The 226,897-nt window shown below is 44.2% G+C and overlaps 4 protein-coding genes across 6 annotated transcripts; 3 read left to right on the top strand and 1 right to left on the bottom strand.

The window, feature by feature from the left end:
- Nucleotides 1-23,677: 23,677 nt before the first annotated feature.
- Nucleotides 23,678-41,645, top strand: BAP1 (BRCA1 associated protein 1). Its single transcript, XM_035106101.2, has 17 exons — nucleotides 23,678-23,838; nucleotides 25,563-25,592; nucleotides 25,789-25,843; nucleotides 26,596-26,728; nucleotides 28,039-28,158; nucleotides 28,888-28,949; nucleotides 29,033-29,175; nucleotides 30,270-30,348; nucleotides 30,810-30,933; nucleotides 31,755-31,902; nucleotides 32,548-32,732; nucleotides 33,485-33,618; nucleotides 34,862-35,334; nucleotides 37,265-37,425; nucleotides 37,900-37,992; nucleotides 38,424-38,496; nucleotides 39,104-41,645. The coding sequence occupies exons 1-17, from the start codon at nucleotides 23,802-23,804 to the stop codon at nucleotides 39,235-39,237; spliced, it is 2,184 nt and encodes a 727-aa protein (XP_034961992.2). The 5' UTR covers nucleotides 23,678-23,801; the 3' UTR covers nucleotides 39,238-41,645.
- Nucleotides 41,646-42,168: 523 nt separating this feature from the next.
- Nucleotides 42,169-174,814, bottom strand: DNAH1 (dynein axonemal heavy chain 1). Of its 3 annotated transcripts, XM_035106095.2 has the most exons (79): nucleotides 174,703-174,814; nucleotides 157,090-157,297; nucleotides 156,046-156,118; nucleotides 151,406-151,580; nucleotides 150,353-150,509; nucleotides 149,286-149,418; nucleotides 147,109-147,270; nucleotides 145,831-146,083; nucleotides 142,733-142,890; nucleotides 140,838-141,049; nucleotides 140,237-140,535; nucleotides 138,836-138,986; nucleotides 137,006-137,199; nucleotides 135,432-135,657; nucleotides 134,467-134,586; nucleotides 133,186-133,268; nucleotides 132,474-132,615; nucleotides 131,923-132,078; nucleotides 129,855-130,053; nucleotides 128,246-128,499; nucleotides 126,305-126,517; nucleotides 119,402-119,566; nucleotides 119,138-119,259; nucleotides 118,655-118,760; nucleotides 117,299-117,478; nucleotides 116,388-116,528; nucleotides 115,243-115,406; nucleotides 114,591-114,704; nucleotides 112,425-112,613; nucleotides 111,625-111,730; nucleotides 109,488-109,601; nucleotides 108,707-108,856; nucleotides 108,071-108,157; nucleotides 107,395-107,581; nucleotides 105,876-105,967; nucleotides 105,166-105,320; nucleotides 103,738-103,915; nucleotides 103,224-103,418; nucleotides 102,169-102,288; nucleotides 101,555-101,713; nucleotides 101,172-101,276; nucleotides 99,829-99,969; nucleotides 98,704-98,864; nucleotides 97,173-97,330; nucleotides 96,820-96,993; nucleotides 96,669-96,707; nucleotides 95,196-95,374; nucleotides 93,955-94,185; nucleotides 92,289-92,485; nucleotides 91,045-91,180; nucleotides 89,572-89,780; nucleotides 88,720-88,891; nucleotides 88,212-88,403; nucleotides 80,186-80,296; nucleotides 78,971-79,156; nucleotides 67,641-67,832; nucleotides 65,636-65,803; nucleotides 65,292-65,483; nucleotides 64,716-64,847; nucleotides 58,794-58,919; nucleotides 58,296-58,415; nucleotides 57,492-57,641; nucleotides 56,538-56,698; nucleotides 56,021-56,246; nucleotides 55,727-55,922; nucleotides 54,203-54,354; nucleotides 52,625-52,821; nucleotides 51,986-52,130; nucleotides 51,573-51,731; nucleotides 49,363-49,494; nucleotides 48,168-48,338; nucleotides 47,787-47,966; nucleotides 46,567-46,743; nucleotides 45,969-46,139; nucleotides 45,143-45,273; nucleotides 44,444-44,588; nucleotides 43,894-44,100; nucleotides 43,207-43,441; nucleotides 42,169-42,451 (listed from the first exon to the last, which is right to left on the bottom strand). In XM_035106095.2, the coding sequence occupies exons 2-79, from the start codon at nucleotides 157,279-157,281 to the stop codon at nucleotides 42,330-42,332; spliced, it is 12,654 nt and encodes a 4,217-aa protein (XP_034961986.1). In that variant the 5' UTR covers nucleotides 157,282-157,297; nucleotides 174,703-174,814; the 3' UTR covers nucleotides 42,169-42,329. The 3 variants fall into 3 exon arrangements, with proteins under 3 accessions (XP_034961986.1, XP_034961985.1, XP_034961989.1); XM_035106094.2 differs by lacking the exon at nucleotides 42,169-42,451 and having other exon boundaries at nucleotides 42,989-43,441; XM_035106098.2 differs by lacking the exons at nucleotides 42,169-42,451; nucleotides 43,207-43,441; nucleotides 43,894-44,100; ... (6 more) ...; nucleotides 49,363-49,494; nucleotides 52,625-52,821 and having other exon boundaries at nucleotides 51,618-51,731; nucleotides 174,703-174,813.
- Nucleotides 72,730-77,329, top strand: LOC118080615 (HAUS augmin-like complex subunit 3). Its single transcript, XM_035106103.2, has 4 exons — nucleotides 72,730-73,954; nucleotides 75,274-75,716; nucleotides 76,258-76,474; nucleotides 76,744-77,329. Exons 1-4 carry the CDS (start codon nucleotides 72,731-72,733, stop codon nucleotides 76,957-76,959), a joined length of 2,100 nt encoding a protein of 699 aa, XP_034961994.1. The 5' UTR covers nucleotide 72,730; the 3' UTR covers nucleotides 76,960-77,329.
- Nucleotides 174,815-193,564: 18,750 nt separating the features above from the next.
- LOC118080044 (kelch-like protein 6) lies at nucleotides 193,565-196,885 on the top strand. The gene is made up of 2 exons (XM_035104976.2): nucleotides 193,565-193,770; nucleotides 195,445-196,885. Exons 1-2 carry the CDS (start codon nucleotides 193,580-193,582, stop codon nucleotides 196,883-196,885), a joined length of 1,632 nt encoding a protein of 543 aa, XP_034960867.1. The 5' UTR covers nucleotides 193,565-193,579.
- The last annotated feature ends 30,012 nt before the right edge of the window (nucleotides 196,886-226,897 follow it).

Genomic DNA, 226,897 nt, shown 5'->3' with positions numbered 1-226,897 from the left:
AGGTAAATCAATGCTAATACAGGAAATATTGTGTATTTTTTTTTAAAGAAAGTAACTTTACTCAGTTAGTAGAGCATGCGACTCTTAATTCCTGGGTCGTGGGTTCAAGCTTGGGCAAAATATTCCTGTGTTGCAGGGGGTTGGGCTAAATGACCCTCGTGGTACCTTCCAACTCTATGATTCTAACACACTTATGGAAAGAGCTCTCTCTAGGGACTAGGAAAAGTGGAAATCTGACTTTGGAATCCATCAACACTTTTGAAATTTCAAGTGCAAATGAAGATCATCAAACTCTGCTGGCTCCAGAATCTATGGATCCTTGGATAGGCTTCCTCCTCCAGTCTGCTCTTCTGGGAGATTTCTCGGCCCTTCAACTATGTGTCAGATTTTTGGATGTTAACATAGGCTGCGTTCAACAGCATAAAGTTTTTCTTTAATGAGGCCCGGGTCAGGATGGAACCGTATTGCAGTGCCCAGATGGAATGAGAAACGGCTGCATCAGACACATAGCTCCAACCTACTGAAATCAATAGACTGCACAGACCAGAGGGACGATTCATTCCTGTTCTTAGAGCTTGGTACAAATACACCTGTTACACAGTTTTCATTTCCTTGTTAACATTTGTACTCTTGTCATTTCCTCCAAAGAGCTCAGCGCTGTATATCAACTTCAGAACACAACTGTGAGATGGAAAGACTTGCGAAAAGGCTACTTGGTGAACTTCTTGGCAGTTTGAACCCAGGTTTACCACATACTAACCCAGCACTCTAGCCTCTGTGCCACACTGGTGCCAACGCTGGGGAAGGAGCTCCACGATATGATGAGCAGATAGGTTAAAAAAACAGATAATAGGAACTGCACAAAAGAAGTGGTGCATTTCTTTTGGCAGTTGCTGCCAAGATGGAACATGTAAACAGTGCCCAAGCATTCAGCAGAAAATGGAGCAAACAGTTTACAAGGGAAAGATAAATGCCCTAGGAAGTACGCGGCCACTTAATGACAACTGCAATTACCTAGAATAAACTGTGGCATTCTTAATTTTAAGGGTCCTGATCCATCTTCCCTTTGAAGTCAATACCAGCCTCCCTACTCAATCTGCAATGAGAGGCTAAAGCGTGCCTTTTGTCAACACAATAAAATCCTTTGCCAGGAATTATTTCCATGGGGTAAAGAGCTGATGCAGCCAAGCAACTCGGTGGAATCTCACAGCTGATTAGAGTGGGCAAATACAGTGAAAATGCCACCAAGAAGCTAGCTTGCATTCTGTTTAATTAAATGGAGTTAAGCGAATGTTTACCGTGGGAAAAGGCACAAGGGAAGACGTGATGTGTTTCTTCTTCTTTTTTAAAAAACATTTTAGTTGCTTCTTTACAAAACGTCTGAAATGATACATAAAAATTAGAACAGTCCTCTTTGAAAAAGAAAGCACAAACAACATGGTAAACCAGCAGAATCAAAATCCAATTAAAAATAAGCTCAGGCTGCCAATGTTTTGTTTTTGTTTTTTAAAAGCAGACTTCCCAAAGGGAGATTCCTGAGTCTGATGGGGCTGGGAGAGAATTTCTCAGGGTGGGTGACAAGTCCCCATGGAAGCCCTCCCCATGGTGCCCTCCTAGTTCTAATCTTGGTGAATAAGGGAATGCAGAGTGCAGCCTCTCTCATGAACCTCGTGTGCATCTGATGGCACAGATGTAGAATGACTGCCCCCAAACCAGCCATCTCAGGCCCTACAAGCAGCAGGGAAGGCCCTGTTCGTGGTGTCTCTGGCAGTTGTCTGACTGGCATTGGTCTGTGAAAGTGAAGCCAGCAAAGGGGGGGGGGGAGGCAGCCACTATTAAACACAATATAAAACTAAAAGAATGTAATCCAGAATAAAAGTGCTAATAAGTAAAACCACAGAAAGCAACAGCAAGCAGGGAGTCTCATCTCCCATCCCACCAAAATGTTAAGGAATGTAGGGGAAAGTGTCATGGGCCAGGAGTCAGCTTCGCCTGCTGAACAGCAGCCTGAAGGGGGAGAAGGCAGATTGACTCCACCTGCAGCTGATCAGCCTCCAAGGACTCAGAGGTGAAGGGGATTATGAGAACTATCTGGCTTCAGCCTTCTTAAGCAGAGCTTCCAGCAGCAGTCAGATGCTGGTAACAACGCTTGTAGTTCCTGGCCTGACCTTGTCTCCTGCTTGTCTTGACCCTTGACCCCAAGATCATCAGATTCTCTGACCCCTGGACCAGCTGACCATATGGATTGCTGTTCGCCCACCCTAGGACTGGACCTGACTTTGGATGCCGACTCTGCCTCCAGGCAAGTACACCTCAGTAAGTACACCTTAGCACGTAGCACTAAAGGGTTCAGGTTATTGTATTAATTGCTGAGGTGTGTTGGACACTTGTGAAGACTGTTGGAGAAATCTCTGGAAACATGGAAGACTTTGAGAAAAGCTCATCTAAGGGAAGTTGAACATCTTACAAGACTTCTGGACTTGGAGAACTCTGACAGTTGCAGGACTTAGTACTTGCCTAGTGGATTTTGGCACAGCAAGGACTTTGAAAGCAAAGAACCCTCTCTGGGCTCAGAGAGTAAATACTTCTTGTAGCAACTGTTAGTAGTGTGTGTGTGTATTGTGTATGTTTGTTTTGCCAAGTAAAAGTTAACTCTGTGGTGAGCTTAACCTCTTGATTGAACTTCTGTGGCACATACACAAGACCAAGCAGTGGGCCAGGGCAGTCTCGAGCAGGTCGTGCTGAGGGGCGGAGATCGCTCTGGCGCCCCCACCCTCGCAGGGCGCAGCATGGTTTCCACGCGCACCGCACCACCGGGGGTCTACCTAGAGCCAGCCCTGCAGTGGGCAAAGAGATATGTCCTCACAGGCCATGATGAGACACACTTGACCCCGTGGGGGAAGTAATTCTGTAGGCATAGAGCCAATCTAGACCCCTGCAATACAAATCTCATTGGATCATGGAACCACCAAAAAAGCCTCTTCTGCAGATCTGGGGCAGATTGGTCTGGGAAGAGGTATTCTGTTCAATAGCTGTCGTAACCTGCCTATACAAGTACAAATCTATATACGACAGCTCAGGAATTCTGACACAAATGTCCACAACTGGTCACCATCAGAGCTGCACAAAAACCTAGTCTGAGTGCACAAAAACCTAGTCTCAGGCACTCAGATAATACTAATATATTCTAAATGAGATGTACCAGTCAATTCCTTCTTCATTCTCTATGCAGGCTCCCCTGTCCACCCCCCCCCCACTTTTTTGGGTCTGTTAAGTTTTTCTCTTTAAATGTTTTATTGTTAGCATTGGTCCAGCCCCGTCATCATGGAGTCAAGATGAGTCACATAAAAAAAAAGCTTTTAAATCACACAATGCATGTGTAGATCATATTTTTTGAAACTTTAGTGGTCAGATGGAATTCTCTGTAAGCTGCTTTTATTGTTATAATCAATCAAATTATTAATAGTAAAAGAATAGCAACTTGGGAATAGTTAGATGCATGTCTCAGACATGGGGCTGTCGGTCCAGCTTCTGTGAGGTTTGCCAAACACATGTTTGAGATGCATGGCTCACAATTCCCCAGTTTCCAAAGGCGCACATCTTCTGGTAGGGAAATGGAAGTGCAGCAGACCCCAGCATATATGGGGAAAGAAGGGAGCTAAAGAATGCAGGATTTATTAATATTTATCATCTGTCCTGTGTTAAAGAACTGTTGCTTAGTCTAGAATACTCTGGATAGTATAATATAATAAACCCTGTTAATAGGACAAGCACAAAAAACTCTATAGTCAGATTTATTATTGCAGTTTTGGATTCAGTGATTTTTGTTTGGTCAACATGTGAAACCTTTCTTGGAAGAAGAGGGCAGTACGGACTGAAGTTTGGGCCTGCTTTCAGAATGGCTACAAGATTTGAAGCAGCATTAGGCAGAGCAAGGTGGCCGCCTCAAGAACAGACAGCTGGGGACAGAGCAACATCAGATCACACAGCTTGCCCTGCACCCCTAAACACGGGGCAGCTAACCTGTGGTCCTCTAGACGTTGGTTGACTACAACTCCATTGATCCCTGATCATTAACCAGTGGGAATCCAACAACTTCTGGAGGGCTTGGCCACTATTGCCCTAAGGCAGGCATCCCCAAACTCAGCCCTCCAGCTGTTTGGGGACTACAATTCCCATCATCCTTGACCACTGGTCCTGTTAGCTAGGGATGATGGGAGTTGTAGTCCCTAAACAGTTGGAGGGCCAAGTTTGGCCATCACTGCCTAAAGCAGACATCCCCAGACTTCGGCCCTCCAGATGTTTTGGACTACAATTCCCATCATCCCTGATCACTGGTCCTGTTAGCTAGGGATCATGGGAGTTGTAGGCCAAAACATATGGAGGGCCGCAGTTTGGGGATGCCTGGCCTAAAGTATCCTGCTACCCCAAGGTGTGGTAGAGGATGTTGCTCCATCACCAGCATTGCATCACGATTCAGCTGCTTATCTAGTCAGAGCACACGACTTTCCCCAAAGAATCCTGGGGGGCTGTGCTTTGCTCACCACAGCGCTACAACACCCAGCACCCTTAACAAATTACAATTCCCATAATTTGGAGGGATAGCCATCTGCTTTAAATATATGGTATGTAAACAAGGCAGTGTGTATTCCCATGGTTCCCAACGTGGGGCACATGCCCCATGGGGGGTGGGGCAATTCAAGAATGAGTTATTAACAGTGAATGGCCTTTTAGGCTTCCTCCATGTGAATAGGAGTTCACTTTTTGAATAATAAGAATTATATGTCACAGGGGGGTGGGCACCAGGATTTTAGAGATACTTAGGTGGGGCATGGCCAAAAAAAGGTTGGGAACCACTGGTGTATGCAGAAGCAGAGAGGGACAACTTTAACCATAGGCAGCAAACTGTCTTGAAGCAGTCCTGATTTAAAGATCAATGGCTATGATACGGAGTCATTTGGCACTTTTTTTTTTTACTCCTCATCCTCTCCACATTGCAGGGCAACTCCCCCCCCCCCGGTAAATTAATGGTTGGACACAATATGCCATTGGAAACCACAAGAGGGAAGAGTGCTCATGTGCTTGAGGTTTTCCCACAGAAATCTGGTTGGCCACTGTGAAAACAGGAAGCTGGATTAGATGGCTTACAGTCTGGTGTTTTTATGTGGCATGGGGTCACGAAGAGTCGGACACGACTAAACGACTAAACAATAACAACCGTTCAAAAGAGAAATGCAAGTAAACTCTGCATGTGCTCATTTGAAATAGGCGCATATATTCTGGAAGAAGCTTCTGGAATGAGAAGTTGTGCAGTTGCCAGCTTTAGGCAATTTTTCAACTGTCCACTGTCAGCAAGCCAGGCCATGCTCCCTCCTGGTCAATTGGCAACCCTGTGTAATGTCGTGGAAATTTGTCCCCAAAATGCGCTTCCCTGTTAGAGGGACAGGCGCGGCTTGGAAGCTCCGGGATTGCGCTTGGTTCGCCTCCGCCGGGAAAATGACAGAGACCACGCGTTGCTGTCAGTGAAAACAAACAGATCCCTTTATTGAAAAAATGCAGAAAACTACAGCTGTAGGGTCCCTGCCTCTGGAAAAAAGGAAGGACCCCGGGAAATGGTGAAGTCCCCCTATATACCCTTCTGTTCATGCATGGAATTCTCTGGACTGGGAGGGAGGGGGAGACAAGGGCGACGGGTGGGAGATCGGATTAGCTAGGTGCGGAGATGACTTTTCTTTTCAGATGGAGAGATGTCAATCTCTCTTCTCCTGTCGTTGATGGCACTCCCCTTTGTTTCGACAGGTGGGCAATCTTCCGAGATGGGCGCAGGAGTGGAGCGATTTCCTGACGATTTCCATGAGGTGATTTTCATCCGGCAGGTGTTTTCCTCGAGGCCGCGGGAAGATGGACTATGGCATGTTTAATTTGAATAAAGTTGTCAAGCTAATCCTTCTATTGTCCGTGTCTTCCTTCGTTGGGTATGGGACGGTGATGGGGAGATTTCAGGGGGGCTTGGGGTCAGAGAAGGGTTGCACAGAAAATAAGTATGGAAACATTTCTAATACATCCTGACGTATACAGTTCTAAAATATGAAACAGTGATTTTTTCTAATACAGAGAGATACTAACAACCCTATTTTCTAATACAGAGGAACACTAGTTTAATTAATCAAGAGTAATATGGAGGTTGTGGTTATACGTATACAGTTCTAAAATATAAAACAGTGATTTTCTAATACAAAGAGATACTAACAACCTATTTTCTAATACAGAGGAACACTAGTTTAATTAATCAAGAGTAATATGGAGGTTGTGGTTAGGTTCTTAGGCATGTAGGGAGGGACGCCTTTCAAGGGATATAAGGGGTTTCTCACATTTAAGGCACATTAGGCCAGCAGGCATGTAATCACAAGAAGCAAGCATATAATCACGAGAAGGTAAAAGTTCATAGCAAGTTTGTATAAGGTTTGTATAAAATGGTAAGGTTGTATAAAGATGGGCTGCGTTACTTGGTGGAGTTTAGAAAGTGTCACTTTGAATTTGGGTTTCTCCCCCCCCCCCTTCTTCTCTGGAGACGCTGTATCGGGGCTTGTAGCAATTGTCTCTTGGTTTCGGGCTGTCAGTGTTACAATGTTTACTTATGCCTCATTGAGTTCCGTGACAGGATTATTGTTAGCTTGGGCTGTGACTCATCGGGCTGTTTGTCTTGAACAGGAGGGAAGACGGAGCAAGGGAATGTGGAGTTTATGATAATGGTCTATGATAATTGTCTAGGCGAGGGTTGCATATGCTTGTCCTTTGCATATGCTTGTCCTTAGGCGAAGGGAAATGCAGAGTTTATGGTTGCATATGCTTGTCCTTAGGCGAAGGGGAAATGCAGAGTTTATGGTTGCATATGCTTGTCCTTAGGCGAAGGGGAAATGCAGAGTTTATGTTGGATTTTAGGAGGTGTTTGAGAGGTGTTTGAATATGTTAATCCTTGCGGAGGGGGTGCGGGTCTCTGGAGGGAAGGAGAGCCAAGCTGTGGCGGCGAAATGGTGGTGCGAAGGACTCTGGGTAGCCGTAGCTGTCAAGCTGTGGTTACCCCTCTCTGTTCATTCGTAGCGGTGTGTAGGAAACCCCAAATGTGAATTCATAACAATATCCCCTCTCTGAGGCAATGTTGTTGTATAACAACCAATCATTGCCTCACATAATTGGCAATAGCGTACTCTCCATTTCCAAGGTGGTACATAGGGACAACTTCAGGGTATGTGGTGGCCGGATGAAGGGGGGCTTGGATTCGCGGGGTTGGCGGCATGCGGAGCGCTGTCATCATGGTGGGAAAGCATTGCGTGCAGCAGAAGAAGAAAGCAATGATCAGCGTGATGGACAGGAGAATCAGTAGGAGTCCTTTTGCGAGTTCGCGGATCCATGTGGTTGATGGCAGCCAAAACCATGGATCCCAGTCCGAGAGTCCTTCATGTGGGATCTCTTGTAGGGTCTCGGTGAGGGAGTTGAGGGTCTGTAGATGACCTGTGATGTTAAGGGTCTGATCTGATACGTAAGAGCAGCATTCGGTGCCTATTAGCTTGCAGGCACCTCCAATCGACGACAATAGGTAGTCTGCGCAAAGTCTGTTCTGGGTTGATAGAAGGCGGACCTGGTTAAGTTCGGTGAGGAGTGCTAGGGTGGTAGCCTCTGATTCCTTGATGAACTGCAGAAGGACATCCGCGAGGCGGAGGATGTCGAGGTGGTTTGCAAAGGTGCCATATGAGGGAAGGAATCCACGGAGCCACGTCTCACCGTTAGGCTGGATTCGGGCACGGGTCGTGAGAGACGGTGTCCTCCTGTTTCTCAAGCGGCCAGTCGGTTGCGTCCGGGACACGCGAAAGCCGGGGTGGACGTGGCCCAGGTAGCATGATCCCTGCATGTGTATGGAAGCCCAGGTGTAGCCCCTAGACCCACAGGTCCAAAATAATCCGGCAAGGGGCCTTTCGATGCGCCCCGTCTTGAAGACGTTCACGATTTCGGGTGGCGGGGCTTCCCCCGTAAATGGTGTAAGGATGGCAGTCAAGGCGTCCGCTAGCGTGGGGTAGATGCGGGAGTGGGAATGGTTGCGGACCAATGTGGAGAGTCCGTCGGGGTTTGTGCGGATCGTGATGTTGCAGATGCTTGTACCGATGTGATCTCCTGTCCCTGCAAACTCTCGGCACAGGGGTCCCACAGTGCGGCCGCTGAGGTAGATATATTGTGAGTTGGGGGGCAGGAACGTGAGGTTTCGCTGAAGGAGGTAGGTAGATTTGAATTGGTCCAAGGTAAGGGGGGTGCTTATCAGAGGAATCCCTTCGTCGATGTGGGAGGGGGCGTGTGCGCAGATCCAGCATTCTGACAGGTTAGTTGTCTGAACGACTCTCTGAAGAAGTTGTATGTAGCTGTTGCCATGCCATGATGACAGCCTGCGGGATTGGGGTGGTGGGGTTGAGTCAAAAATCCTGACATACCGTGGCGCTGTGCCCATAGGGTGGATGGGGTCTGCAGATCTAAGGTAGGCCGGGTCGGTCGTGATGCCGCCACAACGTTGGGGGCCCTGTGGATCCCATTCGGAGCGCTTTCCCCCTCCGACCGGGTGCAGCCAGCCCTCGATGTATGAGCTGCCTGTCCAAGTTGGCGGGGTGTGTAAGTCCCATACACAGCAAAATTGGTGCACGCAGATGCCTTGTAGAGTGGAGGTTGTAGATGGTGCAGAGCAATAAAATCCATAAGTCCAGCGTTCGGAGTACATAGAGTCTGTATACGTCTCCCAGAGTTCTTTCCCAAGTTCGGAGGCATTAAACTGACGGGTCATTTTTCCCCATTTCGCGCGGATGTAGGTTCCGTTGTGGCAGGTCAAGCGGCTCCACGAGTCATCTAGAGAGTAAACGGCGCGTCCGATGGCGGTAAAGGAGGAATCGCGGATGATCAATTCCCAAGCTTGAGTATCCTGCAGTTGGGGTCGAAAGGCGTGACGAATGAAGGTCCTGGTGCCGGCTAGGCAGAAGCTGAATTCCCCGAGGGCACTAAGCTCGCTTGGGTCGTTGAGATCGCGGTCGACGTAGGAGTGTTCCAGGGCACTGTTTCCACATTGCAGTCCAAGGGGGTTGCCAGTGGCCAATAGGAGGATGTGGAGGAGGCAGGAACAGGCGCCGCTCCAGAAATGCATGGTTGCCCTGGCCGGAAAATCCTAAGGAAAAAGAACAGACACACAAACGTACAACACGAACACGCACAAGACAACAAAGAGCACATAGGAAGGGAAGAGGGGGTGGCAGGGAGAGATAATTGGGTTTCTAGTACTACGTTGTTTCAGGTGATGGATTCTCCACCCTTCGGAATTGGAGTTTTATCGGAGGGCGGTCGGGGTCATCTGGGCAAGGGTCCACCACTATTTTTGAGAGCCATCTTGCCTCTGAGCAATCATCTGGTTCTTCCCCAGCAGTTGGGGTGTTGCGAGTGTCCCGGCCGTTGCCAGGACCGTCATCGGTGGTTGCGGGGCTCTCCGCGTCTGCGGTGTTGTCTTCGGGGTCAGCGGGGGGTGCAGATGCCTTGCAGAAAGTATAGTGAATCCACGCACCCCTCTCTGGTACCTTTACCGAAGTAGGAGTTGTGAGGAGAACCTGGAACGGGCCCTCCCACGATGGTTCAAGAGTGTCTTTCCTAAGCGATTTTATGAGAACCCAGTCCCCGGGTTGGAATAGGTGGGCATCTACATCCAAAGGAACGTTCTGAGCAGTGGCAGCGTACTCATGTAGCCTCTTGAGTTGGCGCTGCAGTTGGGTAACGTATGTAACAAGTTCGTTCTCCCCCGCTTCGAGTTCAGATACAGGCAATTGAGTTGTGTGGGTGGGAGAGGGGCGGCCAAATAGGAGTTCATAAGGAGAAAGTTTTAGAAGTCCCCTTGGTTGGCTCCTAATATTGTGTAGCACGATGGGAAGCGCATTAATCCATTTCAGTCCCGTGGCGGAGCAAATTTTCCCTAGCTGGGTCTTTATGAGTCCATTCATCCTCTCCGTCTGGCCGGAGGAAGGGGGGTGGTAAGGGGTGTGAAGGTGCCATTTGATGCCAAAGGCTCGGGCTACAGACTGCACGATTTCAGCTGTGAAGTGTGTCCCACGGTCGCTGTCAAGGCGTCTTGGCACTCCGAACCAGGGGATGATTTCCTGCACCAGGATGCGGGCAACGGCATTGGCGGTGGCGCGTTTGCACGGGAAGGCTTCTGGCCAAAAGGTCAGTTGGTCCGTGATGACAAGGAGGAATTTGTACCCCAGGCACTTTGGAAGTTCGGCGAAGTCAAGTTGGAGGCTTTCAAAAGGAAGATAAGCCCACGGTCGAGATCCTGGGGGTTTCTTGGGTTCCCTCTTGGGGTTGAAGCCGGCGCAGATCACACAGTTCTTCAAGATGGCCTTGGCGTGTTGGTAGGCTCCCGGGGCGTACCAGTGTCTGAGCATACTTTCTGCCAGCCTTGAAGAACCCCAATGTGTGCACTGGTGTAGGACGCGCAAATGTTTGGGAACCCACGTTTTGGGCATCAGGAGGCGGCCGTCCGGAAGGGTCCAGATGTCATTAGTTTTTGTTCCTCCCAGTTCTTGCCACAATTTAAGTTCCCCAGCATCAGCGGACTGGTACATGCGGGCAAAGTCTACGTCGGAGGGGGCTACAAGTGCCTGGAATTCATTTCTCGGCTGTTCCGAGATGGCGGCTCTCTGCGCTGTCGCGTCAGCTTTTCGGTTTCCGACCGAGACAAAGTCCGTTCCCTTCGTGTGAGCCTTGCAGTGGATGACAGAGATTGCCTTTGGGAGGTGAATGGAGTCCATTAACCTCTTGACGAGGGCCGCATGGGAGATTTGTGTACCAGCTGCTGTCAAAAATCCCCTCTGTTTCCAGAGCGTCCCAGTGGCGTGGAGTAATCCAAAACAGTACTTGGAATCCGTGTAGATATTGATGCGTTTGCCCTCTCCTATTTCACATGCTCTTATGAGCGCTATTAGTTCAGCAGCTTGGGCGCTGTACTTTGAGCAGATGGGGGCAGCTTCTAGGATCTGTTCGTGCGTAACGACAGCGTACCCCGTTCTTCTTACCCCGGCAATAGTTTTGGAGCTGCCGTCAGTAAATATGGTCATGTCAGGGTCGCTGAGGGGGAGATAGTCCAAGTCATCTCTGGGTTTTTCAGCTAGGCGGACAGCTTGGGTGCAGTCGTGGTGGGGAGTTCCATCGTCGGGAAGGGGAAGGAGGGTGGCAGGGTTGAGGGTGTTCACCCGTTTGATCCGTACGTTGGATGGGGTAAGCAGAGCAGCCTCATATTGGTTGAGTCTTTCGTTGCTGAAGTGTTGGCAGCCACGCAGGTTCAATAAGGTGGCTACGGAGTGGGGCACGTTGAGGACAAGTTCCTGGTTCCGAACTATTTCAAGTGCCCTGTCAACAAGTTCTGCGGCGGCGGCTATGGCCCTGAGGCATCCCACCGTCCCTCTTGCCACGCTGTCTAGTTGGACGCTGTAGTATGCTACTGGCCTCTCCTGTCCCCTGAAAGATTGAGTGAGCACCCCGGACGCTACTCCCTTACGTTCATGCACAAAGAGGGAGAAGGGGAGGCGGTAATCGGGGAGACCCAAGGCTGGGGCCATTTTTAGTTCTCTTTTTATGGTTTCGAAGTTATTCAGGCACTCCTTGCTCCATACCAAGGGTTCTGGTTCATCTTTGCCAGTCATGTGGACGAGAGGTTTGGTTAGTTCTCCATAGCCGGCGATCCATGCTCTGCAGAAGCCGCTCATGCCAAGAAATCCACGTAGCTGTTTCTTGGTTTTGGGGATAGGAACTCTTTCGATGGCTTCTATCCTTTCTGGTGTGAGGGCACGGACTCCCTGCCCGATGTAATGTCCGAGGTACTTTACTTTAGTTAGGCAGAACTGGAGCTTCTTTGGCGACACTTTATGTCCCTTCTCTGCTAAAGCGCTGAGGAGGTAAATGGTGTCCTGTTTACAGCTGTCTTCAGACGGACTTGATATCAGAAGGTCATCAACATACATCAAGAGAGACGACCCTGCAGGGAAGGACAGGTCTTGCAGATCCTTGTGCAGTGCCTGTGCAAAAATCGTGGGGCTCTCAAGGTAGCCTTGTGGAAGCCTGGTCCACGTTAACTGACTGTGTCCCCAGGTGAAAGCAAACAGGAACTGGCTGTCCTCATGCACCCTTATTGAGAAGAAAGCGGAACAGAGGTCTACTACTGTGAAATGGGTACATTGAGGCGGAATTCCCGTCAGGATGGTGTTGGGGTTTGCAGTGATGGCGTGCCTGGGAATGACGAAATTGTTAATAATCCTGAGGTCTTGGACCAAACGATATTTAACGGGAGTACCTGGGGGCCCGATTTTCTTGACGGGCAGGAGCGGCGAATTGCAGGGGCTTGAGCAGGGGACGAGTATTCCCTGTCCCATGAAGTCTTCTATCATCGGTTTTAACCCTTCGATGGCTTCCCGTGGCAGCGGGTATTGATTCACGCGGGGGAAGGGAACTCCAGTGGGGTAGTTTATTCGGACGGGTTCAGCAGATTTCAGGAGTCCAACAGAGGTAGAGGTGGTTCCCCAGAGCCACACTGGGACAGAGTTCGCTAACTCGGGGGGAATATCTAAGTCAGGTAGTTTCTCCTCCTGTAGGATGCCCTGGAAGGTAATTACAGATTCCTCTGGCATGTGTAGATAGATGCCTTCTGAACTACACATGATGGTTGCTTTGAGTTTACACAGGAGGTCCCGTCCCAATAAGTTGATGGGGCTGGAGGTCAGGAGGAAGGAATGCTCGGCTGTCAGGGGTCCCAGTGTCACAGTGGTGGGTTCGGAGAGGTTGCAGGTTCGGGGGATTCCGTCTATGCCCATGATACGTTGTTTCTGAGAGCTGGGTCGTAGGTGGCTATCACTGAGCGTAGAGAAGGTGGCCCCTGTGTCGACGAGGCAGCGGTATTCGTGGCCATCGATGGATATGGTACAGGTGGGTTCGTTAGCGGACAGACGGAATGTAGGGCAGGCCAGGGCTGTCAATTCGGAATCCCCTTCTGATTGTCAATAACTGGGTGGTTGGCTGGTATTTTGGAGGAAGGGGTTCAGGTGGTCCCCGGCTGGCTGCGGGTTCCAGGGTGGGCTGATTGTTGGCTGTCCCCCAGTGTTGGGCATGGGGTGGGTTCGATTGAAACGTCCCGGGCAATCCCGTCGGAAATGGCCTTCTTTCAGACACCCATAACAGACTATAGGGGAGCCCTGACGGGTATGTTCCCTGGCTTGCCCCCCTGCCGGTGCTTGTTGGTGGTAGGGGTGGCTGGCTTGAGTCCGTTGGTGGGTGCTCACTGGGACCGGGGATGATTTATACGATTGCTGTGGGCTATAGGGCAGAGGTTGGTATGGTGCTCTGAGTGCGAGAGCCAAAATGCGGGCATTTTCCTCTCTTTCGCGTTTCTCCTCCTTCTTTTTCCTCTCGTCTCGACCTTCATACACTGTCTTAGCTATGGACAAGATTTCGCTGATGGGCTTTCCCTCGTATCCCAATTGGAAATCGAGGACCTTCTTGATATCAGGCTGGCATTGGGTTTTGAAGAAGCTTCTAACGATGACTTGATTATCTTCGGTGGTGGGGTCAATTCCTCCCCAGGTTCTAAAAGCGGCCAACAGTCGGGTGTAGAAGGCGGAAGGGCTTTCGTCTGGCCCTTGGGTCACTGATTGTATTTTAGTCCAATTGGTGCCCTTCTTCCCTGCCAGTTTTATGCCTTCTAGGATAGCCTTGCGGAACATTTTTAGGCTCCAGATTCCCTCTTCCTTGTTATAGTCCCAGTCAGGTTCGGTCAGGATGCATGCTGAGGTTAAACCGACTGCCCCTGCAGGTCTCCTTGGAAGGGTTTGGAAGCCTTCCCTCTCGATCGCTTCCCTTGCTTTAGCGAAGATGTCTTCTCTCTCTGCGTCGTTGAAGAGGGTGTGTATGAGTGTGTGGACGTCGGCCCACGTCGGGTTGTGCGTGGAGAAAATGGCCGAAATTTGTCGATAGCAGAGGTCGGGGTCGTCCTTTAGGGTTCTCATGTGGTTGGCCCAGTTCATGAGGTCTGACGTTGAAAACGGGATGTGGGCATAAGCGTAGGTAGGTGGCTGCCCAGCGGCGACTGGCGCGAGGGGAATAGATCTGAGGGGGAATTGGCCCTTCTCTTTTGCAGCGTCTGTGGTCTGGTCGCCTTCCCCTTCCTTCTCCTTAGGCTGTGTCCGTGGCGCTTTAGTTACTGCATCCAAGATATCAACAAATTTGAAAAGGAGTCTCTCGTCTATGCTATGGCTCCGGGTTCGAGATGCAACCGGGCTTGCAGCAGGCGGGATGGAAGTGGCTGCGGCTTGGGTGCTTTGAGGACCATCGCTGGCTGTGGCGTCGACATTGGGTACCTGGAGAGTCGTAGCGGGCGGCTGCGGTGTTGGCGCTGGCAACTGCGGAGCTGGAACAGACACTGGAGCAGGAGCGGGTACTGAAGCAGGAGCGGGTACTGAGACAGGATGCTGAAAGGCTGGGACAGGCACTGGAGCAGAAACGGCTACTGAAGCAGGAGCGGGTACTGAGGCAGGAGGCTGAAAGGCTGGAACAGGCACTGGAGCAGGAGCGGGTACTGAAGCAGGAGCGGGTACTGAGGCAGGATGCTGGAAGGCTGGAACAGGCACTGGCGCAGGAACGGCTACTGAAGCAGGAGCGGGTACTGAGGCAGGAGGCTGAAAGGCTGGAACAGGCACTGGCGCAGGAACGGCTACTGAAGCAGGAGCGGGTATTGAAGCTGGAGCGGGCACTGAAGCTGGAGCGGGCACTGAGGCAGGAGCGGGCACCGAAGCTGGAGCAGGCACTGAAGCTGGAGCGGGCACTGAGGCAGGAGCGGGCACCGAAGCTGGAGCAGGCACTGAAGCTGGCTCTGCTGGGGGTGACGGGGGCAATCCCACGGGGGCCCTCTGTGCTAGGGAGGCTATCTCGCAGGGTTCTTCTAACATAGCTTCTTGGTATGGCGGGGGCCCCTTCAGTGGGGTGACGATAGGCATTTGTCGGGGTGCTGTGCTGTCACCCTTCAGCTTCTTTCGGGCGCTCTCAAAGATATCAAGGTACCTAATCTGGAGGGGGTACTGGTCTTCTAGGGCGACACGCAACGCGGCCAGTCGTTGCAGATTAAAGGATCCCTCCCTTATCCATCGCAGTTCTGCGGGCTGCCTTGCAGTAATTTTCACCCAATCTTTTGTGCAGAGTTTCATCAACTTGGTTTGCGATATTCCCTTCCCGTCTGAAAGGACGTCCCAGTGGCTGAGGACGTATTTCAGCGGGCTGTCAGTGTTCAGGCGAGAAGTAAGCTCCGGCGGAGCTTCCTTCTCCCCTGAAGCCTGCAGCGATGTCCCTTTGGACAAGGGTGCACCCATTTTCTGCCCTGGTCAGTCTCCGAAGGGGCACTTGCGCAAGTTCTAGCCCTGGGCAGTCTCCGACGGGGCTTTGGGGTCTCTCGGGGTTCTGGGGACTCCTGGGGAACCTGGGGCACGTCTAAGGAAGGTGGACAGACTCCGATAGGAAAGTGGACCGACTCCGATAGGAAAGTGGGCTTGGGAAGGTTTGCTAAAGGGCTCTCTAAGGGAAAATGGGGTTTGGAAAGTCTCCTTAGGAAAACGTTCTAGGAAAGTGGGCACACTCCGAGGAGGACTCCTACTCCCACCCAAAATTTAATAGTGCCACAGCAATCTCCCTGCCTTTTACACTCTAGACTCAGGTCCTACTGAACGCTTGCCCACACAATGCCAGATCGGACCTGAGGAATGCAAAGTAGGAAAAGGGAACGGGCGCACTTGCAATCTCTGGTCATGGGTCATTCCTAAGAAAGGTCGCCATGGCAGAGGGGCGTCTTCACCCGGGATAGCTAAGCGAGAGAAGGAAGAGTTGCCAAGGCTTGCTATCTGGGCAAAACTCCGACGGACAACAAGCCTTGGGGAGGGAAAGGGCAGCCGCAAAACCTTCCAGCCTGGGCAGACTCCGACGGGCTTTGGGTTTTTTGGCTGTGAAAAATAGGAAAGAGTTTGATTGCTGTGACAATTCCCACCCCAAAGAGCCAATTCCCTATTGATACTCACGTTGCAGCGCGCTGCCTTCTTTTCCTGAAGCTTGGTCACCTCGCAACAATCAGGAGAAGAAAATCTTGTAAAAATCAACCCCCACGGCCGTCTGGATCCTGTTTGTTTTCCCTGTGTGGTCCCGCTAAGGATCCCAGTTAGGCCAGAACTCCAGGGACAGTCAGGGAAGGAGATCCCCCCTGCAAATGGCTGGGTGCGCTTGGGCCCTCCAACCACGGCTCCCCCAGAGTACGGCTAAACGAAGGCTCCTGCCTGGCTCGCCATAAACTGTCGTGGAAATTTGTCCCCAAAATGCGCTTCCCTGTTAGAGGGACAGGCGCGGCTTGGAAGCTCCGGGATTGCGCTTGGTTCGCCTCCGCCGGGAAAATGACAGAGACCACGCGTTGCTGTCAGTGAAAACAAACAGATCCCTTTATTGAAAAAATGCAGAAAACTACAGCTGTAGGGTCCCTGCCTCTGGAAAAAAGGAAGGACCCCGGGAAATGGTGAAGTCCCCCTATATACCCTTCTGTTCATGCATGGAATTCTCTGGACTGGGAGGGAGGGGGAGACAAGGGCGACGGGTGGGAGATCGGATTAGCTAGGTGCGGAGATGACTTTTCTTTTCAGATGGAGAGATGTCAATCTCTCTTCTCCTGTCGTTGATGGCACTCCCCTTTGTTTCGACAGGTGGGCAATCTTCCGAGATGGGCGCAGGAGTGGAGCGATTTCCTGACGATTTCCATGAGGTGATTTTCATCCGGCAGGTGTTTTCCTCGAGGCCGCGGGAAGATGGACTATGGCATGTTTAATTTGAATAAAGTTGTCAAGCTAATCCTTCTATTGTCCGTGTCTTCCTTCGTTGGGTATGGGACGGTGATGGGGAGATTTCAGGGGGGCTTGGGGTCAGAGAAGGGTTGCACAGAAAATAAGTATGGAAACATTTCTAATACATCCTGACGTATACAGTTCTAAAATATGAAACAGTGATTTTTTTCTAATACAGAGAGATACTAACAACCCTATTTTCTAATACAGAGGAACACTAGTTTAATTAATCAAGAGTAATATGGAGGTTGTGGTTATACGTATACAGTTCTAAAATATAAAACAGTGATTTTCTAATACAAAGAGATACTAACAACCTATTTTCTAATACAGAGGAACACTAGTTTAATTAATCAAGAGTAATATGGAGGTTGTGGTTAGGTTCTTAGGCATGTAGGGAGGGACGCCTTTCAAGGGATATAAGGGGTTTCTCACATTTAAGGCACATTAGGCCAGCAGGCATGTAATCACAAGAAGCAAGCATATAATCACGAGAAGGTAAAAGTTCATAGCAAGTTTGTATAAGGTTTGTATAAAATGGTAAGGTTGTATAAAGATGGGCTGCGTTACTTGGTGGAGTTTAGAAAGTGTCACTTTGAATTTGGGTTTCTCCCCCCCCCCCTTCTTCTCTGGAGACGCTGTATCGGGGCTTGTAGCAATTGTCTCTTGGTTTCGGGCTGTCAGTGTTACAATGTTTACTTATGCCTCATTGAGTTCCGTGACAGGATTATTGTTAGCTTGGGCTGTGACTCATCGGGCTGTTTGTCTTGAACAGGAGGGAAGACGGAGCAAGGGAATGTGGAGTTTATGATAATGGTCTATGATAATTGTCTAGGCGAGGGTTGCATATGCTTGTCCTTTGCATATGCTTGTCCTTAGGCGAAGGGGAAATGCAGAGTTTATGGTTGCATATGCTTGTCCTTAGGCGAAGGGGAAATGCAGAGTTTATGTTGGATTTTAGGAGGTGTTTGAGAGGTGTTTGAATATGTTAATCCTTGCGGAGGGGGTGCGGGTCTCTGGAGGGAAGGAGAGCCAAGCTGTGGCGGCGAAATGGTGGTGCGAAGGACTCTGGGTAGCCGTAGCTGTCAAGCTGTGGTTACCCCTCTCTGTTCATTCGTAGCGGTGTGTAGGAAACCCCAAATGTGAATTCATAACAGTAACAACAGAGAATGCAGCCTTCTATTGAAAACACAAAGTATGGTACTGTTTTGATGAGCTATCCCCCCCGGGGGGGGGGAGCGGGGAGGCTCCTCTCTTCCAACTGTGCAAGATATTTGGCCACTCAGAATGCCTATGGATGATCTAGAGCTGGCCCCTTCCAGGCAGCCATAGGAGCAGAATGGGGAGTGGGCAGCCCTTCCCATAGCTAAATAAACATATATTTAATTATGGTGACAGCTCCTGTCCTAATCTGCCCCCTTCAGTTGCTGAACGAAGATTTGAAATAGCCGGGAATTGCAGCAATGTGGTGTGTGGAGAGAGGAGTGAAGTTCTTGCAGTGCAGAAAATAATTGTTCAAAGGATTTTCAGCATGACACTCTGGGTTGATCTCATGGTCCACCTAGTGGTCTGCTCTAGTTGCAGCAGAGAATGTAATTCTCAAAGGAAATGAAAGACAGGTATCTTTGACTGCTCAGCTTTGCGCTGCTTCCTCAAGCTCCAATTCAGGAGTCAGTGGAAGGGATGGTCCTTAGCCAAGACAGCGTGAGGCACTATCTCGCACCTCTGTATCAAGGAGGAGTTTCCTGGCTTGTTTCCCTGTGAGATGGAAGAATTTATGTAACATCTGCCAGGTGGATCCTCAGCACATGTAGAACTTTATAAAACTGCAGATATTCATTAAGTCCAGTATACTCTCTTGGAAAGCATCCTGTTCTATAAGCTGAAGCGTGCAAAACAAAATAGTAGAGAATGCCTCTATTCTCTTCAGATCTTGACAAGCACCATTTTGGGACACTGATACATTCTCAAGATGTGTATACCCTGAAAACATATGGTGCATAAGATAATGTTATTTAATTTCTTTTAATAATAATTTTATTAGTTTTCAATTACAGTCCTCATTATAACAATACCAGTTTATAACACAATTATTAATACTGATCGTTCAAATACTGAATTACATAATTTAGATAAAAGTGGCCCCCCAAGTACCAGATTTGATTATTTTTCTTTATTTCTGTGTTCCAAAATCTTATGAATTTCAATTACCTTCCAGTCATAACAATAATCCCTCATACAACAACTGCAGTATTAATAACTTCTATTCGTGTTGGCACATTAAATGATTTATAAAACTACAAGTGAGGAACTCAAATTATATCCTTGTTCTTCCTGTATGTGGCAATTATTCTGTCTGTTGTGTTTCTTCCTCTCCTTGTACGATGTTATGTCTTTGTTTCCCCCGTTTGTTGCTGTTATCCATCATGCCTTGGGCGGAGTTGATATCCCATTGTTGTTCCAGGAATTTTTCCATCACTCCGTCCCATGCTTTGTTGTTTTACAATTTTAACCACAGTTGAAAAAGTCACTGTCTCAGTAAATATTACCTGTTGTCACAATTTTTCCTCTCCACCTGGGAAGAAGAGCTGTCTGTCGAACTGCAGATGACTCAACAAAAAACCCTATCAGTTCCTTGGCAGTTCACGGACTCCTTTATAATAATAATAATTTATTATTTATACCCCGCCCATCTGGCTGGGTTTCCCCAGCCACTCCTTTCATCCTTCCTTCCAACTGCAGATATAAGAGCAATTATACTTCCAATTAAATTAAACCCCAAGTCCTCTTAGCGCTATTCAGTTCACTTTGTAAATAATAAAGGATGAGGAAGAGTCAGCTCCAAGTTTCCATCATAAGCCTTTTGCAAAATTGAGCTTCCCTCCCTTTCCCCTTTCTTTACACACACAGTTCCGTTTGATGTTATAGTAGTCCATATTTATAATCCAGTTTCTTCCATCCTCACTTGTACAAAGGTATTTTGAACTAACATTCAGAGGTGCATTTGGCATCTTCATTATATAGCTTTTGGCAGATGCTGAAGGAACACCTCTTTACTTAGGCTTTTAACACCTGAGGTGTATCGATTTTTAGGGCCTACTTTCTCCTGTCATAACACCAAACTTTTGCAGAAATGGAGCAATCTTTTGGATATGCCTGATCTCCTCAAAGAATCTTTGTAGGCTGTATTCACTGTGTGGTATGGTGGCTTCCATGCTGTTGTGCAACACATCCCTGAACACATTACTTGTAAGGGCCTGATCACTTATGGCTTTTCAGGCAACCCAAATAACTCCTCTGGGATTTTCTTAAGCAGCTGCATCTTTGAGAAGACTTGGTTCAGCACGGCCCTGGCAGCTGTTAGCTCCAATGGGGATTCTGCTTGCTTGGCAAGAGAGACCCCTCACGTTGCCAGTGCCAAGACGTGATGATTAGGGCTGCGTTTTCTCCCCATCTCATGCTATGCAACTGCTGATTTATTTCACAATGCTGTGTGTGTAATTCCTAGCACGCTGTCCAAATAGTTGCGCAAATAATATTTACTTGTGTGGGAACATGCGCTTGTGGCATCAGGAAGTTTTCACGGAAATCTGCAATGAATATCGGGGGGTGGGGAGTAGAAAGACAATTGTGATGTAACTGCAATCAGTCTGCTGTCAAGACTCGATGACTCAATAGCAGATACAAGGCACCCTTAATATAGATGGATTGTCTGTGCTTAATGGTTACCAAATGTTCCTCGCTTAAATTTATTTATTGTTTATTTTATTTAAAGGGATACTTTTATTTGGAGAGGCAGTCCTTTATTTGAGATCAGAGATGTTGCTTCATGCACAGTAACTATGCCATGGCAACTTATTTGCTATGCAGACTTCCCTGGGTTTACAAAGCTGGATGGGTGACAATATGGAAACACAGGATTGTACCTTATGCTGAGCCTACTTAGTTTGATGCAACCCATGGACTCCTGTCTGCCATAACGAACACTTCTCTCATCTCTGTGGAGTCCTGGTGAGATCCAGCATAGCCTAGTGGCTAGAGCACTAGGCCTGGGGAATCCCAGGTTCGAAACCCCTCTCAGCCATGAAACTCATTGGATGCTTGTGGGGCAGTCACCATCCCTCAGCCTAAGTTGCATCAAAGTACCCGGTTGTTGGTATACTTGGGCTTGACTTGCATATGTTGAACTTGGGGAGAAGCCATTTGTCAGGTGCAGCTGCCATGGCACAAAAGTAACCACCATATGTAAGATAGTTGATTATGTGGTTATAAGAATATGGGAGGGCCAACATAAAGTATGTAGGTGCCCTTTTCACCAACCTATGCTCCCTGCAAATTCTGTTTATCATCCACCTCCTGTGAAACTAATGTATGTAGCTCAGGTCACTTGAAAGTCAACTGGAGCTATTTGCTCTTCTCTCAGAATTTGTGGGATTCTAAAAATGCACAAATTTTCACATAAAGTGTGGTAGATTGTTCCAGGCAGGTGGATTGGATTAGTCACTAAGGGTATATGGTATGCACATTAGCGGCTTAAAATGCAGCGAGATAATTTCCTCCCACTGCAGTTCAAGTCACATTTGCACGTGCAGTACATGCCAGGCAGGGAACAAAGGCATATTCACCTGCTTTATTTCCCTACACTTGCAACTCCCCCAAACTCCTATTCAAGGAAGCTGACACCTCGTGCTGTCATCTGCCCATGAGCAACAGCTGTTTGACCTGCTCAAACCTCAGATTAATCATGGCTTGTTTTCAAATTGAATGGAAGCTGTCTTGAGGGGAAATGGATTAAACAAAGTCTCAAGAAACTATGGATTACATATAGATCACTGCTAACTTCATGTGCACCCAGTTTGAATACCAGTGGTGGGAGCACACTGAAGATGGAGTAAATGGTAATGTGTGGCTTTTGGCTTTCTGCTATGATTTTATGACTCCCCCTTCCTTTTTTTTTAAAAAAAGTTAATTCTTCCCTGGTATAGGATTACAAAGGAACGGTTGCTGCCTTTCCAGACGGATGGACAGGTAACCACAAATATACTGTACACCAAAGTAAAACAAAACAGAAACAGTTTAAGGGCTGAAAAAGGCCCTTGGTTATTTGACATAATATCTTTGGGGATACTGCCATCATGTGGCTTACTGATGCTCGGTTTCTTGCCATATTTTTTCATCATCTTGGTGCTCTCCAGTTCAAAAATCTTCTTGGTTATTATGTTCTTGGATAAATGGGACGGGGGGTGGGGAAGCAAATGCAAATAAACTTGCACAATCTTTGGTATCACAGGGCTGACTAAATATTTTAAATGGTTAGATGTGCAGCAGGCCCATGAGTTCTGCAGTCTGTGAGGGCCCTGATCCAGAGAAAGGGATAACCATAAGGCTGGAGGGGGCTTTGTAGACCACACCCCTGCTTGATGCATGCAGGCAATCCTGTACTAGAAATGGTCCCATCACTAGTTTTTTTTTTTAAAGTAGCCTTTTCAAAATCCAATTCTTTCCCAGTGTCTGAGGATGAGAACAAATATTACTGTATTCACGGATTCTTGAAAATAAAATACCAGTAGTTTATTCTTGGGAAATCCCCCAGCCCCCAGCCTCTCCTTGAAGCAAGAGTCCACCACCTTTCTAGGTCATTGGTTCAATTGTCAAACTGCTCTTTCTATCAAAAGTAATCTCGTGCCCCTTTAAACTGGCCTTTGAGGGCAGCATAGCAGAGAACAAGTCTTTTGCCCTCTAGTTCTATAACGACAGCCATTCAGGTAATGAGAAGTGTGCTATCATTATCACATACCCCACCTGTGGCTTCCCTTCTACAAGGTAAATATAATCAGTTACTTCAACTTTTCCTCATAGGACTCGTGTTCTGTATTAGTAACTGTCTTCATTCCCGCCCGCCCCCCAATGAACCTGTTCCTTTTTGTCTATATTCTAACGAGGACACATTACTCCAGTTGAGACGCGACTTGGTTTGCGCACACTTCTATCAGTTTAATTCCGCCATCCTATGCACGCTTACACAGGGCGAGGCTTCCTTTTTAGCACGTCTGCTTAGGCGTGCAATCTAAGGCTGCAACCTCAACCCCCATTACCTGGGCGTAATTCCTACTGGGTGCGGAACTGCCGAACAGCCATGGCGAGGATTAGTACTTTAAAACCTCATGGAGGCTTGCTTCTGGCTAGGCATGCAGAGGAATTCCGCCGCAAGCTGAACGGATTCCCCGTTTAAGGTTGCGACTGCTAGGGAGAAATGCAGACACAGAAATATTCAAAGTAGCGCCAGTGGCGGGCTGCTTCCCAGAGTCCTATCCTCATCAGCTTTAGAACAGCTTAAAAGTTTATTTGCTTATTATTTATTGCTCGATTTGTATCCCACCCTTCGCCCGAAGATCACAGCACAGGGCAACTTCACAACATAGAAATACAAAACGAGAACACAGAATATAAAATAAAACAAAAACAAACCAGTAACAACGGTGCCCCCCCCCCAATTTATGTAACCGAATTCGCCAGCACATCTGCAGGCTCAAAACTCTTGAAACTCCGCCCAAACCGGAAACCCACAACTCTTTCCGGCAGGGACTTTTCTTACTCCGTCGCGACTTATCTTTCGCCGCGCTCCATTTCCCACTTCCTACGTCGGGGCGGACGCTGTGCGTCTGGAGTCGCGCCGAAATGACGTGTGCAAGAGGCGGCGCCGTGAGCGTGGGGGGTCCTGTTGTTGTAGGTGGCGGCGGCGGAGTGAAATTGGAGCCTCTCCAACGGCGGGCGCTGGCGGGTGGCCGAAGCTGGAGGTGGGCGGGCAGGTGGGTCTGTGAAGGGCCTGGGGCCGGTCATGGCGCTGAGGCCTGACCCAGGGGGAAGATGAATAAGGGCTGGCTGGAGCTGGAGAGCGACCCTGGTGAGTGAACGAGGGAGCCCCCTCCCGCGGTCTTCGGGGGGTCATGAGGGGGAGGCCTCGGGGAGGAGAAGGGGGGAGGGGCGAGACTGGGGCAATGAAGAGGTGGGGGCGGGCGGTGGGAGGACCCCGAGAAGGGGGAGGGAGATGGGCTTCTCCCCCCCCCTCCCTCCCGTCTCTCCACTTGGCCAAGGCGGGTGGGGGCTAAAAGCTTGTTCTTGGGGAGTGCATTGATAGCGAGAGAGAAGTTGGCGGTAGAATTGGGCTGCCCCCATGTGTGGCAGTCCACAGAGGACAGCTATAACTTTTAAGGGGATTCATCGGAAGCTGGGGAGGAGTTGGGCCATGCAATGTCTATGCTGTGCCACCCAATGACAGGCGACTTTATATCCTGATGATATGTTCCCTTGTTGTTGGCCATGATAAGTGGGTAGCAAGGCAAGTTAGGTCCCATAATATTGGGTGTGAGATGGTGGTGTATTTAGAGATGTCCAAAACCAGGTTCATGTTGGTCTGCATATTGTGTATGCCCTTTAGCTGAATGGAGCCCTTTTATCATCATTGTGACAGGGCACATTTTTATGTTGTTGTACCGCCCCTGTAACATGGAATGCCCTTCCCTCTGTCATACATGAAGAAGCATCCATCATTTGGTTCACATGTCCTTTGAAGGCTTATCCTTTTTGCCAGGCTTTCCTTGACCCATAAGATTGGACCCTGTTTTACAAGCTTGAACCCTTTGGATTTCTGTTTTATTTGATTTTATGCACTGTTCCATTGCTGTTTTGTAGGTTTTGTTCTTTTTAAATTATATATTTGGTACCTTTAGATGGTATACGACTTAGATTTTTGAAATATTAAGTGCTTTATAAACACTTCTAAATAAAAGAACTCCTGTCTTTGTATTGCTACAAATCCAACTCTACTTGTCAAATTCATGTGAAAGAAGTAAATACTTAATAACAAACAGTGAAAGTAAGGCTTGAAAATGTACCTTATGCCAACCAATTAGAAGGACGCACCATTTAAGGTTGAAGCATATTTTTCTGGAAATGTGGAATGCTAGAATACAACAGCCAACACTGTTGTGACAATAGATGCTTTCTATAGAAAACAGCTGAGGCCTTATACAGGGGACTTATAATAAGGGGACTTATTATTAACATGTATATGCTCTCTGTTTTTCAAGCTAGTGTATACTTCACCACAGTTGAAAAAAATTAAGTGTGTGTCTCAATTATTGCACTGTTTAGCCTGTGTTAGATTGGCTCAAAAATTAACCAGAGCTACTTTAAAAAACAAACCAACAAGAAATAGATTGGCTCAGAATATAATCCAATTTGACTTTGGAAATTGTCCACCAGCTAGCCAGCCCTCTGGCCCTCAGCCTTGTGCTTTACCCGTGCTGTGCAGATGAGACGTGGGGTTTGTACCCTTACTCAGGTTGCAAAGCTGTACAAGTTACCATGCACCAGTTACCCACCAACCTTCACATATTTGTTTTCTTATCCATCCACATCAGTGTGAACACTTTGGTGAAAGGGTGGGATATAAAAGTGAAAAATAATATTACACATCTGAATTATTTAAGAAGGTACCCAGTAGTATGACTAAATAATTTCTAATCTTGATTTTAACATTCATAGTGAAATAAATGCTAAAAGTTTCTTTCTGAAGAATACATGAATTGCTCAGTAAGTAATTTTCTGTCTTGTATTCTTTTGTAGGGCTCTTCACTCTATTGGTAGAGGATTTTGGTGAGTATGGCAACTGGTAATCTATGAATGATACCCAATGTTAGTCATATTCAGAGGGGCCTCATTGAAATAAAAGAATTGAGTTAATTCCTTTTGTTTCATTTGGACTACTCTATGACTAACATTGGATATCACCTTGCTAATATTCCTTGACTGCTCCTTCCCACATGGTGACTCCTGCTATATCTTCTTGTAGGTGTTAAGGGGGTGCAAGTTGAAGAAATCTATGATTTGCAGAGCAAATGCCAAGGGTAAGTTAGTAATCATTACATTGATTTGAGAAAGGCAAAATATCCTTCTGATGTTTGTGATGTTTGTGAATAATCACATTGTGTAAAAATCTGGCTCAGTCATAAGTGCTTTGCAAAGGGCTTTGATAATCAGTGGATAAACAATGCTTTGTGGCAGTGCCTTTGCTCTCACACCTCTCAAACAATAGATCTTGTTTCCCACCCCTGCTCCAAATCTTCTATAATGTAGTACAACTATGTAAATAAGCACACACAAGTTACTAGCCTTCTTAGAAGATAGTAGCATTCCTGATCAGCTATGGCTACCAGGTTAGTGTTTAAATATGAGACTGCTGTAGCTTAGAGTAGTACAAAAATAGTCAGTAAAGCATAGACAATTAAATGTAGCTTTCATTCAGAGTAAACGTACTCAAATTAATGATCATTACTAACTTAGATCCAGGTATTTAAATGGGTCTACTTGGAGCAAAAGTTAGTTGAATACAACCCAAGGTCTATGTTAGCTTGTAGCTATTTCAGTTGGTCGCTATCGCTATTTGGGAGTATCAGGAATGATGCAATAATGATGATTTGTAATGCGGTATGGTTGACTTTGTCCATCTCCCCCCCCCACTGCTTTTACTAGCTATAGTTATTGTTAAATGACTGAAGCGCTGAGGCTGACGTGTGAATGACTAGAGAACTGTTGAAAGAAATGCTTCAAAAGTGATGCTGCTTCATTGGTGCCCTGCTGTCTCCATTCTTTTCTTCAGGCCAGTCTATGGGTTTATCTTCCTTTTCAAGTGGATTGAAGAGCGCCGATCACGACGGAAGGTCTCAACTCTGGTAGATGAGACATCGGTGATTGATGATGACATTGTCAATAATATGTTCTTTGCTCATCAGGTGAGCTGGCTTGGATGAAGAAAGAGGGATCTCCCCAGTTGGGTAGAGACAGGGTTTAATGTGAGCCAGTCTAATACTTAGCACTGAAAACAAATCCCCAGGATCCAATTTGCAATATGTGAATTACTGTTCAAAAAGACTGCTTTTGAGTATGTGCAGAGTGTCAGCTCCTAATCACTGAGTGACCACAGTTGACCACAGCCAATTTGAGATTAGGGGTATGACCTTCCATGGTGGAAGCTCCAAGTCTTCTTTCATAACGGTTACAGAATAGAGCATCCTTATATTCAGAGTAGGGAATTTCACCCTCCAACCCTTGTGAATTCATTAATTAATTAATTCCCAGAGCCTGCCATAATCATAATTTCTTACTTAACTTCAGCTCGCTTAGTCTGTCCGTTTCCATAAAACTGCCCTTCACTGTGGCCTGGTTCAGACAACAAATACCCATGGTTTATCAGACTAAGGTTGTGACATCAGAACCAGGCCAGTATCTTTCCCTCCTTGTGTATCTACTGGTTTCTCAACTAGATACCTAAAGTATTCACTGAAATCCGAAACTTGCAGACAAAAAAACCAAAGCATACAATTGAATTGATATCGTAAGTCAAATTTGCATAACTTGTTCAAGTTTTCCTTTATAAAGCTCACATTCTTTCTCTGCTTAGCATGTTCAGATCTGCTTGCATAGCTGCCAAGTTATCCCTTTTTTTAAGGGATTTTCCGTTATGCTGAATAGGCTTCCTCGCGAGAAAAGGGAAAACTTGGCAGCTATGTGCTTGTAGTATATACTTTCAGCATGATTTATGCTGAAGATGGAAATGATTCAGAAGAATATTCTGAAAATGAAACATTTGTTAGTAGGCTCCTGTTTTCTTGTAGGTTGAACTATTCCAAAGGTATTACAGCTTTCTGATTTAGCTGTCTTGCACACTCCTCACTCACCATCTAACACAACTGGGGACAAACAAGTCAATACAGTGGGTGTTTTCTGTTAGCACCTTGGTGTGCTTACTTTAGTGACTTTCTCTGTCAAAACGTCTCCTGAATAAGGATGTCATTGTTATTAATGTGGTCTGATCTGTGTGGGTTGATCTTTTTAGGTGTGTGGGCCTTGCATCAGGGAGTTGAATTCTATGGCCTTTTTATTCCTTCCCGTTTTGACTGCGACCTCTAACCATTACTGTGCATTAAGAATCATATGTTTAGCTTGTAGGCAACAGTAGCTACAATGGTAGACTTACGCTTAGTGTTGATGACTGTTTCATTGCTTTGTTTTTCAAATTGTTTGTAAATATTATGTTTTACAGCTGATCCCCAATTCTTGTGCCACACACGCATTGTTGAGTGTCCTCCTGAACTGCAGCAGTGTAGACTTGGGGCCAACTCTGAGCCGAATGAAGGAGTTCACAAAAGGGTTTAGTCCAGAGGTATGATGCAGCAGGGGGCATTTAGGTGGGATAATCAGAAATCACTGTAAGCTTCTGATCTCCTCAAGTGTTTTTATAAAACATCCTTTCTTTGTAGTGTCTTCTTTCCCAGCCAGTATGACTTATCTCCATATTGTCTGATCAAACTGTGGTTGTAGTCTTCTTACAAAACTCATGTAGATTATTTCTAAGTAAATTTTACTTAGCTTTGAGAGAGTAGTCCTCCTGGCTAGCTGGAGTGGTGCCCAAGCTATGCCATTCTGAATTCAATCAGGAAGGGAGGTGGTTATTGGCATTTGGGGGGCCTTCCTTGCGGACGCGGGTGGCGCTGTGGGTTAAACCACAGAGCCTAGGGCTTGCTGATCAGAAGGTCAGTGGTTCGAATCCCCGCAACAGGGTGAGCTCCCGTTGCTCAGTCCCAGCTCCTGCCAACCTAGCAGTTCGAAAGCACATCAATGTGCAAGTAGATTAATAGGTACTGCTCCTGCGGGAAGGTAAATGGCATTTCCGTGCGCTGCTCTGGTTTGCCAGAAGCAGCTTAGTCATGCTGGCCACATGACCCGGAAGCTGTATGCTGGCTCCCTCGGCCAATAAAGTGAGATGAGCACTGCAACCCCAGAGTCGTCAGCGACTGGACCTAATGGTCAGGGGTCCCTTTACCTCTACCTTGCCTGATAAAGGGCTCTACTGCAATTAAAGCTATCTTTTTGCTCTGTTTCCTCCCCACAGAGCAAAGGCTATGCCATTGGAAATGCCCCAGAACTGGCCAAGGCCCACAACAGTCATGCTAGGTAAGTGGGGTCACTACACAAAAGTGCTTGCTGCAAAATAGACCACATCTATTCTGACTTCTTGTCTATTGGTTTTTTGGTAGGCCAGAGCCCCGGCATTTGCCAGAGAAACAGAATGGGATCAGTGCGGTGCGAACCATGGAGGCTTTTCACTTTGTCAGCTATGTTCCCATTAAGGGGAGGCTCTTTGAGCTGGATGGCCTGAAAGTTTATCCCATTGACCATGGTAAGGGACTTCACCTACTGTGCCTTAGCTTATCTGAAAAACTAAAAAATGTTGGTCTGGCTGCAAGATATTTCGAGTCATCAAAAATGATGTTGTCAGCACCTGTCTGTCTCAAGAGACGATAGGGTGCATCTCTGAGTTGTGTGCCTGGGAAGTGTGTATGGAAGTCCTGGGCTGTCCAGAGGACAAGAACAAAGGAAAGCAGAGCAATACACTCGGCACCAGCTTGGCTGCAGGAATTGCAGGAAGGAGGCTGTGTTTGCAGTTTTAGTCCTACCATTCATTTGCTTGCAGTTGCTCTTTTCAGATGTTTTTGGTATATTTTGTATTATTATTCTGCAAATTCTTCTGGTGAGGCAGGAAAGAAATACATTAAATAGTTGCAGTAAGTAAAATAAACGATAGCATAACTATCGTCTGCAAACTTATCTACGTAGACGGGCACATGTGGAAAAAGAAAAGAAAGTGGGCAAGAGAAGAGGACAGCGGAAAAGTAAAATCTCTATGAATTATCAAAGTTCTAGGAAACAGATGTACCTTGAGGAACTAATAAAAGAATGGGACTGAATCATGACTGGAGGCAACATCATATCTAAGGATTTTTGGGTATACATCTTGTGGGTATGATGAGAGAGAATGGGCGGAAATGCCTTACTCTGCCATCCTCTGCAAGCAGTTGAGTAAGAGAACAGCATTAGAAAGCACCTGGATACAATGGGTTTGTTTTTTAATCTGAATGTGTTTCTGAGTTTCTATTTTCTTTGGATTTGATAACCCATTCTGGGTCTCTGGGTTAAGCTGAAATAAACATCTTAAAGGGGGACAATTTACATTTATTTTATGAGTTGACTTTGCAGGTAGCATGTATGGATCAGAATCTAGTCAGCCACATGGGAAGCTCAGGTGAGCTCCTTCGCAAGGGTTGTTGTACGTGATAGATCTTATGGTGGATTTCTTTATCTTAACTGAATCACCTTTACACTCCCTGTTGCGTATGCACGGGAGGAAAAACATGCAGTTCAAGCTCATTTAACACATTAACCTTTTCTCTCTTTGTTTCTACATTTACCTTCTTTTTTTTTTTGCTTTTTCAGGGCCATGGGCAGAAGAGGAGGAATGGACAGACAAAGCTCGAAGAGTGATCATGGAGAGAATTGGACTTGCCACAGCAGGGTAAATGATCAAAGTGCCATAGCATAGGAAGACCTTGTTCTTATGGTGGCTGACCAGATGCCCATGAGAAGCCCACGAGCATGACATGCGCACATTAGTAGTCTCCTGCTCATGTGTCTAAGTGGCAACCATTCAGAGGCATAGTGCCTCTGTTACTTGGGATGTTGCATAGCTGTTATGTTTAGTTAGGATCCTGTGATAACTTAGGAGGGTGTGCTTCATAAGAGACAATTATTTCTCCTGGGATCTCATGTTCTGTAGATCCTGCTTTGGTTCAGCTTTCTCCGGAAGGCCGTCTTCTGGTCCTAAGACATGTTGCACCTGCATGCCAATAGTTTTGTCCGTTCAGTGCCATACGCTGTGATGTTAGCATTGTGGTGACATTGTGGTGGCAGAGGGAAATACACTGCTGCAAATACTTAGAATTGGTGTGCTTAGCACTTGATGCTGTCTTCCTGCAGGGAGCCATATCATGACATCCGCTTTAACTTGATGGCAGTCGTGCCTGACAGGAGGATGAAGTATGAATCCAAGCTGCATATCTTGAAGATGAACCGGCAAACTGTATTAGAGGCTTTGCAGCAGGTAAGTTTGGGATGAGCCTAGTAATTGAATCTCTTCTCTTGACTGCATGTGGCTATCTGTATGTCTGTGTACAAGACTGATGTTTTTGAACCATTGCTGGGGCTGCAGATTGTATACATTTTTCACCCACTTCCCCTCAGTTTAGAAACACTGGAATATGACTTCTGTATGTATAGAACTCAGGGAAGGGCCTCCTGTGGGCTGGCCTCTGAGCCTGGGGTGGGAATGAAAATGAATTGTTTCTAAATGATTGCTTGAACCCAAAGTCTTCCTGTACAACGTGTTTGTAAGTTGTACACTGTATTATGTACAAGAGTGCAGCAGGCAGCTGAGCAAGTAAGCTGCTGCGCAGCCCATGTGAGCTGCTAAGGAAGGAGTAATGTTTAATGTGGGGAAGGCTCAGAAAGCTGTTTCTCTGAAGTGTGCCCCCCCCCTTTGCTGAAGTGATGTTTAAAGGAGGTTGGGAAGCACTTCAGAGAGTGGTTTGGCAAATCACTTTCTGAAGCGCCCTTCCCTCCATTAAATGTTTAATGAGCTGTGAGGGAAGGGGGGCTATGGAGAGGGAGTGGGGTGTTTGGTCAGGTGTGGGGGAAAGGGTGTGGTTGAGGGGTTGGTGATCGGAGTGAGCAGTGGCAGCAGCCCCAGTAATAGAAATAAATAAATAGTGCAAGAGGTTACATGGTTATCCTCCTCCCCACTCCTGGCTGGCCTTTTCATTAAGGAAGCATGTTAATTCGGAACTGACATGCTGATGGGAACTTCATTGCTTTCCTTCTATGTCTGTGAATTGCTTTGTTCTATCTATATTTTTTCCTCACCAGCTAATCCGTGTGACGCAACCAGAGCTGGTCCACACCCAGAAATTCCAGGAGGCCCAGGCTTCTGAAGAGCCAAAGTCAGCAAACAGCAAACCCCCCACCGCCCTGCCAGTGGGGAGAGTGCAGCTGGTCCCAGAGAGCTCACAAGCAGGTATGGGGAAATGTAGAAGGGGGCTGTGGAGTGGGGAGAACAAAGAACCATGCTCAGAATGGGATATGCTTTTAGATGTTTTTAACTGTTTGTAAGTGTGTGTGTGTGTAATGTTTTATCATTCTGATGTTTGCCATCCTGGGCTCCTTTGGGAGGAAGGGTGGGGTGGAAATGTAATAAAATAAAATAAACTTGGCTTATTAAGGATCCACTTACTAAGTGGAAGCTGCCGAGGGCCTGATTTTACTACTTAAACAAAATAAATAAATAAATAATACTTTAGCCCAGTGATGGGCAAACATGGCCCTCCAGCTGTTTTGGGACTACAATTCCCATCATCCCTGACCACTGGTCCTGTTAGGGATGATGGGAGTTGTAGTCCCAAACCAGCTGGAGGGCCAAGTTTGGCCATGCCTGCTTTAGCCCGTCCCTTAGTGCAAAAACAGGGTTGCAAATTGTAGGTGGTTGTATCAGATTTAAGTGTCTCTGTTTGCCTTTGTTGGATTTGGGGTAAGCGTGTGGTGTTCTGGAAAGGAGTGCTTGCTCAGTGCATCTGAAAATGCCTCATTGGAGGTGTATGCATTTACTCAGTAAGTATAAATGCTCTCAAATGGGAAAATAAAAAAATAGATGTGTTCTTTCCAGAGAGCACTGAGGAGTCTGGAGGCCAGGATCAGCCTTCATCAACCCAGAGCCCTCCAAGCAAATCCAAGCTGGGCAATAAGCTACCTGTGAGCAGCATCAATGGGGCACTGGCCAACCCTAGCCCTATTGTGCAGAGACTGCCAGCTTTCCTGGATAACCACAACTATGCCAAGTCACCCATGCAAGTAAGTATAGGGGAGCAATGCTGAACACAAGTATCTCATTCAGGTTTCTGATTTACGAATCTCCAGTTGACAGTGACTATTGTCAAGCTTTCTTTCACATGCCAAATAGAAACAAATCTTTAACATGAGAATTTGCCTTTGGTATTTTTTTTAAGCTTTCCTGCATAGGTGGCTGTCATTGCTTTGTAGGTTGTTCCACTGAAGTTCCACTAACTCTCTTAGCTTGTCCATTAGTGGGTATGAAGTAGGAACATTCCTATGTTGTGAATAAATGGCTATCAGTGGCTATTAAGCACCGTGGCTGTGTTCTGTCGGAGTAGCCGTCTCTGTCTCTGAATATCAGTTGCAGGGAAGTGTAAGTGGGACATGATAGCTCATATCCTGCTTTCTATGAGCATCTAGTTGGTCACTGTGAGAACAGGATGCTGGACTGGATGGGCCATTGACCATTGACCTGATCTAGGGTTTCCATATTTCAAACAGTGAAAACCCGGACAGAAAAGTTGTTAAGCTTTTTCTGTTGTTGAGCTTTTTCGGCAAGATTGCAATTTTTATTTTATTTTTGCCATTTTTGAGCTATTTTAATGGGAAATTTGGCACTACAGACATGGGTTTAGAAAGCTGGTTTCTCAGGGCTCGGATGATGCCTGGGATATTTCTTTGTGAAGGACTGTTGGTTAAATGAGGGGCTTTTGAGGGCAGTAGATCTTCCCAGATTGCATTCCTAAGGTGTGTTCTGATATGCAATGCAGGAGGAAGAGGACCTTGCTGCAGGAGTGGGCCGGAGCCGGGTCCCAGTACGGCAGCACCAGCAGTACTCGGACGAGGAGGATGACTATGATGATGATGATGAGGAAGAAGTTTGCAATGCCAATCCCGCCACAAGGTAATGGTGATTCATTCTCTCTTTGCTCCTCTATAGGCATAGAAAAGAGGGTGGGAGCTTTTCAATGCAAGTCAGTGGTTATTTTTCAAAACCAGCATTTTCAGTTGCTATATTTGGCTTTGATTTGAAGCCTCACTCCCTTGTGAAAGGAGATTTTAAATTTCAGAGGTTTAATTGTTTTAAAATTTGCATATTCTATTGTTGTAAGCTGATTTGAGACCTACCTGGTGAAAAGTGGGATACAAACTGTTTAAACCAGTGTTTCCCAAACTTGGGTCTCCAGCTGTTTTTGGACTACAACTCCTGTCATCTCTAGCTAGTAGGACCAGTGAGCAAGGATGAGAGGAATTATAGTCCAAAAACAGCTGGAGACATAAGTTTGGGAAACACTGGTTTAAACAAACAGACAAATCCTTTATAGTAGAGCAGTGTTTCTCAACCAGTGTGCCCCCAGATGTTTTGGGACTACAACTCCCATCATTCCTGACCACTGGTCTTGCTAGCTAGGGATGATGGGAGTTGTAGTCCCAAAACATCTGGAGGCACACTGGTTGAGAAACACTGCAGTAGAGACTCCTGGTGTTTGGCATTTTTTAATTGTATATTCCAAAACAAAAACTTAAAAAGGAATGGAGATATGTGGAAGAATATCTGTGTAAAGAAGGTTTAAATACGAATCTGGTGATTTGCTTAGACTGAGACTCACAAGAAAATAAATACAGAGATAGAGAATTTAAAGGAGATAGAGAATTTTAAAAAGAAAGAAAGAAAATGGTATGTTTTATTTTAAGTATATCTAGCAAGGAAGAAGCAAAGTAATTGTAACATATTGGAAAAGGGAAGATTGAAATGATTGGAAGTTGTTCTCTTTTTTCTTATTTTGTTTTACTTTCTTTTTCTCTCTTTCTCTCCTCTCTTCTTTTTTTCTTTTCTTCTCTCCTTGTTATTTCCTTTTGTTTCTCTATATTTGGATGGAGTTTGATATGTTTTGTTATGATTTGTCACATGTATGTGTGCGGGTGTTTGTTATGATTTGTGAATGTTTTAATAAGAAATACAGCTTATTTTAAAATTTAATAAAAATAAGAAAATAATAATAATTGTATATTACTGAATGTGAGTATGGAATACTGCAATGTTTTGATTGTTTCCACCAGACCTGTTATGCCTGATATTTGCTGCTCCTATTGCCTTTCAGTCATCTCAACTTGATCTTCCTCTCTTATTCCCCAATGTTGAACAGATACAAGCGGAAGGGCTCAGTGAAGCAGGAGCCCCTGGTGGGGAGTGCAGATGGCCAGCTCTCCATGCTGCAGCCCAACACTATTAATGTCCTAACTGAGAAGCTCAAGGAAACACAGAAGGATCTCTCCATCCCCCTGTCAATCAAGACCAGCAGTGGAGGCACTGCTGTTGCTGCTGTTGCCCATTCCCAGCCATCTCCTACACCCAGCAACGAGAGTACGGACACTGCCTCCGAGATTGGGAGTGCCTTCAATTCCCCACTCCGCTCCCCCATCCGCTCCGCCAACCCCACTCGTCCCTCCAGCCCTGTCACCTCTCACATCTCCAAGGTGCTGTTCGGGGAGGAGGATAGCCTTCTGCGTGTGGACTGTATACGCTACAATCGAGCTGTGAGGGATTTGGGGCCTATCATCAGCACAGGCTTACTGCACCTCACAGAGGATGGGGTTTTCTGCCCACTTACTGTAACAGGTAAGGTTCAGGGGAAGGGCTATAACCCCTGTACTCCTGTAACTACTCCTGTAGCAGACTGTTCTGACTCTATGATGAGCAGTGAGAGGATGACCCAGTGGTTTCCAGTTAGATACCAAAGGCATAAGAATAGAATAAAAAGCTGTTTGGTAGGGGTGTGCTGATCCTGATTCAGTTCAGAACCCAGTTCAGTCGAGAGTGATTTGGAGGCTATCCATTTCAGTTCTGGGTTTAAATCCTGATTCAGAAGTTTTCCATCTTATAGATAATAAATAATAATAATAATAAATAAATAATAATAAATAATAATTTTTTTAGCTGGGTTTCCCCAGCCACTCTGGGCGGCTTCCAACAAGGATTAAAATACATTAAAATGTCACACATTAAAAACTTCCCTAAACAAGGCTGCCTTTGGATGTTTTCTAAATGTCAGGTAGTTGTTTATCTCTTTGACCTCTGAGGGGAGGGCATTCCACAAGGCGGGCGCCACTACCGGGAAGGCCCTCTGCCTGGTTCCCTGTAGCTTTGCTTCTCGCAGTGAGGAAACCGGCAGAAGGCTCTCGGCGCTGGACCTCAGTGTCCGGGCAGAATGATGGGGGTGGAGATGCTCCTTCAGATATACAGGACCGAGGCTGTTTAGGGCTTTAAAGGTCAGCACCAACACTTTGAATTGTGCTCGGAAATGTACTGGGAGCCAATGTAGGTCTTTCAGGACCGGTGTTATATGGTCTCGGCAGCCACTCCCATTCACCAGTCTAGCTGCCGCATTCTGGATCAGTTGTAGTTTCCGGGTCACCTTCAAAGGTAGCCCCACATAGAGCACATTGCAGTAGTCCAAGCGACTACTGCAATGCAATGTCCTAAAAACAGGACGAGTTTTCATGCTAGGCACATTTAGATTTTAAACCCACCCGCCCCAAGAGAAACCATTTATGTGTTAATTTGGGGCAGAATTGGATGAAATTTGCAGGCATGATAGTATCTTTTAAGGAGATGAATCCTGCGAAACATCAGAAGGAGAAACTGCAATGGTTTTCTTGCAAGGACAGGTTTTACTTAGAAAAGTTTAAAGGCTCACTTACTTTTTCCTGTTTATTAAAGGGGTGGTTTTTATGAAAACAGCATACAGAGGTACTATTAAGTTTGAAACCTGCCAGGTTACAAAGAAAAAGGCCCAAGGGTTGTTTTTTTTGCTAGGCGCCTTTAAAAGGTTTTTTGTGTGCAGGGATGAACCTGTGGTTTGGTGGGCAATGTTTATGAATATGGCATATATTGTGGAGGTTCCCTTAACTTCTGTAGTTTGTTGGTGAGAGCATTACAACAAAGGTCTACTCTTCCTTTTTCCAGAGTTCCTTTTTCCATCACTAAGAGTCTGGCTCTTTGCTGATTCTGGAAGCAGAGCCAAAGTACCATCAGATAATCTTCATAACTTCTCTCCCCCCAAAGCATATGTGAACTGTGTTGAAGCAAGGCATATGCTTATGAGTAACCCTTATAGAAGGGCTCAGTATTCACTTGATGTGACTACAGCCTTGGAGTACTGAAAGTAGGAGTTTGGCCTAGGACTGTGTATGGGATACTTATGGAAGAAGGAACATGAGTATGACCTGTGCCCAAAACATGTATTTAAACACTACAGAAGTACATAAAACCATTTGTGTATTTTCCTGAATGCTAATATTGCTTCCTGGCATTTCTGGCTACTTATTTGATGCTTATGTTTTATTGTTATATTGTGCTTATATGCGGCTGTGCTTTATTTTGTAAACTACTTTGGTATTTCTCTGAAATGAAAAGTGGTATGTGTACAATGGTTTTAATAATAAGATGAATCCACCGTGTGTGTTAGAATTGTAGAGTTGGAAGGGACCCCAAGGGTCACCTAGTCCAACTTTCCTGCAGCATTCCATCTTTTTTGCTCTGATATCAGATGGTGGGAAAAACTCCTCATCTTCTAGCAAATCCAGTGAAGAGCTTCAGTCCACTGTCAAACTAGAAGAGAGAGACTCAAGTGAAGCAAATGACAGCAAGGAGAAGGCTGGACTTGGTCGGTCTGGTGATCTCCCTTGTGGGGAAAAGTATTCTCCGAAAGTAAGTATTGTATTTCTACCCCTGCTTTCCCCCCTCCCAAAGACAGATGATGCTTATTGGTAGTATGAGTTTTAGATGCTGTGATGTGATTCCTCGAAGTTATGCTTCAGACAGTCCAAGGTCTACGAGACTGTGTAACACTAAACCTTGCAGCTTGTTAATTTCCCACATTGCTGCTGCTGGTTTTTTCCCTTCTTCCTTGCTGCTGTTAGGTAGAATCACTCCCCGCCCCCTCTTGCAGCCTCTCTTAATACAGTTTCTGGACTGAGTACCCTCCCCTCCCCCCCACCTCCTGGCTACACACCCTAAGAGTTACCAAATCGCCTGGTCTGGCACCGAAGCTATGAGATGTTCTTTGTGCTTCATGTGATATTGTTCCAGATGGTGCATTGTTTTTTCTGCTGACTTTGCAAGTCGATGAAACACTGTTGGGGATTGCGTGTGTTCATACTGTCCCTGTTTTGGCTCTGGTAGGAGCTGCTGGCACTGCTGAAATGTGTGGAAGCTGAAATAGCTAACTATGAAGCCTGTTTAAAGGAGGAGATAGAGAAAAGGAAGAAGTTCAAGGTATTCTACCAGGATGTTTAATCTTGGGGGGTTATCATGAGATGACTTTCTTTCACCATGACCAGTTTCTGATATGAAAACAAGTCTTCAGACTAGTAAAATCAGAATACATCATTTTCTTAGCCTTGTAAAGGCTGGGTTAGTAATATTTGCACAGTGCCTCTTGCCTGAATCTGGAAATCTCATTGTCTTTTACTTTTTATACATCTGCTAAAAACTGGAGAAAATGAGGCTTTGCCATCGTTCTTCATTTGTGTGTCCTGGATATAATTTCCCAAGTATATTTTGGATAAGATACAGTAGACTTAATTCACTTATATCTTGCCAGTCAGCCACATGAAAGTTAACATGGCAAACATTTTCTCTTGACTGGTTTGACTAAAACTGCTGAACTGATAATTCCCTTCCACCTTACTGACTCTTCCCCTTAGATTGATGACCAGAGAAGAACTCACAATTATGATGAATTCATATGCACCTTTATCTCCATGCTGGCACAAGAAGGTAAGATGCCTGTTGAGCAGTCCTGGCATCAGGGACTTTTCTTTTGGTCTTCACTTGCATTTTGGAAACTGCAGCTTTGATTCTAAATCTGCTCCCTTTGAAGGCAGTATCCACAAAAAAGGACCTTTTGGGCATGCTTTTTAAAATATTTTCTGATCATGAACTTGTGATTCATATAATGCTCCTGACTGTCTAACCCAGTGTTTCCCAACTTTGGGTCTCCACCTGTTTTTGGACTACAGTTCCCATCATCCGTGACCACTGGTCTCGCTAGCTAGGGATGATGGGAGTTGTAGTCCAAAAACAGCTGGAGACCCAAGGTTGGGAAACACTGGTCTAACCTACCCTCTGGTACATAATTGAAGACTTGTGTAGTTTACTTTTAAGGACAGTATGTCTTAAATTGCACCTTAAAGATGAATATTGTAATTTTTAGAGGACTGGCTATGCTACAATAAATCTTTGTTTTAAGGTCCCAAGACTTTTGTTTGGCAAGGAAAGCTATTTCCCTAGAATTTGTGTTTTGAAGTGGATGAAAAGGAAAGAACATCCTAACTGCATAACCATTGTTTCTCTTTAGCTAACCTTGCAAACTCTCTCCCTGCAGGAATGTTGGCTAGCCTTGTTGAACAGAACATCTCTGTGCGTAGGCGGCAAGGGGTCAGCATTGGGCGTCTCCACAAGCAGCGGAAGCCTGACCGGCGGAAACGTTCCCGGCCGTATAAAGCCAAGCGTCAGTAGCCTTTGGACAGTACGTTGTGTTCACTGCTTGTCACTTTGGTCATCTGGTGCACATTTCAGGCTCTACCAGCTGGGCAGTGCCCAGGAGGCGGGCTTTGCACTGAACATCTCTGTTCAAATAATCAGTGTTAGTGTAATGTTACATGCAAATCCACCGGCATTCAACTGGGCTGTAGATGTTCCTCTAATGGTGGTGATCATGTGGGCATTCCAGTGTAACTTTTCTCCAAACCCTAAGGACCAGGACCACTTGAGGGTCCTACTTAAAACAGCACTTGAATTTGCTACTCAGTGTCCTAAATCCATCTGCAGTATATCTTGCAGTAGCCAATGGCATCCTTCAGAAGCTCTGTAGGGAGATTAATGGAAAAGGAGAAACCAAATTCCTGCCACCTTCTAGAAGGGCATTGCAGCAGGAGTTGGTGTGGTGTTGGGTTCAGTTTTCCCAGCAAAAAAGGAATTAGCTATGTACTGTTTCTTGCCAGCGCTGATAGCCCTGTATTCTCCTGGGAGGCTATTATCTATTTTCTGTATTAAAATGTATATATATATATATTTTCTGAGCCATATTACCATTGTAGTGGACTGCAGGTGGCCATCAACCCTTTTTCCAGGAATCTATTATGTGCATTGGAAGGGATGCTGTCCACTTGAAGGTCAGGCTTCTTTGCTCCTCCTTTGCAGAAGGTCTTTCAGTTCAGTATCAGTCCTGTTAATGTTTCTCTAGGTGGTTTCTTCAATTGTTGCAGGAACAGGGAGAGGAATTTCTGAAATGGGCAGTGAGTGCCCAAAGTAAGGACACAGTGTGACTCACAATTTATAGGGGTGTATACCTTGAAGTGAGTGCTGCTTTCTGTTATGTTTGTTAGCCATGCACAGAAAAGGATCAGAATGATCAATCATACGAGATTATTTTCCCCTTCCTGATCTTGGGGGTTGAAAACTGTAGCCTCAGGTCCCCCTTGAAAGTCCCTTGGCTTTTGCTCAGATTATGCTGCCTAAAACCACCCTTTATGAAGTTAAAACGATGCTGAGACAAACAGTTGAAATGGGTGGATTAGTGTCATGACATGCTAGAAGTAACATAGGTATCTGTTCTGTTCTCTCTCTGCTCTCTGGAACTGTTAGACCACCAAAATAAAAATCAGGTGGGTAGGAATCATGACAGTGGTCTCTCTGTGTGATTCCTCCATGCATGTGGCAGGTGGAATAAAGGAAGAAGCCCCAGGAAAGCAGCTCCTTCACTGCTGCCAGTGAATGTGAAATGACTCTTTTTTTTGGGTTGTTAACAGTTCTGAGGCAAAGACAGGAAGCAGACTGTTGATGAAAGGGCTACCGTTGCATAATTGGTTTTCCTTGTATGCTTTTATTTGAAAAGTAGTAGTTTTTTTTCTCAGCAGTGGTGGCAGTGATCAACGAGGGAGGAGTTACGCCTTTAGCACGGGTGATGGCCAAGGCAGAGACAGCTGGATCATCAGTGCGCAGGTGTACCTGGGATTGTGGACACTAAGGCTTTATACTTGCATACTCAGTCACCCTTCTGCTGCTGCTACTTTCCAGCAAAGGTTATACAACCCCCCCCCCCCCAGTTCTACCTCACTGCCAGTCTTCTGCTGCAGCAACAGGCTTAATGGTAAAAGACTGGCAAGCTGGATAATCAGCATGGCAGCTCTACTGCCACCATAGCCAACTTGAGACCTTCTTGTCTACTTCTTATGTACATTGGCTTACTCGAGTGTCCTGTGAAAATCGAGTACAAACCTCGGTTCCTGAACAACTCCGTTTTCGAACGGTTCGGCTCCCAAACACCAAAAACACGGAAGTAAATGCTCTGGTTTTCGAACGTTTTTCGGAAGCCGAACGTCCAACGCAGCTTCTGCTTGCGTGCAGGAAGCTCCTGCAATCAATCGGAAGCTGTGCCTTGGTTGTTGAACATTTCAGAAGCCGAACAGGGTTCCGGAACAGATTACTTTCAACAACCAAGGTTTGACTGTACAGAGTAAATGCAGCAGCGTTCGTATTGAGGAGAGAGACCAGGACCCACCTGCAAGTTTGCTGTAGGTTATGCTTGCTGGTAATCATAGGCTATCAGGATTTCTGGAATAATTTCTCTTTTGCTGAACTCATTCCATGAACATGTATAGGTGGGTCTTCTTTTGTACTACCAGAAATGATTAGGGGAAAGCAAAGGAAGACCACAAGCTGAGGAGTGAAAGGACACCCAGTGATTCCTGAGATGGTAGTGCAGCTGAGAGCAGAACTGCATTTGGTTTCTCTGAAAAAATGTACAGATGCTGACTGTAGAATTATTATTTTTTATATGTTGACAGAATCAACTGTCTTTTGTCAGTTTCAAGTGCTGTAAATACCAGTTCTGGGTCAAAAAATAAAATGTATACCCACCTGAAGATTTCTCTGATTAGTCCTTAAAACTTAAATTTTGTCTCTATAATTGCAAGAACATAAATGCTTTTGTCACTATAAAGGTAAAGGGACCCCTGACCATTAGGTCCAGTTGTGACTGACTCTGGGGTTGCGGCGCTCATCTTGTGTTATTGGCCAAGGGAGCCGGCGTACAGCTTCCAGGTCACGTGGCCAACATGACAAAGCCACTTCTGGTGAAACCAGAGCAGCACACGGAAACGCCGTTTACCTTCCCGCTGTAGCGGTACCTATTTATCTACTTGCACATTGACGTGCTTTCGAACTGCTAGGTTGGCAGGAGCTGGGACCGAGCTCACCCGGTCACAAGGATTCGAACCACCGACCTTCTGATCGGCAAGCCCTAGGCTACGTGGTTTAACCCACAGCGCCACCAACGTCCCCACTTCAGCTTGTCACTATACATCCTAGCAATTACACACTTGTCTACAGGATGAGGTAAATCCCAGTTAGGAGTGCCACAGTCGTCTGTGAAACCAAAGTTGATATTTTATTAATGTTATAGGATTAAATTGATAAAATGATAGCATTATCACAATCTTATGATCAGCTGTGTTTCAGGAGAGGAGGCTTTCATCAAACAAGTCTAGTTGCATAACTTCATTCTCCTTTAAGCTTCAGGAAGCTGCTCAAGTCTACTCCTTCAGTGTTTAGAAATCTAAGGCACAGATCAAGGCAACACCCCGTTTAATCCAGTGCCTCTGAGGCTTACTGCTTGGAATTTCTACAGCAATCACATAGTTAGTAGAATGGCCCGTTGTGGACAGTGTCCCTAGCAAAGAAAATGAACAGTGTTAGACTGTAGTACACTGAAGATAATATCTTTGTACCACTTACAGGCTGATGATCCTACAGCTGAAATGACATTTGCTACAGGAGTTTCTTTGTCTTCAAAACTGGCATGATTTCTGCAAAAGAAATCTCTGGAGATGGAAAAGTAGCTGAAAAAAATTATCATGGCTGGAGGGCAGAGCACTTTCTTCCTTGTTTGTTCTGCTTCCCCTTCCCTAGCAAAGGTTTATGGAAACACCATGTAACAAGGGTTTGTTTGTAATCCCCAGATTGTTTGAGAGACGAGGGAAGTTTTTTATCTTGCTAAAAGTAGTCAAAGATGCAAAGGGACATATCTAAAATTCTAACCTGATTTTCAGCATGAGAAAGCACCTGTCTCCCCTATTGCTAGATTACTGTAGTCTTTCTTAATATGTTGTTGAACTACAACTCCCATCATCCCTGACCTCCACTAAGTTAGGGGTGATGGGAGTTGTAGTCCATCATCTGGGGACCTAAAGTTGAGAAAGGCTAGATCAGGCATCCCCAAACTTGGGCCCTCCAGATGTTTTGGACTACAGTTCCCATCATCCCTGACCACTGGTCCTGGTAGCTAGGGATCATGAGAGTTGTAGGCCAAAACATCTGGAGGGCCACAGTTTGGGGATGCCTGGGCTAGATTCACGAGAAGAATTTCTAATACTGTTCCTTTCCAAGTTTGGCATACTTGACCCAACCTTCCCCTGAAAGGCTTACCTGCACGAGTTAATGTCTTGTAGATGGGACACAGATAGATGCCTTTGGTTGGAGGCCTGCGATTAGGCACAGGAACTAGCCACAGGACTGCCATTTCTGTGTATAGCTCCTTTGGCCGTGACTCTGCAAGCTGAAAAAACATGGGGTCCCAGCGAGCTCCTTCCAGAAACAAGCCATGGATGTAGCATCCTTCAGGAGGACGCTGAGTTAGTGCCTGCACAGGCTGACTCATCACCTAAATTGAGAGGGTGGGAAAGCAAGTTTTCATCAGTAAGTAAGTAAGTAAGTAAGTAAGTAAGTAAGTAAGTAAGTAAGGTAAAAGAAATGTGCCAGTTTGAAACAACAGAAAAAAGAAGTATGCCTGTGGGATTGTATCAAAGGAGTTTGTATCTGAGCAGAATGATTGTGTCGAGTTTGGGATACCTGTAGCACAGTGGTTCTCCATTGGGGGTCCGTGGACCCCAGGGGGTCTGTAGCACCATTCACATAACATAACCAAATTTTTAAAAGTAGGGGTGTTTCGTTGTAATTGGGAACCACTGCTCTAGCAGTTTGAATGTAATGGGGGACTAGGAGTGGGTAACCACAGGCACCTTTCAGTTGCAAAGCTATCACTTGGGTTTTCAGTAGGTAAAAGGGTAAAAAAACATCACTTGCTGAGCTTTGGATACAACATGATCCACTGACCTTGAAGTCAAAAGAGATGGTGTCTATGGAAATGATAGACTTTCTGGCAAAGTTCTGCAGTGTCCCTGTTAGAAAAGCCTGTGGGAAGAAGAAGCCGCTTATCCAGAACACAGGTGGGATCCCTTTTTCAATCCACCTGTGCAAGAAGTCAATGCGCAGCAGCAGGTCGTTCACCCAGGAGGCCAAGGGCTTCAAGGAGGGATAGGCCTGTGGGAAGAATGGCGTTGGAAGAAAGGGCTGTTAAGCATCTGTAAGTCCCAGTCCTTTGAATTGCTATGAGGCAAACATTTTAAATGCAAATTAAAATTAACTCTACTTGGTCAGCCGGTAATCTATGGTGCTAAATTTCTACAATGTAAGCAGAAACAGTGTTTTTTTAAGGTTTGGCTTCATCTGTACATCTGTGAAGTTTCAGTCGGGCTTGGCGTTCCTTATGAAAGAACTAACCAGTCATAGCAGCTAAGTAGTGTAGAGGCGTTTCTCCCATTTTGCAAAACAACTTGCTGCACTGCTGCAACTACAAAAAACAGTGCATAGCACTCAGAAGTACCTTACTATTCCACATCTCCGGGACAATATTGTTGTATAAACTGATGGACATCAGTTCTAGCTGGGATGACATCACCACTAGGCCTTTGAGAGCTTTCAGCAGATCTTTTAAACTCGATGCAATGACTGCCAGCAGACGATTATATCTGTGCAAAATCAAGGCAGGTATTCTTGTTAAAAAAAAAAAAGCAAACTCATCCAGTGCTGTGATTTTAGTAACTTCCGTGAGTATATATAACTGCACTGTTTTGTAAACCTGGGGATATCATGTTTGATTTATATGCTGGTTTTCAACAAAATTTTCAACATATATGCAGCTCTGTAAAGGCTGTTTAAATTCATTTTCAGTGTAACTAGATATTAATATGTCTGAAATAAGAATTCTGGGCTGGGGAGTGTGGTATTTGTTTCTTTCCACATTTCAATTCCAGAAAAGTTATAAATAGTTCAGTTTGTATAACCTTAAGCTGCAACACAAATTTATGTGCTGTGAGGGTAATGTAAATGGGGTTTGTCCTCAAATGCCCAAATAGGTGGAGAAAGGCAGCTCCTGCCTCATTTACCTGCCTGCAGATCTATTGTACCCACTCGCTCTCCATAGCAGTTGCTCCTCTACTAGTTTCAGTTTACTAAACTGTAAACTCTGAGAGGCACCTGCAGAGGAGTCCTGCAAAGAGCTGGGTTAAAGTAAGACTCCTACCTGATCACTTCCTGCGCCAAAACAGTGTTCATGGACTCCTCATACAGTACAGGATATCTCAACATTACTCTCTGCAAGTCAATGGGCTGAGGCACTTTCTGCAATATATCTTTTGAGGTCTCCTCCACAATCTAGAAAATGGATGGAAAAGACGTTTGTGGGTGGAGAACTTCAGAGTAGCTTATTTAAACTGGGCGAGAGAAGACTCGTGTCTAAGATGAAAATTTATTTGTTTCTGCTCTCACATTACATATGCAATTTCAACTGCAGTCGGGCTGTAAGGTCACATAACCTTTTAGGTGGGTGCCTTTGCTCCCTTGAGATGCCTACTGTAAGACAGGTAGAGATCTTCACACAGCAAAGTAGTTCTGTAATAAGGACAATGCTATTTGTTTGTTTGTTTTTAAAAAATATCCTGACTTCACAATTCAAATTCTGTACAAAAAAGTGCTGAATTCTGTGATCTGTAGAAATTATGCATATTAAGAGCTGCTGAATACTTTTTTATTTTGCATAACATTCTGCATGATTTTTAGTCATGGCCAAGAGCTGCCATTGCCTACTAGAACTCTTATTCTGCTTCCTTTCTGAGATTTTGGGAGACATTGCCCACACACTTTTCAGGTTATCTTTAGCCATAAGGACTAGAAATGTTTTTGTTTTAAAATGAAAGGAAGATTCTCAGGAAGCTGAAGTGTGTCCATTGTGGCATTCTGAGCTATTTCTGCTCTACTCTGGCCTCTTGGTATATAGGCAGCCCTTTCTATTAAAGAGTATTTCTGGGTGGGGGTATGTACTAAGTTCATATTCCATTAGGTTTACAGACCTCTTCCCTGCTCCGCCCTCCTGCCGTTGATGTCTTTGGCTGAAGTTGAATAATGGCCCCAAGTAGTGCAAAAGTCTCATTCTGAGCAAAGGTGATATTAGCATTGTCATGCAATCCAAATATCTCAGGCATGTCATTGAGGGGAAGGCTCTTGATGTACTGGATGTATCCCTAGGGGGGGAAATCAACATGCAGAACAATGAGGAGGAATTTCTTTAAGAAAGACCAAATATAGAGTGAACTACTGAAAGAAAGGGAGAAACGGTTCCAACAGTTATAAAAGAACACATTCTAATCAGATTGTTCACCTACCAAGTTGTGCTTATGAATTATGTGTTTGCTTGGTTAACCTGTCACTCAGGGTTTCAACCAAAATTTGGATTTTGGAAGAATTGTTACAACCCCTGCATCAGCATCGTTCATTTTGTTTCAGGAACAGACTCATCTGCGAGAGATCTTCACAAATCTGATACAGACTCTTAGAAAATTGGTTCACTTTTGAATCAACCAGGCACATACAGAACAACATGCTCAGACTAGTATAGGTTTAATTCTTTCTATAGTGCAGTGTGTTTGCCTCCTAGTTTATGCAACTTACATTAAGGTCATAAGTGGTACTAATCTGTTTGTAGACACCAGATTCTGAGTAAGAAAACTCTGGAAGGAGAACATCTGGGTTGTAGAAATCTTCCAAAATATTCATGATGCAGCGCCTGTCCCAGTCATCCGTCACCCGGCCTCCATAGTTAATCTCACCTGCTGTGTACTTCAAAACCTACAAAAGGACAAGGACATAGAAATGGCAGAGGAGGCTGTGGCTTGGGTACAAGAGGAGAGCAATTTGGGGCACTTTGCCAGCCGTCTTTTTCCATGCCAGAAGCCACTCTGAAGAACTGAAACACTCTCCAGGGAAAGAGCACCCGTGCAAGAGATCACCTGGCTGTGCATGAGTGCAAGTGCCTTCTGTCATGCACAGGGACTTTCAGATCCAAGTCTCCACCATCTACTTACACACGTCAAGAACGTTTTTCTCTGGCTGGTTCAGCTACAGCATTTAAAACAAGCACCAGCTTGGATTGGCCTGCCTCAACTACTCCAAACACATGGTGTCTGATGTTTTAATTTGTTGGAAGCCGCTCAGACTGGCTGGGGCAACCCAGTCAGATGGGCAGCATATAAATAATACACATTGTTATTGTTGTTACTGTTATTAATATTAGACAGGGAAATAAGGGCACACCATGCTGAATGCAAGAGATGGATTTACAGTTAACAAGTGTGGCAGCAATGGATAAGAGGGTGCGGAAGGTTTGACAGAGGCTGGGAAGACGCTTCTAGGTGAACACGGTTTAAGTATTATTATTATTATTATTATTATTATTATTGACAAACACTGACTAACGATGAAGGCTGTGCAAAGGCAGATTATTTGGACCAATCTAAATTACTTCAGTTTAAATATTTTGAGTAATTTAAACTGTACACAATATTCAGGCCCACTACTTGGAGACAGATAATCCTGTCGCATCAGAGCATGGCAAGAAAGGCCTTAAGTATATTTTGCTGCAGCTGCTTTGTGGCAGCAAGTTATTCTACTGCTTCTCCAGAGAACTGAGGAGAAATGGTGAATATGTTCAGCCAAACATGGAACTTCAGGCTATTTAGCAGTATTTCCAATAAGGCTAGATGCAGTATCTGACCCACTCCCCAAGTATTAGGTCATCTACATAATCCATCTTCCTTGGGGGATTTTATTCCTTCACACACGTTTTCTCACACTCCAGATTTCACCCTCGGCATGCACCACTCTCCTCCTACCTTATAAGGGATGTTTTCATATTCATCCAGAAACATCTTCAGTTGGCTGATGCAGATGCGCAGATCTCCATCTGTGAACTCATAAGGAATGTTGAACCCCAGTGGCCCAAACTTCCTCCTTTCCAGTGCATTCCCATGGAAGAGGCAAAGCGAGAGGAGCAATGATTTGAACTCTGTTAGCTGCAAGATGCAGAAATAATGAGGACATACATTGAGAAAAGCTCTTATGGGTCCTAAGTGTCACAGGATAAGATGCTGCTACATTTCCATTAACAGTTGCTTCTAATGAGCAAGAAATGCATGCCTCCCCCCCCCCCTTGGTGGGAGAAAGCGAAGAATGATAAAGTGCTGTCTGAAAACTTGGGAAATGGGACCTCTTACCTTGGTACAGGAGTTCAGGAAGTCATTGTTCAGGCTCATGTAAGATTTCAGCAAATTAGCCTTTACTCCCCGTGGTGGCTCAATGGTCATCTTAGATCCGTTCTGGAGGATGGACACTGGAAACTTGTTACTAGGCAAACTGGTGAGCCAAAGTCTGAAGTCCCGGTGCACCTAGGCAATTGAAATATGAGCCATGTATAATCAGAGAGAAAGAGTTTCGTTCTACTTTTTAGAAACAACTTTTCTACAGAAGAGTCTTTTTTCACTCCCATTAGAGAGGTGTTCCTCCATCACAAAGGGACCAGCAAATATATTTCTCATAGGAGGGAACAGTCAACGTTTCTCCTAAGATATCCTGCTTACTTTCGTGAGATTTCAAAGACATCCTGCAATAAGAATGTGTAAGGAGAACATCGAGAGAAAGTGACACTTGCTGCAAGTTCCTTTATAGAAGCAAAAAAAATGCTCGCTGGAGATTCTATTTCATCTTATTATCTTGCTCCCATATGGAGCCTCTAGATCAGGGGTCCCCAGACTACGGCCCGGGGGCCGGATGCGGCCCAATTAGCCTGCCAATCCGGGCCGCGACCACCCCCGCCGCCCGCCGCCCGCCGCCGGCGCGCAGCGCGGCAGCGCTCTTCCGGGTTGGGAAAAAAGCGCCGAAAATCCTTTGTGCGCATGCGTATGGGCCTCTCCCGACCCGGAAGAAGTCATTTCTGATGCACTTCCGGGTCGGGGGAGGCCCACGCGCATGCGCACAACGGATTTTCGGCGCTTTCCCCACCCTGGAAGCGCGCCGCCGCGCCAGTATGCGCCCGTGCGCATGTGCGCACTCCCCCGCCCGCCGGCCCGCACAGGCACGAGCTCCCCCGCCCTCCGGCCCGCCGCGCGATCGGCGCGGTGGGAACCGGCCCAAACTCCGGTAAGTCTGGGGACCCCTGCTCTAGATTCTGCAACTAATCCCTCCCTCCCCCACCTTTTTTGCCCAGCTGCTTGTTGGCAGCATAAGCATGCTCTCTAGAAAGATTGTGCCTAACTATTGCTGTCCCATCACTTTAACAATTTTTCTACAGATACCTATAAACATTTACATAAGGATCAGGGGAGAAACTTTGTGGAATCTGCTGAAAATGCACAGCAAACTATTTTGGCAATCGGTGAGGGAAGCAAAAGCTGAAGTCCCTCTGTGTGTCACCTTGTCGGGGTTGATGCTTTCAATGAGTCGTTCCAAAGAAGGCATCCAGCTTGGAGCCAGGTGGCAATTCTGGAAGAAGACCCACTTCCCACGCTCCATAGCACTGCGCATCATGGCTTCTGCGCGGGGACCCTAAGAAGAAACACAGAATGACACAGTTAGCCACAGGTCAGTCAGGGTGGCTGCACTATGCAACTAAGAAAGAAGAGATTCTTCATTTTCTTCATTATTATTATTTTTGAAATATGCCCAAAATTGTATAGTAGCAAAGGCAGGTCAGAAAAGGCATGGGCAGTGTTTGATGAAATCTAAGGAAGCAGAATGGTGGCGCTGAGCCCCACTTCAATCAGACTGGAGAGCTTCAAGGCAAAATATGATTCTCTTGGGAATTTCAGTTGTCTTGGCACATAATTTTTTTCTTTGTAGCTCAGATTTTGGACTGACTCATAGCAGAGACCATGGTTTCCATTCACAGGGGTGGCATAATTTAGGTGCTTCAAAATACCTGGGCTTGCCTACTATCATAAGCACCTTCTAGCCAACTTATAATCTAAGCAACCCTGTACATCATTTCCTGTTAATATCTGCTATTACAAAACTCCTCTGAGATCTTCATGCGTTTCTGCTGAATAACAATCCCAACAAAACCTTCATGTTTCCCTGCTAGATACTAATCTAATACAAGTACAGTAGAACCTCAGTTGTCGAACGTAATCCGTTCCAGAAGACCGTTTGACTTCCGAAACATTCAACAACCGAGGCGCAATTGCCGGTTGGCAAAATCCATCGAAAAAGTGGAGAAACGTGCCTTGGAAGCCGTTCGGAAGCATTCACTTCCGGGTTGTTGGCGTTTGGGTTCCAAATTATTCGGCTTCCGAAGCGTTCCACAACAGAGGTTTCACTGTATACACAGAAGACCCAGGATGAACCCCTACCGCCCCCACCATTATAAAGTACATAACCTCCCACTGCACCCCCAGAATTTCTGGTTACTGGCTGGGTTGGGCCAACAACAAGCATTGGGGGAAGGGGTCTAGAGAAAAATGTACATTTTGCCACAAATAAGGACTCTTGCATAATCTGGATCTTGTATCTAGTACAGAAAATGAGCATCAGTTGTTAGCCAGTAACACAGGGTAGCAGTGGGGAACCTCTATCCGGTGGACCCAGCCTTCCCCATTTGGCCTAGCCACACCCACCTGCCCCACACCTGAGGTCATATATGATTTCAGGTAGGGGGCAGGTAATGATGTGGATGGACCAAAAGGGAGTTGGTAGGTACCACCAACCAGCTGATTGCCAGGGCTTCTATAACACTGCGCACTGAAAACCTGATGCCCATTGGGCCTTTTGTGAGCAGTGCTACAAAAAAGGTCACCTGACAATGTGACACGAGGTGATTGACAGGTGAGGTGGGGGATATAAGGATTTGGGCTGCCAGTTAGATCCAGCTCCCTACCCCTGACTTAAGGGTGTGAAGGTCACTTAGAGCGTTGTAGGCTCTCAAAGTCCATGTCTGCCTGCAGGAGACACCCATACAAGATGTAAGAAGGAATACTGCAGGACAGCAAACATGATTAAGATTTTCATGACACTAACATGAGTCTGACCAAACTGCGGGAGGCAGTGGAAGACAGGAGTGCCTGGTGTGCTCTGGTCCCTGGGGTCACAAAGAGTCGGACACGACTAAACGACTAAACAACAACAACAAATGTATTATGTCACCAGCTTTTGTGGAACAGAGTCCACAAGTGCCGTTACCCAGAATTCCTGAAAGCAGGAAAGTGTGTGAAACAGGTTTGCAGTATTTTGTAGTGGGTGTTGGAAGAGCTGAATTCAGGGTGAAACCTTGCACTCAGACATGAAAACTCAGTGGTGGACTTGAACACATCCACTGCTCTTATACTTAGTTATCCACTCAAAGATAGTAATGGCAGGAATCTACTTCACAAAGTAGGGAAGTTTAGGGAAGCTTTTTTGTTTAGGGAAATTTTTAATCTGTGATATTTTAATGTATTTTGGTATTTGTTGGAAGCCACCCAGAGTGGCGGGGGAAACCCAGCCAGATGGGCGGGGAATAAATAACAACAACAACAACAACAACAACAACAACAACAACAACGAAGTTCTTCGGAAAAGAGCTACAGAGCAATTAATGAGGATCAGCCATGTTTTAAGGGGTGTACAGCACTATAGCACTGGGCACTTACTTGTCCCTGTCCAAGAGAGATTGCAGATAGTTTCTTAGAAAACTTCATTTCTTCAGCAAATTTATAGAGATCAGCAGCTGGGTCTGTGCCAGGAGAGAGGACGAAGATAAGAGGGGTAGAAGCGGCAGATTCCTTAAACACCAGAGAGAGGTTTGCAGTCTGAAATGGGAATAAAGGCAGAATTTTTCTATTAAGAACTGGTAGTGGACAATGGAGAAGATATTTGCTCAGAGTCAGTGCACAGCGTTTCCCCGTCTTATGCTTTGCTATCTAGTGTTAGGAATAAGGCCATGGCTAGACTTGAGCTTGGCAGAGAAAGAAGGCGGCAGGATGAGACACTATGAGGTGATGGTTTTGCCAAACATCTATCTGCTCACCCCTCCTACCACCCACGCTCAACTGCTGGTAGCTACCTGAGGCTCAATGAAGGTTTGCCCCAAGTTGGCAGCCACAAAGTCCTGCATTGCATTGGTGACTTTGTCCCCTCGCAGGCAACGGAGGACCAGCAACTTCTGGAAGGCATCTAATGTGGCATCCCACTTGCCAGGCAGTTGCTCCCTGCAAGAGAGGAAAGGGCTGTGTCAGGTTTTCACATTTCACATTGAAAATGTGACCGGTGTAGGGCAAGACGACAGGCTTCTCAGAGTGGCTTTCGTGTGGCAGCTATAATGGGATCAATCTTTGTGACAGATCACTTGATGGCTGTGCTCCACCTCCACTGCTGGAGGCAATATGGCTCCATACACCAGATTCTAGGAATCATAGGTGAGCAGAATGCTGCTACTCTCAGGTCCTGCTCAGGAGTTTCCATAGCATCTGGTTGGCCACTTTCAGGATGCTGGACTGGCTGGGCCTTTGGCCTGAGCCAGCAGGGTTCTTCTGATGTTTTTAAGGAGCTGGCAAGGTCAGTAACACATCTCTAGCCATCTTCTGGCAGAATTACCATTGGCAAGGAACGGGGGTGAGGGATGGGGAAGGGAAGGCAGAGCCAAACAAAAACCAGTACAGTACAGTACCTACAACCCTACTGGGAACTGAAGGGGAAACGTCACCTGTGAGGTTCTGCACTATCAAAAATTGCTCGGAAACCATTCAGATTTGCCACAAAATCATCTGCAAAGCTGGAAAAATTGTGTAGGTTGGTCAAGGCCAAGATATCATTCCATGCTCTTTCGTATAACCATGCAGGAGCTGGATTATCTCGCATGGTCTTAACTGCACCACCTGAAATTAGGTATCGCCATTCATCCTGAATGTAAAAAAAAAAAAAAATCACAAATAATAGATAGAAAGAATTAGACTTTCTGCTTGTGAATTTTCCTTCCATGAACCATGGCCAGAAGTGCCAATGTATGGAGGTGTCCACCTCTCTGGCCCACAGATGGCAGGCTTGTCAAAATGTTTACAGACTCTTGACGAGGGACCAGTCAGCGTGATAAATTGTTGGGGCAACCATCACTTCCATAAGGTATGTTTGTGAGGACATTTCTGCACCGGTCACAGAAGGTTTAAGAACAAAGGTATGTAATACTGCTCCCCCTTCCCAGAAACGTAACATTCAGTGACACTAGTTTGTTAAGGATGCTGGGATTTGTAGTTTTACAGTTCCCAGGATTCTTTTTTTGGGGGGGGGGGAGGTCATGTGCTTTAAATGTGTGTTGGATGTGCTTTAGTGTGCTGTGGGTTAAACCACAGAGTCTAGGGCTTGCTGATCAGAAGGTCGGCGGTTCGAATCCCTGCAATGGGGTGAGCTCCCGTTGCTCGGTCCCAGCTCCTGCCCACCTAGCAGTTCGAAAGCACATCAAAGTGCAAGTAGATAAATAGGAACCGCTCCGGCGGGAAGGTAAACGGTGTTTCCGTGCGCTGCTCTGGTTCGCCAGAAGCAGCTTTGTCATGCTGGCCACATGACCCAGAAGCTGTCTGCGGACAAACGCCAGCTCCCTCGGCCTATAGAGCGAGATGAACGCCGCAACCCCAGAGTCGGACACAACTGGACCTGATGGTCAGGGGCCCCTTTACCTTTATGGATTTGCCCCAGGAATATATGTCTGGAAACACACCGTAGCAGTAGCTCTACAAGTTGCAACTGCTATGGGGAACACAAACATTACATGGATGTTTTCTGCAGCAAACAGATGCTCCTCTGCTCAGGTAAAGGGAAGTGGGTGCTTGTCATTTCCCCCTTCCATCTGAAACAGCCCCCCATATCCCATCCCAAGGGTGACCCAGCCACCTCACCCTCATAACAGGGAGTTCATTGAGCTGCAGAGGGAAAGGGAAGGTGGAATGCCTCATTCCATGAATTATGTTCCATTCACAGAAAGAGAGTTAGAATCAAGTTAGTAGGTGGTTGTCATACACGCATCTTTCACACACACACACACACCTGGCATAATCAGGTTTCCCAGATGCCTATATTCTGACATCTGCACATTCTGTGCCACCAATGAAACACAGGGTGGTGCCTTCAACCAATTTTAGTAGGTGATGCTGCATTATATCAATGGGCTATGCTTTAAGACATGTTTGTTGTACAGTGCATAGTGACATGCTTCGAAAAGCAGTCTCACAGCAGTTCACGATCGTACAGATACTTGCTTAAAAGGGTCCGAGGACGCAGTTTCACTGACCATGTCTATTTTGCCTTCATTCATCATGATCCGAATGCAGACCAGAAACGCAAACATGAGCTTGTGCTTCTCAAAGAGGCTCCGACACACATTGCTGTAGAGGCTGAAGGTGAGGTACTTATTGATATTTGCTATTCGCTTCTTTAGGGTGTCTGAAAATAAGCAATCACAAAATAACAATGCAGACAGCAAGTAGGAGGAAATGACCCACAATACTGCCATACGCTTTAGCACTGTGTTCATTATTCAAGAGGGCTTAGGCCCATGCTAGTGAGCCAGAAAAAACTTCTCCTGCTTCCTGCCTGGTGCTGGCATACTGAACACTGCCTGAAGAAATAAAAACTGCTAGGATGGCTGAAGGCCATTTAAAAGCCAAGTGCTTTGCACTGATAAGGATACCAAGTTAAAAGCTAGTGATTTAAAAGAATTCTCTCATACAGAGCTTGACAGTAGAACAATTTAGATATGGTGAGGGAAGGCAGATGGCATCAGGAACACCTGCATCTCTGGATTACATACTAGTTCTACAGCATAAATGGCTGAATGTTGCCACCACCACCTGAAATGATGACCCTCTTTACAGATTCAGTAAAGTGGATTTTTTTCTCTGAACCCCGTACAGAAATAATTTGGGATCAAGCTGAAGTTCATTGAGATTCTGCAACTCTGGCAATAAGCTAGTCGGGGCTGATTATGATCCATAATGAGTACAGGTGAAACTTGGAATATTAGAATATTGTAGAAAAGTGCATTTATTTCAGTAATGCAACTTAAAAGGCGAAACCAATATATGAGATAGATGCATGATATGCAAAGCAAGATATGTCAAGCCTTTATTTGTTGTAATTGTAATTATTTGACGTTAGGTGGGTCAATTATAAATGGAATGTAATTAATGAAATGTAATGGCAATGTTTATTTTTGTATTACTGTAACTATTTGTTTTATTACTGAGGAATTTCCAAAAGAAAGCATTTGTAAAAATTAAAAGAAAATAAAAAAATAATGAGTTGCATTACTGAAATAAATGCACTTTTTGACGATATTCTAATTTTCAGAGTTTCACCTGAAAGGTTTGTGTGCTAATTTTATTCCAGCACTGAGCTCCATAGCTGCCAAGTTTTCCCTTTTCTCGCGAGGAAGCCTATTCAGCATAAGGGAAAATCCCTTAAAAAAAGGGATAACTTGGCAGCTATGCTGAGCTCTACTGGATATTGAAATGCAAGGATGAACAAATCTCCAATCCTTCGAAAGCCTGAACATCTTCCAGAAGAACTGCAAGACCACCTATTCATTTTGAGATGGCTTGTAACTAACATAACAGGATACACAGTATAGCATTTGGGATACCAATATATTACATTTTTACTTTGCTGAGGTTACTATCCTATGGCTAACAACTTTACTATGCTAACATAATACTTTAGAAACTCTGAACATGCGAACTACAGTTCTATAGTTCTAAGTGAGACTGAGGGGTTTGGGATGGGATTCTCTTCACACACAGCACATTATCAGAGGTACCTGCTCTCTCAGCGTTTGCAATTCCCGTCAGAAATATGTTGAGGAACCATTCCAATGAATACTGGTACATTGGATCGACATTGGACAAGTCTGAGACACAGAAGAAGAGGATCTGGGTGCGGACAGCCACAGGCACATACTCCAGCCGGGTGATGTCAATATCCTTCTCTGTTTGTTCAGCTATCTTCACTTTGGCCTGCAGGAGATTCAAGACTGAGACAAAATGCACCATTCCATATTAAGTCAAAGCAAACAGCTGACAGGCTGCAGTGGAAGTGCAGATCAGTCACCAACCTGAATCTCCCCTGCTTTTAGCTTGGATGCCTCCAACACTTTGATAAGCTCCAGATCATCAACAGGGTTCCCCTCAGAAGAGCTCAAGCGGTACAGGATCTGATCTTCTATCTCCTTCAGCTCCTGTCGCATCTTGGCATTACTGACGATCAACTGGTTCTTGGCCTCTTCCAAGTCAGGCCGCTCTTCAGCTACCACTTGGCCTAGCAGCTGATCCTCTAAGCCACTGTAAAAAGAAAAAGTAACCACACATATTACAATTTGAACAACAAAGGGTCATATGGAACCTTCATGTTCTATTTGAGCTTGGTTTCAGACTTTCCCCAGCTGCAAACTGCATGCCCAGCAGGGCTCAAATTCACAGTTCCATCTATCAAGATTGATGGGATGCAACCTCTCACTCAGACCTACAGGTGGGGAAAAGCAACTGACGTGATTAAAGTGGAGGACTTTTAAGCCCAAGGAGAGTATCAGAACACTTGCTGGGATCAGCAATGAAAAGTAGAGCTGGTGTTACCTGGGGGATAGGGTGAAGTTAATCAGCGTAAGTTTGGTGGATAGCTCTGGTGTGTAGTGGGGATTAGGTAGGTTGGTGGTGATGTACATCTGGAAGTCCTCATGGTATGGAATGATTGTGTCTCCAAGCTTCAACACTGTGCTACCTTGCTGCTTATAGGTCTGTGTATCAGGGAAACAAGTAAAAAGAAGAAGCAACAAACATCTATGCAAACAAAAGAGACACAATTCTGTAACAGATAGTACCACAACTTTCATAGCCAACTCTGTCCAACAAATTCATGTTGTTGAGAGTGTACGGATAGTGTGGCTTGGGGTGGGCAAAAGTAGATGGCAATGATGAGGCCAGAATGGATTTTTGCAGGATTTCTGGGCTAGTATCAATCCACAACCAGAAGACAGATTTGCATGTCTCAGCATCAAAGCTGCTTCCTAGTCCCAGTTGGTCCAGCATATTAACAAGCATTTCTCTTCATTTTATGGATGATAACGGGAGCAGCAGCCAATACAGTGGTACCTCGGGTTACAGACGCTTCAGGTTACAGACTCCGCTAACCCAGAAATAGTACCTCGGCTTAAGAACTTTGCTTCAGGATGAGAACAGAAATCGCGCGACGGCGGCAGCAGGAGGCCCCATTAGCTAAAGTGGTACCTCAGGTTAAGAACAGTTTTAGATTAAGAATGGACCTCCAGAATGAATTAAGTTCTTAGCCCGAGGTACCACTGTAGAGGCAAAACCAGCTGTCAGGGGAAGAAGTAAGCCTTCTCCTACCTCCCAAAGCTTCTCAACTACAAATTTTCACCTTTGTAACCCCTATTCACACAGAAGATGCCAGTTCTTAAAGATGAAAGGCACTCCAACATTAGGGTAGCCCCTTCACTCAGTGCTGACAGCAGAAAAGTTGCCAATGCCTGCTAATATTTTATCAGACAGGCACAGACAAATCAGAGGCACCTGTTTTAGCAGGACAGGTTCAAGGGCCGGATCCAGTTCTTCGCCAACATTCTCCAGTAGGAACGGCTTTCCAAAACGAATGGCATTCTCCAAGCTGCGCAGGAAGTCCCGATCACTGAGCTTAGATGTATCTAACCCACTATCTCTCTCCTGAAAAACAGAGGTGGTGCAGAGAAACTCAGTACAGGTGATAAGTGGGGGCCTGCTTGTGTGAATGTGGAACAACAAATGGAAAATTGATTAAAAGAGACATGGGGTGGGGGTGGAGAAATCTGAGTATAAGCATCCACTTTGTTAATAAATTGAACACAGCAAACACCCAGACCTGCGACTCAACTCTCCAATGTGTGAAAGCAATCAAAAGGAACACTTGTGTGATAACACCTTTCACTGCTCATATTTCTTCATGATAACAGTTCAATGCCCCGTTCTGCTTTTGCTTTTTGATCACAGCTTTTCACATTGCAAAATCAATACTCGGAATTGGAAGCTGAATCTTCAAACCCATGAAGTTTGGTTTTCTGCTTTAACATTCTTAAACCATATTTCCATCATTTCATGAAGGAAAGAGCAGATTTTTTTTAAAAAATAGTAATAATAAGATAATTAGAAGATTCAGATAACAAGGGTGTGTATCTTTTTACATTTGCATTTATAGTTTGCAAACTGGGAATTTTAACAGTGAGATGTAAACAACATGCCTTTATAGGAACAGAACTTCAATCTCAAGAGATAGGATGGGGTACCAAATCCCCTGGTACCACTGAACTGGATTAATGACTTTGGAGAAGCAGAAGCCCTTACCAAGTTTTTTATCCATTTGTTGGCTTGTCCCTGGGGGTCTATAAAGAGAGTCCAGCGCTGAGAGAACTGGGTTATCATTCCATTCTCCACAGACAAAGTATCATTGGGTAGACCTGCAATCTGAATAATAACACATCATTTTAACAGTAAACACAAATTCTGCATACTCTGCCCCTAAACAAAACTGCACTGGCAATAACGTATGTTCTGCAGCAAGGAAAATGAATTGATGTAACCTGTGCAAAATATGTCAATCAAGCAAATTTTCCATAATTTAAACTTCTGCTAGTGGAGGAGAGGACAAGGTGAGGTGTGCAGTGCAGTCTATTGTATAGTTATTATTTGATTCACTTCTGGAGTTTTGTCTACAATTGAATTAGGGCCCGGGAAACCAAAGCCATGTCCACATCGCTAGGATTCAGCCCCACATGTTAAAGGTATTCAAAGCACGGGAACACATTTCAAAACAATTCAGTCAGTGTACACTGTTAACATTACCTGCCATGATCGGATTTTCACTGGGTCTCCAAGTGTGGCTATCAGGTTTGGTTCTTTCGTGTGTGGAACATTATACGTTTCAAGCTTACTTATCCATTCGTCGTAAAGTGAATTGCGGTATTGGCCCTGCAAAGGAAAACTATGCATCACTGATATTACATCAGTATTACAGTTAGCTAAATTAGGCCAACATGCTGAATAAGAGCATTGAGGCCCACATGCTTAGCTGTTCCAATGGATTATCTAGCATCCTGTTCACACAGCAGCCAACAACATACCTATGGGAAGCTCACGGGACATGAGCGCAACACCACTCTCCCCACTTGTGCTCCCAAGCAACTGGTATTCAGCAGTTCATCACTGGTTGGCGCAGTGGGGTGATGCTGAAGAGCCACCCTCCCAACGCTGGTGTTGCTGCTGTTTACAGTGTGGTGACAGGACAAGGCAATAGTGAGGTTGGGGCTACTCTGGTGCTCCTGCTGGGGAGCCTGTGAAGCCCCAAGCCTGCTGCTATCCTGCCCCTGCACTGTCCTGTTAAGGGGCAGCAATGCTGGTGTCAGGAGGGCGGTTCCGCAGTGCAGCCCACTGTGCAAACCACTTCTGTACACAACCATCGTGACTAGTAGCCACTGACTGCTTTCTCCTTCATGGATTTATCAACATCTCCTTCAAAATTGCCCAGGTTGGTGGCCTTTACTGCATCACATGGTGGTGAAAGAGGACTTCTTTTGGTCTTTCCTAAATCTTTCAACATACAGCTTCATTGGATGACTCTGGGTTCAAGTAGTAAGAGAGAAGGAGAAAGAATTCTCTCTATCCACTTTCATCTACACCCTGGATAATTTTCTATACTTCTATCATGTCCTACTCCTTTCTTGTATGTTTTTTTCTAAACTAAACTGTTCCAGCCCCTTGCTAATTTTGGTTTCCCTTTTCTGCACCTTTTCCAGGTCTACAATAGCCTTCTTGAGATGAAGGAATGAGAATTGTACATAATAGTTGATGTGTGGCTGCACATCAATTTTTATAAGGGCATTATGATATTGGAAATTTTATATTCACTCCCTTCCCTAAATGAGCCCGAATATGGAATTCCTCTTTTTATATAGCTACTGCACACTGGGGTTGGCATTTTTGTTAATCTATCTACCTTGACAAAGAATTATTTCCTGGACAATGACCACCAATTCAAGCCCCACTAGCACATAGGTTTTAAAAACCCAATATGCATCACTTTATACTTGTCAACTATCAATTGCACTGGCTGTTTCTCTTGTGGGACAGATTTAGTAGGTAGGAGAGGATATATTAATTACAATTATCCTTCCAGTCTCCCCATGTGTTTGGGATTTAAACGTTTAAAATAATCAGCTTAGCATTTGCACTTAGAAAGTTAGCTGGTCAGAGTTTCAGATTACTATCCCTTGGCAGAAAAAATAGAAGCTAAGCAAAGGCTGCAAAAACTATTTAAATCCAGTTTTGAAGCAAGCTGGCTTCCCCCTTTATAGTTACCATACTTGGAAAAATAATCAAAACAAAAACTGTAAAGTAAGTTAAAAATAATGCTTATTTAAAGTCTTGCACTCATTTTCAACAAGCACCAGCAAAAACAATGCAGGTAAAAATACTTCTAGGTTACAAAATTCATAGTTAAATTATAAGATTCAACTATGTCTGCACATGGGGAGAACACAGACAGACAACTATCTCCATCAAAAGCATGGTACAAAGGGACAAAGAGAGAGAGAGAGCACAACATATGTCTCATTTCTTCCTGCCACTGGAAACAGGGGAAATGACATCACACAGAGCTCTCTCCCCACCAGTTACATTCCTATGGTCTAAGGCTGCCCATTTAGTAATTAATAGCTCTGTGGCCATTGGCCTCCAGACTTACTAATTAACAAGAATATGCATTGTTAGATTTTAACTGTAACTATCCCAGTTTCAACGCTTGGATGTTTGACAATTCAGCACTATGCCACTGTTGTTTAGCTATACTTCTTCTTCTTTGGCGATCACTTGTGGCCAAGTAAGATTGTCTTCCATAAAAACGGTTTTAACAATGAGTCCATAAGTGACTGTGGAGGCCAATTCTGGATCCACACGTCCTTCCACAGTGGGGACATAGGTTTCCGGGCGGGAGTTGATCACGGTGTGGATTTGCCAAGCATGCCTTCCTCTTAGCATGTTTCTCCCTTGCGTCCTGAGTTCGAGTGTCTTCAAAGCCCATGACACCTTTGGTAAAGGCTGTTCTCCAACTGGAGCGCTCGCAGGCCAGTGTTTCCCAGTTGTCAGTGTTTATACAGTACTTGTTGTTTAGTCGTTTAGTCGTGTCCGACTCTTCGTGACCCCATGGACCATAGCACGCCAGGCACTCCTGTCTCCCACTGCCTCCCGCAGTTTGGTCAAACTCATGTTCGTAGCTTCGAGAACACTGTCCAACCATCTTGTCCTCTGTCGTCCCCTTCTCCTAGTGCCCTCAATCTTTCCCAACATCAGGGTCTTTTCCAAGGATTCTTCTCTTCTCATGAGGTGGCCAAAGTATTGGAGCCTCAGCTTCACGATCTGTCCTTCCAGGGAGCACTCAGGGCTGATTTCCTTAAGAATGGATAGGTTTGATCTTCTTGCAGTCCATGGGACTCTCAAGAGTCTCCTCCAGCACCATAATTCAAAAGCATCAATTCTTCGGCGATCAGCCTTCTTTATGGTCCAACTCTCACTTCCATACATCACTACTGGGAAAACCATAGCTTTAACTATACGGACCTTTGTCGGCAAGGTGATGTCTCTGCTTTTTAAGATGCTGTCTAGGTTTGTCATTGCTTTTCTCCCAAGAAGCAGGCGTCTTTTAATTTCGTGACTGCTGTCACCATCTGCAGTGATCAAGGAGCCCAAGAAAGTAAAATCTCTCACTGCCTCCATTTCTTCCCCTTCTATTTGCCAGGAGGTGATGGGACCAGTGGCCATGATCTTGGTTTTTTTGATGTTGAGCTTCAGACCATATTTTGCGCTCTCCTTTTTCACCCTCATTAAAAGGTTCTTTAATTCCTCCTCGCTTTCTGCCATCAAGGTTGTGTCATCTGCATATCTGAGGTTGTTGATATTTCTTCCAGCAATCTTAATTCCGGCTTGGGATTCATCTAGTCCAGCCTTTCGCATGATGAATTCTGCATATAAGTTAAATAAGCAGGGAGACAATATACAACCTTGTCGTACTCCTTTCCCAATTTTGAACCAATCAGTTGTTCCATATCCAGTTCTAACTGTAGCTTCTTGTCCCACATAGAGATTTCTCAGGAGACAGATGAGGTGATCAGGCACTCCCATTTCTTTAAGAACTTGCCATAGTTTGCTGTGGTCGACACAGTCAAAGGCTTTTGCATAGTCAATGAAGCAGAAGTAGACGTTTTTCTGGAACTCTCTAGCTTTCTCCATAATCCAGCGCATGTTTGCTATTTGGTCTCTGGTTCCTCTGCCCCTTCGAAATCCAGCTTGCACTTCTGGGAGTTCTCGGTCCACATACTGCCTAAGCCTGCCTTGTAGAATTTTAAGCATAACCTTGCTAGCGTGTGAAATGAGCGCAATTGTGCGGTAGTTGGAGCATTCTTTGGCACTGCCCTTCTTTGGAATCGGGATGTAGACTGATCTTCTCCAATCCTCTGGCCATTGCTGAGTTTTCCAAACTTGCTGGCATATTGGGTGTAGCACCTTAACAGCATCATCTTTTAAAATTTTAAACAGTTCAGCTGGAATATCATCACTTCCACTGGCCTTGTTATTAGCAATGCTTTCTAAGGCCCATTTGACTTCACTCTCCAAGATGTCTGGCTCAAGGCCAGCAACCACACTACCTGAGGTGTACGAGACCTCCATATCTTTCTGGTATAATTCCTCTGTGTATTCTTGCCACCTCTTCTTGATGTCTTCTGCTTCTGTTAGGTCCTTACCACTTTTGTCCTTGATTATGGTAATCTTTGTACGAAATGTTCCTTTCATATTTCCAATTTTCTTGAACAGATCTCTGGTTTTCCCCATTCTATTGTTTTCCTCTATTTCTTTGCATTGCTCATTTAAGAAGACCCTCTTGTCTCTCCTTGCTGTTTTTTTGAAATCTGCATTCAGTTTCCTGTATCTTTCCCTATCTCCCTTGCATTTTGCTTGCCTCCTCTCCTCCGCTGTTTGTAAGGCCTCGTTGGACAGCCATTTTGCTTTCTTGCATTTCCTTTTCCTTGGGATGGTTTTCATTGCTGCCTCCTGTATAATGTTACGAGCCTCCATCCATAGTTCTTCAGGCACTCTGTCCACCAAATCTAAATCCTTAAACCTGTTCCTCACTTCCACTGTGTATTCATAAGGGATTTGATTCAGATTGTATCTTACTGGCCCAGTGGTTTTTCCTACTTTCTTCAGTTTAAGCTGGAATTTTGCTATAAGAAGCTGATGATCTGAGTTACAGTCAGCTCCAGGTCTTGTTTTTGCTGACTGTATAGAGCTTCTCCATCTTTGGCTGCAGAGAATATAATCAATCTGATTTCGATGCTGTCCATTTGGTGATATCCATGTGTAGAGTCGTCTCTTGTGTTGTTGGAATAGAGTGTTTGTGATGACCAGCTTGTTCTCTTGACAGAACTCTATTAGCCTTTGCCCTGCTTCATTTTGAACTCCAAGGCCAAACTTGCCAGTATACAGTACTACATTTATTTATTTTTTGTCTTTGTCCATGGAGTTTTCTTGGCAGGGATACTGGAGTGGCTTGCCAGTTCCTTCTCCAGATGGATCACGTTTAGTCAAAACTGTCCACTATGACCTGTCCATCTTGGGTGGCCCTGCATGGCATAGCTCATAGCTTCTCTGAGTTATTCAAGCCCCTTCACCACAACAAGGCATTGATCCATGAAGGGGATTTTTTTCTCTCCAATACTTTGGCCACCTCATGAGAAGAGAAGCCTCCCTGGAAAAGACCCTGATGTTGGGAAAGATTGAGGGCACTAGGAGAAGGGGACGACAGAGGATGAGATGGTTGGACAGTGTTCTCGAAGCTACGAACATGAGTTTGACCAAACTGCGGGAGGCAGTGGAAGACAGGAGTGCCTGGCGTGCTATGGTCCATGGGGTCACGAAAAGTCGGACACGACTAAACGACTAAACAACAACATCATTTTTTAAGATTTGCCTTGAGGCAGTCTTTAAACCTCTTTTGTTGACCACCAGCATTACGCTTTCCATTTTTAAGTTCAGAATAGAGTAGTTGCTTTGGAAGACGATCATCAGGCATCCGCACAACATGACCAGTCCAACCAAGTTGATGTTGAAGAATCATTGTTTCAACACTGGTGATCTTTGCTTCTTCCAGTACACTGATATTAGTTTGCATGTCTTCCCAAGTGATGTGTAGAATTTTTCAGAGACACCGTTGATGGAATCTTTCGAGGAGTTGGAGATGGCATTCATAAGTGGTCCATGTTTCACAAGCATACAGTAAGGTTGGTAGTACAATAGCTTTGTAAACAAGCATTTTGGTTTCTCTGGGAATGTCCTGGTCCTCAAACACTCTGCACTTCAATCGGGAGGAAGCCACACTCGCAGAGCTCAGGCGATGCTGGATTTCGGCATCAGTGTTGGCCCTTGTGGAAAGATAACTGCCTACGTAGGTAGGAGAAGTGATTGACATTTTCCAACGTTACACCATTGAGTTGGATTTGTGGCGCTGCAGAGGGGTTATTTTGTACTTGTTGGTGCAGCACTTTGGTTTTTTGGATGTTGAGTGATAGGCCAAGCTATAATGTTTAGCTATAATGTGGGATGCAGCAGGAATTTGACCCAGAAACAGATTTTTCTCTTGGGGAACTTATTCTGAACCAGAACTAAATCAAGACACTGCTCAGGTATTCCGGAAAATAAAATATTTTTCCTACTCACTGTAAAAGGGCCCATGTATGCTATAAAGCCAGCTGAAGCCAACACATCCCCTGCAATGTTGTTAATCATATAATCCAGGTTCTGGACTGTTTCCTGCCAGCGTATCCTTTCATCAGCCAGGCCATTAATCAACTGGAGAAAAGAAAGATTGACATTAGTTTCTTCCTCAAAGAAGCTCCACCAAACCCCAGCAGAAAATGCCACAGGAAAACAGTGACTGGGACTGCCCACCTAAGCCCAACTGATTTATAGGAAATGAAAAGGCAGGTTTGACTCCCTGCTGTAATTCAGGCCACAAAATTACTATCTATGAGGATTTGGCTAACTTACTTGGGCAGAATTAATTTTCAGAAGAAATTGGTGGTTTTACTAGTATTTCCTCCCAGAGTTTCTGGAGAATGTGTCTGTCTTTTTAACAGCTCTGCTGATGTGAAACAAAAGAAAGCTGTTTCTTCGCCCCCAGTTATTTCCTTCAGCCTCTGCTCCCTGTCTTCTATCTTGCCCCAACAAGTGGTAGGTGAGGCCTGGTGAAAGGAATGGGGGAGGAGAATCCACAGTTGTGCCCGTGGCCCTTACCTTGTCAGCCCGACCCAGTCTCTGCTCACACTGATCACACTTCATCTCGAGTTCCTCTTTTGTGGCCAGAGTACCTTGGTATTTGGCCTGCAGGTTGGCAATGCCATCTTCCACTTCTCGAAGACGCTCCTTGGCCTCATCCAGAATCTTCTGTGTGGCCTGGAGATCTTCTTCAGCCTCCCTCAAGGCTTGCTGTGGAGAGAGAGAAATATTTGTGGATCTCAAGTTCTGCCATAATTCCAAGGAAAATAACTGTGGTTAGCAGCAATGGGGGCGGGAAGAGGCTCCATTGAGTTTTAGGTGTACATGCAATAACTTTGAAGAAGCACTGCTGTAGTTCTTACTCGTTTTGGCTCCACAGCTTTTGCCACGAAGTGATACTTATGCATGGCCCTGACCCACTGGCAGATAGATGTGCAGGCTTTGGACACTTTGGCTATGGCTGCTGGCTGAAATTCTTCACTGTCGATATATGGCTGGATTAACTTAATTACTGAATCTGCAATGTTGTCCTGAAAGGGTTAAAGAAGAGATTATGAGTGCTGGGAGCATCAAGGTCTGAGACATCAGGGGAGTCAGCTGTGCGGCAGAACCAAATCCCATGGCAAAAATTCATCAGTGCGGCAGGAAAAGCATAAACTCCCAATTGTGCACTCCCTTCTCTGTTTTGAGCTTCAAGCCAAGCTTAGGGCATTGCTTGTTCATTCTTTCAAGATGGCTTTTATTACTGCAAGGCAATGTGGGCAGTACAGGCTATCATTACCTCCCCAAAAAGTGGAGGGAAAGGAAACCATTTATTTTCATCTGCTGGTTCAGGCCAAGAATCAAAAGGTGAGTAGGCCAAGGAGTGTCCAGTGACTAATCACGGTCAAAAGGACAGCCAAGTATTCCTCTCATCACATCCCTTAATGGGGAACATCATCACTGACATTTGCTTCATAGCCAGCCTGTGACTACAGATAGATGCATGATCCATGTTTTACACAACCTTAACTTGGGAATAAATCGAGCCATTTCCTCCCAAAATTGGGATGTGGAATGAACTTGACCCTCTTTCCCCATTTGACAGCCAGGCATTGCTTGCACACCTCCCAGATCCTTGGCTGTCAAATGACAGCTTTGTATGGCTAAGAGAACTCTCCCCTGCCTAAGGGCAGCCCTGTTTAGGGAAGCTTTTAATGTTTAACAGACTATTGTATTTTAATATTTTGTTGGAAGCCACCCAGATTGTAAGACCCTTTAGCCTGAAGGATTCTCTGCAGATATAATGTGTTTATTCCCATCAGCAGTTTCACTGTGTGGGGCTTCTTTCAACCCCTCTGTTTAACTGAATTGTAGTTTAATTACAACATTTAATGGAATAAGGTACTATAAAGGGGATGCACCTCCTAAGAAATGTGGGGTGGTTGGTCTCCAACAGGAGCTATACCTGTGAAAATTAATCTTAGGGGCAGGAGACTATTGGAGCAGCAGGATCCCCTGTGAGTAGTGGCATTTCCATCTTGCCCTTACACAAAATCATTTTTCAGGTGCATTTTTTCAAAGCAGCCCTGATGGGCGTCAATGGAGACAACTGCTTTGAAAGATTTCACTGTCACCAAATGCTTCCTTGCCAGGAAAGGCCCTTGTCGAATTTCTCCTGGCTGTGTTTTTGGGATTTGTGGCATGGGCGGGAGGATATTAAACCAGGAGTTCTTGTCTCCCTTGGATTTTAATCTACTCCAAAGAAGAATCTAAGGATTTGCAAGGATGGCTGCTTCTCTGAAACGCACATGGTGAGACCTTGAAGCTCATATCCAGGCTTGAGCCAAAAGAAAATTAAGGGGGAAATGGTAGGTGCCTCCTCCCTCCCTCCCTCCCTGCCAAATACATCAGATATGGGGAGGTTGTGAGGGGAGGAAAAAGGGGCATCTTAGAAATCCCTACCCAGAGATGTAGCATATTGGATGTAGTATTTCTCTGAAATATATGCCCATTAACTAAATAAATTGAGCTTTACTAGCACGAACCAAAAAAGCTATGAGAGAAAAGCATTTGATTGACTAGATGGCAAGCTTAAGTCCCACAATTATGCCAACTACACTAGTACGGTACTTAGGCTTGCCCTTTTTCTTTTTTTTACTAGCCCTTGCTTCTGAGCTTTTAATAACAACTCCCTCTGTAGACTTTAGCAGACGAAAAGTTTATTCCCATGCCAGGAAGCGCTTCACCTGCTGTTGCTTCTAGATCAAGCTGTTACTAAAAGCACAGGAGAAGCCAAGGACGTTTTATTCTGGTCAGTTGGATGGGAGGAGCATGGAAGAGAGAGGATGACTGCCTGCCTGCCTGACTAACTACTATGGTACTTACCTTATCATATTTAAACAAGCCTTCAAGGAATTTCCCTGGGTCCTGAAGGAGGACTTTGCCAGGTTCCCAATAGTCATCTACCTTGGAACCTAGTTTCTCTCCTGCCACTTTCTTGGGCTTGATACCCTTCATAATGCAGACAGCTTCAATCACCATCTTTACCCCAAGTGGAGGACGCTGCATCGCTCGCACCTAGTTGGAAACAGGGGGAAAGAAGTGGATCAGTCATTCAGTATAATGTCACACCTGCTGAAGGGCATTCCTAACTATCCTGGACTTCAGTCCTGAGGCATGAAATAAATCAAAATTAGAATAGGGTCTTTAAAAGAGCACCACCATTCATAAAGCAGAGTGCCCTTCCTCTGATCATTGCCATTGTTGATATAACGCCATCCATGTACACAGCACTTTACAAACAAAGAAAGGATAGGTCCCTCCCCGCAAGGGGCTTACTGTCTACAAACTGACTCAAGGAAGACAACAAAGGAAGGGGTAAAACGGGCAAGAATACAATATTACTTCAGTGACATGTATTTAAGCTTAGTTACAATGGCATGAGGACTAGCGGGGTTCTGCTAAAGGCTTCGTGGAAAAGTAGGAGGGGTTTGAAGATAGGATGGCATCATGGGGACATTCTGGGAGGCTGCAAAGAGCAAAAGACCTTTGGGCAGCAGAGGGTGGCAGAGAGGGACAAGTGAAGATCACAGGCAGGAATGCATCAGGCTATAAGAATGAAGAGGGGTAAGGGACCATGCAGTCACGAAATTAAAAGGCGCCTGCTTCTTGGGAGAAAAGCAATGACAAACCTAGACATCTTAAAAAGCAGAGACATCACCTTGCCTACAAAGGTCCGTATAGTTAAAGCTATGGTTTTCCCAGTAGTGATGTATGGAAGTGAGAGCTGGACCATAAAGAAGGCTGATCGCCGAAGAATTGATGCTTTTGAATTATGGTGCTGGAGGAGACTCTTGAGAGCCCCATGGACTGCAAGAAGATCAAACCTATCCATTCTTAAGAAAATCAGCCCTGAGTGCTCCCTGGAAGGACAGATCCTGAAGCTGAGGCTCCAAGACTTTGACCACCTCATGAGAAGAGAAGAGAAGACTCCCAGGAAAATACCCTGATGCTGGGAAAGATTGAGGGCACAAGGAGAAGGGGACAACAGAGGACAAGATGGTTGGACAGTGTTCTCAAAGCTACCAACATGAGTTTGACCAAACTGCGGGAGGCAGAAGAAGACAGGAGTGCCTGGCGTGCTATGGTCCATGGGGTCATGAAGAGTCGGATACGACTAAACGACTAAACAACAACAAGGGACCATGCGGATAACTGAACAGGTAAGAAGTCTGTGCTAGATCTGGGAACAGTCAGGCAGTCTAGGAACTTAAGAAAGTGTATCATATGGCCAGCATTATAAGAGAGTTGAATGTTTTTTGACAACCAAGTGCTGGACTGAGGTCAGGGGAACAAAAATGAGGCAACGATGCTGAGAGAAGATTGCAGTGATTAAGATGCAAGATGACCAGGGACTGAATCACCTTTGCCAAGATGTCAGAAAAAAAAGGGCCAAAGGAAAGAGGGAGAGGACAGTGTACCTTTTCAACAGGGTAGATGGTGGTGTTATCAATGAATACTGATAGTGTGAAGGGGTTGGAACAAACAATGAGAAGTTTGGTCTTGGATGTAATGAGTTTGAGACAACAGCGGAACTACCAAAAAGAAATAACCAGTGAAGTACTTGTACATATGACATCAGATGAAAGGGGGAAATTTTAGGATAGCGAGGCAGAACTGGGCATTAGCATCATATACCTAGGTGGTACTTAAAGCCACTCTACAATGTGTGTAGGGGAAGAACAGCAGAAAGGCAAGAATAGGAACCACAACACAGGAAGGAAAGTAGGAGAATAGCTTTCTTGTATGAAAATGCTGAAAGAGCAATTAGGCATGTAGGAAAAGAACTCATTGAGGGCAGAATCATGGAAACTTAGGGCAAAAGGGGAGCCAAGCAAGAGAGAGTGATCAATTTGAAAGGGAGAATAGAGGTCAAGGGGAGTGAGGACTAGAGACCTTTGAATTTGGTAGGGAGGAGGTGGTCAGTGATTTTGGCAGGTACAGTTGAAGAGGTGAGAAGATTTGCAGGAGAGAAAACTGAGATACCAAGAGTACACAGCATACCCCAGTAGTCTGCAAATTGCAGGTAGATGAAAAATTGGACAAGAGATTTTATTTTTTTGAGACTAGTGGAAAGGATAGAATCCAAAGTACCACTGACTGAACATTCTGTCAGCTTAAGGATTTTTGCTTGTGGAATGGAATTTTTCCTCCTCCTTGCCATGCACCCCTTAAATCTATTCTAGGGGTTTCCCAACCCCATGAAGCAGAATTGGAAGGGGCATGGAGTGTGTGCAAGGGGGAGGGGGAAGAAGGGGACAAGTTCCACCGCACAAGCACAGGATGGGCTTGCTGAATACTACCCAGTGGCATGTTTAAATGCAGTAGTTTTGAAGGTGTGGTTCTTATTTCTTGGGAGGAGAGATGATAGCTGCCCTGAAAATGGCTGCTTCTTCAGGTTTTGAAACACCACCTCCTTAGGTTTGATTTCATAGCTGCCAAGTTATCCCTTTTTTAAAGGGATATTCCATTATGCTGAATAGGCTTCCTCGCGAGAAAAGGGAAAACTTGGCAGCTATGTTTGATTTACACGTGCCTAGTGGCATGAGGCAAAAGGAAGACTGGGTTCATAAACCTTTCATCATGTAGAAAAGAGAATTTCAGGACATGAACTGCAGTAAATGTTCAAATCCTAGGGTGGCCAGTTGAAAAAGACAAAGCTCCCAAACCTTTAATAGCTATGTAGAAGAGGGATGTTAGCAGCTGCAGCACATAATATAAGCAACACCAGCTGAAAGTCCTCCTTCTACATAACTATTAAAGGGGCTCAGTCTTCTTTTTCAGCAGGCCACCCTTTCAAATTCTCTCTTCTGCATATCCATTAAGGATGCAGGGCCCTGACCTTCTTTGTTCAGCTCAAGTATGAGGAACCTTTGGCTGTTCAGATGCTGCTGAACTAAAGCTCCCATCAACCCCAGCAAGCATGGCCAATGGTTTCTCACATCTGGTCTAGATTACTTAGTGTTGCCTAATTTATGGCACAATCTTAACCATGTCTACTCAAAAGTAAACCCTGTTGAATTCCATGCGGCTTACTCCCAGGTAATCGAGGTTAGGACAGTGAGCCTTAGTCACTCAAAGCTTTATGAGTGAACAATACTGTGCTTGGCATTATATGAAAACTGTCCCTGTTGTCGGATCTTTGAAGATGGTTTCATGTTTGCAAGTTGTCATTCAATGTCAGAACCACACTGAGTGAGAAAAGAACATTTGTGCTTTCCCCGGTTTAGATTATTGTCATCCTACCTCTGTGTCAGTGTGTGTGTGTGTGTGTGTGTGTGTGTGTGTGTGTGTACACACTTGGAAGCTCCACTAAATTTACTTTCAGGTAAGTGCACATTCAATTATGGATAAAACCACCTGATGCAAATAATGGCTGAAGTGTCCCAATGTTTGCCATCAGATGGCTAGGTAGGTATGCATGCAAGGAGAAGAATCTCAAGAATGTCTTTTTGGAATGCAATGGGATGAGCTCCCCTATTATGTAGCACTGGGAAAATACTGAGCATACTAGAACTGATTGGCTTTCATTGCACTGCCACTCATGAGCAGAAATTGTACAGACAGGACGGCAGTGATGATCAATACAAAAGGCAGATGTTGGATATAGGAGTACAGTTACTGGATAGAAACTAATCTTACCAATTTGTCAATTGGCTTCCGATATAGCTTTAACACAGCAGTTTGCAACCAGGACAATTAGCAGGCGCTAATACTTGATCTTTGTGCTGTGAAAAGTTTCCCCTACTGGTTTCTGCAGAAATAGGTATAAGAGAACTCCAGGCTACAGTTTGCTCCCAGGGTTACAGAGGTAAGTTACAAAGAGTGGCTAAAAAAAGACTACATGCATTGTTGTTTTGCTACTGCACCAGTGGGGTTTGCTCACAGAATTGCTGAGTTGGAAAGGACCCCGAGGGTCATCTGGTCCAACATCCTGCAATGATGGTGTTGCAAATAAAAATGCAAAGTGAATCATTTGGCTCACAGGATTGCTCCAGGGTGGTCATGGTCTCTGTGTGAAGAAGCTGGGGAATAGTATCCAAAGGGCAGAACAAGTATTTATGTAGGGCCCTGAAACTTTTCCCTGACCATGAGCAATCCTGCTTGATCCTCCTTTATAAGATTTAACCAATTATTATCTGCATGCTTCCAAGATAAAAGCTATTTTAACACCCAAATGCATGAAGAAAGTTAACACTAAAATTCTCAAGGTGTGGAATTCAGATAACCAATACTAGGGGTGTGCATCAGCTCTGTGTACTTCCCAGATTAATGAAGCAAATAGGGGTGATTTGGGTAAGGCTTTCACATGAGTGAATCAGACTGACTGGAGACTCTCTAAAGTCCCAAGTTCCTCTGTAGAACTGAGTGCCCCCCACGCTGCTTTTCAAAATGAGTGCTGCATTCTTTCCCAGGGGGAATATTCTGTATCCCCAACTATCCCTCTCTGAGTTGGGAGGAGAAGACTGTCTACTTGCCTGGGTTCTTTGCTGGGTAATATGCTCTTTGTATAACCCCCCCCAATGGATCTGCATACAATTTGGCAGACTTAATCAACCCTAGTAGGGCTCCTATATCTGCAAATTTCATCAAATTCTGTGAAAGGAGAAAAAATTGTAGCCATGTTTAGATTTTCCATTACTGAATGTACCGGTAGGAAAAGCAGAGCTTTGTTATTAGTAGAATGAATTTGATCCCCCCACAAAATGAGTCAAGCTGGAAAGATGGAGTGACTCCAAAAAAAGACTGGACTGCTTCCCAAAGCTGAAGATACAAGTCAAAATCTTATGGTTGGTGCACACCTCTATTAAAGGTCTTGCTTGTGCAATTATAGCATAGGTGGGCACAAGGGAGACCTCCCTGCATTTTAATAAGCAAGTTGCATCTGCTCCCTCCAGGGTTAGAAGAACCAGAACATGCTCTCACGTAGACGCTCCAGAGCTTTCCTCCTGGATACAGTTAACAGAGGAAGTGAGTTTGTGGAGACCCTGAAATTTGTTTATCCGAAGGCAGATGGTCTTCAGGAGAAAGACTTTGACTGGCTCTTTGATTGTCCTGAGACAGAACAGTTTCTCGAGTCTTTCTGCAACATAGTGGGGGAGGAGAATGTATCCAGTTCTACAGAACTGGAGGCCTATGAGAAACTGGTCATTTCTGGGAAGCCTGTTCTGGAAGGTGAAGCACTGGAACAGGTGTTAAAGACCTGCCGCCAAGCCTCTCAGCTCAGGTGTGCTATACAGGAGAATGACACCCTGCCTCTCGAGACACTTGAACAAGAGGTGCAGACCCTGAAGAGCCAATGCGCCTGTCGGGTAAAGCAGCGCACCAAGCTCCAAATTTATCTAGCCAGCTTGAAGCGGGAGCTCTGTCATTCAGCTGAGAAGAAAGAGAAAGCAAGCCGGGAGCTGAAGAAGGCACACCTGCGGCTAGAGCCAGAGAACTTTCAGAGCAATGATGCTCTCAGCCAAGCCTGTAAGAAAGTGAAGGAGCTGATGCAGTGGCACAGGAAGCCGGCAAGCAAGCGGCAGGAAGCCTCAATGGCAGCAGCGGACCTGGAACATTGCCTCGAATTGGAAGAAAAAGTCACAAAGGCTTTATTGGGATTCTCACCAAAGGTCTTGCCAGATGTTGTCAGCGATGTGGAAGCTGATCAAACAGTTCTGGTGAAAAGGGGGCAGGGAGACTCTTGGGAAAAACTGAATACAGGGTCTATGGAACGGCAAGCTCAGAAAGTGCTGCTAGATAGTAAGAGTACAATCTGCAATAATGATTCTGAAGGTCACATAATGACATATGGCACACTGAAAAGCCAAGTTCTCTCCAAGGGGCAGCTGGCCAATAAGAACGAGCCAGAGTTTACTTGTAAAGCTCTGCCACAAGAAACAGACCGAATGGAAAGTGAGAACTTCAGAACCGTTCAGGATGGTTGTCAAGGAGGGTTGAAGCTGCGGGGAGAAGCTGATGAAATGGAGCATCCCAAAGATGACAACCTGAGCAGCTATCAGGAAGAACTGGAGCGCATGGCATTGGCTTACATGTGCAGTCAGGAAAAGGCACTCGTGACCTCTGCAAACATTAAAGGAATTTCATCTACCTTGAAATGGGCAGGGAAGGCCCTCAAGGCTGCTAAGGAGAACAAGGTAGGTCACTAGCTGCCTGGCTTAAATAAACAAGGTTTAGTAAATGACAGTAAGCACTTGTAATACAAAAGTCTCTGCAAGACAGAAATGTGTTGAGATATACAAATAATAAAAGAGTGAGACTAATTCATCTGTTGCACTTGGTGAATGGGTTTGAACCACTAGACTGACATCTTTTTTTCACCTGTAGTGAATGCTATAAAGCTCAGCAACAAGTACTCTCTTTGTCACACAAGCCCCTGCTTGGCTCTGCATTCATCAGAGCTGGTGTCTGATTTTGTCCACCTCTGACTGTATCCCTCCATCAGGAGCCAACCCCTGTACATTAAAATTTTGTGGATGTAGAGGGCATTCATGAAGGCTGAAACTGGCAGGTTTGGGATAAGTGACATGCTTCTGGAGAGGAGGAAATGAATGACTGGTGGTGGTGGTGGTGGTGAAAGCAGTTTCTCTAGAGCAACAAAGGAATCCCTTGCTGGGGGTGAATGAAAATAAGAGAAACATTAGAAAGTGGGGCAGGGCAGGAGAGAAAAGTAAAAGCAACATGCAGTTTTTCACTTAAAGTCTGGAATGTATATCCAACATCTTCCCAATAGGGTTGCCAGACTCAATAGAGGACAGGACTTCTGTGCCTTTAATTGCCCTGCTCTCTTTTGAGTCTGGAAACCTTAAAGAGAAACCAGCAGACCCTTTGCTTGGAAATTAAACAAAGGGTCTGCTGGTTTCTCTTTAAGGTTTCCAGACTCAAAAGAGAGCAGGGCAATTAAAGGCACAGAAGTCCCATCCTCTATTGAGTCTGGCAACCCTAGTTCCCAACCATGAAGTCAAAAACTAATAGATTGGGGTGACAGCAAAAATCCCCTTGCAATGTTCATATTTAAGTGACATCTTATTTGTATATAAGCTGTATATAATGTATTAATTATGCTGCAAACACGGACAAAAAGAATGCTGCTGCCCCATGTTTTGAGTAAATTTTTACCTCCCACTTTATGGACTCTTGATTGCTAAGCTTCATAAAGAAAGCTTATATAATCACTGGATATCTAGGCTTAGAAAATCAGAACTTAACAGGTCCTCTGGACCAATCTAGTCCTAAGCTATTTGTATTGTGTTCTGCTTTATTCTCAGTTTTGTGAGTTACTTTTAACAAGATATATGGGTTTAAATACTATGATGTCATTCCCAATAGTATTTTAAAGAGTCCCATGGGATAGGAGAATACTTGCCAACAAAACTGGTGGTTTTACTTGCAAAGTTCATAGAGGCCTTCCAGAACTGCAGGGGGATGTGGAATTTAATGTCCTTCTCTTCTACAGGTGAAGGAAGAGAAAGGAGAACTGTATCTTCGTAGAGCCACTTTCCAGGAGCAGTTGTACATCCTCCAAAGGGAGGTTAGACAGGCAAAAACCAAAAAGCTTGTCCCTTTGCTCCAGACCAGTGCCCACCTCCTTCGCTTGCCTGTAGTATGTGGGGAACTCGCTTTGGAAGCCAGGAGACTTGGTCATATTTTATCAATGCAAGAACAAGCTGCTGGCCAAATGATGGTCCACTGGAGCCATTTGGAGCTGCTGTGGCTCTTGCTGATGCATGAGCAGAAGAATCTGCAACAGATGAAGACCCAGCTGGAGGGGATGGTGGCTACCTCGAATGAATCACATGCTAAATTACAGGAATGGCAAGCCTGCTTTGAGGATTCAAGGTTCTCTGTTAAGCAATGCCCGCGTACTCTGATAGACCCCAGTGATCTCACCATGTTACGGTAAAGATCAGATGAGCTATGGCAGGGGAAAGGTATCAAATGGCTGCAAGTGTTAGGAACAAGGAAATACTTCCTTAGGGTGGAATACTTCTAATGGGGCTCATTAGAAAAGAAAAATAAGCTGGTATGTGACTAAAATGAAGCATAACCTATTGAAGATAAAATATGTTAGGACCTTCTCGCCCATTTCTTTTATGCAGCCCACTAGAATGGGTGTTGGTAAAGAGCCATAGTCATTTATGCAGTAGATTTAAATCACTTTGAGATGAATCGACATATAAACTCCTAATTGTTAATTCAGCTAAACAACCATCAAGTCTGACTCGGGTTGAATCTTTCAAATACTCAAAATTCTCTCGCAGCAGCAGATCTACAAGAAACCCAGCACAGTCCTATAGTCACTCTAGTCATCTATAGCGCAGCCACTTTCAAAGTATATGGATCTCTCTCTTTTCTCGCTGTCACAAGGCCAAGAACTGTCATGGATGCAATTTCCCAAAGCTTCTAATGGATGCGTCTTATGTATTCCTTTCCTCCTTAGGCTGTGGGAGATGCTAAACAGGCACAGTCAAGATAAGCAACTCTTCCATGCCTATGGGGCCTTGGCAGGCTGGGGCTCCCGGTTATGCCAGGAGCTCAGGATGCTCAAAGTGCAGCTGGCCACACCACACTCCCAGCTTCCTAAACTGGAGTCTGACAATGAGGTACTTCACTGTTTGATGTATGGGGACTGCAACCAGCTAATGCTTCATGCTCAGGTAAGCAAAAGCTGTAGCCCATCATGTGTGTGAATTTTCCTTTTCTTGCTATACTGCATTATCTATTAATAATCACAAGAATAGACCAAATTAATGGCACACAATGATCTTTGCTTTTGCTACACCATTAAGTGTTGTACTCTTGGGACTCCTGGTCCTCCTTAAGTAGCAAACTTCCCTCCCTGTGAAACTTCTAAATGATGGAAAATTGGAGAAATATGTGCTGCTGCTTCTGAACCCCTATTTGTTTTGACACCTATTTTCTAAAGGGACTAGAAGAACCTCTGGAGCAGCTTTGCACCACACAAGCCAAACTCTACCAAATGCTAATGGACACCTTGAGTGAGGTGAAGGCCAAGCAAAAATCCTTGCAGAGCCACTTTCAGCAAACTGAGCGCAGCCTCTACATGCATTTCTTCACTAACCCAGAACAGCTGAAGGAGCTGGTGCAAGAAGCTGAGAAACAGACCCTGGCATTTTCTTAGGTGTTGGTATAATCACATGAGAGTAGTTCAGCAGAAAATAGTCCTCCAGCTTGCTTGAAGGTAGTCACATCTTATCTTCATCTAGACTGAATGGAAAGTCTCCTTAGGGAGAATCCTGTTCATGAAAGCTTACATTGCTATGTTCTCTTTGTAAAATAGACTGATTTGGACCTGATCCATATACCTGATTCTTCCCTACAATGACTTGGTAAAAAAGGCTCTTAAACTACAGTCTGTTTTTTTCACTTCAGAGTCTGAGTAAAATGTTGGAAGTAGTGATGGATGGGCGGCCTGAGATGTTGGTTAAAACTAAAAGCTACAGTGCATACTTCTAAGATGGGGCGATGCCCTTTTCTGCTTGCCTGCATATTTATTGTCTACCTATTTTTCTATCTCAATTACTGATGTTATTCAAAAAAACTGTGATGAAAGAAGAACCTGGTTGCACAATCAAGAAGGTATTGTTTAATGGTCAGGGTCCATTTTTTGCCGTCTTAAATTGTGGTAATACAAGAAGTTCCATGGCTGAAAATATAGTGTGTAACAGTTTCAGGTATATTGCTTGTTTTATATTGAAAACAACTCACTGAAATATGCTAATAAAAGTAATGTTCACTTTAATTTTAACTACTGTATTTGTTAAAGGGCCAACTAGCCTAGAAACATGCTAATGTTGCAATATAATTATTGAAACACAATCTCCCTTTACCTTTCAAATAGGATATGGTGACAGGCATTGCAGAATCCTGGTGGAAACTGGTCATAATAACTTATTATAGGAGCCTATTTTTAGATAATTTCATTGCCAACAGGATCCACACATTTTATCATAAGTTAAAATATGTTTTCCCCCAGAATTCTGAAGTAAGGTTATGGAGGGGCTCTCTTTTCATACACCAGTCAGTAGCTCAATATAACTGCATTTTCCACTATGCAATTAAGACATACTACAAGATATTGCACATATCTGAATACACCTATCCAAGGCTTTGGTGACCTGCTGCTGGCACCTGACAATACAGATGAGCTACTTGTTGGGATGGACACCAACTAACAATAAGTCTTCACATGCATAGCAAAAGTACACATCTAGAGCATTAAAAAATCTCCATATGACTCAACTCTTAAGATCATCTCTAGGCACAACATCAGTCAAATTGACAGCTGGCTAAATAAACCCAACTCTTGAACAGGGGGAACATAACTGACAATAGCCCCTCTAAATTTTCTGGAAGTGCCAGATAATACTAGTAACCCAGCATGTATCTTCAAATGTCAGTGAACAGAAAATGAGACAAGGATCTGTAGCACTAATTTTCTGCCTGTATTCAGCAGCTATCAATGTTTTTTCCAGCTAGGAAGCTTTGTAGTGGCTCAATAATCTATTCAAAGGGAGTTGGCCATTGAATTCAATAGGACTAACTTCTGAAATGACATGAACAGGATTGTGCTGCGTGATGTGATTTATGCTTTTACTTCCCTTACTCATCTCATCTAGTGAAATGAAGCTAGATGCTAACATTACCATAAAACCATTCGAGTCCAAAGAGTTAACGTAGTAGAGGGATGCTGCTACCCATCATTTCAGCCTCTCCAGCAAGTGCAGACTGCTCCCCGTCCCTCATCAGATTTATCATTTGATGAGTGAGGGGCAATGTTTGATCTGTGTACATGCATCTGCATGTCTGTGTATGTGATGGCCGGGATGTGGGTGAGAGAGCGTGCACACTGCATATGACCCCTCTGCCAGTGTGCAGCACCCAAAGGGTTGGGCCAAGGGCATGACATACCTTTGGCTGAAAAGAATTAGATTATTCCTCTTCAGGGACAGCTATCAAAAGGAATAAACTGCTACAACTCACTTACAAGAAAAAAAGTTTGAAAATCAGAATGGGTGGGGTGTTTAGGGGGTGTCACTATTGAACATGTATCCATGGTAAAGCACAGACTGGTATGACTAGCATTCTTGTTGAAAGTATTGCTAACAGAGTTGAGAAAGAATAGCTTTTACCTCTGTAACATCATTTTTATTGAGGTTCCTCAAGCTGGCAAGGGCAGCATCCAGGGCAGGCAGGGCTTCTGCCAGGTCCTTCTGTGCGTCATCAGCAATAGCCTGAGCGGTCTGAGCTTTGACTTTGGCTTTCATTTCCTCTGCCTGCACAGCATTCCGTGTTTCTTCTGCTACAGCCGTGTCTACCTGCAGCAGCACAAAGGTATCTGGAATCACAAATGCTTTCAGGACGGGCTAGAAGCACCTTTTCTGTATCAGTGAGAGGCCCAGTCTGCCTGCCATGGTAAATCATAGTTAACGGCTAATCCTAAACACATGGCTCTCACTAGCACATGGGGGGACGACGACAAACCACAACAGTTGTTTTAGGATTACATCTGAATACAGGATTGTGGCTTGTTTCACTCCCCAGCCCAGCCCCGAAAAAAAAGCCACAAGCCCACATTAAGCCAAAGAAAAACTTGGACACCAGATTAATGTTTGTTTGGAGTGAAGCAAGCCATGAGCACTAATTCAGATGAAACTTTAAGTCAGGGGTTTGTTTGTTTTCTTCCTGCTCACTTGGAAAAAAGCAAGCAGGATTAGTGTAGTCACGGTAAACTATTAATTATGGTTTACCATGATGTGTTAATGAGGTCATTGTTTGCCAAAGCATGAAAAATATTCAACAACAACCACCACCACCCAAGGGACATGCTTTTCTCAAAAGAGCTAGGAGCAGATACAGCTGACCAGAACTCTGAACAGGAACACTGCTGATACAGAATGATAGCCTGCAGTGTTTGGTTACCTGTCTCACTTGGGAAGTAGTATATGGTAGCTGCAAGTTCTTTATTATGCATGCATGGCTAAAGATAAAGAGACTGTCCTTCTTATGAACATGATTGTCTGAAATAAGCATCACACCTCACATAGCAAGGTTAAATATTTGGAGTTTAGTATAAAAGCCAGGTTTTGGAGCCAAAAGTACAAACCCAAATGGCACCCCCTTTTGCAGTAAAGAACAACAAAAGTTTTCTGTCCTTGTGGCAAATGTGTTGCCCCATTATTTTAACTGTGGGACGTATAGTGTGAAAACAAGGCAGAGATGCAACATGGGCATCCCTTTCTCCAACTTAAAGCTAACAAGGCAAAGTCCAGGTTCTTTTCTCCTTCTTGTTTTATCAGGGCACCATCAGCCTCTTTTGCAACAGTGTCTGAAGGCCTGCTGCGTACCTGTATCTGTTCCATGGTTACCAGCGTGTCTTGGGCAGCCTCAGCCAGCAGGGGGCGTGCTAATTCTAGCTCTTCCTGCATTTTTGCTACATCTTCTGCAGTTCGCAAAAGCTAGAAATAGAAGGGAAAGTCATTCTCATATTGAACGTGTCTAGAGAAGAGGAAAATAATCTGTTGCTACAACGCTGAAAACAGTACAGATAGTAAAGGGAAAACCTCAGAAGTAGCTTCAAGCTGCTTGAAAAGAGAACCTGTTGTTTATTCTGGGCTCCACCGGAAAGTCTCTTCTATTAATCAAATTCTAGAGCACAATCCAGTCCAAGGCACAGTTAATTCAGTGTCAGAGTTCTACGCAGGTGCTCAATTCCCCCACCAAAATCAATGGTATTAAAACAGCTTAACTTTTACTTGGCCCAGCCATGTTTTAAAACATTATTTTACCATTGCTTTTTCTTTGTTGTTATGCTGCCACTTTTCTGCATGAAAACTGGCAGCATTTCCCTAAGAGTAGCACTATATGCCCAAAGCTTGTTTCAGGTTGTGGGTTTTGTTTTGTTTTTAAATATAAAGTATAACGTGCTACTAAAAGTCTCAGTTTCACATAAGACCAGGGTGAACTGCACTCAGTAAAGGAAAAGAGAACAATACAGTATATGTGGCTTTATCTTCATTCCTTCTCTCTCTCTTTTATAGCCTTACACATTTACACAGTGAAGAAAAGGAGTCTATGCCAGCCTTCCCAAGTTGGTGCCCTTCAACTCTCAGCATCCCTGACCATTGGCCATGCTGGCAGAAGCTGATGGGAGTTGAGGGTTCAGCAATTTCTAGAGGGCACCAGTTTGGGTAAGGCAAGTCTTTGCTCACACCCCAATACAGACACATTGACTTTCACTAATGATATTTGGGTGTATAATGATTCGAGGTAATTAACACCAGTGACATAGCATTTACCTTAAATAAATAAATATAATTAGGCAAATCAGTTTTCAGTCAGCAAGAAAAATGTATCTGTCTGTAGGCATTTTGGAAGATGCATGCTAATTGATCTGATTGCTATCTGAAAATACGAAGGCTGCATGCAGAATCTTATTCCGAGTGTTTTTCAGATATTTTATTCTGCTGGATTCTATTCTGGATGTTTTTCAGATTTAATTTTTTTACGTGTTAAATAATTCTTTAGTCTTATTTTGGTAGTGTTTAATGTGATGCATGCTGTTATTCCAGTTATAGTCATACAGGCTCCCTCTCTGTCGAGCATCTAGAGCCTTCCATGTTGACCTCTCACTCTTCAGCAGCTGCCAGCTTCGGGTTCTGTCTCTAGGCTTCCTTCTGAATTCCCTCACTGAACCTACTGAAGACTGAACTCCCGACAGTCCTGAGCCTGGGGTAATATTCCCTTCAGCCAATCAACATGTTTCTGCTGGAATTCCAAACCCGTATGGACCAACAGGTTTGAAAGGAATGTCCACTAAATGACTTATCTTAAACTAACCACTTTGGATATTATTGCCCTGTACATAAAAGCTGGAACCTTGGCATGTATATATCACTGTCTTCTTAGCACAAATGAGTAACTTCGACAGTTTGAACAGCTATTTGGTAGATTACCATCAAGACTTGAATACTATGCATCTCAGAGATGGGGAGCCTGTGGCCCTCCAGATGTTACAGAACTCCAACTCCCATTATCCCTGACCACTTTTTACCTAATATTGATAGTTTCTCTACAGTAGGCTTCCAAATATTGACTTTCACAAGCAATGACAATGCTTTTGCAAGTAATCAGCACAGTTCAAGCTAGCAGTTCGATTCTGCCAACCTAGCAGTTCGAAAGCACGTCAAAGTGCAAGTAGATAAATAGGGACCGCTACAGCGGGAAGGTAAACGGTGTTTCCGTGTGCTGCTCTGGTTCGCCAGAAGCGGCTTTGTCATGCTAGCCACATGACCTGGAAGCTGTACGCCGGCTCCCTCGGCCAATAATGTGAGTTGAGCGCGCAACCCCAGAGTCGGTCACGACTGGACCTAATAGTCAGGGGTCCCTTTACCTTTACCTAGCACAGTGACACACTATACATCAGGCCCAAACTTATTAGTGTGTGGTGGTGGAGGGAACCTGTGAGGGACAGGGGATATCGCGAAGTCCCTCCCCTCCTGAGTTCAAGCCCGTCCCCGAGCAAAGGGGAAAGCAGGGAGAGTTCCGATTCCAGTGGGGAAGCAGGAAGTCGTGTCCGAGGCTCAGGCAAGGTAGAGGAGCCAGGGTCCCAGGTGGGACAGGAAGGGGCAAGTAAGGGGGGAAGACCCATCCCCCCAACTCCAGAATTACGCAGGAAGAGGAGGGGCAAGAGGATGGGTCTGCCAAAGCTTTTGTGTTGGAGAAAGACGCGCCAAAAGCCATTAGGAGGTTCTGAAACCGACTGACAACATCGCTCCGTGTAAATAGCAATGACTTGAGCACTGTAAATACGCAGCACCAATAAAAGAATAAAATGCAGAGCTGCGTAGCGTCGTTACTCTGAAGTAGTCCACTCCGGCCACTGTGACAGCAACCTCCTAATCATTTTTGGGCTACTTTGGAGTTGCCGGGATGAGCGTGTCAGAGGCGGAGAAGTGGCGGCAGATCGCTGAGCAAGCCCAGCTAGAACTGCAACAGCTGTCGCTGCAGGCGCAGGGAGAATTGAAGGCAGCTAAAGAGGAGACTAAGAAGGTCCAGGACGACCGGCTACAACTTGCGGAACAGGTGAGAGAGCTCCAGGAAAAAGAGCAGCATTTAAGGGCGGTGGCGGTAGACCTCCAAAACAAGCTGGATGCAGAGAAAAACAAGGCGGGAGGGGCACCCCAAGTCCAAGTGCTGCCAGGAAGGAGAGCCGGGACCCTAGTAAGCAAGTTCAATGGAGACCCGAAGGAGTTTCAGGGCTTTGAGACTGAGATTGTGTATGCTCTTGAGCTGCACCACGATGAGTTCCCTGATGATGAGCACAGAGTAGCGTTTATTGTGGAGCACCTTACAGGGGCGGCCAGGGAGTGGCTAAGACCGTTAATTGCAACAAGGAATCCTTGCATGAAGAATGTCAAACTATTTCTAGAAGGTTTGAAAACGATGTATTCGTCCGATAGTCATATGGACCAGACTAAGGAGGAACTTCATAATTTACGCCAAGGAAATATGACAGTTCGCGCGTATTGGGCGAAATTCACCATGCTGGTGCACAGATTGGGGTGGGATCTGGAGTCTGCCCCAATGCAAGCGGCGTTTTACTTGGGGTTGCATGAGGAGGTGAAGGATGAGCTCTCGAGAGGTCCAAAGCCCAGTAATATGGATCAACTGAGCAAAGCGGCTCTGGCGGTGGGGGTGAGGCAGGAATCCAGATGGAGCGACAAGCAAGCAACGCGCGCAAAGCGGGCTTGGTTCCCACGGTCGCAGGAGAAGCCACTCCCTCAACAACCCTTTCAAGCCACGCCTGGGGCCAGTCAGGACCAGGAACCCATGCAGATTGATAGCGCGCGCGCGCGGGCTTTTCAAACCCCAGCGGCGCCAAGACGCAAGGAGGGAAGGGGTGGGAATTGCTTTCTCTGCAACTCCCCCCAGCATCTCGTCAGAGACTGCCCACATCGCAGGGAGTGGCAAGGAAAGGCGGGAACGGTTGTGCCCTCCCCCACTGACGCAGCACCACAGCAGGGAAACGGGAAAGCCTGGCTGCAGGAGACAAGGGGCGGCAGCCAGGCACAGTCAGCAGACAACAGCCCCAGCCCACCCACCCGCACAGAGAGGAGCAGAGCCAGCCCACCCCTCCCAGAGCAGGAGTGGTTCTAGAAGTGACGCTCACGCTCCCAAATGGCTATCCATTGACGGTCCTCGCCCTAATTGACAGTGGTGCCTCAGCCAACTTCTTCTCGAGAAACTTTGCAGAAGAGCACCAGATCCAGCTTCTGCAGCTGGATTTTCCTCTGCACGTGGCAACCATTGACGGCAGAGAGCTGCTGGGAGGGGCCATCACTCATCAAACCCCCCCCATGAGAATGACGGTTGGAAGGCACTCAGAGACACTGGCATTCAACGTCACCACCATCTCAGACCCCCCAATCGTTTTGGGCATGAGCTGGCTGGCGCGCCACGACCCCTCCATAAGTTGGCATCAGAGATGCATCACTTTTGGATCGGACTTTTGCCTGGAACATTGCATGCAGCACCAACCAGGGGAGGGGCCTCCGATAGCCACGGTGGCCACCATGCACGTCAAAGGGGGTGAGGCGATACCCAAACCATACTGGGACCTGCAGGAGGTCTTCAGTGAAGCGGAGTCCGACCACCTGCCCCCACACAGGCCTTTTGACTGCCAGATCAACCTGGTGCCTGGGGCAACTATACCCCCAGCCAAGCTGTACGCCATGTCAGACCAGGAACTGGAGGATCTGCGCGCTTTTATCGACAAGAACCTCAAGCGGGGGTTCATCAGAGAAAGCAAGGCAGCAGGGGGCAGCCCGGTCTTCTGGGTGGACAAGAAAGACACGCAACAGCGCCGTCTTGTGGTGGATTTTAGACGGCTGAATTCGGTGACAGAGCCAGTGGCTTTCCCCATGCCCAGAGTGGATGATCTCCTGACAGCGGCACGCAGAGGCAAGATTTTCACCAAGCTAGACCTGAGGGGGGCGTACAACTTGATCAGGATCCGGGAAGGCGATGAGTGGAAAACCACGATGTTCACGCCTCTGGGCTCTTTTGAATATCTGGTGATGCCCTTCGGGTTGCAAGGGGGCTCAGCATGCTTCCAGGCCTTCATGCACCACGTCCTGGGGTCCCTACTCTTCAGGAAATGCTTGGTCTTTCTGGATGACATCCTTATTTACTCCAACGACCCAGTGCAGCACGTGAAGGACGTCAGGGAGGTGTTACAGCGCCTGAAGGAGAACCACCTGTATGTGAAGCTGGAGAAGTGCAAGTTTCACACCAAGGAGGTGGACTTCCTGGGCTACAAGCTGTCAGACAAGGGGCTGGCAATGGACAAGGACAAGGTGCAGACCATCCTGGACTGGCACAGCCCCAGGACGCGCAAAGATGCCCAACGCCTACTAGGCTTTGCCAACTTCTACAGGAAGTTCATCAAGAACTTCTCTCGAGTTACGGCTCCCATCACTGACTGCCTGAGAGGCAAGCAGAAGTTCAGGTGGACACCAGAGGCGCAAGCAGCGTTCTAAAGCCTCAAGAGGGTGTTCGCCTCAGACCAGAACCTGTTCCACGTGGTTCAGGACGCGCCCCTACGCATTGAAACAGATGCTTCTGATAAGGCTGTGGGCGCCATTTTGTTGCAACTGGACGCCAACAGAGAGTGGAGACCCTGTGCCTTCTTCTCCAGGAAGTTGACCCAGCCCGAGCGAAACTACACAGTTTTTGATCGGGAACTTCTTGCGATCCACGCGGCGTTCCAGCACTGGAGACACTTCCTGGTGGGCGCCAAGCACCCCATCCAGGTGTGCACAGACCACAAGAACCTGGAGTTCTGGAGAACTGCCAGGGTGCTCAACCAGCGGCAGATACGGTGGGCGGAGTTCTTCTCGAACTTCAACTTCTCCATACACTACATCCCAGGAGAGCAGAATGTCAGGGCGGATGCCCTCTCCCGCAAGCCAGAGTACATGGAGGAGGAGGCGCCACCAGCCCCAAGGCACATTTTCCCCCCGTCGGCATGGTCCTGCGGAGCAGCAGTGGTGAGCGAGGCAGAACTCACAGCACTGACGGCAGCGGATGAATTTGCCAACCGCATCTTCAGAGAACTGAGAGGGGGGAGGGAGCAGGCAAAAGACTTTGCAGAACGCAGAGGGCTGCTTTTCTACAAGGGTGCGCTGTACCTACCCACCACCCAGCTTCGACGTACGGTCCTCAAGCAGATGCACGACAACCCTACAGCGGGGCATTTTGGAAGGGACAAGACCACTCACCTAGTCATGAGACACTTCTGGTGGCCAGGGGTGAGGGAAGATGTTCGAGACTATGTAAGGGGCTGTACCACCTGCCAGCGGGCGAAGGTGGTCAGAGCAGCGCCACCAGGGTTGCTGGAGCCCTTAGCCACACCACACAGGCCGTGGGAAGTGGTGTCCATGGACTTCATCACAGATCTGCCTTCGTCCAGGGGTAAGACTGCAGTGTTGGTGGTGGTGGACCTCATGTCCAAAATGTGTCACTTTATACCGTGTGCCAGGGCAGTCTCGGCAGAAGAGACAGCCAAACTGTTTGTTGATCACATTTTCAGACTGCATGGATTACCTTTAAGGGTTATTTCGGATCGTGGCCGCCAATTTGTTTCCAGGTTCTGGCGGCGGCTCATGAACCTCCTGCAGGTGGAGGTCAGCTTGTCGACGGCTAGACACCCGCAGACCAACGGACAAGCGGAGAGGGTCAACGCCATTCTGCAGCAGTACCTGAGATGCTACGTCAGCCAGCGGCAAACGGACTGGGTGGATCGCTTGCCACTAGCAGAATTTGCCTACAACAATGCAGTGCACGTCTCCACAGGGGTGTCGCCCTTTAAGGCCAATTACGGGCGCGACCTCAGATCTTTCCCAGAGAGGGAGAGGGAGGAGGAGGAGGAGGGCCCACAGGCTGAGGATTGGGCAGAGGAACTGGAGACGGTGCACCAGCAGCTCAGAGAACACTTGGAGAGGGCCAAGGAAGCGTACAAAAAGGGGGCAGATCGCCACAGGCGACAAGGGGAGGTCATCAGGGTGGGGGACAAGGTGTGGTTGTCCTCGGAGGGCCTTCCCACCAGAGGGAGGTGCAAAAAGCTGGCACCCAAATGGCTGGGCCCCTTCACGGTCACGCAACAGGTCAACCCGGTGGCATACAGGCTGGCACTGCCAGAGGACATGAGGGTGCATCCAGTGTTTCATAGATCGCTGCTGTCGCCGTACAGGGAAAGCAGCAGGCTCAGAGACAGCGAACAAACCCCCGAGGGAGGGGGGGAGAGGGAAAGCAGGGAGCAACTCAATGAGGCCACGGCCATCCTGGATTCAAGGTGGGGGGTGGGGGGCCTGGAGTACCTCATGGCATGGGAGGATGCTCCACCGTCCCAGAATGAATGGGTTCCCGCCACTCAGATACAGGAGGAATTCTTGGTGGAAGAATTTCACGCCCTCTTTCCCCACAGACCCAAGCCCTGGCACATGGAAAGGGAGGGGGAGGAGGAGGAGGCACGGGAGAACAGCTCACCATGGCGCTGGGAAGCGGAGTTTGAGGAACCAGAGGATGAGGTATGGGTGTCGCCAAGATCCACCCAGTCAGAGGAAGGAGCAGATTGGCAAAACATTTTTACCCCCACCAGCTCTGACGCCACGGACTTTTTGGGATTCCCGTCCTCCCAGGCGGAAGGGGGGGGCTCGCAGGACTGGGGGGAGGTGTTCACACCAACGGGCTCGGAGAGCACCGAGTTTTTAGGCTTCCAGTCGTCACCGACACATGGGGGGGGCCTGGGGAGGGGTGAAGGAGAGCTTGGGAGGGGGGTGGATGTGAGGGACAGGGGATATCGCGAAGTCCCTCCCCTCCTGAGTTCAAGCCCGTCCCCGAGCAAAGGGGAAAGCAGGGAGAGTTCCGATTCCAGTGGGGAAGCAGGAAGTCGTGTCCGAGGCTCAGGCAAGGTAGAGGAGCCAGGGTCCCAGGTGGGACAGGAAGGGGCAAGTAAGGGGGGAAGACCCATCCCCCCAACTCCAGAATTACGCAGGAAGAGGAGGGGCAAGAGGATGGGTCTGCCAAAGCTTTTGTGTTGGAGAAAGACGCGCCAAAAGCCATTAGGAGGTTCTGAAACCGACTGACAACATCGCTCCGTGTAAATAGCAATGACTTGAGCACTGTAAATACGCAGCACCAATAAAAGAATAAAATGCAGAGCTGCGTAGCGTCGTTACTCTGAAGTAGTCCACTCCGGCCACTGTGACAGAACCTTTTATGATGTGTTTTGCTGGAAAGGAGAAATCGGTCCATTGCTCTAAGTGCAGTCTTCAACATATGTGATAGAACCCCAAGACTCAAGCAACCCACCTTGTCCAATCCACTCTTCATCCTGGTTTTGGCAACTTTGAGCTCCTGTTTTTTTGTACCTATCAAGGTGGTGAAGATGCCAAGCAGCTCCAGGTAGCTTTTGGGAGTGACATAATTATGCCTTGCCAATTCTGCCAGATACACCTTGCACTTAAGTGCTACGCTCTGGTGGATTTCTACACACATCTCAATCTATAAGGGGGAGGAAACAGACATTGGAAGAGGTTTCTCAACAGAAAGAAGGCAGAGAATGACTATGAAATGTGCTACATGCAAGATGCACAGAAGTTAAAATATGTAATGCAAACATTTATGAAATGAGTATTTCCTTGAAACACAGGGACCAATTGGAGAAGTGACAACTATTCCAAACACTAGCAGTGACTCATACAATATGAATTCTAATAACGAAACATTCAATTATTAGATAATTGCTCTCTTTTTCATGTTTCTCCTTGCACATATGTAAAATCTGAGGTCGTGAGCATATTTAAGAGAGGTCACTTACCATTCCCTGTATAATTTCAGGGGTGGCATCAGCATCTGGGATCTCATTGAAAAATGAAGCAGCAACAGACTGCAGGGCTTCTGCAGGCCACTCATTAAACCAGTCAATGGTACAGCAGTTCACCAGAGATGGGAACTGTCTGAGCCGTGCTCGGAATACCTCTCCAATAGGACTGCAGAATGTGGAAGCAGTAAAGAATGAGAAAAACCTTATTAGAATAGACTTCAACTAAGTCAAATATCTCCTGTTTGGATGCACTGCAGGGGATTCTTTTAACAGCAAAGGCCATGCTAGGCACATTCAGAAGACCACAATTAAAATTTATACTAATATATTACACTAAACCACTGGGGATGGAGAATTCCCACCTCACCAGCAAAGCCTTTATATTCATTAAGGTTTCCACAAGGCAATCATCCCAAATGTTGACATTCAAATTAGGTGCCCTACAGATCTCTTCTACATATGTATTGGAACTAAAGGCTGCTACTATGGTATGTGCCATTATTCCTGAAGGAATAGGCGCTACACTTTGTAAGTGAACACTTTGATCCATCTAAAAACTATGGGCTACACAACTTCATGGCTCCTACAGATACAGAGTTCAATGCAGTGATATTTATTTTGAAGATTTATAGCATAGCTATAAGACTATTATCCTAAATATAATTGAAAAATCACATCAAATAGGAGTAATCTCTCTCTCTCTCTCTCTCTCGGATCACAGGCTCCCCATTCCTGCTATATTCCAGCCCCCTGTAGCATGGATCACCACTGATAGTAAGGAAAGCTCTTGGGAGCTTGGAGAGACCCCCTTCACCATTTAGCCCAATGGACTAGGCTAGCTCATACCTCATGCATAGGACTGTGTGGATATTGCTGCGTACTCTCCCTGTGTACGCAGCCATCAGGTTGGCCTTGGTAGGTTGAAGCCCCTGGTCCTGCACTAATGGTTTCATAGTGGTCATAATCTGGTCCTGTTCATCCAGGGCATACAGGTTAGGTATATCTCCTGAATTCAGCAGGTTGTTGATATCCTCAAGAAAGGACTCACTTTTAATCTAAAGGAAAAAAATTAAAAGGGTTCTATCAACAATAATGTCCTTTCATTTTAATCTCGTCTATTTACCCACTAAAGATCTCATCTTCGTGACTTAGATTTTCGTATTGAAAATCTCTGAAATGTAAGTCACAGTGAGAACACTGGTTGTGCAAATAATGAAAAACAGCCTAACTGATAGGATGAAATCTGCATCAGAGAGAGAATAGTGCGAAACCCCTACTTTGTTAATGTGAAGTAGTAATTCAGAAATTCGACTAACATTTGAGTCCCATCTTTTGGATCCAATCCTAGACTCTGATCACTTTTCTAGGCATTTCATTCTTAAGACAATAAATATGCACTTCCTATCTATTACTTGCAATCCACTTACCATCCATCAACCCTAAACATCTGTTTTAGAGACATTACATCTCTCCAATACTAGTTGGGTTGTATTTTGTACCTGTGAAAATGCAAATTCCCCTCCAATTGTACACTTATTGCTACTAGAAGGCACTGACACCTATTAGATATTGCTTGTAATGAGAATCTTCTCCATTTCCTCCTCCCAATACTTATGCTATTCTACACATTCTAATGTGTTATTTTGCTCATTATTAGCAATGTTTTCAATGTTTCAGATGCTGAGTGCATGACCCAGTGCATCATGACACTGATATTCCTTCCCTTATGTGCAGTGCCACACCATAGTGTAAGCCACCTGCTATTATTATTTATTATTATTATCGTAGTATTATTATCATCATCAGAGAGCCAGTATGATATAGTTGACTGGAGTACACAACTACCTAGAAGTATGGTTGTTGTCCTTCAACAAGTTGCGTAAATGGGACTATTCCTCAGGGTTGCACTGCAACATATCTAACCACAGATCATCTGGATAAGCCACAGATGTACGCAGAGGCACCATGCAATTTTTGGTTTTCAGGGTACTCAAATATCAATGTAATTTATATTTGTGATTCTTACCTCTTGGCACCCATGTGTGTAAAATTTGGCCAACATGTTTAATAATCTAACTCCTTAACAGTTAAGAGTTCTTAGTACCACCAAGAGAAATGTCATTCAGGTATCAGGAACAGCACAGTTTTTCTCAAAACATAGAAGTTCAGTTTTTCAAGAAAACTTGCTAAGCTAAGACTAGTTGGGAAAATAAAACAAGAGATGTGAGTGACAAAATTGGTACAAATCTGAGCAACATTCATTTAAAGGTTTAGCTATCCAGCGCAAGAAGAAATTTCATTCCTAACAGCATCAATTACCTGCGTATCTGTAAACAGAAAGGTAATGGATAAGTTTTGCAGACCAGCCTTCAGCATGATCTTTTTGAGGTCTTCCCTCCAGTCAGATATCCCATAGTTCTTGGAAAGTTCTATCTGAAAACATTCATAATCAGCTCTAAAAAGGAAATGATTATAATCAGGGCATGGGCTACAATATGCTAATATGTATACAGTACAAGGGAGAAAGACACAGAAAGAATTGTTGGTTGCTAACTGAGTGTATCACTGGCAGAAGGTAATCTGTGAGAGTTACGGGGCCACCTTGTGGTCAAAGGCAGGAAAAAGAACTTGAGGGAAATAGGCAGCTTGCAGAATCCAGTTTGCATCCTTGGCATACTCTAACAGGTCAGTTGAACAAGACACAAAAACACAAAGAGAGAAAACAAACATCTACTTCTCTAACAATTGTTGTAACCTACCTTGGAACTTTAGGGTGCAGGGCAACTAATAAATTAAAACAACAATGACAGTGACCCTAAGAGACTAAGAATCTAACAATTTTTACAACAGAACTAGAAAAAACTACTTAACAAAAGCAGCTGAGAAACTAGGGCAAGGCTGATGACCTTCAACCAGTGAAACCATTCCTACCATTCGGGTAGAACATAACAGCTTTTTCTCATGTTGCTGGAGAAGGTAATTAGTGAGGGGCATACCAAAACCTCTCTAAGCATTTATATTTTAATTTTTGTAAGCTGAGACCCAGATGTGAAAAGCAGGGTATAACTTTTACTAAATAATAATAATAATAATAATAATAATACTATTCTTCTTCTTTGGTGATCACTTGTTGTCGAGTAAGAATAAGAATATTGGGCCTATGTGGAAGTCTAATACATATTGGCAGAATCTGAGCAATTCCCTTCCCATTCTGAGAGGCAATGGTTACAGATTAGGCCTGTGCCCATTAGGCTCTATGTGCATAGGCCCGAAGACCATATTCCAATGTTATAAAGTGGATGTGAGGTGGACCTGGAGGCATTCACGTACATTGAGTGGGAAGGCAAGGAAAATCCCAGTTTCTTCACTATGGTCACTTTCTGCACAGCTGGAACATGATATGAACAGTGTCAAGCTTTCTTCATATGATGTGAGCAAATTGAACTCAGAAGTAGAAATGAACATGAATCCAAAAAAAACCCCAAACTAAAGCTCACTGCTTTTCTGATCATTCTGTCACTATCCACTGGCTCAGAAACCTGTGATATGCATTCATATCTTACATGTGGGATGCTAATTTGGTAAGAGATTGCCTTCCACTGCCACCAACACCCAAGAGAAGAGCATTGCCCAGTGCCTGGCGCAGAATACGGGTGATTCGGCAAATGTGTTGCATAGCGTCCATGAAAAGAACTAGCTTCATCTTGGTAGTATTGATCTGATTGTATTCCTCCATGTACTCCTCAATCACGTGCATAAGCTATAGCCAAAAAGAGAGGAAGAAGAATAGAAGCAATAACTAAGCATGCCTCTCTGAGGAGGCAATCAATGGGCCATTCACCTCTATGCCCATCAGATCCTGTCAATAAGGGAAGACAGTGGTGAAAAAAATACCCAGTCTTAGAAAGGCTACTTAGTGAAAATGAAAATATATGATCTAGGTAGGATGTACACCCATCAAAAAGAGGAGCAAGCAGCCTTTCCTTAATTCCCCAACCAAAATCTTTCACAGATAAACTTAACCATTTAAATAATGTTCACTGTAAACATAAAGGTAATGGGACCCCTGACCATTAGGTCCAGTCGTGACTGACTCTGGGGTTGCAGCGCTCATCTAACATTATTGACCGAGGGAACCGGCGTACAGCTTCCAGGTCATGTGGCCAGCATGACAAAGCCGGCTTCTGGCAAACTACAGCAGCACACGGAAACGCCGTTTACCTTCCCGCTGTAGCGGTACCTATTTATCTACTTGCACATTGACGTGCTTTTGATCTGCTAGGTTGGCAGGAGCTGGGAATGAGCAACGGGAGCTCACCCCGTCACAGGGATTCGAACTGCCAACCTTCTGATCAGCAAGCCCTAGGCTCTGTGGTTTAAGCCACAGTGCCACCCGTGTCCCGCACTGTAAACATAGCCAAGTTCAATAGGATTAGAGCAACACACTTGTATGGATTTCAGAGTTTCAATCTGAGTTTAGCTATTGTGTCATAGCATGGACATTGTTATCTAATCCCTTACCCACATTTTATCTATCTGGCCAATGGGTGTGATGAACAACTGCCTACCTAAGAGGCTGAATTAATTATCTATAATTCACTTAGTGATCATGAAAGAAGACATACTGTTATTATTATCCTTGACTACATGGCAGTGAATGCAAAGTACACTGCTCCTTATTAAAATCATTATATTTTTTCCCTTTGCTTAATTAACATTTTCTCAGTATGCACAATATCCTTCCAGTTGGGAGTTCTGCAGGAAGGATAATTACTTGCAAAGGTCACCTGTACAGGTTTTTAATGGCATCCACTGCAGTACTATGAACATTAAACTTGTTCTTCGTCCTAGTTTATTGCATTCTCCAAGCCCAAGCACTGTGCTAAAGTCATCTGCATAGCAGATTCCCAACTGTTCTTTATTACTTGCCTGAACACAGGGGGCATTCAGAGGAAACAGCATTATCTAGGTCTGTTCTATCCTCTTCCATCCATGTTCATCTATCATTCTCAGCATGCTTCTAGTGCTCAGTCTATCCTTGTACAACCTTGTTGTTGTTTCTTTCCTCTGAAAATCATAATCACTTCTAGTATAGGCATCAAGTATATTCTAGAAACTCAACTATGGACACCCAATACTTTTATTAACTGCACCCATATTATATGTTGTGCACAAAGGAAAGTAATTTGGAAGAAGTACAAAAATGGAGACGCATCTTATGAATCCTACCTTCTCTCTCTCAGCAATTAATTCATAAAGCTTCACATCAGAACCTGGGTACATGAAATCCCCATAGAGAAGGGGCTCATAAGGAACAACTTCCTCAAAGGTGGTATCCCATTCAGACATCACGCTCTTCATCAAGTCATCAAACCAAGTTCGGTCCTCCTCATTAACCAGACGGTCACGAAACACACGACAACTCTCATGATACCACAGCCTCAGCAGGTCCGCTTTATCCTGGCAAACAATTCCAGTGACAACCTTAAACAACCTTTCGTTATTACTTACACAAGCCCAAAGAATGTTATTTCTTGTTCCACAGTGATTCTTCCCCCTAAGACACTGACCCTACGGTGTGAAAAACAACCCTTTCCCAACCAGATTTATAAGAAAATGTTTCTAAACTACCAGAGCAAATCTAAGCCTCAGATCTGCTGATTGGAGGGGTTTAGAGGATAATGGGTATCTCCCCATAACACAGACAAGTTTTGCTAGCACAGGATAAGTCTCCAAAAAGCTCTGTGGGTTTAGCTCTGCTGCTGGTAGAGTTTCTGCTACAATTAGTCAGTGTTGGGCTTTGAAATGAAGAGTTCTGGTGCACAGAAGAGGTGGCCTTGGATCTGCTAGATCATAACCCCCTCTGTTCTTCAGAGAGGCCCCAGAATTGGGTCCCTCTCCCATGCCAGTCTAGACCTGGTATAACTAATTCTCCTTCCACTGGAATCAAGGAGTGGGTTTGTTTGTTTGTTTTTTAAAAAATAAAGATCCACTCAAGGAAAGAAAAAGAAAGTCTGCCACACATCTCCACCCACAACCCACTTAGGATTGCACTGTAAGAATGGCTGGCTAAAACTTGAGGAAATTGAGAGGTGGAGTTCTGCGGATAAATCCATGCACTCAGATTTTATCACTAGATATATGAGGGACTCGTGGACACCCAAGCTCGATTGTACTGGGTTTGTAGTAAAGCTCTACCATGGATACTGCAGAATGAAGTTCTCCTGAGGTAGGAGGACTATGAGTGAATGAAAGAGGTGTGATACACTTGCTGCTGCCAACAAGAGAGGAAAAAAGCAACCCCAATATTTTGACCCAGATCCCCACAATCAGGCCTAGATTGTGCATTATTGCTTGCACTTAGTGCAGTGGTATGCAATGCACACAACAAAGGGATAACTATTCAATTATGCAATTTCCAGCAACTAAAATTCCTGTCACAGAGCAGATATTGTGAAGGGAGCACTTACCATAATTTTGGCAGGTTCTGCCATGAGCATGCCCTGGAAAACCTTGGAGAGATCCCTCAGATTAAACGTATAGTGAGATTTTGCTGGAGTAGGCAACAGTTGGGATGTGATAGTGGAATACACTCGTATAGTTGCATCAACAAGGGGTTCGCTTAAGTCCTGCACCTGTGGGCATCCAGCTAAAAAACCCAAAAGATGGTCAGCATTGCAGCGGGGGCTTTTCAGGAAAGGGAGAACCATGAGTGGTCACATAGAAATAGGGCAGGCTAGCTTGAGACATAGTGAGATCACCGTAGCTAAAATAGATTTACCAATGACTTTATCTCACAGAAGCTATTCCCCATCCTCATAATCTATATTACTGCCCAATGTGCAGTTGTAGTACAACCACACAACTTATTAATTAAGACTTTTTATACTGCCTCCCACATCAGTCTCAAGGTAGCATACCAAAATTAAATCATAGTACAATTAAAATGCAGCTAATAACTTAAGCAGAGATAAACAGAATTCTAACAACGGCTTGTATAACATGGTCCATGCAACATCGTAAGCCAAACTCTGGCAGGCCCCCAGAAACCAGCTCGTAGCCACTTTTCTCCTCCTCAGCCCTTTTTTGCTTCCATGCTGTGCTGAGTGAAGCAAATGTTCGGCTTAGTGTGCCATCTGAACTGGAACTCATGGTCAAGTTCTTTCCTCACTAAACATGAGGTTTGTTCTTGAAATGGTTGCAGTTGCAGTTTGAATACGAGACAGACCTGGTAAAAGGCACTGCAGCCACCCAGGCTTCCAGTGACTGAGACGTTTCCCGGAGTACCAGCAGACTACACACCTGCTCCTTTGTGAGGAATGGGACCCCACACAGGACAAGCATACTATCCAATTCCTGAACCTGGGAACCACCAACCCACAGGACTTCGATCTTGTCAAGATTAAAATTCAGCTTAACCCCAGATTTGTTCTTGCGCTGTTAAGAATTCTGCATACATTATCCCCATATCAAAAACTCAAGTTTTCCAACTAGAGAAACTGGCACCTGCTGAGCGAGAATTGTTTAAACCAGATTAGAAAAAATACAGAAGGGTCTGTTTCTATTACTATCTTACTTTGAGGTAATGTGGAGACAACCCAAAATTTTCATTTTCTCCATAATGTGGCTGCCAGGGAACTATCTTGTGAGATACATGCATGTATAATCAATTGGCAGGCTGTAGCACAAACACATGGGTGTTGTCCACAAGTCACATGCTTCCTGCAGCATAAAGTATGGAGCTCCCTTGGGTAAGCCAAAAATTGGCATACTTAAGTTTATTCATGTTATTGTGTTTGAAGAGATGGGCATCCATCTGCTGAAGCAAAAACCACTTTCCTGATGCTTTTGGTCCAAAATCGTCTATCATCACCATCAAACAAATGACTTATTTCCTCAAGCCTTACATAGACAATCCATTAACTTGTGCTCAGGTTACTTACGAACTGGCTCTCTGTAACATACTTCTCCTAGACGTCCAGCTAAAATAACCAAGAAAGAAAAGTGGTGTCACATTCCACTATCAAACATTTCTCAGTCACATGGCATATGAGAGCTATGTAAAAAAGGGGGAAATGTATTCTCATAACTCACCCATCCAACTGTCTAGAATGGTGGAAAAGATTTTCTTCTTGCTGCTATCCTCCAGCTCAGTGAAAGATAGATAGTTGAAATGGCGGGTGAGGCGTGGGCTGATTGCATTTCTTCCTCCACCCGGAGGTCCCATGGCACCAACAAAGTTAATATCTACCAATTTCTTAAAGGTACCTGACAAAACATTCCGCAGAAAAATGAGAGAATATATGAATGCCAAGACTCCAGTGGGGGGGGGGAAGCTGTATGTACACCAGAGGAAGGTTACTTTAGAACTAGCCTGGCTGGCCTGGAACAGAAAGTATTTTTCTATAGAATAATTAGGTAAATTAAGTAAAGAAAGTATGTCATACCAATTTGTTTCCTATCGTACCAGCCATTATGATCCATCCATTGCCGAAGAAGCTCAATAGGTGGCTGGGCACCATAGGTCTCTAGTGCGGGCATGTTCAGGTCATCAATGAAAAATATGAAGTATCTGCCAAGTGGAGGGCCAAAAACTCCCTTGCGCCTATACAGAACCAGACAAGAATAAAAACTACATCACAGAGTGGAACACATGATGAAAATACTGCAGTCAAGGTACAATTTGGAAAAAAAGGCTGCTGAAGAGACTATACATTTAACATGATGAGCCTGTCGATTGGTTGGTGAATCCATGTATAATCTAAGGAAAATAATTAACCTCTCAAGTGTAGAATATGCTCCTCAGTGCTGATCTTGACTCTTGCATACCAAGATCAGCAAACAGGGAACTCTTGGTAGTTCAAGCACCCTCAGATGTTTGTGGGGCTGGAGCCCAGGAAAGGGGGCATTGTTTATGGCAGCCCTAATTCCCTCCTGGCACCTACACTATTGATGCTTGCAATATATATTTTTAGGATTCACCCTATTCCTAGAACTGTAATTTGTTTTAAACTGTTGTTAATATTGCATTTTTTAATTACTGTAACCTGCCCAGGAACCTTATGGTGAAGGGTGGGCAAGACATTGTAACAGCAGCAATAACAGCAATTGTAGCAAAAAGAAACACAAGAGTGTTGCTGTATGTATACCATGTATAAACATACCTCCCCACTATGGCTCAGTTGGTTAGAGCATGGTGCTGACAACACCAAGGCCACAGGTTCAATCCTTGTTTTGGACAGCTGCATATTCCTGCATAGATGATCCATGGGGTCCCTTCCAACTCTACAATTCTATGAATTATTTCCATGAATACTACCTCCACTATGAGAAGCAATGTGCATCTGAATGCCAGTTTGTAGGAGCCACAAGTTTGGAGAGTGCTGTTGCACCCAGCTCCTGCTTGAAGGCTTCCCATAGGCATATGGCTGACTACCTTAAGAAGAAGAAGATGGACTAGGTTGGCCTTTGCTCTGAGCCAGTGAGGCTTCTCATCTTGTGCTCTTATGAACTTTCTGCTAAAGGTCACTAGATAATCAATGTTGAATAACATAAGTAAAACACAGTATGGCTGCAAATCTGAATAGATATGAATAAAACCTCCAAGTTCAAGGGGCGACTCAATGAACGACCCAGTGTTTTCCATTCAGGGTATGTGATTGTTTACTATTATCAAAATATCCAGTGACTCAGAAATAAGTAGGAATCCCCAGGGCCAGAGCATTCAATCAGCGTATATCCAATTCCTGTTTGCCCACTGAACTAACTCTATGGGAGTGTTGATCAGCCAGACGTTTCTGCTATCACTCCCAGGATGGGGAAATAGCTATACTTTGATTTTAAATCATTTACATTTTTGTGCTTAAATTTCTTTAGCAAATTTGGAAAGGATTGCTAATAAATGCTAAAAAAGCAAATAAAATAAATATGAACAAAGTGGGATGTCAGCAGCAGAAATATTGCAACGAAGAAATTTGCCTTTTATCCAGTTTGCTGTCAATGAGATCTTGAGTTTGGTTGGCTGAGGTTCGAGCAGAGAACATAAGAAAATGGCTGATAAATTCTAGTGGCAGGTTCTTCAGAAGCTCATCTGCTATTGTGAGGGTCTTTCCAGTTCCTGTGGGTCCAATACAAAGAACCTACAAATTGGAAGAGAGAAAAACTGTCACTATTGGGGGATGTGTGCAGACTGTAATCACACCTTCACAGACTCATTTGCCAATTAGTAGTGTCCATTGTAACTGTATAGGGCTTTTCAAACTGTGTCTTTGAGATTCCTTTGTTTATTGCTGCAGTAGAACAGTTCTCAAAAATTGCTAGGGGTTTCACTGAATGACTTAACAGCCTTTTTTTGTTCCGCAAATCGAAGGAGAACAAAATCAAATATACTAACTCATATTTTAATAACATTCTCCTGCACAGTAATCATTGTAAAAAACAGCACTTTGTGGAAACTATGGACCCTAGGCTAAGCTGTCTAGAGGTCTGCATAAACATTAAGTAGATTATACCAAAGGCATATAATGAAGTACAGAGGCCGTAGACCAGGACCGTGTTGGCTGTTTAATAATCCAGCCTTAGTCAGAAAAACTAATAATCAAGTACAGGGCTATGTACAGATATTTTCTTCCACAATCTTTGCATGAGACTGCCTGAATAAAGCTGAATGGCATTTGAGAACCTCTTCTGTAGTAGATCAAACTAATGAATGAATGAATGCAGAAGCGGAAGCAAATAAAGTCAACTGAGTAGCCATTTGGGGGTACATTTTGAGCAAAGTACCATGTTTCTCCGAAAATAAGACACCGTCTTATATTTATTTTTCCTTTAAAAAAAACCCCACACTGGCTTATTTTCAGGGGATGTCTTATTTTTTATTACGCCCCTATTCCTTGGGGCCCTCCAGAACTGCGCCTATCACTATGTCTTATTTTCGGGGTATGGCTTATATTGCGCAAATGCTTAGAAATCCTGCTATGGCTTATTTTATGGGTATGTTTTATTTTAGGAGAAACAGGGCACTAATGCTGGCTTGACTGAGCAACAGAATATTTGCCTTTCTACAATACTAACTTAACTCCACTTGAAATTCAGGAAACTTACTGGTTTGTGGTTTGTGAGCAAGAGCTCCAGCAGAAAAGCCATCTGGACAGTGTTCATCGTGGGAACAATAATGTCACAGAAGCTGGTATCAGGCACCATGGTAAATGATGAAGAGAAATCCATCCAGTTCTCCCAGCACACCTAAGAGACACAGGTACATTTGATGGGAAGGACAGACAGAGGCTTAAAACATCCTTAATTAGTTTCTTAAATACATCCGGGCCAATACAGAAATTGAATACAGAATTAAGTTTGCAAAGAACCTCAGCAGTAGAATCTTGGGAAAATTTACAGTGATGTTCCAGAGATTCCAGTAAGTCTACTTCCCTTTACCAGTCCAATCTTAATCATGACAAAGTCTCATTGAAACTACATCTGGGATTATCCTCTCCCCCAACCACCATTTTCCTAAATGCAAAAGAAAGTTAGACTTAAGGAATGGAGGCAGGCGGGGATTTCAATGCTGAGGGGTAGGAGTTGCTTAAAGGTGCTTACTCTGGTGGCAAGGACTTTTCTCTTTACTTTAAAAATGATGCTCAGAATTATTTAAGACTGTTTCACTGCTGTTACAATACAAAATATGCAAGATTGTACTATATTTATTCTATTCTTGCATTAAAATTAAGATCATTTTGTACGGTGAAGTCAATTATTAAAACAAAACTGAATATCAAAATTTAATAATGTCACTATGCTTGATGTGTATGCTGTGTTTATATGGTTATAAAATAATTAATAAAAATTAAAAAATAGAAATGATGCTAGTGTTGTGACGAGATGCATTTAGTGGGGGTTGGGGAGGGGACAAGAAAAAGAGTAGGGGAAGCTACTGTTACCCTTAAGCCCTTATCCCCCTCTAAATTATCTAAATCATTTTGCCAATCCTCCCCACAAACAGTCAGAATGCCCTCTCTCATTTGCCTCCTGCAAAAGAAAAAAGGGGGTGGGGAAGAAAAATAGTATTAGCGCTGTCCTTAGAGCATGAGATCTTAGGGCTGTGGGTTTGAGCCCCATGTTGGGGCAAAATATTCCTGCATTGCAGGGGGTGGACTAGATGACCCTTGTGATCCCTTCCAACTCCACAGTTCTATGATTCTATAGAGTGAAGAGGGCTGCAGGCCCAAGAAGGTTAGTCCTGGTCCTGCCAATATCCTTGGTGGCCACAACCCTCCAACATCTCTACATTTGGCTACTGTGTACATTTATGCATGCACTGATGTAACAGATAAAGCTCCCTCATACAAGTGGGGGATGCCGACTAGGTCAAAGGTTAGCTCATGCGGCCCCTCCAGTATGTTTCCAAGGGGTGGAATATCTGAATCCCCTGATGAGAATTTATTTACCATGTTAACAAACTCTTCATCTTCTTCTTCCTCAATGCTGCTAATTCCAGCATCGTTCAGTTTATAGTCATAGACCAAACCTTTTTCTGGGAACAGTAATTCAATCTGTGGGAAGGAAACAGGCAGTGAACATCACAGCTAGCTTTACTTCAGAAGAGACTAATATAAAGAATGTAGTGTGTGGAAACAACTTCAGAGTGATTCCGTCCAGTTTATTTAGTTAAAGTTGCTATATTTTCCTGTATCTGCCAAAATAATGATTCAGAAGCAAGGCAGGCAGTGTTAATCTGTGAGACAGCAGAAACAAGGAACTCACAAAAATTCTGGAAATACAGGAGCCCTATAGCTGCTTTTAGGAACAGATGCCATTTCCATCAACTTGCCTTCTCATCTGCCATCTTGTTCCTTAACCAAACACTGAAGGCCACACGGCTTTGGGCATCCCCAGTCGCACCCACACTCCAGAGCAAAGCAAATATGAACCAAGATTCAATCAGTTCACCAATACGGGCTGTTTTCTCTGCAGGGATTCTTTTCATTCCCTGAAGATTCAATTAGCAGTACAAACGAAGCAGAACAAGTTAATTAGTGACAAAGTAAAACCTTAGATTATCTGCAAAATCTGTCTAAATTCCCTACATGTATTTTGGATGCCTTTTCTGAAAGTAGCTCCAGTCTCTATGGACAAAGAAATCTATTGCAACCCAGTTGGTTCATGAAGTCCCTGATGAACAAATTCATTGCAACTGTCACAGCATTAACCCCAAAGTGGTTTAGCATCTAGGTTTTACTTATCAGACCCTATCAAAGAGATATTCACAAATGATAACACAGTAAACAATATCAAAGCTTAAGTACATTTCTGTCTGCTAATTCCTCTGTTTGTTATCAATAAATGTAGAACTTATTTCCGAGTCCATCTGTTCAATTGGACCCAGTTGTCCATTCTACTTTAGCCTGGTAGGACCCTGAACATCAACAGCTACACCAGCCCTACCTCAACGGGAATGAAGGGTTGAAAGAAACAGTCCAACAACTTGAGAAGACTCATCGTCAGGTTAGCATCTGTAGAGGTAATTATTTCCTTCACTGAACTTCGGACAAATCTAATAGAGTCCTGAAAGGGTTCGGAAGATCAAGAGTTAAATGTTGTTGTTGTTATATAATTATGCTTTTCCTGCCTTTTTTACTCTGATGGGACTCAAGGCGGCTTACAAATAAAAACTAGAACCAATAAAAACACAGAAAAACCAATCATTAAAAGTGAGTGAAGTTGTGTGCACAGAATGAGGTCCATTCGCACAATGTGACTCTCCTCCCCCAGCATGTCCCCTGCACTGGAGGGTTGGGAGAAAACCCACACAGGTTTACGTGAAGACAGTGCTGAAAGTCTTTTTGCACAAGTGGACATTTTTCCATGAACGCATATGCCCCACTTAGTTCTACACTGAATTTCTCCCATTCTGCAAGCAAACACTTGATATGGCAAGGGATTCAAAACTATATGTACTTCTGAGACAACACCATATAGGAAGAAAAAGCGCCAGTGACTAAATTTAGTTTGGCCATTCGGCGAAGACTAGGAAGATCTTCACATGACATTGACCTCTCCCCTGTTATTAGTCTTAACCTGTGATTGTTAATACTGTATGGAGAAAAAAAGTGACCAGGAGACATGAAAATGAGCTTCACAAAGTAATGAAAGCAAGAGCCACAAATGCCATTAAAAAAAACCAAATCATTATCATGAATACACAACTGTAAAATCTTAAAAGCAATCCGGTTGCTAAACTTGGAAGCAAAAGAGACAGGGCTCAAATCACAGAGAACTTTCCCACTGCAAGCCAAATAACAATAAATTGGCATTTTGGAAGATTATAGCTCATGTACCGCACAGGTGAAGTTCCTGTCATCTAATAAACTGCATACACCAGCTGCCCCAAAACTAACAAAGGCAAACTTGATAGGTTCATATCCTCTTTTTGGCTAAAGGCTAGGCTGATTTACAGATTTTACACTGAATCAAAATATAGGAATATTGTAGTGGTTCACCTCTAGGAATCTGCTGAAAAGCGAGTCAAGGGCTCTAGCGAATGGCTTCATAATGTCTGGGATTCTCTTCAGCCAGCACTCAGTGAAGGGCTGTAATCCCAAAATGCTGGGTTCCAGGTATACCATGCCACATCGGGAAACAGTGGCAGGGGAAGCAACAGCTAAATCTTGCACTTCAAACATCATCGTCATTGCCTGGAAATGAGAGGAAAGGAGCAAAACTGTTCCCCACAGCTTTTCACAAAAGGTACGTAGTGTGGAGGGAATCCTAAAACTCTAATCCCTCATTGACTGGGATTATGTATTAGTGAAATCACAGTGCTGGTCAGCAGCATCCAGCATAAATACTAGAATTGTGTTCTTAAGTACAGTAATTTGGGCATGCTAAAATCAAATGGCTACATTTCAACCAAATATTCCCTCTTTCTCAGAGAAAAGCAGACTATACATTTAGAAATGACTCTGTGTATGTGTGTGGATACCAGGAAACAAAAAGAAGGAAAGAGAAAGATACCTCTGTTAGCTTAATGATTTCACCAGAGCTAAGACACAACTTCTTGTTATCATCCAGCACAGTGTTCATATTTTCAATCCAAACTGCATCAACTGGACCATCAAACATGTACCATTTCTTGTTAAGATCAGTAGCTATGGCTCCCACTCGGATAAGAGCAGGAAGAATCCCATCTGTCCTGTGAGGTAGGAAGGAGATCAGGAGTCAACCAAATAGTTGCACACTTCCATTTAGCAATGCCCAGTATAATTTATGACAGCATCACATTTGTGAACCCAAACGTCTCTCTCCACATCATGTCCTCTATTTTGCCCTAAATAGGTATGCAGGCAGATTCTGCTCTTTTGAAGATCATAAAGCAGAATCTGCCTTAAAAAAACCCAAAAAAAATCCCATTTGATTATTTTGATCAGAGAAAATGAAGTGTCAATGCATGTAATTATTCATTGCCAGAAATGCAAAGGCATCAATTGCTTCTGGATGTAGCCCAAGTGTTTTATCTCTGGATGCAGTCAAACATTTTAGCTCTATCAATGAATTGTTGTTATCAGTGTAAAACTCCTATAATTATTGCTCATTTTTGTTTATCCATACACTTAGTATATGCATGGTCATCTTTTTACAAGATCAAAAGAAAAGAAAACCCTCAGAGGCCCAGCTGGAAAGAACACTGGGCAAAAACAGTATTGCAAATAAGGCACCACACTTAACCATTATATGCTATGGAAACAGGTTGCATAAATATGCACTTCAGCCAAAGCCCACAAAACATTTACTTGGCATACACACATACAGTATAGATGTATGTACTTGACACAGCAAACAGGAAAAATGTATTATAGTGGAGTTTTTCCATGGGCTGTGGTTTTATGGCCATCTCTATTACTTTACTCCTGAAGATGGATCTGCGATTGTAGTGATCCACAGAACCGGTCTCCATCAGTTCACCTGTAAACCTTTTATACCCGGAGTGTGGTGAGATTGCCGAATTTAAGGGAAGGGAAGAAAAATCTCCTTAAATGCTTCTGCCTTCCTTGTGTGGAGGCCATCAGAATAAAAATGACAACTCCATTGATTAATGAATGAGAGGATACATTTGCAGGTGCAGGTGCATGTTTAGTGTCCAGTTCTCATTAGCTTTTAACGCCTTGAATATCTCTTTCATGTTACTTACACAGGCTCATCAGCAAAAACCCAACCCAACTCAAAAGAAAGTGCATGAGCCAACCAGTTATCCATTTAGTGTTATGGATTTTCTTAGGCCATAGAAAAGTACAATCAAAACATATGGGCATTAGCTAAAGTTATGCCTAACAAAAGAGGAGTTTCCTTAAATTTCAGTTTATACAGAGCTTATAATTCCTAGAAAAGGGACACGAGCAGACCAGAAGCCATCTAGAACAGATAAGGACAGTGTTTATCTTTTACCATTCATGAGTCAACAAGTCAAACTCTCCATACAGCTGGCCCATTGTAATAGATTTGGGATTCAATATAAAATAATTGACGGCTTCATAGTTTCCACCACTGACTGAAGGCCGACCTTTCAAAGATGTCATTGCAGCTGCCAAAACTTTGTAACACTGAAGACAGAAAGAGTGCAAGGGAATAAAACATCATGGCATCTATTTGAAGGGTGAAAAGAAAGACAATTCAGACTCACCATGAATCTACAAAAATGAAGAATGCAAAGTAGTAATAAAGGACTTTGTCCAAGGGTTTGACATGATTAAGAAAAGAGGATTATAAAAGACAAGCACTGATCACAAAAACAGAGGAGGGGATGGCCTTCATTCTTTTGGAAAGTTGATGTAATATCGGCAAACATCGCACTCCAGAAATCCCAGCAAAGCTGTACAGGCTCAAAGTCAGCCATACTTTCCTTAATGAGGCTCTTCCACAGTACACATAAGATCAGTATATCAGTTTTAATCCTAGTGTTCTTATTTCAAAGCTCTTCTATGCAGGCTGCTACTGTACTTTGCAAGAAGGGATTTTTCTGTCTCAGAACAATATCTCAAAACACATTAAAGCCAAGCACAAAGGCTGGAAATGCTGTAAGTGCTGGACAAACCACCTTAGCATTATTTCCTTTTCATCTGTTGACAGCAACACCAGGCACCTCCGGCAGTTCTTACCTTAGTTTTTCCTGAGCCTGTCGGTCCCACCAGCATGAGACCATGACGTACCACAGTAGTTTCATATAGCTGGATGCACTTCATCACAAATCCTGGAAGAAAAAGATTCAGAATGGGAATGCCTCACAGTTGCTTTCACAGGCCTGCAGGTCTATGGATACAAAACTGTGTGGATGCTATAAGCTCCCAAAGCACCACTGAAGGCACACACCAGTTTGTTCCTTAGCCATCTTGAGAAAGAAGTCACCACAGCCTACAATGCTACTATTACTTACTCAATCCTTTCATAGCTATTGCACATTGTAGAATCCAGAGAGTGATATAGTATACAGTGGTACCTCAGGTTACAGATGCTTCAGGTTACAGACTCTGCTAACCCAGAAATAGTACCTCTGGTTAAGTACTTTCCTTCAGGATGAGAACAGAAATTGCACAGCGGCGACAGCAGGAGGCCCCATTAGCTAAAGTGGTACCTCAGGTTAAGAACAGTTTCAGGTTAAGAACGGACCTCCAGAACGATTTAAGTTCTTAACCCGAGGTACCACTGTACATGTAAATAAAAGCACATTTTCACTTACAGCACACCAACTTTGCAATTCTCTCTTTTCTTGGCATCAGGTGAAAAACCATTTTATTTGCCTGGTATTTTAGACTGAGCTTGGTTTTTATCAGTGGAATTATTATTTTATCTAATTTTAATGTTCTAAAGCTTTGATCATTTTTTATTGTTATTTTAAATATTCTTTGCTCCAGGAGCTATTTTACGTTAAAGCATGTAGCAGAATGAAAAATAATAATAAATATTAAATATACGCTTCAGGTAAATGACATAAAGTTCCAAGTTTACGGTCCTACTTAGATTGCACAGTATTCTGCCAGAGTGTTAGGAAACAGGGAAAAAAATCACACCAAAAAAATCTAGGTAACAAATGTAATCAGGGGAACAAAATGAGCATAGATTTGGGGTTTATACTTTTCCTGGCAAGAATTTAAAATGTTAAGTGGTATACAGATGCTTTAAAAATAAACAAATGACATTTTCCTCACTGCTGTGAATATTTTGCTTTAAGAATTTCTGGGCCTGATCTACTTAATTTCCATTTTTGATGCTCTGAGAACAAAATCAGAGCAGAGGTTAAAAAGGAATGCCCACAGATGGAAAGACAGATTTATTTATTGAGGCTGCAATCCTATATTCACTTACTTTGGAGTAAGCTCCACTGAACCCAATGAGACTTAATTCTGAACAGACAAGTAAAGCATTGCTCTATTATTTAATTATGGCATTGTATTCTGCCTTTCTTCCACATAACATGAGGTGAAGAACATGGGATTCCCAGATAGGTTCCATCCAGGCACTTAAAAACCCACCCTCACACAATGATCCATGAGCTGCAATTGCTGAACAACAAATTATACGGTAATCCACTGCTGTGGTGCCAAGTTTCCAAAGTTCACTAGAGACTAATATATAGTTTTTAGAAAACTCCACAGAGCAATGTGTTACTTTTTCACTTACCATCAACATCTTTTAAGTTGTCTTTAAGACAGTATCTGTGAATTGCTTCCTCCAGGATGCCATAATCAATAGGTTCCTCTTTGATCTTAGGAAACAGATCAGAAATTATACCATTGAAAAGCTTCAGGTCATCCTGCAGGAATTTAGGAACATTGACATCCTTGATGGCCCTTAGGCAAATCAGTTCCTGCAAGCAAGAAATGTATATTAGTAAAAGTTCTTCCTATTTTCTTGGATTTCCATGCCCAGCCTTTAATTGCCACACTATGAAATCTTGATTATTCTACAGAGCTACTAATCTTTGCACCTTCTTTCAAGATTCTTAATTTTTTACTGAAGAAATCAAAATAATCGAAATAAAAGTTACAAGATCCAGCCCTAAATGGAATTGTTGTTGAATTTTAATGTACAAATCTTTGTAGATTATGTATAGACAGAGCAGAACAAAATTTTAAACAAAGTTAGTCTTAGCACAGCCTTCACCAACATGATGCTCTCCATATGTTTTGGACTAGAGGGTCTATGCCCCTGCTGGAAAGTTATTCCCAACACTCTGCCCCACCAGACGAGCAACACATATCCAGAACATAACCAGAAAAGTGGCTCTTAACTATTCTAGTCATCCTCATGCAACACTGCATATGGAGCCATTTAAAGTGGGACTACTTGAACTTGCCTCGTCCATTGTTGGATTTTCTCTTTTGAGATTGCCAGCAGCTGAAATGACTGTCTTCACAGCTCTCATTCCAAAGTCATAGTGATCCTGCAGCAGAGATATGGGAAATGACAATAGTGGAAATAGGAACTGAAATGGAATGGCAAGCATCTAATCAGTTAGACAAGAAAAGGGAACAATCTGCCAATCTCCTTCTCTACTTGCAGCCCAGCCTCTTTCCTAAGAAAAGAAAAAGAGGGAGAATCTTTACATAGCTAGGCCATACTTTCATTCTGAACAAAGGTAAAAGACAAAGAATAGAGAGGCAGAGAGTACTGTTATGAAGAAGGGTATTAGATACTGCAGCAATCCTTTTTAGTTTCTTCTGTCCTCATAAAGCAATTCCTTGGTAACAACTGAAAATGAAACCAGGGCATGAGTGATAACATTGATATGATTGCACAAAAACTTGAGCTAAGGAGGACCAAAACGGATAAAGGACAGCCACTGAGATAGCAATGAAAGTGAGAAGAGAATATGGTGCTCCAAGTACAAGATATCAGAATCAGCAACAATTCCAAGCTACAGGATGTACTCTAATGGCACTCTAAAGATTCCTCCTACATTAGGAAGGCTGGATGGCTCAAAAATACTGACCTGGGAACTGAGTTGTTCAGAAGACAATTTAAAGGTGGTAGTGATCTTCTTTGCCAGAACTTTGGCTTCATTGAAGCCAAATGAATACAGAGAAATCTCAGCAATCATAGAGTAATCTGGAACCATCATAGCCACAGGACGAAAAAGAGCCTGGAAAGCACAAAGTCACCATGAAGAGGGAAGGCTCCACATATATTTACTCTTAGCAATCTGTGCTTATGGATGGTAAGCAAATTAAAAGCAATCCGCACAAAAGAGGTTATCAACCCAAGTGGCAGCAACCCTTTCTAATTGCACACAGAAGATAGAATCTATGAAATTTGCCAGTTGCAGCTAAAATCTTTTTTTAATGTTTGAGATTTCTGAGGAGGCATTTCCAACTATTTGGGGGATAATATAACATCTTATTGCATAATCAGACTTAGTAGCATTCAAAAACAGTCTCCCTTGCCAACGTGAATTTAAGTGATTTTCCTAACTTTGTGGGAGTGGAAATTTCACCAAATTTACCTATGCTTTGAAATTGGAAGAGATTTTCTCCCTTCAAAGCAATACATTCTAGAGGTTGGGATACTCCCATCCCATTTATGTCTACAAATAAAGGATGAGCCCAGCAGGCCTTTGATGTGGTCATTGAACTGCCTTTTGTTCCTGCCCCTTCCCAACCTTAGAACTGCATCCTGAGATAGTCAAAACGTAGATGTCATAGCATTACAGTTAAGTAAGAGACAGTTGTTCATATATGAACTGAGTGTAGCAAAGTCCAGCAGTCTTTAGTTACCTTTAAGTTATCCGGTAGTTCAGTGCGTCCGGCATAGCCAGGGTTCATTGTGATGAAGACCGCACAAGATGGAACCAGTGCAATTTCAGCTCCTTCAAATATGAAGCGATCCACCTAGACCCAGTAAAACATCATCATAGTGAATGACTTGCTGGTAAGCAAATATCCTCAATTCCAGATGGAACAAAATCCTTTTTTTTTGTCAAAACAGATAAATCTAACCTTACAAATCCAGTCAAATGTCCTCACTGGGCTGGTCCAAAGATGCACACTACCCACTCATCAGTTTGCAGCCAGGACCAGATTTGTTTAGGATTCAGTTGGACACACAATGACATCCCTCCCTTAGATTTGCACTTCCCTGAACTTGGTCCATCCTAAGGCATGGTTGCTCATTCTACCCTGCAGTGGCTTTGGCTGCATTTGCATCCACTGCATCTCTTCTAGAGGTGTGTCAGGTGGCAACTTGGGCTACTCCAAATTCTTTCACAGAGAGTTATATGATGGACTTGCATGCTTCCTTGGAGGATGCATTTGGAAGGCATATCCTCCAGAAATTAATTCCTCATCATTAATTTGCCAGCTCCCATCCTAGGATTAGTAGGGGTAACATTGGAGCATGTCGTTTGCTGGTGTCCTGGTGCCTATGGTATTGACGTGAAAGGTGTTTCTAAGGAGGCACTAGGACATCACCAAGGCCCTTCACTGGGATTGTTTACATTTCTTATATTATGGATGGCTACTCCTGGTGTCTGGAGTCTGTCATGCCATTAGTTTCTTTCTAGGATATCTGTTAGTATATTCCGGCGTACAAGGCGACTGGGCATATAAGACGACTCCCCAATTTTCTATTTTAAATATAGTTAGGCGAGCGGGCAGCTCGGTTCACGGGGGACCCGGCGTATAAGGCGACCCCCTAATTTTGAGAAGATTTTTGGGGTTAAGAAGTAGTCTTATACTCAGGAATATACAGTATATGTTCTGGCTGGAAGGGCAAACTATCACTCCAGGGGAGGGGCGGCACAAAAGCCTTTAGGAGTAATGACTTTTTTTCTGCCTTTGAGTCTTTGTAACCAGTTAGCCATGCCTCTCTGACTATAAATTTCATGAATAAATAAAAGAAATAGAATCCACCAGTGGATTCCATGCTGGAGAGTCTCTACCTTTGTCTTGAGGCTTGTCATATGTTCATCTACTTATACAACAAATTTCTACTTAAACAGCAAATAAAACAAATGCTGGATAATGTTTTTGTACCAACATACTTGAAGCAGAACTAGAACACCAGCACAAAGATACCTACTCTGTAGCCCACAATCTGAAAAGAACAGCTTACATAACAAGCACCAGAGAATGCAAGTAACGACCCTTCTGAATGTATTGAAACCAGCCAATTAACTTTGAAAAGAAGTTTCTTCAGCTAGGCGAAAACTATTCAAACCTCTGCGCAGTAGCAGGGTTTTGCCATGCTATGAAAACCTGTGCAGCGCCCAAAACTCCTACACTAAACTGCCGGTTAAGTGGCAGAAGGGACTAATAGGAGCCTTGAAAGCTTCCTTTTCTCTTAATTAGGGAAGCAGAATTTTCCAGTTCAATATTCTATTAGAAATATATTCATATTAAAAAAGGTCTCCAAAGGACTACCTGTCAAAAAAGTAATAAAAGTAAAATCATCTGACATTTAAAATATGCATTCTATTAAATGATTATGGAACTGCCAATATAAAGGAGGAGAACCCCCTAAATCTGCCAATACGTAGGCAGGAAAAACAACAAGCTTTAAATAGCATCTCAGAAATCACTCAAACCTCCACAAAACAAAAAAAAACAGCCCACTGGGGAGAAAAACTTCAGGAGACAACCAAGAATCATATATACAAGGGGAAAGCAACCAAATTATATGCACAAACAAACAATTAAAGGTCAGAAGAGCACCAGCTTGGTCTGCTTCAAGCAAGGGCAGAAAAAATGAAGTGTCACTTTAGAGGGGCAACAACAGAAGCCTTTAGGAGTGGTGACATTTTCAAGGAAGTGAAGCATAATGATATCCCACTTGGTGATGTCCTAGTACCTACTGGAGAAATAAAAGGGTGGTTCGGGAAGCCAAATTCCTTCACTCTTCACTGTCTTAACTTACCCTCTGCTGTTGAGCTTTCTGAATTGTTGTGATTTGCTGGGCAACTACAGACAACACTTCAATGTCAATGCGGTTGAACTCATCGAAGCAAGCCCAGGCTCCAGAACTGAGCATATAAGGAGAAGACAGTATCAGGAATCCAATCGTTACTTGCAAAAATTCAGTTGGTCTTAAAAGGCATGAAGAGATTATGCCAATCTAGACAGCACTGGGAAGGGAAGGTGGGGTGGGAGTGAGGTTGGGGCTGCACCAATGTGCTGCTGGGAGTGCAGGATTGGCTCTGCTGCTGCATTTGTACAGCACCAGCCTCACTACTATCCCAGTGCCTTCCAGGCAAACTGCAGAGATGCTGGTGTTGGGAGAGCAGCTCTGTCTCACCATGCTGGCTGTTACTGGTGGCAAGTTATGCAAATTTATGCAAACTGCCTACCATTTGATACCAACCTTCATGTGCAACTATTTTACATGTCCTCTTTGGGACAGTCACAATATGTAAATTGGGCCCAGCTTCCAAAGATTACTGGGCTTTGAACTATGTAAGTTAGCACAATCTAAATGTTTATTGGGTTCTCTTTTACTCTATCCGACCAAATATAGTAGTACATCACTACAGAATGCTCAAACAGGCAATATATGGAGATGGCTAGTAGGGAAATAATCATTAGGCTTGCTACTTGTTCATAGACTCACCTCTGCTTTATTAGATGCAACAATATTCTGATTCAAGTATTGTCTTGCAAACCAATAATTTTGCGGCTGTGTTATGTAGCATATTCATATATGGCATTGTTTTGTAATACCTGGCTAGTCCTTTCAGGAATTTCCCCATTGCCATGAAATCAAGCTGATCAGAGCAATTAAACACAACCGTCTGGATAGCTAAAGCTTTCCCCAGATCTTTAGTCGTCTCTGTTTTGCCTGTTCCAGCTGGTCCTGCAGGAGCGCCCCCGAATTTCAAGTGCAATGCTCCAGTAAGTGTCAAGTAGCATCTATAACAAAGAATCAAATAATTTTAAGGCTGGAAGGGTTCATCTAGTCAAATGTAAGGCAGTGAAGAATTTATTATTCATTTATAAACATTACCAAATAGCTCATTGTGTTAATATATTAAGAAGAATGCAGTTTACTATCAAATGACAGTATACTACGAGGGAAGATCAGAAGACTCTATGAAAGGGGTGGGCTCACCCTTTTCAGGCAAACCCTCTGGGGCCTACATCTCATGGTGGGCATGGCCAAAGTGTAAAAGTAGATGTGACCAATTTTTAAACAACAACAACAACAAAAGGACAAATCTTGAGAGAATCACAAAACATTTTGAAAACACAGAAGAGGATCCATGGGAGTGGTCTTTTTAATGTAATATTAAAAATATATTAATGGGTGAATTTTGGGGAACCTTTTGGCTCATGGTTTGTCTCCTCCAGACAAATTTTTTGCCTATGTTGTAAACCAGCCCAATTCAAATGTGTCTTGGGTGTGTGCGTGAAATGTCCTGAAATAAATTGTGACATATGTGTGGTGTATCAGAAGAATGTCATTTATCTGCTTCTCTGGGTTTTTGTTTTAAAAACCACATAGGGCGTCAACACTGACTAGGGTTAAAAAGTACACACCCTTTTAAAGATTCAGGTGGCTTTCTTGGGACTGATTGATTGCTGGAGGTGCTTTTTGTCTACAGAAAACTGTGGGTTGTTTGCAACTAGCTTTTATCCAGAGCAGACCCATATAAATTAATGACCATGACTAACTTAGGTTCATGAGTCTATTCTAAGTAAAAGTTACAGTACTTGAATCCAACCCTGTATATAGCCAGTGGCTGAAAACTGGGAAGATCGTTTACCACCAAGAAGGTGACAGTAAACTAGATGGACTGCATTCTAAGTCTACTTCTCTGTGTGTTCTGCAATAAAAGGCATACCCGGGGTGGATTTCAATACTTCAAAATGACATGCTGCAAGAAAAAGCTTTTAAAAGGGACTCACTAGGTTTTCTGATCTAAATATGCTTTATGACCTTAACATGATGATCAATAATAGCTAGAACAAGTGAGATCCGGTTGAAACCTCCTGAGAACAATTATATTAGCACTTCAACACATTCATTTGCTATCCCATCCCTTGCTCTGCTAAAGCATCAATAATCAATAATGGTACTCAAAAGGAATAAGAATTTTTAAAAAGAAGACATAGATCATATGCTATTATTCTCAAAGAGCTGCTTTAACCATACCGTTTAATGATGAATAACCATCATTCAATATTATCCACGGAGGACCACTTGATTAAACTGCTTCTGTTATCATTATTGAGAACTGAACGGCTATATCCTTGTTCAGCCTGCAGAAATGCAATCCATCTTCCATGCATGCAACCAATTACTGTACTACACGGTCAATTTTTTAAAAACAACAACCAACCACATGCATACATGCATTGGTCAACTAAATAGAAAGCTTTTTTTAAAAAAAGTTATGCACTTTAAACATAGTTTCTCTAAGACATGTGGAATCTGTTCCAAAACACTCCACCATATTTGGCATATGCAGACACAAGAGCTGTGTGGATAATATAGATTCTATGTCACCATAGGTCAAGCAGATACACCCTGTGTAGTTTTTGCTGCACAGTCTGTGCCAGAAATACATGCGAAAGTGATTATTGCTCACCCAGACTCTAAGCTAGGCCCAGTTTCCCACTGACTCCATATGTATCTGGTTTTTTAGGAGCTTCCATGTTAGGTCTTAGGCTTTGTCTGAGCATACTCTTGCTGCCTGGCCCTGCTTGGAGTACTGCAATGTACTCTATGTGGGACTACCTTTGAAGATGACTCAGAAACTACAATTAATCAACAATTGAGCTGCTACACTGGCAGAGTTGACCCTTGATTCAGCTCTCAAAGAGTGATGTATTCATTCAAGATTATGGAGGTAATTTGTTGTTTTTTAGTCTAATAAGTCATGATACCTGTCAGTGAGAGGTGTAATCACCAGGCGCCCACTGTTGCCCAAGTATTCATAGCCATAGATAAATTCAGCATTCACTGCCCGGATATACAAATCATCTCTTGTCCAGTAGTACCTAATGTTAAAGAAAAGTTAAATGCAGAATGATATAGGAAGAAAACTGCAAGAGCTAACAAAGGGTTCCTTATACCATCAGTTTAAAACACTGCAGTCCTGTTTATTTGGTTGTATTTTGTTCATGTTAAACAATGCATATTCTTTTATAACGTTGCATGTTCCACCTGCATATTATTGAAAAACTGGGCATTTAATGAGAAATGTTAATGTATGCAGAAAATGTTATGTATGCAGAAAAAAAACAGTAGATTTAACAGAAATTTCCCACAACAACAAAAAAGGTTAAGCGTGGAACACCTCTCAGCAACTAGCATAAAGCACAAGAGAAGAAAGATAATGTGAACTTGTATTATACAATAATAGTCAGACGATCCTTTTCAGACCTTTGTGGTTATTCTTTCTCTGTCTCTAAGGCTGTGTGCTTCAGGGTGTCCTGCCTAGTTCATGTACCTCACAGTAGCTGAAGGCAGGGATATTCCCATGTTATTAACTCACTACCCAAAAACAGCGATAACAGATTCTAAGAAATCTCTCACCTGAGCTGAGAAATCCACTCAAAATCATTCTCACTGCTGACATTCTCCTCAACAAGTCTAGCTGCCACATCCTTGGCATGAACTTCAATCACAATGAGAGCTGATAACACTCCCCGCTGCATCCGAGACAGCTTCCCTCGCACAAGTGCTACTAGGTCGCTCAGCTGTGCAAGGAAAGCATAACAAGTCAGGCCATGCCTTGGAGATATATCCCATGTCTACTTGGCATTCTATAGTTAGCAATGTACTGAAGTGTGTAAGAAAACTGGAGCCCCTTAGGAGAAAAAGAAAAGCCACTTCTCCGCCTTCCTCACAAGCTACATTTTGTGAAGGGAGGAGGAGAAACAGTACTACTCTAGACTGCCTTGGTCAGACCCCACTTGGAGTACTGTGTCTAGTTCTGAGTGCACAATTTAAGAAGGTTACAAGCAGGAACATGTGCTGAGGAGGGCAACCAAAGTGATCAAGGGTCTGGAAACCGAGTCTCATGAGGAATGGTTGAGGGAGTTAGGCACGTTTAGCCTGCTAAAGAGGAGACTGAGAGGAGGTATGATAGCCATCTTCAAATATCTGAAGGGCTGCCACCAGTTTGTTTTCTCGTGCTTCAGAGGGGAGGACCCGAACCAATGGATTCATGTTACAAGAAGGGAGATTTCAACTAAACACCAGGAAGGACTTTCTGGCAGTAAGAGCTGCTCAGCAATGGAACAGACTCCCATGAGAACTGGTGGACTCTCCTTCCTTGAAGGTTTTTAAGCAGAGATTGGATGGCCATCTGTCATGGCTGCTTTTGTTGAGATTCCTGCATTGCAGGAGGTTGGACTAGATGAACCTCAGGGTCCCTTCCAACCCTACAGTTCTGTGATGGCAGTGAAGCAAGGGCTGGTGGGCACTGTCTTGATCTTTATGAGTTTTTCTTGGTCTTTATGAGTTTTTCACAATCTCGGGGGGGGGGAGCTAATGCGTAGGACAAGTTTCTGGCCCACCCACCACTGACATGCAACCCCTGGAAGGTTCCCCACAAAGAAATGTTGCCATCAGGCTGAAAAAGGGTCCCCAGCCTTGGCCAACTAGGTGATATAAAAAGCAGGCTTTCAGTGCAAAAGCAACTGAGTCTAAGTTACACAATGAATTGAAATTATTACCTGAGCACTTAGTTGTGGAAACAACCTGGTGGCCAAATCTCCAGCTTCCAAGGCCTCTGACACTTCTTTTGTCCAGAACGTCTGACATCCGGCAATGGTCACCTGGCCTGGCCAATCTAAGACCCATGTAGTCCGTGGTGTCTTTATTAAAAACATATGGCCTTAATATTAAATACAATGGAGAACCTCCCCCCTCCCCCAATTTCATCACTGTTTAAGCATAGTTGCTGTTTCTGACAACAGTTTCAGCCCTAGATCACCCTGTCCTTCTCTATGCCCTGTTACACCCTCTGAGCTTGGCTATGCTACTTTTGGAGTTTTTCCATATGTGAGCCAAGGTAAGACAAAATACACCATTCTCTTTAGCAGAAGCTTCCCAAATCCTGGCACCTCTTTTTCCAGAAAAAAAGCCCTGGCCTTACATATTCCATTGTTTCCAAAATATTGTAACCAGGTTTAAAAAACCCAATGCGTAAGTTAGGGTACAGACTGCCTACTGTGCCAATCATTTGGCTTACAGGCAACAACCGATGAACATGTGTCCGAATGATGTGTGATCGCACATGTGCTCACAGCGCTGAACCTGGAAATGACCCGAAAAGGTCACTAAAAGGGCAGAACAGGAGTGGAACAGGGGCAGGGCAGAACAGGGGGCACTGTTCCTAGATGATTAAAGAACGCTGATCCCAAAATAGACAAGACTACAAGACACAAGTAGGAATGCAGTTATATGCACCATTAAGATCCAAGCATACAGATGGAAAGCCAGAGGATTATTAGAAATATACTTCAAAGATCCGTCAGCAGAGATTGCTGTCCATTGGTTTTTAAGATGAAGCACCCCAAACCCACAAACAAGCTCCATTTCTTAAGTGAAATTTACATACTGTAGTTCTATGCAAGACACTTACCTTTGGATAAACCTTGATGGACCTTTCAATGTTGTCCCGCACACTGGCCCTCATGATCCTCTCAACTTCCAGCAACCAGTCTTCCACATTGCCAGTAGGATAAATGGGAGAGAAAAGTTTTACTTCTTCCCCTTCTGCAGAATACATGTGTGTAATTTGAAGATCTTCCTGAAATTGCAGCTAATGAGAGGAAGCACAGCATGAGAAGCCAAGTAGGAGAACTACCCTCCATCCCCTACTTTGCACAAGGATGTAGATTCACCGTCATGTGGGATTAATAGCAAATATATATATTTTATAGTCAACTTCACTGCCCTAAATTCAAACCCCTTGACGCTCACTCTGCAAATGTTCATTAACTTACTTGATGTTGATTCATACACAAAGGCATATACAGGTGAAACTCGGAAAATCAGAATATCGTCAAAAAGTGCATTTATTTCAGTAATTCAACTTTTTATTTTTTATTTTTCTTTTAATTTTTACAAATGCTTTCTTATGGAAATTCCACAGTAATAAAACAAATAGTTACAATAATACAAAAATAAACAAAAATAAACATTGCTATTACATTTCATTAATTACATTCCATTTATAATTGACCCGCCTAATGACAAATAATTACAATTACAACAAATAAAGGCTTGACATATCTTGCTTTGCATGTCATGCATCTATCTCATATATTGGTTTCACCTTTTAAGTTGCGTTACTGAAATAAATGCACTTTTCAACGATATTCTAATTTTCCTAGTTTCACCTCTATTTCAATATATAAGCACCTTGCTAGTTAAAGGTGCTGGATTAAAAGGTCACCTTTTTAAAAAGTATTCTCTACATCTACCAGGAAGAGGCAATACAGTATGGTAACATGCCTCCTTATTCAGCCTGAAAAAGAAGGAGCATAGGTACCAAAAAGAAGAGACTGGCACAGAACTGGGTATGTTTTGAGCCTTCTAAAACCAGTGGGCAAAATCAAAACAAACTACAGGTACATTGCTACACCTTTGTTTGTGTGATTCAGTTCATGGTCTCCTCTGAGATGGCTACCTAGTTTGCAACCTGTGGTGATTGCATGGCTATCATCCATTGAGGAAAAACTCTCTCTCTCTCTCTCTCTCTCTCTCTCTCTCTCTCTCTCTCTCTCTCTCTCTCTCACACACACACACACACACACACACACACACACACACACCAAACTGAAGTATGCAGACTTGCAACTGACTCCTTTCATGTATCTAACTAAATACCAGCTGTTACTATAACCATGCTAGCATAGATGAACCTGTTCGCTCCATTCCTCTCTGACTCTTCACAGTACAAGCAGGACCCCCAAAGTGGATGGCTATTATTTACCCGAGCAATATTCTCAAAACACTTGCGGAGATGAGGCTGCACAGCTGTGGGGTCTTTGGTCTGAGATAGTATTTCTAACAGCTCATCATCAGAAAGGAAGTAAAATCTGCAAAGAAAGGAGATTGGTGTTTTGTTCCGGGTCTCTAGCTTTTCTACCAGTGAAAGCACTCCAAGATTAAATGCTGAGAATGATATTTAAAACTTTGACCATCATCCTAAAACACTTACTTCAGAGTAAAATCACATTGCTAGTGGCTGGCATTGGGTGACTGAGGCAATTTTCTCCCTGAAAGAACCTGGGTGCACCAGACCCTCAAAAACCACACACAATAGGATCCATATTCTTCCCCCCTGTACATTTCCTGAATTCTAACATATGGATTTTTATCAAATGCAAGTCCTACTCAGAGTAGATCCGCATAAATTAATGGCTCTAAGAACTAAAGTAGTATGTTGAAGTTCAGCCTCAAGCAATAGAATTACCTTGGGAAAGCTCCTCTCTTGGTCTCCAAGTATTCACTTAGGCCTTTCTGCACCAGGTCAAGTAGCTTATTACATTCCCGCAGCTTTTCCAGCAGCCTGGGATCAGGACACACATTAATCACCTGGGAACAGCATGACCAACAACTGTTAGTTCTGCAGGCACCTGAATAGATTAGTTTCAGCAACATATAGAAGCAAAGATGAGCAACTTTTAAAAATGTAACAGATTCTGTGTTTTGTAGCCAAGCACTGACATAACCTCACCTCTCTGTTCTCATCAGCATTTTTCATGATTTTTTTCCATGACCTCTCCATAGTTTGGTAGCGCTTGCTTTCCACTGGCAATTGTCTGTTGATGTCTTCCGAGCTGAAAATGGGCTCCAAATACAACCAGGAACGCTGGCATGTCAGCCATTCTTCTAAGACATCCTGACAGGAATGCATGCACATCAGGAAAAGCACACCAACAGGCACACCAATACAGTGGTACCTCTGGTTAAGAACTTAATTCGTTCCGGAGGTCCGTTCTTAAGCTGAAACTGTTCTTAACCTGAAGCGCCAATTTAGCTAATGGGGCCTCCCGCTGCCGCCACGCCGCCAGAGCATGATTTCTGTTCTCATCCTGAAGCAAAGTTCTTAACCTGAGGTACTATTTCTGGGTTAGCGGAGTTTGTAACCTGAAGTGTTTGTAACCCGAGGTACCACTGTACATATTTACTCAGATTTAATTCCCACTGAATTAAATTGAACTGACTCCCAAGTAAATGAGTATAGGACAGGCATCCCCAAACTCGGCCCTCCAGATGTTTTGGGACTACAACTCCCATCATCCCTAGCTAACAGGACCAGTGGTCAGGGATGATGCGAACTGTAGTCGCAAAACATCTGGAGGGCTGAGTTTGGGGGTGCCTGGTATAGGATTACCACCTAAAAGAATTGGTTCCATTATTTATGTTCTGGGCTCAAATTGAAGATCTCTAGAGGAAGAGTCTACAAATTATACATGTTAATATTACAAATATCAGAGTAGCTGAATTTTCTTTGCAGTCTGAAGTATTCAAGCTATTGCCTACCCCATTGGTATCACAGTAAAGGTCCTAATATGAAAAAGAAATAAAACTGCAACTCTCCAGAAAGATCCTTGGGCAGGTTCAACTAATGAGTCCAGTCTAGTTGAGGCCAATTGGGTCTCAGTTACACAGAGGATAACTCTAGATGACCTCAGTAGCGAACTGGGATATAAGGGCTCAAATGGTCCTTATGGTATCTTGAGCGAAAGTTGTTCAGGGCTTTGCAGATCAACACAACAGCCTTGAACCTAGTCCAGTAGCATATGGGCAGCCAGCACAGAGTTGTCACATGCTGTTGGCTATCTGCCTCTATCAGTAGTTTAGTTCCTACACTCTACATGAGCTAGAGCTTCCAGACCAGACCCAAGAGCAGTCTCACATAGAGGGCACTGTTGTAATCCACTCTCAAAGTTACCAGAACATGCACTACAGGGGCCGAGTTATCCCACTTCAGCTGTTGTTGGTGTACCAGATGAAGCTAATAAAAGGCACTCCTAGCCACAGATTACTTGGGCCTCTAATGAGAAAGATGCATCCAGATGTACCCCCACACTACATTTTGGCTCCTTTAGAGGGAGTGCAGCTTCACCCAGAACAGGCAAGTAGCCTATATTCTGGACACAGGAACCACCATCCACACAAAAACTCTGTCTTCCCAGGGTTTAAACTCAGTTTTATTGGGCCTCATCCAGTCCACCACTGCATTAAGGCAACAAATCCAGCACTTGCACAGCCTCTCCTGATTCAAATGTCATGGAGATGTGGAACTGCATGCCCTCAGAGTACTGATGGCATCGTTCTCCCTAACACCTAAGGACCACTCCCAACAGCTTCATATTGATAAGCATCAATGTAAAATCTATTTAGCACTGGAGACAGAATTGTGCCTGATTGGGGGGGCATGAGAGAAGGAGAGGAGGGAAGCCCCATTGTGCTAGCATAACTATTTAGTTGAATCCAGCCTATTATATTCAAAGAGTCTATATTCAAAGAGACTTTCACCCTAGTAAATGTATTTAATACAGATACAACTAGTCTGGTGTATTAGTAAAAGTCTATTCCAGAAACTCAGTGGTAATACATACACTGCAAAGCCGTAGAGGGAAGGAATCATATTTTGGTGTTAAGCATTTCTTTCAGATACATATCATGCAAGAAGAAGGCTGAGTTGCATATTCAACTTATAACGTTTACATAAAATATTTGGAATGAAATCCAAATATTTACAAGAAAGCACGGCAAAACATAAAAAGATGCAAAAACCAATGGAAGGTGCAATTTAGCTCCATTTTGTGTGTGTCAAGTCTTTGAACAATAATTGCAACATGTCCACTCATGATCATAGTATTTTCAACAGCTGACAACAAATATAAAAAAGTTGTAGCTATAATAAACGGATTTTGGCTACAATTCTTTTGCAGCACTTTTGCTGTTTAAATCCCACTGAAGCCAAGATGTTGTTAAATTCTTAGACTGTACACTATAATACTAGTAAGAAGCTATATGATAGTACTCAGGTTCCTTTTCTACAAGAAATACTACTGGACTTTTAAAATGAGCTTATGTATTTACTATAGTGGGAATAACATTAAAACAGCAATGTTAATATGATAATTTGAGGTCTCCTAGTGACAAATAGAATCCATGAGATGAGTTGCTTAATAATTGCCAGTTTGAAAGAAGGCTTTCTGTGGTGATACGAAGTAAAATAAAAAAAATTCCTTCAGTAGCACCTTAAAGACCAACTAAGTTTTTATTTTGGTATGAGCTTTCGTGTGCATGCACACTTCTTCAGATACAGTGAAATGGAAGTTTCCAGGCACTTATGTAGAGAAGGGGTGGGGAGGGGTGGGGATGGGGAGGGGGGATCACTCAGAAGGGTGGTGGAAATGGGTGATTGACTGACTGATAGCTGTTGATGACCGCAAACGACTGCAAATGGTTTTGCATGAAAAAGCAAGGGTTGAGATGGCTGAAGATCGCTTATCATGTATAATGAGATAAGAACCCGATATCTCTGTTCAAACCAGGTCCCTCCATGGTTTTGAGCTTGGTGATAAGTTGCAATTCAGCAACTTCTCTTTCCAGTCTATTTCTGAAATTCTTTTGTAGTAAGACAGCTACTTTGAGATCTTGTATAGAATGTCCTGGGAGATTGAAGTGTTCTCCTACTGGTTTTTCTGTCTTCTGGTTCCTGATGTCAGATTTATGTCCATTTATCCTTTGGCGTAGGGTTTGGCCTGTTTGTCCAATATAGAGAGCTGAAGGGCACTGTTGGCATTTGATGGCATACACAATGTTAGAGGATGAGCAATTAAATAGTCCTGAGATGGTATGTTGGATGTTGTTGGGGCCAGTAATGGTGTTGTCTGGGTGTATGTGGCAGCAAAGTTGGCATCTGGGTTTATTGCAGGCTCTGGTACCAGTGTCCATGTTAAGTCTGGTGGTTGTATTATTGTGGGTGAGGAGTTGTTTAAGATTGGGTGGCTGTCTGTAGGCAATGAAAGGTCTTCCTCCCAGAGCTTGAGAAAGGGAGCTGTCATTGTCCAGGAGAGGCTGTAGATCTCTGATGATGCGTTGTACTGTTTTAGCTTGGGAGCTGTATGTGATGACTAGTGGTGTTCTGTTATTTTCTTTTTTGGGTCTGTCTTGCAGCAGGTTCTCTCTAGGTATCTGTCTGGCTCTGTTGATCTGTTGTTTAACTTCATCAGGTGGATATTTTAGTTCTAAAAAGGTTTGCTGTAGATCTCTTAGGTGAGATTCTCTGTCTGTAGAGTTGGAACAGATGCGGTTGTAACGTAAGGCCTGGCTGTATACGATGGATTGTTTGGTATGTTTTTTTTATTTTTTTTATTTTTTTTTTATTTTTTTTTATTTTACTTCGATCCAGACCAACACGGCTACCTACCTGTAACCAGAACTGTGGTGATACGGTATGTTTTCCCAGAAGTGATAGGCAATGCTAACTCAGCCATTCCAGATAACAAAATGTACTCAAGCATCAGAACCTAGTAGAGAATGTGTTGCTTGATGCAAGGATCATCGTGCATAAAAACTGGAGTCATGATGATGGTCACACAATTCAAGCATCAATAAATAAAGCTAGGTTGGTTGGTATTATGAGTAAGTATCCTTTATTAAACAAACAGAATTTCTGCTACATTTCGGAAGATATGGGAAACTTCTTTGGGAAAATGGTAATTTACATAATTTTTAACTTCATGGTTTTTGGTGATGATAGAAATAATCATGGATTTGTATTTATTCTTCTTATATATAGCACAATAAGAGTGGAAAATATAATTTGAGTTGTGTCATTCAGATGAAAGTGAAAAAATGAGCCTCAATTGCAAAAACTGAATTAAGCAATCAATTTAGATCAGGGGCTACTGCCATAGATCCCTTTTCATTGTTTTTATGAATCCTACTTCTACTATGAATATAAAATTCAAGAAAATCTTAATTTTTAACTCTCGATCTAAGGGATGCATTTCATTGCCACAGTTCATACATTTAGGGAATGAATTGGCTGCCCTGTTCTGAGGCCTGCTTAAGCTGAGACCCTGATCCTGTGATTTCTCTCCCTCAGGTGGAGGAGAAATCATGCAAGGAATCCAGTCCATATGTTACGTTACCTATGTGGCTGCACAGGACTTTTTTCAGGGGAACTCACAGGAACTCAGTTCCAGCACCTCTCAGGTGGATGCCATTGCCATTGTAAGAGAACAGGGGAGGTGTTCGTGGTGAGTTCCGGGACCTCTTTTTCTATAAAAATAGCACTGTGGCTGCAGGAAACAGGCCACTCTGCATGGAGAAATTTTGCATGTATGAACTGGGGCACAGTGCTGAACAGTTAGTAAGGCCCCAAACAAATAGAAGCCCTTAGCTTCTAAGGACAAATAATGTCCTTAGCTGAGAAAACAATGGCCATTCCTTGAACATATAGCAAGGAATGAGTCACATTTGGGTAACTAGACTAATGGATCACCCACGTATCCTTTTAAAACCCTCAAGAGGAGGGGGTCATTTCCTAGAGAAAACAACAACAACTAGGCACTGTTTTTGAATGTGCCAAGTGTCCCTTCTTAGGAGCCATGCACACTCCCAGTGAAATTAGCATTTATTATTCAGGGAGAATAACACTTTTCAATTTGGGCTAAATGTGGAACAGTTAGGCTCCGGAAGTCCGATCCACCTCACATTAAATTAGTTAATGGTCCAAGTGATAGAATGTTCTCTATGAACAGCTGAAGTAATTGCTTGCAGAATGCCCTGGTGTTTGTTTATTTTAAAACCACTTTTTGAAGTGTTGTGGCTTAGCCAGGTTCAAAACACCACTTCCTAGACACCTTATTAAAGATGTTCTGCACTCTTCCAGTCTCATTGGTACTGGCAGGCATGCAATCTCTCTCAGAGACGGGCTGGAGGTTCAGAAATTGCTCTTTGCTCTTCAGATTTCGTGGGCAGACAGGTGTGTAATGAAGTGTCTTCTTCAAAGCAGGCAGCACTGAGACTTGTGTGGACGGTCAAGAAGCCATACAGAAATATAAATGTGTGTCGAAGATTTCTGAGACTGAGGTGAAGGGCATCTGAGTCCTAAACATTCATAGTGGTGTATCTCTGCCTTCAATCCCAATATGATGGATATACAACTTAACCCCTTTGCCTCTTATACTGTTGCTTGAGTCAGTAGATAACAATTGCCCATCCTTCTTGTTGCAATGAATCACTGTAGTAGCAGTTTTAGTAAACTGAGGGTGGTTTATACGGCCCTTCATTATCTTAATAGCTGTCTTTGTCACCATTTCATTTTCTATCCCCTTAATATGCTTTAACTACCAAGATAGAAACATTTTATTGCAATGCCTGAAATTACTACTGTGTGTGGAGGTTTTTCTTCTTCACTAAAAAAACTCTCATTGCCTTCACCATGTGGAAATCCCATATCTTCAGTAAAAGGAGTAAAAAAGAAGGGAAGGCCAAGCACAATTCAATTCCACATCCACACACACATGATCACATCAGAGCAAGCTTGTCACCTGGTTCCTTACAGCCTTGGTCCCATCCCTTTCTCATCCCGAGGCAATCCAGAACATACTCTGCAGACTCTGGTTCAAGCGCATAAGGATGGCTAATGCCCATTAATAAAGCAAAAGAATGATAACATAAAAGCACATGTTCTGCTTCGTCAAAACACTTCACTAATAAAAGTACTGTATTATTATTACCTGTTCATTGCAAAAGACCTGCTTGCTTACATCAGTAACTAAAAGGCTTATTTAAGATATTTGAGTATAAGATCTGCCATCAAACTGCCGTAAGTGCGGGTGTGCACAATTTAAAGCACATTAGGGATGGATGGGAGGGAGGTGCTTTTCTCCCTGCCCCAAAGCCAGAATGAGTTCAAAAATGAAACTACACTAGCAAAACTCTTATAATTGTGTCAGTGCAGCACTGAGGGTAGGTGGAAGAGAGGTGATGAACCCTCCTGCTTCTTCACTTTTACACCTGAAATGGGTTTTAAACCCTTTCTTCTGGTTATGTCTTATCTTGAAGCCTCAGTGAAACAAGGAAACTCTGAAAGCCACTAAAAGGTGGGATTCTTTTAAACATGTCTTTGGGCCAGAACTACAGTTCTCTGACATACAGCTCCACCACCATTATGTCTAGTTTGGCCCTAATCTACTCATATGCCTAATGGTGAGACCTGGCAATTAACACCTTACAAAATTAGGCTCTTCAGGGTGAACCTGGTCAATAGAGTGATTAAATATGCAAGGGCATAATTTGTTGTTTATTTTAAAAAATGTGCCAAATTTTTCACAGGATAAAAAATTCTCTTTAAACTATTGAAAGAAGTGAAGCCTTGTGGATATCCAGTCTCATTAAAGTCAGACTCTGATCCAAAGCTCTGTGTAAACTATAAATTGTACACAGAGCTCCCATGTCAACAGGGTCTGATCTCTGAGCATGTATTGGAGGTATGTATACAAAATTGTCCTCAGCACAAAATTGTTCTCACAGCTGCATTGGAGTATCCCCTCTGTTATATCAGATTCCACTTTCAAGCGCACAAAAGAATCTAGAAAATTATTACCTGCGTCATCTTTAGCTTATTTTCCCAAGTGTTGATCCTTTCCTCAAATGGCTTCTTGAATGGCGAGAAGGACATGCTTTGAGTCATAACAATGTGGTCATCCAGCAGCTGAGAAGCTTCATCAGGACTCTTCAGAATAAATGTTTCTGTTTCTTTATAGGGAACTACATTGAAGAGGATGTATTCCCATTCATGCTCCATCTTATCCAAGGCCTGAGAAATGAGAAGCAATAAATCTTTAGTCTAAGGTTACCAGATTTTTTTTAATTAATTAATTAATTAATTAGTACACATTTGGGACGTTGATACTGCAGCGATGGTGGTGGCAGAGGGGTGGCCGCTGCCTTGACCTCAACTGCCACGTTTCCCCTTCCTCCGAGGCTTCTATCTCCTTTCTCCATGAGCCTGGGCTGTTGGTTCTTCAGTGGTGGTGGTGGTAGGGGGGGGGGAAGCGGTGTCCGGTGGGTCAGGCATGGAAGGCGGAGAAGGAGGGCTGAGAGCAGTGGCGGAGGCAAGGGTTCGGGCAGCGCGATGCCTCCCTTCCCATCTGAGCAGCCCCAATCCCATTCCTATTTGTGTGCAAGCGGGAGGGGGCGGGGACCCCTAAGCTGGGCAGGGATGGCTTCACACTGCCTTTCGGAGCAGCCCCATCCCAACTCCTACTTGCCTGCAAGCAGAAGGGGGCAGGGATCTCTCAGGCAGCGCAATGCCTCCCTTCCCATCGGAGCAGTCCCAGCTGAGGCGGGGATCCCTCAGCTGGGAAGGGAGGCTTCCCCTTGCCTAACTGAGAGACACCTGCCCCTTCCTGCTTGCATACAAGCTCTTATAGGCAGCGTGAAGCCCCCCTTCACAGCTGAGAGATCTCCGCCCCGCTCCTGCTTGCATGCAAGTAGGAGTTGGGAGGCTGCTCCGATAGGCAGCATGAAGCCTCCCTTCACAGCTTAGTTGCTGGGGTCAGCGAAGGTGGAGGCAGCCCAGAAGTTGCATCTTAGAGGCCCTGCACCAGGCGACTTCCGAGCAACTCCTGAAGCCAACCAGAGCCAACTGCTCCGGGCTGCTGACACTGCCGCTGCTGCGTTTCCCGGGGACATTAGATGAAATCCAGGGACATTCAGGGGATGGAATTTGTCTAGGCCCTTATTCGCAAATCTGGGGACTGTCCCCGGGAAATGCATCTGGTAACCCTACTTTAGTCCATATTGAACAGACTTTGCAAAACACTTGCTTCCTTAAGGTGGAAAATAGGGAAAAGTTAATGGAGGTTAATGATCATGGTAACAGATGATGGAGGAGGAGGAGGAGGAGGAGGAGGAGGAGTAGGAGGAGGAGGAGGAGGAGTTGGAGTTTGGATTTGATATCCTGCTTTATCACTACCCTAAGGAGTCTCAAAGCGGCTAACATTCTCCTTTCTCTTTCTCTCCCACAACAAACACTTTGTGAGGTGAGTGGGGCTGAGAGACTTCAGAGAAGTGTGACTAGCCCAAGGTCACCCAGCAGCTGCATGTGGAGGAGCAGAGACGCGAACCCGGATCCCCAGATTACGAGACTACCGCTCAACAAACAAAGGACATGGAAATTACTTTCCATCAGAAAACTCGTTTGGGTTAGATAATAAATAGAAAGACAAGTATAGATGTAATTGCCTACAAGTTCCTTCCAAGCCCAAGTTATCTAGCATTCTCCAGATCTCCCATACATTCCCAATATCACGCCATATGAGGAAGTACCTATTTTGCTAGCACATTCAGAAAGTCTACCTATTTTTTAAAAACATTATTTTTAGCTGACTAGTGCTTTTGTAAGACATTTTCAGAAATATTTAGGGCAAATGTTAAAATCCCTGGATATGAGGAACAATCACAAGAAAAGCATTCATCTACAAAAACACTGCAGCATAAAGGATGACACCGCAAGGAAGGTCAGACAGAATGGTCTCCTTACATGCTCAATTGAGTATTCCTTCCCTGCAATCTCAGCTATTTTGGCTATGGCCTCGATGTGATCCTGAAGGTTCATCTCCAGACAGCGTGCAAACGTCAAATTGGCCTTGGGCCTCACATTGATTTTGATCTCTTCAGAAAGCATCTCCCAATGACGGTTCCGCATACCAGGATTGCGTAGACCTTGAATCAGGGGTATGTATGGTCTGAATTCCTCAATCTTGCCACGAATTTCCATTGCAACATCCTGGCATGCTTAACAGAACATTAAAAAATGTACCATCAATCAACAGTTCTAAGGTGCAAATCAGGAACACTGTGTGGTATCAGAACAGACTCAGTGAAATCAACAGATGTAAGTTACTTAAGTCCACTTATTTCAATGGGTCTACTCTGACTATGACAAACATATCAGCCATTGTGTGCAGAAACACAAGACTAAATTGTTTGCTTTAGGGAAAGGGTACTGAGTAACACTATGTTACATTATCCAAAGGGAAATGTTGTACGTTGCCCATACTGTAATTTGTTCCTTATTTGCACGTTTGAATCAATACCATAATATTTTCTTTAACACATATATTTGCTCCCTTTTAAGTTATAGGACAGATCATGAAGCTGAGGCTCCAATACTTTGGCCACCTCATGAGAAGAGAAGAATCCTTGGAAAAGACCCTGATGTTGGGAAAGATTGAGGGCACTAGGAGAAGGGGACGACAGAGGACGAGATGGTTGGACAGTGTTCTCGAAGCTATGAACATGAGTTTGACCAAACTGCGGGAGGCAGTGCAAGACAGGAGTGCCTGGCGTGCTATGGTCCATGGGGTCACGAAGAGTCGGACATGACTAAACGACTAAACAACAACAAAGTTATAGGAAAGGTACAAGCTCTGCAAAGAATAGGAGATAATGGGTTGTAGTCAACATTTGTCAGTGCAATCATTCATGTTTACCCAATCTCCCGTCTCCTCCCCCTACATGCTGTTCTGGGGGTTCTCCCGACGTTCCAGATTTGAAGAAGTGGGGAGAAGAGGCAAGGGAGTTCTACTGTGCTTCTACTAGAGCAACAATGAATACAGTCCATCTGCTTTTAAATGATTAAATTTAGCAAACTGTGATGTACGGGTGTGTAGCCTCCGTTTATTCTTGCAATGAAGGACTAACACCCCAGCAATGTCTTTGACAAGATCAGAACATTGTGATATAAGAAAAGCCAATTCTGGAAGACTTGCTCTATTACACAACTGTGTATTTTTAATCCTTCTGCTTTGAATGAGTCACCTTCACTCATATATATTCCTTCAACTCCTCCTCTGTTAAGGTTGATTCACTGCAGCACTTAGAACACAATTGTTTAGAAGAAAACACAAGTCAGGAAAAGAAACAAGAATATTTTACAGTGTTAATATAAAGCCATTGTAAACATAATTTTAGAGAAAGTTTGCAGTTCTACTATATCTTTACAATTTCTGAAATGGTTGCAAGGGATGCTAAATCTGTCAGTTTAGATTTCTCCCCATTTCTCATTTCCCCCCATATTAATTTCAGTTGAACCCATTTCTGAATCTGTTTGCTTTTTAAAAAATGACATTTCAAGGCTCTGTAGCTACCTGGAATATCCTTGAACTGTTTCACACACTTGTGCATTGTCTTAAAGGACTCGTTGACATTCTTCTCCAGCTGTTCTGCATCAATTGCAGACAGAGGATCATTCATCCAGCTGTCAGCCCAGCGAAGCCAGTCTGATGCTGTAGTCCAGAGATCATAGAAGGGCTGAAAGTCCTTAACCATCCTGGACAGCTTATCGTACTGAAGAAACCAGAAGAATATTACTAACTGCTAACAGGCACATGTTCCACAGAAAAATAACCTGTAATGTCTTCCGAACATGCCATCAGGGTGTACGTTCACTAGGTTGCTCTCTCGACTTTGCTGGTATAAATAAGTCGGCAGGGAGCCCTGAACTGACTTCATGAGAGTTCTCTTCTGTATGTTTAGTGGGCAAGGGACCTTCCCTTTGTTTCTTGGGCGCAATACGTGACTATACATGTGCCCAGATCACAATAGTCCTAGAGTTTCCATGTGGGTTGAGTCCAGGCTATCTGAAGGAGCTTATCGCCCTATGAGACTGCCTGAGCTTTGTGATCTTCCAGGGAGGGTTTTCTCTTAGTCCCGCTACTTTCATAGGCACTTTTGGTGAGGACACAAGAGAGAATCTTATTCATGGCTCCTCCCAGATTGCTGAACTCTCTTCCATGGGAGGCTAGGCTGGCCCCCTCTCTGATTTCTGTTCAGTGGCAGGCAAATGCTATTTTGTTCAGACAGGCCTTTGGTCACTAACTGGCTGTTGTGGCAGGATCTTCTAAGGGTGGGTGCTGTACTTTGTGTGTCTATGCTTCTAAATAGTTCTAAGTGTTTACAGTGCTGTTTTAATAGTTACTTTTTGATTTTTAAAAATATTTCTATTGATTGTCTGTTTGTAGCGCTATTTATTTTAATTCATGCTGTGAGCCACCTTGGGAGAAAGGTAACTAAATAAATAGGAAAAGAGAGAAAGGAGAACAGACACACACTCTGCAAAATTGTACACAAACCACCTTATCTTATGTATAAAGGGAACAAAATCCAGTCATTAAACAACATTAAGTCCCATTGATTTCAACAGGAAGAACTTGATCATATAATTGTGCACTCTCATTCAGAACCATGTGACATAAACATGCTTCCATTTGACTAGATCACTTCTTCTCTTTCTGTTTGTTTAAAATATTTTATTTTAGTTACAGGTAGGTAGCCGTGTTGGTCTGAGTCGAAACAAAATTAAAAAATTTCTTCAGTAGCACCTTAAAGACCAACTAAGTTTTTATTTTGGTATGAGCTTTCGTGTGCATGCACACGAAAGCTCATACCAAAATAAAAACTTAGTTGGTCTTTAAGGTGCTACTGAAGGAATTTTTTAATTTTATTTTAGTTAGCCATAATTATTACATAACCACAGAAAGATTCCAAAATAACACAGAAAACAATAACAACGCATTTAATTCTGCTACATTAATGATCTCACACAATTATTAATACATATTTAAAGCAAAAAATGCAAAAAATGTAAAACAATTATTTGGATTTCTCCTTATCCTCTATGAAACAGAATCAAATACAATGTCTCATTCTTTTTAAAAGCAGCATCTTTATAATAAAAGGGTTTTTTTTTAAAAAAAGCACCTTTTTAAAAAAGCAACCAAAAAGTGTTAATTAAAAAGCACATTTGGAGTTTTAAGGTTTCAGTAAATGAAATCATTGTATAGAAATCCCTAATGGCTGCTTCTTGCTTCTGAGCTGGGAGCCAAGCCAACAATATAGCTTGCAGCCATACATTTATGAAACTTTTGAGATCTCTGCCACATGAATTGCTTCATGAATGCCTTGCATCTTCCAGCTCTTCTTGCGTGAGCTCTCAAAAAAAACACCTGAGAATAATTTAATGAAGTGGAGTGGCTAGCATACTGCTTTGCTCTGTGCCAGTTTAGTGAGACCACATGGTTAGAAAATGAAGGTGAGCAACAGAAGGCGAGCAGCAGAGTTATAAAGAAAGACTGGCAATATCTGGTGAAGTTATCAACTGTTATCAACAGAGATGCAAAAAGCACAATGAAGGTAGCGAGGGAGTTGGGAACTTACATTAGTCACCGGCACACCAAAAATCCGTTCCCTGTTGTTGTACAGTAATGCCAATTGCTGGGACTCCTTCAAATGCTTCTTGATTCTTCTTGCTTCATTGGCTATCTCATGTGCCCGGTTTATATCACTGTGCGCAGAAAACCCTGCCACAGCAATCTGTGAAAGAAAAGCAGTCATAGCAAGCAGGGAGATAGAGCCCATGAGACATAACCATAGATCTGGGAGAGGTGGATAGTATATTTTAAGATAAAATGCCGGTCATAAATGCTGGATAGAATCCTGGTAATAGCAAGTCTCAGGTGGCTATGAGTTTTCACCGTGCAAAGTGGAAACACTTCCCTCTCTCCTGGTCACATAGCTAAGGATGATAATGCGCCCTGAGTAATGGACAATCACCCACAACGATCTCTATGTCCCTAGGCTCAATGAGGAATAGACCTGGCTAACTCCATGTGTCAGGGTCTTATTTTAGTTCATCCCCAGCTACCCGCTGATGATACTTGATACTTAAAGTGAGTGTAGAGGACGACTCTGGTGCCCATTATCAGTACCTGAAGACCATCCAGCCGTTCCAAGAAGTTGGTTTGATCCATGAGCTGAATTTTACGGAATCTTTCTTCATCTTCAATGTGCTGCTGCCTTATCAGTTCAATCTGTGTGGTGATCTTATGAGGCCAGCCGCTTGCAGCCCACCTGACAACATAAAGAGAGCCACACAAATGCACTGTGTATCCAGTCCTCTGAGATGATCAAAGCTGCAGCTCAGCAACATCTAGTGGGCACAGGTGCCCCAAAAATCCTGCCTTGCATGCGTGTGCTGAGTCTTACAAATTGGGTGCCTGGGGTGCACTATATTACAAATCTGTAATAAAATGCTGGCAGCAACCTGGCAGGCAACTGGCACCCCTGGGCAATTCTCAAATCCCTGTGAGCTCCTTGTATCCACCCAGAAATATGCAGCCTAGCAATTTCATGCTGTGCAGCCCCTAAATTCACTGGCTTTTCATGAAAAATAAAACAAAATAAAGGCCTCCGGTTTGCTAAAAGCCTCAGAAACAAGAAGGTTGCTTCAGTCCCTGGCCCAGAGGCTGGCACCACCACTGGTTCTGCATTTGAATAAGGTAGTTCAGTGGGCATCTTTTCTGGCGGCCTGAAGAGATTTGCTGAAGCCCTTTGATGTGCAAATAAAGCCCTGAGGCAGAAAATATGGTATCTGAAGCCAAAGGTCTTGCTCTGACTGCAGGGGAAATGCCTTGTGCTTACTTGTCATTGAAGTCCTCTTGAGTCAAATTGTAGAGGAAATCTTCCATGATTTCGTATTCTTCCATGACCTTACTTATCAATTCCTATGCAATGACAGAAAGAGAGAGAGCGGCCGATAAGCAGGGCTTTGCTTGCATGATCAAAATTTCATTCCATCTGTGTTATATTTTGTTGCACAAAAAGTCAAATGTCTGGATATAGAGTACAGTGAAAGAGGGACAGGGTATACACTTCTACAGTTCTTCTTAGGTTACAACAAACAGAGGATCCAGCAGGCCTTAGGAGTCTCAAGAAGCACTGGGTGAATGTGTTTTCTGTACCTTACTGTTTCATGAAAAAACTTTAATAAAAATCTTAACACAATAAAAGAAAAAAGCAGCAGCACTGGGTGGAATTCAACATCATTACCTGATGGAACAACCCCTCTCCTCTTTTCCCGGGGGTTCTTCAACACCTACTCCTGAGCAAATTTCAGGAGGAGAACCAGGGGAGGAGGGGAGCCCTCGTGCAAAGCACATTAACTGAATCTTGCTCACTGCTTCAGGCTTGAGAACAAACAAGTTACCCAAAGCTTAAGAAGTGCCACAGGCCATTGAAATAGTGTATTATAATTCCACTCTGGTTACATTATTATGATACCACCCTGGTGTGGTTAAGAAGTCAATAACAATGGGATCATTTTTAGCCCACAAGTTATTAATATGCAAATATTCAACATCTAAAATTTGTACTGAGCAAAAAGCTTTGAAGCAGGTGTGATAAGCAATCCAAACACAGGCAGGCATTTTAACACCTATCCCACCCTAGACACCTGCATGATCTTTAACTGAATTCATGACCATGGTTGGTAGTCTGACAGCTGTCAGCCCAACTTGGAGGCATGATGGTTTGCACATACATTCATCTACATACTATAGTGCAGATGCTTAAAAGGTGTATTGGTGAAATTTCATGCACTGAGTTAATATTTGCTTTCCAGTGATTTCGTTAGCAAACTATGCATGAATAGCATGCATCTACTTCTTACACTTGCTCCCTAAAATAATGGAACTGGGAATTCGGCAACAGCTGTAGAGTTCCTTAATACCTTCAGTGCTACCTGATGAAGTGTTTTTGTAACTACCAACTTGCATATGCATCTACTAAGAGAATTTGATTTATTCAAAGCAGCCCACAATTACTGTTCTGGTCAGGATGCGGTACTGGATTAAAAGTTGAGTGATCTACCCATTATCTACTTCACTCCAATAGTTTAATGCCACACAGGCAGCCACTTCTTACCTCCTGCGCTTTCTGCTTCTCGGGGATTCCTTTCATCCACTCCCGCAGTTCAGCCAGCTCCTCAATGCTGTTTGGTTTTTCATAAATTTTTCGGCTGATGGCTTTGAAAGCTTCACAGATCTGCAGAAAGAAGTGATGACTCTCTGAATGCTAATATTTAAACAAATAGTGAAATCATTTAATATACGGTAACTCAAAAGTAACTATAAGAATTCAACATTCCTTTAAAAACAACAACAACGAAATATGGAAGGACATTGGGCATACGGAAACAGGGAGATTCTGACCAGGACAACATCACACCATGTGCCTTTCTTAGCTAAATATTAGGCAGGGAGGAAACATGGGACGGAGGCAGCCAAACACTCATTGGAATGTGTCCCTGAACTTCAGCTGTGCAGATCTTCATCTAAAGCATAGCTGCCAAGTTATCCCTTTTTTACAGGGATTTTCCCTTATGCTGAATAGGCTTCCTCGCGAGAAAAGGGAAAACTTGGCAGCTATGATCTAAAGTCATCAAGACGATTGGGATGATTGGGATGGCATTGGGGATTAATAAAATGAGAATGGTGCAGCAGATTAGAACTGCTATAAAGAATACTGAAAAAGAAGGTTTCTGCACATGAATATGTTTGGAAATGGCAATAGGAGAACCATAAACCTTTCTATATGATGCTCTTCCTGTATTGACACATTTGTGCAGAAGCACTTGACTTAACCGGCTGTTAGATCTCACACTAGAACAATCCCCAGCAGTACATTTATATATATATATATATATATATATATATATATATATATATATATATATACACACATGCTAAGAAGAGTTCAAAATTGCTGTTATGACTGCAATTCATTTCTTTTCCTTGTAACCTCTTTGCAATTGTAAACTTTCAGAAACAGCTACAGAATTACTCCACCGGCTATTTATCCAGTTGATGAGTACCAAGTATGAAACTCACATCTTCCACTTGCTCATGTAAATTCTTAGCCAATATATCCAGCATAGTGGTGGCCAATGCTTTGCATTTCTTGGAAAGGTTTTGCCGTACACCTTCAACACTGAGATGAAAGGGGCCAATCACCATGCTACCGGGCAAGCTGTTGTCCAGCAACTCCTTTTCTGCCATATGCTTGTTAACGATCTCTCTCACCTCTTGAGCAGGCGGGCACTGCACCAGATATGGTCTAGAGAAATATAGAATTATTAAGGGAAGACTCACCACCACAACACAGGTAAAACAGGCATACTGCATACTGTGGCAGAATATGATTTCCCACCCAGCAGGAACATATGATTTATAAACGGCAAATGTAACCAGTGAAAGGCTTCAAGGCCATTCAACAAATTTGCACTTGCAAAAGCCCTTGAAGATTGGAGGAAGGAAGCTGATTCTGTTGTGCTGCAAGATCCACAGTTGGAGGAAGTATTGCTTCTGATTGCCGTACTAATTGCTGGAAACTGTTGTTGGACTACAACTCCCATCATCCCTGACCACTGGTCTTGCTAGTTAGGAGTGATGGGAGTAGGAGGGCAGAGTGCTCTTGTGCTCAGGTCTTGCTTGTGGGGCTTCCCACAGGCATCTGTGTGACCACTGTGAGAACAGGATGCTGGATTGGGGCTATTGGCTTGATCCAGGAGGCTCCTCTAACAGCCTTATGATTGCTCTCACTAAACACAAGGTGGTGGTGGTGATGGAGAGGTCTTTGCTTCTAGCACTTAGGAATGAAGAAAGGTATAAAAACCTTTAGGGTAGAAAGGCAGTTTTTAAAAACCCAAGGGTTCTTAAGGCCAGATTTGCATACTATGTTCTTTTAGGTGTACACTTAAGACAGTGTTTCTCAAATATGGGTTCTCAGCTGTTATTGGACTACAACTCCCATCATCCCTAGCTAGCAAGACCAGTGGTCAGGGATGATGGGAGTTGTAGTCCAACAACAGTTGAGGAAGTTTGAGAAACACTGGCTTAAGATTTTGAAGTGCACAGTTAAAATGTAATGTGTGAATACAAGAAACAGGAGCAGATGTTGCTTGTTGCTCCCTGTTACGTGTATGCTTGGAGGCACCTAGATTGGTAACCTTGGGTGTGTAACAGCCCTAAGAAAAGAAAACAGGCAGCCAATGACCACACTGATGCTGAAACAACAATGTAATCGGTTTCATAATGTACATCACAGTACCATGGGCACAGTCCTAAGTTTTCTTCCATGAACAGAACAGCATCCTCCCAAATGGGGTTTTCCTACTTCCCTTCCTGAAAATCACTTATGGGGACTGGGAGACTCTTGGCAATGGTGCGGAATATGACATGGGGGCCAGCAGATAAAGGGAGAGCTGACCAAGTTCCCTCCTCCCATGTGCACAGATAAGTAACTTAGGGTCCAAGCCCATGTATTTGCGGGAACTTTGTCTTCTTCAGAAAACATTTGCCATTGAAAGTGAAATCAGTGCAGAAGGCAGTGCATTAATCTATCCATGCAACTACAGAAAAACCTCTTATGCAAGTCCCTGCTCTTCCCTTTAAAAGCTACATACTTTAGGAGGCTGTTGATATCACGATTATTCAGTTCCAAGTACTTTTCATAATTCTTGGCATAAGCTTGAAGGGGGATCAGGGCTTTGCGGATACATATGATGATGGTTTTGCGCAGTTCGATCACAGGTGGCTCATACAGACCCACTGACTCCAGCAATGGTGTGCCACAGATGAACATGTTTTCAAGCACGTGCTGAACAAGGGACAAAAGAACAGCCATTTAGCACAAACTGCTTCTATTTTCTCCTTCAAGTCTGTTGTACAAAACTGAAATCCATCTACTGCTAGACAGTTAATGCTCCTCCTGCTCTTTTTATTGCATACCTCAATAAAAACCCATGCCAACCCAAGGAACCATAGCTTTAATCATAATACAGGTTGTTGTTGTTTAGTCATTTAGTCGTGTCCGACTCTTCGTGATACAGGTTCCCATACATGTTTACCTGACTTTGTATAAACGAAAGCTTGCAGGGGACTCAATTGAGAGACCCATCTTTAATGTATGGTGCCCCACTTGAATTTCTGTTCATACTACTTGTGGTTTGCTCCAAATGTTGCCTCACTTGTGCTGCAGCTTATCTCTATGAGCTGCTCTTGGCTGAAAGCTGCCTACCCCAGCATTCAAGAGGTTAGGTATTTTGGACAATTTAGCCTTTAACATGGATTGTTGGCTTTCAAATGAAACAACCATGTGCAACTTAGTGTGCTTCAGATTTTTATGAGATTGTGCTGTGTGCCCTAAACAATACCTGCAGAGATCATTTCAAGGAGGCAGGAGACCCAGGATGTAAGACACCTCTTGATGGGAAAAGGACCTCCTGCCTTAGCCAAAACCACCAAAAGCACATTTCAAAAACTGCAGACAAGCAATCTTTATCATTGAAGCTCACTTTAATGATAGCTCTTGAATTATCTCGATTTTGTAATAAAAAGAAGCAAGCCTCTTTTTAAATTGAAGTGATAAGATAAATACACTAAACACATAATCACACATCTCGCACCCTGCCACTACTTCAGTGCCAGTATTAACAGCTTCAGAATTTAAAATTGCAACATTATTGCCGGCACTTCTTATTTGAATCTGGCATGTTTTCCTCAATGCTAAAAGTGTTGGCTGAATCATCTCCTGTTAGCAACATCCTGCTCCTGCAGTATCATCCCTTGCACACTGCCCTGTTAAAATCTGCGCATGAGTTGCTATATGAAATCTGCAGCACAAATAAAACTTCTTCTGACATTTCCCTAACCCAGAAGAGATCAGGATGTGAAATCAAAGCACATCTTATATTTCTTGCATCTCTCTATACATTAAGTGGAGAATCACATTATCTTCTCCTGCATGGAGAAAAGATAAGTAATTTTCAGCAGGGCTAGACTTTCTTTCCACAGGCTTTCATTTTTTTATTTTTTGCTAATCACAGACACAATACCAAACCATGGTATTGGTTCTGAGAAAGGCTTTTCAATCTCTAATACTGCACTCCAAAGCATTTGTGTTGTTGTTCTCTCCATAATATTGTTATAATGTTCCTGCAATGCAGCCATAATACCCAGATACAACGGTTGACAACCCACAGCCTAGTCTTTTGGTGGAGCATTACTTATGACCAGTAAGGCTACAATCTTATGCACACTTCCCTAGCAATAAGTCTAATAAACTCTATGGAACTTGCTGCTTCTGGGTACCCATACAGGACTGCACTGGAAAGTCAGCTTTGTAGTGTGCATCTCTAGTAGAAGCATCTCTTTTCAGTAAGTGTATAACCTTTTACAAGACGGATCCAATTATTAGGGTGAGAAGGCATTTCAAATTCTTCAAGGTAACTCACTTTCTCCAGTTGTGGTATGGTGTGGGTAGACCAGATCCCTTTATCAAACAGAGAAACAACTGTTGTCTCAAAATTCTCCAGGGGTGTGCTGAAACGAACACCCAAAGTGTCCAGAGCCAGATCAATTATAAACAGAGGATTTTTCCGTGGCCTACAAAAGGAAGAATATGGAGATCTCTGAGATTGTTATGAATGAATAGCTTCCAGAAATAATGCCTTTGCTAATTAAAAAAAAAAGATCAATTACTTCTCAGAAACATAGCCTAGCTCCGCTTGTGCATTACTTGTGGAACCAGATTCCCTAAATGGTGATATGCAACCACATCTGTATAAACAGGCATAAGCATCAAATTTAGTGGAACAAAGGGAATCATTGTGATCAAAAGGCATGCCGGTATCCTCATCATGCTTGCAAATATCCCTTCCTGGATTGGCAGAAAAAGTACAGAGGGGTGTCCAACTCATATTCACTATCCCACTGCAATAAGTTGGGATTCACACAGAAATGAGGTAGACCATTGCCCGGGGGGGGGGGGGGCTGTGCTTCACACTGTTCAACTTTTCTCATTCCAAACAGACACAGAAACCTATTTCATATTCTGGTAAACCAAAATGTACACAGCTGCAATGTAACTAAATTGTCTCTGGCCCTTCTCTCAGTGGCAGAAAAGCATTCTTCTTCCCAATCTTCTTTATGGTACTTGTTTAATATTTGAAGACTGTTGTGTTTTCATATTTTTCCATTCCTTAGTTCGGTGAGTTCTGCTTTCTTCAATACCATGCTTTCTAACCTTAATTATTTTTTAGGTTCACACTGGAGTTTTATTCAACTTGCTTTCATCTGTCTCAAAATACATACTACAGACTGGATAACATACTTCAGCTGAGGTCTACTGTATCAACCCACTTCTCCAATCTGTCAAGAACAATGACTGACATGAATTAAACTTGCTGGATGTTCATAAGGTCTCTGTTAATATTTACTGTGCCATGTGTACAGCATGTGTACAGACATCACAAGTTTAGGTTAACACTACAATCTATGATTCTATAACCCTGGCCCCAAGACCATGCTAAATAGACACAGTAGGATCTTTTAATAAAGCCAATGAATACTAAAGCTATGGTGACTTCACTTTGTAACCTGCAGATTCTTTGTGATGCCTTTCAGAAGCCAGCAATAACCTCTTAACATGAGAAATATTGGTGCCCAGCAATGTCCCAGGGGATGCTGAAGCATGCCAAAGGAGGAGCCTTGGCTGCAGTGTGATTTTGCACAGTGATACCAATTCATCAAGAGAAAATTCAGAAAAAAGAACCCTCCCATTATATGAGAGCACACTGATCAATGCTCTTTTCCTTTTCCTCAAAAACAAAACATCTCTCCATTTCTCTCCTTACTTGAATGGGCTGTTAACAAGGTCATCTCCCCACACCATATCTTCAGGGCAATTCAGGACACTGTGGCAGGAATCCAAGAAGAGCTGGGTGAAGTTTACCAGTGAATCCTGGATTAGATAACGTACAGAGTCCTGCAACATAAACTTGATGAGCTCCATCAGCTGATGAAGCTTGGACATCCGGTATACTTCCCACTTAGTCTCATACAAGTTGTACCAGCCTTTACCTATGTCCCTCAAACTGCTTCTCACGGCTATCTTTAGAGTATTGATCCAAGTATCCTTAAGGAACATTGAAACCTAGATAAAAATAAAACAAAGAATGTCAACTACAGTGCCAAATGACACATCTGCTACATTTTTTGGAAAGCTGTTTGTCAGTGTGGTGTAGTGCTTAATTTTTTTTTAATTACATGTTTTTTTCTCTGCCAATTTTGCCTTTACAGCCACCCTGTGAGTTAGATTAGGCTGAGAGAGAATGACTAGTCCCAACAACATCCAGCAAGACTCTTGGCTGAGAGGAACTATGAACCCAGGTTTCCTCAGGCCTAGTCTGACAATCTAACCATTACATTGCAATAGCTCGCACTCTCCTGCTATACCTGTGAAAAGGTCTGTTTCTGGATCTGCTCAAACTCCTCTAGTCGGCCGTACTTAGTCAGGGTTGAATGGAACAGTGACATAGCTGCAGTTTTATTGCACTCATCCCGGACCTGGCACAAAGCCATGATGACTTCTGGCCGTGTCAGGAGGGAGATGAAGCTAAAAGCTTCTTTTTGCTCATTAAAAGGGTACTCAGGAACATCAATGCCTCCTGGGGACACAAGAAGAGATGTTATTTCTGTAGGAACAGTAGTCATGTAGCTGTTCTTGTTAAGCATATGTAATAACCATAAATGCTGAAAAATGCATTTTATTTTTATTTACTTACAGAGCAATTTACACCCCCCCCCACACACACACCCTTGCATCAGGGTGTGTGTGTGTATATGTGTGAACTGAGCAAAGCTTCTCCTTCCAAAGGTTCCAAAATGTGTATTCTTGAGGCAGTAAGGGACTGATCTAGCCCAGGATTAGTTGGATCCTGAACCAGTCCCACTGTTGGTGCCCCATTGTTACACCAGCTCCAGGCTGGCACAGTGGCCGTCCTGCACCCCCTTCCTTTAAGGCAAGGACCACCCTATCGTTGCTCCTCCACTCAGGGCCGCCTTAAGCATATCCGGCGCCATGGTGCAACGATACCTCTGCCCCACTCCCCCGTTTCCCAGAATTGTCGACCTTTTTAAGGGGGGACCCCCAAAGTTGTTGACTTTTTAAGGAAAGTTTCCCCAAATATTGAGTAGCACCTATGCCTTGCTCACTCCTGAACTGAATGAGCCGCCTGCAGAAGAGCTGTGCTCTGTTCGGCTCTTGGCTCTTCCCCAGAGTCCCGGACAACTCCAACTCAGCCTGGACTCCCAACCAGGTGCCCTCTGGAGCTTTTGCGCCCTGGCACAACGAGTCACATGTGACACCGGGTAAAGACGGCCGTGCCTCCACCTCACCACACCACCACCCCTTTACCTTTCCTGCCTCACCACTTCTCTTTAAGCAGAGATTTTTTAAAAAAAGAAGATTCCTGAGTTGTTCCTTGAGCATGAAGCCTCCAGGCACACAAGGCCCAAGGGTGGTGCCAGAATCACAGGCCATCCCTACTGTAATTTCCAGGTGCAAGCAAGATGCCCACATTTCTGTGTCCAGAAAAAAAAACACAACTGGATCTGTATAAATTATGAAAACTAAACAAATTTGTACATTCCTGCTCATTTTGCTTAGAAATGGAAAAGGAGTTATGGTCAAGCATTGAAGCCAATCCTCCTGACCCATAGAAATCTTAATTCTCCTCTCCCCCCCCCCACTCTTGCTCACAAGCTTTCAAATACAACTTTGTAGTTCTAACAGTCAGAAACTCACTTTCTCAAAGCAATGAGATTCTCAGAATGCTATATATTTTCGCAGAATTGCAGAATACACATACTCTTGCTTATTGATCACTGTTCCTTGAAGGGTTTGAGGCAAAGGAGTGGCAGCCATCTTGCATGGCATTGCCTCAACCCTTGGCTAGTCTAGCTCTGTCCCTCAAAGGATCCATGGCAGCAGCTTGTTTGTATCTTAATGGCTGCCACTTGCTCTCATCAGTACCATTCAATTTCTTTTACCCAGAAAGCTTGGGATGCAAATATATATACACAGTTTGTATTGCCAGACTTTGTCATGAGGGAACACGCTGGCACTGAGTTATTTCCAATATCTATATATTGCCCAATAACAAAACTTATTTAAGCAGCTTATAAGTAAAATAATTAAGACTATAAAATATAATAATATAATATGGGATTGGTACATCTCCCTTTGCAACATATCAATCATAGTCTAAAGTTAATTGCAAGAAACAGAGTAATTTCCCCCTGGGAAGATTTTACACTCTGCTGCTGTCTTTTTCTACTGTGTCACCTACCCTTCAGTGGCACCTTCTCTTCCTCTTTCTCAGGCAGAGTGACATAATAGAACGTCTGAGGCTTGGAAGTGACAATTCTGTCAAAGTTAATCTTGTTCATGGTTCGCTCAAAGTCTAGGGACACTTCTTTCCCCAGGAGCTGCAGCCGCTCTAAAATGCTAAGCATAATTAAAAAACTAATTAACAGAATGAACAACGACCTCTCACAATGTTGCGTCTGCATCACTCATATATCTCTATAGTCCCATCTTCATGCCTCCTGTGTTTGCATGTGCTTTGTTTCTTCATTAAAAGTGCTTGCAGCACATTAAGGGAGCTTCATAGTAGACCTGGAATGGGACAGCAGGAGATTCTGAAGGATCAAGGGGCAGTGGGGCAAGTTGTGTGACACCTAGAACTGTATTGTTGTTTAGTCGTTTAGTCGTGTCCGACTCTTCGTGACCCCATGGACCATACCAGTCCAACCCCCTGCCAAGCAGGAAACACCATCAAAGCATTCTTGACATATGCCTGTCAAGCCTCTGCTTAAAGACCTCCAAAGAAGGAGACTCCACCACACTCCTTGGTAGCAAATTCCACTGCCGAACAGCTCTTACTGTCAGGAAGTTCTTCCTAATGTTTAGGTGGAATCTTCTTTCTTGAAGTTTGAATCCATTGCTCCGTGTCTGCTTCTCTGGAGCAGCAGAAAACAACCTTTCTCCCTCCTCCATATGACATCCTTTCATATATTTGAACACGGCTATCATATCGCCCCTTAACCTTCTCTTCTCCAGGCTAAACATACCCAGCTCCCTAAGCCGTTCCTCATAAGGCATCGTTTCCAGGCCTTTGACCATTTTGGTTGCCCTCCTCTGGACACGTTCTAGTCTTTCAGTATCTTTCTTGAACTGTGGTGCCCAGAACTGGACACAGTACTCCAGGTGAGGTCTGACCAGAGCAGAATACAGTGGTACTATTACTTCCCTAGATCTAGATGCTATACTCCTATTGATGCAGCCCAGAATTGCATTGGCTTTTTTAGCTGCTGCATCACACTGCTGACTCATGTCAAGTTTGTGGTCTACCAAGACTCCTAGGTCCTTTTCACATGTACTGCTCTCAAGCCTGGTGTCACCCATCCTGTATTTGTGCCTTTCATTTTTTTTGCCCAAGTGTAGTACCTTACATTTCTCCTTGTTAAAATTCATCTTGTTTGCTTTGGCCCAGTTGTCTAATCTATTAAGGTCATTTTGAAGTGTGATCCTGTCCTCTGGGGTATTAGCCACCCCTCCCAATTTGGTGTCATCTGCAAACTTGCTCAGGATGCCCTCAAGCCCATCATCCAAGTCATTGATAAAGATGTTGAATAAGACTGGGCCCAAGACAGAACCCTGTGGCACCCCACTAGTCACTACTCTCCAGGATGAGGAGGAGCCATTGATGAGCACCCTTTGGGTTCGGTCAGTAAGCCAGTTACAAATCCACTGAGCACATCCCGAGACTAGGAATTTGTTTTCCACACCAGAAATGAACTTAGCATCCTAACTTAGGCAAGGGGAAACAGATTGTCATTGCTATCGTGAAACAATTGGAAATCAGACATCCTTGCAGTGATCTCCTCCTAGTGGTGCAGCAATAAAACTGCTAGCATATTTGCAATGCTAAGCAGGGTCCGGTAAGATTTCAAATTGGATGGGAGTCTACATGTTCAAATTCCTGCATCAAGGGCGTACCCACCGCGGGGCAGGGAGGGGCCGCTGCCCTACTCTAGAGGCAGGGCCGGTCGGGCAGCTGCGGGCAAGAGTGGCGCTGCCGGCGGGGCTGGTGGGCAGAGGCGGAGGACAGCCCAGCGGAGCGCGAGTTCGGCGCCCGCAGCAGTCTCTTGTGCCCGAGCCGTGCGGAGTCCACACAGCCGCGCTGTGTGGGAGGGGGCAAGGGCTGACGCTCCCGACGTTCGGGAGACCTTTGCGCATGCGCAAAGCGGGGCGCATGCGCACAGCGCGGCTGTGGACTCCGGCGGCCGCCGTGCAGGGCGCATGCGCACAGCGCGGCTGTGCTCAAAGGTCTCCCGAACGTCGGGAGTCGTTCAGCGCCTGCCAGACCGCTGCAGCAACGGAGCCTCGGATAGCTTCGCGGAGGCCGGGGCTTTGCTCCAGACCTCCGCGGAGGCCCCGATCCAAGCCTGGTTCCCTTCTCTCCCCCCCCCCCCGCCCACCCCCAGACTTCCCTCTTCTCCTCTAGGCGGCCGCTGGTTTTCTCCCCTTCGCCGCCGTCGCTTCAGGTTTATTTTGATTTCACCTGGGCTCTGTAGCCCCGCCCACATTCCCACTTTGTGGCCCCTCCCCTCCCGTGCCTTGGCCCCGCCCCTTGCCCCCCCCAGTTTTGATCCTGGGTACGCCCCTGTCCTGCATTACAGTGGATTGGACTAGATGGCCCTCACGGTCCCTTCCAACTCTACGATTCTATGATCTACCTTGTGCCCACTCAAGACGCCGTGCCATGCTCACCTGATTTCCGGTTGAAAGATCTCCCACATACCCCTTCACTTACCATTATCTAATCTTTGAAGATGCACAAGCAGTTGTTAAGAAAGGGAAGAGCAGCACCTGACCAGGAAGAAGCTCTCAGTGAATCACACGAAGGGGCTCTAATAACCACACTAAAAAGACCTCTACATTTCACCAGCTAGTTTCTGGAAGAGCTGCAACTTAATACCCCAAATACCACAAGTTAGATCAGTGCTCCTTAAAGTCTTCAAACACTAAAAGTCTGCACCATACATCTATGGTGGTTTTACTGAATGGTACCACAACACAGCACAGCCTGGTGTAATTGCATCTGAATTGCATCAAATTAATTGCAGGTGTCTGCCCTGCTTGTGTTTACTGGTTTCCTCCTTAGTTTTTTAGGTCTGCCTCTGAAAAGCACAATTCCCAGGGTGTGCAGAAACAGAGGAAGTAGGAAAGAAAGAACAGGAAATGTGATGAGAAGAAAAGGGTGTGAGGGAATGATAAGGATGAAGTTATCCTGCCACCCAGGTGGCTAGGCCTCCCTTGTCCTAAACAAGGTGTTAAAACCCCAAACATGTTTTCAGTATGAAGGACTGTTGCAATACTTACATACTTCCTTTCCTCAGACGTGAAGTTTCCATTGCCATCTGCTTCATCCGCTGCAAACTCTTTTCTTCAATGTTTTGCATTCCGTCCAGAGGCATGCAGTCAACGTACAGGTTATACAACAACAGTGCCTGTGTTTTCTTCCTCATGTCATTGGCAGAAATCACTCGCTCTGCATGAACCCGGGGGTCCTCAGCAAGAAAAAGCAAACGGACACGGGGCACCCAATACTGACAGGGCATTAGTGGGGCTCTCCCTGGGGAGAAATCAGAAAAGAATGTGAACACACTGGGGCCATAAAAATAGATTGCAGAAAACAGGTGCCAAAATTATCTAGTGAGACTATGACCAAGCTAGTGTCAAGCTGAGAGTTTCGTGGCAGAAAAGAGAATGATGAGTAATAGAATCCAAATGGAGACTCAGGAGAATACTAATCAGAAATGTCACTGTATCAGACTAGATGAGACAGGAGGGATATGTGTGATTGTATCTTCCACTGTATTTTCAAAAGTTAAAGGCAGATGGGAGGGTGGGGAGAGGGAATCATTCCCTTCACACTGCTTTCCTAATCTAAACTAAAACTACCCTCTCCCCCACCATCTGCAGTTAATCATGTGGAGGAAAACATGTGATCATCATATGGAACTTAATAGGACAAAGAGCAGCTGTGGTGGGGCTGGGAGCTGAAATTTAGATTATGAATGCAGCCTAAGGGAAGGTGCTATGTCTCCTCCTCCCAGTACCAGAGTCCCAATCTGATTGCTCAGTTATTCCTCACCCCCAATGGTGACCACTGGCTTTTTAAAAGTGGGAGATGTGATCGCGGGTCCCCTGCTGTCTCATCTAATTGTGACCCTCCAAAAGTAGGCCCTACCAAATTCTGTGGGACTTATTTCCAAGGAAACATGGACATGATCAGGTTCCAAGTAATGGAATGATGAGAATGGAGGTCCTTTTATAAATAATCCTGAATTTGTCCACATAACACAAAGGTTGCAGGTTCAGTCCCCATATGGGAAAGCTGCATATTGCTGCATTGCAGCAGATTGGACTAGATGATCCTCAGGGTCCCTTCCAACTCTAGAATTCTATGATCCACCTCTATGAATCTTCAAAGGATTGTCAGGAAAAAGAAAATATTCTGTGGTCGCTTATTAAAAAGGCAAAAAGATGCATCACAATCCAAGACATTCATGAATCAAAGGCAGCTAATTGGGTATAGAGAGGCTCTTGATTTTAACTTCTTCCCTGTAATCCAATAAAAAATAAATCAATGCCCACCTCCTTCAGTCATTCCTCCATTAAGTACACGTCTCCCTTCTGCATCCCGGACTAGACCCAGGCTGTTTGTCTTATGAACCAAGTAAAATTTTGTCTCTTCATCATAATCCAGAACACCAACATCTATCCATTTATAGATCAGTTTGCGACTTTTGGGGTCCTCTGAGAATGACAGACAGGGAAACACTTTAACACAATTGTCTTGGCAGAACTACAGAGAGTCCTCTTCACAGTCTTACAAACCTCACGATCCTGCATTGTGTTCTGGGTTCCATATTTTGTATCTCCTTTAATATTCAATGGCACGCCAACACGTATTAGTACCTTAGCAGGAAAGCATTATTATTATTATTATTATTATTATTATTATTATTATTATTATTTAATATCCCACCCATCTGGCTGTGTTTCCCCAGCCACTCTGAGCGGCTTCCAACAGAAGGTTAAAACTACATTAAAACATCAGTCATTAAAAACTTCCCTAAATAGGGCTGCTTTCAGATGTCTTCTAAACGTCAGATACCGGTAGTTGTTAATTTCTTTGACATCTGATGGGAGGGCGTTCCACAGGGCGGGCGCCACTGCCGAGAAGGCCCCCTGCCTGGTTCCCTGTAACTTGGCTTCTTGTAGTGAGGGAACCACCAGAAGGCCCTTGACGCTGGATCTCAGTCTCAGGGCAGAACGATGGGGGTGGAGACGCTCCTTCAGGAATACTGGGCCGGGGCCATTTAGGGCTTTAAAGTCAACACTAACACTTTGAATTGTGCTCGGAAACGTACTGGGAGCCAATGTAGGTCTTTCAAGACTGGTATTATGTGGTCTCAGCAGCCACTCCCAGTCACAAGTCTGGCTGCTGCATTCTGGATCAGTTGTAGTTTCCAGGTCACCTTCAAAGGTAGCCCTACGTAGAGCACATTGCAGTAGTCCAAGTGGGGGACAACTAGAGCATCTACCACTCTGGTGAGACAGTCTGCGGGCAGGTAGGGTCTCAGCCTGCGTACCAAATGGAGCTGGTAGATAGCTGCCCTGGACACAGAATTAACCTACACCTCCATGGACAGCTGTGAGTCCAAAATGACTCCCAGGCTGCACACCTGCTCTTTCAGCAGCACAGTTGCCCCATTCAGGACCAGGGAGTCCCCCACACCTGCCTGTCCCCTGTCCCCCAAAAACAGTACTTCTGACTTGTCAGGATTCAACCTCAATCTGTTAGCCGCCATCCATCCTCCAACCTTCTCCGGGCACTCACATAATGCAGAAATGTTGATAGGCACATGTTCTAACTAAAGTGGTCAACTTACAGGACTTAATATTTAGGATAGAAGCACTTGTCATTTGTGTTAGATTATAGAAGAATTGCAACCACTCCACATATTTTGAAAAATTAACTCACAAGAATCTCACATTGTACAACCAGCTACAGAGGCATTAAAAATCAGACACCATGTCTAAAAATTATGGCTTATAAAATAGTTAATGAAATGCATAAATACCACAAGTTCAGACATTAAAGTACTAGTTTAGCTCCACTCACATGAAACATTATGCTAATGTCAACAGCCTGACTCCCATGAATTTCAGCAGAAATAAAATACACTTAACTGTTAACTGAAACAAAGTACTGTATTTTTCCGTGTATAAGACGGAATATATCCCCCCCCCCTATTTTTTTCCAGTTTAAAAATGGGGGTCGTCTTATACACAGATTTCTTCTGTGTGGGGGATTTCTTCATTTGGAGTCCTAAAAAATAGGGGTTGTGTTATACAGGGGTGTATATTATACAAGGAAAAATAAGGTATTTAAAAACATTAATTTCCATGTTTCATTGGTAGGGATTCATAGAGCCACTCAGGGTAGGGTGAGGCCTTAGAACAGGCATCCCCAAAACTGCGGCCCTCCAGATGTTTTGGCCTACAACTCCCATGATCCATAGCTAACAGGACCAGTGGTCAGGGATGATGGGAATTGTGGTCCAAAACATCTGGAGGGCCAAAGTTTGGGGATGTCTGCCTTAGAATATATGCAAAATGCAAGAAAACATAATATGTTTTGATCTGCTATGCTTCAAAACAAAAATACTTGGAGTGAGAAAAGCATGGTTCTCTTGTATTCAACTATTATTTTGTAATCTTTGTAATAAATGAAATAACTCAGTTGCATCACATCTATGCTTTACCATGCCCAAGCTCATCATCTGTAGGCAGGAGTGCTTTTCCTGGGATAGGTTTCCGGTCTTCAGATTCAGGTTCCACACCCAACAAAAGCCACTCTTCTGGAGTCCGGCAATCATACTCTTCATTATCAAAAATCTAAGTAAGCAAGAAGTGAGAAATTCATTAAATCAGGCTTCCTTAGCCTCGCCCCTCCAGATATTTTGAGACTACAATTCCCATCAAACCTGACCACTGGTCCTGCTAGCTAGGGATCATGGGAGTTGTAGGCCAAAAACACCTGGAGGGCCAAGGTTGAGGAAGCCTGATATAAATACTAGGATTTTGATTGGAATATGGATTTAAAAACTAATTGCAGAGCTGTGCCAGAGAGGGAATTCCTGGGCTGCCTTATGCAAACCAGCCTGGCTGGCTGAGGGATGAGCAGACCCGTTAACATTACAGTAAAGAGCCATTGAGGGTTCTGCCCCAGGTGTGACCAGAGCCTGGAAGGTTGCCATGGTAACTGCTCTGGGGGAGGGCAAGGGGCTTCTGGGAAGAAGAAAGGGGGGGGAAACAGCTGAGATCCATCTTTGTGGGAGAAACTGAAAGTTACCTGCAATGCTTTGGGCCATGCTGTAAGATCTGGACTCCCTCCATGCAGACTGAAGGTGCAAATAGGCAAATAACCCCCATTTCTTAAAGCACGACTGTCTGTGCCGTGTCTTCTATTCTCCAAAGGGACACAGACCCTGTATGTATGCCTGCAGCCCTATGCACCCTCTTGTTACTGCTTGGCAGAGATCGGGGCAGGCACCAGGCTTTTGTAACACTATTCAGCTTCTTTTAAGTACCGTTAATGCTGCCACATCCACTCCCCACCTCCCAGCCCACCCCAGTGTCCTGGTTATTTTTAATCCAATGTTAAGACATAATGCACAGCAGCAATTTCCAAATGGTAATTAGATATCCATGGAGACACACAGATTATTTAATGGAAAGTCATCATCAAATGCAATTGCTGGGTCAACTTTGCAAAAGGCTTAGGAATCCCTGAAGTAGATCACATGCACCACTGAATCCCATATCTTACCTGTAATGGGAGATAGATGGGGAAAAGAGGGTCCTTCCTCTGTTCAATAGTTGGCATATTGTCAGGGTCCTGGTGTCTTGGCATCAATTCATTGGAATCTATCCCTGCCATTTCTAAGAGCTGAGTGATATCCAGGCTGAGATATAATCGTCTCAACCTGGTTAAATAATAAGATTAAACAGTTCATATTTACAGGAAACCCGATTCAATTGTTGTTCATCTGTTTCAAGGACTGACTAATAAGGTAAATTGAGTAACACAGTGTAGTAAAGAGACAGGCCAAAACTATATGTTTTGGGGAAGTCCAATGTCGTCAGAGATGGTTAAAGGTAAAGGTACCCCTGACCATTAGGTCCAGTCGTGAACGACTCTGGGGTTGCAGCACTCATCTTGCTCTATAGGCCGAGGGAGCCGACGTGTGTCCGCCGACAGCTTCCGGGTCATGTGGCCAGCATGACTACGCCGCTTCTGGTGAACCAGAGCAACACATGGAAACACCGTTTACCTTCCTGCTGTAGCAGTACCTATTTATCTACTTGCACTTGACGTGCTTTTGAACTGCTAGGTGGGCAGGAGCTGGGACCGAACAACGGAAGCTCACCCCGTCACGGGGATTTGAACCGCCGACCTTCTGATCGGCAAGCCCTAGACACTGTGGTTTAGACCACAGCGCCACCTGCATCCCTTCTAAACCTGATTCAAAAGCTCCTCTATTATTCTGAAGACCATTCCAAATCAGCCTGTAGATTTTTGTCCATGGAGCCTCAGGCTGAGGTTCTGTGAGAAAAGCCAACGTATGTAGCCCAATCGTATAAAAATATGGCACTCCAATGCCCACTGAAACCAGAGAAATGTATCTACCTCTCTGAAGGATTGCCATCTTACAACCTGGACCTATGCAGGGCGGGCTAGAGGAGCCTAAGCCTACCCATTTCAATAGTTTTAGTATAGGCTCACATAACTCTCTGTGATTTACATAGAAATCCAGAGCTGCACATCCAAATGCAAAGTGTTGTACACAAGCCCTTTGTAGCCATTTCCTGGCACAATTACCTCTCAATTGCTATCTTCCGAGGGCACTGTCCTGGAATCACCTCAAAGGGAACTTGTACTTTTGGCTTATATGATTGCAATGGAAAGTCCGTCTCTTTGATTATTTCTGTAGTTGGTCCAATTTGTTGGGCATTCAAAATAGACCCAATATTCTCAGGAGTTTCAAATGTTGTGACTGGCAAGAAACAAGATTAAGAAAACAAAAACATTTTTTAAAAAATATGTGGTTAGTGTAAGAGTCCCAGTCCCAGACTTATCTGGGAGTCTGGCTGAAGTGACCACTATAGTAGCGAAGGCACTGCCTAAGCCACTGAAAACAGCAGATTGGTGGAATCTGCCCAGAGAAAGCTGCAAGCACATTGCAAAAACTGCTCCCACCCTGCAAAGGACAGAATCTGTGGTGATTTCCAATGCTTGGGGGCCCAGCTCTGGGAAATTTCCCTCTCTTCCACCCAGATTAAAGAACAATAGTGTAAATCAGAGGTTGGCAAGGCTTACCGGGCATGGGCCAGATCACTCCAGCGGAGATCGTCTGTGGGTCAGGCTGGCGCAGTGCCGGAAATTGCTTTTGCTCATGCCCAGATGCCAGGAATCGCTCCTGCGCAGATGCGATTTTCGGCATCTGGGCATGCGCAAAAGCGATTTCCGGACCTGCAGACATGCGCAAAAGCAATTCCCGAATGATATGAATCAGAACCATGCGGCGATTTCTGGACCATCTGCGGGCTGGATCCAGAACCCATTCGGGTCAGAACCGGCCCATGGGCCTTAGGTTGCCGACCTCTGTTGTAAATCCATGAGATCTTTCACATTTTCCACTTCCATTGAAGTAATGGGAATGGGTTTATCTATTTTACTTATCTTCCGTTTAATGTTGTTTATCTGTGCTTTGGAAATCAGCCCTGAGTGCTCACTGGAAGGACAGATCGTGAAGCTGAGGCTCCAATACTTTGGCCACCTCATGAGAAGAGAAGACTCCCTGGAAAAGACCCTGATGTTGGGAAAGATTGAGGGCACTAAGAGAAGGGGACGACAGAGGACGAGATGGTTGGACAGTGTTCTTGAAGCTACCAACATGAGTTTGACCAAACTGCAGGAGGCAGTGCAAGACAGGAGTGCCTGGCATGCTATGGTCCATGGGGTCACGAAGAGTCGGACACGACTAAACTAAACAACAACAACATCTGTGCTTTGTATTTAGTCTAAGTTATTTTGTAACTCTTGCCAGTTTCATGGTGAAATCAGCAGTTATGAAACCCAGGGACAAGTGAAGAGGGAACAGTTATCATCCATCCCATCTTGGAGAAGTGAAAATGTTTGTTATGCATATATGCATAATGCTAAACACGCACTGAGAAATGTTGGCTCCTCCTGTGTCACACTATGCTCAAATCTTCACTTATTCATCTAGGACTGGGGTCGGCAACCTGAGGCTCCGGAGCCGCATGCGGCTCCTTTACAGCTTTGCCGTGGCTCTCTGCCCCTGCCTGGCTCACGCAGCCTCTTTAACCCTATCGGGGCTTCCTACTCGCCGGCTCCGAAATGGTGGACTTGCCGAGGCTGGAAGAGTTGGGTGACGGAGGCACGGATAGCCCAGCCCTGATAGGGTTAAAGAGACACGCTTGCTGGGAAAGAGAGAGGCGGGCGCGGCTGCGAGAAAGGGCAGCTTTTGAGGAGCCGCTGAAATGGTGTTGTTGTTGCTGCTGCTGCCGCCTCCTCGGGAGGCGGAGGTGGGGCGAGCGGGAGAGGTGTGTAAGGGGTGGGGGCTCGTCTCTTTCCTAGGGGGGAAAGAGGGGTAGGAGGGTGGTCGAGTGCTCTTGGTTCGCTTTATTTATGAGTTCTGTGTAGCAGAGGGGAGCTGGCACTGGAATTTTGTGAATCGGTTAAAATCTCAATTTTATATTAATTGTTAAAGTAAAGCCTCCTTGCTGGCTGCTTTTCGTTGATCAGTCCATTGTAACATCAGCGGGTTTGGAATGCACACCTATTGTCTTATCTGATCTCTCCCAATTGAGAGTGTCAATTGAAAGTGTAAACACATAGCACCTTTGAAGTCAGGAGCTGAAAAAGGGGTTTCCTCAGTCTTAGAGTCCCATCTGTTACTCATTCATAAAATGTATAAGGTCCTTTTTCCTGCCCCCTTTTGATGACAGGACGGAGGAAATAACAATTAAATGTTGGGGTGTTTTGACCTTTTGTTTGAATGATAAAAAAGTGGTTTCCTTTAACAAGATCTACCATTTGAAGTGTATTCCACAGGATGCAAGGCTGTTTTCCAATCCAAACCTGATAGTGACTTTTCTCTTTTATTTTCTCTTTCCACCCCTTTCCCCATGCTTCTCTCTCTTTCCCCACACTCCTCCTCCCCCCAAATTCCTTTTAGGATTTTCAGTTTTCGCTTCACTCCCCCCCTCACGGTGTTTCCCTCTCAAACTGGTCCTCCTTTTCATCTATCCCCCCCCCCATCCTCATTGCATCCTTCTTCTCTCTGCCCCCCTTTGCCCCCCCCCCACACACACACACAGAGAGAGAGAGAGAGAGAGAGAGAGAGAGAGAGAGAGAGAGACTGTTTGTTCCCCTGCCCCCTTTCCTTGCATGTCAGAACTGGAGCTTGAATAAGTTCTTCTTTCTGCTCTGCTACAATATAAACCTACCCTTCACATTCTTGAGCACTGTTCTTTCATTCACCCCCCTTTTTTGCTTGCTTCTGTTCTATAGCTGCAATATCAGCTCTCTCCCCCTTCAATACATACTTCAATACAGTAAATCTCTTGCTGATTGGTGCTGATTCAAAGTCTCTTGGAGGGCACCAGGTTGACAAAGGCTGCTTTACACAGCCAGCGTTCTACACTTCCCCACCTCTACTTGCTCCCCTGTGGTTTGTGTGTGTGCCCCGCCCTCTTCGCCCGCTCTGCCTTTCCCCCCTCCTTCCCTTTGGAAAAGGGAATGCTCTTCCATGCCTTTTTTCCTGCTCTGTAACTGGATTAGTTTTGAGCATGGAACAGCTGTATTAAAAATCCAGAGAATGCAATAAAGCATCACTTAATATTTGGTTAAAGGATTATTTCATACAATCATAGAATTGTAGAATGGGAAGGGTCCCGAGGGTCATCTAGCCCAACCCCCTGCAATGCAGGAATCCTGCCCACAGCTGTGAGCCATCCCTGGGTAGGCTCGAACCACCAGCCTTGTGGTTAACAGCCAGACGCACTGACCCATCAAACTGTAAAGAGCAACTGGTTCTTATTATTAAACAATTCCTGCACCCGACATACAGAGGAAATGAATCATAAGCTATCTCTGTGCTGTGAAAAAACAACAACACCTCTACAGTATTGATTGTTAATTTCTGCCAGGCCAGACTGTTGCTCAAAGGAGCAGGGGTGGTGAAAGAAGTTTGCAACCTTAATTTCATATGAAAACAGCTGTCTGGCAAACTGCTTTCTGAAGTACTTCCCCCCTCTTTTGAAAAGGCATGGGGCTTGGGCCAAGCAGGGAGGGGAGGGACTTCAGGCAGGGAGATGGGTGAGGGGCTGGGTGAGGTGCAAAGAGAGGTGGGTTTCGGTTAGGACCGTTAGGTGTAAAGGGGGCAGGGTTTGGTGAGCTGTGGGGGAAATAGGGTTGGCAAAGGGGATGGCGAGTGGAGCAAGCAGGGGTGGCAGCCTGTATAGGATGAGGGGCTTACATCTAGGCATGCTAGGAAGCCGCTACCCCTTTGGACAGTTTTAGAAATGGAGTCAGGGAACTAGGCTGGGAGTGGAGAACAGTGTGTTCTTTAGAGGCTGCTGCATCAGGCCAATGGCCCATCTAGTCCAGCATCCTGTTCTCACAGTGGCCAGCCAGACGCCTGTGGGAAACCCACAAGCAAGACCTGAGCACAAGAACTGTTAAGTGAAAGTCCTTTTTTTCTTCAGATTGACAGCTGACTGCACGATCCTGTATATATAGCATTAAGTTAAGAAACAATATATGCAGTGTTATATTTGTTTTAAATGTCGCAATGGTTTTGCGGCTTCCTGTTTTTTTTTTCCTTCAGAAGCGGGTCCAAGTGGCTCTTTTTGTCTTAAAGGTTGCAGACCCCTGATCTAGGACGTATCTCAGCGGGAGAGCATCTCTAGGTACGGCTGGGAAGACTCGCACCTGGAGCCTTAGAGAGCTGCTGTTAGGCAGTATGAGCAATTCTCAATTAGATGGACTCCTGGTCTGACTCGGTATGAAGCAGCTTCCTATGATCCTAAGCTCACAGGGTGACCTTGGGTCAATCACTTTCTCTCAGCCTAAATTACCTCATAGGGTAGATGTACTATCTCCCATATCCCCCCAAACAAAAGACGTTCTCCCCTCCCTTTCATTTTCAAGCTCCTTGAACAAGCCCAGCTATTGGGTCTTCTCAATTTTCTGATCCCTTCAGCATGGCTCCCACCCACTTGACTGGGGCACAGCTGCTACAGTCCACTTGTCTGTAAATCCAGAGATATTTATTCTGCCCTGACTTCGCTTGACTGTTCTGTTCCTTTTGGCACTCTCAATGATCAATCACAGTCTCCAAATTTCACATTTCCCCCCAGTTACAGGAGCTCAATTTTCTTCCAATTTCCTAGGGAGGAAAGTGATGATAACAGCCTTTTCTGTGTGCTTACCTTTTGGCGTGTGATCCTCATGCTCTGACTGTTTCAGTAAGTCCCTGTATACATTCGGACCTGCATTCACATCCTGAAGTTTGATATAATAAGGATTACAAAGAGACAGTACAGAAACATGTATAGAATTCTATGAGCAAACAAGATTTGGTCATATACAGAGAGAGAGAAAAGAAAAAAGCAAGCTATGATCTGGTGAGCTAGTTTTCAAAATAGGAATCAGACTGCAAAGAATGAGATATGACATCTCATGGTACATCCAGTGGCTTGTGCAATTCCCTGAGATTCTCAACATTAATTAAAAGACAAACACATTCCCAGCCTCTACAGCTGAAGAGAAAACGTGTTAGTAGTTAAAGGTTAGGAAACATAATAAATCTGGAGAAGCCTCCAGTAATCATCGAGTGGAATTCGTTCCCTCATCCTTGATAACATAAACCAGGGGTGTCCAACTTCCAAGATGCTGTGATCGAACGCTAAATAAACTGGCAGTGATCTACCCATTGGATTGACCAGAGTTGTTGAGCTTTGGGGGGGGGGGAGGACCAAAGTTGCTGAGCTTTTATGGGGAAGGGGTGAGCAGTCGACGGGTTGGACAGGCCTGAAATAAACCAATCTCCACTCATTTTTCTACAAGTCTCAACCCTCTTTTCCTGTTCTAGAAGAGAAAGAAAGAAATTGAAACTCTTTACCTTTTGAAAAAGCCAGTAAATTGAAGCATGAGGGGTACCATTAAGGGAAAGCCATTTCACTTCCTAAAAACACTTGAGATACTACAGAAAAGGACTTGCTATTTTCATGAAAATTACCCAACTCCTCAAAAGCTCTAAAATGTATTGAGGAGAAATAAATAAAAATAATATTGCTACCTTCCTATGACATGAAAAACAGCTTTAGAGGAAAGAAAGAGCAGAGATGGGGCAGAAACAGAAAAGAGTATTTTCTTAAAATACATTTATCTATCTCTCGTTCTAACGCCAGTTTGTGTCATTTATATTTCAACTGTCTACAGACCAATGATAGACAGAGGTTCTATTCACTTACCCCCAAGAGATCTAAAGCTCCTGGTGTAAGGACATCTGAGTAAAATCCCCTTTCTTTTATCGGTGGGTACTTCTTACCGCCCGATGAGGTTTTGCTGGTTCCCGGAAGGCTCTCTGAACCCTGGCTACTGGAGTAAGGGGGATAGGGACTCCTTCCCAATGACTCTGTCAGTTCCTTCTTGACTTTATCCATTCTGCTCTTTGATCTCCTAGAGCAGTGGTTCCCAACAGGTGGTCCGGGGACCCCCAGGGGTCCGCGAGCTATGCCAGAGGGGTCCGCAAGATGCTATTAGAATAAAAAATATATTAAATATATTTCGTATGATAACAGATTTTTTGTTTTGGCCTTTTCCTGCATGAGCAGAGTCTAGCGCAAAACTAGAATTAGATAGAGGCAAGTAGTTCTGCTGTATGCCGTTAGGTGGCGCTTTACAAACACTACTGTTTTGCAAAGCGGCAGCGCGCGCATTCTACTAACGCTCACCTCCCCAAGATGCTTTGTGCACGTCGGCTTCATTTGTGCGCTACTGCGCAGGTACCCTGTCTTCTCCATTCCCCTCCCTCCTCCCTGGCGTGCACTGCCTCTTTGCAAAACAGTAGTGTTTGTAAACAAAGCGTTGTTTTTCGCGGAAGCTACAGTTCGCGTAGTTAAAAATGGACCGTTGGTTAAAAAGTGGTTCGTTAAAACGACAAAGGCCTACAGATGAAGAAGAAGAACTGTAAAAAACGTATAAATATAAAATATAAAAAGACTCTTAATTTGGCTCTCACTTTTTAATTTTAGGATTATGAATTAATGGGGGTCCTTGTCACAATAGCGGCTCGATGAGGGGTCCTCGAGAAATTTTTGTTGGGAACCCCTGTCCTAGAGGAGGGGTAGGAAGGAATCGTGAGGCTGTCCTTCACATCATAAAGAGGAAACAAATTATTAATAATAGCTCTGTATCCCAGAACTTCCAATTTTCAGGGCAACTTACTAATCAGAGGAAGCAATGAAAAGGCTCGTGTACATGCTACAAATCATGTTTAGTGCTTGAATTGCATAATGAAGGGGTCTGTTGAAACTTGGAAGCCATGAACTCAACTCAGAACTGTCCACATCAGATCTCAGGTGGATGGGGGCTAGTTAATCAAAGATGTGATAATACACTTATAGAGATTCTCCTCTCCAGACCTGAAAAAGATTTTGGAAAGGGAACCACGGGCATTGTAAACTTAAACTGTAATAATGCAGAATATGGACGTAATCTGCCTGAAAAAGGTTCCCCCAACCAGGACTAAAACTTTGGAGATTCACTGTGGCTCAAGCTCACTTTATAAATGCTAACCCAACTGAAAATCATCTCACACTTCAAAGCTTTATCCTTGGTATGACCTGTATACCCCATTCATCTATTAAAGAGCTGCCCATTCTGAATCATCTAATCCATTTGACTCCATCAGTGGTCAACCAGATTTCTCCTAACAATCATATTAATCTGTCAAAATGCATGGCTGACATGCATCCAATTTGGAGTGAGAGATACTTAAGCCTGTTGAAATCAATTAGCTTAAGCCTGTTTCATAGAGCAATCCTACCGGTAGTTTGGTTTGGAAAAGAGTGAAGCAGTGGTTTCACTGGCACATCCCAAGCCCTGCTGCTGGCTCATGCTGGCTTGGGCAGGTAGGGGCGATTCTGTTGATGGTATTGCTATGTCACCTCCAGACTGGCATAGCTGAGGTGGCTCAAGTGGGGGGGGGGGCTTGGAGAATCCATGAGGCCTTGGATCTAAGGGATCCAAAGCCATTGGCACCAGGTGCCCGATGTACTTCACTTTTGGCCTTTCTGCTTGCTACTGCCAATGGGAGACCTTTCCTCCCACTACGGCACAGCTGAAGCTCCACTGAAGAAAAATCTCCAGTCCCACCAGCTGCTGTTCTCTTCCCTTCTCTTTTAATACATTTCTGATGTATTTTATATTCTGAAATTTTTTAAATTTGTGGTTGGTGGACTGTAAATAAGCTATATTTATATTTGCCTCATTGTACCCACCCATCAACATCATAGGGTTAGGATTGTGCTGCATGTTGGATCTAGACTATTTAAGCTTTGGCCATAAGCCAGTAATTATATTGTTACAATATTAAATGAGAAAGAAATACTTTCCACAATAAAATGGATCCCACAACATAATGGAATCAAATTATACCCAGATCTAATGAAAGACAAAACAAATAGACCTTTACCAAAAAAACCCACCCCTGGTTATCTTACCATCGCATAAACCATAAAGGATTCTTTAAAAAACAAAACTTCAGAATAGAATCAATGCAAGGTATTTGGTTTCAGCTTTTTTACTAATTAAAATAAATTCAGAAAATGGCTGCAGGAGTCTTTTTGTTTAATTGTCTGGTTGTCCCTTTTTTCCTGGGTGATCTCCTCTCACAATTTCTATTCAGCTGTCAGGTTAAATGCAAGCACAAGCAATTATAATGAGCCTGGGTATCCAAGCTATATAAAGATACTTATGTAAATGAGGGTGTTAATTAAGGGCTGCCCTCAGCATTCTGGCAAGAGGCTACTGCAGTCTTTTGTTGTGCAAAATCTGGCCCCCAAAGCTATTCTTTATGTGCCCAATCTAACCTCTCACAGCAAGATCTTTCCTGATTGGCTGCGACTACCACACATGGATGGCTGCAACATAGTGGGATGGCACCAGCGAATAAGGTTTGGTGATCAGTGACTGAGCAGATGCTGTCTCCTAATTATGAAGGTGAAATGGCAATAAAAAACCAAGACACGAGCAAAATCGACATACCTTTGAGGGGGTCAGCCTACTCTGTTTTGTGCTGGCTCAGCAAGTTAGCACTTTCATGAAGTTAACTGCCACAATATACTTTTTTCCTCTAAGGGGCCTTCTTAAAAAGTGGCTTTCTTTTCTTAATTGTAACCATACTAGTGCTCCTCCATTTAACAGAAAGAGAGCTGGCACAAGGCCTTCACAGTTTGAAAAACAACAGCAACAAACAGAACACTCTTGAAATGTCATGTCATGGTTAGGAGAAGAAAAACGAGCACTTCCTGGTCTTTGGCATATTGCTTGTTAAAAGGGGGCAGAAGCACTGCCCTGTTGCAGGGGTACAGCACCAGGACAACCACTACTGAAACTAGATAAATACAGAAATAAATAATAATAATTGGCCTGGACATAGAAGCAGCAACTTCAGTGATGCTTCGGTTGCAGGACTCCACGCCACCCTGCCTTAACAGCAATGAACTAAAACGGGTGAGGAGATAATATTTTCCCAGTAGTGAGATACAGTATTTGGGCTTGAAATCTGGGAAGATGTAATTTACTCAAAGGAACTACTGTATTACTTAGATGTGGGGGTAGGTTTCCCCCATGACAAATTTATAACAATTACACATTAATTTATAACAATTATGCTTAAAAACAACAACTAATACTCAGGTCCTTATTTTAAAAATTTTAAATTAGTGTTTCCTAAACTTCTAACCGCTGAGGCTCCACTTATTTTCTGAATTAAAATGGGAGAAATACTTTGCCTTAGATATGAAAATATGTAGTTTTAGCACATTAAAATATTAACTACACACAGGAAGCTGCTTTACTAAGCCAGGCAGTTGGCCATTGAACTATGTAATGTTTAGAAGATATCTGAAGGCAGTCCTGTATCAGGAAGTTTTTAATGTTCAATATTTTACTATGCTTTATTTATATATGTTGCAAGCCGCCCAGAGTGGCCGAGGAAACCCAGCCAGATGGGCAGGGTATAAATAAGAAAATGATCATCATCATCATCTAGCTGAATATTGTCTACATTGACTGGAAGGAGCCCTCCGTGGTTTCAGAGGAGTCTTTCCTAGCCCCGCTTGCAGGGACTGAACCTGAGACATTTTGCACACCACAAGTAAGCATTTCCACTTGAGTTGCTATTCTGAGTGTGCCTCCAGTAGGAAACAACCATGGGCATTGGGCAACCACCTGAGGGTGGGTGAGCCAGCTGCATCTCTGCATCAGGAGTGATCAGTTGATCCAGTCACACTTAGAGGTACAGTGTGGCAGCTACTAGTGTAAGGTCACCAGAAATGTAATATGGATGATTGGCTTCCCAAATTGACCAGACGAAATCTCAGGCAGTTGTACATATTATAAAACAGATTTATTAAAACATTTATTGCAATAAATGGTGGCAGTGAGAATGAGTTTCTCATTCTGCCCGACCCATGGGCATACACAGAGTGCTTTTATACCTTTTTGACAGAGTGAAGTGAAGATCAGCCTTTCTGCAGTACTTCATCAACCAATCAAGAGAGAGCACCCCAAGATGCAAAGTCACCCGCCCAACTCTACTAGGTGGCGTTATGTACCTGGTACCTTCATACACGTGTCTATGTGGAATATTACAGGCACAATTGTGGTTGTGCTCTACTTATAATTTGCGGTGGGCTACATCCTCTTGCTCTTGTGGTTTATGCTAGAATTTCTTAGAAGTGCTGTGTGTGGTTAGATCTTTGCATTAGATGTGCAAACATGCTGTGCCTGTTTGCTTTCTATCAGAGGCAGAGAGATTTAGAATTGAATATACAAAATGGAGTTCCTCTTGCTCTTATGGCCTGACCAGGATTATTCTGGCCCTGGTCATTGCCACCCTATATTCCCTCCTCTTCAATATGGAGATGAAGAACAGGTGTGTTTCTGCATCTCCATTTGATTGACCCATCGCACTACAGTGTTTCCTGGTGTTTCCTGCTTGGCAGGGGGTTGGACTGGATGGCCCTTGTGGTCTCTTCCAACTCTAGGATTCTACAGAGGAGCCAGCAGCTTCCCATGCTCCAATGTTAGGCCAAAGGATGGGCAACAGAGAGCAAAATAAGTGAGGAAGCTTCTGCTGACTTTTCCCAGCTTGTTATTCAGCTTGTCTCAGAAGGGCTACCAGAAGCTTTATACAGACCAAGGTTCTGCATAGGGCTAAGACAATAAGAAAGAAAATTAATATTATGAGCAGAATCTCTTTTAACTATGACCAACCTGGGAGCCAAGAACTAATCTAACTCCATACACTGGGCAGACCTGCACCGTCTAGGCTAACCTTGTGGTACAAATCAGCCTGCTTCTTAATGTTTTTAACATCACTCTCAACACGTTTACTCTGGTTGTATACAGATGCTAGTTCAGAGCCCTCAGAAGATTGCTGGGCTGCAAAGAGGTATGTAGGGCAGAAGAAGGCTAACTGGAAGCTTGCTCAAATGTTAGGTTTTTGACTTCCAGGGAAACAGTGCAAGGCAGATAGAGAACTTCGGGGTGGGGGCTGCCTTTTCTACTGAACAGTTAAAATACCTGACCAAGGCTGTTAAATGTTTCTTAGGGTCACCAGAACTAAGAAGGTGCTAGGAACTAGCAGTCATTAAAGACATTAGTGCATTACTTTCTTAAATCAAATAGCAAAATATTTCACAAACAGACCTACATTTTGTTACCTGGCACATTCAGACCTTCATTTTGAAACTTCTTAACTTAAGGTATACAAGCTAGTGTTTCTAAAACTTGTGAATAACGTGCATTACTAAGCAGTTTCTTAAAAATGCTACCACACATACACATGGGGTTGGAAACTTTCCTAAGGGGGAAAGGATAATTCATTGTTAGGATAGACACCATCAGCTAATTCATAGGGCTATACACAAACTCTGAGAGCCTGTAGATTAAGGCATTCAGTCTGCAGAACTGTCAGTGTAAAATAACCATGAAAGTTTTTTTTTTTTCCTGCTTCAGCTTGATGCTATAAAGCAGAGTAAAAATGCTTGCTGAATTTAAGCCTGGTTCAGCTTTTGATTAATCTATTTCCATAACTCCTAAGCATTTTCTGTTGAAGTTTTTAGCCTTCGTGTTAGACCTAACTGGGAACACATATTTGCATTATACAAACATCATTTTTGTCGAAGCACAAGTGCCACTTTCTACTACATTGCATTTCCATTTGAGGCACAACAAAAAAAAATCGCAATACAGATTTTGGCAACAAAGGGTTCTTTCTCTCAGGTGGGCCATGAATCTATAATGGCCACACTAGTCTTCAGAGATACTAGGATACTATAGTTGCTGGAAATCTAAAAGCCAAGGGGCTTTAGCCACTGTTTCCAAAACTTTATGTCAGCAGGAAAATACACAGTTCTCTCTCAGCTCAGTACTGGGCTTCAATGCAAATCAGTGGGTTTCAAAAGTTCCTACACAGTTCTAAAGGCCAGGAATATATATATATATATATATATATATATAACAATTGGAGGTTTGTCCTAGCTGAGCATTTGGCTACAGAAAGAATGGCTATTGTTCCAGTTTGCCAGAATCAGGAGAGGCTTGCATTAGATATCAGTGGGCTACCAGAAGCTTCTCCCATCATTTCCAAAGCCAGAACTGAGGGGTGCACCTGGCCAGCTCTTCCAGTTACATCCCCAACCCAGCTATAGCCCTGTATCACCTAGGGAGTTGCTGGAACCCTCCCCATATCTGTATGACCTAGGGAGTTGCTGGAACCCACCCCATGGTTCAATTTCTGAAACTGTTTTGGGTCTGTTCGCTCAAGTGAGGCAGGTACACTGCCCTTCCTTCCAAATTAAGGATACTGCTTTGGGGGCAGGTAGACTTCTACTGTGGGTCCCACTCAATTGATGCCTCCCATACAAATATACATTCATACATACATATATAAGGGTCTAAGATTTACTGCGTCTCCTTGTCTCCTTGATGTTTGGTGCTGCATAAGATGGACATTCCTCAACCCGTGCGTCGAGTGACAGCGTCCGGAGTGTCACAGCAGGGGCTACTTCGGTTTCCCATGCGCTGGGCGTCTTTTGCCGGTCAGACGCTGCAAGGGGAAACTGGTGCACCGTGCGCTGGGTACCCACTTCTGATTAGGCACAGCAGGGTGTGGATCCAGGGGGTCACCTCAGGCACACTCACCAGTTGGAATGGATACCTCACCACCTAGGAATGAAGAGGGTCTCGTCTCCCTTCCTTCAAGGATTCACTCAGGGACTCGCTAGCGTCAGGCTGGAACCATCGTGTCAGGCTCCGCAAGGCTACACGCTGTTCGCTCGAGTGATTTCCTGTAGATAAAAAACAAAGGAGGGGGGGGGAGAGAGATTGTCCTTGTAGCTGCCGCTGCTGTTTTAGAACTTCTTGCTGGTTAGTCCACCACCAAACTCTCCGAGGTAGTGCGTCCCACGTATTGGACATTGAGGTGTGTCTGGCACACAGAAGTCATCTCTGGGATGTAGCAGCAGTTAGTTGAGAAGTCATCTCTGGGATATAGCAGCAGTGCCTTACAGCAGTCTTTGCAGAATTTCACAAGGCTTACAACAGGATTCCACGTCTGGTCCATCTTTCAGGATCTCCCTGTGGTTTCTCTTTCCTTCCACAGAACTTCATGCATGTGCAGGGTCGAGGGGGGCGCTTTAAATCCGTATTTGCCTCCCATCCAGCTGCCGACAGCTGAGTTCTGCTAGGATACTGAAGCCTGTTTTTCAAATTATGCAAAGTCTTGTGGTTTCTAGAAGAAGAAAAACTTACAGCTGCTTTGTAGCAACGGGCTGTTTCCGTGAGACATAAAAATTTTTTAAAGTCAAAGCATTTAGAGCAGTAGTGTTTTTGTAAGCTGAAACGTGGACCTCCAAAGCATAACATCTTTTTCTCCCTACTTTCACAGCAACTGTCTTGGTCACACAATGTCACACAATAGAATGTCCGAAATGGCAACACCAGCCAGGCACAGCCACAGTCTCTAAGTGCAGGTTGCAGGAGAAAACAAGTTGTGCAAATACAAATCATGCAGAATCGCTTGTGTAACCAAATAAGGGGGGTTACGCCACACATCTCTGCCGGAGGTTTGAGAGTTATTGAGATGTTGCAGCCTGTCTTCCAACGTAGTGTTAGATTCAAACAATGTCTTTACACACAAATCTCAATTCAGTATAACTTCCTTCTACCTTATCCTGAATTCTTTAGTTGACAGACATTCATTTCATTAAAATATGCAGTTCTACAAATTTTCCAACATGTTGCTGTCACAAAAACATATGAAATGGGGTTGCAGGTAGGAGGGTTAAACCCTTTAAACGTAGTTTGCTTTTAGAAGGACTCAAATGTCTCTTTTCCCCCATTCTTGTAAGTTTCCCCAAAAACTAAAGTCTGCACAGATTCAACAGGACTTGGGGAAAAGATTTTAATTGTTCAAATAAAATCTATTGTCTCTTGCGTTGTGAACTACTTAAGTACATAATTTTTTCCTTTTCTTTTCTTTTGAAGCCAGCTGAAGCATATGAAAACATTTTCTGAGCACCGTTACTGGCATTTTGTCAGTATCCTGTGCGGCGGTAGCCTCATTTCTAGTGTGGTGAATAGCATTTTAAAGGTTGCAGAGATGATTTTTCTGAACCAATCCTCCGCTGTCTGTTTGTACAGCCCTTTTAGGCATAAAATCAGTCTGATGCTTCTTTTGGCTTTTTGGTGCTGTTTCAAGGATATTTAAAAACAGAGTACTGGGTGCCTATGTTTATAACAAAGTCCAGATGGAGGTAACTCTTAAGTCACCTTGACCATGGCTCCTTGCCATGCCTGCCAAACCGACGAACTCTCTTCTGCTGGGACCCCCTTGTCCCATCTTTCTCCGAACACTCTTCCTTCCTCTTTTACATTGACCGAGACATCTCCGTCCTTTAAGGTCCAGTGGTTCCTTTCCCTAGCAACTGACCTTCACCCGTGACCTTTGAACCCCTTCTGGTTCCTCACTGGTCCTTGAGCCATTATTTGTTGCTGTTTAACCACTGCCTTTCTCTTCATCTTCTTTCTCAAAATGCCTTTCTTCTCTCTGGGGGGGGGGGGGATACTGGTTGACGCCACCTTTTTTTTCCTCCGAACTTGTTGTTGGCAGGACTTGTAAATTAAATTTCTTTTATAACATTCTGAATTTATCTATCATGAATTTTAGGGAAATCACATTTTTCCCTCCTCTTTACCATACTCCTCCCATTTATGGCCCTGTAAAGTATCCCCTCATTCACAGCACACACTGCAAACTTTGCCACACATACCATGCATTGGACACTTTACCACACTCTACCTCCCAGTTTTTCCTTGTTTCCTAAGTATCTATTTGTCAGGGGACCTCCTCCCTTCTGACTACTAACATACACATTTTCCTCCTCCCTTTGCCTCTTACCCAAAGCGCCTGGTTTTCCCAGTTGACCTCTAATTAACTGAGTACTACCAACACGCTGGAGATGTGATCAGGATCTCCCTTCCCCTCATTAAAGGGGGCCAATTCCCTTCAAGGTACCTTTTCCCTTTCTACTTACCCCAGCCGGCTTTTCCTGTTCTTCCCTTCCAACCTCGGTCCTTTTGCCTCTTCGTCCAGGGCACAGAAACTCAAGGGCCACCTCTGATCCTCCGGAAAAAGTCTGCCGGTGTGCACCAGACCAGAGGCGCCGTTAGGAATCTGCGCCCTGTCCAGTGGGGCAAAAGGGGACTGCCTCTGGTTCAGGGAAATGCCTTCATCCGAGTCACGCACGGCACCAGAAATGTAAGGTCACCAGAAATGTAATATGGATGATTGGCTTCCCAAATTGACCAGACGAAATCTCAGGCAGTTGTACATATTATAAAACAGATTTATTAAAACATTTATTGCAATAAATGGTGGCAGTGAGAATGAGTTTCTCATTCTGCCCGACCCATGGGCATACACAGAGTGCTTTTATACCTTTTTGACAGAGTGAAGTGAAGATCAGCCTTTCTGCAGTACTTCATCAACCAATCAAGAGAGAGCACCCCAAGATGCAAAGTCACCCGCCCAACTCTACTAGGTGGCGTTATGTACCTGGTACCTTCATACACGTGTCTATGTGGAATATTACAGGCACAATTGTGGTTGTGCTCTACTTATAATTTGCGGTGGGCTACATCCTCTTGCTCTTGTGGTTTATGCTAGAATTTCTTAGAAGTGCTGTGTGTGGTTAGATCTTTGCATTAGATGTGCAAACATGCTGTGCCTGTTTGCTTTCTATCAGAGGCAGAGAGATTTAGAATTGAATATACAAAATGGAGTTCCTCTTGCTCTTATGGCCTGACCAGGATTATTCTGGCCCTGGTCATTGCCACCCTATACTAGTAATCAGTTCAGTCTAATGCACACATTGCTGCAGTATTCAACTTCAAAATCTATAGCGTGTGTGTAGATTAGATAGATAGATAGATAGATAGATAGATGATAGATAGATAGATATAGATAGATACTGTGGTGTCAGACATGATGTACAGTACAGGCCTCCTGAAGCTACAGCCCTGCATGAGGTGTGAATTACTGCTTTTTGTCTCCGTGGGAAGTCAGCTCTGTCGCCTAATGACAACACTGCCAATATCACCACAATTTGCTATTTCAGTACTGATCTAATCATATGTGAAAGAAATAGGGCAATCACACTTATGAATTTCTGCATATCCACTCCAGGCAGAATATGTGTGTTAGAGAACCTGATTATCTATAGGTCAATTTGGGGACCAACATATTCAGTCTTCTCAGTCTCATCATTATGTACTGCGTCGGAACAACGATGTAGGCTAAAAGGTATTTCTGTCCAAAGGACTTATTTGGTTACTTGCCTATACAGAGAAATAAAAGCAAAATAACTACTCTCAGGTTCTAATGTGTTCTGGACCAGGGAGGTAAAAGAATTACCAGCCGTACTTAAATGCTGCACTGGGCCACCTTAAAGCGCTGCTGCACCCTGCAAATGAAAGGCTCCTAAAACACAAAGTATTAGGTGATGCATAATTGGGAAGGAACTGAAGCTCAGTTGCAGATGGAAGCTCACAGGTTCAGTCGCTGACATCTCCAGTTAAAAAAGGTTCAGGGTTATGTGAAAGACCCTTTTCTGCCTGAGGCCCTGGGCAGCCACTGTCATTCCGTTGTAGTAGACATCAATTAGTCTGACCTGGAATAGGGCAGCTTTCTGTTATTCGCTGCTCTAGCAAGCCCTCTTCCAATCAGCTCTGTGTGATTCGATCAATCACTCCAGAAATAGAGATGCAACTAGGTTTTCTCAGTACATACACATTCACTGTAAAAGGCACATGAATAATTATTCTTCAAGATCTTCAAGAGCTCTGCAAGCATTTGATGTGGAAATATTCTCTTTATGAAATTCATAATGTTTGAAGCAACCCTTAAACAGTAGAGGACACCTACATATTTGTTTATTATTTGGGGTTAAGGTGAGTCAGCTGGGGTACAGGGAAGTAAGGAGGGATTGCATTTGCTCCGCTCTGTGACTGAAGTACTGTATATTCCTGCGTATAAGACTACTTTTTAACCCAGGGAAATCTCCTCAAAAGTCAGGGGTCGTCTTATACGCCGGGTCGTATTTCTTATACGGCAAATATATCCCAAACTCTATATTTTAACTGGAAAAGTTGGGGGTCGTCTTATACGCCCAGTCGTCTTATACTCACCCCCACAACCCTCTATTTATAGCAAACCCAGCAAGTGCATGTTTAGCAAACAGACACACATTTGGTTAGGCCCTCGCCTAGTGATTTCATAGAGCTTAAAGACTAGAATTTTACTTAATTTGTATTTTATCTCTGGGTCTGCCATTTGTCAAGTCCCTGTGACTTTTTAAGCAATCTGGAAAAACGTTTTTTTTTTTAAATAATCTCTTTTATGAGTTGAGCTGACATCTCATTCGTATATCTATGTTCACAGTATGAGACAAAAACACAAATGAGGTAACCAAAATATAGGGCCACCGTTGGCAGAATCGCATTCTTCTATCATATAATGAGGAATTGGGGCTTATAGTTAGAAAATAGTTCAACAGAACGGATTTGAAACCTTGCAGTGTAGGAGATGTACAATTGATAATGGTTCATGCTGAATTTGGGGAAGAAGTACAGATAAGAAATTCCTTATTTTGAATAAGCTGAATGTTTGATAAGAGACTTCAGGATGTTGACAGGTGGTGTGTGTTTTTTCTTTCATAGACTATGCTTTGGTGGTTTTTCTGGAAAGATTTATCCATTCGCACTGCATGCTTTGGAAAATGGGCTGCTGTCTAGGTGAAAAGGAACATCTAATATTTGCTTTTGTCTAACAGTAGTAGTTATAGTAGTACAAATGTCAAAAAACAATCAAATTCAATTAACAAAAAACTTCATGGTTTAATACGTTGTGTTAAGGGATGTGCATTCAAGCTCCAAAATGCTGGGAAATGGCAGTTTTTAAGTGTATAAGACGCCCCTTATTTTGGGGGACTAATTAAATTAAAGAGGGAGGTTGCACAGAACTGTTGAGCTTTTGGGGGGGGGTGCCTAAGAATTCTCACCCATCTGGACAACAATTCCTATCACACGCGACGCAGAAGTAACCTATCGTTTTACCGCTCACAGACAGCACATACCAATCACACACCCAATTGCCGCAGCAGTGGCCAATCGACAGCAGCCATTGCCGCAGCCACCAATCACCTGCACTAACACTGGTGACAATATACTGCTCGCGGCAGCAAACAATCCCCTCCCCCCTCTGCACTACCCGTGTCTAAGATAAGCCCAATTTTTAATGTTATTTTCACATAATGAAAGTTCATCTTATACACAGAAAAGTATGGTATTTTGGCAATATGGATATGGCATGGTAAGCTATGCTGTGGTTAATTCAAGCTTCATCACTGCTTGGAGTACGTACACTGAGCAGGACAGAGCTGAAGTCCACCGACAGTCGTGAGGAACGGTGAGTGAGCAATTCACCTATGCATTATGGATTCAACTGAATCTCAACCGCTGTGCAGCTGGTACAGTCATCGGCACTTCGCTGGAGTTCTGTGCAATCACCAAAATCTATCCACCAATTAAAATAAACTCCTGCTCGCTATGCTGATCAAAGGAATGCCCACCTGTCAGATGCATAGGAGGAAGCACTCATACTAAGTCTTGACTATTGTGAAATTGGCACACTCTTTCCAGAGAATAGGAAAAGAAAACCTGGCTTGAAAATAATTTACCAAACACCTACAGTATTTATTTAACTCTTGACAATCTGCTCACTAAACCAACTACATAGAATGAGGTTTTAAAAAACAAAAACAAAACAGAGTATCTAACATAGTGATATGTCACGGTCATATTAGAAGAATAATTTCCACTTGCGCAATGTGATTCCCCTCTCCTTCCTCCCATGCACTCCTTAAATCTGTTCTAGGGGTTTCCCCAGTGCTCTAGAGCAGATCTGGGGAGGTTTTGGAGCACGCATGGGGGAAGTCCTTGATGTAGGGTTGCCACCACAGCTGTTATTCAAGATCTGCTGGAATTTTTTTGTTTTGCTGAAGCCAGTGCCAGTTAAGATGTGGCAACCCTGCTGCAATCATGATTTTTGGATCCTTGTGAAATCTGCTCCTTCCTCAAAGTCCTAAGCCAAAGTTCTCCTCACTCAAGGGAAAAGTTGTTGGCTTCTTTATTGTGCTGAGCAATTATTTTAATAGAAAGGATGGAAAATAAGAGTTCCTTTCTACTGGTCAATAAATGTTGATTCTTCTTCACATGTGTCATTCTATTGCTGATAAGAATTTCCTGCAGTTGGGCTTCAAAACTGATAATGAATATATTGTTGTACACTGGCTTTTTTATATAAGTGGGTAGCTTCTAATTATAATATTTTATAGGTTTGGGCTGCATAATTTTATTTTACACCCAAATAATATATTTTTCCTCCATATATTCATGAGCTTATTAAAGGTCAAAGAGTAATATTTTCCTTACCTAAAGCAGGTTAATAAAGGCTTCCATATTTTATGACATAAACTACGATCTTATTCAGGAAAAAAATGTTTTAAAAACATTTCACTAACACTAATATTTGCTACTACTGCTGATCATCCATACATTGCAGAAACAAAAACATTCATCAAGATATACCACAAGTTCTTCAACATCTCAAAAGCATATTTTCTGGATAAGTCTGTAACATTATTCAAGGCAAGGGCTGTGTAATGGTACTAAGAGAAATGAGATCATGCTATAATAGAAATGCTGACACAATATAAATCATGTGTGCCATGATGGCAATATCAATTCCTCAGTCAAAGCCACAATTACATATCCAAGACATTGAATAACCACTCATTTTTCTTACTCTCTGGATGAGCTTTTGATCTAGTGCTGCAGCTTCAACTCTTTGATTCAACATTTCAGCCAAATGGGCTAGGAAAACCATTGCTTTTTAAAATAGGGTTCAAAATGACTCAATTGTTTTAACAGGCAAAGAAAAAATACTTTTAAAAAGCAATCCAAACAACAACAAAAGGCTAAAAGGAGCAACATCAGATTGGCTGACAGATAAATATCTGAGGGAGAATAATATTCTCTGTCTGTCTGTGCATTCCTAGTGCCCCATTCATCAGGGGAATAAGCAAAATGTGGTTGGTTTTTTTTTTTAAAAAAAACCAAAACCTCTGCACCCACAACTCCAAATCCTGGTTCTAAATAACATTGTGCTAAAGCTCCTGTGATATCCCCAAAAGCTAGCCTTAAGATATGTTTGAAAGAATATGTGAAAATGGCATCTAGCTTCCCTTTGAGAACCAAAGAGCACAAAGTTTTCTCTAAATAAGCCATGCATGGCTGAATGGACCAGATTCTTAGAACATGTTTTAATGTCAGGGTTTAGTCCAAGGACACAGAAAGTAGCCACAATGCGGCTTAAAGATATGCCAAGTGAGTTTCTGTCAGTCCTGAGGAACTGCAACCAGTCCCCAAAACATCTGGAATTTGAGAAAATAGCTTCCAGGTGGTACTGAACCCTGAAAACTCTCCTCTCAGATATTATGGACTATGAATTCATACACTATGGTAAAAGATAAAGCATAAATGATCTGATACAAAAGCAGGTCCCTGAAGAACCAATACTGTAGTATAATTGCATAGAAGATCCTCCTGTCAACATTACCTTTCCAATGAATCAAACTTGTCCATACAGATGTGCAAGGGATTAAGGCAGGGTCAATATAGGCAAATATAACACTGAACTGGAAACATGAAAACCTGCTGTCAAAAAGAGCAGGGGGGGGGAAATAGGAAAACAGAATCCCAACATATTGTTAACAAACAAATAAAGACAGGATAAATATCTCAGGAATGTTTTATCTTTTGTAGTATATTATATCTCCAATTAATGCCATTTTAAATAATTTATGATAGCATTAGGATGATAATATAAAACAGTATTAGTACAAGAGCAGTGCAACTTTCAAAATACTTGTACAGCACAAAATACACAAAAATACTTGTACAGCACAAATCTATACAAGTTTACTCAGAACTGCCCCACTGAGCTCAATGTAGCTCACTCCCAGGAAAGTGGACATGATTGCAGCCTCATTAAGTAGTTCTAGACGTATGATTGAATGTCCTATGAAATCAGTGAATGTAAAACCATATTTGATTCTAGAGAACCTCATCTAAGCCTTAAACCAATACATTCTGTTCAAATTTTAATTACTAACAGAAGACACTCTATCTGAAGAAAAAGTTCATATTTAACTGTGTAAACTGTTTTAAAGCTTCAAATGAATTTAAAAAGTATTTCCCACATCCTAAGGTATGCTACTACAGTGCTTTGACAACCTCTCTGTTATTAAAGACTGACCATCGTTGGTCCAGTTCCTCCAACCACTGGAAGAGACTTCCCAAGTCACCGCGCACAACCATCTGATCTGACTTAGGATTCACTTCACCTAATGAACTCTTTCAGGTGCCACCCTTTCATGAAAATGAAACAATAACCTTTGAAGGTGACCCAGAAACTGCAATTAATCCAGAATGTGGCAGCTAGACTGGTGACTGGGAGTGGCCGCCGAGACCACATAACACCGGTCCTAAGAGACCTACATTGGCTCCCAGTACATTTCCGAGCACAATTCAAAGTGTTGGTGCTGACCTTTAAAGCCCTGTATATCTGAAGGAGCGTCTCCACCCCCATCGCTTAGCCCGGACACCGAGATCCAGCGTCGAGGGCCTTCTGGCGATTCCCTCACTGCGAGAAGCAAAGCTACAGGGAACCAGGCAGAGGGCCTTTTCGGTAGTGGCGCCCGCCCTGTGGAACGCCCTCCCATCGGAGGTCAAGGAGATAAACAACTACCTGACATTTAGAAAACACCCAAAGGCAGTCCTGTTTAGGGAAGTTTTTAATCTGTGATATTTTAATGTATTTTGGTATTTGCTGGAAGCCGCCCAGAGTGGTGGGGGAAACCCAGCCAGATGGGCGGGGTATAAATAATAATAATAATAATAATAATAATAAAGGAAAACGATGCCACAACTACCAGAGGGAGCTTAGTTCAATGTCCTATGGTGTGGAGTTTCTTGCCTGCTGTAATACGCTAAAATACAGGATTCTGACATTTAATTTAAAGGGACGTGGGACTGCTTCATTACAGTATTTCATAGAATCATAGAATTGTAGAGTTGGAAGGGGCCACAAGGGTCATCTAATCCAACCCCGTGATGCAGGAATATTTTGCCCAAAGATGGAAAACTACATGGTGACATTCAAGTAAAACCCAGTCATTTCACTGGCTAAGGTAGGCCAAGTCAAAGGGCACACTGTATCCTTGCTGAAATACACCTATGGTAGGTGCTTTATTACAGTAGTGTGATGACTTCAGAAAATTCCATAGCATCTTTCAGAGGCCCAGGAATGCCCTCGCTGGCCAGATCACGTTAGATAACTACAGCATCTTCTGACCAATGCATTAGGTTGTAACAGCTCAGCAAATGGATCAGGACCTGTCCTGCTTTTCAGCTCTGGCCGGTTAAATCAGAGAAACATACAAAAGAGGCCTGCTGCATCAGGTCAATCCATTGCAGCACCCTGTTCTGTCACAGAGGCCAACCTAGACGCCCATTGGAAGCCCTCAAGCAATGTTCTCTCCAGTGTAGCAATGCTTTCCCCCCAGCTTGAATAGGAGCCAACTCCTATGGACCAAGGGGTCTTCAGTCCCCCCCCCAATAAAATATTGTAGGGGGCTGCTCCCCCTTACCATTCAAATGGTGTGTGTGCACGACGTTACATGATTGATTATGCACAGGGCTGCCATACATTCGGGTCTCCAAAGGCGGAACTGACGTCCAGGGGGACGGGGACTTTGGGGTCAACAATTGGGCTCAACAGTTGCAATCTTCTTAACTTTTGGGGTGTCCTGGTTTTTACTTTTTGAAATATGGCAACACTAATTATGCAGGGCGTGGCTTACCTGCCCCCCCTTTATTTATGTGATTCCAAGCAAAGGCCTCCAGAAGCACGGAGGCTGGGGAAAAACCAGGTGCTTCAGCAATGAAGAGCATGAGAAAAGCCTGCCAGCTTGGGCCCACCCGCCAACTCAGGTGCCTGTGGGCCACTTGCAAGCAGGACCCCAGAGCCAAAGCGCGCCCCCTCCTGTGCATTCCCACCCCTATTATCCCCGTCCGCCACCCATCCCATTTGGGATCCCCCCTCCCCTCAGGCCTTCCCCGGCTGCCCACTTCCCCCAGTCCCACCCAGTAAGCGGCACAGGTGTACGCACCAATCTGCCCGGCCTCCCCCTCCTCCTGCGCCGGGAAACCGCTTTGGTCTCCAAGCCACAGACGCCGGGGACGGTTGCTAAGGGGACCGAACCATTCCGGACCGCTGCGGGGAGACACACAGCTGCCTCTTTACCCCAAGCAAGCAGCCTTCTTTGATACTCCCTAGATCTCTCCCCCCCCCTCTTCTCGGCATATCACTTCGCTGCATTCCTCACTTCCTCCCGCTATTCTCTCTACGCGCCCCCCCCCCCCCAACCGAGAAATTGGTTTTGCCAACGCTCGTCTGCTGCTGAGAGAGAAGAGCGGGAAGAAGTTTCCTTTATTCGGCCGGAAGGCCGCTTGGCTGCCCCGCAGTCTCGAACCAGGAACGGGGCGAGAAGCAGTGAGGGCCGTTGCGCTTCGTCCGGATAGGGAGGTGCATGCTTGTGTGTATATAAATAAGCATAAGCAGAGCCAGAAAGCTGGTGCAATGAGCAAAGTGCACTGAATTCGGGGGGAAATCAGAGGAGTTATTTGTGTCCAAGATAACAATGCGCAGAAGCCCAGCCCAGGCAAAACCCAGCTGGAAGTGTTTTTGCTTGAAATAAGTGGATACTGTATGTTTCTAAGCAAGATGCCTGGTCTCCACGATGCTGCAAAGTTGTCTCCCATTATTGTTACTGCATTACGTATTCTTATTATTAATTAAATTTGTAGATCTCAGGAGGGTTATAATGGATTTGGAGCATGTGAGAAGATGGATTAGGTCTGCTCTAGGGTTATTGGAACAGTGAGCATCCAGGGTGACCTGACCCAACAATCCCCCCCCCCAAACAAACCTCACTGCAGCCAACCACGCCCTGCCCCCCCCCCAATACCAAGAAGTGTGTGTGTGTGTGCGTGTGAGAGAGAGAGAGACTGGCATAAAACCCCACAAACATACCAAATGTACCACCACAATCCCCTCTTCCCCTTCTCTCTCTCTTCCTTCTTCTCCCACCTTACTCTGTATAATATCTCACATCAAATGTAAAACAAACTTTACGACTGGGGGGGGGGGAGAGAGAGAACACACATTTTTGTGTGAATCAAGATCTTTAATAAATTTAAAAAACAAAAACTGAGCATCTGACACTCTGCCTGCACTTCCTGGGCTTGGTAAATGATTCTGAGACGCCTTGAACTCTTTGGCCCGCAGTATTACAGAGGACGAGATGATTGGACAGTGTTCTCAAAGCTACCAACATGAGTTTGAATTTTTTTTACCAGCACCAGTCATGGCAGAAGCCAGAAGGTGCACTGGTAGCCTTCAGTCATTAGAGATTATTGGGTAACGGTTTGACTGTGATGGGGCCCTGAAGTGATGACTCCAGACCTGGTGAAGGTATGTATTCTTGGCTTATGCAGGAAGAACTATTGAGAATGATGCCTTATAGATCAAAAGGGTTTTATTGTGCTCCAGATTTTAAAAAAGACAATATAATATAAATGTAGCAGTGACTGCCAGGAATGGTGTGTGACAATCTGTGTTGGTTGTCAGTGGCAAGTTTTTTGCAGGTAGCAAATTAAGCCTTCAAGCAGTACAGTGGTACCTTGGGGTTTGCATATGTCTTGGTTTGGATACATTTTGGATTACAAACACATCAAACCCGGAAGTGCACGTCCCAGTTTGCAACCTTCTTTTGGGATTACAACCCATTTTGGGGGGATTACGAATAATTTTTTTTTGGAGGCCCCATTGGCGAAAGCACGCCTTGGGTTACAACCTGTTTTGGTTTACAAACGGACCTCCGGAACAGTAATGGTAATAATGCCTTCTACCTTGCCCCAAGCCACAAAAGGCTAAGGCACTTTAGGCACAATTCTATACATTCCTACTCTAAAGTAAACTCCACTGAATTTAATTGGACTTCTGTGTGAGTGTCATGTACAGGATGGCAGTGTTGTTATGACATTTGTTTGTTTAATTCCAATTTTGAATTGCTTCCTATAAAATATTTCCAAGCGGTTTCACATCATCAATAAAATAAATTAAACATCTTCATGAGCTATGCTTTGAAGGTTGGACAAAGTGGATTGAGAATGTAGTATCCATATATAAAAATGGTAAATCCTATGGAATGTATAATTTGTGTCTGAAAAAACCAACATAGGATTGCTCTGCACATGTCCCTTTTGTTTTGCTTTAAAACAACTGTTTGCCTTTGTATACAACCCAAAATGTGTCCAAAGGTTCAGCTTCAGTATCAACTGATGCAAATTAGAAAATAATAATAATTAAGAAACAAAACAAATCTGAGTCTTTTGTGATTTTAACCTAGGCATGGCAGTGTTTGTATTAGTAAATAAATAGTTTTGATATTCTGATAAACAGGGGCCAGCAGCTTGGCCACAAGGGGGCAGTGGAGATTACTCAATGAACCACAGGCAATGGCCATCTTCTGGGGCCTCCCTCAGAGGCCATGAATCAGAAAGTGAAGTGCTTGTCTTAACGAAACTTGCAAAGAAGAAAATATCCAGGTTTTCTACAGTGAAAGGGTAGCTGCACCTGAGATCAGGAGTGCAAAAGCTTGTTGTAGGCAAGCATTCTTCCAAGGACTCAGGGTCACTGTTTAGTGCGCACTAATGTTGTGATTAGCTCCCCAGTGTCAGATAAGTTTTACCTAGTGTCTGAAACTTTCTGAGCTGAACTGTTGACCCGAACATTCCCTATGAATCCCACAAGCATTTCTTTCTACTTAGCAAGAGCATAACGTATAAGAGAATGCGCAATGACATTACTTTCTGTAATTCTCTCAGTTTCAATGCAACCTGAAATAGATTCCCCTCCTGAAAGGTGGTAAAGGATGGTAAGATGAACCCCAGCTGAGTATATTCCCTGTGGAAAATCCAGGTGATTTATTCCAAGGCCCTTCAAAGCCTGAATTCACAGCAAGCCTTCTCTGTCTTTGTGGTTCATCTCATCTAATTTTTACTGTGTGTTTCAAGGCTTGAGACAAAATGCTTCAGTGAGTCAGAAGATTAAAGCACAGAAGTTTAACTAGCAGGGAGTTCAAGAAGCTACTGAGCCATGGCAGACCAGACAGTTTTGTGATTGACAGGCAAATAAGTGTCTGCGCCTTTGATTTGGTCTCCATACCCTTCAGCCTTTACAGAGATCTGAAACGTAATGTCCCACAAGACATGAGTTTCAAGTGGACACTGAAAAGATCCACAAGTCCCAACAGGCTGTGGCTATTCATTATTTCCCCCCAAAAAAGTAATGGGTTTCCCCCTTCATTACTAGCCATGTAATTCTACTAAATGAGAGTCTTAAAATAGTTTATTCTGAATTCATAGTCTAATAATGGCACCGTTGTGGGTCATGACCCAGGGGTAGGGGACCTCTGGCCATGGGCCAAATTAGGACCAGCATGGCTCCCATTTTGACCAATGAGGCCATTTCCCCCAAACCATGGCCACATTCCCCACACCTTGCATTGTACGTGATGCCAGGTGTTAGAGAGGTAGAGGCACAGATAGTTCCCTGTAACTTCACCTCACAGTACAATTCAAAGTGTTAATTTTAACTTTCAAAGTTCAACATGCCTGCACAGGAACCTGGATGTGCATTAAGAGCCCCTTCTCCAAATGCTGCTGTCATCTGAGATCAAGCAAGGAGCAACCAATAGGCAAGGCCTTTCTAGGCCCGATCCTTGAGTCCAAGGAGCCCTAGGATATTAGGTAGGAAAAGAGGTTTGCAAGGAGAGAAGACTGTCCTTCCACCCTTGGAGCCCATTCCTCCTCCACTGTCAGAGCCAGTGCTGGATTTATGTATAAGCTAAACAAGCTATAGCAGGCATCCCCAAACTTCGGCCCTCCAGATGTTTTGGACTACAATTCCCATCTTCCCCAGCCACTGGTTCTGTTAGCTAGTGATCATGGGAGTTGTAGGCCAAAACATCTGGAGGGACGCAGTTTGGGGATGCCTGAGCTATAGCTTAGGGCCTCATTCTCTTGGGGCCCCCAAAAAATTTAAAGAAAAAAAACTGGATAAAGTACATATTTTGCTATGTGCAAATGTCTTTAGATACCTATTAGGTTCATAAATTATTATAGCATATATTCAACACAAAAAACCAGCGACAATTTGTTGTTGACAATGGACAGCTGGACATATAAAGGGTCCCATTACCTTCAGTAGCTTGGAGCCTCATCAAACCTAAATCCGGCCCTGGTCAGAGCTCTAAAACAACACAAAAGTCACGGTAAAAAAAAGATAAAATAATATACTGTATTCCCCCCCCCCCTTGTTATGAAGCCAACCTAATAGCTATAGTGCCAAAAAATGCATCTGCCATATTTATACAGCAACGTTAAAGGAATGGAATTTGACCTTACCATAAATACAAAGATGAAATACAAGGATACAAAAAAATTAAAAGCTTAGAAAATGAAACTTTGTATGCAACCTGCACAATTTAGAAACTTCAGATTACATGCATTTGGAAGTGATGTAATACCTCAGTATTTCTGTGTAGCATTTAGCCCAGATTTTGTGACTATATGGTGTTAGCTCCCTTGTTCTGTCAATGCAAGGATTTCCATTTGCACAACAGAATGTCCCCCCTCTCCTCCTCACATGCATCTTGCCTAAATCTACTCTGAGGGTTCCCCCAACTCTCTGGAACAGATTTGAAGAGGCACGTGGGCACACACAGTTGCACAACTGGAGATCCTTGCGCTGACAGAACAGGGGCATTCGATATCGCATGAATAGGAAACCCCCACCCCCACCCCAAATAGGTGTTTTATCAACCCCATCCAAAATATCACTGAAAATACAGAAGAGCTTTCAAGGATTCTCAGAAGATCAAATAGAAACTGTCTGTTTGCCATCTAATTCTGCGTGCTTTAAAATGTACATGCTGACATTCTGGGTAACATTGTCATGGTCTTGTGTCTCCATTTATATTGATGTAGTAGGAGTGAAGCTCTACCAAACAGGAAGGCTGACATTTTAGGTGCCACCAATGATTCTCTCTGCAGAGGTGTGTGTGATCGCCTGGGCTGTTGAGTAGCGGGCCTTCCATTTCTGTCGCTACACCCACCTCCTTAGCCACATGATGTTGTGTCGATCTGGAGTAAATATCACATGTTATGGCAACAGCCTTAAAATATATCTGACAAATCACTTAATCATATTTCAAAATGTGGCATTATAAAAATAGTCTAGTGTTTTGTGGGTAGCAAGAGGAAGCTATTTATAGAAGTTACGCTGTGTTCCTTCTAATTAAAAATCATCTTTCTCTAGCTGAAATCATGACATCAGGGCTAGGTAACCTGTATAGTTGGCTGTGACACGGGAGAGGGAAGCTTCCTTTCCCGACTTGATTTGCACCAACGTTTTGCCTTCCATTTCCCAGATCCCTTAGATCAGACATAGACAACGTGGCGCCCGCCAGGTGTTAGGGAACACAACTCCCACCATCTCTGAACCTCGACCATGCTGGCTAGGGCTGATGGGAGTTGTGGTCCACATTTATTTATTTGCATTTATATCACCACCTTTCTCTCCACGCAGCTCAAGGTGGCATAGGTGGTTCTCCACCCTCCTTACTTAATCTCCACAACCACCCTGTGAGGTAGATCAGGTTGAGAGGCAAGTGACTAGTCCAAAGTCACCCAATGAGTTTTATGGCCAAGCGGGGATTTGAACCCTGGTCTCCTAGGCCTAGTCCCCAGCATAGATTATTAGAAGCCTGCTAGTAATTACTGCTTATTTTAAAACATGGGGCTTATGGATTTATGTGCTGGTGCTTGACTTCTGAGCTATCAACACTCTCCCTACCATAGTCATGGTCCACATCAACCTGAAACTGGCTTTTGAATGCATGTACACCCACCATTATCCACAATGCAGTGCTATCCCGTGATTTCTTGCGAAATACTGCTGTTTGGTACGTTTCACCCTCAAACCAGCTTCAATCTGAATTGAAAGCTTAGGTCACATTTGCTTCACAGTAAACTCGAGGGGCATCCATTTGAGACAGTCATTGCACATGTGCAGGTGACACCTTCATGAATACCATAGTAGTTTGGGAGCATTGCAGAAACCAAACTGGTCGTGTGCATTGGATGAATACACCCCTGCCCTTCCTCTGGTGTGTACAGCAACATCTGAATGGGACTTGGAATGCAGTGTGTGTTGGAAGGTGACCTTGTTGTGTTTTAAGTGGCCTGACATTCCCTCCTCCTAAATTAAAAAATTCCTTTCAGTAGCACCTTAGAGACCAACAAAGTATGTCATTGGTATGAGCTTTCGTGTGCATGCACACTTCTTCAAATACCACGAAAGCTCATACCAATGACAAACTTACGTTGGTCTCTAAGGTGCTACTGGAAGGATTTTTTTAATTTTGTTTCGACTACGTCAGACCAACACGGCCACCTACCTGTAACTATTCCCTCCTCCTGCACTGGGGAAGAGAGGATGACACTCCAGTGGCAACTGTCCTCTAGCTCCTGGCTTGTCACTTTAGAGCCAAACTGGAAGTTTTGAATGAGTTCTCTGAAAAAGCATAATGAGTCACGGGAGGGAACTTTCTGGCAACTTTGCACCTTTCTTCACGCAGGCAATGGGCCCTGAGTTATCCCTGCTCTGGTTCCTTTCAGAAAAAAATCAAGCAGGAGACCAGCATGGATTCAGCTGAGGGCACATCGTAGAGACTGCATGTGGTGAATAAACCCCATCCTTGGTTGTTACCTGTTTCCCAACCAACAGTAAATGGTGAGCCAGCAGGAGACTATTATTCCTTTGCATGCCTAACACTAGAGCTCGTCTTCCAAAATGATCCTATTTACTAGCGACATGTGGTCTTTCTTTCTTTCTTTCTTTCTTTCTTTCTTTCTTTCTTTCTTTCTTTCTTTCTTTCTTTCTTTCTTTCTCCTGAATCCTCCCTAAATCCAGTTGCTGAATTTGAAAACTTTACTACAAAAATGCTTAGGGCTCAGGGACTTTAAAAAAATGAAATGCTGGAAAACACAAAAGAAGCCTGTCCTATCAGTAAATCAACAAATAAATATATGGTAGAGCCATGCACAATTTAAAGCAAAGCCTGCCCAAGGGGCTTTGATTTAGTATACAGAACTAGCAACCACCATGGAATTGGCTTGTTCACATCACTTGCTTTCTCCCCCACTATGAGGAGCTACACTCCCATAGAAGGAGTGTGCCTCTTTTCATTTGACAGATGTCCGAGGGCATACTGTTAGAGCTTTTCTCACCCTCCATACCCGCCATAAGCCATGCCTAAATATAGGCACAATAGAGGGTCCCAGAGAACTGCAACGGCTGCCACGGACCATTTCCAGGTGCAAGAGTGATCAGCATGTAAGGGAGCTTTTCCTAAGGGCAAAAGCTGTTTGATAGAGGAATTGACTGCAGCAGGAAGAGATGGTAGGCCCTCATTTACTGGATGGCATTGAAACGGGCTGGATGCTCAGCTGCCAGAGATGCTGTAGTTCAGGAGTGGGGAAGCCATGGTCCTCAAAGCCCCATCAGCCCCAGCCAGCATGGCCAGTGGACAGAAACGGTGGGAGTTGTAGTCCAACAACTTCTGGAGGACCACTGGTTTCCTTCTCCTGCTGTGGTTGAATCCTGTATTGCAAGTCCTGCACTGAGAGAGGGGTGAATCAAATGACTTCCAGAGTCCTTCTCAACTCGTATGACTGGGAAGAAGCAGGTCACCTCCCACCCTTGTCAAATCATGCATTTCGTTTGAGGAGGTGTCCATCTGAGGTGCCTGTGTACAATTGTGATACTTGCCACCAACTGCGCACCAATAAACAAGGATGCCTGCTTCCTGAATTGCCAAGCTCGTAAGTCAAAACAGCAGAACTCCTGCTAATCCACCCCAAGCAAAAGCTCAGGCATCAGGTGGCAGGAACCTCCGGGTCAGGAATGGTGCTAACAAGGAACTGGTCAAGGTGCAAGCAATGAAGGATGATTATCGCTTGTTAACTTCTTGTTCTTTGACTCTAGCTCTCTTGCTTGAACTGTTCAGCTAAAGGGAAATGTAATGCCCTGAAGGTCCAAGACTGTTGCCTCTGCATCTGATGCTTCTCCGTGTGTTTCCTGTTTACATCTTGCGTGTCTCTGTGTCTGCCTTGCTGCTGAATTACTGAGCGCTGATTTATTCCCTCATCATGCCTAATCCCTCTGATTGTCTGAGATTACATCTTGAGGAAATCCAGGTTTAGGAACCCAGCTCATCGCCAAACATCCAAATAGTGGTTTGGGGAGGGCACAATTAGAAGCAGAGAAGTGGCAGACAGAAGGAGAGATACTCAAATCTTCATCCTGTTCACCACACAGCTGGATTCAACTCTGTCACTAGAGGCTCAGGTGGCCTTGGTGGTTAGCAGTGCCCTTTTCCAGCTGGTCTGCCAGCTGTGGCCCCTTTTGGATAGGAATGGCTTGGCCACTGTACTCCATGCTCTGGTAACTTCCAGATTGGATTATTGCAATGTGGAGCTGGCCTTGAAGATGGCTCAGAAACTTCTCATTAGTCCAAAATGCAGCAGCCAGATTACTGGCTGGGGTTCCATTTAGATCCCATATAACTAATTTTAAACAGAGCTGTGCTGGCTGCCAGTTTGTTTCTGGGACCCATTAAAGATGCTCACCTTAGTGTCTAAAGCCCTGAATGACTCAAGCCAAAAATACCCGAAAGCTCACTTCCTTCCCTACATACCCTCTTGAGGGCCCTCTTGGTAGTTCCACCATAGCTATAAAAGCTTCACTTGGCAGAAATTCTCCCTTTGATGCATGTGGATCCTGCACCTTCAAAGGGGATCTTGTATCTTTAAGGATCGTGTGGAAAGGAGAACGCTGCTCATGTGCAGCTTCTCTCATTTCTTGTTCCCGTTGCTTTTCTGTCTCTTGCAATGCTTTCAGACAGCAAGAGCTGTTTCTGTAAACAGATTCTGCTTCCCTTCGTGAGGGAGCGACACTTGGCAGATCAGAGGTATTCTGCCCAAACGCCATCAAAAACCGGCCGCCCCGCTTTGATGCTTTCCTCAGGCATAACATAATCAGTGTACTTCAATACAAATCCTCACTCACCTTTCTGACATCTGATTTCCATGCAATCAGCAGAAGGATATGGAGAGGAAAGGTTCCCTTTCCACCTTTCAAATATCTGCAGAACAAAAGCTCACACTAGGCCAGTCCTGATTGCTTTTCTGAGTCAGCGACACTGACTGATTGAGGCCTAGGCATTTCAATCCTTCAGAAAACAGCATTTTGCTATCCAGGCCCATTACAGTGGTACCTCAAGTTCGAACTTAATTCGTTCCAGATGTCCGTTCTTAACACGAAGCGTTCTTAACCCAAGGCATGCATTCCCTGCATAGGCCTCCCGCGGCCCCAGAAGCGAATTGCGTTTGTATCCCGGGGCAAAGTTCGCAACCCAAAACACCTATTTCTGGGTTTGTAGAGTTCGTAACCTGAAGTGTTCGTAAGCAGGACTGTTCATAACCCGAGATACCACTGTACACTGGATTAGCCGCCAGCCAGCACTGCCTACCGTACTCCATTGGACCTTTCAAGCACTAATGTAAGGTACCGCCGGGGTGAAACAGGGGACTCAGGGAACAGGGCCCAGCTGACTTGTTCTCTACAACACCAAGCTAGCACACAACCTAAAGGAGCCACTACTGGTCCAACCTTTTCCATGCTGGAACACCACCCATACATTGGCCAGAGATGGTAAAGTAGTAGCAGCCACCACAACAACAACACTTTTATTATTTATACCCCACCCACCTGGCTGGGTTTCCCCAGCCACTTTGGAGTTCATCAGCTCAGCCAGCCCAGGTGACCTGAGGAGCTAGCTCTATATCATGGTTGCTCCAAACCTTGTTCCTTGTGACATGTCCCACTGAAGAGCCATACAGATCCCCTTCATTCAGAGTCTTTGGACCCTGGTCAGCTGATACCAGAACCAGAGCCTCCATCTACAGCTTGTCTTGGAGGTTGACCAAGGCCCGGCACTCGGTCAAGAAGAACCTTGTCCCACATGAGAGCACCCAGCGTTTGAGACGGTCATCACTGCCTCTCCTCCAGTGACCCTACCTGCAGACATCAGACAAGTGCCAAAAGGGGAGAGAGTCATTTCTATCATACTCTGGCAACAGAGGTAAAGGTAAAGGTAAAGGGACCCCTGACCATTAGGTCCAGTCGTGACCGACTCTGGGGTTGCGCGCTCATCTCACATTATTGGCCGAGGGAGCCGGCGTATAGCTTCCAGGTCATGTGGCCAGCATGACAAAGCCGCTTCTGGCAAACCAGAGCAGCACATTTACCTTCCCGCTGTAGCGGTTCCTATTTATCTACTTGCATTTTGACGTGCTTTCGAACTGCTAGGTTGGCAGGAGCTGGGACCAAGCAACGGGAGCTCACCCCGTCACAGGGATTCGAACCGCCAACCTTCTGGTCAGCAAGCCCTAGGCTCAGTGGTTTAACCACAGCGCCACCTGGGTCCCTCTGGCAACAGAACTCCATCCCAAAAGGAGATCCACATGTCACCCTCATTGTTAACTTTTGAGCATCAGGCAAGCCTGTCCTGTTCACTTGCATACTTTCCTCTTTGGTGGGAATTTCATTTGTGGCTGTGTTCTCACTCTGCCTTTATTGGTGTTTTAAATCATCGTATCATAGAGTTGAATCATCGTATCATAGAGTTGTAGAGTTGGAAGGGATCACTGCAATGTAGGAATCCTGACCACACCTGTCCCTAGGTGGGTTCGAACTACCAAACCTGCACTTAACAGACAAATGCACCGACCCATTGTGCCACTGGGAGCTCCTCATGTTACATTAAATGTTTTCCGGGCTGCTTTTTAAATTGTGGTAGTGGGAATGTAAAAAAAAACCACATTTAATTAAAAATGTTATTGGTTATTTTATGATGTTCATAGCTGCCAAGTTATCCCTTTTTTACAGGGATTTTCCCTTATGCTGAATAGGCTTCCTCGCGAGAAAAGGGAAAACTTGGCAGCTATGATGATGTTTTAATATTATGTGACTAGCCACTATGGATTCTGTTCTTAGGAGAAATGGAACGTATGCACCGTTTTAAAGCGAATAGATACATATACCCCAGTGGGAAGATGCTGCTTAGTTGCACAGCTCCCATTTATCACCTCTGTCCTGAATTGTGCCTCTGTCCTTCCCTTCCTAATATCAGGCTGAGGCTTCAGTCCCCACTTCAGTGGCTGCCAGGTCCTCTTAAAGAGCTGACATTTCCAATCCTGACATTTTCCACAGCTCCATCTGGGAATTAATGGCCGGATATTAACTGCGATGGGGCTGTTTATCATAATTAGTCTCATGAAGCTATTGAGCATTCAGCTTTCCCTTTTTCTTTTTTGCCTTAAATTTATCAGCTCTGAAGAAATAAATGCAGAATCTAGCAGAAGAGATGGCTGGTTTATTTATTGATTTATTTTGGTCTGTCAGGTTTCGGATTTAAAATTTGCCAAAACTGAGCACCTCTTCCTAGAGATGATGCCAAGGTTGACCTGACTTGGGCACGTAATTGGAATTACTGGAGCCATTTGGTATTTTGAGCAGACATTTATAATTCTGACATTTTCTGTAATCAGACCTCTCCCAATGCAAACTAAATACAGTTGTGACTGACAGGGATTTATCAAAGACTGCAAATATTATACAGTGGAACCTCGGGTTGCGAACGTGATCCGTGCGGGAGGCACGTTCGCAACCCACAGCGTTCGCAACCTGCAGCGCTGCGTCTGCGCACGCACGTGACACGATTCAGTGCTTCTGCCGAAGTTCCGGGTTCAGCACGTCTGTAACCCGAAAATGCACAACCCGCAACGATCGCAACCCGAGGTATGACTTTTTCACCTTTAGGTGTGTAGAAAGAAAAACTAAATCAAATGCAGATCTCCACATGGAAACTTGAGGATTGCTATTTATTTTATTACTATAATATTTATTGGGTAGAATTCACTGTAGTGCTAAGCAGGGAGGTACGAGCATGAGGAACAAGGTCTAATCATGCAACAACTTTCCCTTCCTTTCCTCTCCCTGTAAATCTCTTCTGGGGTTTCCTTCAACCCTTCAGAGCAGCCCACTGTCTTTCAGAGCAGTTTTAGGGGGCATGAGGGGGAGAGGGGGGAACAAGTGCACAAGTGGACCTCATTCTACACATGCAATAACTTTAGTTGAAACCCACCCAACCCAATGTGTTTATATACTGCTTTTTGTCACCAAGTCCGTATTTTATTTTATTTTTAAGAAAAGTATTTACTTATCTGAACTTGGAGATATTGTTTCTTTTGGGCATGTTGAAATGTAGAACAAGGGAGCTCCCACTATTGATGAAAATTAAATATTGGTTTGTTTGTTCAGCTGTATTTTGTACTTCCAAACTGCAGCGTAGGAGGAATGCCCCCCCCAACAAAAGAGAACTCAAACAATAGAAAGCAATGAAACATTAAAATGAAAAGCATATTAAATACAAAGAAGCAAAACATTTATGTACACATAAAAAGAAAAGGGAAAAGAAACATTAAAAGGAAAGGGGGGAACTTGTAATAAATTTATTTCCTACTACAATGATGATTAATAGTGTGATAATAAACCCAGACGTAGTCATGCTTAGAGTAGAGCTATTGAAATCAATGGACTTAAATGTTCCCTTTCTTTTAGTAACTCTAAGCATGGCTAAGCCTTGGTCCAACCTAATGAGTTGTATTCCACTCTGTCATACTCAGAATAGACCCATTGAAATTCATGAACCTAAGCTAGTCATGTTGACTAACTTTGATGGGCAGCTGCATGAAAATGGTGGGCAATGCCAGAGACAAAACTGGGTGGAGGAGCAAATGTGCCTTTTACCTTTGTACAGTAGACTAGCTCCTACACACTCTCACACAGCCCATCCTCCACTCAACCTAGGGAGAGTCTAGACTAGAGGGCCAATAGGAAAGGCCTGAGGAGCCACACGGGGCTCCTGAGACTAAGGTTTCTCTCCCCCTGCACCCTGCAAGATAGGTTTGCAAACCGAGAAGCAAACAAGATGCAGAAGGACACTTGAGTTGCTCTGATGTGCCGCTAATATAGCCTTAAAAATATATCTGTATCCATAAACTTATTTTATTCAAGTTCTGCTGGCCCCTAAAGTTGTTCAGAAGCTTTCTCCATGCCGCTCCAGTCCTTCCCCCATGCAGAGCTCTGTTGGTGTCCTCCTGCTTTCATTCTCCACAATTCTGTTCTGCCCTTGTTTTTCTTGCCCAATCGGAGATTATCCAAAGCTCTCCATCCAGATGTTTACTAGGTAAACATAAAAGATTTTGTGTTTACATATTACCTATTAACATTCCTCTGCTGATGTGAAGGTAGTAATTATGGAGCCAGATGGGGACGTGCACACAGTCTTTGACACCAAGCCTGCACACTGCTGGGTGGCATTTTTAACGAGATGCCAACCACCAGCAGGAAGATCAGGAAAGCTGACTGCAATTAAAAACTGAATTTCTAAATCTACCGCATGGCTTATTCCAGGTGAAAACTAAGTGTTTTGGGCTGCAGCATTTGACAAAATGTACATGGGATGCGCTCCAAGCTAATGTGCTCAAACCTGAAATTCCCCCTTGTTACAACATGATGGCAATAATACAATAATTATATGCCATCACCTGTGCGGATAATGCAAAGACACTGTGCCCATTCCTAATTCACATGACAGCATTCTAGCCAGGGGCTGTAATGTTTGAAATCCTCTTACTACATGGATGACCCTGGCTTTGTGTGGATGGTCTTAAAACCAACACTGCCTGTTCCAAGGGGCTGATGGCGCAGAGTTGCCCCATGTGCTTTGGAACTGTCCATATGGTAAAGAAATATTATTACAACCCATGTGACTTAGCTACGTAGAAGCATTCTGAGTGGCTACCACATAATAGAGTGCAACGTTTTAGTTGGATCTAACCCCCTAAATGCCAGTAAGGATCTTTTTTCTGTGGCACGGGGGAACTTCGTCTTGCCTACCAGGAGGGGCCAGTGGCATGGGGCAGTGCTTTATATTTTAAAAAATCTAATGGAAGTTAATTAAATGATCAACAGTAACAGTAGACCTCCGGGTATAGGGGGGTATATAAATTCAATAAATAATAATAAAAATGAATAAACAGCATTAAATGGAGACAAGCAGAGCAGATAGCACTAATCTGAACAAAACTGCTATTGCGGACATACAGTTGGGCAATTTCCTACTCACCAGGCCCATTGGCAGACCAACTCTGCATTACGAAGATGTCTGCAAATGTGACGTGAAGGTGGGCAACATCAACCCCACCATGTGGGAATCCCAGACGACTGCAGCGCCTGAAGACAGACCGTAGCAGTGACCAGAGGAGGAATGATTGCCGGGAGGAGCGCAGAGAGAAGAAACACCATGGTCCACCTGGATCAGCACCATGGTATGCCTTTATCTGCCCAACTGCAATAAAACATCTCTCTCCTGTATTGGTCTCTATAGCCACAACAGGCGCTGTAACCTTTCAAAGGCGCACTCCTCCATTGTCTCCCAATACAGACACAGATGCCAACCAACGGTTTCCGTATGGTGTGTCACAGTGGCCTCCAGGTGAGCCCTAAAGTACCAAGGTATATTGTCCGCTACAGTAGGGATACAGCTTTATGTACACCCCTGCCTGTGTTTACCCATTGCAAGTGTACGTAGCTGGAGGCTGCAATCCAAGGTTGCTGGTACAATAAGTAGATACTCCATATTTAAAAGGATGAGTCCCCTAACGCAGGGCCATCCTCAAAGAATTTTGACTTGGCATAGAAGCCACCCATTTGCCCCACTTCTTTTAAAAAGCCACCCATCCATTAGCTCTTTTTGTTTCCAACATCCATTGTTAACAGCTTGGCAACCCACCCTCAAGTACTTCACTGGATGGCAACTGACCCAACAAGTGGCTATTAGTACCTCATCTCTGAGCTCTGCAGCTATCAAATGTTTCTTATTTCAGAACGCAGCAGCTGCATGATTTCCTTGACTTTTAAAAATCTGACCTCCACTTGTAAAGGTAAAACTTTTGAAAGGGGGCTACATATGAAAGAATACGTGATTCCCTCTGCACCTACCAGCCCAGCCAGTGGCTTTTAAAATATGCCTTGTTGGTCTCCTATATGCAAATAAGAAATGGGAATTGTAAAAGAGTAACAGCTCATTGGCTGCTGCCTGCCTGTGTCAAGGCTTATAGTCATAATGGGTGATCTGGCTATACTTAGGGATTTAGAGTTGTTCTTGTGCTCTGCGATTCACACTTCTGGCACAATGGCCTAAATATTTTGGTTTCACCAAATGGCTAGCAACCAAAACCAGAACACCAGCCCTCTTCTTTATATGTGAAACCACCTCATACTATGTGCTGAGACCCATGTTGAGTAGCACTGGGATTGCATTTCTTCCACTTTTTTTTGGGACTGCTTCTCCACCAGGATTTGTTCCAGGCCCTATAATAACCCAAAGTGGTTATCAACCAACTAATCCCTGTCTCAGGTACAGGCACCATCTTGAAACCAGTTCTTGGTAGCAACCAGATGGACTGAAGACCCTTGTGAGCGTCATTTGGGAACAAAAGGGTTAGGAAGATACAGGATATGGGAATCTCTCAGTGGAGTGGAACCGGTAGCCCTCCGGATGTTGTTGGACTGCACCTCCCATCAGTCCTAGCCAGCATGAGAGGGAAGCTGTAATCCAGCAACGCCTAAAGGGCCCCTGGTCCCCTACCCTTGTTGTAAGTCATTGAAGTGTTCCAGGGCGAAAGATACACCATCTTTCATAGAACATAAAAGCCTGTCTTGTACTATTTGTCCACCTAGCTCAGTATTGTCTGCTCAGACTGGCTACAGCTGCCTAGGGTTTCAGGCAGGAGTCTTTCCCACTGCCTGCTTCCCATTTTAATTTTTAAATGGAGATGCTGGGGATTGACAATGGGCATTCTGCATGCCAAGCATGTGCTCTGCCACTGAGTTACGCTCTCCCCCCTCTCTTAAGCTCAAGGCCAGGGGAAGGTGGACTATTCAAGAGGCAGCAAAGAAGGAAAACATTATTCCTAAGTACCTGATCCAGGGAACATTATTCCTAAGTACCTGTGAGGAGAAGACACTACATAATCAATGGAGATCTGAAGAAGAGGGATAGGATTAGGCAGTGCTTTTTTATGGGGGGACACATACCCCTAAACATTTTGTGAATCTAAGTTCGGCCTCATTGAGGGGCAGTATTTCAATAAGAGTAGGAAAATGAGAGTACCCCTAAACATTTTTGTAGGGGAACAAAGCACTAGGAATAGGTCAGGCCTCAAAGTGATTATGGCCATGGCCATGTAGTTCAGACTACAGGTGGGTTTTTTTAAAGTCCTCCAGGTTTCCAATGTATTATATAACAATGGGTTTCAGGAGTATCTGTGAGGATATATTTGGCCTGATGGTGGTGTGTCCTGGAGCTCCACCTGATCAGTATTCTAACTCCCACGAGGCTCACTCCCAACATCTCATTGCCAATTGGAGGCTCTCTCTTCTTCCCTAGAAATGACTGGTTGGTGAGTCCCAGAGGAGTCATTTTTTCTAGAGATTCTTGAACCTGCAGGTGGATTATGGACACCAAAAAGGAACAGGGTAGCAGTGGAATGGATGACATAAGCTTGAGTTCTACCTCTTTGGGATGTTACACAATTCAGGGTAAGTTTACTGCAGAATATAGAAATACACAGTCTATCCCCCCCCCCCAATCTTCCCTTGACAAGTGCCTGGATATGTGTCTTGAATGTAGATATTCAGCTCCGTATCGTATCGATGCCCCTTTTGGCCGTCATCGTAGCAAAACAAAGCTGAAACAGAACCCAATGAGTTTCTAGCAGGACTAAGAAATTTCAATAACTGAACATGTCCAGAATAGTGCCTTAATATGCTCTTAAACCAGGAGCATTGCTGGAAACAGGGGGTTCAACATCAACCCCCAAATTCTCTGTGCTTGTCTTCCATGACCAATTGGACAGGTCTACCTCTTGTTGCCCTTTTTGTTTCTGGTCAGGATCTAACACACCAACTCGGTTTTTTCCTCCCCTTCCTTACAGGCTTAAAACAGCTCTATGAGGCCCGCCAGCTCTGTGATGCCACCCTGGTGGCCGAAGGAAGGATTTTCTCCTGTCACAGGTGAGTTCCTGGATTTTGCTGGTCTCCAACCTGCTAGTGAATATTGGCCTGATGAAACGGCTCGTGTTATCCATAGCCAGCGAAGCAGATGCTTTGCCTAGGGAGGTGAAATTGCCTAGGCAAGTGCAGAGTATGCACATTAGCACTGAGACCGTCCGGCTCTATGGGAGAAACACAGCCTCTGACACAAGAGTGTAATAATCTTTGTCACAATGCATCCCGCCAGATCACTGCCATTCCGAATAAGCCAATGGCTCAGGTTCTTGTGCTAGTCATATGCCTCTAAAAGCTTACATTTGCAATTCACATCTGACATTGGTTCATTTAATGGGGTGGGAAGGAGGGAAGATTAGCAGAAATCCCACTCATGGAGAGGTTTATACAAATTAAGGCTTATCATTTAGATTTATAGAGATTAATGGAATTATGCAAGGTGTGGAGGAAGTGGATAGAGAATATGTCCGTCTGTCCCCCGCTCGAATCGTGGGAGTGTCGCTCTCCCAATTAAAGTGTTTGGCAGGAGATTCAGGGCAGACAAAACAAAGTACTTTTTTCACACAACACACAACTGATTTATGGATTTCATTGTCATCCAGTCTGGTGAGGGTCACCATATTAAAACAGGATTGGGGAGATTCATGGAGGATAAGGTTTCAATGGTCATTGGCCATGATAACTAAATCAAACCTTCACCTTCAGAGACATTGAGTACCATTTGTTGCAGACAACTGGGAGAGCACAATTTCCTTCAGATCCAAAATAAAAAATGGATTTCTGAAAGTATCTAAATGGGGGAAAGATTTGGTGTGTATTGGGCGGGGGGTGCTCTCCTGTAAATTAAATTTTGTACACCAGGGTTCTAGAACCATTCTTGTTGTGCTAATTATGCAGATAGCTTATGAAGGAAACTTTCCAAAATGTAATTGGCCACCTGCAGTTGGAAGTGATACAGTCCATTCTGCTGCTTGTGCTGACTAGGCCTTACAGTGCCCAGGGCCGGATCACCCATAAGGCAAGGTGTGAGGTAACTGCCTCGGGCGGCAGGATCCACAGGGGCAGCAAGAAAGGGATCATTCACTGCTGCAGCACGCTCCTTGGAGGCTAGATCTGCTGCCTCCCTGACAGCCCTCCCCATGCCACCTCTGCAGTGGCCTTTATTCACACCCTGTTCTTGATGTACAACTTCACTCACCCCTTCTTCCCTGGGGGGGAAGCAATTTTGTAGTTCGCCTCAGGTGGCAAAATCTCTTGAGCTGATCCGGCAGCGGCCATCCCATGGGCTGATATTGGCCTGCTTACAGGCTGCTGACTCTTTTTTAAAGGGACGAAGGTTCTGTGTCTTTAACAGCTGGACTAGCAAACCTGCTACGGGAATGAAAGCACAGAGAGCAAATCAACTGAGTGCAGCAGTAGTACATGGAAGAAGAGGAATATTCCCGAGTAAGGGATAACTGAGATAGTGAACATGAGTGTCCTTAGAATTATTTCATCCGGAGTGGCAGATATATATTCCTGTTCTGAAGGATCATGTAACCCCAGAAGCTTAGCATTTTTATGCATAACATAGGGCTGACTTTTTGTTTTATTGACGTAGTCACTTTGCTGCCTCTCTTTGTAGGGCATTGTTGGCCTCATTCAGCCCTTACTTCCGGGCCATGTTCACCAGGCCCTTTAGAGAATGCTGGGAAAGGCAAGTTGTGTTCGAAGACATGCCCTCTTCTGTCCTTCAAAAAATTCTAGATTATCTCTACACTGGAGAGCTGTTGCTTACACCAGAGACTGCTCAGGATCTCTTCACAGCTGCCAATAGGCTTGTCATCCGCCCACTGCAGGAGATTATTGGCAGGTAAACAGATCTTGTTTTGGAGCTGGGACTGGGGATCCTTGGGTCAGTGGGTAGAATCCTTAAGAGATACAGTGGTACCTCTGGTTACAAACTTAATTCGTTCTGGAGGTCCGTTCTTAACCTGAAACTGTTCTTAACCTGAGGTACCACTTTAGCTAATGGGGCCTCCCACTGCCGCCACCCCACCACCGCGCGATTTCTGTTCTCATCCTGAGGTAAAGATCATAACCCGAGGTACTACTTCTGGGTTAGCAGAGTCTGTAACTCCCGAGGTGTTTGTAACCCGAGGTACCACTGTATGAAGGCACAATCTAGAGTTGAGCTGAAATTTCCCAGAAGACATTTTTCTGATAATATATCTCAGGCTTTTCTTTTAGAAAACAATTTTTCACTGAATATTTCCCAACTTTCTTTGGGGGGAGGCAGCTATTATTTCTCCCCTGCCCCACAATGACCTGAATATAAACACAGACAATGCCCTTGAATGACACTAGGTCTAAAGCATTGTTTGGGGTGGGAAACAGTGCCCAGTGCAGTTGTTGCTGCTGCTGCTTCTTGCAGCGGCAAGCTGTGGCATTGGGGAGGAACCTAGCACCAGCGTCTGGAGAAATGTAAGATGTCTGAGCTTATGTCAAAAGCGAGTTTGAGTTTTCATTCATTAAAATGACAGGCATCTGTACCTTGAGCTTTGCCTAGTTTGTCAAAGAAATCAAGGACTATGTTCACTTGGGCCCCAGACAACACAGACGTATTGGCTGGCAAGCTAAACAAGAACTGAAAATTTACTGGTTCACACAGTGCTGTCTTAATTCTGGGGGTTCACAGAGGATATCAATCTCCAAAAATTCCACCGCATTACCCATTAACCAAAATGAAATTAATTTAAAGACAATAATTGGTGAACTCCAGCTGTCCCACAGCAGTTTACTAACAGCTGAGTGCCTTGTTGTAATGTTCAACTGGGGCCTCAGCAGCAAGTAAACTGCTATGGGACAGTTGGAGTTCCACAATTACTGCCTTTAAATTAATTTCACTTTGTAACTGAGGGAATTTTCCTGGAGGAAAGAGAGATCAGGAAAAATGAACGATGGGATGCATGCAGATCCTTCCTATTGCCTATACTCCTAACTTCACACTGACACAAGTGCTATTTAACATGGAAGGGCCTATTCGTAGCTCACAATTACTATTGCAAATCACATATATTTTGGCTGCATCATTCCTCCATATCCACAACTCAATCCCTCTGGCTATCCCATTTTGTTCCATTCATTCAGGTGTCCAACATTTCCCTTACTGTGGCTTGTTTCAGCTTTCCTCCTCAAAAGTCCTGACCTGCTACCTTCCAATGCATTTCCCCCATCCTTTAAAGTGATCTCTTTCCTCCTGAGCCTGGAGACAGATGCCACAAACAATTCCAGCTCCACTTGAACCATCTTGCTTTTGAGCGGGTTGCTGGCAACATATAAAAAATGTATGTTTTTCAGACACCTTGGCAAACTTATTTTAACCGGCATGTGTTGGTCTCTGGAGGTGGGATAACAGGTCAGAATGCCAGTGGGCATGCCAGTCCCTTTGCTGCTGAGCGCGAAGAGCTGTCTCCTTCACCATCTGGAGAGTGAAATTCCCCTGCAGTTCCCCACTGATCCATATTTAATTTCTTTCTCTCACCAGATTCCTTGCTGAAAGCATTTCTATGGACAGCTGCCTGGGGATTTATGCTTTGGCATATGCTCACAACCACCAAGCTTTGCTTGGTGTGGCCGCACGCCACATCACCATTAACTTTGAACCTCTTTCTCAACACGAGGCCTTTCCAGGCTTGGATCCCAGCACGGTGATCAGCATTGTCTCCTCAGACAAACTCCTGGTGTCTTCTGAGCTGATCGTCTACCATGCTGTGCAGCGCTGGGTGAGGTCTCAACCAGCTGAGCATCTCTCACTGATCAAGAAGCTGCTGAAACAAGTCCGCCTCCCGCTTCTTACTTCCGAGGAGATCACTATAGTCCAGAAGGACATAATTGAAGAATATGGACATGCTCACCTGCAGTGGGAGCAGCTAGATGGAGAAGGGAGGTTGCGGAAGAGTGGGGGCCTCAGGCACGGCATGTACGATGACTGGATTGTGAGCTTGGGCCTTTTTGTAAGCAACATGCAGGGAGGCGTAGTTGAACGTCTGAAAACTCACTTCCTGGGATTCAGCCTGCAGACAGAAAGCTGGGAGGAGATACCACCCCTGATGTATCTAGATTCCTCTGGCTTCTTGTCTGTGGGGCACAAGCTCTACGTCTCTGGGGGACAAAGGCTTAATGGCTCCGTCTTAGGGAACCTGCATGAGTTTGATGCTCTTACCGGCCAGTGGATGCAGCTGCCATCCATGTCCACCCCTCGGCGAGAACATGGTTTCCTAGCATGTAAGCAGAAGCTGTATGCTTTAGGGGGTCGGAGTGGCCGAAGTGTGCTTGATTCTGCAGAAAGCTTTGACCTAGTGCAGAAGTCCTGGTCTCCCATTGCCAACCTGCCATTTGCAGTGAGTCATTTTGCCTCTGCCACATTGAAAAACAAGCTCTACCTGATTGGAGGCTTCTCTCACACAAGGGCAAGCGGCCTTGCTCACAGGGGCATTCTGATTTATGAAACAGGTTCCGATGTGTGGAATCAGGTGCCTCTGGCTTTTCAGTGCTACAAATCCACAGCTGTGACCATGGACAATGGGATCTTCGTCATCGGTGGGCTTGTTGAGGAGAGCAGCCGGCGCGAGACACCCGGCACTGTAATCAGGGCCCTGATCTCTGGCACCCACAAGTGTTTCTTCCTCAGCAAGGATGGCACTGTGAGCTACGACGTCACCATCCCAGAACTTCCTATCCTGGTCTTGCCACCTTGTGCGGTGCAGTGGCAGAGAAGAATCCATGTGCTGGTAGGGAATACAATATACCAGTGGAAGCCCGGAGAGCCCAGCTGGACCAGGAGTCGAAAAAGTGCTCCCAACACAAGAGTAACATTCTTAACTGTAGTTAACGGGGTAACACTGAGGGTCCCAAAGAAAAATCTCCAGCCCCTTTTACGAGAAGCCTCTGCAGCCTTGACAGCAGTTTGGGTGGCTGATAATTAGCAGCCAATCGACACTTCCCCAAACCTGGCTACCTTGGCTTCACCTAAATGCAGGATTCCATCAGGCATCTTAAGCTTCTCCCTTTAATATTGACAGCACAGATGCCTTCGGGAGCAAAATACAGTCACATGGGTTCCTCCTCATTGCACTTGAGGCAGGGTGCCTATGGCTCAGCCAAGGGGGCCTGGCTGCTGAATAAATTCCATTCCAGCCTCCAACTTACGTTACTTATCATAGAATTGTTCTGAGTACCATATGGTATGAGGGGAAAGATCTGAAGCTTCTATGTCTACCTCCACTGTCAGAGGCATTAGGCCTCTACATACTAGTTTCTAGGAATTGTAGGAGGGGGGGAATGCTGTTGCACTCGAACCCAGCACACAGGCTTCCCAGGGGCTTTAGGGCGGCCATTGTGAGAACAGGATGCTGGACTAGATGGGCCATTGGACTGGGTGGGGAAAAAGGAAGATTTTCTGTCTTTGGCTCAAAGCAAAAGTCCCCTTATTTCCTTCAGATTTCAAAGCCATGTTCAACTCTGGTCTGTACTGCAAGGAGGAACTGGAAGAGAAATAGGGGCACACTTTAACTGTTAATCAAATAATTAAGATTGGTTGGTTGCCTAACACAAGGCAATCTCTAGTAGAGATGTAAAAGCCTGGGGGTAGTGGGCAGGGTGGGAAACAAAGCCAAAATAATGAAGAAAAAACCCTGGAACCCCCCCCCCAAGTTATTTTTTATTTTTTAAAAAATATATTTATTGGATTTTTTCAAACAAGAGAAAAGAAAAAGAAAAAACAACAAAAAAAAACTAACACACCAAAATCGCGGAAAAAAAGAAAAGAAAAAAGAAAGAATTCCAAAAAAACCAATACAATAACAAGAAAGAATAAACAATCATTATATAAACTCATTTCATAGCACAATTTCGACTTCCCCGTCCCTCCCATCCCGGGCTTTATGATATCCCAAAGTTATTATGGTTCCCCCCCCCCAACAAAACCCCTTCAGGTCTTTAGTAAACTTTACAATCAAGTTTAAACACATAAAAATTGTGAAAAACAAAGGCCATCAAATTTTAACAAGAGATCAATGTATTAAACATAAAGCAACACCAGCCTTCACAGAAAATAAATAGACAAAAAGATTATCAACAATGCGGTATGACACTAACATTAAGCGTTGATGTAGCTGCTCAAATGTGCAGAAGAAGAGAAGAGTCTTATCTGGGCACAGAAAGTCTTAACCTGTCATTGTTGGCACCAGGGAGGCCTCAGTCAGGACTGCATTCCGCATGAGGAAGGGTCACAGCCTTTGTTGCCACCCTCTGAGCCTGTTTGGGTGGGAGCACCCAGAGAAGGATCTCAGAGGGTCCAGACAGATTCACTTGACTAACATAACTTACTGAAGACTGCTGCTTGTGCTAGAGGACAATTAGGAGTGATTTGCTAATAGATGGCAACCGCTCTGGTTATTATTCCCTATACCATTTACTTCTGTTGCTTAACAAAGTGGGTGTGCAGGTACAAGCACATCTGGCGCAAAATGAGTATTTTCTACCGATATATTGAAGCGTCAGTTTGGGGAGATGCACACCTAGGTGGGTCACAGGTGTTAAATCTTATTTGTGCAGTGTGAGCTGTTTTAAAAGAAAAACGACTTTCCAGGATCTTGATAAAATCAACTTTTTATTGCTCTCACACTCCTCTCCGTGTGGAAAACCATATTTGTTTCAGCTCCTAGTCCTTAAATTTAAAGCTACCTCCCTCTCTGCCACAGATGACTCTCTTTCCACCCCTTCCCTTTTAGACATGCACTTTTGTTCCTTCTCTCACTCTACCCGCCTCTGTGCCTTGTTCCACCACACTACACTACACCCAATATCTGAAAAAGCTCATCCGTGGTGGTCATAAAGTCAGCCCCTCCTTTTTCCAAAATTTACCTTTTCAGCAAAACCTTTCCAGAACCTCCACAGCCTCTCCTTTCCAGGGCCTGCCTCCGTTAGGGTACATCTGGTCCAATCAATATATGTGGTGTTTGTGAACAGGTTGTGTAGTCTGCATTTAAGCGCACGCCTTGCCCTAATTAATGTTCCAACTTCCAAATTTCCTCCTTAGTGTTAAAATAATTACTTTTTAAGCCAGGTGCTAATCTGACTGCAGCCATGCCACTTAATGTTACGGGTGGCCATCTGGGCAAATTCCCTTCCCATCTGGGCAAATTCCTGGCCATTGTTTGGTTTCTCCTCATCCACCTTTTTTTAAAAAAGTAAGTCTTTCTTTCTTTAAAAACTTTTATGATCTAACCAGGCGTACAAACTGCACCCAGCAGCACCTTCTTTTCATTCTCCTCCTGTCCCTCCTACCCAGCCCCTGGCTAAAGCAAGTTCTACATGACATTTCACAGATTTCTACCCCCTCCCCTTGCCCCCAGCCCAGCCCCACACCTTTTAAATGTCCACAGCTCTGCCCAAAGCAGTGAACAGAGCCAGAAGAAGGGGGGGGGGAGCAAGCCGGGAAAGGGAAAGCAAGCTGGGAAGAGAACAGAACACACAAGGAGCATTTCTTGTTGGTATTGACCCTTTCTTTGCCAGTATTCATTTGTTTTCCATTTATGGTCCAACATTCTTCTAAGGAACTCTAAGGTGATATACATACATTCTTCTCTTTCTTTCTTCCCCAGCCTACACCATAGCCCTGTAAGGTAGGTGAGGCTAAGAGAGGTTGACCGGATCTCCCTGGTCCTAGTCCAGCACTCTGCTACACCAGGCTGACCCTTTCTCCCTGCATCATTATTCCTTCTCTGCCTCTACTACTTGCCATGCATCTTAGGACCATTTTATACCATCAGTAAAAACATTCACTGTATACAATCAGTAAAAACAAATCGGAAAGCTTTTTCTTCAAGCGTCCAGGCAATATATGTATGAGTTGGGTGAGTGAGGTTGGATGCCTGAATTGTTTCCCCATGGGAATTCCCTGCGCATAGAAAAAATTGCAGATAAATTCTTAGTGCTAAGTACCTTTTAATAACAGCAACAGCAGCTGTCGAAAAGTACAGTGGAACCTCAGTTTTCGAACGTAATCCGTAATCAAAAACTGAGGATCAATGGGCAGTTGGCAAAATCCATTGAAAAAATGGAAAAACATGCAGCGGAAGCCATTCAACTTCCGAGGCGCGTTCGAAAATGGAAACAATTGCTTCTCGGATTTTGGCGTTCGGGTTCTAAGACGCTTGAAAACCAGGGTTCCACTGTACAGACAGTAATGCATAGCAGAAGTACCGTAATCTTGCTCTGCAGATCACCAGATCCATATCACACCCCAAGTCGCCGTGGCTTCCAATGAGCTGTACCCACTTGGTTCTGAGCACATCTTATGCAGAAAGATAATACATAAAGTAAAATCTGTTCTTCATACAGGACTGATGTTTGGCCCTCCAATCAGAAATACTTTTTGCAAACTCTCTTTTGTAGGAGCCACCCAAATCACCTCCCATGTTTGGCTGCAGCCTTTTTTGGAAAGGGTCAGCTGTTCCATTTGTTATGTATATGCATCTAGCGCAATGGGGCTCCTTCCACACTCTCCAGGCACCTCTGCAGCAGAAATAAGTAATAACAGTGCCAATTTGAAAACTGGAGCAGGAGTTAATTACACTCAATAAATTATGCCCAACAGAGCAGCCAGCTCCCACTGAGCAGCAATTGCAGGTAAGCAGGTGAGAGCTACAAATGGTTCTGCCCTGCTTCTTTGACTCCAAGCTTTTTTCTCTTGTGTCTGCTTTGACGTTTTATTCCTCTCCTCCCAGCCTCTCTCCCCGATATCTCTCACAAAGAAAACTGGAAACTGCCATGGTAGTAACCCTTAACAATATGCACTGAAATCTTGGCTAACAACCATAGCCCCACATGCCTGCCCTAGTCGATGGAAGCATGATTCCCCAGGAGAGTTGCTACAATGCCATCCCCAAATGTTATATCACTTGGCTTTATGCAGCCACCTGCATAGCATAGTAATGGCCACCTGCTCACCCCTTCAGCAATATAAAACACACCCACATCAAGCTGCTCAGTGGACGCCTCCGTCTTTAGGGGAGTGGGAAAAGACAATGCAGCAACAGGGGAGACTTTCAGCTTGGGGAGGGAATTAAACTCACCAAAACACACACACAATTTAAAGCTCCATGGGTTCATGGAAATACATTTTTGGGGGTGGGGGAACTGTGAACAAAACATCAGATTCTGCCAAACTTCACTCCCCCCTCCAAACTATACTCTGGGAGCAAAGTGTGCCAATTAACCAATGTGTAAGTTTTCTGATATATTCGAAACATGGAATGTGGGCTTCCTCACTGCAAAATTTTGGAAATTTAATTCTGAATTCCAGATGCTCTGCTTCAGTGGAGCATTTCAACCAGCAGAGGACAATATCACCTTATAGAGGCTTGGAGCAGGGGAGGGGAGAGTGAGATTCAATTATTTGGTTACAGGTAGGTAGCCGTGTTGGTCTGGATCGAAGTAAAATAAAAAAATTCCTTCAGTAGCACCTTAAAGACCAACTAAGTTTTTATTTTGGTATGAGCTTTCGTGTGCATGCACACTTCTTCAGATACAGTGAAATGGAAGTTTCCAGGCACTTATGTAGAGAAGGGGTGGGGAGGGGTGGGGATGGGGAGGGGGGATCACTCAGAAGGGTGGTGGAAATGGGTGATTGACTGACTGATAGCTGTTGATGACCGCAAACGACTGCAAATGGTTTTGCATGAAAAAGCAAGGGTTGAGATGGCTGAAGATCGCTTATCATGTATAATGAGATAAGAACCCGATATCTCTGTTCAAACCAGGTCCCTCCATGGTTTTGAGCTTGGTGATAAGTTGCAATTCAGCAACTTCTCTTTCCAGTCTATTTCTGAAATTCTTTTGTAGTAAGACAGCTACTTTGAGATCTTGTATAGAATGTCCTGGGAGATTGAAGTGTTCTCCTACTGGTTTTTCTGTCTTCTGGTTCAATTATTTATTCAATTATTTGGCCAAGATTTCTAAACATACAAACTGGGGCTGTGTTCTCATCACTGGATTTGCATCAGAATGGCTCTCTAATTGCTCCATCAAGACACAGATTGTGGATCACTCTGTTGTTATTCAGAGGTTTGCAGAGTTGTGGGGACCCTTTAATTTGTGCTGGCGGTGAAGTAATTGGAAGGCCCCTTCAGTGGGCATACAGAACTGCTCCTACCTGGATGAATGATTTATGTGGCTTAGTCCTATATAGCATGGGCTGGCTAGAAAACTGCAGGGGAAATAGAGTTGGATTAGGGAAACAAATAAATGGTTATAAAGTCTGGAACTTCAGTAAAAATACCCAGTTCCTCAAGAGGTTAAAGAGCTGGTTGCTAGGAGAACCAAGGGGTCTCTTTCCCCCACATTATTACTTCCTGCTGCATTTTGATGGTTACATGCTGACTTAACCCAGCCTTTGCCAACTTCATGCCTTTGCTGGCTGATGGGAGCACTGGCGGACGAAGAGGAGTATGTGGGGGAGTGCGCCACCCCCGGCAGCGCGATCCCAGCAGGGTGCCATTGTGGCTGCTCCCCCGCCCCCAGGATGTGGGACAGCCCCGCCCCCACCTGCTCTTGCCACCCCACCCCACCCCCCAATGCCGGAGCATGAAGCTCTGCCACTGGATGGGAGTTCTAATCCAACAACATCTGATGGGCACCAGGTTAGTGAAGGCTGCCTTAGCCTATGACTGCTCAGATGTCTGATCTGGAAATTTGTCCAAAGGTACACAGTGCCTATTGAATCACCACTATCCATGTGTTTCTTGCCACACTTTAAAAAAAACAACTATAGATACTGTTAACCTCCAGTTAATGTATATCCCTCCACACCTTTCATTCACCGAACATGCTAGTCTTGCCATTAAAATGTGTATTCCATAGTCTTTAAGCCAACAGTATTGGTTTTTCATTGGATGCTATCTCAGTCCAATTAGTCATCTATCTTCCCCTGCTGCCATCTTTTTTTATGTAGCCCAAAGGAACAAGCAATGGCTTTAACAGAATTTTCTAACCAAACATGGCATTAATTATTACTATCACTTCTTTTCAAACAGGCAGGATAGGTAGATATCTGGAATCCAATTAACATAGCCCACTCTCGCTTATTTTATTCAGAGAGCAGTGTACAAGACTATATTGTGTACAAGACTTTCAGTGTACAAGACTATATTGTGCTATGTTGCTGAACAACCACTGAACAACTATGACAACAGATGCAATGTAATGTCTAAGCTATGAATCAGGAAGTCCCCGGGTTGAATATCACCTCTGTCATGGACATACTAGGTGGCCTCAGCCTCAGGGAATAGTACTGTTTTATCTTTCATTTATTTTTATTTAACAACATTTGTATGCTTCTTGATTGCAGAAAAACAAGAGATAAAATCTTACAGGGTAAGTATTGTAACTATTACAACTAAATAATGCTTGTGAAGCACTTCAAACACTTGAAATCACTATTGTATAATTATTATAATTATACAAATCTTGAGTATTCATGTTAATATTATTATGAACAATGATGAATATCTCGTGTACATTTTTTAATGAGTGGTTTCAACAGAAGTGTGCTCCTTTAGGTCTTTTTTTCATTGTTCCCAACCATAGAAAGAATGGGCCACAAATGAGTAATCTGCTGTCATTGACTTTTCCTCTTTGCTCCACACAAAGAGCAAAGAAGCTTTTATTCTTCTGGTTTATAGAGTGTCCCCAAACTCTTGGGATAAGCAGAGAGTCAATCCCTCAGCACTATATATTGTGGATGCTCAGGTGCCATGGCAACCAAAGAGTCTAGAAATTAATCCCATTTTTACCCAATAAATGAGAGTCAGAGGCCAGAGTACAACCATGCATATACATACAAATATATAGTTCCCTAAGTGCTTGCATACACAGACGCAGAATATGTGCACACATGCTCAAAGAAACACACAGCAGATTTGTGTATGCTATCATGATGCACTCAAACATGCAGCTGCCAATATATTCATATACAGGAGATTAAATGAACAGAGTGCTATTAAAATCCATAAATCAAATGCGAGTATTAATTTCCTTTGACAAGCCCTCAAATTCAAATTTACCTCCTTTGAGTACCTCAGTGAACTCTGACTTGGAATAATTTGCTCCATTTGCATTTTAATGTAGGCAAAACTTTGACTTTGATTAGTTCAATTACATTGTTCAAAATTGAACTAATGAAAGTCAAAATGTGATTCTAAACCAAGCAAAGGTTATGAAGCCAAGGCAACACTCCCAGTGGCTCAGATGGACTTAGGGTTTCAAGTGCACAATATCCACCAGAGAGCCCAAACCAAACTCTGGCCTCAACAGACACTCGTGATGTGAAACATGAATATGAAAGGCCACAGCTCAGCAGTAAAGCACCTGAGTAAAGCACACAGAAGAGCCTCACTTCAATCCCCAGCATCTCTAGGTAGGACTGGAAAAGACCTTTCTCTCAAACCCTGGAGAACACTGCCTGTTTGTGCAGAGTGACAATACTGAGCTAAATGGACAAATGACTTGGCATAAGGCAGCTTCCTAGGATCAGCTTCCCCTGTAAATCATTTCCGAGACTATGGCATCATAAAACATTTTAAACATAATTGACTGATTTGTTATATACCAGTTCTAGGGCCGATTCACATGTTGCCTTACCCTATTTAATGAAGGGACCACAAGTAATGCCTACATGAACATCTGGAAGAATAGTAGGGTCCCTTTCTGCAACTAGGGCAGGTGGCACTGGTGAAACCTAGTTCAAAGTGCCCCACCCTGGTGCCCTGTAGGTGAGCTACAACTCTCATTAGCCCCAGCTAGCATGGCCAATGAACTGAGATGTTGGCTGCTGTAGACCAACAACATGGAGGGCACCAGGGTGAGGAAGGCTAGGCCTCTAACCCACACAGGGGAAGTTCCCTTAAAGGTATAGTCACCCTTATCCTTACCCACCCACTGATCTTGTAAGGCAGGGGTAGCCCTCCAGATCCCACCATCCCTGGCAATAGACCATGGTTGCTGGATGTGATGGACAACATCTGGAAGACACCACATTGATTATCCTTGTTCTAAGAGAAGAGCAGGTGTGGACCGTGTAGGCAAAGTATTTCTGCTGCCTAGATCAGTAATTTTCATGGCAGGTATGCAGCACACTGGTGCCGAGCCATTAGACAAATGCCGGAAGGGAGCCGTCATGTTCTGGTTTGATGCTGAATCTCACAGGTCAGGAGTTGCAGGACCACGGACAGCTCTGAGTAAACAACTTGCTCCAGCAAAAGTTGAGAGCACAACCTAGTCCTAGTCTTTTTACACCTTGGTCTCTAGAATACTTCTCCCAGGCTTATGGATAACTTCACATTTTCAAAGAGCCAACCCTCTGGTCCAGTGATGCTTCCTCCATCCCATAGCCTCCTGCATTGTACACTCAGTGTGCCACTTGAGCCACAAAACATTGTGGAGTGCATTTGGTTGCTCAGGGACCCTTCAGGCCCAGGTAGTACAGGAGGGTCTGGGGGGGGAGGGCCTCCTATCGGCCAGCCTTTGGCTCAGTGGTCTCCACAACCTGAACCTGGTCTGGCTCCTTGTCCGTTTCTTTAGCTAGAGATTCTGCAGCCTCAGTTCTGAGTCTTGTTTGCGGCTGGACTCTGAGGTCATGACATGAATGTGGTGGTGCTGTCAGTGCAGAACTTTGAGGAAGAATTCCAGGGCCCCACTCGGCAGAATGAGCAACGGAGCCCCCCCAAGTGCAGCAGGGTTTTCTCACCACATTCTGAAGCAAGCAAAGTAATACACGTTACCTGATAAACACTTTCCCACTCCTGGTGCCTACAAAACCATTAGGTCCAGAGTCAAAAAGTCTGGAGTCTGGAAGGGGCGTCTTAAGCTGCTGCCTTCCAAAATGAATTAACTTCCTTATTCTGAATACTAATTCAAGAATTGGAGGGCTCAATTATCCCCATCACTTTTCTTTCTTTATACATCTAGTAGATCTTTTGTGTTTTCCTTGTTTCATTTAATATAATTACAGAGCGACACCAAGGTCATCTGGAAAAAAAAATCAGATTTATTCCTGCTTTTCTCATAAATGCTATATATTTGTGTACTATTTCTCTTCCAGAGAGATTCTAAAAGTCTGCAAATGAAATGTTAGCCAGCTAGCTATATGATGTGGCAAAGCAATGAGATGTCCACAGAAAACAACATTTCTTGGGTGTAATTGGCAGCACAATTTGACGGTCTGCAGAAGAGTCTGCCCTAGCTGTAGAGAGGGGCACTTTCTGAAGCACCCTTTGGAGGTCGGGTCCAGCTGCCATCGGAACTACTCCAAGTCTGCCAAACTGTTAAGAATTGCTAAACTGGGAAATGAGTGAAAACACATCCACTTGAAGCCTCAGTGGAATGCAGAGAGTCCTGGGTCAAGCCTCTGTTTGCATGGAATTGCTATTCCTCAACTAATTAGTTTAAAATTTGACACCGTGTGTGGAACTCCACAGAGAAATGCATAGACAGTTTCCCTGACCTGAACAGGTTACAGGCTGACTTGTAAACAAGAAAACAAGACTGGTGCAATGGTAATCGTGTGCCTTGCAAAGTTCACAAGTATGCATAAACCTGAGTGTGCAGACATACAAGTACATGAATCTATATATATATAAATGTAGGCATTGCGCACACGGAGGTCACAGCCTTTGTCAGCCAAAGCAGTGGGGGGTGGGGACATTTTCAGGAACATGCGTGGGTGGGGGAGTCTTATTTTTGAAACTTACAGTAGGGGAGTCAGGGTTGGGACAGGGCAGGTAAGGGGACTCTGAAGGTCCGTTTAACAGGAAAGGGTCCATTTAACACAAAACCCCATAGCAACGCGTGGCCGGGCCAGCTAGTATTGATATAAGATTCAATAGGCACTTTGGTAGCAGAACGGCCAGGTTCCCATCAGATCCAGTTGTGTTTTTGCAAAGCCCTGTGAGGAAGCATCCATCCAAGTTCACTTTGGAAGAATAATCTTTTTCTTTAATGAATGAAGGAATTTTATCATGGTAAAAACCATGCTGCCTTCATCCCAACAAGTGCCTCTAAGGAGACAGGAACTTCAAGTCAAGATACTTGGAAGGGCCCAGTTAACTTTCCTACATCTTCTAATATTCCATCTGTTCAAAGGCTCCTGAGCAGTTCTTAATTTGCAAAAAGGAGACAGGGTTCTGGGGGAAATGACTTTGGCAACCTCACCCACCATTGTACCCAATGTGTTTTGACTATACGTGCTTTTGGCCTTAGGTGAAATCCCTGGAATGTAACCCCAGTGTAAGTTGCGGGCTTACTATGCAATACATCTCCCTTGTGATCAGGTGAGCTGCATGCCTATTTGATCTGGAGGGTAATCTCAACGTCTTTGCTCTCTCTCCCTCTCTCGTTATGGTTTTTAATATTTCAAGCAGACTCAGACTAGACATCTCTTCAAACAGAGGACTATGTCAAACAGAGGACTCTTCTCTGTAAAGTGGGGCACATGACCACTTTGCAATCCTGCCCATCAAATAGTTTCCCCACCATGTCAATGGGAGCCAGTAGCCAGAACCTTGTAAGTTCTGCTAAATCCGGGGTTGCCATGGTGCCCACTATGGTGAGCATGGTATAACACAAAATTATAACAACAACAACAAAGGATATCTGCACATTCTACTTCACAATTTTCTTTCTAGCAGGTTAGAAACCTACTTTTTTTTTAAAAAAAATGAAAGCACAGAGTCTGGGGCTTTTGCCTAAAGGGGCCAATGAAAGCCTATGTGGGCACCATGGCACCTGGGGCAACATGTCCTGTTTGGGTCCCTGAGATGAAACAGGAAGGTGCCGCTGCGCCTTGCTGCCACCCTGCCACCGCATCACGCCACCACTGCAGCCTCCCTTACCTGGGTTGTGCGGTTGTGATTGCACAATGGCAACAGCGGTGCTGACTTCCAGCAAGATCTCAGGTGCTCTACTGGATCTTGCCAGGTTTCAGTGCTGCTACCTCGCCGGAAGCCAGCATCACTTCTCCACTGGTAGCGGAGGGGTTGGGGGGGGGGTGCCGCCCCGGGGCTTCTGCTGCTCGAGGCAGCAGCCTCACCCTGCCTCATGTATGGGCCAGTCGTGATGGCACCCACAGGCACCAGATGGGCAGGCATTGCACTAAATGATATGACAGGGCAGGGGGAGAACATTAGAAGAACTCTGCTAGATCACACCAAGGAACTATCCAGCCCAGCATCCCGTTATCATGGTGGCCAACCAGATGCCTGTGGGAAACTCAAAAGCAGGAGGAGAACATTGGCACAGGGAAGCTGATCCAGGCTGGCCCCGATGCAGAAAGTATGCTTCCAAATAACCAAGCCAGAGAGGATTAGGAAGGCTGATTGTAAGGTGGCAACCAAGAAGCAGGACATATTGCACATAAGCAGCTTTCTTATTCAGCCAACAACAGATTTAGCTCTGTTATCTCTTTTATGGAGTACCGTGTGATGCTCTCGAACAAAGAACAATATACTTCTAAATAAAGGAGAACCTTTAAATTAAAGGCATTCCAACCAGGGACTTGATAGCAAGGAATCCGAGATGATAATCACAGGTAAACTGGTAGGTATAATTTGTGAAGAAGGAAGGATGATTACTCTATTTGAGATTTACCAGTCTGATGCCTTCCAGTTGTTTGGAACTACGACTCCCACCAGCCACCGTGTGCAAAGATTTTTCTACATCATGGGCAAGACACAAAGTTTCATTCCTGTTCACCTAATTACAATGGAATGCTAGGACTCAACCCAAACCCCCAACTGCTATATAGGAGGTTCAAGTACTTTCTGTCATCCTGTAGCAGGATCTGTGGATTAGGTGAACCAGCCTTTCCTACTGAAAATGCCAAACAGACCGTGCACATAGGCAAAAGCTCTTCCGCCCCTCCCTTTGCTCTTCTCCAATCCTTCTGTCTCGCAGTGCAAATAAATTGCTTCAGATTCCTGTAACTCAGGCAGAAAGCCAGGCCCCTTGCTGATAAAACCAGCCTGCCTGGATAGTGTTGCTATGGTAACTTACACTTTCTTTCCTCATCCCTTTGTTTGGCTGTGGACCCGGACTTTGTACACAGTCATAATGGAGCCAGACTCTTGGGATATTTCAGGGGTGAGGCGAGAGTAATTTCATGCAGTGGCATGTCACTTGGACCATCTCCTTCAGCAAGGAGAGCATCCGATGTTATTGACCAAGAAAGCCCCATGCAGGGACTGAAGCCAGCAGGAGACAGCTCTTCAGGCTTAAGGAAGAAGAAGAAATAATAATGTTTCCTCTCTCTTTCTACCTTCTGCCTTCCTATCAACACTTCGTCCACATAAAAATGCACGTGGAAAACATCTTATATCTCATATTCCTTATCTCACATCTGCCTGAGTTCAGGGAGTTGTCTAACCAGACAAATCATTCAAGCATATTCACATCCTTTCCCCATATTCGGCAACCAACCTAAGATGTTGTTGTTGTTGTTGTTGTTGTTGTTGTTGTTGTTGTTGTTGTTGTTGTTGTTATGATGCCACCTTTCATCTGAAGATCAGGGCACAGTCTGCCTGAATAAATGCTGACATATTAGCTAAATGATGAAAATAAAATTTTACATAGCACTTGGGAAGACAGGTGAACTAATGCCAGTGTACTGGAAGAAGCAAAGATCACCAGTGGTGAAGCAATGATTCTTCAACATCAGCTTTGTTGGACTGGTCATGTTGTTCAGATGCCTGATTATCGTCTTCCAAAGCAACAACTCTATTCCAAACTAAGGAGTGGAAAGTGAAATACTGGTGGACAACAAAATTTTCCACCTGTTATCCAAAGTGTTTCTATATGCTCTCAAGGCAAATCTTTTAAAAAATGTAGTACAGTATAAGCACTGATAATTGGGAAACACTGGCCTGAGAGCGCTCCCATTGGAGAACAGCCTTTACCAAGAAACAGGAACTCAGGGCGAAAAGGAGAAACAAGCTAAGAGGAAGGCACGTTTGGCAAACCCTCACCATGATCAATTCCCGCCCGGATATCTATGTCCCCACTGTGGAAAGATGTGTGGGTTCAGAATTGGCCTCCACAGTCACTTATGGACTCACTGTTAAGACTATTTTCATGGAAGACAATCTTACTTGGCTATGAGTGATCGCCAAAGAAGAAAGAAGAATTATTCATGAGATTTGCCAATAAACGGTTGTGTCACCACTGCCAGATTTGGTTTGAGTATTTTCTTTAAGATATTAGGGAATGGCATTTCATTGAAGCCATTCTTGTGAGGTCGTTTTTACACATGAGGCTCAGAGTGCCTCTTGCTTTAATTGGGTTTATAGTGCAAACATAGAACCAACAGTGGGCAGAATGCTCATTTGCATTACAAATTCCTTCCCTCCATTTATTCTTTCATATGACCAATCAGACACTCACATAACTAGCATGAGAGAGGCCCAAAAGCAAATTAAACTGCATGGGTGAACATGCCCTAAGTAATCTATTGATTGATTTATTGCACTGAACACCCGGTTCTTCCAACCATCCAACAGGGCCAGTCCTGCTAACTTCTGCAAGAGGACTGCATCAGGTGACTTCAACCTTAAATAATTCATTTTTTGAAGCACGCAACTTTTCTTCATAACACCATGTATGTCAGATTTCAGTCCTATAGATGCAAGGAGGATTGGGGCCACTCCCAAATCCCATGTGCAGATGAAGTGAATATGGAAGCAGCACTGTTCTGGCCTAGCTTATGCCAGAGTACAGAGGTATCCTTAATGGACTGTATAGGACCAAGCATGTAACTGAAGACAGGAATACAATGAGCATGTCCAGTAACTTCAGTTAAAATGACCTCAGGTAGCAGGGGTGGAAAAGACCTGCAGGTAAGACTTTCAGGTGATACTGTCATTCAGAGTAGACAGTATTGAGACACATGGACCTGGTGGTCTAACTTTGTACAATCCAGTTCCATATGCTTATGTACATGATCTGCCTAAGTTTACAGTGTTGAGACTCTGCCCCAGTTCCAGCCACTACTTAGAGGCAGCTTATGGTCCCAAATGTTATGTATTGGAATTCTCACCCTGGCTACCAGGGGTATTGTGTATATAGTTTTCACTCAGGTCCATGTTAGTTAATTTAGGTGGGAAACCCTGGGCTGTTGTTACAATCAGGGGCGTCTTAGCCATAGAGGCTACTGGCGCAAGGTGCCATGGCGCCAAGTTCTGGAGGGCGCTTTGGAGGGCACCTGCGCCATGCCACGCCGTGCCCAGAGCCTCCTCCCTGCCGGAGGAGCTGACCTCAAGCCCCGCCAGCAGCCCCGCCCTCGCCCGCCTCTCCAGCCACCTGCTCCGGCTCCCGCTTATTGCTCAGGCTGGCGCGCGCGCGGTGCGCAGCCAGAGCACACAGTGCGGCGACCATGACCTGCGGCCGGGCTGAGCTGAAGGGGGAAAGCCACAACTCTCTGTTGACTGTTGCTCCTCCCCAAGGGGGGGGGGCGAATAAAATCCCTCCAGCCTTCAGGGACAAGGTGGACAAACTGGCTCCCCGGGAGCCTCGCAGTAGCGTTGTCGCTTGGTAAGTTTCCAGCGCCGTCGCCACCACCAAGCAGCTGCCCTCTGGCGGCCCACTGCACCTGGCCCTGCCCGGCGGAGCAAGAGTCCGACATCGCCGTTGCCAGTCCTGCTCACGGTGGGCGAAAAGCAGAAGGCATGGCGGCGTCAGGGGGGAGCGGCGCCTCGGAGGTGCACGAGACACAGTTGCTCAAGTGAAGTGCGCACATGCATGCATCCCCAGGGCAGTGTGTGTCTCCAGCTTTCCAGCTGGGAAAGGGGAGGGGGCGGGGAGCTGGAGGGATCTCTGAACCACAGCGCTGGATAGTCTTAAGACGGCCCTGGTTACAATGTTGACAGCCAGCTGCCTATAAAAGCAGGCTGGCTGAGCTGTTCAGTTCAGTTCCAGCTTACTCATAAAGAACTACTTCGAGAAATTTCTGTCGTCTGATACGTTGACCCACTACTTAATACAAAATAGTTTACTGTTTTAGAAGGTCTTCTGTAGAACCATAACATCAAACCATAAAAATAAATTGCATCTTGCTACCCCATCAGCATTAATGTGATTTATAAGAATGGAGGCATGTTTAGGACTTGGATTATATCCCCCTCCCAGAAAGGGACATTTTAAAGGGATCTTAGAGCTTTGTCATTTAAAAACCTGGCTGATGAGCTGGGGCTCTTAGAGGTGGGACCAAGTGTGGTCCTAAGTCCTGCTCTCTGGTGTAAGAAGGGGCTGCAAATGCTCAGAGGGTTAAAACAACAACAGTAACAAAGCACAGGCTCTTGGGGGAAGTGCTGTGGCACAGTGGTAGACCATCTGCTTTGCATACAGAAGGTTCCAGGTTCAAATTCTGGCATCTCCATCTGAGAGACCCTGGTCTGAGCCCTGGAGAGACACTGCCAGCCAGTGCAGACCACTGAGCAAGATACGTAGACCAAGGGCCTGACTTTCTAAGCCAACTTTCTAGAAGCAGCCAACTTTTCAAGAACTACTGCAGTTATAGTGCAAATTATAGATGTTTGCATAAAACATCTGAGAGGATGATGGTGGGGATGGATTGCAAAACAAAACAATTTAACACTAAGCTGCATTTTATTTATAAGATAATGATTGCATTCTTGTTTATTCATAAGGATTTTGCACAGCCTTCCATGTTTAGAAGGCACATGCCTTACAGTACTGCGAGAGGTTGAAATTTAACAAAAATGCATTGGATATGTCTAAGGAAAGGTGCCAATTCATGTCAATTTTCTGGCAACACTCAAAGCGGAACACTGCAGAGATTTTCACTCAGTTTACTTGCATGCAGTTTGTCTCGTTCTTTTTCCCAATTAGTAGAACATTTGTATTGAAAACACACAAATTAACACAGATGACGAGATGATGCTTTCAGCCGGATACTGTAAGAGTCTTTATATTTTGCACTGAGCAATTGTTTAAGATTGCAGATTGGTCTGAAATAACTGCTGCATTTCCCCTACCCAACATTTCACTGGTGGGAGGAATGATTTATAAATCTTTCTGCTCTATAAATGTAAGATCATTATTGTTATTAATGAAGTTAATTGCCCTACTGCAGCAAAACAGCCTCATCAGTTTCTCGATTTGCTCTTCAGCCTGATGACAAGCAGATAAAAATGTAACAAACACATCAAACAAATGAAAAATCCAGACACATAAACAACACCACGTTTCCAGCAAATGGCATACTTTGCATTTTTGTGACTGCAATTTCTTCTCCTCAACCCTGTTGGGAATTTTAGAATAAATGCATGCTCTTATGTACCAGGGAAACTGGATTTCTTTTTATTTGATGGATTTTATTGATTCCCATTTATTTTACTATTATGTTTTGAAATGTCACCAGATTCTCTCAAGTAAGGTGGCTTTGTATTTTAGGCAGCGTGTGTGTGCAAAAGCCTACATCTGCATTTATTAAGGAAGTTTCATAGCTGCCTCTGATAAATCCCATTATTTTGCCTGTGCATTTCCTTTGCATCGAAATCGACAGCTGATAATAACACAGAGTGTTGCGCCATAAGCATTTATCGAAATCCTCTGTGCCTCCCTCGGCCTTTAATTTTTATCATTTTCTTTTGATCAGCATGTTGAGTGGCAGCCTGATTTTTGTCATTACTGTTGTGTATAAACAACATGTGCAGAGGAGCAGCTGAGCCTCAAGCGAGGGCATGGGTCCTTGCTTGTTAGAGGTGGCTTACGATTCGATCGTAGAACTCATGAAGATAAATGGCCTCCCCAAGCCTGAGCCTGCATTGTACCCTACAGAAAAAGGACAGCATGTGTGGATGTATGAGTTTGACTCAGCTGTGATCTTTGTGCAGGGCTGTATTTACTACATTTCAGAAATACCAACTCAGTTGCTCTGGGCAAATTTGAAACTTTAAAAACACCGTAAATTTAGGAGACATGTGCCAGCAGCAAGAGACGGCAGTTAGGCACCATGCCAGAGCACACACAGACTTGAAGCTTGGCAGGGGGGGGCACCCACCTCTCCCCAGGAAAAGACCTGAATGCACAGATTGGACCAGCAACCTCTCTTTAAAGCCGGAACAGGAGGGCATAGTTTACTGGGTACACAGCGATACCCAAAGAGGCGGCAGATTAGCGCAGGCTCCAAAATGCACAATGCCAAGTCACACGTCCCCCGAGACAGGTGGTCAGCCACTGAAATTAGTATTTGTTTCCACATTGCAGATATGCGGCAGACAATAAAAGCGCTAGCTCCTGTTCAGTGGGCTCCTGCAGACATAGCAGCTATAAAGTGTCCGTGAAGCTCCTCTGTATGCAATGGCCTCCCCCTTATATTTCATGCAACTGAGGTCTGAAATTGGATAATGTTCCTACAAGCACTGCCCTTTGCATTGCAGTTGAGTTGGTAGCAAACAAAACTCACGAGAGGAGGTGTGAAGTGGCTTTTCCCTCTGATTAAGACAGGAGAGTAGGAAAGTACCTTAAATCAGGTCAGATTGTTTGTCCATCTAGTGCCCCCTTCCGTTATCTTCACAACAGCCCTGTAAGGTAGGTCAGGCTGGGACAGTTTGACTTATTCAAGGTCATCCAGTAAGTTGGGTGGAAATTTGAATCTGGGGCTGTATAAACACCGTACATTTAAAGCATATGACTTGCCCTGCAAAGAATCCCGGGAACTGTAGTTTGTTGAGGGTGCTTGGAATGGTAGCCCTGTGAGGTGCAAACTACAGCTCCCAGAATTCTTTGGAGGGGAAATCATGTGCTTTAAATGTATGGTGTGTGCACAGCCACACTCTCCAAGGTGCCAGGCATCACTCTTTAACACCACCTGCTACCTGATCCTTTTAACTGGAGATGCCGCCAGGGATTTTACCTGGGACCTCTTATTAATCATGATTTATATTATGCAAAACATGAGTTCTGCTGAACGATAGGTCCCGGTTCTGTGGCTGACTTAACTATTCTGTTAGCTCTAAAAAGACAAAGTTAGGAAGGTGTGGGAGTATGCTAGAAATAGAAACACTTTGGATAACAGATGGGAAATTTGTACGTAAACATGCCCCATGATAGCTGGTCTGTGTGAATCTAAATGGTATTACATACCAGACAGATTGCTGAAGATGTGTAATCACTCTCGTAGGCACTGGAGATGCAATTGGGGGGGGGACTTTCTTCATATCTTGTGGAAATGGCTTTAATTCACCCACTGCTGGTAATCTGTTTACATTCGAGCCCTTCAACAAAACTATTGGAACTTTGTAATGATCACTCTGAAGTCTCAGGACTGAACTTGTAATACAACACTTGTTGATTATTGCCAGAATCACTCTGATAAAGACGAACAAAATGAGGACTTCTCCAAGTCCGCAGCAAAGGCTATGAAACAGTATGGCAATGTGCAAGCTGGCTTAATAATGTTCAAGTAAGAGCAGATAGCGGGGACGCAGGTGGCGCTGTGGGTTAAACCACAGAGCCTAGAGCTTGCCGATCAGAAGGCCGGTGGTTCGAATCCCTGCGACGGGGTGAGCTCCCGTTGCTCGGTCCCAGCTCCTGCCAACCTAGCAGTTCAAAAGCACGTCAAAGTGCAAGTAGATAAATAGGTACTGATACAGCGGGAAGGTAAATGGTGTTTCCGTTGCTGCTCTGGTTTACTAGAAGCGGCTTTGTCATGCTGGCCACATGACCTGGAAGCTGTACGCTGGCTCCCTCGGCCAATAATGCGAGATGAGCGCTGCAACCCCAGAGTCGGTCAATGACTGGACCTAATGGACAGGGGTCCCTTTACTTTTAAGAGCAGGTGAGTATGGAGTCCTTTGGGCTCACTCTGCAATGTTTTCAGAGAAACTGATGATGGGACAGCAGTTATATAATTTAAGAGGAGGGGTTGAAACTTAGTCAAGAAAGCTTTTGAAGCCATTTGTTTTGGAAAATTATATAATGAAACATATTTTTTCTTTCCGGGCTAATTCTCCATTTACTGTGGCCTCGATATTTTCAAGCTTATTATAGACAGCCAGGCTAGAAATTGTTCTATGAGAGCCAAAACCTTACTTTTAAAGTTACGAACTGGAACTATGAAGATTCTTGCAGATGCATGGTAGCCCAAAGGTAACATACAGTTCACATTCTGAACCTGTGTGTGCTGGCTGCAAGGCACTGCTAAACTGCAAGGTAATCCAGATGGCTTGCTCCTTAGGCACTGGACTGTGGGCTGATTTCCTAGGGTAGGTTGGCTCATTTGGGGTATGCATTAAAGTAGAGGCAAGAAAACCATGCCTCTCCAGATGCTGTTGGACTCCAACTCCCATCAGCCACAGCCAACGTGTGCTATGTGTCCAATGGTCAAGGATTACGGGAGCTGTAGTCCAACGGTATTCAGAGGGCCACCAGGTTCCCCACCCCTGCAATAAAGTGTTTTTATGTAATTGCTGTGACGTGCACCCTAAGTCCCAGGTATTCCATTCATCCCTACATTTTACTGGGAAAACCAAGAAGGGTCTGTCAGTACATGCTGCTCACCTTTTCGGCACATTCCTTTACTCAGGCTGCAGTTCTTTACCCATTTACCTGAGGGTAGGTTTCATTAAATTCAGTAAGAATGTACATGTCAGCAGAACAGGTCTACCCTCAATGCTGGGCCTCATGTGAAGTCAGTATGTTTTCAAAGTTATGAGAATTGGTCTTATCTTAAGAGTGTCGAATTTCTAAGTGTCCTCACCTTGAAGACCTATAAACAAGAAATGAGTTTGTGACAGGACCAGCCCAAAACATTTTGCTGCTTGAGGAAACGTAGCAAATGGCACCCCCACTCCAAATCAAGGTGCGAGGTATCTAAGGCCATCCAGGGTCATAGCCACAACATACATTTAAAGCACCACTTTAACAGGCTGGAACCTGTAGTTAAGTGTGCTGAGAGTTGGTAGGAAATGCCCTCACAGAGCTACAACTCCAAATTTATTTTGGCACTGGAGGCAAAAAGAAAGAAAAAAAGAAAAACCAACCCTACAATCATCTCACTTGGCAGCAAAAATGAGCTGAACAGCTAACCATTTGTTGACTTTTCATAACTTCCAACATATACTGCCTGAGGCAACTGCTATACTCCGCCTAATGGTAGAGCCCTGGCTTTTGGGAAGGGACAAAGAGAAGATTCACAAAGCAAAGGGTAAGGGCTGTGCAGGTCAGGATCAACCATTTAGATCCGATTAGCTTCTATTCAAGCCCTTTGGTGGTTACGTTGCCACAATCACCAAGAGATAATGGGAAGGAAAATAAAACACGATTTCCCCTCCATTTTTCCTTTACAAAACACAAAGAAACTCCCCAATTGGGCTGCAATTCATAAATGCACCAAAGTGCATTGTTACAGATGAGCTACAGACCTCTGGAAATAGGGTTCAAATGGGAACAGTGACCTAGTCATAGAGTCTGGTGACAGTGTTAATAGAGTTGCTTGCTATTATCTCGGCATCAGATTCATGGAAACGCATGAAGAGGAGGCATCACTTAGGCCTGACTAAAAAGAGGAGCTGGTTCTGTCCATAGCTCAGCAGTTAAAACAAAGAGGAGCTCCCGCCACCATCTTGGAAATGGAACAGCCTGCTTATAACAAGAATCTTAGGGTAGTCGGGTGAAACAAAAGGAGCACCTTCAGCACCTTTAAAAGCTCTGCAGGGGTTCAGGAGGAAGAGCTGGGGGGCTTCTGCACTCCCTCGTCCATCTAAGATGGTTGCAGCTCTATCTGAGTAGCTAGCTCTGCCTTCCATGAGGGGTGCATAACCAGTCATCGATTCTGATGGAGTAGGGGAGACTGTGGTCTGTGGCGGCCTTTTCAGTTGCACCTGTGTGATGCCAAAATTCAGTGTACTCCTGCCTTTTGCCTTCTGTTCTAAATCATTGTTCTGGTCCCCCCTGCGGCGCCCTCTTGGCTCGGCACCCAGTGAGGGCAAACCAGTCACATCCCCCTATATCCACCTCTGTTGTGGTTCCCCAAGGGCTTCTGAGTTGGAGTCAGAGGAGGGCAACACAACCTCTTTGAGCCACAGATGAACCAGGGCAACAGGCTTCTCTTGTAGAAATGTTTCTGGATTAGTTTCTGCAGCTGACCCTGTGGGCAATTCTCTTTCCCACTCCCCCAGCTTTACCCCCCAAAGATGGGATGGGTGTCTGACCGTAGCCTAGGCCATGACATTAAATTCTCTGCACCGCCCATCATCACCTGACTGGCTGACCTTCCTTTCAGAGGAAGACCAGGGAACGATGCAAGCCCTCACCAGCCTCAACCAGGGCAGACAAACCATAGAGGTCAAGGTGAAGTGATGCTAGCCAGAAAGCTCCCCCAACTAGATTGAATGGAAACTCTGCCAGATTTGCAGCCAATTCAAAAACTCCTTGCCTAAGCTGCAACCTGCCTGTTACCTCCTGGCTCAGAAACAAAGTTGTTACTTCCCCTGTAACTCCAACATTGTATATGTATATACAGTACTGTTGCAGGTGACCATATCTCCTCCTTATTTTTGTTGTGTCATATATCCTAGTTATATTGTTGCTGGAACTATGAGCTTTAAGCAATTAGAGACGTTTCACATGAAATGCCAAATGAATATATTTTTTTTAATTAAGCAAAAAAATCAGATGAAAATTAAAATCAAGAATAATAATGCACAAAGGCAAACAATATTTAATGATTATTTGCTGCCTATTCAACCTAAATTTAATTAAAGTGTGAATACAGAATGCTGTTTAGATAACAATATTTAGGGAATCTGGCTCTCAAAGCTTGCCACCCCCTAATCTTAGCAGCAGTATAAGCAGAGGAAACCACTTTGCTTGTGACCCAATTAACATCTAACAAATACAGTATGCAGTTTGGGGAGGCAGCATACATTGCAATAGACTCTGCCAACTTTGGAAGTAATTCTTTTCGTGTATGTCCACATAAATGAGAAGGGGGCACTTTCTAATCAATTACAGTGCGAATCCTACGTATGTTTATTTGTAAGTAAGCCCCTCGGAGTACAAGGATGTTTACTTCCTACCAGGTAAATGTGCATGGGATTGCTGCCTTCATCTTGCACTTAACTGACAGAAATATTAATTGCATATTATGAAACTGCAGGTTAAACCTTTCCCTATGCCTTGCATTTTTATGGTGTATTATATTTTTTATTTTTCATGTTTTATTTTTTGTGAGTTGCTCTCAGAACTCTGTTATAGGGCAGCCTATAAATATTGCAAACAACAAAATAAATACATGCCCCTTGGTGGGAATGAGTTTCACCACGTCTCCAACTAATATACAGAGTCCTGTTGGATTATAGACTAGGGAGGCATCTAGTTTCAGTCTAGACCTGTTTCCTACAATGGACAACCAAATGTTTCTGGGAAAGTGATGTGCAATGTGTGAAGGCAACAGGCTATTCCATTGGTTGTCATGGGCACCAGCTGATATTCAGAAGTATATTACTTCTGAACCTGAGAGGCACCATTTAGCTACCATGGATAGAAGCAAATCTCTGTTTAAAGCCTTTAATCAAGACTCCATTATCTTATCTTGTGGCTGTATATTCCATGGGCTAATTTTGCGCGTGCGCGCGCACACACATACAGTGGTACCTTGGTTTACAACCACAATTGGTTCCAGAAGTCTGTACTTAAACCGAAGTGTACTTAACCTGAAGCGAACTTTCCCATTGAAAGCAATGGAAAGTGGATTAATCCATCCCAGACGATGCAAAACACCCCCTAAAACAGCAACCTAACATGAATTTAACTGTCTAATGAGGCCATTGATCCATAAAATGAAGGCAATAATCAATGTACTATACTATAAAATAATTAAAACAGTATGGTAGATGAAAAAAAATAACATTTTTTCTTACCTGGGCTGATGATAGTCATTGTTTGGATGGGGGCTCAGGGTCCTCTTCCACAATCACTTCTCTCCTGCCATTCCGCAGCTGTCCACGACTGGGCCACAGCCATGGAAGCGCTCCGATGGCTCCATGAAGGTCCGGAGCAAAGGCCCAGCCTCTGCGAAGGCATCAGAGCGTCGTAGGCCTCGGATACCTCGGTTTACTTACTTCCGGGTTACGATTGTTCGTAAACCGAAAATTCATAAACCGAGGTGTTCGTAAACCGAGGTTCCACTGTATATTGTTCTGAATCTACTGCCAAATTTTCAGTTTCATCAGATGACCCTAAATTGTAGTGTTTTGACAAGAAAGAGAAGATCTCTATCCAATTTCTTCACAGCACACCTAATTTTACAAACTTCTATCATACCATGCTCAGAGCTGCTGTCCTATATTCACCTAAATCATATTTTCCCAAGTGAAAGGAAAAACCTCCAAACAAGGTGCACCAATTCCAATAAATCACTTGAGCCCAAATGGTTTAAAAGTAAAAATCAGCACATTAAACGGAGCCCAGAAACACACAGGAAACCAGTGATATGACAATGGCACTAACACTGACTCCCTCGCTGCCATAAGGACCCTGGCAGCCTCATTTTGCACCAGTTTTTAAGTCATCTTCAAAGGCAGCCCCACATAGAGCAAATTGCAGTATGTAGTCTGAAATTACTGTATTAGGATATTGCTGAAGGAAGCCATGGGCTTGGCCTCTATTCCTTCCAGTCCTCCTCTCTTAGCCCCCTGCTTCCTTCATGCATTGCTCACACAATGGTACTTCACCTTCATCTCCTACCTGCTTTAGCCTACTTCAGCCAAGATCTGCTCCAGGAAGTTGAGGGATCCTCTGGGAACAGAATTGAGGAGTGCTGGCAAAAGGGGAGGAAGATGATGTCCTATTGCACCAGCAGAAATCTGCTCATGCAACGGTGGATCCTGCTGCTTGTTTTACAGTAAACTTTGAACATTTTATTTTCCAAGTTTCTCCTGCAACCTTGTGAGAATTTCAGCTCTCCCCCGGAAAAGAATTGGTAAAAGAATAAAATAAATAAATAAACCTCCAATTCTGCCACCCACAAATAGCACAGATAAATTTGGGGAGCCATTTTTGCTCAGACCTATGTACCCTGTAGCTTTGCCTGCTTCTTGCTATTTTGTAAACTGCTGTCTCGGTGACAAAAAAAAACCACCTCTATTCATATTGCTTTTTTTCTGGAGCAACTAGAACTACCTGTGTCAAGAGGGGAAAACACATGTAAATTTGACAGAGGGGGCTATAAGGTTGTGAGCTTCCCTCACAATATCTGTGTTAAGAAGCCACCCCAATAAAGGGAACAGGAAAAGCAGCCCCCGATTGCCTTAGGAAGAGAGCGCCCCCCGCAAGGGTAGCAGAAGTATCCCGCTTGCCCTAATTGCTGATGAACCACTAAGGGAGAGAAATAGGGGCAAAGGCTGTGCTTGCTCCAGAAATGAAGTTCACAGCTCAGTTGTCAACACAAAAGGCAGAAGCACCCCAGGAGAGGAACTGAGCAGGGACGCGCATGTCTTTAGCCTTCTGCTCACATCGGTGGCGGCGGTGGGGAAGCAGTTTCATTTGCTGGCCTGATTGGACTGATGAGATTTCCATATTCTTCATTAAGGGCCTGCCAGCCAGCTCGGATGCCCTGCCATTTCCCATTACTCACAGCTGATCCATTATGCAAAAGGAGAAGAGAGTGAGGGGGTGGGAGGGAGGGATGGGCAGGAGGAGGATAAGGACCCTAGCTAGAGACAGTAACAATCCTGTCAGTATCCATGTTCCAGGGAGACTGGGATGGAAAGAGACATAATATTTACAGAGTCGTGGATTGGTAGAGGGTAAGGTTTAGATATCGACTGGAGCTACCTGCTCAGTATCTCTGCTTCAAACTCATCCAGAAAGTGCGTTTTCACTGCAGATACACAACATACACGTAACCATCTCTGGTAGGAAAGATGTCAACTGCCAGACAAAACAGTCTGATTAACAAGGAAACGGCATCCATAAAAATGCCTGCCGTTTCTTATGTGATATATTTCATGATTTATTCATTTTTAAATGCAGCACACTTTGGTTGTTTGGACCTTACAGCCTGGTACAAATGTTCAAATCAGTTCTGTAGAAGACCTAAACAAATCTATTTCTTTTTGTCAGCCCCTAACTGTAACTGAGCTGGTGGAAATGACGGCAATTCAGTTTGTGTTGCATACCCATCTTCTATATAGACTCTTCCAACCAAAACTCCTGGGATAATGGCCTCAAGCTGCCTGCCCAGAAGGCCTCGTGGCTCCTCAGTCTGCCAGAGCTAGTGTTTACTCCTGAAGAGTAGCCCCCAAACCTAGGAGGAGCAGCTCAGGTCTTTGGAGGTGAGGATTTCGAAGCAACCCACCGATCATAAAGTCTGTTCATTCGCTTAAATGTCCTCACTGAAAATGCCAAAATACACCATTTGAATCCTTTCCATGGTGACTTGGTAGAAGCCAGAGTCCTGTCCCTTTAAAATGTTTACATATAACTTGAGGGGCAAGCTTTGGTATTTATTAAGTCCTGTTTGGAAGCACAGTATAAGAAAACAGTTGGCCTTTGACTTTCATTCAGTTTGGTGCCTACTGTCTGTGAGAGACCTTCTGCATTCAGTGGCATAGGAAGGGGGGGTGCAGTGGGTATAGTCCGCCCCAGGTGAGGCGGGGGACAGTGGGCGCCACACCGCGGGGCCTACAGCGTGCCTGAGCCAATTTTTTTTTAGCAGCACGGGGCTTGCGTCTGCCCGACACCTCAGCTGCCCTACAGCTGAGGGGGAGGCTGCGGAGAGGCTCCACGCAACATGCCCTGGCATGGCTCGCCCCGCCCCTATGGTCATTTTGCCCTTCCCCCATGGGCAGCTTGCTCTGCCCCCGGCTGCAGGACGTGTGCACTGCGCCAGGCACCTGAGCAGCTAGCATTATCCAAGTCTGAATTGTGGGCCAGATGGAGAGGATAGAAAAGTGGTGTTTGGGCCCTGGGCACGAAGTTCCGCACTCCTGTTTTCCTGCAAGAACAAAATGCAAGCAGCGTTGTTCAGCACACGACTTCAACAGAAAAAAAAAGCAGGAGAAGGGCATTAAGCGAAGCTGCTTGATCAGTCTGGGAAAGATAAACAAGTAAACTTTAACCAATTAAAACAGGTTACAACTCAACCTACTCTTGCGGCAGACTAATGACTAGGTATATATTGTTACAAGCCACCCCAATCTTTGCCAAGCAGTAGCAAGATTCCAGGGGTCTTGGCACTTAACCGGGGTTTGTGTTCCTTTAAGAAATGTGGTTTATTCACATATATTTATAACAGAGATTTATGGAGACAGAGTTCACAGCATTTACATCCCAAGAGGGGTTTGTCCTTCGAAAGGCTGGAGTTGACAATACAATACTAGCCTAAGGAGAACAACAGTCTGGTGCAAGATCATGCAGCTTTCTGGGTTTAGTTTTATTACAGCTACTAGTACATTTTCCAGCCATATTCTATCTGTGGCTCTAGTGTTATATCTTTTAATAAATTCAAAAAGCTTCAGTTCAGCCTGTGTTCCAATATTTCATAGCTAACATACAAAATCTTTCCCCCGTACTGTTAAATATATAAGAGCAATTCTACAGTAAATGAAGAAACAAGATGACGTTAGGGTGTTGTTGTTTTTTAATGCAAGCTTGAAAAACTGGATTCATAACAAACACCCCCCAACTCCAAGGGTACTTCCAATCAGGTGTTTGTTGTATGATTGTTGCTTAGGGTTGCCATTTTTCAAAAAGTGAGAATCCGGGCACAAAAGTTGTTTTGGGCAAAGCTGAGGATCTTTTTGGGGGGGTGGGGGTGGCTAAAGTTGTTGAGCTTCTTTTCGTCAAAATCCTACACCACTTTTGACATGGGTTGCCATACATATGTCCGGGAAATTCCAGGCGTATGTCAACCTATTGCTCCTCATACAGGCAAGTTTTTTGCATTGTCTACATGGCATTGGCAGCATCAAAATGCCAGCCTGTATCCCCCCCCCATTTAATCTACATTTACTCTTTATTTGGGTATGTGGATTTTTTTTTTTAAAAAAAAATGAACTATGACCCTTTTGTACTATCTGAATGATATTAAGACCTTCTTTTGAAGCAACCACAGTCTCATCTATGCAACATGCAATTCCCAAGCCTTCAAGAATCCAGGGATGTATGCAACAAAGTTCTACTCAAGAGTAGACCCATCGAAATCAATGAACCCAAGTTAGTCATGACCAATCATTTCAATGACTCTAACCTGAGTAGAATTAGCATTGGCTACAATGTCCAGACTGCAGCTGCTTGAGGTCCAGGAAAGGTTGCTGAGTAAACCTCAATCAATACCTTGGTAGTAGTTCTAGAGCAGGCATGTCAAACCTGCGACCCTCCAGATGTTTTGGACTACAATTCCCATCTTCCCCAACCACTGGTCCTGCTAGCTAGGGATCATGGGAGTTGTAGGCCAAAACATCTGGAGGGCCGCAGGTTTGACATGCCTGTTCTAGAGCATTGCTGCCCGTTCCTTTGGGTTCTCCTGCACCTCTGCAGTTGCTAGGGTCAACCATGAGCATGCACTAGGTCTGAATGTCACAGGGATGGAGAGAGGCCTTTTTGGTAGCTGTTCCACTTTTATGGTGGGAGAACGGTTGCTCTCCTGTGCTCCTGCTGATTCTCACCTCAACATCTTCATCTCGGGTTCCCAGTGGCATCCCTCTGCATAGCATTCATCCATCATTTCCCAAAGTCTGCCGATATCAACTGCCAGCTGTGCTGGAAAATACACCAGCTCAGCATACTTCTGTGCAGATTTTGAGAAACTGGCACATCCGCCGTGACGGTGATGGAAGGAAGGGAACATCACCCCCAGCTCAAACCCATGCAATTAAATTTGCTGCTCATTTTGCCCTGCGCTAGCCTAGCATCGTGAGCTCCCAGTGGCCCCTGCCTCACTGCACATGCCGTGCTGACATTGCAAAGTGGTAAATCCAGAGATGACATAGAGCTGGGAATTGCCACTGACAGGTGTTTCCTTGATACCAGCTGGTACGGCAGGGCAGGGCAGCTTCACTCCTCCTCAGCATTATATCACAGGAGAAAGCCAAGGAATGCAGCTCAGAACCTTTCACTGCAGCTAAATCTCATTACTTGAGTCTAACAGAAGAATGAAGAGAAGAAAGGACTGCCTTTGATCAGTGAAGAATGATGGCAGATAATAGTGGTGTGATCAGCGGCTGAGTTCTCCCGCTGGTCTGAGGTAATTAATCAGGGGAGAGCTATTTAATGGTGGGCCCTCTGTAAATCCATCCTACAGTGCCTTCCTTATGAGTCTTCCCTGAATATCCCTGCCAGTGAAAGAAGAGATAATCAGAGCGTCAAGGCAACTGAGGGAAGGCAGGTGTGAGGGCTACTCAGGGCATGTATCAATAAGTAGTTTCCTAGGCTTTCTCTTCTGGTGGTGCAGCATTAAAACAGCGCCATGAGAAAGTCCACAGCCCCACCCCAGCTGATCAATGTCCTATAAGAGAAACATATGCTAACAGCCCTTCTCTGGGCATCCACATATTTAGTTAGTTTATTCCAGTGTTTTTTTTTTCTAAAAAAATGTTTAGGGGTACTCTCATTTTGACTCAAGAAAACCACCATTTTATAGTTCAAATCGGGGAAAATAAATACAGTAAATGGACAAAAGTACAAAGAACATGCATTACCTCTTATTACACAGGCGACAGCTCCCACTAACTTCCACATTGGCATGAGGTTGTGTGTACTAACATCTTTCCGATTCCTTTCCTGGCTGTTAGTGTCCGCCAGAGGCGGTAACAACTAAACTGACCAATCACCGTGCTAGATTCCAACTCCTACTTCACACATTAAACGCTCGCTTCCATCTGAGACTCAGAAAACACTGTGACAGGAAATGAGGCTGCCATCGGGGGTAGCAATGGAACTGATGATTCACTGTGCTAGAAAAGAAACTAAAAAATTTAAGTTTTTAAGTTTCTTCTCCCATTAGATTCACAAAATGTTTAGGGGTATGCATACCCCTGCATACCCCCAGAAAATAGCACTGGTTTATTCTTATTGGTTTCCAAATTATTATAGAACCACAAAGACAAATGAGCAGCAGCAAAAGATTTCTTAATATATCCAAATAATGATAACACCCAATCTAAGATCATGACATCCACAGTTCCCTAGATGGAACGTGGAGAGATGTCTGTAAATCTGAAACTAAGCTGTATGAAATAAAACTCCATCATACTGAGTAGAAATTATTAATTAACAGTTCCAGCGTGACCTCTTAGCTTGAGGTTCAAGAGAGAACTGGGAGGAGGAACGGCTTATGCCTTATGAGGAATGGCTTAGGGAGCTGGGTATGTTTAGCCTGGAGAAGAGAAGGTTAAGGGGTGATATGATAGCCATGTTCAAATATATGAAAGGATGTCATATGGAGGAGGGAGAAAGATTGTTTTCTGCTGCTCCAGAGAAGCGGACACGGAGCAATGGATTCAAACTTCAAGAAAGAAGATTCCACCTAAACATTAGGAAGAACTTCCTGACAGTAAGAGCTGTTCGGCAGTGGAATTTGCTACCAAGGAGTGTGGTGGAGTCTCCTTCTTTGGAGGTCTTTAAGCAGAGGCTTGACAGGCATATGTCAAGAATGCTTTGATGGTGTTCACTCAGACTTCCAATACATTCACATTATAGAAGGTTCCTGGCAGTAGCAAAGAGAATTGCTGGATATGTTACGTGTGTGTGTGTGCATCCTCCATTCTAGCTCCACTTCCAACTAAGTGCAAAAAAACAGTGTCTTAGCTGTGTTAAAGAGCTCTAGTGTAGAAGCAGCCTGTGTTGACTACAGAAATGGAGTATACCTAGGATAGGATTATACTGTCGGTTCTGACATCCATGTAGCCCTCCACAGCACCAGT

This window comes from Zootoca vivipara, chromosome 2 (assembly GCF_963506605.1).
Source record: "Zootoca vivipara chromosome 2, rZooViv1.1, whole genome shotgun sequence".
NCBI classification, from domain to species: domain Eukaryota; kingdom Metazoa; phylum Chordata; class Lepidosauria; order Squamata; family Lacertidae; genus Zootoca; species Zootoca vivipara.
The sequence above is the reverse complement of the archived record's forward strand: the minus strand, read 5'-3'. Positions and strand labels throughout refer to the sequence as shown.

Excerpts from the sequence above, each read along its gene's own strand:
- BAP1 (XM_035106101.2), top strand. The coding sequence starts at position 23,802 with ATGAATAAGGGCTGGCTGGAGCTGGAGAGCGACCCTG. Across the intron at positions 28,159-28,887 it reads CAAAAGGGTTTAGTCCAGAG|AGCAAAGGCTATGCCATTGG; the intron begins GTATGATGCAGC and ends TCCTCCCCACAG. Across the intron at positions 30,349-30,809 it reads ATTGGACTTGCCACAGCAGG|GGAGCCATATCATGACATCC; the intron begins GTAAATGATCAA and ends GTCTTCCTGCAG.
- DNAH1 (XM_035106094.2), bottom strand. The coding sequence starts at position 157,281 with ATGGATAAAGTCAAGAAGGAACTGACAGAGTCATTGGGAAGGAGTCCC. Across the intron at positions 135,658-137,005 it reads GATATCAACAGCCTCCTAAA|ACCATATCTGGTGCAGTGCC; the intron begins GTATGTAGCTTT and ends ATATTTCTCTAG. Across the intron at positions 58,920-64,715 it reads CATACATGGGCCCTTTTACA|GGCCAATACCGCAATTCACT; the intron begins GTGAGTAGGAAA and ends TTTCCTTTGCAG.
- LOC118080044 (XM_035104976.2), top strand. The coding sequence starts at position 193,580 with ATGTTCACCAGGCCCTTTAGAGAATGCTGGGAAAGGCAAGTTGTGTTC. Across the intron at positions 193,771-195,444 it reads CTGCAGGAGATTATTGGCAG|ATTCCTTGCTGAAAGCATTT; the intron begins GTAAACAGATCT and ends TTCTCTCACCAG.
- LOC118080615 (XM_035106103.2), top strand. The coding sequence starts at position 72,731 with ATGCTCTCACGTAGACGCTCCAGAGCTTTCCTCCTGGATACAGTTAAC. Across the intron at positions 73,955-75,273 it reads AGGCTGCTAAGGAGAACAAG|GTGAAGGAAGAGAAAGGAGA; the intron begins GTAGGTCACTAG and ends TCTCTTCTACAG. Across the intron at positions 75,717-76,257 it reads AGTGATCTCACCATGTTACG|GCTGTGGGAGATGCTAAACA; the intron begins GTAAAGATCAGA and ends TTTCCTCCTTAG.